At 35.6% G+C, this 223,750-nt stretch overlaps 17 protein-coding genes and 2 non-coding genes across 28 annotated transcripts; 10 read left to right on the top strand and 9 right to left on the bottom strand.

The window, feature by feature from the left end:
• The first annotated feature begins 16,597 nt into the window (after positions 1–16,597).
• LOC132186065 (SPX domain-containing membrane protein At4g22990) lies at positions 16,598–29,999 on the top strand. Of its 4 annotated transcripts, none has more exons than XM_059599846.2 (11): positions 16,598–16,818; positions 19,331–19,419; positions 20,766–20,886; positions 21,075–21,386; positions 21,521–21,634; positions 25,045–25,499; positions 26,467–26,768; positions 28,071–28,261; positions 28,580–28,770; positions 28,960–29,093; positions 29,563–29,999. In XM_059599846.2, exons 2-11 carry the CDS (start codon positions 19,367–19,369, stop codon positions 29,799–29,801), a joined length of 2,112 nt encoding a protein of 703 aa, XP_059455829.2. In that variant the 5' UTR covers positions 16,598–16,818; positions 19,331–19,366; the 3' UTR covers positions 29,802–29,999. The 4 variants fall into 4 exon arrangements, with proteins under 4 accessions (XP_059455829.2, XP_059455827.2, XP_059455831.2 ...); XM_059599844.2 differs by having other exon boundaries at positions 19,341–19,419; XM_059599848.2 differs by having other exon boundaries at positions 19,341–19,419; positions 28,077–28,261.
• Positions 30,000–32,703: 2,704 nt separating this feature from the next.
• LOC132186986 (P-loop containing nucleoside triphosphate hydrolases superfamily protein) lies at positions 32,704–40,299 on the top strand. The gene is made up of 7 exons (XM_059601118.2): positions 32,704–33,150; positions 33,337–33,461; positions 34,393–34,543; positions 37,902–38,012; positions 39,074–39,212; positions 39,309–39,424; positions 39,766–40,299. The coding sequence occupies exons 1-7, from the start codon at positions 32,896–32,898 to the stop codon at positions 39,940–39,942; spliced, it is 1,074 nt and encodes a 357-aa protein (XP_059457101.1). The 5' UTR covers positions 32,704–32,895; the 3' UTR covers positions 39,943–40,299.
• A 910-nt stretch (positions 40,300–41,209) lies between these two features.
• TRNAL-AAG (transfer RNA leucine (anticodon AAG)) lies at positions 41,210–41,290 on the bottom strand. The gene has a single exon. It is a non-coding gene; the product is annotated as a tRNA-Leu (tRNA).
• A 111-nt stretch (positions 41,291–41,401) lies between these two features.
• Positions 41,402–41,482, top strand: TRNAL-AAG (transfer RNA leucine (anticodon AAG)). The gene has a single exon. It is a non-coding gene; the product is annotated as a tRNA-Leu (tRNA).
• A 1,062-nt stretch (positions 41,483–42,544) lies between these two features.
• Positions 42,545–43,904, bottom strand: LOC132187445 (ubiquitin-related modifier 1 homolog 2). Its single transcript, XM_059601760.2, has 4 exons — positions 43,800–43,904; positions 43,284–43,359; positions 43,095–43,177; positions 42,545–42,842 (listed from the first exon to the last, which is right to left on the bottom strand). Exons 1-4 carry the CDS (start codon positions 43,820–43,822, stop codon positions 42,725–42,727), a joined length of 300 nt encoding a protein of 99 aa, XP_059457743.1. The 5' UTR covers positions 43,823–43,904; the 3' UTR covers positions 42,545–42,724.
• A 227-nt stretch (positions 43,905–44,131) lies between these two features.
• On the top strand, positions 44,132–49,466 carry SSE1 (shrunken seed protein (SSE1)). Of its 2 annotated transcripts, none has more exons than XM_059601758.2 (8): positions 44,132–44,480; positions 46,374–46,431; positions 47,525–47,741; positions 47,838–48,136; positions 48,227–48,495; positions 48,691–48,758; positions 48,877–48,938; positions 49,053–49,466. In XM_059601758.2, exons 1-8 carry the CDS (start codon positions 44,412–44,414, stop codon positions 49,112–49,114), a joined length of 1,104 nt encoding a protein of 367 aa, XP_059457741.1. In that variant the 5' UTR covers positions 44,132–44,411; the 3' UTR covers positions 49,115–49,466. The 2 variants fall into 2 exon arrangements, with proteins under 2 accessions (XP_059457741.1, XP_059457742.1); XM_059601759.2 differs by having other exon boundaries at positions 44,440–44,480; positions 46,374–46,447.
• Positions 49,467–52,839: 3,373 nt separating this feature from the next.
• TCP9 (TCP family transcription factor) lies at positions 52,840–54,632 on the top strand. The gene has a single exon (XM_059601474.2). The coding sequence runs from the start codon at positions 53,037–53,039 to the stop codon at positions 54,090–54,092; it is 1,056 nt and encodes a 351-aa protein (XP_059457457.2). The 5' UTR covers positions 52,840–53,036; the 3' UTR covers positions 54,093–54,632.
• A 5,307-nt stretch (positions 54,633–59,939) lies between these two features.
• LOC132187752 (phospholipase D beta 2) lies at positions 59,940–82,026 on the bottom strand. The gene is made up of 10 exons (XM_059602171.2): positions 79,945–82,026; positions 79,274–79,390; positions 77,801–77,995; positions 76,943–77,191; positions 76,728–76,796; positions 76,390–76,537; positions 74,052–74,200; positions 72,895–73,071; positions 67,303–67,500; positions 59,940–60,532 (listed from the first exon to the last, which is right to left on the bottom strand). The coding sequence occupies exons 1-10, from the start codon at positions 81,589–81,591 to the stop codon at positions 60,239–60,241; spliced, it is 3,243 nt and encodes a 1,080-aa protein (XP_059458154.2). The 5' UTR covers positions 81,592–82,026; the 3' UTR covers positions 59,940–60,238.
• On the bottom strand, positions 61,564–66,336 carry LOC148585056 (uncharacterized). Its single transcript, XM_088517225.1, has 3 exons — positions 65,013–66,336; positions 64,665–64,910; positions 61,564–63,764 (listed from the first exon to the last, which is right to left on the bottom strand). The coding sequence occupies exons 1-3, from the start codon at positions 66,334–66,336 to the stop codon at positions 61,564–61,566; spliced, it is 3,771 nt and encodes a 1,256-aa protein (XP_088373351.1).
• A 3,373-nt stretch (positions 82,027–85,399) lies between the features above and the next one.
• On the bottom strand, positions 85,400–89,323 carry SBTI1.1 (subtilase family protein). The gene is made up of 4 exons (XM_059602173.2): positions 89,260–89,323; positions 87,815–88,559; positions 86,352–87,142; positions 85,400–86,268 (listed from the first exon to the last, which is right to left on the bottom strand). Exons 2-4 carry the CDS (start codon positions 88,552–88,554, stop codon positions 85,502–85,504), a joined length of 2,298 nt encoding a protein of 765 aa, XP_059458156.2. The 5' UTR covers positions 88,555–88,559; positions 89,260–89,323; the 3' UTR covers positions 85,400–85,501.
• A 4,049-nt stretch (positions 89,324–93,372) lies between these two features.
• On the bottom strand, positions 93,373–98,071 carry LOC132188020 (subtilisin-like protease SBT4.14). Its single transcript, XM_059602440.2, has 11 exons — positions 97,982–98,071; positions 97,799–97,896; positions 97,590–97,684; positions 97,342–97,485; positions 97,137–97,242; positions 96,291–96,804; positions 95,594–95,691; positions 95,288–95,512; positions 95,077–95,191; positions 94,746–94,959; positions 93,373–93,908 (listed from the first exon to the last, which is right to left on the bottom strand). The coding sequence occupies exons 1-11, from the start codon at positions 98,069–98,071 to the stop codon at positions 93,373–93,375; spliced, it is 2,235 nt and encodes a 744-aa protein (XP_059458423.2).
• A 986-nt stretch (positions 98,072–99,057) lies between these two features.
• On the bottom strand, positions 99,058–105,780 carry LOC132187652 (subtilisin-like protease SBT4.14). The gene is made up of 11 exons (XM_088517678.1): positions 105,676–105,780; positions 105,319–105,416; positions 105,084–105,181; positions 104,814–104,957; positions 104,608–104,713; positions 102,513–103,026; positions 102,239–102,336; positions 101,924–102,151; positions 101,288–101,399; positions 100,557–100,770; positions 99,058–99,816 (listed from the first exon to the last, which is right to left on the bottom strand). The coding sequence occupies exons 1-11, from the start codon at positions 105,778–105,780 to the stop codon at positions 99,236–99,238; spliced, it is 2,298 nt and encodes a 765-aa protein (XP_088373804.1). The 3' UTR covers positions 99,058–99,235.
• A 3,949-nt stretch (positions 105,781–109,729) lies between these two features.
• Positions 109,730–114,325, top strand: LOC132187293 (RNA-binding CRS1 / YhbY (CRM) domain-containing protein). The gene is made up of 5 exons (XM_059601558.2): positions 109,730–110,340; positions 112,399–112,526; positions 112,720–112,945; positions 113,034–113,161; positions 113,770–114,325. The coding sequence occupies exons 1-5, from the start codon at positions 109,776–109,778 to the stop codon at positions 113,980–113,982; spliced, it is 1,260 nt and encodes a 419-aa protein (XP_059457541.2). The 5' UTR covers positions 109,730–109,775; the 3' UTR covers positions 113,983–114,325.
• Positions 114,326–116,372: 2,047 nt separating this feature from the next.
• LOC132186360 (calcineurin B subunit-like protein) lies at positions 116,373–126,965 on the top strand. 2 transcript variants are annotated; one of them, XM_088517095.1, is made up of 14 exons: positions 116,373–117,027; positions 117,419–117,599; positions 117,698–117,757; positions 118,333–118,496; positions 118,588–118,651; positions 118,759–118,827; positions 119,541–119,636; positions 121,015–121,059; positions 121,684–121,754; positions 124,677–124,743; positions 125,466–125,516; positions 125,977–126,020; positions 126,164–126,242; positions 126,512–126,965. In XM_088517095.1, the coding sequence occupies exons 1-14, from the start codon at positions 116,567–116,569 to the stop codon at positions 126,683–126,685; spliced, it is 1,626 nt and encodes a 541-aa protein (XP_088373221.1). In that variant the 5' UTR covers positions 116,373–116,566; the 3' UTR covers positions 126,686–126,965. The 2 variants fall into 2 exon arrangements, with proteins under 2 accessions (XP_088373221.1, XP_088373220.1); XM_088517094.1 differs by having other exon boundaries at positions 116,375–117,027; positions 125,977–126,087; positions 126,195–126,242.
• Positions 126,966–150,193: 23,228 nt separating this feature from the next.
• AGL20 (AGAMOUS-like 20) lies at positions 150,194–174,144 on the top strand. Its single transcript, XM_059600295.2, has 9 exons — positions 150,194–150,587; positions 150,811–150,889; positions 150,972–151,176; positions 171,210–171,291; positions 172,197–172,258; positions 172,373–172,472; positions 172,552–172,593; positions 172,754–172,795; positions 173,739–174,144. Exons 3-9 carry the CDS (start codon positions 150,995–150,997, stop codon positions 173,880–173,882), a joined length of 654 nt encoding a protein of 217 aa, XP_059456278.1. The 5' UTR covers positions 150,194–150,587; positions 150,811–150,889; positions 150,972–150,994; the 3' UTR covers positions 173,883–174,144.
• A 1,276-nt stretch (positions 174,145–175,420) lies between these two features.
• LOC132187300 (putative fructokinase-7) lies at positions 175,421–180,058 on the bottom strand. Of its 5 annotated transcripts, none has more exons than XM_059601572.2 (7): positions 179,979–180,058; positions 178,825–179,066; positions 178,231–178,443; positions 176,947–177,144; positions 176,693–176,833; positions 176,346–176,462; positions 175,421–175,784 (listed from the first exon to the last, which is right to left on the bottom strand). In XM_059601572.2, exons 2-7 carry the CDS (start codon positions 178,963–178,965, stop codon positions 175,638–175,640), a joined length of 957 nt encoding a protein of 318 aa, XP_059457555.2. In that variant the 5' UTR covers positions 178,966–179,066; positions 179,979–180,058; the 3' UTR covers positions 175,421–175,637. The 5 variants fall into 5 exon arrangements, with proteins under 5 accessions (XP_059457555.2, XP_059457552.2, XP_059457551.2 ...); XM_059601569.2 differs by lacking the exon at positions 179,979–180,058 and adding an exon at positions 179,845–179,946; XM_059601568.2 differs by lacking the exon at positions 179,979–180,058 and adding an exon at positions 179,842–179,946.
• A 963-nt stretch (positions 180,059–181,021) lies between these two features.
• On the bottom strand, positions 181,022–186,880 carry AGL6 (AGAMOUS-like 6). The gene is made up of 8 exons (XM_059602753.2): positions 186,523–186,880; positions 183,157–183,232; positions 182,285–182,346; positions 182,023–182,122; positions 181,838–181,879; positions 181,624–181,665; positions 181,350–181,501; positions 181,022–181,275 (listed from the first exon to the last, which is right to left on the bottom strand). The coding sequence occupies exons 1-8, from the start codon at positions 186,708–186,710 to the stop codon at positions 181,170–181,172; spliced, it is 768 nt and encodes a 255-aa protein (XP_059458736.2). The 5' UTR covers positions 186,711–186,880; the 3' UTR covers positions 181,022–181,169.
• A 16,965-nt stretch (positions 186,881–203,845) lies between these two features.
• SAP18 (SIN3 associated polypeptide P18) lies at positions 203,846–207,830 on the top strand. Its single transcript, XM_059599823.2, has 6 exons — positions 203,846–204,026; positions 204,136–204,168; positions 204,366–204,476; positions 205,992–206,087; positions 207,236–207,307; positions 207,563–207,830. The coding sequence occupies exons 1-6, from the start codon at positions 203,910–203,912 to the stop codon at positions 207,593–207,595; spliced, it is 462 nt and encodes a 153-aa protein (XP_059455806.1). The 5' UTR covers positions 203,846–203,909; the 3' UTR covers positions 207,596–207,830.
• A 1,264-nt stretch (positions 207,831–209,094) lies between these two features.
• On the top strand, positions 209,095–217,297 carry GAUT1 (galacturonosyltransferase 1). The gene is made up of 11 exons (XM_059599821.2): positions 209,095–209,427; positions 209,527–209,682; positions 210,663–210,706; positions 212,702–212,761; positions 212,889–213,017; positions 213,146–213,209; positions 213,358–213,404; positions 213,571–213,905; positions 214,023–214,380; positions 215,833–216,420; positions 216,613–217,297. The coding sequence occupies exons 2-11, from the start codon at positions 209,541–209,543 to the stop codon at positions 216,886–216,888; spliced, it is 2,043 nt and encodes a 680-aa protein (XP_059455804.1). The 5' UTR covers positions 209,095–209,427; positions 209,527–209,540; the 3' UTR covers positions 216,889–217,297.
• Positions 217,298–223,750: the final 6,453 nt, after the last annotated feature.

A 223,750-nucleotide genomic window follows, 5' to 3' on the forward strand; every position in this document is an offset into this window, starting at 1 on the left:
TTTTTGAAACTTAAGGAGGTTTTATGATAATTTAAAAATGAATTAATTAAAGAGAAGTGGTACTGAGGTAGTTTGGGCGAAAAAAGAAGGTGACTCACGTAACACCATCGTGGCCCCATTTCTTTAGCTCCAACTTCCTCATAAAAAACCGCCAAGATTGACCCTCTCACGCCTCCCATGCCCACAACACACATATCCCCATTTCCCATCTTCCTTCTTTCTTTATATAAATAATTCCAAACACAACTTATCTCTTTCATCGTTTCACCTCTCATGGCTTCCCTGCAGCAACCAAAGAGGCCTTACAATATCCTCCCATTAATATCCATAGCCGACGCAGCTTCGTGGTACTGTGCCCTTGTCTTGGTAGCCCTTATACTGGTAAGCTCTTTGAGGGAGAGCACCCATCTGTACGAGGAGGCTGTCAGGGGCAGCCACCAGCTCTCTCACCGACAACCGTGCGACGAGATTTATGTGGTCGGAGAGGGCGAGACGCTTCACACCATCAGTGACAAGTGCGGAGACCCCTTCATTGTCGAGCAGAACCCTCATATTCATGACCCCGATGATGTCTTCCCTGGACTTGTCATTAAAATTACTCCTTCGATGCCTAGCTAGTTTGTTTTCTTCTTCTTCTTCTTTCTTTTGGACTAGGTTTTTTATTTTCTTATTTTCTTTTTTATGTCCCCCCCTTTTTTTTTAATAGTAATTAAGTGCAGTTATCAAACAACAAATATATATATATAGTACGTGATTTCTATTTCCAGTGATCGAGGTCTAATTCTCTTATAGGAGAAGTTTTTTTTTTTTTTTTTTAGTCCTAAGAGTTTACTGACGGTTGTTATCATGATCATCTCAAATAATTGTAGATATGAATTTCAGATATTTATTTTTTCTTTTTTACTATAATTAGTCATTATTATGATGTGTAATTGTTGGTTGAATTGTTGGTTGGCCGGGTACAATACGTACAATAAGTTAAATACATGATGGGATTATGTTTGAAGCTAGCTACCCAGGGATACATAGGCGGCTATGTAAATAATAGACATATATACAACCTCTCAATTTTATTTGAAATTGATAATATTTATTTTATAATTAAAATTTAAAATTTGTATATTTAACGGTACCATACCTACTTATCTTATAATCCCCACAATTAATACACCCTTATTATATATAAGACGAGGCTTGAATCTCATCATCAACACAAAAGAAGTATCATTAAACTATACAAGGTTATTGATTATCAAATGACTCCTTGTAACCCTTTTTCGTCTTCAATTAAAAAAAAAAAAAAAATTATCAAATGAAAGCAGTTTAAACCATGGATTTTGTAGGAAGGTAATAATAAATCACATTCATTATTATTCCTATTGATATCATTATATATTGTGCCTAATGAAAATCTTTGTTATGCTTAAAAGTGAGCCTTAATTTATTGAGGGTTTAAGGGTTGAGGGATCCGTTAATTTCTTTAAAATTGTAGATTCTCAAATTACAAAATTACAAGTCATTCTTTGCATTCAATGACTTCGAAAATGACACCTATTAAAAATGTGATACGTTACCAATAAGAATTGAGTATATTTTTCATCAAATTTTTGGCCTCTATGTTATAGAAAGCTTTAACCTAAAAGTGGTCTTTTGAATTTTTTTTTTTTTTTTTTTTTTTAAGAAAAAGCGTATTTTCGAACATGAAGAACATGCCTTTTGGGAGGAAAAATATTTTTGACTGCCTCAGTAACATGCCACTTTTTTAATAAATGGTATTTTTCAAGTCATTCAATACAAGGTACGTACGGCCTTGAATTTTATGATTTGAAAATCTAAAATTTAAGCCGTTTCTAGGCATTGCTTGAAAATTTCCACCTACTAAAAGGATGGCATGTTATCAAGGCAGCCAAAAAGAATTTTCCTCCCAAACGGTTTCTTCTTTACTTTTATAGAGAAATTAATTTTTTAGAAAATCAAAAAACAGTTTTTGGCTCAAAGCTTTTTTACAATTTCAAGCGTTTCAATGCTTAGAAATGACCTATAGATTATATAATTTGATAATCTACAATTTCTTTAAAGTTGTAGGGGATCATAATCCGTCCTAGTTAGTTTGTAATGTACAACTAGCTTATAATGTAAGCTATTACAAACTAAATCTTTTTGAAATGGTGTTAAGTGCTATATATAGGATGTGATGTGAAATTTGATATGTTCAAGCACTGGCCACTTATTGGTGAAGAAGAAAGAAGATAAGATAAAAGGAGAACAAATACAAAAAATTTATGTGGTTCAACACTATATATGCCTAACGTCTATAGAAGAGTGGCAACTTTTTGTATATGTCAAAATCCCACATGTATTGTGCATTAACTTTGAAACCCTAATTCTAGAAAATTGAACTTATGCCTCCACCTCGAACCAATAGGTTGGGTCATCATCTCCTACCTTTAGAACTACAAAACATTTATCAAGTTTAGACAGTATTGAAACAGGCTTTGTCAACATGCCAACTGCAATTTTATAAAGTGTGAACATTCTTCAACATCACCTCACTTGTGACCATCAATTCTCTTTTTTTATTTATTTTTGTTGTTGGGTTTTTTTTTTTTTTTATTTATTTATTTTTTTTTTATGGATGACTTGTCTTGATGTGGCATTGATGTTGGGTACTGACATGAACACTAAATGCCAAATGAGACACATGGCAAAATGACAAATGGTTAACTTTCGATAAAAAGTGACATATTGACCTGTTTAAAATCTAAGCAAAACCTAAGAACCTTACTTTAATTTGAAATTGAAAACCTAATAACTAAATTTAAATCAAATAATCGTCACTAAAGATAAAATTTTTTTAACCTCGCTCAATTTGACATGGATCATGCAACTGGTTGGCAGAAAAATAAAAACGGATGAGAGCTAGTGATTCTTCAAAGTGTGGCCCCTCCCATTGGTTACCATCTTTGTCATAACCCTATGAAATTACTACTTATCTTAAAAGTTTAAGATGATAGGAAGAAATGAATTTAATCACTTAATCATTACTTTAATACTTTCACTTACATGTGGGCTCAAACTTCCTTTTAATAAGTGAAACCCAACACGTGAAATATTTAATTTAAATAGGAGATGAATGCTAGAGTTAATATTCAAACTCAAGCACCACTAGGCTTATTTATTGATTAAAAAAAAAAAAAAAAACATGAAGGTATGGTAACAATACCCCAACAATGGAAATGAGGCTCTAAAGGAAATGATGATTAAGCCCAAATTAATTTTTATTTTATTTTTTATAAAATTTTAGGAGTAATTCAATTATCTCTAATGATAAAGTTAGAGATATTTGAACCATACTTGTGGTTAATGAGATAATTCGGTCACCCCTTATGAGTTGATTAGGGGTACGTGAACTACTATGAGCATCTCATTCTTAAATCGATGAACCTTGCCAAGATCCGCTCAGAACCTCGTCGGAACTTGACCGGGACCTGCCCGGGACCAAATCGGGACTTGCCTGGGACCCTCCCGGAACTTGACCGGGACCTGCTCGGGACTCGCCCGAGACCTGACCGAGACCCGCCCGGGACCTGCCCAGGACCCGCCCGGGACTTGCTTGGGACCCGCCCGCGACGTAACCGGGACTTGCTCGGGACCCGCCCGGGACCTGACCGGGACCTGACCGGGACTTGACCGAGACCGCCCGGAACCTGACTTGGACTTGCCCGAGGCTTGATCGGGACCCGCCTGAGACTTGACCGGGACCTGCCCAGGACCTGACTGGGACCTGCTCGAGACATGACCGGGACTTGCTCAGGACCCCGGCGGGACCTGCCCGGAACTTGATCGGGACTTGCCCTGGAACCGCTCGAGACCTGACCGGAACCCTCCCAAGACTTAACCGGGACCCACCAGGACCTGCCCGAGACTTGACCAGGACTTGCCCGAGACTTGACCGGGACCTATAAGGGACCCGATGATCGGGACATGCCCGGGACCCGCCCTGGACTTGACTGAGACCCACTCAGAACTTGACCGAACATGCCTAGGACCTAACCGGGACCCGCCGGGACTTGACCGAGACCCGCCTAGGACTTGCCTAGGACCCCGCTGGGACCCGCCCGAGACTTGACCGGACCTGCCCAAGACCCGCCCGGGACTTGCCCCGGGCGGGTCCTGGTCAAGTCCCGGACAGGTCCCGAGCAAGTCCTGGGCGGGTCCTGGTCAAGTCCTGGCGGGTTCCAGTCAAGTCCCGACCGGGTCCCGAGTAAGTCCCGGGCAAGTCCAGGGCGGGTCCTAGTCAAGTTCCAGCGGGGTCCCGGTCAAGTCCCGAACAAGTCTCGGTCAGGTTCCGGTCAAGTCCTGGGCGGGTCCCGGTGGGGTCCCGGGCAAGTCTCGGGCGGGTCCCGGTCAAGTCCCGGGTAGGTCCCGGCGAGGTCCCGAACAAGTCCCGGTTAAGTTTCGGCGGGGTCCCGGGTAGATCCCTGCGGGGTCTCAAACAAGTCCCGTGCAGGTCTCGGCGGGACCTTATTGGAAAAAATATATATAAAAAAAGATATTAAAAAAAATTATTTTTCGTGTACAAGGTAAACGCCATAAAATGGTTTTTCTGAAAAATATTTTACGAAGGAAACTATTTTACGTCGAAGTAAACGAAGCCTAAAGATTAAGATGTTGGAAAAACTACAAAGAATTCTTTTTGAAAGGATAAAAATTAATTTTGAATGATCTATTCAAAGTGATTTCACCCCCGATTCTTGCAGAAATATTACGTGCGCAAGGCATTACAGTAGCTCAATCCAAAAATCAAATGGTAAATTTTAAAGGGCATCTCATTTTTTGAGGGACACAAGAGTAACTCAAGAGAAACGTCTGTAATTACTCCTCAATCTAGTCTTGAGCTGTTGATTGCAGAGGCAATTTTAGGAATTATATATAGAGTTAAATACCAAATACCCCCCTAGGGTTTCATTTTTATCACAGGACCCCCCTGGGGTTTTGATAAAGGACCAAATTAGTCCATCCGTTAGTTGACCGTTAGGACTAACACGTGGACCAATCAGATGTTAACACGTGGCACATATTTAATTTTTTTAATTTTTATTTTAAATTAAAAAAAAATGTATTTTTTTTAAAAAAAAAAAAAAAAATTGGGGGTGGCCGAAACCACCCCCTGTAAAAAGTGGGGGTGGCCCATGGAGCCTTGGGGGTGGCCGAAACCACCCCCAATGGTGATTGGGGATGGTTTCGGCCACCCCCCAGTGGGTACAAGGGGTGGTTTCGGCCACCCCCAATTGTTTTTCTTTTTTTTTAAAAAAAAAAAAAAAAATTAAATAAGTGTCACGTGTCAACATCTGATTGGTTCACGTGTCAGTCCTAACGGTCAACTAATGGATGAACTAACTTGGTCCTTTTTCAAAACTCCAGGGAGGTCCTGTGATAAAAAGGAAACCCCAGAGGGAGTAAAAATAAAGTTACCAAATTTTAAGGGGGTATTTGATATTTAACCCTTATATATATATTTGATCGCATGTCTTTTTCAGTTTTTTTAGGCATATCAATTAGATCACAATATATAGCACTAAAAGTCAGAAAATGAAATAAAATAAAATATACAACCAGACAATACCAAAGAAAATCGTGATAACTACAACTCATGACTTATGAATCTTATGATGTTCCATCAAAACTTAACAAAACACTGTTTTTTTCTTTTTTATCCTACAGGTTAATAAATCACTTGGACGAGGACTCGTTGCTCCATTTTTATTCCGCCAAAAAAAATCCGAATTTTCAGTAATCTACTGTTTAGATTGTTAGTAATTTTGACAATAAACATGAGATAGTTGATGCAGAAGAAATACATAATTAGGTGTTTTATTTTATTTAGGTCTTTATTAGTTTACTAGTATTTAATTTATGTTTTTTTTTTTTTTTTTGAAGGGGTATTTAGTTTATTTTTTAAGTAATTGTTAAGAGTGTTATTTTACCATTTAATAATGGGCTTGTCCAAAATTCATCTAATTAGGGTTAGGGTTTATTTTCAGTGTCTATTTAAATGCTATTTGTACTCCTATGGAGACAGACTATGATGGAGACGGACTATGATATGATTGAGAAATAAACAGATTTTGTGTTTGTGAAAGTTGTGATTGCTCTTCTTCTATGGTGAGACTCTACGTTCCTAGTGAGATGTCAAATTTATCCGATTGTTGAGCTCGATGTTGTTGTAAAATTAAATGAATGGTGCAAAAATTCTTATTGATGCTAAATAATATTAATCCAAACAATTAACAATAAGATAAATAGAATACAATAAATAAAAAAATAGAGCAAGGAAAAATCTCACAAAGCTATAGATTCACGCAACAGCGTTGTCCTTAAATGTTGATTTCGTGCCTCCCGGAGTGTATAACTCGGTGCGATTGGATCTCTTGACACGCAACATCCCAGAATTAGACTATAGCGTCTACCTTCGTTAAGGATACACTTCCAAATAACGAAAATCAAATGAACAACCCTTTGATCAAAAAAGATGAGAGACAAACCCAAAAAAAAAAAAAAAAAAAAAGAGAGAAAGAGCAAAATATAGCTCAAGGGCTTATGAAAATAAAATTTGTTGGGAGAAGAAAGATGTTGTACGATACTTTTCTTTTGGAACCAAAGAAGTGAGACATGGAGCTAGTAGGTGGGCTCAATTTATAAAAGAAATTGAGCTCCTTGCTTTTACTAATACCATTAATAACCAACGGTCAAAAAGCAATGGGAGAGGAATTTTTTCACTTAAATCCAACGGTTAAAAAGCAATGCAAGAGGAATTTTTTTTTTTTCTCTTAAAGCCAACGGTTAAAAATGCAACAGCCATATAATCCATGTATTTAAGACAAACGGTCAACAAAAAATCAAACGGTCAACAAGGATTATATATTGAAGACAAATGGTTTTTAATATAAAAACCAACGGTAAAAAAAAACATTAAAACCAGCAATTAAAAAATAGTTTGTAAAAGTTTTTTATTCCCCAACAACCATATATCTGATTTTTCCATAATAAAAACTCATGAATGGATTTTATTGTCAAATGGTCAAAAAATTAATAGGTAAATAAAAACCAATATTTGTAACATCATAACAATCCCCCACATGTTACAAATATTAGAATAGAAGGAGATTGAAAGCATGCATCGATGTGGTACCCGAAAGTTTTAACCACAACTAGGATAAATAAGTAGGAACTTAATGAATTGTGGTAGAGTTAGACTCTTTTAACCAAATTCATAAAGTAAGCAAACTTATCACCCACATAACATTCTCCAAAAGAAAATTAATAAATAAATAAGAATTAAAATAAAATAAAAAATTGGGTTGTTCTGCGGGTTGGCGCCTTATACAGGCCATGCGCCCCTGGGTTTCATGAGTGCTCTAGAGACCTACCCAAGTCTCATAGGAAGCGGCATCACCTCCACACTCACATAGGTGGTGTCCATCAAGAGTGTGTGCAGGAAACACTTCATCCCAACAGGTAGGGACTATGGAACCATTAAGAGTTTTAAACTCATCCTTAATCACCCTGCATCTTTGTAATGTCTTACACCATAGGGATGGACTCATCAATAATCTTCTCAACAAGATAGTAAAATAACATAGAATGACAGTACCATACGATGATCACTTGTGACTTCGTTTCCCATTAAACCTCATTCATGGGATCTCCAATCACAGAGGTTGGGTATCCATTACAGTGTCATCATTTGGGTATCAGTCCTATCCCCCTCGATGTTTCACTCACCAGCCTTCTTGCTAGTGGCTTGGTCAAAGGATCTGCCAAATTCCTTTCTGACCTCACAAAATCCATGGATATTACACCGGTCTCAATAAGCTGCCTCACAATATTGTGCCTTAATCGGATATGTCGACTTTTCCCATTATAGATCTTGCTCTTGGCTCGAGCTATAGCAGCCTGGCAATCACAATGAATACAAACAGGTGGAACTGGGTTAGCATATAAAGGCAAATCAATCAAAAGGCTCCTTAGCCATTCAGCTTCAGTTCCAGCCTTCTACAAGGCAACTAACTTTGCCTCCATTGTGGATCTTGCTATGCAAGTTTGTTTGGAGGACTTCCAAGATATAGCTCATCCTGCTAATGTGAACACATAGCCATTGGTTGGCTTTAGTTCATCTGAATCAGAAATCCAGTTAGCATCATAATACCCTTCTAATATAGCAGGAAAACCATAATATGACAAACCATGATTAATTGTACCCTTTAAATATCTCAACAATCTAGAAATTGCATCCCAATGCTCAACACTAGGATTATGAGTATATCTACTCAATCTACCGACAGCATATGCAATATCAGGGCGTGTACAATTTGTCAAGAACATTAAACTACTAATGATTTGTGCATATTTCTCTTGTGAAACACTATCACTATGATTCTTAACCAAATGTATTTTAGAATCATATGGTGTAGACATAGGTGAATAATCAAAGTGCTCAAATCTTTTTAGCATCTTTTCAACATAATGTGACTGAGATAAAGTAATACAATTATTATTTCTAAGAACTTTAATGCCCAATATAACATTAGCTTCACCCATGTCTTTCATATCAAAATTAGATGAAAGAAATCTTTTAGCTTCATGCACAACATTAATGTTGGTTCCAAAAATAAGCAAATCATCAACATATAAACAAATAATGACACTTTCATTATTACTAAACTTGCTATAAATGCATTTATCTCCACCCTTAATAGAATAAGCATTAGACAACATCACTTTATCAAATTTTTCATGCCATTTTTTAGGAGCTTGATTTAATCCGTACAAAAATTTCACCAATTTACAAACTTTGTGTTCTTGACCGGGAATTACAAGTCCCTCGGGTTGCTCCATATAAATTTCTTCTTCTAAATCACCATTTAAAAAGGCAGTCTTAACATCCATTTGATGTACCACAAGTTTATAAATAGAAGCAATAGCAAACAATATTCTAATAGATGCAATTTTAGTAACCGGAGAATAAGTGTCAAAATAATCAACATTTTGCTTTTGCTTGTAGCCTTTAGCCACCAAGTGTGCCTTGTATTTATCTATTGTACCATCCGGTTTGAGTTTCTTCTTGAACACCCTCTTACAACCAATTGGTTTGGTCTTAGGAGGTAACTCAACAAGTTCCCATGTATGGTTAGACATAATTGAATATAATTCATTATTAATAGCTTCTAACCAAAAAGGTGCATCAATAGATGTGATTGCTTCATTATAACATATCGGATCATCATCAACAATATAAGTAATAAAATCATTACCGAAATTCCTTTCCGTTCTAGCTCGCTTGCTTTTCCTCAATTCTTGCACATCATCAACAATTTCATTAGAAGTAAAAGAAGGCTCATGCAATAATTTTTCCTTATTTTTCAAAGGAAACACATTCTCAAAGAAAATAGCATTTTCAGATTCAATAATAGTATTGTAATCTACAACATCACTCTTAATAACAAGAAATCTATAACATGAACTATTGCAAGCATAACCAATAAAAACACAATCACAAGTTCTAGAGCCAAGTTTCCTCTTTTTAGGCTCGGGTAGCATAACCTTTGCCAAACACCCCCACACTTTGAGGTATTTCAAACTAGGCTTACGACCTTCCCAAAGTTCGTAAGGAGTTTTACCGGTTTTCTTATGAGGCTCTTTATTTTGAATGTGACAAGCCGAAAGAATGGCTTCCCCCCACATGTTAGTGGGTAGCCCGGAACTAACAAGCATAGCATTCATCATTTCTTTCAAAGTTTTATTCTTTCTTTCGGTTACTCCATTAGATTCCGGTGAATAAGGAGGTGTAACTTCATGTATTATGCCATTTTGTTCACAAAATTCCTTAAAAGGATTAGACTCATATTCACCACCTCTATCGGTCCTTAGTCTTTTAATTCTTTTATTCTTTTGATTTTCAATTTCAATTTTGTATTTTATGAACATTTCTAAGGCTTCATCTTTGGATCTTAATAAATAAAGTTTACTAAATCTAGAGTAATCATCAACAAATATCACATGATATTTTTTACCACATCTAGTCATTGTGTGCTTTAAATCACCCAAATCACTATGTATTAACCCAAGAAGTTCAGTTTCTCTTGTAATAGATTTACAAGGTTTTTTAGTGATTTTAGTCTCAGCACATACTTCACATTTATCCATATTGGTTTCACTTAGTGAATTAATAATTCCGGTTTCTTTCATTTTCTTGATGTACCCAAGATTTACATGTCCAAGTCTACCATGCCAAATATTTATAGAATCAACCAAGTAAGCACAAGAAGATGAATTTTCATTAATAATATTAGCAACATTTAATACAAAAAACCCTTAATCTTCATAGCCTTTACCAACAAACGCATCATGCTTAGTTAAGGTAACAATGCAACCATCAAATAAAACCTTAAGTCCTGCCTTACCAAGCAACTGTACTGAAACAAGATTGTGTCGAAAATGAGGAACATGCAGAACATCGGAGAGTGAAAGGGTTTTACCCGAAGTTAGCTTTAAGAGAGCTTTCCCTTTGCCTACTACAGGCACAGATCTATTGTCTCCAACAATTACCCGCTCAGTATTTTCCTTTATTGGTGTGTAGGAGGATAAGTCTTCTGTATTTCCACAAATGTGCCTAGTAGATGCAGAATCAATCACCCATCCTTTTACTTCTGTGGTCATGTTAGCTTCGGATACAACAGCTGCAATGATCTCTTCCACTTCCATCACATTTGCCTTGTTTTTTGATATTGATCCTTTGTAGTTGTTAGTGGTCCTCTGCTTACATACCGCTGCATAATGACCTGCTTTGCCACAAACAAAACAATTAACCTTTTTCTTTTGTATTAGAGAATGAGATGTGTTGAATCTTTTCTTATTATTCAAAGGTTTTCTTTTGGGCTTATGGTCAAATTTCTTGTAGTGTTGTGGAGGCCTACTAGATCTCTCTTCTACTAAATTAGCTTTGGAAATAATTTCCTTAGCTTTGTTAACCTTTTCCAAAGACCTATTCCTTTCTTCTATTTTAATATGCACTATGGTTTGTTGAAGACTCATGAAAGTCTTCTTTTGTTTGAAATGGAGTTTATACTCCTTCCAAGAGTCAGGTAATTTTTCAACAAGACATTGGGTCATAAAACTTTCGGGTAGACCATCACCCTCTTTGGCTAATTCAGCAACTATGTTATGAAACTCATGAATTTGAGAAGTAATACTCTTTTCATCGGTCATTTGAAAATGTAAGAAATTGCTTGCAACAAATTTCTTAATACCCTCATCCTCAATCACATATCTACCAACTAATTCATCCCATAAATCTCTAGCAATAGTAAAATTGCAATAAACATCAAACAATTCCTTAGATAAAGAATTTAATATAGTATTCACACATAATGTATTAGCCATCTCCCAATCTCTTAATTCTTTGGATTGTTCTTCAGATTCCTCATCCGGTCTAGGCTCAGTTAGAGTACTAGAAATTTTTGTAAAATCTAAAACTGCAAGAACCTTTTGTTGCCAACGTTTAAAATTATTTCCATTAAAAGGTTCAATTTTTGTAGCATCTGGAAGAACTTTAGCAGCAGCAAGAATTTGTGCATCCATACTCAACCTTTAAGATTGTTGTAAAATTAAATGGATGGTGCAAAAATTCTTATTGATGCTAAATAATATTAATCCAAACAATTAACAATAAGATAAATAGAATACAATAAATAAAAAAATAGTGCAAGGAAAAATCTCACAAAGCTATAGAATCACGCAAGAGCGTTGTCCTTAAAGGTTGATTTCGTGCCTCCCGGAGTGTATAACTCGGTGCGATTGGATCTCTTGACACGCAACCTCCCAGGATTAGACTATAGCGTCTACCTTCGTTAAGGACGCACTTCCAAATAACGAAAATCAAATGAACAACCCTTTGATCAAAGAAGATGAGGGACAAACCCAAAAAAAAAAAAAAGAGAAAGAGCAAAATATAGCTCAAGGGCTTATGAAAATAAAATTTGTTGGGAGAAGAAAGATGTTGTACGATACTTTTCTTTTGGAGCCAAAGAAGTGAGACATGGAGCTAGTAGGTGGGCTCAATTTATAAAAGAAATTGAGCTCCTTGCTTTTACTAATACCATTAATAACCAACGGTCAAAAAGCAATGGGAGAGGAATTTTTCCACTTAAATCCAACGGTTAAAAAGCAATGTAAGAGGAGTTTTTTTTTTTTTTCTCTTAAAGCCAACGGTTAAAAATGCAACAGCCATATAATCCATGTATTTAAGACAAACGGTCAACAAAAAATCAAACGGTCAACAATCAAAATCAAACAGTCAACAAGGCTTATATATTGAAGACAAATGATTTTTAATATAAAAACCAACGGTAAAAAAAAACATTAAAACCAGCAATTAAAAAATAGTTTGTAAAATTTTTTTATTCCCCAACAACCATATATCTGATTTTTCTATAATAAAAACTCATGAATGGATTTTATTGTCAAATGGTCAAAAAATTAATAGGTAAATAAAAACCAATATTTGTAACATCACAACAGATGTGACCCACAATTTTTTCGAGTGGCAAAGCCAAGCCAAAATCTCAAGATTTAATTTGTTATGTATGCTTGAGACAAACCTGATCAGTGATCTTGACAAATTTCGAGCATGATTTAGACGGGCCTTTTTTTTCATTGAATAAGGGAGATCTTTTTTCCAGGCAGAGACATCTGATAATTTTGTTATTTAAATTATTAGTAATTCAGATAATAAATGTGATAGAATTAACATGAGGCTCATCTATTCAGGCAAACTAGGAGGTGAACTTCATCCGTGCTGTGTTATAGTTTTTGTGAAGTTCACCTCCTAGTTTGCCTGAATAGATGAGCCTCATGTTAATTCTATCACATTTCTTATCTGAATTACTAATAATTTAAATAACAAAATTATCAGATGTCTCTGCCTGGAAAAAAGATCTCCCTTATTCAATGAAAAAAAAGGCCCGTCTAAATCATGCTCGAAATTTGTCAAGATCACTGATCAGCTTTGTCTCAAGCATACATAACAAATTAAATCTTGAGATTTTGGCTTGGCTTTGCCACTCGAAAAAATTGTGGGTCACATCGAGCTCAACCAAGAACTGGTGAGTGGTGCTCTTGGGCATATGCAGGCCACATCGAGCTACAAAGCTTATCATATATATATATGGAAATAACTTGTTAAGGTCCACTAGATTACAGGACCCCTAAAATTTCTAGAATTTTTCCAATTAAACAATTATTACATAGCCATGTGCTCATTTTGAGGCCAATAATAATAATAATACACCTCCAAAATCCCAAAAAATAAGAAATACCATTCAAGGATATGCTTAAAAATCTCAAACTTAAAATCAAGAAAACGGATAACCTCACCTACCGTGGTGGTGGTCCAGTAATCTCAAGGAAATTCTCATAAGGTCTAGGCATGTATGTACTACGGCGTGGATTTGAATCTCACTACAAAAAACTAATTTTTTGCTGACATATGTTTTTTGACGTGTCAGGTGGTCTGACAGGTCAGAAAATCCTCCTAACAGGGCATTTTTGACGTGTTTCAGGCGTTAAAATTATTGGTGTCAGAAACGAAAAATTTCTGACGTGTTAGATTTAACACGTCAGAATTTTCTGACGTGTCAAAATTGGCACGTTAGAAAAATTTTCTTACATGTCATTTTTTGACACGTCAAAATTTTTCTGATGTGTCAAATTTTGACACGTCAGTAAATTTCCTGATGTGTCAATTTTGACACGTAAGTAATTTAAAATTATTAAAAAAAAAATAATTTTTCTTTTTTAAAATTTTTTTTCTGGATTTTTTTCAATTAAAAATTTATTAATTTAAATTATTTTTCAATTAAAATTATATATATATATATAAGTCTGGTACGTTTCTCCCCCAGGTCTCTCCCTGATCTCTTCTTTCCTCCATTTTCAGTCTCTCTCTCTCTCTCTCTCTCTCTCTTATTTCCTCCATTTTCAAAAACCCAAACCCAAAAAATCAAAAAATAAACCTTATGCTTCTTCAATCTTGTTCTCTTCAAATAAAAAATCTTTCAAATCAAATCAAGATAAACCAAATTAGAGCTTCTTCAAATCAAAAATCTCTCTTCTTCGATCTTCTTATCTTCTCCCTTTTTTTTTTTTTTTTTTTTTTTTTTTCTTCAGCTTCTCTTCTCCTTTTGTTTTTCTTCTTTTTGACCTACTTTTCTTCTAGCTCTGCTGTCGTGCAGAGAGATTGAGAGAGAAGAGGGAGCTTTTGCTGCATGCGTGTAGAGAGAAGAGCGAGATTGAGAGAGGGAAAGAAGATCTGTAATTAAATAAGAAAAGTAGATATGGTGGAAATAATAACTAATAAAAGAGGGAAAGAACAGGGAAAATTAAAGTTGAATGTCTCGCTATTTTTTTTTTTTCTGACGTGCCAAATTAGCACGTCAGAAATATATATATATATATATTAAAATTAAATTGAATTTAAATTTCCTAACGTGTCATATTCAACATATCAAAAAAAAATTTGTTGACGTGCCACTTTTGGCACGTCAATAATTACTGACATGTCAAAATTTGGTTATTATTTGCCACGTCTGTAACCATCCTGATTTTTGAAGTGTCTCCACAATGAGGAATCACTCGCTCAATAAATGTTGACGTGTCATATTCAACATATCAAAAAATAATTTGTTGACGTGCCACTTTTGGCACGTCAATAATTACTGACATGGCAAAATTTGGTTTCTATTTGCCACGTCAGTAACCATCCTGATTTTTGAAGTGTCTCCACAATGAGGAATCACTCGCATAAGATTGATGTCTTGATAGGGTTAGATTAAGCATGCACTAGGTAAAGTAACCACAGTTCGTTGCCCCCTCTTGCCCTTTTTTATTAGAAAAATAAAAAATAAAACTCCAAAATCTTGAAAAATAAGGAACTAACATTAATTAAGGATGCACCTTCAAATTCTACATAAAAATGATTAGAAAAACATTATCTGACTTAACCATTGAAAACTCCTGGTCGGGCAATGCGCTAGCTAGGTCTTGCACAGCTGAGTTATGGATATGAAAATCACTCACAAATCTCATACTTGATTTGATGATTTAATTCCTGCCACATATAAGTATGCTTTCACTAAAGAAAGTGTTTTTCCAAGCACCAGAAAGCACCCATAACTATCGAACTCACTTACCTTACAGCTGATAAGATGCTTTTTGTTTTTTTACCAGCATTGATGTGATTTCTCCCCTATCAATATTACTTCCTTTTTAGCACTAATAATCTGCCGCACGTGCCTCAAAATCTCAACATTGGCTTCTTCTTTTTTTTAAAAAATTAATGGTAGGTTTTTCAGATTAATTGCACACTCGATCGCAGTACCATATCTTCACCAATTTACATGGCCTATAATAATACTTGCTTTATGACCACTCGTGTAGATTTGGAGTTTTCATCCCGCTTTTGGGCCAAAATCTTCCATACACTAATCATGATGTCGACATTATGACATGCTGACATGTCACCGAACATGCCCTGATACCGAACCTGCTGGGACTAAGGCTTTGTTTGTTAAACAAGAAGGCATTTTTAAAAACACTGTTCACAATTAAAAAAAAAATATTAAAAAAAAATAATTGGTATAAAAAAGTGAAAAAGTAGTATTGAAAAATAAATAAATTTTGTTTTGTAGTGATTTTTTTATTTGAATTAATAGTAGTAAAAAGTAAATAATGTGACATAAAGAATGAATGATGTGATATAAAAGTGAGAATATTTTAACATTGTGTGGAAGTAGTGTGTTGTTTAGCAAACACTACGTAAATGACAGTGCTTGTGTTAATATTTGAAAAATGAAACAATTCAGGAAAGAAAGTGGCGTGCCATATTCATTGAGATATCGATAAAACTCTTCATGTGAGAATATTGTAGTGGACCATATAAATAAATGAACTCGTGAATGTATGCAGTGGACACGACAAAATGGATATGCCATTAAATTGACCTATCTATGCTTCCTGACCATATGTTCCCTATGCAAATATTGGCAATTTTTGACCAACACCGCCTCGGATTCCGGCAATCTTCGATAAATAACGGTAAATTCAGGTGAATTTTAACTGCGGCGGAGAGTGAATTGCGACAGAGAATGCATGCAAGAAGAATGTATTATGGTTTTCTTTTTTTAAAAAAGGTTTGATTGCCCTTTGATGAACTCAAGAAGAAGGAATATGCCATTTATCAAGATTCCAATTTAATTATTAAAAAAAATAAAAAAAATTAAAGAAAACTGATGGCTCATCTCTCTGGAAGTTACTTCACAAAATAGCAAGTCCCGACGCCTTTATATATATACGTTAAAAGGTTGTGATCGTTTCAAGTACTTAGCTCGAATGCTCTGAGGATACGTATGGCAAGTAATTTTAGCAGAACTCTATTAATTACTTTTTATTTATTTATTTTTAGTGGTGGAAGTCGTTGTCTAAATTATAACCTAAAATATGCATGTGATCCTTGTTCTGTCACTCTTTGACAAGGCCTCTCTGTGTCTCTGTTTCTCTCTCTGTCTCAGACTGGTTTTTCTATGGTCGGACATAAATGTTTACAGTAAAAATACAGGCGCGCAAGATTTAAGGGAAATGGTGTCCATGGTAGAGTTCAAAACTAGTTGAGTGAACTTGGAGTTGCTCATCACCTGAGAGCCCAGACTGAAACTCCACCGCCTCTGCATGCGCCTGTAGCTTTTGCCTTTTGGCCTACGTACGGTACATATACTTCTCAAGTTTTCCTTTTGTTGGCTCTCTCTCTCTCTCTCTCTAAGACTATATATATATATATCTATATATATATTTGGGGTTGTTTGAGAATTTGGGTTCGCCAAACTTTTCTCAATTATTGGTTTCAATCCCTTAAGCTTAGTTTAATTGGTAAACTTACTTTGGCTCCATTCTGTCAGTTTGTTTTGGGTGGTAGCAGCTCTCACCTTAAACTTGGTTACATCCTTCTTTATGTTGAAAATTGGTGAACTCACAACTAAGAGAGGCAAAAAAAAAAAAAACTAGTAGAGAACTTAATTGATTCTTTTATTCAACATAATGGTTTTTTTTTTTTTTTAAAAAAAAAAAAAAACAAAATTCTAGTAGAGAACAGGCAAGAATGATCAAAATGACTTGTTTACATGGGCATTTATAAACCACGTACGGCAAAGGATCTCTTTCAAGCATTCTTCACATTAACCTTACTCATTGACATCACTTGTACATATAATTATCCCACACGTAGAATAAATCTTATGTAACTCTCACATGCTTGAAAAACTAAAAGACACATGTTAGAAACTCTTCTTCAACACACTAGCTTATAAGTAACTTATAAATTACAAGAATATTAAGTTTATTATTCAACATTTTAATGTAACCATAATTTGAGGGGAATGTTTGCAAATGTTATGAGCATTTACATGTGAGAAACTCTATTTTCAATAGTAACAAACGAAAGTAAGCAATTGTAATGATATTGTTTGATGAAATCCATAAATTTAATTATTTGAATTAAGATATTATCCTATCATATATCTTAATTCAAATAATATATGTTATTCTTAGGGAGAAACACTTCATTGGTTATGGACTTTTATTAATTAAATTGCTCTCTAAGAATTAAAAGTTATTAATTTACTTTATAAAGTTAGAACCATTATCAAATAGATTATTTCATTCATCACCTTTTGTTAAATTTTTAATAGTGTTGCTATATCATACCCAATTAGAAAACGATACATGTCTCGTTTAATAAAAAATATAAAAAATAAATAATATAAAGAAAAATATACATATATTATTTTAAGAATTTTTTGGCGGCAAATTTGTCGTTTTTATTAGCGTTTATTTTAGGCCGACAAAAACCAATTCTCGACACACAAAACCTGGTTCTTCTAATAAGCCGAAAAATAAACCCTAAGAAAATTCTCTTGGCATTAATTTATATAGTGATTTATGGCGTTTAAAAAACGCTAGAAAGCTCAAGTTTTATTTAGTGTTTGTGCTTTCATAAATCGAATTTGCGTCGAATTTATCCGAAAGGATGTCGAACAAGTTATCGAATAGACTTGTTCATTTATTACCCATGCAACCATTATACCGTACATGGATTTACATGTGGGTAATTTGGATCATCTTAAGTTCATTTCAAATGAACAGAGATGAGCCGGTTCAAGTAAATAAGATGGTAGAATTGTTAAAACAAAAAAAAAAAAAAAAAAAGAAAAAAAAAAAAAAAGGAAGGAAAAAAAGGTAAAATTACAATTCTACCCTCTTATTTACATGGACTGGCTCGAACCGTAGAGGATCCATTTCCCACGACGAAATATTATGAATTTAGTCCACCAACTGGGAGCTACAAGTCGTTTTACCAAAAAGCGCTCAGTAAATTGTGCTGCACTTGATCGTTTAACAGAAAGAATGCTACAGTACGGCTCTCTGGAATTCCAATTTTCTTTTTGTTCTTCTCTTTTTCACGTGAGCAAATTAACAAAAGTCCATTTTCACGTGGCAAATGAATATCTTAGAGACACACAGAGATTCTCCAACGGTATGCGTTGTCGCATGAGGTGTAATGTAAAGCAAGCTCTAAACGTGTCAAAGATCCCTGTTCTCGTAATTTGATTTCTCCCATGACAACATACACAAGTTTCGGATTTTGATTGTCATATTGATATTTGCTTCGCTTCCAGGCATTTGAGTATATTTTAGATCATAAAAGGGGGGAAAAAGAAGAAGACCATCTTTTATATGTGGATTTTCTAACTTAGGGAATAGTGAAAATCAAAGAAATTTAAAGGAGAAAGTCAAGATGGATAACATAAAGAAGGAAAAGCATTTAATTTGATTGGTATCTTCACTTGTATTATTTCTATTCATATAATGTTTCCTGTTTTATATTTCTAATCTTTTTTACTATATAAACCCATCAAAACTAGCCAATTGTGATCAAGTAATTATTAGTAAAGCTATATGTAGGAGTTGTCTATTCTTTTGTTTTGGAAAGAAATCAACTCCACCACCAATATTGGGTATTTGAATATCTTAGTGACAAACCAATATTGTATGTATATCAACTACAAATCATGCAAAAACATATATTGCAATTATTTTCTCACTCTTTGTTCTGTAGTATACCAAAACATCTTTATTATGCTTCACAGCCTTGTGAAGCTTGTCCAGAAACTGATTTCTCTCTATTTTAAACTCTTGTAAGTCTCTTATGTGCCTTTGATAGTCTATTACAGTGCATCATCGACCCTTTTCCTGAGAGATGGTTGCCTTTGGAAAGAAACTGAGAGAATCACAAATTCAAGAATGGCAAGGGTATGTTCTAGTAACTTTAATCAAGGGTTAAAGCTTTGAGTGCTTTAGGTTTTATGTTGCCCTGCTTTATTTTGAATGATATGAGGTGAATCCAGTAAGCAACTTATTCTTTGGCAGTATTCCATAGCCTTGCTTTTGAATATTTTCTTAACTGCCATTTTAATTTTTATACCTGTTCTACACATGATTGAGATTCATTGTCAAGTTTGTTGTACATTTTCTCAAGTTTCATTGAAAATTTATATCACCTTATTCTTTTTTATTTCCAATCTTTAATTATGTTATGGTTGACATGTTTATTGCTAGATTTTGAGTTCTATTTACTTTTATAGGGTGTTATACATTCTGTGATAACCAGTTTTTTTTAACTAGGCAATGTTAATGTAATGTAAACCACAGATAATACCTGTTTAGTAATTCACATAAACCAAGAAGGGGAGAGAGAACATCTATGAGTGATTGCAGACACAAACACTTGGCATTTATAGGACACATTTCTAAGAAACCAATGTGAAGCCTTGGTTTTTTTTTTTTTTTTTTTTTTCAATTGAAATAATTTCTTGACAGAAAGACCTTAATATTCCTATTGGTGCTCTTGAAACAAGTTAATTGTGAACCTCTGATGGCATTCATATCCTGTTTAACTGGAAGTGTTTCCAAGATATGTTATATTCTGTTGTAATCTTGAGATTTTCTTTAAAATTGGGGGTGGAAATTGTTTCAATATTTAAATTGAGATAAAATATAAGTAGCATGTGTAGAAACCACTAGCATTTATTTTCTGCATTTTTAAGGAAAATACTATTTTGTGCCACAAAAGCCTGAGGAACAACTCCCTTTATTTACTTGTCTAGGTGGTTCTTAGTTGCTAGAACTCTAAAATGATAAATTGAGTGTCAATTTCATGCGATTCATGACATATAATACAGAAGGAAAGTTGGAAATGAAAGTTTATTTGAAGCGAACCCCAATGCATCAGAAATGCATATAGTTGGAAAAGTCAAGTTATTCATGTGCATTGTATTTAGAGAGAGTGCAGGATAACTGCGCTCAAGCACATATCAGTCGCAGTTCCAAGAAGTTTTCTATATTCGAGTGCGCTCGAACGCAAATCGAGCGTAGATCGGTAGCAGTTTCAGGGAGTTTTTCATACCCGAGTGCGCTCGAACGCAGTTATCCTGCACTCTCTCTTAATACATTGGTTTTATATCCATTAGCAAATTGTTATGTCACTTGTTAATATGATGTTAATAATTCTACCAAGAAAGCATTTTATTTTCTTTTTCCTATTTCAAGAGCTAATTTTTCAATTCTGTCATGTATGCTTATAATTTGATTATTTTCAGATACTACATCAATTATAAATTAATGAAGAAGAAAGTCAACCGATACAAACAACAAATTGAGGTTCGAACACAAAATCACCTCAATGTTCTGATGGACTTCTCAAGATTGCTAGATTGTCAGGTAATTCTTGCCTACTAGACCAGTCCAGAAAGAAGTTCAAAATACCATGATTAGTTGCAGTTTCACACTTGGAGTGGGTTTTAATTGATTCTTCTTAGCATAGATAATTCATATATATAGTTTCATGGATACTTCAGGTGAAATTGATTATGAAATTTATGTCATCTTTGCTTGTTTCTGAATCCCAGATCGAAAAGATTGTTCTTTTCCTGCTAGAACAACAAGGACTACTTGCTAACAGGCTATCCAATCTCAGAGATCATCATCATGCCCTTTTACAGCAGCCTGATGGACCAAGAATATCTGAATTACAAGAAGCATACAGAGTAGTTGGACGTGACCTTTTAAGGCTTCTATCTTTTGTTGAGATGAATGCCATTGGTTTACGCAAAATATTGAAAAAGTTCGACAAACGGTTTGGTTATAAGTTCACTGATTACTATGTCAAAACTCGTGCAAATCATCCTTACTCCCAGTTGCAACAAGTTTTTAAGCATGTGGTAATTTGATCAATTTGCAATAATATTATTGTTTTGAGCAAATTTGTTTTCTTTTCTCATGTCTCTTTCATAGTTATGGCTTTGAACTCTACAACGTTAGCTTCTTTTGTCTTAATATGTGTAATTGATTTCAGGGTTTTGGTGCTGTCGTTGGAGCCATATCTCACAATCTTGCTGACCTTCAAGACCTCCAACGCCATCAGGGAAACTACATATCAATATATGATCAGCCTGATTTATCCCACCCGGTTTTCTCTCATCTCCATTCAAGATTATATGCAGTGTTACCATATTTGTCTTTTCCAACGTAATGGTTTGTTTTATGAAGTTCCCATCAAAATTCAAAATGCGTCTGCATTATAATCCCTTTTCATTGCTGGAGAGTCTTCACTACAAAAATGGTGATAATTTTTTACCAGGAGTTTTTGACGTATCAATGTCAAAAACCTCTTTTGACGTGTGGTTTTTGACGTTTATCAACGGTCAAAAGGGTGGGTGTCAAAAATTCCAAATTTTTGACGTGTCTACAGTGACACGTCAAAAACTTTTGACGTGTTGGGAGTAACACGTCAAAAAAAATATTTTTAACGTGACATTTCTAGCACGTCAACAAAGCTTTTGATGTGCTAAAAATGCCACGTCAAAATTTCACTGCCACGTCAAAAACATTTTTGACGTGTCAGTTTTGCCACGTCAAAAATATTTTTGACGTGGCATTTCTAGCACGTCAAAATTTTTTGATGTGGCTGTTTTGCCACGTCAAAAATTTTGGCCATTTTTTTTTTAATTAAAAAATTTATTAATTTAAATTATTTTTCAATTAAAATTATATATATATATATTATTTTCACCCCACGCTGCCCCCCAGGGTCTCTCCCTCTCTTCTTTTCTCCATTTTCTTACTCTCTCTCTCTTCTTTGCTTCATTTTCAAAAACTCAAAACCAAAAAATCTTCAAAAATCAAAAACCAAATCAAAAAATCAACCTGAAAAATCAAAAACCCAAACCCAAAAAATCTTCTTATCTTCTATTCTTCTTATTCTCTTTTCCCTTTTTTTTTTTTTTTTTTTTTTTTTTCAGATCTGCTTCTCTTCTCCTTTTATTTTTCTTCCTTTTCTCCTTTTTCTTCTTCCCTCTAGAGGGAGCTCGCTGGCTGCAGAGAGAAGCTAGGAAGATTGAGAGAGGAGAGAGAGAGAGAGAGAGTTGAGTCTGGAAATGAGAGAAAAATGATCAAATATATAAAATAATTATAAAGGGAAAAGAAGATAGGAAAAAGAGGGAAAAAGTTAAAAATCCCGCTTTTTTTTAGTGACGTGCTAACATTTAACACGTCAGAAATTTTTGACGTGCTATAATTAACACGTCAAAAAAAGTTTTTTTTCCTAGCAAAAATAATTTTTGACGTGCTGGTTTTAGCACGACAAAAATTTCTGACGTGCTAAAAGTTGCACGTCAAAAATAAACCAGATTTAAAAAAAAAAAAAAAAAAAAAAAAAAAAGAAACAGTAATAATTTCTGACGTGCTGGGTTTTGGCAGGTTAGAAATTTATGACGTGCCAAAACCCAGCACGTTAGAAACTCTCTCTCTCTCTCTCTCTCTCTCTCTCTCTATATATATATATATATATATATATATATATAATCAACACGCGTGTTGATTATGGTACGTCTATAACCATTTAGATCTGAATGGTTATAATATATATATATATAATAACCATTAATAATTATAATACCTAATTATAATTATCATTCTAATAAAAAATAAACCAGATTTTTTTTTAAAAAAAAAAATTGAAACAGTAATAATTTCTGACGTGCTGGGTTTCGGCCCGTCAGAAACTATATATATATATAATAACCATTAATAATTATAATACCTAATTATAATTATCATTCTAATAACAACAAAATATCATCACCCCACCTTTGTTAGCTAACCGTCTAATCTACCCACCTTTCCTGGCATACATTAATATATAGCATGATTATGTTTAATTAGTGTACATTAATTAATTATATAATATATATGTGATACTAATTGGCATGCATGTGATATATATATACATATACATATATACCAAGTAATTTATACTAATTAATATGATAAACTTAATTTTCCTATCCAATCAAAATTAATTTTTTATGCCAATTAAAATTAATTATTTTTTAATACATATTTTTTATATCAATTATTTCCTAATTACAATAAAATGTTTTTTTTTTTTTTTGACGTGTTGGTTAGACACATCAAAATGTTTTGACGTTTTAACTACAACACGTCAAAATATTTTTGACTTTCCAAGCATGGCACGTCAAAAGTTTTTGACGTGCCACACATGGCGCGTCAAAAACATATAATATAATATTTACTTATATTATATAATTTAAAATATAATAAATTATATTTGTATTAAAATTATATTTACTCTATCATATAATTTCTATTACAAATATAATTTATTATATTATATCATTTTTTTTTCTTCTTATATGTCCACATTATATATCCATACAACACAATTACAATTAATTAAAGAATAAATAAATTAATATTCTAGATGTATAGATAATTAGATGTATCCACTCACTGACCACATATTTTGTGTTAGCCGAGTTCATGTGAGGTTTGCGGGTCTTATAAAATAAATGTATTCAATATGTTTTATATATTTTTAAAAAATTAATATGGCTATCATATTAATATTACTAGACTGATATATATATATATATATGCATGATAATATCATGTTCAACTTAATATTAATGAAATGGTTGAATTAGATGCATGCATGTGATAATTATATTAATTGGTATACAATATATAGCTAGAATGATTACGCATGCATATATATACAACAAACATATATATATATATATATATATATATATATATATACCAAGTAATTTATACTAATATGATAAACTTAATTTTCCTCGCCAATCAAATTTAATTTTTTATGCCAATTAAATTTAATTATTTTTTAATACATATTTTTGATATCAATTATTACCTAATTATTTACAAATTAATGTTAATTTGTTTTTGACGTGTTGATTTGACACGTCAAAAGTTTTTGACGTGTTAAAATGCAGCACGTCAATAATATTTTTTTTGACGTGTCTACTTAGACACGTCAAAATGTTTTGACGTGGCAAAAATTAGTTACTGTTTGCCACGTCAAAAAATCTCCTTTTTTTGTAGTGTGCTTACATGTATACTCAGATGAGTAGTTTGATTGGCTAAGAACTTCTCTCCCTTTCTTCAATTGCTTATCTTCTTTGCATATTTAAACCTTCATGGAATGGACATTTAATATTTTTGTGGTACTAGCTAAAGTCCAAATCCTTCATACCAAATGCTCTTATCCAAACATGTTAATAAATCTAGAAGGCCAGAGATGTTAATGTGAGAAAATATGACTCATCAGGTTGATGAAATGATAATATGTCTATGTTGCTCAATAAAAATTTGACTATGCTGAAGACTTATAATCAAAGTTAGAAGTTTATAATTGCTTTTGAAGATGAAAAAGTGAATTGAAAACATCTTTTTGTTTGGTATTGAAACTTTAGTAGCATGGTTGTCGGTTTCAAACTTTGATTGTTTCACAAATAAAACATTATGATGGTAGTTTCATTTTCACTGGTTTTACAGGATCCTGTCATTGAATCTATTAGATCAGCTGTTGACAGGTTTTCGAACTCAACAAATTACCTTCACTTTTTGGGAAGGCATGCGTTTATTATGGAGGAGGAGTTACCAACTCAATCTGAAGATGATAGTGTTGACAACAGATATCACTCTATGTCACTTCTCTTGAACTTGGTAAACACATTTCTGTACATGGTCAACACGTATATTATAGTGCCGACAGCAGACAACTACTCCATGAGCCTTGGAGCTGCAGCAACCGTCTGTGGTGTTGTGATTGGCTCTATGGCTGTGGCACAGGTGTTTTCTTCAGTTTATTTTAGCGCATGGTCGAATAAATCATACTTGAGGCCACTTGTATTTAGTAGCATTGTCCTTCTAGTGGGAAACACCTTATATGCATTGGCCTATGATCTCAATTCAATATCAGTTCTTCTGATTGGTCGCCTTTTCTGTGGGTAAGTGATTTCTTTATTATCTCATTACTTGGATAATGAAACTTATATTTGATTACTAGTTTAGCTTATTATTGTTGCTTATCATTCTCCATGGTAGTGAATAATTGTATTTATGAGTGGCTCAAGTGTATTATTTATTCTTTTGTACGTGTATGTGTATGTGTATGTGTATGATTGAAAAATGAAAAAAGAATATGTATGTATACCAATACTCCATTAAAATTGCAAGAGTAATCAGTTTTGGAAAGTATACATTCTATTGGAACAAAATAAGTTAGAAATTTTTAAAGGAAACAAGACAGATGAATAAGGACCATTTTGAGCTCCACAGGAGATGACCATATGTTTTGAAGTTTTAAATATCACGTGTGGAGGGAGTGTTTTGCACGGTGTTTTGGTGATTTAGTCGAAGCGAAGATATCCCGGTTATAAAAAATATCGAAGCCTCCTTACATTACCAAATTATAACCCCATGAATTTATTATGTTCTTAAGTGTCACAAATTGTACAGAATAGGCTTCATATGCAAGTTCTAGTTAAAATCTCTTTCTCTGCCTCTTTTTCCTTACTTTCAAATTTTGATTGCACAAAAGAAACGTACCAGAATTCCATTGGCAACTTAACTGTGGCTTTTTTTTCAAAGGTATATGGGATTTTGAGCTGAATTTCAAGTGACAGTGGAACTGCAGATTGCAATAGCCTAGAGACACCATTTTGCTATGTTCGAACTTCCTGTGATGATGCAGCTTTCTTTCTTTTTTTCTTCTGAGATTTATTACTGTTGCTTGTGGGGATTATAACATCCAATCTCTGTCCAAGATGTGGTGTTACTCCAAACTTGCAACTAAAGTAGTTTAAATGTTCTATATGTGCATCTTTGTGCTTCTTCTTGCTTGTTCTCTTCAAAAGATGCACTTTGGTTTCACATAATTAATAAATGTGGTCATGCTATTGATATATATTTCAGGTTAGGTTCAGCAAGAGCTGTTAACAGGCGTTATATCAGCGATTGTGTGCCACTCAAATTGCGAATGAGGGCTTCTGCAGGTTTTGTTAGCGCAAGTGCACTTGGAATGGCATGTGGTCCAGCTATTGCTTGTTTACTTCAAATGAATTTTAAGATTTACAAAGTCACTTTCAATGAAGACACTTTACCTGGTTGGCTTATGGCTCTTGCGTGGCTTGTCTACTTAATATGGTTGTGGATTTCTTTTAGAGAGCCTCCTCGTGAGACTAAAGAAAACCTTGTGCCACAAGAAACTGATGCTGGTATGTCAACAAGATTACTCATTTGGTTAATTATTATAGTTTTCTTTTCCATATTTTAATAACTCGAGATATTCTAAGTATTTCTCAAACTTTGGTCTCTATTATCGATTAAATTACTAGTGATGATTCTTGTTGCCTTTGTGCATTTTGTCTATTTACTTGAGTATCATCCGAGTAACAAAAACAATAATTATGAATAAAATTTCTTACCTTTTTTTTTTTTTTTTCCATCTACCTTAGTCTTTAAAGCCTGACCTTTGACATAACTTTGAGATGGCAATCGCTCATGTTCAGTTCTTGTTGATTCTAGAAGGGATCAACTGACTGCATATGGCCTTCTGACTTGTTGCCTTTATGAACTTTGTCTCTTTACTTTACTACCATATGAGCACTAGTAACTATAATTATGAACACAATTTATAAGATTTTCTGTTCCATCTACCTTAGTCTTTAAAGTCTGACATTTGGCATAACTTGGAGCATGAGGTCTATCCATGAGTGTTTTCCTTAGATAAGTGTTTTCCTCACCACTATTCTGGACTATATTCAATACCAATGAGTCTCCTATAACTCTACCCATGTGGATCAAATCAAAAAGGTTCTAAACTACATATAGTCCATCATAGTTGGGACGAAACGGCCTTACAATAACATCTATTTGAAGTGGCTTCTCTCCAACACTAAATGTGACACCTAGAAAGTTATTCTCATATTGGGCGAGTGGATTGCCAACATTAAGTAAGTAGATTACAAAGGTGCTTATGAGTGCTGAGTCTCACTTTTTTTTCATACTAGATGAGACTGAGCTTTATAAGTTATTATATAGAGCTCTAATTGTAACTTAACTTGTCCTTTTGGAGTAATAGTGTATATGAGGTTAGTGTTTTTTCTAGTTCGTTACAAATAATATCAAAGCAAACCTAGTAACACTATGTAGTGCTGAGGCACTACATGACATAGGCCTGGTGAGAATGTTGGGAATTTTAGTGGGGAGATTGTGACACCGAGAAAGTTAGTCACACATTAGATGGGCGGATTGCTCACATTAAGTGGGTATTCTATAAAGGTACTCATGAGTGCTAAGTCTCATATTGGTTCCTAATTATGTGAGACTAGGTTTTATAAACGATTCTAGCTAGGGAACTCTAATTGTAACTTAACTAGTCATTTTGGAGTGATAACGCATGTGTGACTAACGTTTTCTTTGCGTACTACATACTTAGATTTTTTTTATTAACGATTAATGGTTTAAATATTTAATTGTTTGTTCACTAGCATGATATATAAGAATTGATTTGTCAGTTCTAGGACCATTGGTAAATGTTGCTGTGGAGAATGGTTTTACCCAACCATTGCTAATTAAATCAGAAGCTAAGCAACAAGATGAAGATGGAGACGAAGAATGTGATGATGCTGAAGAAGATTCTAGGGAAATTCACAAACCTGTCACATCAATTGTGGCAGCATATAGATTACTTACACCATCAATAAAGGTTTTGAATTGTTATTGAGTTCTATTTACATATTGACTTATATTCTTTTTTAGTTGATGCCATTCCTTCCATTGGCCACTAAGAAAGACGACTTCATGCATCCAATGCATACATTTTTTAAACCTTTAATGAAATCTAGTTGTCATTTTTCATTTTGTAGTTTTGCATCAAAATGGTGGGAGGGTTATATCATGTTAAGCATCTTCTAGATGACTAAACTTTGTTCAAGCACCATAAGTATCATGCCATATTGGATTGTATTTCTCGTCTAGGTATAATATATGGTACTAAATTTTAATATGATTTCTTACTTTGCAGGTTCAACTATTTGTGTATTTTATGCTCAAATATGCAATGGAGATTTTACTTGCTGAATCAAGTGTTATCACTGAATATTATTTTATTTGGTCAACCAGCAATGTGGCAATCTTTCTTGCATGTCTCGGTCTAACAGTACTTCCAGTAAACATTATTGTTGGAAACTATATCAGCAACATGTTTGAAGAAAGGTAGACATTTTTAAGCATTGGAGAAGTTCCAATTGTTATTTGTTTTCAATTGACTAGTAGGTTTAACCTTCAAATCATGGTTTAAAAGAATAAAGGTTTAAGAGCATATTTGAGATTGTGTTTGAGAAATATAGCATATCTGCGTATGAAGTTCTGGTCTTTTTTTTTCTCTGGTTGACCTAATTGCAGGCAAGTTCTACTGGCATCTGAAATTATGGTGTGTATTGGTATACTCCTAAGCTTCCACGTATTCATACCTTACTCTGTCCCTCAGTATGTTGGCTCAGCTCTAATCACATTTGTGTCTGCTGAAGTCCTTGAAGGTAACCATGGCTCACTCAGTTTATAGCAAACATCCGATAATTATGCAAGGATTATTTACTTTTTGAATTATTAGATCCAAAACACCTGCATTTGATTATTGTGATAGCCTGAACCCACCTTGAACTCATTAACTAAATAATAACTTGAAGTTCTTTAAGGGCAAAAAGCTTAAGTGGGTTGGATTAGCTCTAAGACACATGCCCTAAATGACGATCTCAATCTAAACTGGCCAATTGCCATTCGTTTGAGTACAGGTTTTATTAGTGAATAATGTTATTTAGTAGACTGAGAAAATCAGCCATTTGATTACCACTTGTAAAAATAAATAAATAAAAATTGAATAGCTGATTTTCACTGCTACGGCATCCCAGTTATATGGGATGCCAGTTACATATATTGCATCATTTGTTGGAGGATTCCTTTGTTTCCTAAACATGATCTTTAATCTCATTTGTTTGACCAATCCAGGCGTGAACTTATCGCTCCTATCTCGTGTCATGTCATCAAGGCTTTCCCGAGGGACATACAATGGCGGACTACTCTCCACAGAAGCGGGGACTCTGGCTCGAGTCATTGCAGATGGTATGATAACACTAGCTGGTTATTTAGGTGAGAGTAAACTCTTGAATATGACCTTGGCTCCTGCACTTTTCATATGTATCTCATCCATCATAGCCACCTGCTTCACCTATAACTCTCTCTACTAGTACCCTTCCTTTCTAACATGTATAAATGTTGCATAGTATAGCTGAACTTTTTCACTCATCAATGGTGAATATTTGAATTCGGCTGGCAATGGGAGCTATCAATCTGTCTTGTTATCTTTCCCATGAATGCTTAATACTATAAAAACATTTTAATTTTCTTGAGGCCTAAGTAAGATGACTTATTTGCTTTACGATGAACATAAAAGAAAGGCAATCCTCTTTTGAACTTGAAATGATCTTCTTTTGGTGGATAATTGTTAAAGGCTTTCTCAGCATGTCTAGCAACGGCATGCCACATCTTCCAAAGATTGCTGAATTGTTTACTTTTTTTTTTTTTTTTTTTCTTTTAATTATGTTGGGAGTGACTTTTATCGAAAATGTCAAGGGAAAGGAGATGCTCTTCTTAGATCTTTGGAACTTTGAATTTGTGAACTTAATAAAAAAGACACAAACAAAGGATGAGGGGTGAGACCATTCTAGGGTGGCATCGTGCAAAAAGTAGCATTATTTGGTTCCAAGTGTATGGCTTAAACCAAAATGACTATATTAGTCCACCCAAAAGGAATAAATACAACAATCTTTACTTGGACAGCATACGTCATTTAAAAAAAAAAAAATTACAAATAGGCATCATAAAACACAACCTGATTCAAATGTGTTTACAAGTGACAAGTACTTAAGAATATATCGATTGGGTGCATGACATATAACCAATACTTATAAGCACATGATTCAAGCAAATTGAATGTAAGTGTAAGATACAAATAACACAAATAGTGATTATTATATTCACATGAAGCCCACTAAAACTAATACGCAATGTCTCGTATCATAACACTATTACTATAGTTAACACGAATGTGCGCAAAACAATAATGGCAACACAAAAATACTTTAGATATACACAAAGGCACATAATTCTCACTAACTCAATAGAACATAAGACTTTAACAACCCCATATAAGTTACATGCTCATGAAACACTATAGGAGCCAAAACCTTAATTAGTGAGTCCACCAACATATGGAATGTGGGAGTATACATAACACAAATGTGAGATTTAGCTAATTTTCTCTCTAACAAACAAATATTTTATGCCAATATGATTGGGTAACAAGGAGCTCTTAGTTTTCTCAGAGAAAGAAACTGTTGTAGAACACAAAATATCTGTAGTGGCATCACAATGACATCTAGAATACCCAACCCTGCGATACAATTTCATAGTAAATAGCGTGGCATGTAGCCTCAAAACAAGCTACACATTTTGTCTCTAGAGTTGAAGAAGCTATAAGTGTTTATATAACACTTTTCCACGAAACAACTTCTCATGCCATCATAAATACACAATATCCAACTACATAAAGAATATTGGATTGCCCATATGTTCACACAAAGTCATTAGCACCCCACAAGTACCTTAGTACTTTATTTTGCAGCTTTCTAGTGACTCAAATTAGTATGACTCAAGTAATTTTCAAATACACTAACAATATAATTATACCACATTATGTACGTACTTGAGTACACATCAAGCTACCCACAACTAACACAAATGGGACTACTTGGGGCTATTGAGACTCATAACATAACACTTTTCACAAATAGGTGCCTTTCCAGGAGAAACAGACCAAAATCACCAATAATTGAGGATATCACAACGAATTTATTATGCATGTGAAATGGAATTATGCACTCATAAATGTCTTCATTCACCAAATAGTAAGATTTTCATCTTACACATATGCCAGAGTCTGTAATACACAATGTACTCTTACGCATGATTTTTTATCTCAAACTCATCTTAAAGCCCACAACACTCATTAGACTCTTACGCATTATTTTATCTCTCAAATTTATGTTAGAGTTCGTAATACACAATTGACTGCTACGTATGATAAAGCAAAATAATTAAATACAAAGACTTAAAATGATCTGCTATCAAGAGGGTTAGACTAGGCCACCAAGTGCAAAGTATACGACCATTTTTTTTAATCGTCACAAGCATCCTACAAAATAATGATTCACTAATAAGGTAAACCAATTATTTGTATGGATCTTAGATTAAGTGTTTTGGTTCACAAAATAATAATTCCCACTTTTTTTTTTTTCTTTTTCCAGGATAATATTCAATAAAACTCAATAATTTATCATTATTAGTCTCAAAATAGGCAAGTATCTAACTACTCAAAATCATTAATTTTTTATTTATTTATATACAACAATATTGTTCACATTTAACAAAAAGTTCATTTATCTCAAAATAGTTATCATAATAAATGTACGTAATTCAACTTCAATTAAAACATTACAGAAAAACCACTAATACCATCTTAAATCATAATTAAGGTAAACAGATCTAAGTGGAAAAAGAATTCATTAACGTCTTACTTAATCCAAAAATATTTTCAAATAATTATCAAGTGCATGTTTTATAATGGAAGGCACAACACAATTGAATCATTACATGAACTTGTAGGAGTCTTTTCCTATCTTTTGTCGAACAATAGAAATAACCCAACCTTAACCAAAAAAAAAAAAAAAAAAAAAGACAAAGTTTTCTTCTAAACTGGGTTTGAATAATTTCCTTCAACCTACTCTATAAAAATAACACGTGTCCATTAAACATGTGAGATGCACATGTTTTTTTAATAATAGGGACAAAGTTGAAATAACTTTTATTAAAAACTTATATGCATCTTACATATTATTAAAAAAAATGACACATGTCATTTTTATAAACTAGGTTGAAGGTAATTCTTCAAACCCAATTTGAAGAAAAACTTTGTTAAAAAAAAAAAACATAAAAGACGAGGTTTTATAGAAAGTTCATTAAATTGTTTAGTGATAAAGGCTACGCCCTGCCCGTGCACATTAGCACATATCCCTTATCTTGCGCCCCTCCCCCAAGCCCAAACAAAAGCCTGCCACTGGAACTTTCATTCCTCGAGTTCGATTTGACTCTGTTTCGAATATAAATTCTCAAATTTTTACATCTAAAACAAAAACCCAATACTCTCTCCCTCTCTAAATTTCTGGGTTTTGTGTTATTTTGGAGAGAGAGGAGGAATAAAGGCAAATACAGAAAGCTGTCTAAATGGCTACAGATTTGCCAGAGGGAACCGTGCAAAACATACTGGACCAAGAGTCTCTTAAGTGGGTCTTTGTGGGAGGCAAAGGTGGCGTGGGCAAGACGACTTGCAGCTCCATCATCTCGATCCTTCTCTCTAAGGTTCGCTCCTCTGTTTTGATCATCTCCACCGACCCTGCCCACAATCTCAGCGATGCGTTTCAGCAACGGTTCACCAAGACACCGACTTTGGTTAATGGGTTTCCCAATCTCTACGCTATGGTACAGTTTTTATTCCATTCTTCTTTTCGAAGGGTTTATGGGGCTTTTTATTCTTTTGTGAATTTTATATCTTTTGGTGCCTTTTTGGGGTCGTGCAATGATTTGACATTGAAATTTTTGTTTACTTTTTGAATTTTGGGGATACGCAGATTGCGAATTAACTATCTTTGGTATGATCCTTTGTAGGAGGTGGATCCCAATGTTGAGAATGAGGACGTGGGCAGTGCCGAAGGAATGGACAGCCTGTTTTCTGAACTAGCAAATGCAATTCCTGGAATTGATGAGGCTATGAGCTTTGCAGAGATGCTGAAGTATGGGATCTTTTTTAACTCTAGTTGATTAAATCGAACCTTCCAAATTCACCACTTCACTATTCCTCGCTGTATTTTTTTCAAGTGAATTGAGAATCCTTATGATTCTTAAAATCAAGGTGTTGGAGGATTACATTTTTCAAGTAGGTGGTTGAGACTCATTGTGGGTGTTCTTAAAGGCCTAAAGAGAGGAACTGATGGTTAGCCAATAGACTTTTCATCTGTACCAACCAAGTACGGGCATTCATCAGGAGTTTGCTGCAAGTGAAATTAACTTTGTGCCTTTGCTAGAGTTAAATAGACTAACTGTATCAAAGATTGGTCTCCCAAGGGGTTGGCGTCAGTTATATTCAGGTGACATTATTGATTGGTGGATCTATTGAGGGGGTGAATGCAGTAACATAAATTTTTAGAGTCATCCTTAAATCTTGAGTTGTTTAAGATAAGTTGGACCAAATTATTAGTATCTCGTGTCAATCAATGTTAGTAGAGCACAATATCATTATTTTGACCCTTTATTGACCGTATTAATTAAAGATATCTTCCTGAGATCCATTAAATCTAATTTTCTTTCCAGACTATGCTTGGTGCTTGCCAAAATTATGATACTCAATGACAGAATTGAAGTCTTACTCAAGTTTCATGTTTTAGAGGAGGTTTTTTTTTTTTTTTTTTTGGACTTCTGTTAACCATATCCAATTGTATATAACATTTCTTTGCATGCAGAATAAAATGTAAATGACTCACTTAAGCATGTTTATGTGATACATTTCTAATGGCCTATTCATGCATATGCATCCCTTCTTTTTTAAACAATCATCCAGAAATTTTTGGTCATTCTTTTCTTTGCTAACTGTGCTTCAAATGCTATTCATCAACCTGACTTTTTTGTGACATTATTTTGATTTTATTTGAATGAATTCTCCTGCAGATTGGTGCAAACTATGGATTATTCTGTTATAGTCTTTGACACTGCCCCAACTGGCCATACACTACGGCTGTTGCAATTTCCATCAACCTTAGAAAAGGGTCTCACGAAAATGATGTCTTTGAAAAATAAATTTGGTGGCATAATCAATCAGGTATGTTCTTTGTATTATAGAGCATAATCATACAGTTCGTTTTTTATGTATTTGCAACAAAAATATGAGATTTTTTAAATTTTTTTTTATAAGTAATCAAAATATCATTAAAAAGCACAAAATGTGTAACTCAGGTACACAAGAAGTAAACAAGAGAAACACTTAACTAGAAAGAGAAAAACGCTCTAGAAAATCATGAAAACCAATCAAATTAGGGAAGTCTAAAGCAGCTTTCTAGTGGTAAGGAGTATTGAAGAAGAAAGGATTTAGATCCACCACCATCGTCTCGTGGTCTTCAAAACTTCTATCATTTATTTCCTTCCAAATACACCGCAAAAGGTAAAACGGTACCATCTTCCACACTTGTGAACTTTGGGGTCTGCCACTCAACCCTCTCCAACAAGCGAAAAGGTCAACCATCCTTCTAGGCATAACCCAAGTTAGCCCATCACAACTAAAGATAGCACTCCAATAGGCGTTAGCAATCTCACAGTGGAGAAAAAGATGATCCACAGATTCCCCACACCGCTTACAAATACAGCACCAATCCACCACAATGACATGTTGCTTTCTTAGATTATCCATAGTGAGGTCTCCCCTAGGACGGTCAACCAAGCAATGAACTTCACACTCATGGGGACCTCACTTTGCCAAATTCTCTTCCAAGGGAAGGGAGTTTCATTATGGGGGACAAGGATGTTATAGAACGATCTAACGTCAAACAACCATCTCTTGGAAATACCCCAACAAAGCTTGTCTTTACCTCACAGCTCATTCTAGAGGAGTACAACAAATTGAAGAACGAAGCAGAGACATCTACCTCCTAATCATGAGTCGCTCTAATAAAACTTACATTTCACTGATGAGAGCTATTAGAAAGATCCAAATGATCCGTCATAGAGGCATCCTTAACGCAACTTATACTGTACAAATCCAGGAAAGCTTCCTTGAGGGCTTGATCTCCACACGTATGCCAAATTCTAATATTGGAGCCATTGCCCACCTCAAATCTGTTATGACTAGCAAACTCTCCCCAACCGCTCATGATATTTTTTCATAATCCCACCTCATACAACCCATCAACCTCATTGGAATACTACCCACCCCACGAGCTACCATATTTAGAATCCACTACGACTCTACACAAAAGTCTCTCTCTCATGTGTATAGCGCCATAGTCACTTCGTCAAAAGAGCTCGATTGAACAAGAGCAAGTTTCGAACCCTCAACCGAACCTCAGAGTTCGGAGAACAAACCTTAGACCAACTTACCATGTGATATTTGAACTCTTCAACTCGGCCACTCGACACGAATTCCCGTTGTAGCTTCTTAATGCGATTGGAAACACTAGTCGGGAGGGAAAAAAGAGACAAGAAATACGTAGGCAAATTGGATGGGGTGCTCTTGATTAAGGTAATCCTTCCACCCTTAGTCAGATACATCATTTTCCAACTAGCTAGGTGATGTTCAATCTTCTCAAACACCATCCCAAATAAATTTGGCCTTAAAAAAAGCTCCCGGGGGAAGACCACTATACTTTAAAGGCAAAGAAGAAATCCTGCAGCCAGACTATCGGCTAGTACATCAACATTAGTGACATTGCCCACAAGAACCAAATCTAGCTTAGCTATATTAATTCCGAACTGGATACAGTTTCAAAACTTAGGAATAAAGCACATAGATAGTGGAGATGATTTGGGTTTGCCCCACAAAATATCAAGGTGTCATCCGCAAACAGAAGGTGGGAAATGTTAAGCGCACCAATGTTCCTAGACCCCATATGAAAACTTGCCAGAAGTCCCCCATTTTTAATAGCAGATAGCATTTGACTTAAAGTCTCCTGAACAATGACAACCAGCAAAGGTGACAAAGGATTTCCCTATCTCAAACCCCAGTAGCTATGGAAGAATCTAGAAGGATTGTCATTCACCAAAACAGAAAAGCAACTGAAGAAATACAAAACTCTATCCAAGAATGCTATTTCTTCCTAAAACCACACCTCAACAAACATAATAAGAGCTCATAGTTGACATGATCATAGGCCTTCTTAATATCTAATTTGCAAAGAACCCCATGCCTAATCCTACTATCTAGACATTCGTTATCTATAAGAATGGAGTCAAGGATTTGCCTACCTCTGACAAACACACTCTAGGGCTTCAAGATAATCTTCTACACTACCCTACTTACTATTGGGGAGCACTTTAGCAATAATCCTATAAACTCCGCTAAGTTGACTAATAGGGTGAAAGTCCTTAACATTGATAGCCCCAGATTTCTATGGAATGAAAGCAATGAAAGTGGCATTAAGAACTTTTTCCAAACTTCTAGTGTGAAAATCATGGAACACCCCCATAATATCTTCTTTGATCAATTCCCAACAAACTTGGAAGAAGACATAGGAAAACCATCAGGGCCTGGCACCTTATCATTGTTCATACCTTTCACCACCCGAAGCACCTCACTCTCCTCAAACGGTCACTCCAACCAAGAGGCCTCCTCCTCAATGTTATCCAAAGCAAGGTCATCTAGCTTGGGCCGCCAACTAAACTGTTTGGTAAACAAACTGTCATAGAATTATACAATGTATTCCCTAATCTCAGTTTGATTAGAAGAAACTGAGCTATTAACCAATAGCAACTCAATGAAGTTGTTTCTCCTATTCGAGTTAGCCACTAAATGGAAACAATTTGTGCCTTTGTCACCCCTTCTTTGCCATAGCGCCTTCGATTTCTACCTCCAGCTCAATTCCTCCATTAAGGTAGTCCTCCAAACCATCAAGAATAGGTAACTCATCCACAAGATTCCTTCTTTGGTTCTCTACATTACCAAACATCTGCTCATTCTAGACTCTTAGATCAGCCTTCAAAGTCTTACATTTGCAATCCAAAATGAAGCTCAAGGAGCCTTGAAAATGATAAGAAGACCACCACTGTCTCACCTTGTCCACAAAACTTCCGGCCTTCAACGACATATTCTCAAACTTAAAGTATCTTTTGCCACCCTAAACACCGCCACAATCAAGAAGAATGGGGGAATTGTAACCCACATATAGTGGGTAATTTATAAAGACACTCATGGGGTGCTAAGTCCTACATTGCTTACTTACTATATGAAATTGGGCTTTATAAGTAATTCTAGGAAAGTTCCAAATTGACCAATCCTTTTGGGGGAAGAGTGCAGATGTGGCTAGTGCTTTTTCATGTGTCGTTACAGTGAACATTTGTCGGATGTGGATATGGTTTACTTTTAAATATTTATTTTGGTTGTAAGCTTGCAGTGGTTCGATTACTAATACTACTATATCTCTGGTGATATTGATTACATGACTGTAAAGCTTTGAAATTATTCATTGCAGATGACCCGCCTCTTTGGTGTTGATGATGAATTTGGTGAGGATGCAATTCTGGGAAAGCTTGAAGGCATGAAAGACGTGATTGAACAAGTTAATAGGCAATTCAAAGACCCAGTAAGATTGCCCTCTTCTTTACTTCATTTACCCTTCTCTAAATGTCAAATGTTAGTCATTTAGTTATTCTTTGTTGCAGGATTTCCAATTATTTGTGCTGAATTATACATCTGTAGTAAATATTTATAGAAGTTAAAGCCAATGCAAGGGTTCTAAATTAATTATCAAAAAGTATAATTATTTATTTTTCTGAGCACCGGTATCAGTTAATTGATATGTTACTTATTTCTGATATTAGTGATGATTTATTAACCAATTTAACAGTTATTGTATTCTTTAATCAAAATTAACTTCTGATAATCTTTATAAGAGAGATATTGAAACCCTTGGAGAATTATAATATTGGAAGCACGAAGGTGTTGTTTGAAAAGCATGGTTTCCTAAGAGTTCAATGGTGTATTCACTGTATTGCATCCCTCTTAAAAGTGTATCTTGCTGAAGCATGATTTGCACCCCTTTTGTGCCTGCAAGCACTTGCAGTAACTATGGGAGTAAATTACATTGGCATTTTTGTGGATATTTATCCCAGAGCCATATTATTTTCTCTTTCTATTTCTGGAATCCCTATAGTGATTGTTATGGTTAGGACTTTAAGGTGGAGTGACCTGATGGTCAATGGCTGGTGGAATATTTTGCTTGTGCCAAGGCTCCGTCAGTCACTACAAGCTAATTTAATATTTTAATGTAAAAGATTCTTTTTATTTTTATTTTCATTAAGTTACTATTTGGTGTCAACTGGATAAAGGTAATGTTATTGCTACTTTACATTGGTGTATGCTAGACATGGTTCTCTTTTTTGTTTTTCTTCTTAAATCCTGATGAGTCAAACGTGCTACTAAATCTGCTACAAGTAAAAGCACTAGGAGTTGTGGTGCTTATTTGATTTTACCTGACCTGCCAAAACTTCATCAGTCAAGTTTGGTTTAGTTTCTGAATGTTTTGCAGTTATTTCTTAAGCAATTGAGCTGATGTTTCTTGTTTATTGGATCACTCAAAACCATATTGAATGTCTGATTGTTCTGTAGTTATTTCTTAATGCGCTTCTATTTCCCTGTTGGCAGGACTTGACAACCTTTATCTGTGTTTGCATCCCAGAGTTCCTCTCTCTTTATGAAACAGAGAGACTGGTCCAGGAACTCACCAAGTTTGAGATAGATACACACAACATTATCATTAACCAAGTACTTTATGATGAAGAAGGTGAGTTTACAGGTTCTTATGCTTCTTTTTTTCCCTTGGGATAATTTTTTGCTTAGGACAAATGTTATAAATCTATTGGTACGTTTTCTTATGTAGACGTAGAATCTAAGTTACTCAAAGCCAGAATGCGGATGCAACAAAAGTACCTTGATCAGTTCTATATGTTGTATGACGACTTTCACATCACGAAGCTTCCGTTGCTGCCAGAAGAGGTAAGCTACACTGCCAATGTTTTTGGAATTTTTAAAAAGAAAAATCTTAATTTGAAATTTCTCTTTATACAACATACATTGACCAATCTTATCAGGTAATAGTTCAATAAGCCTTCAATTTGCTCCTCCTTTGAACTCATACCATTCTTGTAGAGTTGTCTGCAAATAATTCCCACTATTAATTGTTGATTTTTTTTTTCCCCAAACAGATGAATTCTTTTTTAATCCTCATGCCAAACCGATAACCTGATCTGAAATTTTTTATTCTAGATGGGGTGTAAACAAATCACTTCTACTTTTTAGCATCAGCCCATTTGACAAGCCAGTTGTTGATTTCATAGGTTACCGGGGTTGAAGCTCTGAAAGCATTTTCACCTCGTTTTCTGTCACCATATCAACCTTCTACCAGTAAAGGCACAGTGGAAGAGTTGGAGCAAAAAGTATCCACACTAAGGCAGCAGTTGAAAGATGCTGAAGTAGAACTAGAAAGACTTAGAAAAGGAAAACAAAAGGTCTGATGATGCTCTGCTCAACAGTATTGCCTCTGTTCCTTTTTCCTTTCCTCTATTCTTTTCATGCTTGCAATCAAATGGCACCATCTCCCTGCTTTAGGCTGCCAAGTGAAGTCATTCTTCTATTTTACTAATGGTTGACCTTTTCTGTAGCTCAACTTATTTGCATTTTTTTTTTTACATGAACCTTTCTTATATGATTAGTATACTTTGTAATTTCGCCATGGTTTAAACTCAGGCATATCAATCATCTGACCAATGCGGTCAGATGATTTAGCAGTGTAGTTCATTTATGATTTTTATTTTTATTTTTTTTATTTTTATCATGACCTATCTCTATAATGGCAAATTCATTTTTCTTCTTTTAATGCGTACATAGATTTTGAGATTGATGAGAATCTAGATTTTATGCCAATGTCTTCTAGCCGTGACTTTGTAGCATTTGTTGGGTATTTGGACCACCCAAGGAATGAAAATGTCTATCCTAGAAATGGGAAAATATGCTCCATGGGAGCAGGAAGAAAGAAACATGACACAACTAGAGTTTTGCTTGATTGACCAAATTGCTAGCAATTGAGACAGGTAATTGATGTGGATCCTTATCTAGCTTTGCATGTGATTTTGATAATGAACTAGAGGAGGATAAAGAAACAAGAGTACTCGCAAATATTTCCTTAAAACTTTAAACCGACGAGGACCGAGGAAGAAGAAGATGATAGCTTATGAGTCAAAATCAAAATCATAGCTTTCCGATGTCCGTATAACCTGCAATCAATTTTTCAAAATCATCTGCCAAAGGAGGCTCCTATGACTGCTTCAGCATAATAATGCATAATAATGTCATGTAAAAACTGTAAAGAAGTTGACGATTTCATTTTCCTGAGAGCTCCAATGCCCACCATCAAAAGTTTGCTCGGATTGTTGGTGTGTTTTGTGTGACATCTTTGTCCTTTGGAATAAGAACTTCATGGTAAGCCTTCTTCCTCCTTTGAGGATGATAAGAAGCCAATCTGTGATGTTAGTCATATTTAAAGCAAGAGAATCCATAGGCCAGAAAGATGTAGCAAAATTACAAGATAAAAAGAGAATCAGTATGAGTAGAACAAAGAGGACAGCTTGAATGGATTTGGTGGGGATGATATTCCAAAGGAAAAGCTTGAGCCAAGAACTAGAAAGAAGAGAGGGAGGAGTGGGAGTGATTTTGTGGCCGTTTGTTATTCCTCTAGGAATATGGTTTTAGAAAGGACAAGACAAAAAAGAAGCTATTTATTTTTGTTGAGAGTGGGATTTGAACCCACGCCCTTTCGGACCAGAACCTTAATCTGGCGCCTTAGACCAACTCGGCCATCTCAACGTAACATGTGAGGGGTTTGCATAAATAATATATATTTATATAATCTACAGCCAAGAGAAGTCAATTATAAATAAGTATATATTTTTTATGTGACGAATGATTGCATACAACGTTGAGATGGCCGAGTTGGTCTAAGGCGCCAGATTAAGGTTCTGGTCCGAAAGGGCGTGGGTTCAAATCCCACTCTCAACAATTTACTTTTGTCTTTCTGTTTTCTCTAAACCTTATTCGTCATTCCTGGAGGAATAAGGACTCTTTTTAACAATCTTACTTTTCTTTGTTTTTTTTCCTCCTCTTATTTTAATCAACCCGATCCATAGACTGTTTTTAATAAATATTGCTCTTTCTTTTTTTTTTAATCATTTTAAAAAGCGACTTTTTAACAAATATTACTTCTCCTTTTTTAATATTTTAAAATGCCGGGGAAGGGAGGCTATTTTGGACAGTAGGAGTGACAATTTGAGTTCATAAGTCGGATTTGTACCACGTTGAGCCATGTACATACGATTACATGGGTCAACCTAAACTCTAACTTATTTTAATGAAACAGATCAAATTTCTCAACCTTGACATGATCCATTCAAATAAACAAGCAACACGACAAGACCCACGTAACTTGTTTAATATAAATGGATTAAATTGACCCAAATATATATATATTATTTTTTATATGTCCATACAAGGGGAGGGAAAGGGAAAAGGAAGATTCGATCTAATAATCTCCGCTTCATGAAGCGTTGTCTCTAGCCGATTCAACTACCTCTTGGAAACAATTGACCCAAATACTTGATATGACCTCCTTAACACAATTTCATATCTTATAAACATAAATTATATCGATTACACATATTCACAACTAAATTCATGACCATCAATTTACCAATCAATATCTGATCCATAACCATTATTCATAAATATAACCCAACTTCTGGACAAAATACCTAATCAAAATAATATTATTAGAGTCCAATAAAGTTCATCTACATAAACAAACACATAGCTATAAAGAAAATAGAAAAGATCAAAGTGCACAATAGGTTGTAATACTTCCTTGAGCAGAGTGCACTGGATTTGGCAACGGACAATATATATCCAGATTATTAGACTCCAAAAATTTTCTCTCTTTGTCACGAGCAATTCCAATTTACACACAAGTTAAAACAATATAGACTTTTATCCTTCAAAATGAATATTAAAAGAACATTGCAATTAATCTACTTTTCATCTAGGAAAATGGAGAAATACATGGACACAAAGCCAAAAGTAGAATTTAAACACTGACATAAGAAAACAACAGAAACATTCATCACTTTCCTGAATGCTTCAATAATGTATAGAAACAAAGTACAGAAAAAAGGCTAGGCTGCCAAAACTCTAAGAATCTCATAATAACAATTGCATTATCATGTAGTACACAACACAGTCATCTAGATACTATCCACCATGCAAGGTTGAAATGAAGACCACCACATCCTTCTCTTCTAGGGTTGTATCAAGCTGCCCACTTAGCTCCCAATCACAATCATTCACAAGGACCAGAACACCAGGTCTCCTGCAAGACAAGAAAACCGCTACATGTTAACAAAGATATTATGATGACAGATCACATTGGTCATCTTATGACTTCCACACTCAATTGTGTTTTGTTGGTGGAAGACTCAATTTTCTCCAGCTATTCACCTTTTTCACCTTACCAATCTTCTTCTCCTTAAAAGTTTTATTAATCACTAAACTAACAGTTATTAGAATTGCATAATCTAGGAGTGTATGTGCACAGTCATCTTCAAAATGAATTTAAACTTACACAGAATCTCCTTTCATGAACATTTCGGGCCTCTCCTTGATCAAATTGGTTCGGACCCAACAGAGCAAATCCTTCATGTTTAACTGACAAACACGAAGAAAAACGTATTGTTGCCAACCACATATATTAAAAAGCATGTCTCACATTTTATGCTTTTTCTGGAATCATTTGTTAGAAGTATAAATTTACCTTCTCTGCACCATTTTGTAGATCAACATTGACATTATGGACCTTTACAGACTCACAAAGAAGCTCTAATCCTCCACTGCCAAGACATTAAACATTGCATCCACATAAGAAATAAGGTGTACAGAAAGATTAAAAGCATCCAATCATGTACAGAGTAATAATGAACATGATCAAAAATTCTTGCTCAAACATGTAATAAGAGAACCAGCAGCATTAAATGATGCCCATGTGAACCTGAACCCACAACAGCCCAGCAGCACTTGGAAATTTCTCATAAAAAATGCCTCAATAAGAGAGCCAGATCAAAGATGAATAAAACAAAGTAAAATAAACAGACCCAGATTCAAATTTCACATGCTTATTATTATCTCACAGAGTTCCGATCATTACATCCAACAAGAAACAATTAATCACCTTCATAACAACACAAAGATGTATAAAATTAACTTTTTAAGTTTCCGAAACCAAAGGAAGTGAAAACAAAAGGCAGAGTAAGGGATTGAAAAAAAAACATACCCGAATTCGAGTGTCAATTGCATGATTTGTGCAAGAGTTCAAAACCCTAAGAGAGAGAGAGAGAGAGAGAGAGAGAGAGAAGTTCAATGGAATTTGTGCTCACTCTGCGTTTTGTTGGACGAGTTTAGGGGGATGACACGGCGTCGTTTACTGATCAATATTGGATATATTGAATCTATTGCAGGAAATGTAGGATCATCCAATATAACCAATAGCATTGCACGGCATGTGGGCCTGGGTTACACTAAACCCGGAATTGCATCCTACGGTCAGAAACCTTTGCAATCTAAACTTAGCAAATTGACAAAAGCTACACCGCATCACCACCGTCAACTTTGTCTCTGTCTCTGTCTCTGTCTCTCTCTCATTTCTCGCTCCTCACTCTACAACTTCTCCTCTCGTAAGCTGGAATTTGATCCCTGCACCTCGAAAATCTAACCCTACCCTGGAAATTACCAAAAAGGGCTTCACACTTGGCGCGTTTGGGCTTCTGGGTCAATGGGCAGAGATTGAGTTCGAGGAAGGTTGGTGTTGGGGGTAGCTCAGCGAGTCAGGCTTCGAGTTTGCCGTCGGTGCTGTGAATTTGTTGTTTCTGATAAGTTCTGTGAAGCTATGGAGTCTTATAAGAGGTGGATCAGGGGGAACAAGGACTATGTGCACTCCTTGGAGTCTATGGCCAATGTGAGCACCTCTCATTTCTTGTAGTTTCATTCTTTTTGTTTGGTTTATTTGTTAGATAACAATTAATGGACGAGTTCTATGATTTTCATTGGTATTGGATTGTTTGTTGTGTTTGGTTATCTGGGTTATCCTTATGCTTCTCTGTGGTTTCCATGGTAGCTCGAAAATTGAGAAATTTTGAGAAGGAAGTAATTTTTTTAAAAAAACTATTTTTGGAAATCAAAATGATACTATGTCGTCTGGGTCAATGGAAAAAAAAAACTATCTTTTAGTGTGGAAGAAAGTAGTTTACCGTAAACTGTTCTTGTGTAGTTGTAAAGTTATGGGTTTGTGGAAACGATAGTCTAGGAGACTAGGAGGTGTAGAGCTTCATTTACTGCATTTGTTTATGTGATTGATCTGCTGAGACTAAGCACAAGGTCTGAAAAAGGGTCCTTAGTTATCTGAATTAAAGCCATAGATCTGGAAGCGAAGGCACCCAATATAATATTGGACAAAGGGGGAATTAAGTCAGTCCTCATTGCTATTGCGCTACTAAACCTTGAGCCTCAATTTGTGTCAGCTCAGCGGTTGAGCAAGAAAGCTAGGGCAGTGGGAAGATCATTGTTCACTGTCAGAAGAGAAAGAGTCTTCTACACATGGATAGGTGTTTAATCCTGTGCTACAGCAACGGTTTCAGAATGTACCAACAGTATGAATTTATAAGAAATCTGAGGAATTTAGTTATAGTGATTCTACCAGCCTTAAGCTCCCAAAACCAAGCAGCAAAAGATTCCTAAGTAACTTGATTTAGTATGTTTGAGGGGGTACTCATACCCTGTAAAGGAGGATGGGTGTGCCCACAGGATAAGGAAAAAAAGGTAACCAAAAAAGGGAGAAACAAAAAACAGTTGTTATAGCCTAAAAAGAAGTTACGGTGGCCGACCACATTAAAGGAAGTGTTGAGAAGCAGAGAGCTGACTCAGGAACGGAGACTAATAATAGAGAGCCGAAGGAACATGATAAAATGAATGAGGTTCAGCCAGAATATCTTGTTGAGGGTGATTTAAATTTGTTAGAATCGGCTATAGCAGATATCTGTAAGTAGATTAAATGCAAGAGAGAGCAGAATAGTAACAAGAGGGAAAACAAGATGACTTGAGGGCCTGTTGAATAAGGAGGGTTTACAAGTTAGAATTTTATGATATTCATCAATATTCTGAGAAACTTGTTTTGACTCTAGAGGTTAGTCTATTTGCATGTGGGCTTGTTGGGGATCTGGAGTTGATTAATTATGTAACGTGTTAGTTTTGTTGCCGACTCTGTTTTCAGTGTTTATTTGCACTTTTTGCTTCTGTTCACTTATTTCAACTCATCATTTACCTTAAAATTTGTTAGAATATTAATTAAATGATTAAATTTACCATTTTCTATCAATTTAAACTTTTGGAATAAGTAGTGATATAACATGGTTTTAAGAGTAAAGGTTATGAATTCAAATCCTGATTCCATAGTTTACTTCCCATTTTAGTTAGATATTCCACGTGTTTGAGGGAGAATTTGAATCCACACGTAAAAGAAAGTGTTAAATTATTAAGTTCTCCATTTTCTATCAGTTTTAAATTTTTGGGACAATTGATAATTTAACGAAAATTAAACAACAGAGTCATGCGGATTCCTTTGAGACTCTAGTTAATAAGCCATTTAAACTGCGTGTAAACTTATTGCGCCATCTGAGATATATACCAATCAACCTATATCTGCCAAATTATCGATTCTTTTGATGTGTTTTGGAATTCTCGTCATCCATGGTTGCTCATGAATGTAGAAACTATATAAATATCTAAAGATCTTGCTCTGTATTTAGTTTCTGGAGTATTGTTGTCTTATATGGGTGTTGAAAATGTTGTGCAGGGATTGACATGGCTTCTTCCTGAACGGTTTTCTGATTCAGAGATAGGACCAGAAGCAGGTTTTGTGAAATTTTGGTAACCTTTGGCTTCTTGTTACAGTGGAAATTGATAGGGATTTTTTTTTCCCTCCCTTTGAAGCTATTAGGGAAAAAGTCCACGTTTCCCCTTCAAATTATCACCCAATTAACAATATCCCAAAAAAAAAAAAAAAATTACAAAAAAAGTTGTCATTATCCCCTAAGGCCAGCAAAAAGACAAAAATTATCCTAAAATTTTTCAATAGAACAAAAATACCTATAAATTCGGGGAAAAAAAAAACTAATGAAAAAATGAGGAGCCACCCCTTTTTGGCCAAATGGAGGTAACTGAACCACTCCTAAGGCCATGGCGGTGGCTGAACCACCCCCAAATGCCCAAGGGGTGGTTTGGTCACTCCCTCTTTTTTTTTTTTTTTGTGTGTGGCCATTTGGGGTGGCCAAACCACCCACAAAGAATCATGGAGGTGGTTCGGCCACCCTCTAATATGGGCGAAGGGGGTGGCCAAGCTACCCTTGGCCATTTGGGTTGTGGTTCAACCACCCCTGCACAACCAGGGGAGGTGGCCGAATCACCTCCATGGCCTTAGGGGTGGTTCGGCCGCCCCCCATTTGGTCAAGGGGTGGCTCGGCAGTCCACTTGTTTTTTTTTTTTTTTTTTTAGGTTTTTTTATTAACGGTATTTTTGTCATTAGGAGGATATTGACAATTTTTTAATAGTTTGAAGGAATATTGTCTTAATTGAAAGTTTGAGAGAACATTGTCAATTGGGTCGTAGTTTGAAAGAGAGGGGTATGTGGACGTTTCTCAAGTTATTACTAGTTTGGTTGCTTAGAAGGAATAGAGACAAAAGTAAAAGTTTGGCATGTTGTGGTTTACATACATCTTTTTGGAAAAGATAATTTAATTTGGCCAACATTTCATCTCTGTGTCTGTTTCTTCAGTCTGCATGTAATGCAAAACCATAGTATTAAATTAAACTTCTTTTGTTTTGCTTTCCAATTGGACCTGTGATTGGTTTGCCTGTTCAATTTATATTTATGATTCTATTTTTTTTTTTAATTTGTGTGCAATGACTAATTGGTGCTTTTCCCAACAATTTGGTGATATTCTGCAGTAACTACTATATTGGGCATAATCACTGCTATCAATGAACATATTATTGATACAGCCCCTACTCCAATGCAAACAGGCTCTGTGGAGCCTTATTCATTTCCTTATTCGTTATGCATATCTGCGCTGAAAGACTTGGAAACATTAACTGAAGTTGTAGCACAACATTACTATGGCGATGATAAGAGATGGAATTTCATTGCTGTTACAGAGGCTACCAAGTAAGCAATGCTTCTTGTTATCATTTCCAGTTAGGTGTTTATCGTATGTTGGAGTTTGTCTATTTGCCTTATTATTGGTTACTCTATGTATCTCAGGGTGCTGGTTAGGTTAGCTTTGTTCCGGAACAGTGGATATAAGATGCTTCTTCATGGAGGGGAGACACCAAATGACGAAAAGCAATCAGATGCTTCAACTTCTCAACATAATGGTTTCGCAAACTCTGGAGGGCATCATGGGCCTAGTTACTTGGGGAACAATTATGCACAGACCCAATGGAATCTAGAAGGAAGAGCACTATCTGCATTAAGCAGTTTTGGAGAAAATGCTAGGATGGTTTCAGACCCAGTATGGTTGCGCAGAGTTCAACACCAGCATGCTATTATGGAGCCTCCAAGTAACTATTCATATAAAATTAAGTCATTGGTTAGGATCATATGTTAATTCATTGAATATTCTACAAAAATAAACTATTCTATTATTACAGAACCAGCAGTAGAGAGGCCAACCATTTCCACCATATTGTCCGAAAAGGGTCTTCATGGGGCTTTATATCTAGCTGGGGAAGTGCTATTTATCACCAGACCGCTTATATATGTTTTATTTATCCGAAAGTATGGGAGTCGGTCATGGATTCCTTGGTTTCTCTCTCTGGCCGTGGACTTCGTTGGTATGGGCATTCTTTCAAATGTAACAAAGTCAGGAGGTCAAGATAAAGAGCAACGGTTTCGTCTTTCCATCCCCGAAAAGGATGAGGTTTGGACCTCTCTGAATCTCTCTGAATCTTACCATGTACAGTTGAAATTTTTGATGCATCCTGCTCATCAGGCTTCTGCATTAATTGAGTCTAGTAATATAGAATCTTTGGAAGCAACTTTTAGTGGCATTATTTAGTTTGTTCATGAATAGGTTCATGTTGTAGTGTTTCTGATATTATGGAGTTGATAATAGATGAAAAGAAGGAAGCTGTTATGGGCACTTTACCTTATGAGGGATCCTTTCTTTAGCAAGTATACCAGGTACTGATCTATTTCAGTATTTCATTCTTGGTCTATGTAGTTTATATTATGTTTAATAATTTTTCATAGGAGGAGAAATAATAAGAAACATCATATATCTATGGTTGCGATATTTCAGGCAAAGACTTGAAAGCACCAAGAACGTATTGGAAGCTGTACCTATTGTTGGATTTCTTACTGGTGTGTTTGATTTTGTTTTTCAACTCCAGATGTTTTGCTACTTTGTGAAGCTTTCTAGATTAAATAATTTGCTTACATTTTGCTCTTTTTCTTTATGCATCTCTTCACGTGCAGAGAAAATAGTTGAGCTTATGATTGGAGCTCAGACACGGTATACTTACATGTCAGGATCATAAGATGGAAGCTGCAAAAAGTTTTACAGTTCTACATTTTTAGGATGTATCCAACCCAAAAGAGAGAGGAGAGAGAGAGAGAGAGAGAGAGAAGAAAAAAAAAAGGAATAATTTTTGGAAGAAGTAATTCTCCAATCTGTATTAATATGACAGCAGCAGGGTGAGCTTTTGGTTGTCTCACACTCTTGCTTTGGTGCACCATTTTGTCCCATATGAGTCTGTAAATTTGCATTGATCCTGACAGTTTCTTAGTTGTTAAGTATCATGAGGTTCTCTTTTAGTCAACAATTGTCATGGGTCTTGCTTAAGAATCATTCTCTCTTATTCAATTTCATAGTGTCATTCTTTTTCCTTCTCCATCCCTTGGTAGTTGGTATTGTTTAAAATAAAAAAAAATAAAAAAGGTAGGCTCTTTTTCTTGTAAAGTCTGTTTGGTCCACGTCAGTTTGGACTGAAACATATAATAAGGCTGAAAAACCATGTAAATGCGTGGATGAGAAGGTCACTCAGTTCCTTTTTTTTTTTTTTTTTTTTTTAATGTGCTTTGATGGTCCAATTAAACCTGACATTGTCAATTTTGTTTTTTCCTCTCAATAATGGCAATTGGTTTTCCAATTTTAATCAAAATAAGAATCTGAAAAAAAAAAAAAAAAAAAAAAAAAAACAACCCTATTGAAGGGTTTTTATTTTTTTCCAATCTGTGTGTGCTTGTAATCCTTTGGGCCGGGGCTGTTTCTTGGCCCACGGGCAAGTTTGATATTTTCTGTCCAGTAGTGTATAGGAACTTTTAATCCTACAATAAGATAAAATGGTTAATTTGCAATATAAAATCTGGTGGAATAGCTCCACCAGAGTTTAAAAAGTTAAATCCACGTGTCAAATGACTATTAGTGAGAGGTGGTAGACAAAAGCTTGCGTTGCATTGTGGAAAATGTAAAAACATGTGGTGGGGTCCGAAGCAGACAGTATATATGGAGTCCCCATCCACAGAAACTAAAACATGGACCACTTTCCGCAAGTGGGTCTTGGCCCCACACCCATCGTGGCCTAATGGTGGGTTCCATCCTACCACTTCGCCTGGTCCACACCACAAGTGCATCCATGGGCCCACCGCCGGAGAATCTGGCCCAAGATGGGGGCCCACCGGAGAAGCCTTCAATCTTCAACCGTCAGATCGACAGATGGGCTTCGGCCCCTCCCCTAGTTACTGTTGCCGTACGCAACCAAGCGCAGTCCCCAAGATGGGGTATTTGTTGTGGTGGGTCTCAATGTCTCTTCCACCGGCGCATGTTAGCATCCGTACGTTGTAAGTTAGCATTGAGCCGTAATATATTAAAAAAAAAAAAAAAAACTCCAACAAAAATAAATAAATAAAAGACAACTGAAACATGTTTTTGCTGTGGACCTGTACTTTATTTATTATTTTTTTTTCTTTTAGGGTTTAGGGTTTTAGCCACATCTTTTTTTGGTCATTGGAGGTGGTCGACCACTCCTAGACGAGCCGCGGAGAGTGGTCGAAACCACCCCATGACAGTCTGTTAATTTGGTTGATAAAATAGTGACAGATATATTAAATTGATATTTACCCATAATGCATGTATCATTTGGCATCTGTGATACGAATTAAAACCTACCGAAAAAAATAAAAAATAAATAAATAAAAGGTGAAAACCTAAGTACGAAAATGATAACTATTTTTTCTTATTATTATTATTACAAGACAGATTTTTAATTATGAAAATTAAAAATTCAAATACTTTTGAAACAATTTTTCCTTATGAGGAAATTTACAATACATTTATTTTCCAAAAGAATCCATATATGTTGGTACAATACAACAAAGTCAACTTAATAAATCTGATTTATGCACTGATTGGATTCTTCTGTGCGTCGCATAAAGTGAGAACAAGCATGAGGGAAAGGTGTTTGGAGCCACAGCAAGGGACGACATAAATGTAATGGCCCACTTTAGTAATAGGGAGAGAATTAATTTTAATTTTAATTTTAATAGTAGATTTAACGGATTTTAATTTTATAATAAAATAAGTCATAAGTTTGCTTAGAAATAGAAAGATTTCATTTGTAATAAAGAGTTAATTCATTCTAAAAGTGGGATGATTTGTTTTTTTTTTTTCCTTTGACATGTCAAGACAAGGGAAAAGTGATGGGAAATTTGAGCTAGTGACCTCTGTTTCATTAAGCGTAGTTCATAATTAATTGAACTACCCCTTAAAGACGTGAGATGATTTGTCTGATTCGAGTTTGTATGTAATCAAAATGGTTCAAATTCCAAGCTTGTGCAATTACTTAATGACTTGTAGAATCTATGGTCCAAGAAACCTCAAACTTGAAAGGATTTTGGAAGATTCTTATAGATCTCCCACCCAAATGCAAAGACAATTGGACAATGATGGGAATCTAACAAAGGAAGATTGGAAATTGCAGCATTAGCAAAAAAGCATAACCCTTTTATGCTTAAAATAAGAAAATCAGTTTCACAAAAGTTGGGAAAATCTCAAATATTATTTGAAATAAAAATGAACATATAATTAAATTTTATAGATGAAATAGTCTATTCATTATCATATAATAAAGGGTAAAGTCTATATACCTTCTTTAAACTACCACCCAATTGACAATGTATCTCCTAAATTTTTAACTGTGACAATATCCCTTCCAAACTACCAAAACATTGTCAATGTCCCCCTTAAGGCTAGCAAAAAGATAAAAATGCCCCTATGTATTTCGCAATAAGACAAAAATACCCCTATAAATTCAAAAAATAAATAAAATAAATAAATTTTAAATTTTTTTTTTAAAAAACGAAAATTTTAATTTAAAAGAAAGATTTTTTTTTAAAAAAAAAAATTATTATTATTATTATTTTTTAAACGAAAATTTTTTATTTATTTTTTTTTAAAATGAATTTTTTTTACAAAACAATTTTTTTAAAACGATTTTTTCTTAAAACAGAAATTTTTAATTAAAAGAAACGGAAATTTTTATTTTCTTAAACGAAAATTGTTAATTTTTTTTAAAACAGAAATTTTTATTCTAAAAAGTTATAAAAAATAATAAAATAAAATAAAAATCATAACAAAAAAAATTAATTAATTTTTTTCTTATACAATGGATTTTTTTTTTTTTAATTTTAAATTTGCCACCTTTTGAATTTATTTATTTATTTTAGTTTTAGGTTTATCTAGAAGTTTTAGTATTTTTTGTTTTTATTTTACTAAGGGTAATTTCGTCATTGGAGGAATATTGGCAATTTTTGATAGTTTATGGAGAAAATTGTCACAATTAAAAGTTTAGGGGAAACATTGTCAATTTGGTAGTAATTTGAGGGGAGTATATGAATTTTTCCCTATAATAAATATATTGTTGGGTTATTTAAAATAAAATAATTGCTTTCTCCTCAATTATTTTAGAGCAAAAGTTGTGTATTTATCTTTCCCGATTCGCAAACCCATCTCATGATGACACCATGCAAAGAAAGCAGAATTTATTTAACTGGCTTATTGGACTCCTCACCACCGTTGACCCAAACCCAACAGATGGATCGTGCGAAGAGGGAGCCTCCACGTTGCCCCGCAGAGTGGGCCCAGCCAATTGTACGATGAGCGGATAACCGTAGATTAGCCCCATCGACACACTAGGCCAAATATTATCCATCTATATATAGTGGGTTCGGTTCTCTCTAACAACTTGTTAGAGAATAGCTTCAGCTCTCTCTGTCTCTCTCTCTCCTTTTCCCTTCCTCGCCACTAGCTAACGCGTGAGCGAAGAAGAGAAACAGATACCGAGCCACAATTCCATCGATTTGTGAGGAAACATTCGATTTTCGTGGAAATTTGCGTGTAATTCTTTCTGGGTTGTGTTTGTTCTTTACTGGGTAGTTAGTACTTCTCTCGGAAGAGCAAAGATGGCTGCGATTCAGAAACGAGAGCTCGAAGAAGATGAGGCCAGAAGAAGTCTTGATCTCAGAATCAAGGGTGGGCAAGAAGCGGAACTGAGTAGCCGCCACAGCAAAGAGGGACCCGCCATAACCACCGAATCCATACCGTCCCCACCGGTGGAGGCGGCGGCGAATTTTGCGCCGAAAGAAGAGCCGGACACGGAGGAAATGTCACGTGCGATGGTGGCGGTGCACGTGCCGGCGGGGATTCCGATGCAGATGGACAGAAAGGCGGTTGCGCTGCCGAAGAGAACGTCGACGAAGGACCGTCACACGAAAGTGGAGGGTCGCGGGCGGAGGATCCGAATGCCCGCCACCTGCGCGGCCCGGATCTTCCAGCTGACCCGGGAACTGGGCCACAAGTCCGACGGGGAGACCATCCGGTGGCTCCTCGAACACGCCGAGCCAGCCATCATCGCCGCCACCGGCACCGGAACCGTCCCCGCCATCGCCATGTCCGTCAATGGGACCCTCAAAATCCCCACCACCTCCGCTCCCGACAGCGACACACCCGTTAAGAAGAAACGCAAACGACCAGCCAACAGCGAGTACATAGACATAAACGACGGCGTTTCGGTCTCCGCGGGGCTCGCCCCAATAACCACCGCCACCACCACGACGCAACAACAAGCAGCACAGGCAGTAGTACCTCAAGGGCTGGTACCCGTGTGGGCTATATCCTCGAACGCCGTCGTTCCCGGCACGTTCATCATGGTCCCGCCGACGATGGCCTCCATTGCCGGACCTTCGACCCCACCTCACATATTCACATTCCCAGCTTCCACCACGCCTCTGATAAACATTTCAGCGAGACCCATATCGTCGTTCGTGTCGTCCATGGCGAACATAGCGACACCTGTTCAAATCCAACCCAGCTGCTCCGCGGCTTCCTCCTCAAGCGCCGCTGCTACTATTACAACTAGCACTAGTGCTGCTACCACCACTCAGATGCTGAGGGACTTTTCGCTTGAGATTTACGACAAACAGGAGCTCCAGTTAATGTCTCGCTCTTCGAAGCAGTGAAAACAGAAGCGCTTTCTGGATAGTTTTCCGGGGCGTTCATGGAGTCGCACGTGCGCGCGTGAGGCGTGGGGACCAGGTGTGCCGGTGGGGTCAAACAAAGACTCGGCAAAAGCAAAGAGAAAAAGAGGTGGTTGCTGCTCCGTGGACCGTGCGATGGGGCCACCTCATGTATTTTAGTCATGTGATGGTGGGCGCGGGCCCCAATGCCACCTTTCCCAATGCGGCCTTCGGTCCCTACCGCTGGGTTTGCTGGGTCGATGGAGATGGCCACGTGTCCGTGGAACATAGAGCTCCTTTTTTTCTTCTTTTTTTTCCTCTGGATCACGTGGGGTCTTTTATGGTGGGGGTCCAACTGATTGGCCTGCAAGAGAGAAAGAGAAGGAATCAAATGCGCCTGATCTCAAGGGTTAAGATGGGTTCTGGTTTTGCATTTTTGTATATGTTTTTTTTTAACGGTTTAGATTTAATTTTAAATTTTTAGAGAAAAGAGTAAAATTAGATCCGGAGCGTTCTTACTTCTTAGGCTTTGGGATACTTTTTTATATTAATTTTGTCACGCTTTTATAAGGGATCATACTTATGTTATATGCTCTGATTACTAATTAATGTGGGTGATAAAAAAAAAAAAAAAAAAAAAAATCGACTAATTCACTAACCCCATATATTCCATTGGCCAGCAATTTTAACAGTATAGCTAAACTTAGCGGATATGATGGGTTTTTAATCGACAACAAATTTGGCGTTGTTATTTACTGTAGCACATTAAATAAATAAAAATAATAGCTTTTAAAGATAGTTTAATCGGTTAAAGATAACGCTTTATGAAGCGTACATTAAATAAATAAAAATAATAGTTTTTAAAGATTGTTTAATCGGTTGAGAATAACGGTTTATGAAACACAGATTGCCAGTTTGATTTATATTTCTTGATTAATTTTTATTTTTTTGGGCAAATATGTTAAAAAAATAAATAATAAATAAAATAATGATTCTCCACAGTAACTTTTTGGTTCCACCTCTTCACCCAAAACATTTATCATTTCTCTTCTTCATCACTGTCATGAAATGTGAACAATTTGGCAGCATATGTGAATATGTAGATTGTTTCACAGGATAAGTCAAACTTATTGATTTATCTTCAGCTAAAAATAAAAAATAAACTAGAATATGATTGTTAGAAAAAATTAATGTTTTAAAATATGAGTGTCGACAAGAATATAATAAAAAAAAATGAGAATTAATATTTTTAAAAAATTAGACCATAAAATAGAGAATAAGTAAGAGAGTGTGGAGGCCTTTGGGGTGGTTCAACCACTTTAAGGGCAATCCTCAATTTTTTTTTTTTTTAGGGTTTAAGCCTTTTAGGTGTGACTGAATCACCCTATAAGGTAGTTTTGGCCACCCCAAACCGATCATATAATGGTTGCCGGACCATCCCATGGGGTTGTTTTGCCCACTCCTAAAAGGCTTAAATCCTCAAAACAAATTTGAGGGTTACCCTTATGGGTGGCCGAATGGGGGTGGTTCGGTCACCCCCAAACCGGGCAGCCAAAACCACTCTAGGCCAAACGGTGGTGGCCGAGTCACCCCAACGTTGTTGGGGGTGGTTTCGACCACCTCCCATTTTGCAAGTTGGGGGTGGACGGCCACCCCCATTGGCCAAAAATGGGGGTGGCTAGCAACCCTCATTGGGCACAAAAGCCGACCCTCAATTTATTTTTTTTTTTTAAGTTTTTTTTTTTTTTTTAATTATTTCAATTTTTTATTCATTAAAAAAAAGAATGAAAAATGCAAAATCAATTCTTATGGTTTATCAGATTTGCAATTAACTATATGTGGTATCAAAATAAATTTAGAGGTCCCTGAGGTATGCCAAAAAAAATATCTTAATCCTTAAGCCAAATTTCGTTCACTCACTTAACAGATTTTGATAACGTCAAAGCCAATAAAATTGTGACATTTGTCATATTTAAGTCAGTATCATACTAATAAAATATGTTAAATTAGTGAACATAATTTGACTATAAGGAATAAATTATTTCTTTGGCATACCTCAAAGACCTTTAATTCATTTTGATATCATAGAAAGCTAATTGTAAAATCAAGTAAACCATATGGACTAATTTTACATTTTTTCCTCCAAAAAATTTCATTTTTTTTTTTTTTTTTAAATTTATTGGGACATATGATACTTGTGTTGATTGGGCTAACTTGGCGATACATTAGTTTCATTGACAGAATGTTGACTAAGGTATTAACCCCGCCTTTATCGATAACAAATGTACTATATCTAATATAAATTTAAACCTAAGTGAGAAAATAAAGTCGTTAAAAACCAAGTACTAATAAGGTACTTAACCCTAAAAGACACTGAAAACCAAGGGATATTCAGAAATTTCAATTTTGGAAAGTCTAGCAATTGGTAAAGTTTTAAGGACTTTAATTAGGAAAGAGAAGGGAGGAGAGCTATCCAGAAAATAAAATTATGGGTAAAACAATCTTTTCTTAATTGTTTGAAAAGTTTAGATTAAAGAATTTTTCTAAGCAAGGTTAGGTGATAAATTATAGGATTTTAGATGAAAGGGAACTTTTTCCATATGACAACATCTAGGTATTTAGAGAACTTTTGAGAGTGCATCTCCTTAGCAAAATAAACTTTCTTTATTATTATTATTATTTTTTTATGCATTATGCGTGTATAAGACTATATACATCAGTCATAATTTGACATATTTAATTAAAGGAAAAATGTATAATAAATCTCTGAGTCAACCCTTCAAAATTTTAATATCCTTAAGTTTTTTTTCTTCGAAAATTTAGTCCTTAAGTCAATTGAAATGATAATAAAATCATTGCCGTTTAAATTTTTTAACAAACGTTAAAGAAATTCAAAATGCACCGTTTTACTCTAATAAAATATTAATTTGTATTAATTTAATTTAAAAAATTAAATCTAAAAAAAAATTAAATTAAGGGTGGTTAGGGGTGGCAGCGCCACCCTGGCTACCACCCAACCCCTATGGGGTGGCTTGCGGCCCCAGGGGGTTTGAGGTGGCCCTCAAGCCACCCCAAACCCCCCCTAGGGTGGCTCGCTGCCACCCCTAGGGGGTTTGGGGTGGCCTGCGGGCTACCCCAAACCACCCATGGGGTGGCCCGCAGGCCACCCCAAACCCCCTGGGAGTGGCCGCAAGCCACCCCTGGCCACCCTTAATTTAATTTTTTTTTTTTTTTTAGATTTAATTTTTTAAATTAAATTAATAAAAAAATAATATTTTAATAGAGTAAAACGGTGCGTTTTAAATTTCTTTAACGTCTGTTAAAAAATTTTAACGGTAAAGATTTTATTGTCATTTTAATTGATTTAGGGACTAAATTTTCGAAAAAAAAAAACTTAAGAATATTAAAATTTTGAAGGGTTGACTCAGGGATTTGTTATACATTTTCCCTTGATTAAATTGATCAAACCTTCAACCTTTAACTCATTAATTTTGTATTGGATTCATGTTAGGGTCGCAGGCCATATCAAAAATAGCTAGCCCTTATGTCGTATATCAGGTTCGAGTCTTACCGAGACATAGGTACAAGACTATATAAATAAACCATATTCTGACTAATTTAATTAATCGAGTCATATTCCTCAATCATAACCCACTAATTTTATGTTAAATTCATAAATTATTTAAAAAATTGTCAGCGCTACTTTAAATAATCCCATCTCAAAATCTTTCCTCCAAATATATAAGAGATGTCCAAATTAATATTTAGAGTTTTTTCTAATACACCATCTATTTTTACCTCTCCATTTTTTTCCTGTGAAACCGTACAAATAACCATCATTGGAGAGTGTTGATGACACCCATTGTGGCGCGTGGAGCTCATAAGTCATAACCCTTTTTCTGCTGGCCACGTATGGGGGAGACGCTTATCACCATTCACTACATCTGAACGTGGGGCCCAACACACCACCATAAGAAAACGCCATCTATTTGTGGGCCATCACCATGGCTTAGTGATGGACCAGCCAACCCCCTTCAAAAAGCGGGGCTGAAAGATAAAATGGACGGTTGGGATGATCTGAGCCGCTGAATTCAATGATATTTATGTTTGTGGCCGCTTTTGCAGCCTTTTCCTGGGTCTGGGTGGCCCCCGTGGGGCCCACCATTATTTGTCCCTAGCTAAGGCCCACTGATGGACTAGGGTCCACTTAAAAGTTGGTGAGAATTTGGAATAGGCCCGGGCCCACATTACAACAGCATATGCATCTTATCCAATTGCTTGTTTATTCAAAAAAAAAAAAAAAAAAAAAAAAAATTGCTTGTTTGTTTGATATTTGTTTTTCTTTTCAACTTTTTAGGTCAAACATTGAAAAAGGAAAAATATAAAGAAAAAAAAAATCATGGTTTCTAAAAGTGGTGTTTGTGCAAATGAGACCCTTAAAGTTGTTTTAATTTTTTTTAATTTTTTTTTTATAAAGATTTTAACTATTTCAAGTGAAATTGAGATGATTTAATGAAATGTCAAGATTTTGTTATGTTGCATTTCATAGAATACATGGTACCACATCATTTAAAAAATTTTAAAGAACTTGTCAATATGTATTCATCATAGAGAAGTACTAAGGAGCCAAACAAATAAACTTAAAAAGATTTTTAAATTGACGTGATAGACCGTGAGTGACAGACAAGAGAGAGAATTGCATTTTTTTTTTTTTTAATTTAAAAACACTTGCCACATCAATTTGAAAATTTTTTTAGATCTATTTGTTTGACTCCCTAGTACCACCCTTCATCATATATATATATATATATATATATCATTACATCTGCGAATCCTTTTAATTTTAATTAATTTCAAGTGAAATAGAGACGATCCAAAAGATTGAGAAAATGCTATGTTTAAATTGAGAAAATGCTATGTTTAAATTTGTTTACAGCCTCTCCTTTAGCATTCATGTTCAAAGCACACAAACAAGTTGTAGTACCCCCTTTTTCTCATGTAAGGATTCTCTGCAATTACTTGCCAAAAAGTAGATGATAGAGAAAATTGTGGCACTCGTACGAGGGATGGCTCCTGCCTAAATAAGGACCCCCATAGGCCATAGGTGATAGGCCCCCCCTCACATCCCTGCCCAATTACTTAGGGCAGGTAGAAAATTGGGGACCCCCCCGGGCACCCACCCCCCCTCGCTCTACATATTTGTACAATGTTGAAAGGGTATTTTTGGACTCTTCAAGCAGGTTTTTTTTTTTATGCTATTACCTTTTTTTCAATCAACTAATCAATTACAACGCATTGTCACTTTATCTTCATAAACTGACAACTCTACTGCCAAACACCATCAAACTACCATTTTATGCTCAAAACCTCCGTTCCGTCAGTCAAAGGCGTTAACTCAGATAATCAACCAGTCACTTTGCCCCCATAAACTACCACACATTGTCATTTTGCCCCCATAAATTACAACGAATTGTTACTTTGACCGTCTGAGTTAACACCTTTTACTAATAGAATGAAAGTTTTGGCACAAAATGGTAGTTTGATGAAATCTAACACAGTAGAGTTGTCAGTTCATGAGAGCAAAGTGATAATACATTATAATTGATGCGAGAAAAAGATAATTATTTTTATTTTATTTTATTTATTTATATTGTTATTATTATTATTTTGTGGCAGTTTGCATAAGCATTTATGGACTAGTAAGATCTCTCTTGGTGCATGAAGAAAAAAGTGTGCCAGAAATAAAACCAATACTTTTCTTCCAGGATGGCCTGTCAGATAAGAATTTCCTCATCTTACTTAATATTCTGAACCTTCATCTTACTCGAAGCAGTGAAGCCCCAAACTAAATTGTAATCTTCTAACACAAACTTCTTATTGTATGGTTGTATATAAAGTATACATCAAATACCTAAAGGTGCTTTGAACACACAAAAAGATCTGACTGATTCTTCTTTCGGGTATGTTGTCCTGTGATGTAATTACAATGAAAAAAATTGTAAAACACTATACTAAAAGAACAAGAAGGAAAAGAAAAAGAACTATACAGCATTATGTGTTTCAGACACACAACAAATACATGCCACAACTGTACTTTCTTTTACTCTTTAATTTCATTTGGTACCAAGTAGAAGCTGGATGCAATCTGCTCAGATCGTTAGGTTCTCCTGAATGGCAATAAATGACCCCACTATACTTCCTCCCACATCTGGGAAAGTTTCACATCCAGGAAGGGGCCTCACCTTGCCCTTTCGATCAACTTCAACTGGGTATTTTAATAGGTGGCCCCTCAACTCCGTGACATCGTCAGCAGCAAATTGTTTCCAGTTCGCCTCACCCAGCGATCTAACCCTTCTCACACAGTCGATAGACTCTGGTTTAGTGAAGCAGTCCTCAATACCTCCAGTATGCTCTGCCCATAATGACATCCTATATCCATGAATCTGTGAAGTACACATTCACAACATGAAACGGCGAGTCGGTTATGTATGCCTAGTTAGGGTATTTAACAATTAGTGACAGAGATAAAATAGTAGCATTTAATGTAGCAAGTGAACCAGTTATGTTAAGAGTCCTACACATAGATATGTTTTTGGTGTATCTAGAATGATGTTACTGACTTCATTACTATTGAGGCAAATATCACCTTTCTTGGCAATGACAGCACTTTGTTTTGTATATGCCGTTTTGTGATCATTCCAATCTAGAGTATTTGTGTGCCGTTTTGGAGAATAAATTGAAAATTTTCATTCCATGGAACATCAAACTGTCCCATTAACATTTCTAACAAAAAATGAATACATTTACTTTAGGGCATATTTATTCACTTGATCATTGTGGTTTAACGGGTTTGGTGTGTTTTGATTGAAACCTCAATGTCACAACTGAACTTTTCAATGAGTACGGGTGAAGGTTGTCTTACCTACCTAGAGAATCAGATCACACTGTTTAGAGATTGAAGCTTGATTGACTAGCTAAGCTTGATCACACTAGCTTAGAGAATCAGATCACACTGTTTTGAAGCTTGATTGATATAAGCCCTCTTGCCTCCCTCTATATCTAAGTGACCATGTGATAAAGTGACTTAAAGCAGTAAACTGAACTACTAAACTTTCTGTTAGAACGTACGTTATTATTTATATTTTTAGTTAAAAAAAGAAACTTATATTTCCAAGAAATTCTAAAATTTTAAAGCATTCCTGGTTTGTTTCCAGAGAATTCCCAGCCCATGCAACTGCAAATGACTAGCCAAAACAAAATCTAACATTTTGGGCTTAGAATACCACATTAAAAAGAATGATTCTGTTATTTTACTTGATGATTGCCTTATATGATGTCTCTGGAGGGAAATAAACCATTGTAGGTTTGAGGACCATGAAAGGACCTTAGTGGTATTTTTTTGATAAGTAATGATGATATAAAAGAGCGCAAAGGGGCGCAACCCATATACACGGGAAGTATAAACAGAGAGCGCCTAGGAGGGAGAGAAATGAAAAAGAAAATCAGAGAAACTAATCACTAAAGGAGCTAGCCACGCGGCCGTCCAAGAGTAAAGAGTACAAAAGAAAAAATGAATCAATTCTTCTATGGTCCTAGTGGAATTTTCAAAACATCTAGCATTTCTTTCATTCCAAATACACCACATAAGACACAGAGGGATCGTCTTCCAAACAACCGCGCTTCGAGAGCGACCTCCCGACCACCAACTAGCAAAAAAGGCCCTCACCCGGCAAGGCATGACCCAGTGCAACCCGAACCGCTGAAAAATCGTGTGCCAAAGAGCACTTGCAAGCTCACAGTGGAGAAGAAGATGATCGGCTGACTCTCCGGTTTTCTTGCACACACAATACCACTCCACAACCACTATGTTCCTCCTACGTAGCATATCATGAGTCAAAATTTTGCCTAAGGCTGCTGTCCACCCAAAAAAAGCCACCCGCTGAGGCGCCTTAGTACGCCATATGCTCTTCCAAGGAAACTCCTCTTGATTAGAAATGGCCAAGGCCTTATAGAACGATTTAACCTCAAACTTGCCCTTCTTGGACGGAGCCCAGCAAATACGATCTACGCTGCCTAGGGAAACCTTGCAAGAGTACAACCGATCAAAAAAAGGAGAAACCAAATCCATCTCCCAATCTTGCACCGATCGTATGAAAATGACATTCCACTCAACAACCCCATTCCTTCCAATAAAATTATCCTTCACCCAAGCTTCTTTGTGTCTGGCGATACTGAATAAGGATGGAAAAGCTTGCTTCAAAGAATTGTCCCCACACCAAATATCATGCCAAAAACGGACTTTCGAACCCTCCCCCACCTCAAACCGAGTACTTTTGGCAAAGAAATTCCACCCTTTCCGAATATGCTTCCAAAGCCCCACGCCATGAGAGCCCGAAGCCTCCTTCGTGCACCACCCACCTTCTTGGTCTTCATACTTAGCTTTGATCAACTCACACCAAAGCGCCTCGTTCTCATTTGCATATCTCCAAAGCCATTTCCCCAAGAGAGCTTGGTTAAACTGATGCATCTTCCGAATGCCAAGACCACCATAACGAATAGGGGTACAAACTTGGTCCCAACTTACTAAATGCAACTTGGGCTCATCCCCCATTCCTCCCCACAAGAAATCTCTCTGGACTTTCTCAATCCTTTTAGCTACACTAGCAGGAATCGGAAATAGAGATAAAAAGTAAGTCGGGAGGTTAGCCAAAGTGCTCTTAATGAGGGTTAAGCGACCTCCTTTAGAGAGGTACATTCTCTTCCAACCTGCCATCTGACGCTCCATCTTTTCGATCACTTCATTCCACATAACCGTATCCTTATAAGACGCCCCAAGAGGGAGGCCCAAATACTTCATAGGCAAATCGGCAACACTACATCCAAGAATGTTAGCTAAGCCCCCAATATTCTCCACCTCACCAATAGCCACAATCTTCGACTTTCCAAGATTCACTCTCAAACCCGAAACAGCTTCAAAACATAAGAGAATGAGACGAACATACCGGATTTGCTCGATGGAATCTTCACAAAAAATCAAAGTATCATCCGCAAATAAGGAGTGAGAAATCATCAACTCCGACAAGACCCTATTTCCCACCGAAAAGCCAGTCAAAAGGCCTTTGTCAACCGTCGCATTCACCATCTTACTCAAAGCCTCCATAACAAGCACAAACAATAACGGTGAGAGAGGATCCCCTTGCCTAATTCCCCTTGAACTGTTAAAGAACCCTTCCGGAGAACCATTCACAAGAATAGAGAATCTTACCGTCTTAATACACCATTCTATCCAAGCCCTCCACCTTTCCCCAAAACCACATCTATGCAGCAAATACAAAACAAAGTCCCAATTTACATGGTCATAGGCCTTTTCCAAATCCAATTTACAAAGAACACCTGGCACCCCTGATTTCATGCGACTATCCACACATTCATTTGCAATAAGAACGGAATCTAGGATTTGCCGGCCCCCAATAAAAGCATTTTGAGAATAGGAAATGACCTTACCCAAAACAGTTTTCATCCTACTGGCAAGAACCTTAGACACAATTTTATACACCCCTCCCACCAGACTAATAGGCCGAAAGTCCTTCATCTCCACCGCATCCGCCTTCTTTGGAATCAAGGAAATAAAGGTTGCATTCAAACTCTTCACCAATTGACGTCTGCGATGGAACTCTGCAAAAACCGACATGACATCTTGCTTAATAATACTCCAGCAAGCTTGAAAAAAAGCCATGGAAAAGCCATCAGGACCCGGAGCCTTATCACCATCCATACCTTTTACCACCTCCCAAACCTCCTTTTCCTCAAAGTCTCTTTCTAACCACCTAGTGTCCTCCTCCTCGATGGACAAAAATGGCTGGTTATCCATTCTAGGGCGCCAAGAAATTTGCTCCGAATAAAGACTTTGATAATACTGCACTATGTGATCTTTTATCTCCACTGGATCACCAGATAAGATGCCATTGATACGAAGCACTTCCACCCGGTTGTACCTTCGGTGAGAGTTAGCCATCTTGTGGAAAAAGCGAGTATTTCGATCCCCCTCCTTGAGCCACAAAGCTCTCGATTTCTGACGCCAATGAATTTCTTCACACAACAAAGTATTCTCCAAATCTTTCAACTTGTCCGTCTTCCGGATTTTCTCCTCTTGATCTAATCCTCTTGATTCTGCCAACTCATCCAACTCCTGGATATCTCCCAATAACTCCTTTTTTTTCCTCCCAATATCCCCAAAGACCTCCTCATTCCACTTTTTCAAGTCCACTTTAAGGGATTTTAATTTACTAGCAAGCACAAAACTAGGTAAACCCTCAAACGAATATGACCCCCACCAAGACGCAACCTTATCAACAAAACCCTCTGCCTTAAGCCACATATTTTCGAATTTAAAACCCTTCTTACCTCCACAAGGAGTCCCACAATCCAGTAATAAAGGGAAATGATCCGAGAGCAGACGTTGAAGTCTTCTTTGAGAAACTGCGGGGTAGTGATCTTCCCAATCCGAAGAAAACAAGAACCGGTCAATCCTCGACCAACTCTCATTTTCTTGATTATTAGACCAAGTAAATTGACCCCCCCTCATCGGAATATCCACCAGATTATTCTCAGAAATGAAGTCCGAAAAATCCATCATGCCCGAGGAGTAATAAGAATCATTGGATCGCTCACTAGGAAAGCGTACAATGTTGAAATCCCCACCCAAACACCAAGGAACCTCCCACATCCCAATCAAACCAGCCAACTCTTCCCAAAGTGCCCTTCTCTCCATTTTCTCATTCGGTCCATACACTCCCCCAAACGCCCACACCCATTTATCCTCTACATTTTGAAAAGAGCAAGCCAAAGAAAAATGTCCCACACACTCCTCCTTACACTCCACTACCCTCCTATCCCACATCATTAACATCCCCCCCGACAAACCATTTGAGCCTTTAACCTTCCACCCCACATGTTGACCTCCCCAAAGACTATGTATCACCTCTTTGGAGATAGTTTCCATCTTCGTCTCAATCAAACACACTACATCAACCTTCCATTCTTTCAAAAGACCCCTAATGCGCAACCTTTTTTTTAGGGCATTCAACCCTCTCACATTCCATACTACAATATTAAGCTTCATGATCCACCAAAGTAACCCTCTCACTTTCCTCAATTTCTTCGAGTCCTTTGAGTGCAGGAACACCTGCAGAAACACCTCCCAAATCCAAATTGTACTGCCTTCTAGAAGCTTCAATAGCATTGAATAGAGCTTCCAAGTCCTCCTTTTTCCCCTCATCAGAAACTCTAACTTTTGGGCAAAATTTGAGGCAGTTTCAACTACCCAGCTGGATGATATCGTGTCTGACCCTAAATCCTCCAAATCTGCTGTTTCAGCAACTGTATCCCCATCGAAGCCTAAATCAGACCCAAAAAACTTCAATTCCGGTGTTGGGTCCCTCCTTCCCTGCCCAAATTGAACCAACGGACCCAAATTCCTCACCTCCCCCCGACAAGTTTGCTGTGCCCACTCCCCCACGGCCAGACCAACCTTCCGGCGAGAGGGACTCCCCCTCAGAAGCTGACGTGTGGCCAGAAACGACCCCTCCCCAGCCTCGCCGGTCTCCATAGCCCTCTCCGTCGCCATCTGTTGCTCCTCCGATGATAGCAACGTCTCCGGCACTCTTTGAGACTTTTCCGGCGTTGGTCCCAGTAGCCCTTTTAACTGCCCAGATGTCGACGTCGAGGCTTCTAGCGAACCCATCCATGTTTCGTCCCTTCTCTGTATCCCGGCCTTCCTCCTCCTATAGGTCAGAAGAGTTAGTCCGTTACCAGTGGGCTGAGACTCCTCCGCCGGGCATGCGAGATTTTTTAGAGCTGACTTCTCTTCGGAAGTGCCGACAGACAACCCGGGAGTCCTTTCCGCCGCTGACCCAAACCCCCCTTCCCCTGTTAGCTCTCTGCCGGCAAGCAACGAGCATGCCGGTGAAGGTGTGAGAATTCGCAAACCAGTCGCGACTTTCCCAGAGGCCTCCGACATCACCAGCCCAACTTGAGAATGAAGAGTAGCTTGAGATGGGCTAAAACTGCAGCCCACACCAGAGCCCACGACACCTCTTGGCTTAAACATCACCTTCTTCTTCAACTTCAGCCTGCTGTTGGTCTTCTTTGGTTTTCCTCCCGGCCCATTTTTCTCCTTCTCTTTCCATACAGCCTTCCCCTGACCTACAGCTACCTCCTTTCCCGGCCCAAGCCCACTAGACTTCATCTGATTGATCGCCCTGTCAATCTATACATTCCCACGTCACATTCTCTCTTCAGACTTCTCAACGTCTCCTTCACGTTGAGGAGCTCAATGCCTATCTCAGCGTAGGTCTGCCCAGCATGGTACCCCATCCCTTCCCTTCCCTTCACGCTACCAAAGGACCTTAGTGGTATGAAAGGCATTATTCTTTAAGATTCTCTTTCTTTTAGTATTTCGAACTTTCTTGTTTTCTCATATCTCTTTTCCACCACTAGCTAGGCTTCTCTCTTATATACTCCTTGTGTACTTAGGTTGCGCCTTTGCGCTTTTTAATGAATATGTGATTACTTATAAAAAATTGAGATACATTGCAGACATGCAATTTGATGAATTCAATGTTTGGTCCCACGGATCGATTGGTAATGTATTTTTTAGTAAAGAATGTTGCACATAAAAAGCAAGCATTAGCAGTTATTCATAAAAGCCAGGTACTATATAAACAACTAAATATGAAAGAAATAATTCTTCCTACAGATACCAAATGCAAGTCACAAGCTACTGAATGAGCATGTCTCTGATATCTTTGTACTTCAACCAAACAGCATTCAACAGCAAAAAAAATAAAATAAAAAATAATGGTCTACACCTAAAGTTTCAGACAAAAACCATATCCTTTATGCTCTGAAAAACCTTGGGACATGAATCTTCCTGAGGATTTCACTGTAACGAGGAAAGATATGTTTTGCATTCCCAAGAAATTGTTTTTTGGAAGGAGAGGTGAGCATTGGGATAGTATCAATGTTTAAGAAAACAAACATATAATAAACATTTTTACATCTCAACTGTTTTTATTCTTTTTAATAATAATGGTCCCTTTTTTTGTGAATAAATTACCACTGGTGAGTTTCTGCATATAAAATGCAAAGGAAAGCGAAAAAAATGGAACTAATCCTTTTATTACCAAATAGCTACGTAAGTAACAATGGTTACCTGTCCACGCGGATTAGAAAGTTTTCTTGCCCAGGTATTATGAGGTTGATAAGCTCCCATTGCAATCTCAGTGTCCCTAGTGCCCTCCATGGAGCGCTGGTTGATGTTTGCAGAACCCAATATTACATATTCGTCATCTACTATCATGCCCTTTGAATGAACATAAATCATAAATCGTCGGGTTTTTCGACCAAGTGCCTGGGAACACCAAGAAACAACACATATAAGTACTTTTTCTACATGAAGAGCACATCTGAAGGAACCAGAGGAACTATAATTGGGAATCTTTGTAAGTTCAAAGGAGTATCTGGATCTCCTACTCCTGTCAAAAGTTAAAGGAATGCCTATATGTATATGAAATGAAACATCCTACATGTTAGAAAAATATATTGTATGGGTATTTTGGTCTTTGTACTCTATGTTGGTTTATATATATATGCAGTATGAGGGGAGTGTGGCTGTGTGATGATTGACACAGCCCCATATTCTATTCCCTTATTCTATTCTGTCCACATGGTATCAGAGCAGTAACAATTCTCTCGTACCTGCTCCATATTTGCCATTTTTTTTTCTTCTCTTTTCTCAACAAAAAAAAAAAAACAGTTGAATCCAGGAATACAGGATTCTGGTTGGGCTTCATGCCCATAAACAGGGGCAGGTGACGTAGATATCATCGTCCTTAAGGGTGTGATGTCGTCGTCATCGCCGCCGTCAAGCTTTTCGTCGTCTGTGTTGGGGTGTGCGTTCTGTCAGGAAGTATGAGTGTGGGTCTCGACGTGGTCTGTGCTGGTTGGTGATGCACAAGGTGGCCGGCGTACATGGTGGTCATCGGAAAAAAAAAAAAAAAAATTTCTTGAAGTTGAAAAACAAAAAAACAAAAAAAAGGTTACTTTTTGTCATCAATTCATTATGTGGGTTCAGTTTTGGTATTTTCGGAGAGGTCTGCTGCTTCCGGTAAGTGTGGGCCGTCTCCGGCGAAGCTCCGGTGAAGTTTTTTTTTGCCGTATTTACACTGGTTCCTCTCTCTTTCTCCCTATTTTACTGATTGGCATTGGTTGAGCTGGTTTTTGCCATTTTCCAGCATTGTTGTAGTGTTGCATTGGGGTCTTTCAATTAGTTTTGAGTGGTTGTTCTCTTACTTATTTGTTGTGTTATTGTGGTGGAGTCTTTGCTCCTTTGTTGATTGATATTATGGCTGCTAAACCTGAGACTACCTTAGTTAATACTCCTATGACTTGTGTGAAGCTCAATGGGAAGAATTATAGTTATTGGGCAAGGTCTGTTGAAGTTTTTCTCAAAGGCAAGCGCTTGTTTACTCACTTAACCTCGGGTATACCCAAGGACTATACTCCTAGCCTTTGGAAGCAAGAAGATAATCAAATTATCTCTCTTATGTTGAACAGTATTGAGTCTCACCTTGGATCCTCATGCATCTACTTACCCACTGCCAAGGACATTTGGGATCATCTCAGTCACATGTACTCTGGAACTGGGAATATCACTCGGATTTATGAAGTGTGTAAACAATATTTTGGGCTTGAACAAGGTACTCAAACTGTGGATGAGTATTACAACCATGTTGTGGCCATTTGTGAGGAGAGAAACTTGTACCAACCACTCTCTACAGACCTGAAGAAAATGGAAAAGCAACGTCAAGATGTGGATGTGGTTCGGTTCCTTCTTGGTTTGAAACCCGAGTTTGAGTCGGTTAGTGCGCAGATTTTGGGTGGTTCTGAACTTCCCTCACTTCCAGAAGTCTTTTCTCGGATTCAGCGTGCTACTCTCACTGACCATGGCTCTCAGATGAGTTTTGAGCGTACTGGTGAGCGCATTGCTTTTGTTGCTACCCGTGGCAGTTTTGGTGGGTATCGTGGTGGTCGAGGTGGTCGTGGTGGCCATGACTCTCGAGGCGGTGGTTGACCTGGTAGTCGTGAGCATCGCAAATGTACTCACTGTGGCCGTCCTAATCATTCAGTGAATTCTTGTTGGGATTTACATGGCAAACCACCCGGTTTTGCCAATCAGGCTGTTTCTTTCGAGGATTCTCCAGCTATTTCTGGACCACCTGCTAGTTCAAGTTCTACTCTGGATTATGATCTCATCTCCATTCCGAAAGATGACTATGCTCAGTTTTTGGCTCATAAGCGGGCCACCTCCACTTCCACTGCTACTCTTGCTCAGTCAGGTACTGCATCTCACTGTCTCTTATCCTCCACTCGCAACCCATGGATTATTGATTCCGGTGCCAATGAACATATAACTGGTTCGTCTACTTCTCTCTCTGATTATCATCCTGCTACTGCACCCCACAGTGTCACTCTAGCTAATGGTTCCCTTTCTACTGTAGCCGGCTCTGGCCATACACATCTGAGTCCAGATATCGAGTTGTTGTCCGTTCTACATGTTCCCGGTTTTCCGTTTAATTTATTATCTATTAGTAAAATTACCAAAGCTCTTAACTGTTCTGTTAGTTTTTATCCCTCTTTGTGCATTTTTCTGGATCTCAAGATGCGGAGGATGATTGGTAGTGGGCATGAAGTTGGTGGCCTATATTATCTGGATCTCTCACCTTCATTTCCCTCTCGTGCTTTGCAGTCGTCAAGTTCAGCTCTTCAGTGGCATTGTCGCCTTGGTCATCCTTCCCTTCCTGCGTTGAAGCATCAAGTCCCAAGTCTCCGTCATAAGTTGTCTGTGTCGTGCGAAACGTGTCAGCTTGGCAAACACCATCGTGTTTCTTTTCCGTCAAGAGTTGTTAGTTGAGTTTCTCATCCTTTTGAGTTAGTTCATTCTGATGTATGGGGTCCTATGAAGATCGAGTCCAATAAATTTCATTATTTTGTAACATTTGTGGATGATTTTTCCTGTATGACTTGGTTATTTTTAATGAAAAATCGTTCCGAGTTATTTTCTGTCTTCCAAATGTTTCATAATATGATTAAGACTCAATTTTCTCAAAAAATTCGTATCTTGCGTTCTGATAATGCCAAAGAATACACATCTAGTTCTTTTGCCACTTATTTCTCTGATAAAGGCATTATCCATCAAACCTCATGTGCTCATACTCCACAACAAAATGGTGTGGCTGAACGTAAGAATCGTCATTTATTGGATGTTGCACGTTGTCTCTTGTTTTATATGCATGTCCCCAAACATTTTTGGAGTGAGGCAGTCCTCACTGCTTGTTATCTCATTAATCGGATGCCCTCCTCGGTCTTAGACGGTGTTTCTCCTCATTCACTCTTGTACTCTTCTTCACCTCCGTTTGCCTTACCACTAAAGATTTTTGGGTGTGTTTGCTATGTTCATAACTTGGGTCCTGGCTATGATAAACTTGATCCTCGCTCTACTAAATGTGTCTTCCTTGGTTATTCCACAACTCAAAAGAGATATCGTTGTTATAGTTCTGTTCTTCGTCGCTACTTTACTAGCGTTGATGTCACATTTGTTGAGTCTCTTGCCTATTTTCTTGTTGATGCGTCTTTCGAAGCGTCTACCCTTGAGCCCAATGTCACGTCTGTTCCGCTGCCTGTTCCATATCTTTCTAAGTCTGTCGTGTTGCCTCCATGCTCTTCTTCTCCTCTCTAGGTTTATACACGTAGGCCACGTCTATCAGCTCCTGCACCTCCACCATCATCCATCCCGTCTTCGGATCCGCTGTCACCTGCATCTGATTCCTTGCCCATTGCCCTAAGGAAAGGTACACATTCTTGCACTACTGCACATCTTATCAGTCAATTTGTATCTACTTGTTCTTTGTCTCCTTCCTATTCTTGCTTTATTTCCCATCTTTCTACTGTTTCCACCCCAAAGACAATGCATGATGCTTTATTTGACTCTGGTTGGAGGCAAGCTATGGAATTGGAAATGAAGGCCTTGCATCAAAATGGTACGTGGGAGCTTGTTCGATTACCACCTGCTAAGAAGCTTGTTGGTTGCAAATGGGTTTACACGGTTAAGTTTAATCCTGATGGTTCAGTTGAACGGTTGAAAGCTCGTTTGGTTGCTAAGGGTTATACACAGACATATGGTATTGATTATGATGAGACATTTTCTCCAGTTGCCAAAATCTCCTCCGTCCGTATTCTTATTTCTTTGGCTTCTAATTTGGCTTGGCCCTTATTTCAATTGGATGTCAAAAATGCCTTTTTACATGGGGATCTGCACGAGGAAGTTTATATGGAGCAACCACCTGGGTTTGTTGCTCAGGGGGAGTATCAGGGTTGTGTCTGTAAATTGAAAAAGGCTTTGTACGGTCTCAAGCAATCTCCACGGGCATGGTTTGGGAAGTTCTCAGCGGCAGTTATGGAGTTTGGTCTTCAGCAATGTCAGACAGATCATTCAGTATTTCACTTGCATACAAGTGCTGGTCATATTCTCCTTGTGGTATATGTGGATGACATCGTGATTACAAGTAATGATTCAGGAGGCATTGCTCGGTTGGAATTGTTTTTACAACAGAAGTTTGAGACAAAAGATTTGGGAAAACTAAGATATTTTTTGGGGATTGAAGTTGCTAGATCCCAAACAGGTATCAATTTATCCCAAAGAAAATATGTACTTGATTTGTTAGAAGAGATGGGTCTTCTGGGTGCTCATCCTGTTGACACTCCAATGGATCCTAATAAGAAATTAGTAAAAGATGAAGGGGAATTGTTTGAAGATCCCGATAGGTATCGTCGCTTAGTTGGAAAGTTGAATTACCTGACCATTACTAGACCAGACATCTCATATGCAGTTGGTGTTGTCAGTCAGTTTTTGGAGGCTCCTAGGGTTTCACATTGGGAAGCTGTTACTTGTATTATTCGATATTTGAAAAGAGCTCCTGGCCTTGGGATATTGTATAGACCGAATGGACACCTTCGGGTAGAAGGGTTTACTGATGCAGATTGGCCTGGTTCTCCCTCAGATAGGCGATCTACTACAGGATATTGTACTTTCTTGGGTGGTAATCTAGTAACTTGGAAAATCAAGAAACAGACGGTGGTGGCACGGTCCAGTGCCAAGGCAGAACACAGGGCAATGTCTAACACTACTAGTGAATTGACATGGTTACAACTCTTTCTCCAAGAGATCGGATTTGCCGCTCCCACTCCTATCCCATTATTTTGTGATAATCAAGCTGCAATACATATTGCATCTAACTCTGTCTTTCATGAAAGAACCAAGCATATTGAGGTTGACTGTCACTTTGTTCGAGATAAGATACTCAATGGCGATATATCTACACCGTTCGTGAAGTTTGGAGATCAGTTAGCTGATATGTTTACAAAACCCTTGTGTAGGAAGCAGTTAGAGTTTATTTGTTTCAAGCTGGACTTATATGATATATATGCTCCAGCTTGAGGGGGAGTGTTAGAAAAATATATTGTATGGGTATTTTGGTCTTTGTACTCTATGTTGGTTTATATATATATGCAGTACGAGGGGAGTGTGGCTGTGTGATGATTGACACAGCCCCATATTCTATTCCCTTATTCTATTCTGTCCACACTACAGAATCTGAAAGTTATCTACTTCTGTATTAGGAATGTCTCCTGTGCATAACAACAACTAGTACCAAAACCAATGGATAATAGAAGTGATGAGAGTCACCTGAGGAGTGTTAGCAGCAGTAGGACTTCCGGGAACTATGCTGTCAGGTCCATCTATGGCCTCACGGTTGCCAAGACAAAAGAAGTTTAGATAATCTTGTGGTGAGTAAGCTCCCTCAAGCCCAACCTCCACCAAAGCCTTGTAGATAGTCTCATACATCATTTGCATTGTCTTATTCTGCAATAATCAATAATAACACCAAGATCATCAAAATACACTACTCAGCTATAACAAAATTTACAGACAAGCAAAAATGACTTCAAATTCAACTTTTTGACTGAAGAGATTTCTCCATATTGATATTAAACCTTGTCTACTGGAATGCTAAATATGAAACAAACCAATTCCAATTGAGACCAGGCTTTTGTCCCACTATATTAAGACTGAGTATAGTATTCAATGTAATAAAGAAATTTGATGCTCCAGAATGGAAATTCTACTTTTTAGAACTTTTTGTCCAAGAAAAGATAAAGAAAATGGAATCAATTATAATAAATCAGGTTATAGTTGGGTGTAGATTTGAGCATGCGTTAGAAGCACCAGAGCCACATTTTGTGTTAAAAAGAAAAAAAAACAGCCGACAAAGCTGAGGACATGCAGGAGAAAATGTCAGTTTTTTTTTTTTTTGATAAGTAATAATGATATAAAAAGCGCAAAGGGGTGCAACCCACATACACGGGAAGACATATGTGGGCACAACCCACAAGAGAAAATGTCAGTTTGAAGACGTATTATGGTAAAACGAAAGGAGAACCTCCTGAATGACATTTACAGAAACCTAAGTTTCTCTTTGTGTGCTCATATTGTTTCATATAATTCCACTATAAGCATAAGTCCTTAGTAATATCTTAAATGATCAAATTATAAGCTTCTCCATACCAAAATACAAAAGCTTCATATTGCTGGGTATGAACAAGAAGTTCTTTTCATGCTAAAAGTCATTCAAATTAGTTTTTATAGAATTGCTGCATATGGAGAACCTTCTGGAAAAGCTCTTCACTGCAAGGCATTCTGATAAAAGATGTGATAGCGAGAGAGAGAGGGAAAAAAATGTAGGAGTATATGTCATGCTGAATACTGAAGTATAATAGCATGGAAAAGCCTTTCCTGACTGAACATAGTCTCAATTCCTTCCCAAGTTACTAATTGAAGCCTACCTGCCAAAATAGAATCCTTTGAGTAGCAGCACCAGTAGGAACACCTTCTGGCCACATTGGAATAACAATATACACAGCAAATCTCTCATTTGCTCTAATTTTATCGGCAATTTTAAGGGCAATTTCCATTGGAATCAAATTATTAGCACCTGCAGAAAGATAGTGTGAGCAAAATTCTGCATTCAGCAAACAGAACAAGACAATAAAACTATATAGAACATGTGCTTATTACCACATTCTCATCCTGTAAATGTTTCTGAAAAAGACTAACACAAATATGCAGTTGTTTAAAGTGGTGCGGCAGATTCCGAGTATTTTGTCAAAATGGTATATATAACACCTAATCAAATTCTAATTATATAAAATACCAAATTGTTCCAGACCCAGTTCGTCCCACCTCTGGGCTGTGAGCTTGTGTCTTTGCCCTTGAAGTATCTTGGTCTTCCGTCAGGGGCTTATGGGGGCTTCCCAAAAGGCCAAGTATATATGGGACAATGTTATTGAGAAGATAAAACATCAGTTGGCGAATTGGAAAATGTTGTATGTGTTTAAGGGTGGTAGGCTTAACCTTATTAAGAGCATCCATTCCAATTTACCTACGTACTTCATGCATCTCTTTTCTCTCCCTATGGGTGTTGCAAACTGTATAGAGAAGCATCAATGCGATTTCTTATAAGGTGGGCTAGGTGAGGAGTTCAAATATTACTTGGTGAGATGTCCCAAGGTTTGTATGTTGATCTCTTAGAGAGGGTTCGGCGATTAGAAACTTGCTGATGTGCAATCATGCTCCCTTAGTAAATGGCTTTGGCACTATGGTCTCGAGAGAGAAGCTTGGTGAAGAGTGGTGATGAACGCTAAATATGGAATTTAATGGGAAGGGGGATGCTCTAGGGAGCTTGTTTGTGGAAGAATATTATGAGGGGTGGGGATATGACCCTTAAGGAAGCATTTTTATGTTTATTTGGTATTGCGTGCACAAATGATGCTTTTGTTGCGGATCACATAAAATTCCTTGATGTGCGATTCAGTGGAACGCAAGCTTTGCTAGAGCGTCTCGTGAGTGGGAAGTGGATGTCTGCCTCGTTTTTTCAGGTGTTGTATTTAGGGAGAGAGAGACAGGAAGGCGAGGGCAAGTTGTGATGGGCAACTTCCAAAAGAGGGTTGTTTGGTGTTAAATCTTTTTACATTGTCATCAGTTGTAATGATAGTTTTTGCTTCCCTTGAAGAGTGTTTCGCGGACTAAGGCTTAGTCAAGGGTGGCCTTTTTTGCTTGGTTGGCGGCCCTAGGAAAGATCTTTACCATGGACAATCTCTGAAAGTGGCATGTCGTTGTGGTTGATAGATGTTGTATGTGTAAAAGGAATGGGGAGTCCATGGATATCTTCTTCTTCATTGTAGGGTTTCTTGTGCTATGTGGAATGTGTTCTTCAATTGGTTTGGGGTGTCTTGGATTATACCTAGACAAGTAGTCGAGTTGTATGCTTGTTGGTGGGCAGCTGTGTAAAAGATGGTACCTTCCTGCCTTTTGTAGTGCCTTTGAATTGAAGGGAAATTAATGACAGAAGTTTTAAGAATTGTGAGAGGACTTTGGAAGAGATTAAATCTTTATTTTTCAGCACCTTGTATCTTTGGACAACCGCTTTTGTTTCTCATTTGGTGATTAGTTTTCGTGAATTTATTTTTCTTTTGTCTCCTACTAGTTAGGTGGCTTCTCTTATATACTTCCTGTGTACCTAGGAGCATCTTATATGCTTTTAATGATATCTTGATTATTTATATATATATATAAAAGATTCATTATATTTCGAGACTATCAAGACTTATATTGAAGTAAAATTCTCCTTTCGACTTTATCACTGTTCTTTAAGCTTCATCTTTCCTTAATTCCCATGTAATGCTTTTATTATCAACATTTCTTCTAAATGTGCTGAACAGAAGTTGTCCTATTCTGGTGGTAATTTGGGTCAAGGTCTGGTCCAGCTAATAACCTGATACGCCGTTACATTTTTTTCAACTGATTAAGATCCCTTATAAGGTATCTATTAAACATACACGTATTGAAAACTTGACAAAACAACAGACATGGTAGGTTGCTTTTTAATTCAATCTCATATGGACATGGAACTTTTAGATGCTAGCTATAGACCCAATGTTCATATGATAATATTCGCTTTAACTCATACAATTTCAAAGTTCCTATCTATTCATGTTCACTGCAGAAATTATGACACTGTCAGATTTAATCTGCACAACAAGTTCTAACTTTTTATAAGATAAATGATCCTCTAAATATCATGGCTATCATGATCTCCTCGTGTTAAAATTAAAATTTCCTTACCTACGTCTTTATTCGAATTCCAATTGTATGAAGATCCAATGAAATACTGGTTCTCTATATAAATGAAATGCTGCGCAGAACGAATAGCCTTAACATATGCCGTATGTATGCTCATGTCGATCAGCACATTCTTCCCACACATTAGGTTCTGTTACAAGAAAGTAAGAAAGTAATTAATTAACTTCAGCCACAGGAAAAGTGGGTGTGTGGGGGGGGGGGGGGGGGGGGTGGAGGGAGGGAAGGGGGGTATTGTAAACTGAAATAACCACAAAGATAAAACTATATCACTAAACTGAAATCAGCAGAAGGATAAAACTAGTCACTAAGTGTCACCTCACCTTGGCTGTGGCATCTTGTGGTTCCTTTGGGAAGCCTTTAACGGAATTTGAATCAATAGATCGAAAAATCTCCATTTGGAAAACCAAAGAAAATGAACAAGACATTTTCATCAGTAAGCTAACACACATTACCAAAACAAATTGCAAATCAACACATCATTTTGACCTAATCCAAGGTCCTAGGGCAATTCAACAATTAATTAAGACCATCTGACCTGAACATGCCAAGCTTCTGGATCATTCTCGCTGGTGCAACTAGCATCGGACAGTCCAATGATGTCTGGAATTCTTTCTAGCCTGAGCAAGGCATCATCATATGAAGTTTTCAGTTTTTTAATCCCATGGGGTTTTGCAGCCTTAAACCAGCGATCCTCGAAGTTGGTCAGAACGTCGTATGCTGCTGGACCATCAATTTTGGAGTGCAAATCATGCCATGGCTCTCGTGGACAACCAGCAATGTTACCCTGTCAAGGTAATAGCCCACAACAAAAAACAGAGTTAATTACTTTAGAAGACAATTATGTATGAAAATAACAGTTCCTACGACATTTAGCTGAACATTCCCCAAGATTTTCAATTGCTAGAGTCCAAAAACTAAGCCAGGAAGTATTGCAACATTTGTTGCGTAGACTAGCAATTTTATTTTTGTAAGACAATTGGAAGACAATTATATCTTAGAATAGCAGTTCCTTGGCCATTTTAGATGGACATTCCACCAACTTTTCCAGTTTCTTGACTCCAAAAACTAAATTCAGGGCATTAAAAGGATTCATTGCATAAACTTGCAATTTTATTGGCCTAATTTCATGTACATTTGTTCAAGTTGCGTTTCTTTGCACATTTGAATGACTAAATGAGATTGTCTGGCAGATAAAATAATGGCACAATAATTTTTTTGGGTCCTTACTTCCGTGTCCATGGGGTCTACACGTACTCCTGAAAATTAATGTGGCTCAAAATCTATCCTCAATAACTTAGTATGGATACAATTAAAAACACACTGCATCTCAAGCTCTTGCAGAAAAGTTCCTTGCATTATTAACAACAGCTTGTCAAATTTGAAGTGACATTACCGTGTAAGTAGGGTTGTGATAGTCATCATTATGCACTGTTTGGAGTGTCCTAAATATAGGATGCTGTGGAGTGTCATATCGCCCATCGCATAAATCAAGTCCTCCAACGAAAGCTATTATTTTTCTCCTATTGTTGCCAGCATCAGCATCCACAATTACAGTTTTTTGATGGTGTGTATATATTGTTTCGACTTCCTGATAATACAAGAAACAAGAAGAAATTCAAAATTGCAAACCAACTCCATATAAAATCAATCAAAGTTTTAGATAAGAACATTTACATAGCAGACTTTTTCTTCTCATGCTCCAAACCATAGGCTATACAATTTTATGTTTTGAAAATTGATGCATGCCTTACTTTACCAGACAAAAGAACTGACAATTTAAACAGTAAATAAATCATATATCATATTATGCTTTTAGCGCACACTTGCTTTTTTTTTTTTGATAACGTAAGAGAACTTTACTCAGATTAATTGCACGTCGCAAATGCATACTGTACAACAATCCTCACAATTAATCAAACTTCTACGGGTAACTGACCCCACCCGCCAGAATCAGTTACCAAGTAACCCAGGAGCTTTCACTCCTGACGGGCTAAGCAGTTTAACCTCATGCCCAGGAGGCAACAGTAAATAAATCATATATCATATTATGCTTTTAGTGCACACTTGCTGTATAAGGTGATGATATAAATCGTCAACGGCAAGAAAGAGATTGAAGTAAAGTTGGATGGATTTGGTGTATTAGGTGATGACATAAATCACTGACAAAAGAAAAGAAATTGAATCAAAGTCAGATGGACCTGCTTTGAGAAGGTGATGATAGAAATCACCAACTTAAGAAAAGAGATTAAAGTGAAGTCAAATCGACTCGCTTTAGTACCATGTTAAAATTTAAATATAAAATAAACTACACAGAAATATGCGAAATAATATTTTAAAGAATAAAGAAATGGAAAACACAAATATTTAAGTGATTCGACCTTAGAGACTGAAATCCACTGTACACAAAGCCCAAAGGGCTTACATGTTTGATTATTGGCTTTAATATATAGCACATTATCAGGAACCAATATTTATAAGGGAATTTCAACAATTTGAAAATAGAAAGTCAATTATTAATGTATTACATTTGAATATCAAATCAAGAAAATTGTTTGGCGCAATCTCATGATTTAATCCCAACAATCGATCCATTGACTTATTCTTATATGAAAGGTGAAGCATATTTCAACATACATCAAACCTGGGTTACAGTTATTTAACATGCTAGATACCAAATTTAGCCACCATAATGTAGAATGTGCCATTAATTTTTCCCCCTCTGGTTTCCAACAGTCTAGGAGTTCTAAACAATGATGTGAAAGAAAATTAAAACTGATGCAAAAAAAATTGTATAGCATTAGTCATATCTACTATGAAAAAGAACCTAAAAAAATGAAGTTAAAAAAACGTGGGTTTTACATCTAACCCTTTGTTTGAGCCAGCTATGTCGCTTTCCAGCATTGCGGGGACAAAGTAGCACCTGTACAGAAGAATGCTTGAAGAAACGGCGGGTTTCCTCGTCATGGGTTTGCATGATTCCATCCTGCATACAAAGAGGTTTATTAGAAAAAATAAATAAATCTAAAAAAGCTTTCTGATTAGAAACAAAAAAGGGGAAGTAATATGTAAAATAGGACATTTTGCGGTGCCATGGAATGAAACTGAAACCCAAGAACTCACCAATTATGATAATAAACTTATCAAGCTTCACCTAAGAATTCAAACTAAAGAAAATGTAAAGCACTACACATGAGTACGACCATCTACACACACAAAAAGCATGATATCTTGCCATGTAACATATTTTATTTCTAAAATTTGAAACTCAAACTCTAGGTTAGGCCAAAAAAGAGATTACAATTTAATGATGTTTTAAAATATATCATATGTTTTAATAAGTATGATCCAGAACTGAGGCACATTATATGCTGAAATGACATGATATGTTTCTACTTCAAACTCTAGGTTAGGCCAAAAAAGAGATTACAATTTAATGATGTTTTAAAATATATCATATGTTTTAATAAGTATGATCCAGAACTGAGGCACATTATATGCTGAAATGACATGATATGTTTCTCAAGGTAAGTTACTTACCGTTTTGTAACCCAAAATGCTTCTCGATGTAGGGTCATCCCAAATAAGAAGCAATACTCTTACTCCTTCCTGGGACTTGGACCTCAGAAGATCCCCTAGGGTGCAATTTGAACCAGAATTAGTATCCCGGACCAGTCTAACTTTGTGCCACACTGACCACCCTGTAATGTAAATCAAACGGCGGGCCTGGCGTATCGCATCAAAAATGTCATGCCAACACTTCCCATGTACATAATACGTCCCTCGGTCAAGCTTCAGGTTCGGAAGGAACCCATCTGGAACATGGGCATCTTGATAAAGAGTTACAGTTCCTCCTTTCCTGAGAGGAAAGTATGTTCCAGGAACTCCGTGGTAATCAGGGCCTGCCCCTACTCCATGATAATAAATGCTCAGATTCTCAATCGGAGTGTACTGAATTGAAAGACTCAACGTAGCTCCAGGCTTACAAGGCTTCCCGCTATTATTCAGGATTGGGAAGGTTCCTTCAACCTTTGCCCCTGAATATATGTGTTCCACTGGAATTGCCACGACTCCTATAAGCTGTGACCCCACTACATCACTATCTTTAACCAAAAAATGCACTTCAGCAGCATAATGCGCAACAGGAACATTGAAATGTTGCTTCCAAACAGGATTTTCATCATTGCTAATCACATAAGTCCTCCCAATCACAGCATTTGATACTGTAATTGAAACATAAGGATCACTGGTGATCTTATGATTCATGTGGCCTTCAATTTTGTTGCTCATGTTCCCTGGTAATTTGGCAAACACATCCCCCAAAGTTTTATGGAACATGTCCATATTTGGAAGGTTATGTGCACGATTAACCCAAATATCCAAATTTCCATGTAAGAGCAACACCTTCAATGACCCTTTATTCTGCAGAGGCACAATCTGCAAGTTCTGACTATGCTGTGACCCATTGAATGAGCCCGAGTTTCCATAAGCAGAATGTCCAGGTGAATTAATCTGACCTGAATAAGGCCCCTCCCAACCACTCGAAAACGACTCATTAGGATAGCCATAAAATTCTCCCTGCGTATCATACCTTGCACTAGGAGGAGCACTCGTCAATGATGGCACAGAAGGTGCCGGGTGTGATGCAGGGGCAGCAGGGTGATTATCAGACAATTTCATATTACTAAAGTGATCATCCAAACGCGGGTAAGCAATAGGGCGAGAAGGGTTGGGATCATTGATACTATCAGCATTCAAAGGTGACCCAATTCCTATATAACTGGAACTATCCTGCCGGAGATGATTGGAGAAGCTATTCACACGGGGAGGGGCTTGGGGCAGGCCTGAAATTTCAGGAGGCGGGTATAGTGGATAATGGTAAGGGGAGGAGGAACCATATTGGAAGCTACCATGGTGTTCAAGGGTTGGTTGTGGAGGAATATGGGAAATTGGTGCAGCCGGATATGGGTATGGATGGGGGGGAGGAGGATGGTGGTGATAGTCTAAAGGGCCTGAATGGGAGGATGGTGAAGAAGGTGGTGGTGGGTATGCATAAGGGTAAGACTGCGCAGCATTGTATGGATTAGGGTAAGGAGGGGGAGGGTATGGATCTGAATTTGGTGGTGGTGGGGGGTATGCATAGGGATTGTGGTTTGGGTATGAAGATGAGGAGCCATAATTATCCATTAACAAACACTAAATTTGGGGTTCTTCACGATTATACTTGAATGAGCAATTGTTCATGAAAACTGGGAAAACGAAATCTATTGCAGAACATATCAAGTGGGTTTATTCTATTTCTAACAACAATACGAACACTGAACAGAGATATTGTATTAGAATCCAAACCTATACTATTGATCAAAACGAAGATATACAGAGCGGAGCGGATGAAGCTGGGGTTTTGCTCACAACGACGGCAGAGAATCAACTGAAAAAGCGCAAAAGAGAGAAACAGGGTTTTGATGATACCTTTAACAAATGTTGTTTACCAGAGAAGGGTAAAAGGATCGTCCTCGGAAGTAGCAAAGAATTTCAGAGAGAGAGAGAGAGGACTTTTTTGCAGGGAAAACTTCGTCGGGTAAACAACGTGTGCAACGGCGTCAAGGACAACCTGGCATGTCCAGACCAGATTTAATACCTGTTTGCTTTTACTGCCATGACACCGACTACTTGGATTAATGTTAGAAATGTTTCTTCATTATTTCAAAAAAAATGATATAATTTTTTAAATTATTATTAATTTTTTAATTGATTATTATTAAATTTTAATTAAATTGTGATTTTGAAAGTCATCTCATTCTTAAAATAATTTCTAAAATTACTCGTATAGATGAGGTATGAAAAACTTTGTTAACTTTGTGAGTTTAAAAAGTTACTAAATAATCTTTCTCTTAAGGAAGAAAAAAAAGATTCATATAATTAGAAAGGTTGGCAAAATCCGTTAATATGTCACATCTATGCCCTAGTGACCTTCACTTTATAGAGCGTGATCTCCAGCTGATTAAGCTAATTTTTAGGAATAATAACAATCACATTGTAACACGTATTACTTATGATAAAAAATAAATAAAGAAAGTGATCGAGCTTCTCCTATGATTGAATTGGCAAGGGCAACTCAAGCCTTAGGCCACTTAGGCCCCCAATTAGATTTGTTGCCAAAAAGAAACAAAAAGAGTTTTTAAATTTGGTAAAAAGTTAATAAATACTCTCTAATAAAGGTTCCCTTAGTAATTGTACAATAAAGGTTATATCAAAAAAAAAAAAAACTGAAGGATGTAGAAAGTTAATAAATAGTCTCTAATAAGGCCTCCCAATTATGGTAAAAGTATGGTAATTACTAGGGTAAAGTCTACTTAACTCCCTTAAATTATTATTCTAATGACAATTTATCCTTCAAATTATTAATTACGACAATTTATCCCACAAACTACCAAAACAATGACAATGTACCCCCCAATGCTAGCAAAATGATGAAATTACCCTTATAAAATTTTCAATAAAACAAAAATACCCTTATAAGTTTGAAAAAAAAAAATTAAATTTTAGTATTTTTGTTTTTATTTTAGTAAGGGTAATTTCGTTATTTTGTTAAAATTGGAGGTACATTGTCATTGTTTTGTAGTTTATGGGGTAAATTATCGCAATTGATAGTTTGGAGGGTAAATTGTCATTAGGGTGATAGTTTGAGGGGGTTAAATAGACTTTACCATAATTACTAATTAAAAGTCTATTTAGTCACATTCATGAAAAGTCTCAACATTCATAAATTATAAAAAAGTTTCTCTTGCAGGACCTTTTCAATTAAATGCTTAGAAGAAGATGAAAAGTCTTAGTCTCCTAGGTGCATAATTTTTTCCCCAACATCCATTTCAACTAAATGCTTAAAAGAATATGGAATGTCTTCGAAGTGCATAAATTCTCATTATTTGGGTTGTATATTATATATAGAATATTTACAACCTTTAAAATTTAACTAATTTTACAATGGGCTCTTTAAAATTTCTCTAATTCAATTCTTAAAATGTACTTTAGTTTATCTAGTTAACCATTTTTCAAAACTACTAAGAATCTGTTTGGGATTCCGTTTGAGAAATATAGTTTTTAAGTTAAAAAGCGTTTTTGGGCAAAAGCTTTATTTTTAAGCTTTTGTCAAAAGTGTGTTTTGACCATTTTTAAGCTTTTTAGACGCTTAAAAATGTTTTTTTATTTTTTTACCAAACGAGTATTTTTTTTATTCAAACGGACTTTTTGAGTATCAAAAGCACTTTTAGGCCCCTTAAACGTAATCTTAAACAGGTCCTAAATATCAAACTGTCTAAATATTTATCTACTTTAACTAAATATTCTATTTTATTGATGAAACCAACTTTTGAACTCTTTGCATTAAAAATATACTTCAATTGAGAGGAAAAAAGAAATATGAAAGAGAGAATAATAAAAAATAAATAACTTTCACTTTTGGACTCTTTACATTTAGATGACATTACCACAAGAATTCAATTAACATTGAGTAGATAGTTTGTTAAATAGACTTTTTTGTGAGTTTTTTTTTTTTTTTTTCAAATTTTTAGAGAAAAATTAAATTTGAAGAGTTCAATTGGAATGCTCTTAGTGAGTCTTCAACATTTAACATTTTTTTTTTTTTTTTTTGCATCAAATTTGATTAAAAATCACTCTTTATAACTTTCAATTCTTCTTTCATTTTTTCCCACATCACAATATAATTGATGTTGATGTAACATATTAATGGATTTAGTCAATTTTTCTAACGACTTATATATTTATTGCTTGCCCCCCAAAAGAGTCTTTAATCACTTATTGAATCCTACAAGTTATTTGTCAGAATCTCAAAGCATGGAATTGAGTGGTTGTTACAGTATTCTGGGTAAATAATTCTGAGTAGCAGGTACCTACAAAAAAAAAAAAAAAAAAAAAAAAAATAATAATAATAATAATTTAAAGGCAAAAGGTCAAAAAACCTTCGAGAAGTTTGAAATTGTGATTAGATTGACAAATGACGATTATGCTAATCAAATTAAGACAACTCATCTTGCGCCTCAAAATTTGGTGGCAACTTATTATTATTATTATTATTTTAATATGGTATGGTTGATGGCTAATTTTTTGCTATCAACCCACATACTACAAGCACGTCAAATCAACAGGGTCAAACTTGAATGTCATTTTTTTTTTTTAATTTCATTTTCTGGTTGCTTGACCAACTAACTAGCATGTGTATTTTTCATTTTTTAAAGGAAAAAATATACTTTACTCCCTAAATTTTGAGGCAATTTTTAATTCGACTTTTAATGTTTTAATTTTGGCAATATACTTTCCAAACTTTTAAATTTTTACAATTTGACCAATTGTATCCCAAACTTTCCATATTGTCCATAATTTGCACATGAACGTTGATCGTCAATTTTAACCTCTTTGGCTGACAAAATGGGGTTTTTTGTCATAAGATGATAGTTTGATGGGGTCAGGTGTCATAGTTGGTAGTTCATGAAGGGAAAGTGCCAAGACACTCTAGTTCATGGGGGCAAAAGGTAATTACCTCAAAAATAAAAAATAAATAAAAAAATTCGGGGTGGCTCTTTGGCCATCTGGCCATTTTTGCACCCCCAAATTTGTTTTTTTTTTTTTTAAATAAAAATTTTATATATAAAAAAAAAATTAGGGGCAATATGAGAATTTTGAGATAACATTGGTTGAATTGCAAAAATTTGGAAGTTTGGGGAGGGGGGTGCATTGTCAAAATTGAAACTTTTGAGGTCGAATTGAAAAACGCCCTAAACTTTGGGAGGAAAAGTGTAATTTTCCTTTCTTTTTTTTTTTTTTATAAATAAGAAACACTTAAGAGAGTAATTTTTCTTCAGTTTTTGGCAATTTCTTGATTTTTCTTAAATTTGTATAAGAGTTGTGCTTTTTGACCATGATTTAAACTTCCATAAGGATTTCTCTGCACTAAGCACATAATAACATGTTCATACAATTTCAACACAAAGCTTTTGGTGAATTTCACCAAGCTCTTCTTGTTAATTTCTTCTTCAAATACTTCCCTTCCAGCTTAAAAGCTCTTCTAATTTCAAAATCATTGCCAAGTTACTGCTATTGGACTTCTCACAGTATACAACTCAGACATCCAAATCAAAGACCCAAAAGAAAACTTGGTAGAAATTTTTTTCCCACCTAATGCAGTAAACCTCACACTGTAACTTAACTTCTCACCCAAGTTTCCAAAAGTTAAGCTCCTTGGCTCAACAGTAACTGATAATCCAACTGGTTCATCCACTTTCACCACATATGTACTCCTTGGGGTCCCAACATTTGTCACTGTCCTCTTGTATGCCACACTTACTTTCCTGGCATTTTCATCCAAAATCACAGCAAAAGAAGGGTAATTCAAGTTGCCTGCAGGCTCAAAAACTGCTTTGTTAGGACAAGTGAAATTCCCCCTTGACAGCAAAGCTATCTGAGAAGAGGTATAATTGAGGCTGCACAAATAATTAAGGTAGTCCTTGGATGAGATGTCGTAGATTAGCCCTGGATTAGCAGCACTTTGTGGATCAACATGGCCTGAACCAAATGCAAAAGGTGTTGCCGGTGCAGAGGTGTTAGAGCCAACATCTGCTATTGGACCCCGTTTGTTGTCTACTGTGTAAGCTGTTGTCATTAGAGCAGATTTGATTGCTGCAGATGACCAACGTTTGTGTACAGATTTGAGCAGAGCAGCTAAGCCACTGACATGAGGACAAGACATGGAAGTCCCTGAAATTATGTTGAACATGACACTTCTTTTGTCGGTGTTGAGCAAGGATGGGCTAGTCTTTGGCGGCCAAGCAGCCAATATGTTCACGCCTGTATTAAAATATAAATTAAATGATTAATTTCAGCCATTTGTATTAACTTAAATTTTTTTAGATAAATGATGATTTAACAACCTGGTGCAGTCACGTCAGGCTTGATCACATCTGGTCCAACCAAGCTCGGCCCTCGAGACGAAAATGCCGCCATTGCTGGTGCGGTGTTGCCGTAAACCATTCCTTTGAATGTCACCGACGCGGTTGGGGTTTTCGCCAAGCCGACATAGTTCTTGACGGCTTTACCTGCAGAAGCACCTAAAGAAGTGGCTGGCAAAATGTGGGGGTCAGCAAAAAGCTCCTCACCTTCATCTTCAGTGTTGAGTAACAGCATTCCAGCACCTCCTGCCTTTTTCACTTGCTCTCCCTTTTGTGTCCGGCTATTTATTCCTCGCTCGCAAACAACAATGTTTCCCTTCACAAGCTTTGGCGATAGGGAGCCATCAAGACAAAGATTTGCTCCTATGCCACCTGCAGTGCTTGCATATACAAGTGGCAGCTGCTTAGTCCGCTCGCCAGAGTATAAAGATGACCCTTCAAAAGTTTTCCCATTTCCAAGCTTCACTTTTGTTGGAAAGCTTCTGTCGATGTAGCTTGCAGCAACGGTCATGATCCATGGTGCCGTATTGCCCACAGAAGAGCTAAAAGGGCCTGAATTGCCTGCGGAGCAAGAAACAAAAACCCCTTTTTGGACTGCCCCAAATGAGGCTATTGCAACATTGTCACTATAATATGGCCTGGAGATTCCTCCTAAAGAGAGTGACAGGACATCGACTCCATCAGCAACAGCACGGTCCATGGCGGCCAATATATCAGAATTGGCGCAACCTGCCGTCCAGCACGCTTTATAAGCCGCAACTCTTGACGTATATCTGTTAAAGTATTGATTAAATAATTAAATTTATTATTTTTTATCAACTTATATAAACTTTTATGATAAGTGGCGATTTTGTAAGAATTTGAGAATTTATTACTCCTAATGTTATAAGGTTATGTAATACTAATCCTATTAAACTGTTGGTTAATTAAAAGGATTGGTTTCCATCCTTCTTTGATAGGAAGTTGAGTTATAAGTGAATAAAGAAAACCGTTTTCCTAGTGTTTAGGCTTTCATATCAAGATTTTAAGAACGTTTAGGCTTTCATATCAAAATTTAATCAAAATTAAATGATTAAATTTCATCCGCTTAAACTTTTAAAATAAGTAATGGTTTTGAAATAATTTATTAGACTCTTAATGTTATAAGGTTATTCAATACTAATATCATTAAATTGTTGGTTAATTAAGAGAAGTGGTTTCCATTTGAATTAAAGCTTCTTTGATGGAAAGTTGAGTTATAAGTGAATAAAGGAAACCGTTATTTGTCTACCCTATAAATATATGTACAATATCCATCGGACATCAGTTTTGTGTATCTTAAAAGGATTAAGCGAGAGAAGCCGTTTTCTAATGATATGTCGATTTATCATACAAGTTTAACATGCATGATAATCACGTCATGAGTTCGAACGTTGACTAATATAAACAGTGTGATTTAACAGTACCTCATTCCGCTGGCAACACCCTTTGCGACGCCGAAGAGGCTTGCGCTGTGCACGAGATTTCCGGCAGCAGTTGAAGCAGTGTGTGTCCCGTGGCCTTCAGAGTCCCGAGGGGATCGATAATCCAGAGTCTCATTGATTCTTCCAGCAAAGGCCTCGTACCCTTTGAAGAAGGCTCTTGCACCAATTAGTTTCTTGTTACAGCTTGACCGAGAGAAGTTTGTGCCTTTCTCACAAACGCCTTTCCAACGAGAGGGCACTTTGGGCATGCCGGAATCCTTGAAACTGACATGTTCCGGCCAGATTCCGGTGTCGACAATGCCTATGATCACATCTGAAGCCAAGCTGGAAGCGCTCCAGAGTCCTCTGCCGGGTTGCAGGCCAAGAAACAGAGGGGTGTGAGTGGTGTGGAGGCTTAGCATTTCGTCAGGAATGGCGGAGAGAAAGCCGTTGAGTTTTTTTAAGGATTCGAGCTGTTTGGTTGAGAGCTGGGCGGCAAAACCAGAAATGGTGGTCTCATAGATATAAAGAAGCTCGAGGGGTGACACTTGCTCATCTTCATATGAGTTTTCAGACATGGAATCAATCACAACTTCGTACCATTTTCTGGCATTTCCAGGAGTATCATCTGACGCTGTGATTTTGGTCTTGTCCATGTGGATTATGTATGTCTGTTTCCCCACTGAAGCAACTGAGCTTGCTGCCATGAAGGCTAGCAGAAGCAAGCATGTCCATAACATCATGATGACTGTAAAACATAAAAATAAATAAATAAAAGGTCTAGGAGTATGCTTATTGGTGAATAATTTAATTACTATACATTTAAAATCTCTTCATGCATGTGAATTGCAGTATATATTTTAAAAAATAAAAATAAAAATGGAAAATAGCTTACTCATTTTGTTGGTGTCTTCGGCATGTTCTTAATTTAGATTTGCAATGAATTTAAAACTATATGATAGATATATAGATGTAATATTACCAAAACATCAAGCATTGTGGTTTAATTATGAGAAATGATAAAAATCATTCTCTCAACTATCTCCGTATAGTGAACGAGTGAATTTACCATTGAATTTTTATGGAATCCATACGAGTCCACAAATCCAATGGTAGATCTATTAGATTTGCAAAACAATATAGTTGAAAGATGGTTAAGAGAATGACGTGTAACATGCCTCTTTAATTATTGTCCATCACCCACTCCCTCCCTCCTTCCCCCAAAAAAAGTCTCGGTTTGGGCCGAATTCCAGTTAAAACTAGACCAGTTGAGATTCTTGTTATGGGATACGTGGCCCTAATTCCGACATGTCAAATTTCAAATGGAATTGGATCCAAGCTAAGAAAAAAAAAAAAATCCACGAAAAAAAGAAAAGCATAGAGAGAGCTGCAGGTTAGGTAAATAAAATGAAAAAGAATGCATAGAGATCGAGAGAGTTGGTGTATACCTTCTTCCTTGCACAACCAATGAGAATGAGAACTAAAATGTAGGATGAGTGATAATCCATTAGAAAGAGGTTCTTTTATAGGCAAAATCAAACAAGAAATTTAACTACAAAAAAATTGGGTTTTAGTGACTTCAATTTGATGACATGTCGGCCAAAAACGTCACTAATTGGATGGTGATGTGGGTCGCGGGGCATTAATTGAGCACATAAAGATAGAAAGAATCTTTCCCACTTTTTCTTCTCCTTCAAAAGTACACGTTTTCAATTGGATTAAAGCATCGCCATGATTGTTTCACCTTCTCCATCCTAAAAAAAAAAAAAAAAGGGACCAAAGCAAGAGGAGGGAAAGCTCGAGAAGACTAAGAAGCGTAAGCAACAATCCAACATTGTACCAAGGGAATTTTAGGGTATGTTAATGTGTTTTGAATAGTGCTTTTTGCTTTTAGTTTGAAAAAGTGTTTTAATATGATATAAATGAGAAAAAAGCTTTTTAGACGGGGTGTATTTTGTTTTTAAAAGTTTTTCTAGAAGAGTCTATAATTGAGAAAATGTTTTCTATGTGCTGCACTTACTTATTTTGAGAAACCCAAATAAATATAGTGCCCAACTAGTTAAAACTTTTTTAAAAAATGAATTAAGAGAAAAAAAAAAAATGTCGGCCAAGGTGGCTGCGCGACCACCCCAATCAGAATAGGGGTGACTGCACAGCCACCCCGACAAGTACAAGCATAGGCGAAGCCACATGAGGGTGAGAGATCAAGGGTGTTTTGCCACCTCTGACCCTTCTAAAATTTAAATAGCCTCGAAAGAGTAATGTTAGAAGTCCTCTTTATGTCTTTTTTGTGTCTCTTAAAACCTTATGCGAGTTTTAAAATTATTATTGGATCAAAATCTAGTAATAATTTATCATAAATTCAATAATAATTTTAAAAGTCACATTATTTTTGAATGATACAAGAAGGAGATGGGGATGGCGTCTGGCATTACTTGCCTACGAATAATTTCCCTTTTAACTTTTATTGCCCACCTTTAAACAAAAGAAGAAAAAGTGCCTCTATTTTAAATATTAGTTATGATGAAATCCTCAACAAACTTATCAATGCATGAGACAAGCAATAACAGTATACCCAAAAGGCAAACATGTGCTTGTGCCGGGTCTTTGTTGGGCATTTTGTTGTTTTTCTGTTGTTATTTTTAAGTGTATTTTAATTTTATTGATGTCATGTTTTTTTGGTTTTGGTGGTTATTAATCTCCCTGTGTCTTTGAGTTCCGTCTTTGCTGTGGAGATTTTTGAAACCGGTACTCTTTCCTCTTCATCGGATCCAGATGGAATTTTGGTGCTCATCTAATATTAGATGATTAATCATCGACATCCGTTTGGTTGTCATCTCAGTTGCTTGCTAGTAAGGGTTTGGGAAGAGTTGAGGGACTTTCAAGGTTTGTGCCCCTTCCCATGCCCCTCAGCTTTGCCGTAATACTGTCTTCAATGGCCCTTCAAAGAGGATCGGGCCAATTTTTGACCAATTTTCTACTATTTGATTTTGCCCCTGTAAACCAAAATTTCGATCCCACCACTGAATAATAGGATGGCCGTGTGACCACCCCCACTACTTGGAGTGGCCCTAAGGCTATGGCCGCCCTAATTATATAATTTTTTTAAATAATAGGTTAAATCTTACATCTATAAAAGTTAACAGTGTCTGTTTTGTCAAAATGTTCTTATAACAAAAGAAGAAGACATATTTATAAAAAAGGTTTTGTTTCTAAGATTGTTTCTTAATTAATGTTTTTTTCTTGCAAACAGAAAACCAAAACACAATCAGGGTGTGCTTGTTAAAGGGTTTTGATCCGATACTATAGTAAAAATTGATTGTTGTAAAAAAAAAAGAGTAAGAATGGGTTTTTTCAAAAAGTAAAAAAGTAAGAATATAATGTTTGGTATAGAAAAATGAAAATTTTTTGTTTTGTAATGATTTTTTTATTTTAATAATAATAAAAAGTAATTGATGTGACGTAAAAAGTAAGAAAATGTTGAAAAAATGAAAAAAGAAAGAGAAAAAGAGTGAGATGACTAGTATTGAATCAAAATCGTTTAACAAACAGGGTCTCAAGCATGTCCATGATGCCGTACGACGTCCCGTAAAACTAGTTGAAATTAATGTAGCATCTCAATATATAACTAGGAAGTTGGTCTATCGGAGAATATTTAGTTAATTAGTTCTATTGATTGGACGAAGTTTTAGTACGTTTGGATTTTTTATTGTTCTGCAAATATTAATTTCATGGTTACAACTCTTACACTAATTTGCTTCTTTCACATTACATATTTACACAAAGATGAACAAGAGAGACAGAAGATAAGATGAAAGAGAAGAGGCCAGAATGAGCACCCCACCAACTACAACTTTAATCATGACTAGTCATTATTCGAGGCGTGGGTTTGGCAGAGAATGAATTTAATTTGTATATATGTAATTCTCAATTTCCGTCCACCTTTTGTTTGATGCCTATATATATATACAGACACACATCTAAGCTTTCATTCCAAGGGAAATAGTACTCAAATCCTCTGTTTTTTACTTCATTTCTTAAGCGAATGAGCTGGTTCAACTGTTATTGAAAGCCACGAAGCTTATTCGTCATCCACAGTTGATTTTATCTTTCCTTTGAAGGCTGGTCTTCTTTGAAGCCTGTCAATGATTAATTTCATTGAGGGGTATCTTAGATGCTTGTCCATGAAGCAAGGTTACGTGGTCCTGCTCTAGGGCATAACAAAATCATGTGGTCCGAGCCTGGCCAAGACTAGAAGATGAAGTAGCCAAAGTCCGTAAAAAATCTCACAGGCCAACATAGATGAATGCATGAGAACTTAATTAAGTACAGTGGATATATAACAAGAAATTCATTGGCTAGAGCACTTCCAATGGCCTAAGTATTTCCTCCTTTTTTTGGCCAAAATGACTAAACAAAAATCCTTAAAAAGCCAGCCCCTCAGATTAGTCATTTAAAATGCAAAATGCGTCGTGATGCATTAATTTTTGTTCCATTTGTAAACAGTAACGTGACATTGTACTCAAATTTATCTTTTGTTTATTATTTCTCTCTCCCTCGATCTCTTTTTTTCCACGCTTTTCTCCTTCATTTTCAATATTTATCTCGAGTTGTTGTGAACAGTTTCAGATCAATGATTGATAGTCATGTTGTGGTTGGCATGGTTAATTGTAAGTTGTTTCTCTTCTAATATTGAGTTGTTTTAATTTGCTATTGAGATAGAATGGATTTATTGGCATCCGAAAGATCGAGGCAATTAAGGACAATTTAAATTCAATGACAAATTCTCTCAAACCTGAGGGGGATGATGGAGACCAAATAGCCAATACCTTCATGCAAAGCTCATTCGACCAAGTCCACGAGATGTTGCTCAATACTAATTCTTGAGTGCTTCATTTCAGTCGAATTATGTTTGATTGAGAATGCAATGTTTTGTCGTGTTCTAGCAAACTTAATGTTTGTTCGACTAAGATCACAAAAATGTAATTTAATAATTTATATTTTTAAGACAACGACCTTACTTCTATTTAAGCTCAATAGGGACAACTTGGCCGCTAGACGTACTTCAGTATTTTTATCAATTTTTCAATAATAATTAAAAAAAAAAAAAACTCCATGGAGATCTTTTTTTTCTCAATTTTTCGGCCCGCAGACTCCATGGACAATATAATGAGTGATGCTACATACTACACCTTCATCACATTAGGTTGATATAGCCGTGCTCATCAAAGGCCGATCCAATGACTGATGAGTATTGTCATATTAGCCCAGCAACACGGGGGTAGTTTGAGCATTACTCAAATCTAATTATTGTACTTATCTACCATTTATGCTTATCTCCATAGAGTCAATTGAGCCAATAAAAGAGAATAAGTGAACCAAATTGGATAAATTAATGAAGTGAAGCTTAGAACATAATTAAGAAATACAATGTACATAAGCGTACAAGCATGTACGTAGACATGCCCCTACTGCTATATAGCACACTATGTCGGCATCGAAGCACCAATCTTCACACGCCGACCGTTAGATTCATTCCCGTTTTTCATATTACCGTTATTTCATGGACTATAAATGACAACTGGGCTCCTTACAATGTTGTGGGAACTTTTCCATACAAGTGAACCAGAAACCATTTGCAAGCTTGGCATTGCCTTGGCTCTCACGACAACCCTGTAGCGTAGCGTCTGATTGACGGCAGTGAAGGAGAGACTCGAGGGGTTCACAGTGATTTCAACTCCTTTGGGAGCTCTAATGGTGGCATTGTAGACGGATTGAGCAGCGCCGACATTGGTGACTACTCTCTGGAAAACACCTGTTGTTGTCTGTTGCTTGGCTTGCAAGCTAAGATGTATGGTTGGATAGTTGAGATCATCGTAGCCAATTCCACGACGGAATTTTGTACAGTTTACGGATTTTGAACCGAATAGAACTGCCAAAGAGGATGAATTATAGCCCTCGTGGCATAAGAACCGGATGTAAAGGAGTTCACCAATGTCATAAACTAAGCCCGGGTTGGTAGCTCGAATTGGATTCACTTGACCGGCACCATATGCAAATTCTCCATGTTTGGTCACCCTCTGGCTCATAGGAGTCGCTTCACAAATAGATCGATGCAATTAGTGTCAATTAACCATGAAGAAATTGTTTGTACTCATGTAGGGTCCAACTGTAAATATGATTCTTCATGAGACAGTAGGGGCCTGTTTGAAATTGCGTTTGAGGGAGGGCCTAAAATTATGTTTAACACTCAAAAAGTCCGTTTGAAAAAAAAAAAAAAAAAAAAAAAGTAATCATTTGGTAAAAAAATTAAAAGCGTTTTAAGAGTAAAAAAAGCCGAAAAATGGTCAAAACCCACTTTTAACAAAAGCTTAAAAATGAAGCTTTTGCCAGAAAAACATTTTTTGACTTAAAAAATCTATTTCTCAAACGCAATCCCAAACATAATCTTATAAGCAAAAAAAAAAAAAAAAAAAAAAAGGCTTTCTTAAATAAAGTTTTTATCAAAAGTGAGGTTTTTTTTTTTTTTTTTTTTTTTTTTTTTTTCATTTTTAGAGTAAAAAAGTAAAAAAAAAAGTACTATTTAAACTTTTTACGAAACAAGTCAGCTTTTGTTTGGTACGACTTTTTAGGTATTATATAAAAGTATATTTTAAACCCTCTAACGCAATTTCGAACAGGCCCTAAGTGACTTATCACTCGAGCCAATCCCTTGGAGTTAAAGCCGAGATTTTTTGAAGCATACAAAGCTTTGGAGTATGCTTAAAATAAAAGACACTGAATATTTTTTTAGTTTTTTATAATTTTTAAGAATCATAAACCTTAAACCCTAAATTCCAAAGATCTAGTTAGAGCGAAACCCCAAACACTCCGATTATTAATTACCAAAAAAAAAAAAAAAACCTTATAATTAAGGAGAGGGTAAAATTTTTACCTGTGGTAATGAGGGCAGATTTGATAGCAGCTGGACTCCAATTTGGATGGAATGACTTGACATAGGCTGCTGCTCCGGCGACGTGAGGGCATGCCATTGAAGTCCCAGACAAGAGGGAAAACTTGGAAAATTGGGTGTCACCTTTCAAGCCGGTGAGCGACTTCAAAGGGGTGAAAGCTGCCAGAATATTAACACCGGGTGCTGCAATATCGGGCTGTACCACCACAACATATCGGCTTTGTTAATTAGGTTTAATATATACGTACACATCATGAAAGCCATGCAGAAAGCAGGAAAAAAGGTTTTGTGCTTAATTAGTTTGAAATATTACTTTGAGAACACGCTTTGTTCCGGAATTTGGGCCTCGAGATGAAAAATCAGCAATAAAAGGAGAAGGCTCCAATTTTATTTCGTGGGTCTTGCCTATCACTCCTGATGATGATGATCTACATTGCACAAGAAATTCAATTAATTACTTAATTAAGCAGGCTAGGCTAGGAACTATAATATATGTGTGGATGTATATATATTTATATATATACCTTGTCAAATTTATGTAATTATCTATGATTTGGCCAATGGTGCCATTCACAATGGTTGCAGGGGACATGAAAATTGGGTTGGAATCCCAGGTATCATTACTTTGAAGTATAACGCCAGCACTGCCAATTCCGGTTAGATAAGAATCAGTACCCCATTCTCCTAATTTGCAGGAAATGATCCTTCCCTTCGCCTTAGCAGGGTTTAATGAGCCTGACAAGCAAAACCTGTACAATATATATGATGAAAAATGTTACTTTTGTTTTTGTGAAAAATTCCCACTTGAACAAAGGGAATTAATTAAGTACCTAGCATCTTCCTTGGTTGAAGGGTCAAGGGCCACATCTTCCCCTCTAACAAGAGGGTATAATGCCTTCTTTGGACTGAATGTGTTCACGCCAATCCCCTGGACATTTCACATATTATACTACTAGAATATTAATTAAATCATCAAATTCATCTATTTTTAGTTATTGACTTAAGCTTTTGAGTTATATAAGTGATGATTTAATATGGTATAAGAGTCACATGTCCTAAGTTCGAACAATATTGTCGATCTATATCATTTACCCCCTATTATTTCAATTAAATATTTCACAATTTATTTATTTTTGGAAAAAGTGATGGTTTAACAATGACAATCTCATGCGCCAGTTAGTGTCCTCCTGCCGCCCTCCCTACATAGTTGTTGCTGTTTTGTGGGGTATTTTTGGGCTAGCTTTATGTCTCCCAGTACTTGAGGAGATTTTTGCTCCGAACTTCATGTTGGTGCCACCTACCATTGGCATATCCCTTCCGATCGACCTCTATCAATGCCTTCTTGTTGTGGGGGTTCAAGAAGGCCGGGTTAAGGAGCCTTTCGAAGTTTGTAACCCTTCTTGTGTTGTTTTCTTGAGTACTTCGATGCTAATCGCCTTAGCTGGCGACCATTATTGCTTAGGAAAAAAGTATATATATAGCCAAAAGAAATTTACAAGGCATGCATATAAAAATATAAAAACTTACTATGACGCTCTTTCCATTTCCCAAACGAACATCGCTCCTAAACGCCCTATCAATGCCACTAGCTGCCACGGTTAGAATCCAAGGTGCATGATTCGACACAGTACCTAAACTTGGTCCACTATTTCCAGCTGAGGCCACAGTGAGGATTCCCTTCTTCATGGCATGAAATGAACCGATTGCTATTGAGTCAACGTCGTAACCCACAAATATTCCACCAATAGAAATCGATATAATGTCCACACCATCATTTATAGCAGCTTCAAAACCAGCAAGCAAGTCCATATCCGAGCACCCAAAGGTGTCCCAGCAGACCTTGTACATGGCCACCCTAGCTGAGGGCACTGCACCACGTGCAGTGCCTTCGGCGAGCCCATAGAGGCTTGCATTTTGAACTAGGCTGCCGACCGCTGTTGACGATGTGTGGGTCCCGTGCCCTTGCACATCGACCGGAGAAATTATGTCCCCCGGATTCTCTAGGCGATCGAGCTTGAAGTACTTTGCACCTATCAGCTTGCTTCAGGTTCCCAAACATAAACAATAGCAACAAATGTTATTTAGAAACTATTATACGATTGAGATGACATTGTAATTAGGAAAAAGATACTCAAACATTTCTAATTAGAAAGAATCATATAATCATTAAAATCTAAGTCCACAAGATCTAAAATCATTAAAAATATCTAAGTTCACAAGATCTTAAAAATTTCTGCGATCATTTCTGAAAATAAAATAACTTTTGGAGTTGAATTTTAATTTGTTTTTCAGGTGAAAATGAATCGATTGAGCTTCATATTGGTAGGTGCATGAAAAAAGAAGAAAAAGAAAAGAAAATGGACACGATTTTACTTGTTGCATCCTGAGAAATTAGCGTAGCGGCGACAATTTCCTTTCCATCTTGCGGGTGGAGGACCAAGGCCGTCATCCTTAAAGCTCTCAGCATGTGGAGAAATCCCTGGCATGCACGAAGTTTGATCATTTGTAATTTGTTAATAAATAGAAAACGATAATTTAAAATAATTTAAAATTAATATATATATAAAAATCCAAGAACCTGTATCCAATAGGCCCACAATTATATCGCTCTCTATTTTCAAGTTCCTTCTTGCATTTAAAGGTAACCCAACGAAGTCCCATGACTTGGTAGTTTGTAGCTGGTGATACCTATTCGGCATCACATGTAGCACCTCGTTCCTATCTGAATTCACAACAAAAACTCTCTTCATATAAATCCCATATATATAATTTCAATCAAAATAATAATTGAGGAACATATATATATATGGCTTCACAATAATATACCCAATAGCTTTTGTGCTTCATCTTTTGTTAGATGTGCAGCAAATGCATTGAAGCTCGTGTAACTGTAGACCATGGACTTCCTGGCATCAACAATGCTGTTCCACGCATGCAAACCCATTAAATCTCAAAAAATAAATAAAAAAAATATCATGTTCATATATATATATATGTGTGTGTGTATATATATATATAAAAGCCAACCTACGTACCTTCCTTTGACAGACGAGAGGACATTTAGATTAATGTTTCTTTGAACTCTAGAGTCTGCGGACACGGGACCATTTTGCAGGAAAGCAATGTAGAATTCCTGTACAATAAATTCGATTATTGCATGAAAATAAAGCATAATTAATTAATGAGAAGACAAATAAAGCATGCATGCAAGCACGTACCTTTTTCTCAACTCCAATTTGACCGACAACACCACCTATCAAGACCAAGAGAAGAGGAAGAAGAAGCCGATGATATTTCGCCCCCGACATATATATGTTTCAATAATATATAATATTGTCTTCTTCCTTTTCCTCCTCTTCTTCTCCGTATCTACTAATCTCACGCAGGGTGATATATAACGAGCATGACACCCTGTATTACTTCACAAGAAAAGAAAAGCAGTTCGATTGAGGATAAAAACAGCCTTGTCTCCTTTAACATTTCAACCCCGGTTCCTCAGGTTTTCGGTTGGAAAAACCCGGAAAAGGAAAATAACAGAATTTCTGGTTGTCTTTCGCTTTATATTCAATGTACTTATACTTAGGCTTTGCTTCTTTTGGATAAACTTTGTTCAGCATTCCCATCCCCTATCTTTGTCTGTTTCATAATTCTGTTAAGGAAAAATCCCTGCGAAGATTTAGGTAGGCCTAAGACCGTAAATGAATTAATAAAACTACCCGTGAACTCGCTCGACCTCGATTTAATTGTTAAACAGGCTGTTTGTGAATACAAAACGAGGCTCAATTATTAAAATTATTCATATTTGTATAAAACTCAGCTTGTCTGGATTAACGTTCATAAACACATTAGCCAATTGATCAACAAATGCAATAGGACAAAGACATAGACTGCCCTCCAAGAGATGGTGACACACAAAATGGCTGTCAATCCCAATGCTGATATCCTTATGATGATATATATAAGGATTGTCACACCCTAACAACTATGGTCATCCCCACATCACATAATTCCCATGGCAGGTAAATAACCTCCATGGAAGTTACTAAAAAGTGAAATGATATAATTAACCCTTCGCCGAGAGTTATATTATACTCTATAAATAAAGTGAGAATCAAAAAGTTACATTCGTTCGTTTTTTCTAACAACATTCTCTGACTTCTTTCTCTTTGTCCTCTATAACATTTCCACCATAATGGGAGACTTTCAAAGATCTTAGTTTATTGTATATATAATTCTACAAATTAGTATACTAATGTACCAATTATAGTTAATTGGGCAAATAGAACAGAAAAAGTTGATTAAAATGGAGAAATTAATCAAAAGTAGCTTAGAGTTACATAGTTCCGAATTGCTTATACATAAGCATACAAGATCCCAATTTGATTCGATTAGAAAGACAAAAAACAAAAAACAAAACAAAAAATAAAACAAAACAAAAAAAATGATAGACATGCCCCTATGAGTACGTACTGTTAGATTGGACCTCTTTCTTTGTTTCCCGTTTTCATATTACCATTTTCTGGACTATAAATGACAATAGGGCTCCTTACGATTTTGCGGGGACTTTTCCATACAAGTGAGCCTGAAACCATTTGCATGCTTGCCATTGCCTTCGCCCTCACGACAACCCTGTAGCTCAGCTTCTGATTGACGCGAGTGAAGACGAGACTCATGGGCTTCACAGTGATGTCAACTCCTCTGGGAGCTCTAATGGTGGCATTGTAGACGGATGGAGCAGCACCGACATTGGTGACTACTCTCTGGAAAACACCTGTTGTTATCTGTAGCTTGCTTTTCAAGCTAAGATGCATGGTTGGATAGTTGAGATCGTCGTAGCCAATTCCAGGAAGGAATTTTGAACAATCTATGGATTTTGAACCGACGAGGACTGCCAAAGAGGATGAATTATACCCCTCGTGGCATAGGAACTGGGTGTAAAGCATTTCACCCATGTCATAAATTAAGCCAGGGCTCACGGCTCGAGTTGGATTCACTTGACCAGCACCATATGCAAATTCTCCTTCTGTATTCACCCTCCGGCTCATAGAATTTGCTTCACAATTAAATCGATGCAAGTGTCATCCATGAAGAAGATAAGCATTATGGGCAAGTAGAGAAGAACCTTATAAGAAATGGATACAAATCAATCTTTTGAAGCACACAAAGCTTTGAAGTATGATTAAAACAGGAGTCTAACCCCAAATGGTTTGGCTCAAGTGATAAGTCACTTTGCTAATTTGGTGCCACATGAAGCATTAGAGCATCTCTATTGAGCTCTTTAAATTTGGCTTTTTTAAAAAAAATTAAAAAAGCTCACAAAAAGAGTAATTTAACAAGCTCTCTACTCTATTTCAAATTTAATTTTGATCAACGAGGCTATCTAAATACCAAGTGCAAAAAGTAAAAATTATTTAGTTTTTTAATCTTATATATTCATTTTCCTTCTCTCTCTCATTATATATTCATTTTTAATCTTATATAAGAAAATAATAATATGTAACTAAAGTAGAAGAAGATATAATGAGTTTGATATTTGATTCATTTTAATAGTGACTTTTCAAATTTTAAAAAGTAAGTTTTTCTCTTCAAATTTAACTTTTATTTGAACACCTCAATATGAATGCTCTTAGGTCTAAAGTTCAACCTCCTTCGGTACAAACAAATCCTTGGGGTCACGCTCGTAGGCGAAAGCCTGAGCTTTACTTGACCCATGTAGAGGGGCTCGTGCACGGGAATCTAGTACTCCGTTAAAAGAAAAAAGAAAAAAGAAAAAGACAATCTTATCATTTTTACCTGTGGTGATAAGAGCAGACTTGATTGCAGCTGGACTCCATTTTGGGTGGAATGACTTAACATAGGCTGCTGCTCCGGCGACGTGAGGACATGCCATGGAAGTCCCAGACATGAGGGTAAATTTGGAAAATTGGGTGTCACCTTTCAAGCCGGTGAGCGACTTCAAAGGGGTGTAAGCTGCAAGGATGTTAACACCGGGTGCTGCAATATCAGGCTGTTCCACCAAAAGACGTGGGTGTTAGGTTTTATACGTCAAAGCCATGCAAGAAGGAAAATGTTTTCTACTTTATATTAGGGATAACTTCAGTTAGGACCTATGAGTTACTACACGTTTTGAGAAAACTCTCCAAATTTCAAAAATTCTCAATTTCACTCCATAAACTTTCAATTGGATGCAATTGACCTCATTCATCAATTTTTAACGTTAAACCCTAATGGAAACCAATAAAAAAACCAAATTACCCTTCAATTTTTTGTTTTTGTTTTAATCTTCAATTGGAAATTAAGTGTAAAATTTGAATTTTATAAAAGTTTCAGGGGTATAAAAGTCATTTGATCACTTTTAACGTCCAAAAACTGGTGGAGGGGGTAGATTGCATCAAATTAAAAGTTCAATTTGTGAGATTGCGAGGTTTCGAAATTTAGGGATGTCTTTTCAAATTACGTAATAGTTGAGAAGTCATTTGTGAAGTTTTCTCAATATATTATGAATGAAAAAGTAAAATCTATACCTTGAGAACACGTTGTGATCCGGAACTTGGACCACGAGATGAAAATGTAGCTACAAATGGAGCAGGCAGTTTTTTTATTTCTTGGGTCTTATGTATAACTCCTGATGATGATCTACATTGCACAAGAAAGTCAATCAAGTTAAAGTTTCTTTAAAATCATTTATAAAGCTAATTTCAGCTAGTAAGTAAATAATGTGGGACTTAACACACATGCATGAGTGTCTTTATAAACCACTTATTTTCATGCAATGTTCCAGTACCACATGACATTACTAGATGGTTCTGATACCATTTGTAACGACTTAAGAAAAACGTTAGCCACATTTGTAATATCACCCCAAAACGACAAGTCAATTTGGAGTTTCCCTAAAATCACTTATAAAGCAAAGTTTCATCTAATAAGTATGTAATATGAAACTTAGCACCCATGAGTACTGTTTATAAACTACTCACTATATATATGTAGGTTACTCATCTATTCTAATATGAGACCACGGTGTGACATTAACAAAAGTTTCTCTACAATCTTTTTCTAATAAATGTTGAATTAATTGTAACAAGCATGAACATATATATATATATATACACACAAAAGAAGGCATTCACTATATATAACCAACCAAAAACTATGATTACCTTGTGGAATGTATGTAATTATCCACGATTTCACCAAGGGTGCCATTCACAATGGTTCCCGGGGCCATGAAAATTGGGGCAGAATCGAAAAAGAAATTATCACTTGCAAGTATAGTGCCAACACCGCCAATTTCTCTGACAACAGAATCAATTCCCCATTGTCCTAATCTGCAGTAAACAAGCCTTCCCTTTACCTTAGCAGGATCTAATGAGTTTTCCAAGCAAAACCTGTACAAAATGAAAATGTTTGTTTTGTTTTTGTGATCAAAACTTTTCACTTATAATTGCTTCTCTATGAACAAAGAAAATTAGTACCTAGCATCCTCCTTGGTTGAAGGGTTACGCGCCACATCTTCCCCACTAACAAGAGGATATAATGCCTGCTTTGGATTGAATGTGCTCACCCCAACCCCCTGCATAACCAAAAAGGAAATTTACAAGGCATATCAAATTAGAAACTCCTAGGCTAGCCGATTTTTACACGACGTGCAAATTTAGCATGAACCCAATATGAAATTAACTGGTTAGAGTTAAGGAGTCTGACTCGTTTAATTAAATGAATTGAGTTGTGGTTGATCTTTATACTTACTGAGATGGTCTTTCCATTTCCCAAACGAACATTGCTCCTAAACGCCCTATCAATGCCGCTAGCTGCCACGGTTAGAACCCAAGGTGCATGATTCATCACAGTACCCAGACTTGGTCCAGAATTTCCAGCCGAGGCCACAGTGAGAATTCCCTTCTTCATGGCATGAAACGCACCGATTGATATAGAGTCAACGGCATAGTTAATATATCCTCCACCAATAGAAATCGATATAACGTCCACACCATCATGTATAGCAGCTTCAAAAGCAGCAAGTATGTCCATATCCGAGCACCCATAGCTGGCCCAACAAACCTTGTACATGGCCACCCTAGCCGACGGCACTGCGCCTCGTGCGGTGCCTTGGGCGAGCCCAAAGAGGCTTGCATTACTAACGAGGTTGCCGGCGAAGGTTGACGATGTGTGGGTCCCGTGACCTTGCACATCAACCGGAGAAAAAATGTCGTTCGGATCCGATACGTTGTCGAGCTTGAAGTACCTTGCACCTATTAGTTTCCTTCAAGTACCCAAATATAAATTAATAATATTGTTTTAGGTTATATGAATGTGATGACATTATAGTGAAAATTAGTTATTAATTTTATTTTTATATGCTTTGCTTATTCAAATATTGATTTTTATTGTCACGTTAGCCTAATTATATATATGACAGTTGTTCTACTAAGTAGCATTATTATATCTAGGCAATGTGAGATGATTGAAATTGCAACTTCTACTGAACTTGTGCTGATGAAATAGTTGATTGAGACGTAATTTTGTAACACTAATTACCAAAAATCATGTTCAAAAAAAGTTCATCGATCTTTGGCCAGCACTCTCAAGATTAATAGTTTTGAAAATTTGTTGAAAATGACACGCTTTCTGGAAATGTGAGAATGTGTTTTGATGTTTTCCATGTTTCAAAATGCATGGTGATGAGAATGACCCAATTAATGACAAGTTTTTATGTTTTGGCTGGTTTTCTTGCTTGCTTACCAAAAAAGGAAAAATGCCTCTGTCGTTTCCCAAATCATAGATGTAGCCAACAAATTTACGATAGAGATAATTTGGTGGTGTTTGATAATTAGTCTTTTTAATTAAGAGGGTTTTTTTTTTTTTTTTTGGTGAAAAACCGTGGCATAAAGATGAAATGAGTTTGGAGTATTTTGTGAGTGTTTTATGAGTAAAGTTGTTTGTTAATGTTTTGACTTTTTTGAATAAAACTAAATCGATTTTCAAAGAAGATATAGAGCGACTTTTGATCCGATTGGGATCCCTAGCAATAGCTGGGGAATTGCCTATCATTTTTTTTTTTTTTTTGAAATCCTGGCCATTGAATCTCATCTAAGGGTCTACAAGCCACCACGTGTCCCATTAATTAAAAAAATATATATTTTATTATTTAAATTGTGAAAATAAAATATAAAACAAAATAAAAAAATATGAGATGGCCGGCCACCCCAGCTGAGCCATGGGGGTGGCCGGAGCCATCCCATGGCCCCAGGAGGTGGTTCGGCCACCCCTTAGGGCCAAAACCCATAAATTAAATTTTTTGGTTTGGCCCTAAGGGGTGGCTTTGGCCTCCCCCAACCAGTCCTTGGGGGTGGCATATTTTATTATTATTATTTTTTATATTTTATTTTAAAATTTTAAATAATAAAAATATTATTTTTTAATTAGTAGGACACGTGGCAGCTTGTAGACCCTTGGATGAGACTCAATGGCAAAAAAATTTTAAAAAATTGATGGGCAATTTCTCAGTTATTGCTGGGGATCCCGATCCCTTTTGATCAGTGTTATACCAATGCATAAATTCCCGAGGGTGTAATCTAAATGCATACACAAACTTTCCTAATTAGAAAGAAATATAATCATTAAAATCCAAGTCCACAAGATCTAAAATCATGACAAATTCGTTTAATTTATATGAAATGAAAACTCTTGGGTTGATCATTTCTGAAAGTGAATAATTTTTAGGGTCGAATTTAATTTATTATCTTTTTCAGGTGAAAATGAATCGATTAATGAACTTCATATTGGTAATTGAATAAAAAATAATAATAAAGAAAAAGGAAAAGGAAAATGGACACGATTTTACTTGTTGCATCCTGAGAAATTAGCGAAGTGGGCACAAGTTCCTTTCCATTTTGCAGGTGGAGGACCAAACCCATCATCCTTAAAGCTTTCAGACTGTGGAGTAATCCCTGGCACGAAATTTGATCGTATTTATTTACAAAAAAATAAATACGATAAAAACAAATTAAACTGAAATAAATAAATAAATAATTAAAAAAATCCAAGCACCTGTATCAAATAGACCCACAATTATATCCCTTTCCATTTTCAAGTTTCTTCTAGCGGTTAAAGGTAATCCAATGAAGTCCCATGACTTGGTAGTTTGTAGCTTGTGATACCGATTCGGCATCACATGTACCACCCTGTCCATGCCTGCAGAATTCACACCAAAATTTAAAACTCGATCAGTTTATATAATTAATCCCATATATATATATATAATTTCAATGAAAATAATAATAATTGAGGAACATATATTAAACATATATGTTCACATACCCAATAACTTTTGGGCTTCATCTTGAGATAGCTTTGCTGCAAATGCATTGAAGCCCTTTGTGTAGCTGTAGACCATGGACTCCTGAGCATCTTGAAGGCTGTTCCATGATACTCATTAAGCCACAATAAATAAACATATAATCTTGTGTTTGTGCTGAAAACTGCATATATAGTTTCATGATATATATAGGCATATGTGTGTGCAAAGAGATGAGAAAGGGAGGAGCCAACCAACCTTCCTTTCACAGAAGAGAGGATATCTAGATTCATGTTTTTCTGATCTGCAGTGGCTGTGAACAAGGGATCATGTTGCATGAAAGCAATGTAGAAGTCCTGTATACAACTTAAGATTACGTACGGCATAGAAATAAATCTTGAATTATTTGTCTCTTAAGCTATTGTAACTCTTGTCTTAATACTCCTCCGCAAATCCAACGGTAGATCACATTCGTTGAAATTTGATCTTGAACTCTTAAATTCTTTATTTCTTGAGTTATTATAACTATTGTCTCAATAATAAACATGACAAACTAGAATTAATTAATTAATGATCAAGAAAACAAATAAAACATATGTATATATATATACAAACCGTTTGCTCATCATCTCCAATTGCACCAGCAAGATCACCTATCAAGACCAAGAGAAGAGGAAGAAGAAGAAGAAAGGTGTGGATATATTTTGTAGCTCCCGACATGCTTATTACAATAATATTATGGAGGTTTGAGGTTGCTATATATATATATATATATAACAATCGAGAACGACACAACCTGTATTGCTTCACAAGAAAGAACAACCTTGCAGTTAACTTCTTCAACTCCAATTCCTCAGGTTTTCGGTTGGGAAAACCTGTAAAGGAAGATAAAATCTCTGCTTCTCTTCTGCTTTAGTCAATGTCATATATAAGGCTAGCTTATAGGTAGGACTAGATCTCCTTTGTGGGCCATTGATTACTTTTTTAAGCCTATATATATATAATTATATTTCTTCACAAATTAAGATGATGATGATGATGAGAATGTTAAAATCTGCAATGTGTTCTTGTGTTTCTTAATTTAATTGTGGGGTGTAAAGAAGGTCGGCGTCAAATTTAAATGAGAATAATTGCTTGAGAATTGACAAAGAAGATTAACCCATAATATCAGGAAATCCTTTTTCTAGCTTGAATTCCAATTCAAGCTAGCTAGACTAGTGAACCTGTCTGTATCCCAGACCCAAATTGAGGTGACTTGAAGAGCTTCTTTTAGCTCAAATGACTTTGCTTGCGTCATGCATGGGAGGATTTCACCTCAGCCTATAGTAAAAAAAATAAAAAATAAAAAAAAGGGGAGAGAAATATATATATATATATAGGTTGTTGTTGTTTTTTTGTTTTGTTTTGTTTTTTGTTTTTTGTTTTGTTTTTTTTTTTTTTTTTTTAACTCAGGTTGAGCAATGGAGATGTTAACATTAATTTGGATTAACTGATAATGTCAGTCTTTTATAGTTGAATAAGGGCGGTTAGAATAGGAAATACAATAAGAAAATTAAAGTAAAATATTACATAATAAAATCAAATTGTACTAGGAACTACTAAATCAGTATCTAAAGATATCAGGCAGACAAGGAAAATATCATAATATATTTTTGAATATATTCTAACATCTCGACAAATGTAAAGTAGAAATGTAGATGCCAACTTGAGTTACGAAACAAGTTCACGGAAATGACTAGGTAGATTTGCTTTGATAAACATATCAATCAACTGATCAGCAGATGCAATAAGACAAAGGCGAAAAGTGCCTTACAAGAGATGACGGCGCACAAAATACCAGTAAAGCTCAATGTCTTTAGTGCATTCGTAAAAGAGATCATTATGTGCAATTCAAACTGCACTTCAATTGTCATAGAATATAGGAGAGTTGGATATCTGAGGAACACCCATATATCATGTAGAAGCGCACATAGCAAGAATAGCTAATAGGTGGTCTCCCTTAGGGCACATAATAAGCTTCAGTATTGAAATGGGCAACAACAGATTGTTTCTTGCTATACCAAGAAATGAGAGAACCACCTAATAGAAAACAATATATAACCCATGATGGAGCGACGATCGGTCAGATCACCTACCTAGTTAGCTCTTAAATAAATCTAATGATGAGTGAAAAAGAGAAATTAAGACTATTAAACAATGTGTCCTTCACATAGGGTTTGAAGAAAAATAGCATAGTGATTTGAGTGCAGTGCAATCATGAATTAACTATGAACTGCATAGGCAACATCTAGTTTTGTAAGTTGTGACCATAAGATAAATGAGACTCCTAACTACGTTTATAGAGTGTTTGCATATGGAATTAGTGACTCGAAGCTTTATATTCATTTTTAAAATGATTATCAACAATTTTACAATCAGTAAATTGAGCTTGAGGAGGAGATCAAAAGCATATTTTGCTTAAGATAATAACAAGCATCTGAATGATTATAAGACATTCTTATATATATATACCTTACAAAAATAATTCAACAACATATATATATATATATCTTACAAAAATAATTTAGCGTTTGTTGATGGAGTTTTTGCCAGGTCAGCAATTTGAATAGAAAAGTTGGTGAAATGACTTATTTTTGAACGGGTGAGAACCCATGAGAGTGATTTTTTATTTATTTATTTTTATTATTATTATTAATAGTAGGCTATAAAATAGGATAAATATTTTCTATAAACTCCTCAAAAGAAGAGATGTATTTACACAAAATTAGTAGTTTAATACAAAGACATAAGAAAAATAGTCAAAATTGAATGCATCATTTGTTTTTGTGTTTTTTCTTTTATTTTATTTTTTTTCCTAGTGTTCATTATTCCCAACCTAACTCCAAATTAGAGTTAGATGGCCAAAAGTAACCTTGTTATATTTCCCCAGTTTCCACATAAATCACTAAAAAAAAAAAAAAAAAATGTTTTCCACATAAAACCTATAGACTAATAAACTTCCCTTCATTTGCTCAAGTTGAACCCAAATTTTGTACTTTTGATTTACATAACACATCAAAACTCAAGCAGTTCAAAGGGTTTTCTCCAATTTGGTCCATTTGCTTTTCGGAGAACTCGGATTGAGATTTACATTATTTATCAATTCAAATTGTTAGTGTTCTCGAGGGTAGTTCAGATAAAAATCACGCCTAATTAAGCAAAAATCATATTAATTACTCAAATTATTAATAATTCAAACAAATACAATTGCGATGGATTCTACATTCTTAATATCAATCAAAATTTGGTTCATTTTCTATTTTCTTTTGAGATAAATGCAATATTGGTCATTGTAGTTTGCCTAATTTACAAATCATTCCTTGTGGTTTAAAAAATAATTTGTAGGTCCCTAGGGTAGGCCAAAATAACATTTTACTCTCTAAATTCATTTTTCATTAAATGACTTAACGGAAACCGTTACATTGCCACATCATACTCAATAAAAATAAGACACATTTTATTTTTTATTTATACTTTAAAAAATGACAAATAAGCTTTTTCACGTCATTTTGAGGCTGCAGCACACACTCTGCGTCAAATTAAATAAATATAATCCATCTATCCCTACCGTGCATCTTCATCCTTATATCCCACAATGCGTCGATAATCTTCCTCACTGATTTACTTTCTCGAGTTGAAATCGCCGCCAGAGAACCGCTGGAAACGTCACGACGGTAAGCCGCCTCACTTTCAAGCTTTTTTACTTTCGGTTTTAAGATTTTGGGCATCTTTGATCTTTGGGTTACTTTGAGATTTGGGTATCTGCGCTTTTTGGCCGTTCTTTCTACGAAAACAATTTCTCCCTCTTTGTGTGTTTGGTTTTTTTGTTTTTTTTTTCTATGGCAAGTGCTTTCTTGTTTGTGTTAAATAGATCTTGGAAGATGGTAGCTTTAAAAAGCAAACCATAGGTTTATCTTTTTAAAAGTGATCTTTTTTCTTTTTTTTTTTTTTTTTTTTTTTAGATATGTTTTTAACTCACAGATCGAAGATGCCAAAAAATCTTAAAAGCGAAAGTATAAAAGCTCCAATGCAAGGTGGTTTACCGTCGTGACATTTCCGGCGATTCTCTGGCGGCGAGTTCAATCGTATTACGAAACCTAACAGCTCACCGGGAGATAAACGCAAGAATCGATGGGGAAGGTGAAGATGACGGCATGAAGACGAAGATGGATACGACGGCAAGAATTGTTAGAAAAGATGAAAACAACAGCGGCACAGAGATATAGAGGGATTATGTTTATTTAATTTGATGTGGAATGTGTGTTGGAGCCTCAAAATAACGTGAAAAAGCTTATTTGTCATTTTTTTTAAAGCATAAATAAAAAAAAAATACGTGTCTTATTTGTATTGGGTGTGATGTGGCAATGTAACGGTTTTCGTTAAGTCATTTAACAAAAATTGAGTTCAGTAAGTAAAGTGTTGTTTTGGCCTACCCTAGAGACCTATAAATTACTTTTTAAATCACAGAGAGTGATTTATAAATTAGACCAACCACATAGACCAATTTGGACTTATAAATTACTTTTTAAACCACATAGAGTGATTTATAAATTAGACCAACTACATAGACCAATTTTACATTTATTCCTTTCCTTTTTTCCTTGCCATTCCCTCCCCTCGCTCTCACTCTGTCACTCGCTACAACAACGGACTCTACAAATCCTCCTTAAACCCTGATGTCCCTTACCCGCCTCTCCCGCCAAAAACCACCCCAATTCTCACTCCGGCTCACGCTCCTCACCCGCCTCCTCTCCTCTTCCTCATCCTCCACCACCTCCTCCTCCTTTTCAAAACTGCACCAGAACTACTCCTTCAAACCCCCACCTTCCCTCTCCCCAACCCCCCAAAACCCCAACCCTAAGCCCAAGAAAAAGGAGAAAGCCCAGTACCGTCCGCCCTCGTCGCTCGATCGGACCGGCCAAAAGACGATACGCTCCCAGTTGCCATTCGATTTCCGGTACAGTTACACGGAGAGCAGCCCGACGGTGAGGCCCATTGGGCTCCGAGAGCCCAAGTACTCGCCTTTCGGACCAGGCCGCCTCGACCGCGAATGGACTGGGGTGTGCGCCCCGGCCGTGGACCCCAAGGCCAGGTCCGTGGAGGGAGCGGAGGACCCGAAGCTGGAGGAGAAGGGGAGGATGATGAGGGAGAAAGTTCAGGGGCACCCGCTCTCTGAGGCCGAGAGGAAGATTCTGGTGGACAAGTGTCTGAGGCACAAAACCAAGAGGCAAATCAATCTGGGTATGGAGTTTTTGGATTGCATACTGTGTTTGCTGAATTGGGTATTTGCTTCTTCTTCTTTTTTTGGTTTATTTGTTTGGTGAATTCGGTGCTCAAGTTTTGTTCTGTTATAAGTTGTTTAAGGTTTTGGGAGCTGTGGATTGGTATTGATGATTTGGGTATTTTGATTTTTGATTTGATTAATATGGATATGGGCTTTCTGCATTCTGTAATTTGTATTTTGTATGTTGAATTGGCTATTTCATTGGTAGGATATTTGTTTATTTCGTTAACCTGGCTTGTAGTTTTTTGAGATGTTGAGCGTGCTTTACAATTTGAGTGTGCTTATTCCTAATTCACGTGTGTTCAATTAGAGTACCTAGAGACTCAAGTTAGATTTTGCATCAGCTCTCTGAAGACTGTCATTTCCATATGAGAATTAAAATATATAGTGCCTTTCAAAGGAAAGAAACCGATATAAATATGCAGAAGAAAAAGATGAAGGTTTAGGACAACTGCAGGAATAAGTACTCACATTTAAATGACAATGAAGGAGACCAGAAAACTATAATTCCTTATAAAATTACCTTTGAAAGTATTTTGATACTATTTTAAAATGTGCTCTTTCTAAATTTTCTGACATTATACTTGAGCACTGTATTTCTCATTATTTATAGAGAATTTTATTTGTGTTTATTTTGTGTCTTCTTGCATTTAGGGAAGCATCTCTGTCAAGAGTTTATGAGTACTTCTAAGAGCTTGATAAAAGATTATGAGAAGACAAGGAAAACATAATTTAATTGAGACTAATTACCTTCAAATTTATCAAGGACAAGGAGGCAATTGTGGTCAATTTTTCTGTGTCCATTCATTTTATGTTCTTTTTCATTGATAGGGAAATGCCTTATGGAAGCCGCTAGGTAAGGAATGGATCCTTGGGGGAATCTTTTAGAGCATTGAATTGTAGTACTTGCTTCTTTAGTGACTACCTACCATTGATGCAGCCAGCAAAAAGCTCTTAGAAAAACTAGATCAAAGATCAAATTAATTTGAAAATATGGTCTGGCTTTGATATGGAACCTAATTGGCTTCCTTCATAGGCTGCTTAGTTACTACTGACTCGTGGTATTAAGTTTCTTTAGGGTAGGAAGTTGCTAGTTCATTTTGAAATTAAATTTTATCAGAGTAGGGGTGATGGTAATATCCAAATTTGCTGGAATGGGCTGTACCAGCTGGCTATGGGCTGTACCAGCTGGCTATGAGTCTTAGTTTGTGTTTTGAGTCCTTTTCTGTTTTGTTTTAGTTGTTTCCTACTTACTTTAGTAGCTTTTCTTTAGTTTAGGAATCCTTATCTTCATAAGAAAAAGACTAGGAATAGCCTATACAGAGGCTTTTAGGTGTTCTATGAAAATATATAGAGATTGAGTTCAATGAAATTTTACCAGCTTTTCTCAAAGCTTTGAAGGTGTGATTACCTTCTGCCTAGGTGTGCTTGCTTAAGAAACCTGGGTGCGTGATTGCAACCATCTTTGCCTTTTGTTTTTCCAATCAATTCACTGTTTTACTACTAAACAATTTCTGTCAAGGTTCATCAAGATTCAATATTTTTTTATAATCTAACCAGCCCCAAGTTCTTAAACATCGAAGATTCTGTATAATTGGTGCATCAGAGTACACTACAGCTTTTGTGCCGCGTCAACCATTTAATATAAAAATGTCATTGATAGTCAGTCATGTTTGGATTTGAAATACTAGCATGATAGGTCAAAAATATAGGGTTATGTTACCAAAATAATTAGAACTATAATCGTATTCATGTAATTTTAGGTTGAAAGACTGCCTTGCAGATGCCTCATCTTCCAAGGTCAAGTCGGATTTCTTCCGTTTTTACACATCCTGCCATGTTTTTCTTGGAGTAACATGCATTAGATGTCCAAAAGGAAATGCACTTGCATAAATGGGACTACAAAGGCATCATATCTGAACTGATTTACCAAACCAAATAATCAGTTGCTTTCCTCTATATTACCTTTTTTTCATTCACTGCTTTGACTTAAGCTCTGTGCGTCTTTTTTGTAGGGAGAGATGGTTTAACCCACAACATGCTGAATGATATCCATAATCACTGGAAGCATGCCGAAGCTGTGAGGATAAAATGTTTAGGTGTTCCCACTGTGGACATGAAAAATGTGTGCACTCAGCTTGAGGTATTGTGTTTCCTTCTAATCTGAAAACTCTTCTTTTTCTTTAGCATGACATTTTCCTCAGAAAGAACAATTGGTTGTTTCACAGCTACTAACATTGTATTTTAGCTTTTCATGAATCTATTGCAGCATGGCCCTGAGATTTTTTTTGTTTTCTTGGTAGAAATTATAAATACAAGTTCCACGTTTGATTCAGGATAAAACATTTGGAAAGATCATCCACAGACATGGTGGTCTACTTGTATTATATAGAGGCAGGAACTATCATCCCAAGAAAAGGCCTGTGATTCCATTAATGCTGTGGAGACCCCACGAGCCTGTATATCCCAGGTTAATCAAGACTACGATTGATGGGTTGAGCATTGTGGAAACAAAGGAAATGAGAAAGAGAGGACTAGCTGTTCCCGCTTTAACAAAACTCGGTATACACTGCTTATGCCTTTTGAGTTTAGTAGTTAACAGCAATTGATCTGTCTTTCTTGTTCACTAACTCCCAAGCTGTAACTGCAGCCAAGAATGGGTATTATGGTAGTCTGGTACCCATGGTCAGAGATGCTTTCCTCTGTTGTGAGCTGGTTCGGATAGACTGCCAAGGTCTTGAGAGGAGTGATTACAAGAAAATAGGCTGCAAACTCAGGGTAAAGGACTTTAAGCTCAAGTTGTATTCTCAGCATGAAGGTTCCTATATTTACTAATACGACATACTGATCTATTTGATATTTTTATTAAATATGTTGCCTATTAAAATAAACTTTGTTATTTGTTTTTAGCAAGAGAAGAAAGAAACCTTTTGTTTTGTTTTGTTTTTGTTTTTTTTTTGTTTTTTGTTTTTTTTTTCCTGAAGATTAGCTTGTAGTGTTTGTCAAATCTACATTCTCATCCGAACTACTACTAGTGATCAATATCATTGTTTTATTTTATTATTTTTTGCCTAATTATGATGAGAAGTATACTGAATGGTCTCGATATTCTGTGTACATAGAGCTTGCTCTTGGACACCCACCTTAGTTGGGCGGTTATTAAAGAAAACAACTTGGGGCACTTTCCTACTGTTTCTCTGTTGCTGGAATGACTTTCAAAATATCATGTTATGGGTGTATAGTAGCTTGAAAATCTCGGAAAGATGGGATTGTTTCCTTTCTCTTCATGTGTGTCTTGTGTATCTTTTAACTCTGCTGTTGACCTTTTAAGATTGTAGAGGCTCTTGAGTAATTTATTTTTTGATTGTTTTCCTATGTTGATGCAGGACCTGGTGCCTTGCATCCTGGTGACATTTGAGAAGATGCAGATTGTGGTTTGGAGGGGGAAGGACTACAAGCCTGTAGAAGATGGATACTTTCTTCCAGATCGTGAATCATTTGATGATCCAGATGGTAATTTGCTTTGTAATGCTGGGGGACATGATAGCTTGGATGGCTCCAACAGCCAACAGGGCTTCTACTCTGGGGATGATGACTAGTTCCTTTCCTTTCTCTCTGCAAATTATGCTTGTGCTCACCATTTTTGGAAGATTGAGTACAAGGAAAGTGATGAGCAATTGCAGGGATCACACCAAAAAGGGTGTCAGCCTTTTCATGCCTACTACTTTTTGGTGCTCTTCCCCCACTCCCCTTATTTTATATTTTATTTTTAATTTTTCTGCCGTCACATTTTCAGGAAAAGAAGCAAAAGAACGATCAGGACACAGAATGTGTTAAACCATCAGATTAAGATATCTGACAGTCACAGGCTATTTATTGTATAGATCCTTTTAGATGGGATTCGCACAATTTTAATACAGAATACCACGTGCTGCACATGCACTACCACTGAAAGCGTGGATTTAGTAAGGTTTTTTATTCTTCCTTTCTCTCGGCCTTCTTCCGCCCAACTTTTTTAAAAATCAACTATTGAATCTGTATGACTTATATGAGTGAAATTGTGAATGTTGATTTTTAAAAAAGTTAGATGGGAGAAGAACGGAGAAAGGACTAATAGCATTCTCATTCAAATTTGACAATTCCAACTGCTGGTTTTGGCTGGGGCTGGGAGTGTGTTTTTTGCTGCAATCAACATAGGCATTTTCGAGTAATTTTAAAAGTCTTTCTACTATTGTGTTTCTCTAAAATGAGACAGCTTTTAAAATCACCATTTGAGTAAAATCCAATAATAATGTAGGGCTGGAAATTTAACTCGCGAACCTGACACATAATTTTAAGGTTAGGGTTTAGGTTAAATAGTTTCGGGTCATAAACGGTGACCCGTTTATGACACGTTTAATAAACGTGTCGGGTTGTGTTGACCTGCGTTTGACCCGTATATATATATATATATATATATATATATATATATATAATTTTTATCTCAAATTTGCTCTAAGAAATGAATGGGCTTTCTTTAAACGTGTTCATAGGTCGGGTTGTGTCAGGTTTGAACCTATTAGCATCTAAATTAAACGGGTTATATGTGTTTTGTTGTGTTATCTCTTAAGAAAACATGTTGTGTTCAAGTTTGGGTGTTCAACATGTTTATTTAAACATGTTGTGTTTGGGTTGGCTTAAATGGGTTCGTGTCATAGACGGGTTGACAAGAACCCATCACGCCAACCCGTTTTGCCAGTCTTAAAGCTCAATGGTAATTTTAAGAGCAACATCATCATTAGAGGAATAGAAGAGTAATTTGTAGCATTACTCGTCATTTTCCTATTGTTCCCTGCACTGGAGAAATGCAAAGGGGAAATAAAATAATAATGTTACACTTAATAATTATTTTATCACATTTTACTCCGTTAATGCCACATGAGCTTAATGGAGGTAAAGGATTATGTATTTTTAAGTGGTCATCCAATTAAGTGATATTTGACTTGTTTATTGATGGATTTATCCTTGAAAGTTTTTAGTTATAATTGCAAACAAGCTGCTCTTCATCATAATGCAAACTTTCGTGAACATCATTTCACTAAGTAGGTTGCTATTAACCTCGTGTTTTGAAGTATTTCTATTTCCTCCTCCATCATTTCTTCTATCAGAAGAAGAAGAATAAAATAATAATAATAATAATAAAAAAATTCTTTGAGTGGAGGATGAGAGATTGAACAGAGAAAAGGGTAGAATCCAAAGAGCAAACCAACAAATGAGTGGGGTGCAGTGGGTCCCACAAGACCTACTCAATGGGGGCCTTGTTTACTCTTTTGAGTGTTCTACTTGTAGGCAGAAAGAAGGCCTGGAGCTTCCCAACTCTCCTCTCATGGTCCCTCCCCCGTTACAGGGTGTGGTTGATCCAAAGAGACACAGCCACCTTTCCACGCAAAAGACTTCCAGGCAAGCAAATTATGACCAGAAACAAAAGGTGATATTATAATTTTGATTTTATAGAAACTTTAAACATCATTTGAGTTTGGAGAGAATGAGAGGATGCATAAAGGATAAAGGACTTAAGAGTGACATCTAGCATTATTTTTTAAAAGAAAAAAAAATATATATAAACAACTTTAGTGGTGAAGGAATTAGCTCGTTGTGGCGTTGCTTATACCAATAATTTATTTTATTTAGATAAATATATGAGAAATGAATAAATTCATTATTGAATACGTGCAATCATCACATATAAATTTTACAGATTTAATAATGAATTTGCAAAAGAGATGGAATAAAAAAATATAAATGTGTAACACTATTCTTTTATTTGTTTTCAATCTAAAAAGAAATAATATAAATAAAATAGATCATCATCAAACCACAAAAAGTCTAAAGTAATATTATCATTCTGGATGCTTCTAACTTTAGTCTATGTTGATTATATTTAAAATACATGATAAGTATACGCAGGCCATGATTCAGAAAATCCCGGGAAAAAAAAAAGAGGAAGGGAAGATGGAAGAAGTGACCCCTATTCGATGCACGTGGCAGTAAATATAAAATGGGAAAAGTTTTCTCGACAACCAAACAAATAATATCCCACCACAGACACACAGCCCAAAATAAAACTACAGCAAATCCGACCAATCATTTTAGCTCCAATTTCTACCGAAGACTGAACTTTCGTCCCTCCGCAATCCCCCAGCTATGGCGGACCGTGATCTCTCCTCACCTCTTCTCTCTTCCCAGCCCTCCGATTCCTCCCACCTAATCATCACCGTTCAAGACTCTGACTCTTGCAATCAATGTAGCAACAACAACAACAATCGTAATCATCAAAACGGTCGAAGTTCTCACGACAACAGCATAAACCCATTTGAGTTTCTCGGGTCTAAGGGGCTGGACGTGCCCGGACCGGCCACGGTGGACCCATTCCGCAACGGGTCTCCGAGGATCGACGGGTTGTACGAGTGGGTGAAGATATTGGTTTGCTTGCCAATTGCAGTGGCGAGGCTCGTGCTCTTCGGGGTGTGCTTAGTGATGGGGTTTCTGGCGACGAAGGTGGCTCTACAGGGCTGGAAGGACAGGCAGAGCCCCATGCCCAGGTGGAGGTCCAGGATCATGTGGGTAACCAGGATTTGCGCCAGGCTTATTCTCTTCTCTTTTGGGTATGTTGGTATTCTGGGTTTTTTTTTCTTTTCGTTTGGATTTTGGTTATGCTCTGTTTTTCGTTTGGTTGGTGGAAAACTGGAGGAAAACACAGGAAAGTTGGGATTTTAAAATTCTAGTGTATAGATTGTTGATGAGAAAAATGGAGGAAAAGACAGAGAAATTAAGATTTTGAGTTTGTAGTGATATGGAAAATCCAAATATTCGAATTCAACCAAGTCGAGATTTTAAGTTTCTGGAATTAGACCAAAACCAAATACTTCTATTAGGGTTTAGCTTATATTTGTAGTGGAGTTCTTCTTTCTATCTCCTGTGAAGTTGATTATGCTTTTATTTGGGTTCTCAGATACTGGAATTTCTTTTTGTATGTTGTGTTTTTGTTGCCTGCAGCTATCATTGGATAAGACGGAAAGGAAAACCTGCTCCGAGGGAGACTGCTCCAATAGTTGTATCTAATCATGTGTCATACGTCGAACCCATCTTCTATTTCTATGAGTTGTTCCCCACCATCGTCGCAGCTGACTCCCATGATTCCATACCTTTTGTTGGAACTATTATCAGAGCGATGCAGGCAATTTCATTTCCATAATCAGTGAAATAAGCTGATCAAATTAGTTCCATTGAATTGGATTCAATAGTCGTGGTTTTGAAGTTCTTTTATGTTCTCAGGTGATATATGTTAATAGGTTCTCACCGTCATCAAGGAAGAATGCTGTCAATGAGATAAAGGTATAAAGCTTCTATAATTTTTACTGTCTTATCTCTATTTGGTTTATGTGTCATTAGTGATTGCCCGTCTCTCTCAATGTTTTATGTGTTGATTTTTTTTTTCTTGATATTGTTCACTTGCTTTCAAAGACCATGTTTCCTTTTCTTTTCCTTTTTTGACAAAATGACATCTAATAGTTATTTGATTATACCCTATCATATTTTGGAAAGCACATATCGATCGGGAGCTGTATCCCTTTTCACATCTTTCAACACATCGTAAAGTTCCTATTCCTTAATTAGTAGTGTATGAGTTGAAGCATTTGCTTTTGAGATCCATTTGTGGATGAATGCAAATAATTACTATTAATTTCTCTACAATGCTTCACTTCTCTGATTAAGTGGTAGTGAAACTTGTCAGTCATTTTCATTCTCAATAGCGCTTAATTAGAAACCGTTATTTAGAAACAGAAGCACTTGCATACTAAATCCGATTTTGAAATCTCTTTAACCCTTTAGAAATTAACATTCAAATGATTTTTATCAATTTATTAGCTATTTGATACAGAAATGTGCTTTCAAGGATCTGAATACAGAGAAAGGCTTCTTCGGGTAGATTTCCTCGATTACTATTATTTCCTGAGGGAACCACAACTAATGGAGGGGTCCTTATTTCATTCCAACTTGGCGCATTCATCCCTGGCTACCCAATCCAACCTGTAATTGTCCGGTATCCTTACGTACACTTTGACCAATCATGGTAGGGCACTTTTCTTATGTGAAATTCATTTTGGTGCTCTCTCTAATGTAACATACTAGCCTTGTGTAATGTGGTATACCATTTCGCATAGGGGGAATATCTCTTTGGGAAAGCTCATGTTTAGAATGTTCACACAGTTTCACAATTTTATGGAGGTATGTTGTGCTGCTGGATTTGATATATTGGGTGCTACATTACCTAGTTCTGCAAACTCTTGTATAAGTTTGAAATTAATCTGAGACATTTATTTTGACCTGAACAGGTAGAATACCTTCCTGTTGTTTCACCACTCAATAATCAAAAAGAAAGTGCTGTCCATTTGGCTCAGAGGGTGAGTATCTGTTTATAATTGATTTATTTCTGCTGTGCTCTCAAACTGTCAGATATACTTTTATAGTTTTTTTAAAAAACAATTGCAAGCACATAATGAATCTATTGTGCTGTCTTACTATAAATTTTTCATGTTTGAACTTCTGCACAAGGGTGTCCTGTCAGTTGACTTTTTGGGGTTAATTTTTTGGTACTTTAAATATATACGTGTCTGTGTGATGAAGGCCTTGTGGGTTTTCAAAGCATGTTAAATGTAGCAATTGTACTTGATTTAACTTTTTTTAAGCTTTTTAGTTGAATTTGTTCTTATTAGAGTTCCTTTACCTTACACATATTAATTTTCTCTGTTTGATTGCTCATAACTTTACTAGGAGAAGTATATTTTCACTCGGTCGTTTTTTGTGCTTAGTGCATTCTCATTTGAATTTAAAATACAGGAGTTAGATATTTCTTTTGTCATATTTTTTTTTTCCTTTTTCAGTATTTTTTCGGTAGTTCTGAGTTGCAGGCACAGACATGGATGTATGTAAAGTAGCGTGGACAGCTTGAATTTAGGATCTTAAATTGAAGCATGTAAATGAATGCATAACAGTATCCACTATGGAATTTTGCAGCTTTGTAGGATGACTTCTCTTGAATGTTTTTCTTTTTCACATCATGCCATAGATTGATTGTAGATTATTACTAACAACCGACACATATGGACTTATGCAGACAAGCCATGCTATTGCAACTGAGCTTAATGTTATACAAACCTCTCATTCCTATGGGGACTTGATGCTTGTTATGAAAGCATCACAATCAAGACAGGTTTGCGTTTCTTGCTTAATTTTTACGTCCATTACAATCCATCTTGCGTATTGGTGCCCTTTATGATCTTTATACTTGTTTTTTAAGGAACAATTTTGGAAAGTGGATGATTACAGATTAATATCATATTTATTATTGCAAGTGAACTTTAAATTTGAAATGCACAGTTAAATCTGAAATAATATGCTTATTTGTTTGGAGGTCTAGAATGAAGTGCTAGGCTGGAGGTTTTAGTTGGAATGAAAAATGTAGAGAATTCAATTATATATATATCCCCGGGCCGAACTACCCCTATGCTTGGGGGGCCGAACTACCCCTATGCTTGGGGGGCTTCATTCCCCCCACGCCTCAAAATATTCTTCAATTTTTTTTTTGTTAAAAAATACCCTTATAATTATTTTAAAATCAAATTTTTACCCCCTACTATCCTTTTTTTTTTTGTTAATTCATCCCCCCACATCTAAAATTCTGGGTCCGTCCGTGCATTTATCCATGTTAATAGAAAGTGATTCAATTGAAGAATCTACTAAGGGGACCTTTCATATTGGTGAGAGCTGTGAAATGAAATCTTGAATGATTTTAAATATATCAAGATGTAGTATGCATGACATCTTTTACAGTTGAGTATCCTTTACTTTTTGTTTGAGAGCTATATTAAGCCTTGAGATCCTCCGTGATCTATTGTACTTGTTCTAGAGTTGCGGGTCTCACATTGAGTCATGCTCCTTAGCTGATGAGATTGCTGCAGCGTTAAGGGATAAGAAGACAAGATTTGCTAAATTTTCTGTAAACTGTGGGGCAACAAGAAAACATGATATGTAATATTTTTTTAATCAATGTTGAAATGTTTTAATGAAAGAACTAATAATAATTATTAGATTTGCTCTAAAGGTTTATTGTAATTTTGGCATACAACTAATGCCAACAACTCAAATTGACTCCCAAAAGCCTCAAATCAACAGTGAAATGCTGCGGTTTGACTGCCCCATTCCTTCTTCAATTCTGCTCTACTAGAGTCATATCCTCGAAGTCATTTGACAATCATGTTGTTTGCTGCTGTGACACTTGTTCATTTTGGCCTCTGCATTGACAATCTGTCCTTATTTGTGCATGTATTTACAACTTTGTGAAATGAAGTTTGTGGTAGGTAGAGTCGAACATTAGCCTTCTGTTTAGCTCTTACACAGTGATAAAGGACAGATCAATGGATAATTACAAGATTCCCTCTATTTATTTGCAGATCTCGATATTAGTTGCTTTTTTAATGGGTTTGAGGGTTTATGATCTTTCTGACTGAATTTTAAGCTTTGCTTGTTATTAGTGAAACTCAACAATACTAGTGTTTGGCACTCATGTATCATTGCCATGCTATTTGCAGGAGAAGCCCTCGAGTTACATGGTTGAAATGGCTAGGGTGGAATCAGTGAGTCTTCACACTGAATTGCCTCACTTGGAATCATTTCTTGTGTTATAAATGTTAGCAATATATATATATATATATATATATATATATATATATATATGACGCATCCTTGTATTTATAAGTTAATTCTTTATAAAGTTTTCCCCTTTTGTCTACTTGGTCAAGAATTTTTTTTTTTTTGTTCTTTCCCTTTTTCCCTTCCTCATAATTAATCACATGAAGACAACCGTTTTTTTTTTTTTTTAACATTCATGACTCTGGCCAACTGTACATATAGCTCTGATAATCTGTCTACTTATATAACTATTTGGTACAGAGGAGTGAGTTTCTTTGAAACAGTACCCTTTGGTCGTTTGCTTCATGGCATAGAACTTTTTTACCAGTATTCAATTACATGTTTTCCATTTAAGTATTCTGAATAATTGCATAATGGCATTTACTTCTAGTTTCTGCTACTCAAGCTCATAGAAGGCAGTTCTTCCTGTAAAACTATTCATCAGTGAGATTGCTGACGTTACCACTTTTTTGGGAGATAATGTACCAGTTTTGTTTATATATATATATATATATGTGCCTGCTTTATTTGAAGGAAAGGTAAAGTAGATTCCTCTCTTCATTTTGCAGTTATTCCATATAAGCAGCTTGGAAGCTGTGGACTTCCTGGATAAATTTCTGTCAATGGACCCAGACCCAAGGTATTATTGAAGTATTTTCTTACAAAGATTTGGAAAGTTGTTTCTTAGTTTTTTCTTTTTGGGTGAATGGTATGCACAAATTGTGTTTTTTTTCTTTTTTTTTTTTTTTTTTTTTTTTGTATTAAGTTATTATTGTTAACTAGCTTATAACCCGCGCTATGCGCGGGATTCTTCATTATAATTTAATTTTAAAATTTAAACACATCATTTTTCATTATAAGTTAAAAAGACGTATAAAAATATATCTCACCTCTTTAAATAAAAAAATAAAATTAAACTTTTGTTCCTATAAGTATGTATGATTTAAAATGAATAGTATAAAGAAAAAAAATTAGCAAGAAGAATACATGGATTATAATATAGTTAACGCAACTAATGACGCTAATTAATGACTGGTTTTTTAAGAAAAAACCGGTTTTTTAAGAAAAAACCGGTTTTTTATATATATATATATATGACGTCTTTTTTTTTTTTTTTTTTTTTTTGAGAATCCTAAGTATATTAATATACATATTAAATTGAGTAAAACTAATACATAATAATTTGATTTATATTATTTGTTTCCTTATTTGATTCGGACATTAATAATACTTAATTTATTGAATAATTTATATATGGAAAACTCTTGAAATATAATTAACGCAATTAATGACCAATTTTTTAAGAAAAAACCGGTTAAAAAATTGTCTTAAAAAACCAGTTTAGTCTTTAAAAAATATGGGTTCACGCCACATGTCACAATTTTAAGGCACTTCTGAAAGGGGTTTCATCTTTTATATATATGTCAACAACATCAATTATTCATGCAAAGAATCATATAGCTTTTATATATATATAAGTCAACAACATCAATTATTCATGCAAAGAATCATATAGCTTTTATATATATATATATATATATAAAAGCTATATGATTCTTTGCATGAATAATTGATGTTGTTGACTTTGCTCTCATTTTTTGTTTTCAAGTTTAAATTCAAACATTTGGCTGTTTTGCATGTTACCAACTTGTGTGCAGGTCATTAATTAGGCCATGTATTCTTTTGGATTGAAGTAAAGCATATCACTTATGATGGCTTTTTTAGTTGTCCTTTTAAAATCTTTTTCATTTCCTAAATACTGATGCTCTATTGGTCATCCCCTTCCCCCCCCCCCCCCCCCCCCCCCCCAGCCTAAAAAAGGAAATTATTTCCCTTTATCGTTTTTTGGTGGAAAGGGAAAAAGGGGGGGGAGGGTGGGTTGTGTTGAATTTTATTAAACTTCCTACTGTGTATGACATGACATTTTTAGGTAAGGAGTCTGACCTGCAGTTCAGATATTTTCTTGTTTTTCCTTTTTATTGTTATTTTTACTCTCCCCCTCTTCTTATGAACTTTTAATGCTGATTGGAATTTTTTCATTAAAAACTAAATATTATTACTTTTTTTCTGATTCAAGATATTCATATTGAACTTGATATCTTTTGTTTGTGTGAAAGTGTTGTTTGAAAGTTTATGTTTATGTGAAAGAGTGCAGTTATCCTTTTTGTTTCTTATGTTGTTAAAATGTAATGCATCGCATTGTTAGTACAGAATCCTTGATGCTCTGGGTTTTTTGTTGTCTTCATCAAACCATTTGTTGACTTTATGTGAGGAAATCTCGGCAAAAAATTTCTTCCTATCTAGAATTGTTCTCAAGTTACATCTGCATTGCATGCAGTGGTGCACTGTGTAGCAATTCTTTAATATGCATAAGTTAATAAATTAACAATATGCTAACTTCAAGTATAGCTCAATCAGTTAAGGTTTACAGTTCATGAAGTGGAGGTTATTAAGTTCGAATGTCCCCTTCTTCAATTTTTAAACAAAAAAAAAAAGAAAAAGAAAAAGAGGGGGATATGGTGAAATTGGTAGATGCTATGGACTTAATTGGATTAAGCCTTGGTATAGAAACCTACCAAGTGATAACTTTCAAATTTAGAGGAAGCTTGGAATTAAAAATGGGCAATCCTAAGCCAAATTCTGTTTTTCGAAAACAAATAAAACAAATAGGGAAAAGTTCACATACTCCCCTCAAATTACTACCCAATTGTCAACGCCCCCCCCCCCTCCCTCCAAAATCCTCTCTCCCTCTCTCTTTCTCTTGATAAAAAAGTTTTCCAAAACTTCTAAACAATTCGGGGGAAAAAGAAGAAGCCAATCAATAGGAAAAAAAAGCCATCCCCAAACACCTGGAGGTGGCTTTGCCACCCCTTTCTTTTTCTTCTCTCTATTTTTATAGTTTTTTTTTCTTCGAATTTATAGAGTATTTTTGTCTTTTGAAAAAAAGAAATTATGGCTAACAATTTTTAGTAGTTTGGGGAAGACATTGACAAAATCAATAGTTGAAGAGTGACTTTGACAATCTAGTGGTAGTTTGATGGGAGTATATAAACTTTTTCCAAACAAATTTAAGGGTTCATAAAGCGAGAATAGAAAATGATAGGTTCAGAGACTCAATGGAAGGGATCCTAACGATTGGGGTTGACTTCGTTCCGTTATTTTTTTTTTTTAATTTTTTGACATGTCCACACAAGAGGGGGAGTGAGGATTCGAACTAGTGACCTCCGCTTCATGAGGCGTAGTCTCCAGCCGATTGAGCTACCTCTTAGGGACACTTCGTTCCGTTATTAAAGTTATCCTTCTATCAAAACTACATTATATATATACACAAACATATGGTTATCCTTCATCCTTTTTGTATACACCCATTGGGGCCAATTACTTATTAAAAATATAAAATATAAACTGACAATATGCGTAATGTGAAGTGTCATAAATGTTTTATGGCAAATAAACCTCATACTTGTGATGCTGTATTAAGTGCCAATCAAGATATTCCAAATGCAAGAAGATCACTTTCAGATAACCCATTATATTTCTCACTATTTAATCTTGTTTGCAGTGGTCGTGTTAAATTCTATGACTTCTTGAGGGTTCATAGACTCAAGGCTTGTTCTCTTTCTGAAGAGGTTAGTTATCCAAATAATCTTTTTTCTTCCCTGTAACATAGGAATGTTTAGCTATAGACTAATGCCTTTTTGTGATCATTGGCACTTTCTTGCCATGGGAACTTTGAAGTAAAAGATGTTCAAAGCAGAATTCTTCATATGAATGTGATTTTGATATAATGGATGAGCTGACCTCATGAGGATTGATGCTTCCAGTTGTCACATTGTACTACAAAATCATTTTCTTTAGAATGATTATATTACGTTTTAGTTTCTAATACTGGTCATTACTTCAGTAGGAGGTTGTCAATGGATTTGATAACTGTTCTATTGGTCAACACTTAGGGTTTCCTTACACCCTCCTTCTGTCTGGACCATTTCCCGTTGGAATTACTTAGTATAGCATTAAGGAGTCTTTCTTTTTTAGGCAAGAATAAGTGTTTACCTTGGGGAAAAAGATGACAGTGGTTGGCGTATAAATTCAGTTTTATTGCTTGTTTCATAGTAAATAGTAAAAAACTTAACAAAGACCATGTTGACCTTGCTGAACAGTAAATTCGTCTATTTTTACAACACTGTTGTTTAAATGTATCCTTGTACAACTCCATGCAGCACAAGCATTAATCACAACCGATTAGGGTCAGCTAGAAGAACCCTTTTCCTCAAATGTTTACTTATATTAATAAAATTGTTTTACTTTTTTACATCTCTCCTTTATAATGAGTATTTTTTTTGGATTATAGATATTTTTGTTCATTGATGTAGAGAAGAGTGGAACGATCACATTCAAGCAGGTAATCCTCCCTCTCAACTCTCTCTTCCATCTAACTTATTCAAAAACAAAAAAAACTAATAAGCCTCCCTCTCAACTCTCTCTTCCATCTAACTTATTCAAAAACAAAAAAAAACTAATAAGCCTCTCTTCCATCTAGGCTTTTACACCCTTGAGGGCTTGTTTGAGCGTTCAACCTTTAATACTTATTTCTTGTTTCAAGCCTATGTAAGCAGAGCTAGGTTCAGACGCATGCACATGAACATACAAAATCATCATTTGATCAGAGCTAGATTTTTAAAAATTTAGATTTATTACTTTAGTTACTTATTATGGCTAGTGCAATTCCACAAGTTAAATGTCAGCGGTATTTTTTGTTCTTGTTTCTGGGCTGAAACCTCTTATATTGTACACTTTGGTTCCAGTTATGCTCGTTTTCATGTTATTTGATTGTATTTGATTCTATTATTTGTTCCTTGCAGTTCTTATATGGATCGGCACATGTCATGAAGCAGCCATTATTCAGGCAAGCCTGTGAATTAGCCTTTGCTGAAAGCAAGGCTGGAGAAAATGATTACATATTAGAAGATGAAGTACTCTGCTCTTCCCTTCTTTTTCCTTTCTTATTTTCCTCCTTGTACATATGTTTGGTTGAATTCTGACTTGCACATTCTCGGTTTTCAATTGCTTTTTGGATCAGTTGGGAGATTCCCTTAGACCTGCAATCCCAGACTTGAATGTAGATGAGGTGAGTAATACCCCAACCTATCCATTTTATTAGGCTCTCCCACCCCCCCGCGCCCAATCCTATGTGGCATTATCCCCACAACCTTTGCACATACCAAATGTTGTGGGGATCATGCCACATAGGAAGGATTGGGGCGATAGGGGGTGATGTATAGCATTACTCGTTGCATAAATATAATTTAAAGAAATATGTTTCCATTTTGTACATAAATTGTTTTAGCTGTGTCATTTATAACATGGCCCCAACTTGGCCATGCTGGTTACTTGCAGGTCCATGGGCTGTTCAATTTATTTGATTCCGATAACGATGGGAAGATCAGTAAGGATGATTTTGATTCCTGCCTAAGAAGGAATCCTCTGCTGATAGCATTTTTCTTACCTGGTTTTCTGCACGAGGGCTTGTCAGAAGCTAGTGATAGGATGCTGGAGGAGGTAGTTTCATGAATGAGTTTTCCATGCTTTTGTAGTTTAGATCTTTTACCCCACTTATTGTTGGTTTTTGCTTTGGGGGTGGGAGTGGGGGTAGTTACCATGAGATTAGTATCCGGGGGGATTTAATATTTCTAATCTTGCCCCTGTAAAATGCTCATAGGTCTGTTTCCATTCACTTTGGGTTTTTATTTTTTTGGTTCTTTTTGCAAGTCAATTCAGTTTGGGTATTAATCTGTATTGTGTACTGACGTTACATAATTAGTTTGAGAATCACACATATTGTGCTTAAACTGGTCAAACTCCATTCCTGGTTATCTTATACATGGAAAGTGATAAATGGTTCGGGTTTTCATGAAAGGGTGAAGCATTGAAGAAATGGAAAGTCATAAATGGGTGTTGAATAGAATTAAACACTTAAAAGAAATAGAGCTTTTAAGTCAACAAAAAGCTTTTTATAAAAGTTTTTGCGTTTTGTCCATTTTTAAGCTTTTTAGACTCTTAAAAACGCTTTTAATATTTTTATTAAACGAGTATTTTTTTTTAAATGAATTTTTTAAGTGTTAAAATACTTTTAAGCTCTTTAAATGCAATTTTAAATTTGTCCTTTCTCATTGTTATTTATATTAAAAAAAAAAAATTCACTATGATGATGAACCCTATTCTTAAAAAGGAGTACGGCAATCTGGCTTCTTCCTAGGTGTCTGCTTCCTAGGACAATAAACGTGAAATGACAGCCCCCCACCTAAGAGGGCATCCCATCATCATAGACCTCATCTACTCTTTTATATATATAATGACTTAAACGTGAAATGACACCCCTAAAAGGGCATCCCATCATCATGGACCTCATCTACTCTTTTATATATATATATATATATATATATATATATATAATGACTTAAACGTGAAAACGTGAAGTGACACCCTCTTTCTCTTTTTCTTTTTCTATACTCAGCTTTTTCCCTACCTTTTTACACCTCTTTTTTTTTTCTTTTTTTTTTTTACATTAATTTTTTTATTAATATTTAAATAAAAATTTTTCCAAACAAAAAATTTTAAACTTCTATTTATTTTATATCACATCAATCACTTACAAACTAAAAATCACCTGCCCAATCCATTATCAAATGGGTTAAAAGAGATTTAGTTGCCTCATGTAATAATTTCTAGCTTCATTATAATCATGCAACCACATCCACTCAAAACTATATATCATGACAAGTGTAAGAGGGCATATATTTGCATTGTTGAAATTTATATGGGCGTACCCCAAACGTTGTTGTGGCACCCGCCATCGTTCATTTTGATTTTTTGCAACATGTCTCTTTTATCACAACACTTTCGGCTCTTTTTTGTAGTCTTTCTGGTCCACCAAAAATTTTTAATTCAAATTTGAACCTCAAAAAAATTCGATTTTGATAGTTCTGTGACCCACCGCCTCAAATGGTTGTCGTACAACTATATCTTAGTCTCTTTAAACTCCTTTATAAATTGATCGTGAGTTGTGAGCTAAATTAAAATAAATTTCTTTTGGCAATACGTAAACCATCCACCATCAACCGCTACAATCACCTTTACGGACTTTCTCTTCCCTCAATGAAGCTTTATTTTTGCAATTATGTTGGTCGTTTGAATTTATTTTAACTTATTTATATATAAAATACAGAAGCACATTGCACACACATAGTGAGAGCATTGTTTGAATTATGACGGTTGGTAATGTTGTAAAAACAACCTTAGCATATACAGTAGTGATTGTGACGTTACATATGACTGAATGTACATGTCAGACGTGGTTTCCCTTATTAAGGAGAGGGCCCCAACCAACCAATTAACAGGCCATGCCTACCTGTTTTTCAATTTATTTGCATGGAAACAATTAATACATCTACAACTTAAAAAGTTCTTTCCAGGAAATTTCAGCCATATATAATTTTTCTCAAGTAGCCATAATAATAATAATTAAATGGAAAAGTCGTACCTAAGAGTAGGGGTGTCAAAAATTATTAAGAAATCAGAGCCGTATATAATTTTTATCATTATGACGACCTGTTGTCATAGGGATCTATCTAAATTAGAGTCTTCTAGTTACTTTGTAAGAGAATAATTTCTATGAGAACCTAATATAAATAAATTAGGTATTTTGAGACAGAGTTTTCCTTCAAACTGGATGAAAAAAGTTCTTTCAATCTAGTTTATAAAAATAATGTGTCATTTTCCACGTGAGAAATACATATTATTTAAATAACATGTGAGAAGCACATGTGGATCGACATGTTGCACAACGTGGACCTTAAGGATGTTCCACACATGACGTGGCACAATTTAGGGTTGGCTTGTGGTGAAATCTAAGGTTGACACATGGCATTATTTTACTACGTGTATCAGAATTATGCACAAGACCCCAATCTAGAAAGATATCTAGCGCTCACATCACGGTTCATTCTCAAGCCTAAAATCTATCATTTTCATATTCAAAAACCTCCTTTAAGTTATTTCTTATCATTTCTAAGAAATATTGTTTTCATTTGAGTGGTTAGGATTTTCTAAATTTTGTTTATTACCTTTTTATTTTTCTTGGGTATCATCACATATGTGTAAGGGTGACATTGGCAGCGTCATACACTTAATTCTAGATTTTTTTTTGTGTCACTTTTGTGTCCCTCGAAAACTGAAGTGGCTTTTAAAATTATCATTTGATCAAAATTCAATAATGATCAATCACAAGTCTAATGGTGATTTTAAGAGTCACATCATGCTTGGAGGAATACAAGAGGGACATGTAGCATTATTCTCAAAATATAGTGTTAAATATGCTTGGATGCCACATGAGAGTAATGTTAAAAGTCTCTCTTGTGTCAATTTTATGTCACTCCAAGAATGATGTGGATTGGGCTTGTAATTGATCATTATTGAATTTTGATCGATTGTGATTTTAAAAGTCACCTCATTCTTAGAATGATACAAAAGGGACACAAAAAATGACTTCTATAATTACTCGCCACAAGGTAGTTGATTCCACCCACCAAACATGGTGTTATGAATTACTATAAAATTATTTACAAACTGATCGATCTAGTAATTTATAATTGGTAAAATAGTTAAGCAAAAATATAGCTTATAAATTTCTCTCAAGTATTTTTTACTATTATGGATTGTCACATCAATTTGTAAATAACTTTATAGTAAAATTATAGTGCCCTTTTTTTTTAAAAAAAATTATAGTACCTTAAGCATTTTTCATTCTAAAAGCTATAGGTTTGTCGATAAGACATTTTAGTATACTATTTTCTTGTTGTGAATTTTTATTCTTATTGTACCTTTAGTATGAGTTGGGAGTTTATTCAAGTTTCTACCTTGTGTTCAATTATCATGTAACATTTTTTTTTTCTTGAGGTGCCGCAATTTTTACTGCACTACAACTCTCTTATTAATTAATGTGGTAATCCACATTTTATAGAAATTGGTGTCAAAAGGATTGCTGCGTAACAATTCATATTTTAGTGTAAAGTAGTAAGTACCACATAGGCTGTCACATTTATTTGTAAATGTGATAAGTATCATGTAGGCTACCACGTTATAATTCACATTTTAGTAGCCGACTAATAAGTACCATGTAAACTATTGCGACGTCAATGTAATAATTTGTAAAAAGTTACTCATCAAAATATCATATATCATGTAGGCTACCACATTAGCCGGATCTATATATGATGGATGAAGATTTGTAGGCTGAAATTTTCAAATTGTATTGAATAACAACTACTAGAAGCAAGAATATCCTTTAAATTTTTCTGCTTACCAACTAGGTTAAGATCTACTACAAACTGCATTAATTTATGAGGAATTAATGTACAAGCACGGTTCAGATCAATTGTGAAGTCGACCTGAGTAATGTTAGGTACGACATTTTCATCAGAAAAGAAAAATGATTTTCTTTCACAATGATCGAAGGGGAGATCGGACAACTCATTGGAGTGGTCGCCACAAAAATGTAAAGGAAAAACATTTTAATCCACATAAAAATGTGGTATATAGCATAACTCAATGGTCCCTCCTCTCGTATAAGCCTATGATTTGTAAGAAATCTATAATTATACAAATTAGTCTAATAAAATAACACGTGCGTGTCTTTTTAGCCGGTGAAAAACACGTATTTTTTTAATAACATGTGTTTTTTCACATGTTTTTTTAATTATATTAATAAAAAATAAAATAAAATATGTGCTTATTACATATTTTAAGAGACGCGTGTCATTTTATTCAACTGGTTTGTATGACTTTCTTGCAAATCAGTTTGTAGAAATCCTGAAATTTCTGTCGGTCCATACATAGGCGAGAGACAAAGAGTGCTAATCCAACACGTGTGCTTTTTAGTCATATTTTCATGGGCACCACACCACTGCTGCCACGTGATGTTCACATGTTATTGTTTTCTTATCTTTTTTGTTGCTTTAATTTCACTCTTGGCTATGAAAAATAAATCTGTAATCACTGGCCTCATATTTACGAGATCATGCGACCCCTTTTGGAACATTCTCTGAAAGAGAATTAACTTCTGTTAGTGTTAGGGTATAAATTTCACTATGGGTCTCTAAAGCTACAAAAAGTTCATAATAACTCAGCTACTTCAAATATTTTAATAGATTATTTCTTGACCACTACTTGAATGTGTTAACCACTATATGAACGTGGAAAGACAATTATCTCTCAACCTACTGAATGAATGTAGAACAACTATATGAAAAACGGTTACTTAAAACCTTGTAAAAGGAATGCAATGTATCCAATAATGGGGATGGGTCAATTCCTCGCAAAAACTCTTAACTCATTGCATATTCCAACTCCAGACAGTAATGCTAACTTAAGCATCAGAGTTTTTCGTTCTTCGGACCAACTGATCTTTTGACAAAACACCTCATAGACAAAATACTCATTGATAAAAGCACGGGAGGCACCGTCTTGATTGGTTTGTGAGACTTCGACGTACGGGGTTCGAAGGTGGGTGAAGAGTTTAGAGGTGGGTGGTGGGCGTTGGGTTAGAATAAATAGAAAAGTCAATGGGATGGACTCTCTATATCGTTATTGGTCCAAATTCACTATATAACTTATTCTTTTAGCCTAATTAAGCTGATTTATCATGAAAGTTGTGATAAAAACAGTTGAAGTCCCAGTCCCATGCTGCCATACATCAGTGCACTGCTGCGACAGTACGGTCCTTCTAAATCTCACATTGAAAGGTGAATGTATATTTGTGTTCGGGCCAAACTTTAATTGTTTGTCCCCTACCCATTAGAAGGCTTGGCCCCATAGACAAATCCATGAGTGTTTTTTTTTTTTTTTTTTTTTTTTGGGGCCAAAATAGCCTATTGTCCTAAAGACTTTGAAAAAACATCCCTAAAAATTTTGGAAAAAAAAAATCCTAAAATTGGCCCCAAAAATTTACAAAAAGGCCACCTCCCCCCAAAATTATCCTATCTACTATCTTATATGCACTTCGTTGTTACAAAATTTATTATGAAATATTATAATTAACCTATTAAATTAAGTGCTTATTACAAAATATTTATACTCCTCTAATTAATTAGCCCATTTTAGTTTGTGTTTAACTCTCCAAATTATGTTGTGATTTATTTCTCTATTGTGTTGCTATTTAATTCTCATTCTAACTTACAAGAGGTTATCTTGCAACTCTAGAAAAAAGTGCATGTGAAGAATGAAAAGCTATAAGATATGTACAAATACCATGTGCTTAGAAAAAAAAAAATATATACAAATACTATGTGTATAAAAAGTGAGCCACATGAAAATATTATTTTGTACATGTTAGCTTCTACATACAAAATGCTTTAATGATATATATTCATTTTAATCTTGTTATTATATATATATAAAACTTGTATCTAAACCAATCTATTAAACTGACATGTGTCTTTAGAGTATGTGATTCTTACATACATTTTTAATAGATTATCCACAATTATCTCACAATGTTGATGTGACATTTTCATTATTTATTGTTTAAAGAAGGAAAAAAAAAATCTAATAATTGGTTGTGATTGCCACGCTAACATTGTTTGATAGTTATGTGATATAAATGTGGTATATAACATTACTCTTTTTAATAATGCATGTGAGAACCATATTGTAATCCTCCCATGATTAACATCTATATTTCAAATAATATATATTCAATGATGGCGAAACCTAATTAACTCAATCTCTTACACGGTTTAAATCCTTTTCGAAACCATTTATTATTTAAAAATAGAACTTCTATTTCACTAATAATATTATTTTAAAACTAGTCATGTGAGACACTTCAGTCATCCTTATCCCTTAGCTTGCCTATATCAAGGGCATTACGTCCATTAGCCACCATTTTCACCCCTTGCAGTCTAGAAAACCCTAGACCTAAAGAGAGAGAAGAGGAGAGAAAGAGAGAGATTTTGCCCCTCAAAGCTTGAAAAACCCTTATTGGTAAGGAGCTTAAACTATGCTTCTAATCTTTAAATTTTTCTTTGCTTGTGTTTAACTCTTTTTGCAAATATCAAGAACTTAACATGATAATCTACCTTGAACATGAATCCCATTGTTCATCTTCAATTTTATCATACGCATTATTACACAACCTAGAAAAATTCTAAATCGCTGAGAATTGTGACATCCGACCTTTAAATAATAAGACATAAGTAGAAATATCTAATTTCGCATGTGGCATGACGACATCAGAGATAAAATCTCACCGCAATTTTTTTTTTTTTTTAAGTAACCCTTACATAACACATTTGAGTTGACCGGATATACCTCAATTTGAATAATTATTTTACATTGTATGTGTTACATAATAAATACACACTAAGTGCATCAAGTAAAAATAAGTGTCATAGACGTTATATAAGCAAACATAATTTACACGATACAAAATATAAACTAAAAGAATCATATTATACATATCTAGAGGAAACAAATTCAAACATTTAAACAACAGAGTTATGATTCCAACCCCATTCTCTCCCTTTACTAGCAGTACTGGGGACTCCAACTACTGGACGACTGGGATTAATTACACCCACCTATTATATTCAGAAAAAGCTTTTTGAAAAAAAAGCTCATTTTCAAACTTTTTAAAAAGTACATTTTAGTTAGTGCTAGCAAAATAGATACCTGACACGACCCGATTACGACCTGCGAGGACTCGTTACACGATTAACCTATACACGAACACAACCCATTTAGGTAAACGGGTTAGCAGCTCTGACATGATTATAACACGAAAAATAGCCGAGTAACCCGACACGACCCGTTTAAAATAATTGGGTCATATCGGGTAGACACGACCCGTGCTCTTAAAAGGTAAACCGACCCGACCCTTTAAAAAAACCCTAAACCCTAAATCCTAAACCCTAATTTTTATTTTTTTATTTTTTTTTAAAAAATGTAATAATAATACATTAATACCAATGCAATTGTTAATAAAAACATTCACAAAATTAGCAATTTTCAAAAATTAATTTTCAGATTGTTATTATTTTATTTCAATAGTATTTTGTGCATCATTCAACTTATTTCCAACAACTTAAACTATACAACTTATTCGCATCAAACCACCAGTTTAATTTGAAGAAATTGGACCCAATAATCACAAATGTCAACCACATAGAAGGTAGCTCTTAAGCTGACTTTGATACCACTTTAGAGGAGATTAACTCTTTGGAAATTTGGACTCAATTGAGTTATATTAACCAATTAATCTTATAATATGTTTCCACATAAAACTTAATTAATTTTCATTCGCATGCTTATACTCTACAATTTGGAACATTAATTTTGTTAGCTATCAAGAAATCCCCATGAGATCTCTAATATCTCGCCGCTCTTTATCTGCATAGGTACAACAGCAATAAGAGGAAAGACAAAAATAATAAAAAACCATGAAACACACACAAAAATAATTTGCGACTTTTAGGGTTTAGGATTTTTTTTACTTTTTTATTATTTTTTTTTTTAAAAAAAAAAATGGGTCTGGCGAGTACCTGCTAAACCTGAACAATAATCGGGTCTGGTAGGTCGACCCGCCAAACACAAAACTAACCGGGTCTTAATCGGGTAGATCCGATTAAGACCCGAACCCAATAAGGCCAAAACTAATACTTGTTTTTTCGTGTTGTGTTCGTGGGTCGTGTCAAAATTGCCAGCACTAGTTTTAACTTCTTTTTTTTTAAGCAAAAAAAATTAAAAAAACGTTATTTTTTACCAAATATATCAATTTTTACTTTGCACAACTTTTACGTATTAAAAATACTTTTTAAGCTCCTTAATTATTTCACATCGGCTTCATGTGATTATAAAAAACTTTGATAACAACTTGACTAATTATGTTGAATTAATAGTGCACGTGTAGTTAACACTTTATTTGAATCGTAACAAGTTAGATCAAAGAAATTTACTTTTATCCGGTTTGAAAGAAAATTTTTGTTTTAAAAAATAAAACAGAAAGGCAAACAAAAATCTTATAATAATTAATCGAAATACAAAATAAATAAATAAAAAAAGAAAAATAAAGCAGTAATGACTTCATAAAAAAAAAACAAAAAACAAAAAAACAAAAAAAAAGAAAGAAACAAAGATTTAGCCACTAAGAAAAGCTGACGGCAGCGGAGTTCGAGGAAATTACACGTTAGTCAAAGCCAAGAGCTTCTAACACCACAAACCCCGAGGTCGAATCTGGACCCTTGGATGTAGAACCCCCTGCAATATAAAATGAGAGGGAGCATTGCACGCCGTGTGGTCCCCTCACAACATACCAAAGCCAATGCACATAAATGGCACCAAACACACCACTTACTGACAGGTGTCGGCCCGGCGTGTCCAATAAAGTTGAAGTTTGAGATATAAATGGGAAACTACTTTTTGCTCATTGAACTCCAACAAATTTTTACTTTGCCCCCATAAAATACTAACTCTTTCATCTGAACCTATGAACTACTATTTTGTGCGCAAAACTCTAATTTCGTTAGTCAAATGTGTTAACTCAGACGACCAGAGTGACAATGTTTTGTAGTTCATAGGGGTAAAGTGACAATACATTATAGTTCATGGAGCAAAGTAGCAATGAATTGTAGTTCATGGGGACAAGGTAACGGATAGACCGTCTGAGTTAATGTCTTTGACTGACGAAATGAGCCTTTAACTAACGGAATGAGGGTTTTAGGCATAAAATAGTAGTTCATGGGATCGAGTGTCACAATTGGTAGTTCATGGGAAAAAGTGTCAAAACGTTATAGTTCATGAGAGTAACAAGTAGCTTTTCCTATATAAATTGTCACACATTATTTTAGATTGAATCTCCAGTAATTAGCTGATCCAACGGTAATAATTGGGACAATTAATGTGAGGGGTTTTACATGGGATTGACATTCTCTCACATATTTTAAAATTTGAGTCTTCTATTTTATCTAACAGTTTAAACAAACATAAAAGTTTGTGTGTTAATGATGTAATTAATTTTAATTTTTAATATGTCAAATTCATTTGCCTTGATAACACAAACTTTTACATTTGTTTAAATTGTTAGATGAAATGAAATGCTCAAATTTTAGAATATAAGAATCTCATATTTTAAAAAATATAAGGACATCCAAATCCTTTTACATGAGATTTACGTGTAGATACCATTTGAGACTTTTCATATTATTTATCTAAATTGTTAGTAATTCGAGTACTTAATTATTATGAAGAGATTTTTTTTTTTTTTTTCCTAGCATTCATATTGCATACATCTATGTTGAGTTTGCATACTTCATCCACCTTTAATTAAAAGATAAATGGGTTTCCAAAAAAAAAAACAAAAAAATGTTCGGTTTCATTCTCCTATACTTTATAAGAGATGTGCAAATTTACCATTGTGAGTCCCACATATTCAAGAGAAATTATTCATGTTAATACTTTTCTCATCTCATCTTATAAATTCAATAGATCAATTATTAGATTTGTAGACTCCTATAGACCATATTCCCCACACAAATTTAATGGTGAAAATGATGGACAAGAGATGTAGGAGATAATTAAAACTTAAAAGATGGTTGAAAAATGAATGAATTCTATAATTCCTCCAAATTCAATGGTATAATTAAAAAAAGATGGACAAGAGATGTGGAAGACAATTGCATCAAACACATCTCTAATTGAAAAAGAAAAAAAAAAATCAATGATAAATGAAATTTACTAACTCAACAAAAATGTGTACGAGATAAATGCAAGAATACAAAGAATCATATGATACATATCCATCTATTAAGAGCATTATTAACAACCTCATCAAAACCATTTTTTTTTTGTTATTTTTGTGAAGTCATTTGGTGAATATGCTTAAAAACTTTCATTTTCAACCTCACCAATTTGAAAAAAAGAAAAAAAATTCTTTAAAGCCTTATCCATATTTCCGTGCCACCAACCTGCAAAGCCATGTGGAAACTCTTTCCCAGTTGTCATTTTTCGGGCTGTGTTAAACGATTCTCTTCACTTTACACCACTAAAGAATTGTAACAGGAAGAACATATGTTTGAGAATATGTTTATCCGTACAATCGACCATGGAATCTATGATATTACAAATTTATTCATTATTACTTCCGGCTCTTTTTCATTATTATTATTATTATTATTATTATTATTTTATCAAATAAAATTAAAGGTATTTTCGAGATAAATTAATGAGTCAACACATCAAAACAAATCACTCAATTTATTTTTATTTTTTTTCTAGTTTTAACGGTCTAAGTTTATCGAAAATGTGCAATAGATCATTCCATTGATTTTGCTGTTTGAAATTGTGCCGTCCCTTACTGCTCTATGTAAGCATTTTTACTGCATCACATTAAAATAATAATTTAATTACAAATTAAATTTTAAAAAACAAAAAATAAAAGGGTTAAATATCAAATACCCCCTCTGGGGTTTGATAACTTTATTTTTACCCTCTTGGGGTTTTATTTTTATCACAGGACCCCCCTGGAGTTTTGAAAAATGACCAAGTTAGTCCATCTGTTAGTTAACCGTTAGTTGACCGTTAGGACTGACACGTGGACCAATCAGATATTGACACGTGGCACCTATTTAATTTTTTTTTAAAATTAAAAAAAATGTATATTTTTTTTAAAAAAAAAAAAAAAAGAAAAAGAAAAAAGAAAAGAAAAAAAATTGGGGGTGGCTCTAGTGGGTACAGGGGGTGGTTTCGGCCACCCCCATGGCCAAAGGCCACCCCCAATTTTTTTTCTTTTCTTTTTTCTTTATGTATATTTTTTTTTAAAAAAAAATACATTTTTTTTTTAATTTTAAAAAATTTTAAAAAATAAATAGGTGCCACGTGTCAACATCTGATTGGTCCACATGTCAGTCCTAATGGTCAACTAACGAATGGACTAATTTGGTCATTTATCAAAACCCCAGGGGGTCCTGTGATAAAAATGAAACCCTAGGGGGGTAAAAATAAAGTTACCAAACTTCAGGGGGGTATTTGGTATTTAACCCAAAATAAAAACTAAATTTTTAAAAACAAAAAAGAGAAAAAATTGAAGGGGTGACCAGTGGTGGAGTTGCCACCCCCAACTCCTATGGGGTGGCAGCCGACCACCCCCAAACCTCCATCAGGGTGGCCACAACAGCCCTAGGGATGGCAGCTCCATCGCTGGCCATTCTTTTAATTTTTTTCTTTTTAATTTGTTTGTTTCTTTTTAAATAATTTTTTAATTAAACTATTCCAAAATTATTATTTTAACGAAACACAATTTCAGACAGAAAACCAACAAAAAGATCTATTACACATTTACGATAAACTTAGGTTATTAAAACTTAAATAAAAAAAACTCTGAAGGTGTAATCTGTTTTATACCGTTGATAGAGGGATTTATCTAAAAAAATACCCTAAAATTATTATTATTTTTTTTTAAGAAAACATTATTTATGATTTATAAATATAAAATTTTAAAAGTAATTTATTTAGTTAGCTTAAATGAAGTAAATAAAAAATGGTAATTATTTTTAAAATAAAGTAAATGATGAATTAAGAAAGTTTTACAACAAACTTATAAATCTATGTAGTACGCCTATGTAACAAAATGATTTATCCGTACAAATTATAACCATTTTTCTCATAAAATATTTATGAACTAACAAAAAAGAAATTATATAAAAAAACAAAAAACAAAGTAAAAAAAGAAATAAATTGGTTTAAGAGGTAGCTTAAATCACCCCAACATGCCTTTAGGGTTTAAGGGAGGTCAGTCATCCTCTCTAGACTCTAGTAGTTCTAAGAGTGGTGGACACCCCAAAGAGCATTTTTGGGTGATTCGATCACTTCCAATAGTAGGTTTGGTAGGGATGATTTGGCTAGTCCCATAACAGACCTCCAAGGGTGGTCAATGAACCACTTTTAAGGCGATCACCCCAACAATGAGTCAAAGTGGTGACGTGTCACAATTGGCACGCCACTAAAAGAAATTAGTGACGTGTTAAAAATTAACATGTCACCCATTGGTGACTTTTAAAAAACCTACATTGTAGACATGTCATTAAATGCTCATATTTTTGTAGTGTGATTGCCCACAATGCAAATTATTTATTTTTTAAAAAAATTTGATGGCAAATTTTTAATTTCATAAAGACTGTGTCAAAAAAAAAAAAAAAAAATCGGTTTGTAATTTTGTAGGTCAACCAACAGTTGTTCGGTTGGGTCTCGACGAAGTCCCAATGGTGGCTTGGCCGAGTCCCGGAGGTGTCTTGACCAGGTTTCGGCAATGTCCCGAATTTGGCTCGGCCAGCTCCTGGCAAGTCCCATCCAAGTCCGACGAGTCTCGACCGAGGTCCCGGTGAAGTCTTGATCGAGTCCTGGTGTTGTCTTGATTGAGTCCCTTGACTAGGTCCTGGTGGTGTCTCGATCAGGTACAAGCAGGGTTCTGATCAGGTTCTGGCGGGTCTCGACGGTGGCCCGATGAAGTCCTATCGGGGTCTCGACGATGTCTTGGTTGGGTTTATCGATTTGAGAATGAAATGCTTAAACTCAAAAAGTTGTTTATGGTTTTCAAAAATATATACAATTTTTCAAAAATTAAAGAGGTTTTTTTGGTCAAACTGAAAATATTTTTCATTAACTATTATTTTTTGTTGCACTAAATACCAAAAAATACACACACAAAAAATAATAATAATAATAATAATCATAAGAGGAATGCTAAGTTTAGAAATCTAATTATATTGTGTCTAAGCCTAGCATTTTTTTTAAAAAAAAAATAAATTATTTTACGTTAAAATAAACGAAGGAGTTACCCCACCACGTGGTGTTGGTTTGATCCACCTAAACAATTATGTTTAGCTGAATCTTTTCTTCTACAAGATGACAGTTTTCTCATAAATTAAAATGAAGAGTGCTGAGTAGAGTAGGTACCATAAATTTTAAAAAGATAAAGTAAAAAAGTACCATTAATTAATTAAGTTTTGACTTAGCCTTTGCCTTCCCGCTACACGATATAGGATTTATTTTTTTGAGTAATTATCTATAAAATATATTCTTTTTTTTGTTTGTTATGTTCTTTAAATAAAACTCATGGTCCCCTACAGTTACCTGCCCCAGCTCAAACCCAACCCAGTCATTACAAAGAAACCTCCTTTACTTTTGAGAAAGAGACAAAGCGTACTTGCCACGTGGCATGACTTGCACGTGTCTGTGATCTTACCCTTCAACATTGTCCCTAAATTTGTTTAGAATAATTTTTTTTAAAAGAATATCAAACTATGAATATTGTATTTTAATCTATAATTATTAATTTTGACCTCGATTTTTTTTTTTCTAATTAGTTTATTGCGATTTGTTTTTTTCAATTATTGAATAAATCTTTCCATAGACATTTCTAATAGAATCTAATTTTAATTATGTTTAGAAAACAATTAACAAAAAAGAGTAAATAAGAAAAATATTGGTTGCAACCATAGGTGAACTAGGGCCACCATAGAGGGTGGTTGGCAAATTAAATGCTCCAGAAATGGAACAACCTACACAACAATAACTGCAACAAGCCAAAAAACGCACCACAACAAATGAAATAGCACTGAAAATCGTTGGATCGGAGCCACTGAAGAGAAGCTTAACTACAGTGTTCGATAAGAGAGGTACCCAGTAGGGAGAGCTTGGTGGACACCAAAACCGATATTGCAACTAATTTTGGGATTCTCCAAAGACAAAAATAAGGTATGAGCTTCGGAGATCGAATGAGAAAGTAAAGGGGAAGCTTAACTACCATGTTCGATATTGCAACATGCCTCCTACTCTTAGCTTCCGATCCAAGAAATACAAGTTCATCTCCAAGCTTGGCTACCATGGGAGGATGGGAGCATCTCTATGCCTCCATCCTCCCCCTCCCGTTCTCCAATCCGTCGCGTCGTTCATTTCCTCCACCGCTCCTCTCTCTGTCTCCACTGCTATTGATATTGACTTGGTTTTTAAATATGGTTTTTTTTTTTAAGCTAGATGTGTTATCATCTGTCAGTTCAGTCCACCTTTCGCGCCTCTGCCTGGCACTCATGCGGCCCTACCTGACTCTCACGTGCCCATGTGATGCAACATAGGATTGTAGTGAATAAGAAAAACAGCAAGTAGAAGAGATAAATATTCCTAAGATTGTGAGACTATCACAAGAATTTAAGAAATCTTCTTAAAAACTAAAGCATATTTAGGGTTTAAGGAAAAAACACAAAGAAACTCAACTCTGAGTATTATTATTTAACAAAACTCAATAATAATCATAAATTGAATTATAAAAGGCTATAAGCATATATTTATAGCCCAAGACTCCTTACCCTAAAATAACAATGAAATAAAGTTGGTTTAGAAGTCTATGAAAGAAGACTAAACCAAATAAAAGACTAGCAAAGAACCTAATTCAAAATGAAAGACTGAAAGATAATATATAATAACAAACTAACACAGAAACCTGGTTTAAACAAAAGACTGAAATGTAAAATAGGATAAGATAAGATAAGCTGTTCTAAACTGTATCTGCATCATTCTCCCCACGTTGGAGAGAATTCGTCGTCGAATTCGGCTAGTTTTTTCCATAGTTCTTCGGATGCCCAGTCAACTCATTCCACTCACCGTTCCTCAAGATCAAGACGAGGTAACATTCCACAATAAGCGTGACGCTTCTCATCATCGAAGTACCTCGATGTTTCTCGTGAAATCCACACACACCCCTTTGATGTGTAGACTTGTCATGCTTCTCTCGTGCTTTGCTCTTCTCACAAGCCATGAGAATCCCCAAAGAACTCATAAAGACCCTTTCAATCTTCGATAGAAAAGTCTTCTCCACCATATAAATCTCATCACAATTTTGGTTAGAATAATTTAATAAAATAGCATCTATCCCAATGAAATCAACATAGTCAATTGGCTCAACACTAAAATCGATGATTTTATCTTCGGGGCTCTTATCAGGCACATGATATGTAGAATTGTCATCAAAAGTGCAAAACTATCCGAAAGATTTACCTCTTCCAAGGGTTCCTCTTCTTCATAAAAAATTGCAAAACTCTCCGAAAGACTTACCTTTTCCAAGAGTTCCTCTTCTTTATGAAAAATTGCAATACTCTCTAAAAGGTTTACCTCTTCCACTTCGTTCCCCAATTCTTCAAGCTTTTTAGGACTCTTGATGTCGTGCAGATGATTAGTAACATTAGTCCTCGGTACCAAATCAAGTTGAGGTTGAATGTCTCGCAATGATGGCATTGCTTTCAGTAATTCTGCTCGGACTATGTGTCGACAGCTCCTTTATCGGCCCCGGTACCTCTCCCTTGATGCCGCTTTCCTTGTCCGTCAACTCCTGCTTGGCTACAAAGGATTGACCATCCCCTTGTGAAGGTTTTGGCTCCGCCCATGGCTATGTGGCAACGTCAATTTGGTTTTACTAAACATGAAGTTGTATGTGTTCTTTGTTTCATCATGGATAGCAGCTCTATCATATTTTCATGGCTTTCCCAACAATAGGTGACACATATCCATGTCGACCATATCACACCACACATGATCCACATATTTAGCTCCAATAGAAAAAGACACTAGACAACGTTTAGAAACTATTACCTTGTTTCCTTTTGTGAGCCATTCCAACCGATAGGGAGTAGGTCTCAAGCCCTAGCTTCTGAACCGCTTCCTCCGAGACTACATTCATATTACTCCTTGGATCGATGACAAGCTTGGACACCTTGCTTCCCATGGTGCATGTAGTCTGAAATCGTCGGTACGTACCTCCAATGTATCGGGACACTGATTGATGCTTGACCTCTGCCATCTCCCAAGACACCTTTTTTTTTGTAGGAATTTTCTATTTTTTCTTTTTGGGTGTCGAGCTTGATGCTTGTGTCCTGTGATACAACATGGGCTTGTGCCGTTGAAAATTTCTTCCACACTCTATGCCCCGCACAAGGATTGACAGGTTCACCTTCGACAATAAATTTGTCTTCCGCCCCCGTGTATCTCGGTTTTGGTTGACGATGACGAACGCTCGGACCATCTATGTCGGCCAAGTGATCGGTAGGGACCCCATGTTGGGTGCATGTACACCCTTTTTTTCGCACGGTTAGACCACCAAACCTCTCCTCCATATGTCGCAAACAAATCGCTGGTTGCTCCTTACGTGCTGCCTCTGTGCACAGGTGCACCTCGTTCATGTCTGCCAGACGGTCGCTCCCCCCCATTCATGGAAAGAAAGCTAGAGCTCTGATACCAACTAATGCAGCCTAGGATTGTGGTGAACAAGAAAAACAGCAAGTAGAATGGATAAATATTCCTAAGATTGTGAGACTATCACTAGAATATAAGAAATCTTTTTAAAAACTAGAGCCTATCTAGGTTTTAAGGAAAAAACACAAAGAAACTCAACTCTGAGTATTCTTATTTAACAAAAGTCAATAATAATCATAAACCGAATTGTTAAAGGCTATAAGCATATATTTATAGCCCAAAACTCCTAACCTTAAAATAACAATGAAATAAAGTTGGTTTAGAAGTCTATGAAAGAAGACTAAACCAAATAGAAGACTAACAAAGAACCTAATTCAAAATAAAAGAAAGATAAGATAGAATAACAAATTAACACAAAAACTTAGTTTAAACAAAAGACTGAAATGTAAAATAGGATAAGATAAGATAAGATAAGCCGTTCTAAACTATATCTGCATCACCATACGTCCCCAACACCTTCCTTTGCCAATGTTGTTGATTTATGAGTTTGATGTTTTATTTATGCTTTTTCTATGTATTTCTGTTGTTGTTGTTACCCAACATGGGTTTGCGTAGAGTTGAAAGATATTTTGAGGGTCATGTCAATTTATGCATTCCCTATTTTGGAGGTTTGGGTAGGGTTGAAGGGTCTTGAGATTGTCATCTCCCTGCCCGCGCAGTCGCACCTTCTGTTTTGATGCGCTTACCGCTTTATACAACCATTTTATTTTCGACCTTCATCAATGCCTTCCTTGCTGTTATGATTCTCTTTGTGGTTTGCTGTTGCAGCTGTTTCTATATGGAGGTTTGAGAAGGGTTGATAAACCTTTCGAAGTTTGTGTCCCTTCTCCTGCCTCTTGGTTGTGCCTCCCCTGGTACACCATGTCTAATCACCTAAAAAGTCGATCATTTTTCTTGGTTTTTATGCTAAGAATTTATATGACCGTGTCATTCATTTAATGCATTTCCTTTTTGACAAACGCTATGCAGGTGTATATCACACAATATGCGGAATTAATAGATAGCAATCTATAAACAATCAATCACCAAAATAATCAAAACAGTAAATCAATCAGACAATGATTTTGGTGACGAAGAGGAAATCTTTTAGAAATAATTCTAAAAGTAAAACCTCTCCGGGACAGCCAAGGGGAAACACTTACAACCTTTTGCAAGTTATTGGCTTTGTAAGATCGAGAAGCCTCAAACTTGTCTCCTTGCTCACAATCTTCTTCACTCGTGATTCTCTTTTATCGGACCATTCCGATAGACTTCTCAATGAAACAAAAAATTCAAACTAATAAATACTCTAAGAGGGACGACTTAGCTCACAACATAAACTTTCTCTTAGCACAGCCTCTCGCGAACTCTCTAGTGAAAATTCGTACCTATACAGATCTGTAGAGATCTATGTATAAAGCCTAAAGACCCCTAGTCTAGTTTGAACTAAATTACATTGTAAAATAGACCTAGAAGCTACGGGCCGTCCGAACAGTAAGTGGGCTCGTCCGGATGGGGCTTGAATAACATGATAAAACTGGTTCTCGTACACTGCCGTCTGGACAAGGAGTATGTCCGTCTAGACGGGGCTAGGGCAACATCGCTTCGTAGCATCTCTTGGTGCAGCGCGTCTAGACGGCTTGCAGATGAGATTGCAGACAAGGCTCTCGGGTTTTCTTGTTCATCTATCTCGTTCGAACACCATGCAGACAGTCTTGCAGATGAAGCTCTCGGGTTGAAGAACCACTTTGCGGCATTGATGTCTGTTCGGACGGCTATGCATCCTGTCTGGACGCCCATGTGATTTTTTGCTTTGAACACCATTTCTCACACCAAATTTTAGCCAACAAATAAAACTAACAAACTCCCTCTTTGGCAATTCGGTGACAAAATGTCTCATGTTTCTTGAAACACTCACAAAATACATCAAATATATGTGGAGCAAGAAAAACATAAACATAACTCATGATCACAGATAGGAAAATGCATGAAGTATGATGCAAGATTATGAAGAACAAAAACTCCCCCTCAATGTATGACCAATATCAACAAAAAACTTTTACGAAAAATGTTTCTCCCCCTCAAAAGTCAAGTAAACACATATGATGCATACATCAAAAACTCATATTTTCAAGCAATGAATATCCCAAAATATCTTAAAATATTTAAAATATACATGAGACTTGAAAAGACAAGAACACGTTTTGTTTAACCCAAGCAAAGAAAATTGTTCCATTCAACCCATGCTTGTGTGTTGTGTGTGTAAGCTATCCATTGAGTAGAATTAACAATTTATAAGTTGAGGAGAAGGTTTCACCAAAATAAGAGTTTTGACAAGCATATCAAATCAAAAGTCAAACCTTATCATATTAGGGCCTAGCCACTCTTATCCAATACATTCCTCTTTTGAAAAATAGCACAAGCTTGACACTGTGAAGTAAATTCATTTTAGAATATGATATTTTGATTTCTTGTTTCACAATTTTTCTTCATGAGAATGTGTCTTTAAACAATTGGTGCTTTCTGAAATGCTGAAATATTAAGCCCTATGTTCAACTAGTGTATGGTCAATTTGAAAGATACAACTAGTCAAAAATTCTCATATAGTTACCTTACACAACTCACATTTTAAGAATAAACTCAATTTAAGCTTAAATGTGCACAAAAGTTTAACCATAGGCAGAACGTACCACTTAAGATTAGGCTTTAGATAACCACAAAAAATAGTCCATTGAAACAATTGGACAACTCATGCATATTCAAAACATTCTAAGACACAAGGAATTAAATCCATGGAAGAAGCATGAGAAAATAATGGACTATCAAGGTGCATAAGACAAAAGAAGGAGGAAACTAATCAAATCAAAATATTTTTGTCTTTTTGAATTTTTTCAAAAAAAAATTGCACAATATATATATATATATATGCAAAGCAAAAAGAAAAGTAACATGCTCTAGGATATGCAAAGATATGCAAGATAACCAATCCTAGGCATGTTATTGACTTACCTAACATAATGTGAGATCACTACCACTCCCCCTCAAAGGGTGAATGGTATCATCCTTCTTAACCCACACTTGGGTGATCTTAGGTCTAGGCTTATGGCCTTTTTTGAATTCATCTAACCTAGATGGCACTCATTTCATCATCATGACCAAACTCTCACTCTCTTTTCTAGAAAATGAATTTTCATTTTTATGCACATGAGATTTTAAATTAAAATAGCTGGGTCGAATACCAACTTTTCCACAATGATGACATTTAGGGACAAACCTTTGAGAAGATAATTTCCTAGGAGGATGCACGACTCTAGGCTTAAAGTAAGATGCATGAGGCTCAACCAAAATTTTCTTACCTTTCTTACCTTGTAGAGTCTGAGCAACTACTTGATGTCCATTAACAGAAACTTCTTCTACTTTCATAGGTTTAACAAAAACATCTTTGAAGTAGAAACAAGATTAGAAGACATATGAGTAGTTTTATTCAATCCTAAACCAGATCTATCACTAGAAAGCTTCTGAAACTGCAACATTTTATTAAGCTTTTCACTAGAGAATTTACTCAAGTGAGTTCTAGATTCAGTCAGATCATTTTGTAGGGATTTATTCTTAGCAATTAACACATGGTTTTCAAATTTAAGAGTATTGCAAATAATATGTGAATCACTCAAGGATTTCAACAAATTATCCATTTCAAATTCAAGATTCTTAACATCCTTAGCAATTTTCAAATTAGTGTTTCTAAGCATAGAAAATTTTTCCATCAAATTGTCAAAAGAGTTTTGATGATCACTTACCCTTTTTGATTCATTATCAGATGCAGACTGTACATTTGATTGTTTAGAATCATCAGTATCATAAGACACATTAAACGCTACATAATTAGCATTTTCCTCTAGGACTTCCTCATCGGTGTCACTCAAGGTAATATTTAAGGCTTTTTGGTCTCTTGGCTTATTACTCTTAAGGTTAACACATTCCTTGTGCATATGACCATAGCCAGAACACTCATAACATTTTGGACCACGTGGGTCACTTTCATTTCTCTCATGAGTACCTTCTTTTTGTTTTCCAAATCTCTTGGAAATTCTATATTCATTCCTATAAAACCTTTTAACTATCGAGACAAGTTCCTCATCAGATAGCTCATCAGAGTTCTTCCTAAAACCTTTTATTTCACACCAGGCTAATGTAGCCATTGCAGGTTGTGTAGTTTACAATAGTTTAGGCAATCTTGTGTTTTATAGAAGTACTTTAGGCCTTTTACATGGCTTTTTACTCTAAATGGGATCAGATTTATGCATCATCATTTGGATTAGTATTCAAGGAAGGGTGGAAATCAATATCATCTATCATGGGTAGCTAAGCATATCATTCTTAACTGGAATATGCAAATGATGTGTCAAGCTTTTAATGAAATGCACTTCTCTATGATTTTTTATTTTTTTATTTTTATTTTATATATATATATATATATATATATATATATATATATATATATATATATATATATATATAATGAAATGTACTTCTCTAAGGGTAAGATCCTTATTTTTCTTAGGTTGAGGCAAAGAAAACTCATAAGTTAGAAGGACACCAACTAACTCTTCTATCCTCGTGGTTTCAAGATAAGTGCATGACTCAATATCAATTACCTTCATTCTGAATCTTTCAGGGAGCGATCTCATAACCTTTCTAATTAGCTTAGTGTCAGAAACTTTATTTCCTAAATTTATCATGAAATTTCTAATTTTACTAAGTTTACTAAAAAAACTCATTGAATGTCTCATCCTCTAACATTTTAATATCCTCAAACTAAGAAACTAACATTTTAAGTTTTGAACCTTTAACAAGATTGGTTTGTTTATAAGTAGTTTCTAGGATCTCCTATGCATTTTTGGCACTATCACAATTTGAAATTCTAGGATCTCCCAAGCATAGAGCATTCAAAGCTTTGTCATTCGTCATACGAGTTTGTTTTTCAATATTAGACCATTCGACCGTCGGCTTATCTGGAGCTTTAAATCCATATTCAATGAGAGACTAAATGTCTATGGATTTTAAGAAAAATTGCGTATGGGACTTCTAATAGCCATAATTTGATCCATCCAAAATTAGGCACAGTGTTAAGGGTTTGAGACATCTTGGACATGAAACAAAAATCACACTCAGGAATTTAATCATTCACGGAGTGAACCCGCTCTTATACCAATTAAAAAACGCTATGCAGGTTTATATCACACAATATGCAGAATAAACCGATAGCAATCTTTAAACAATCAATCACCAAAATAATGAAAACAGTAAATCAATCAGACATAATGATTTTAGTGACGATGAGGAAACCTTTTAGAAATCGTTCCAAAAGTTAAACCTCTTCGAGCAGCTAAACCCAGGAAATCACTATAGTAATATATTCTGAGATTACAGACATGGGGAAACACTTACAACCCTTTGCAAGTCTTTGGCTCTGTAAGATCGACAAGCCTCCAACTCGTTTCCTTGCTCACAATCTTCTATACACGTAATTCTCCTTTATCGGACCGTTCCGATAGACTTCTCAATGAAGCACACAATTCAAACTAACAAATACTCTAAGAGGACTGATTTAGCTCACAACATGAACTCTCTCTTAGCACAGTCTCTCACAAACTCTTTGGTGAAAATTCGTACCTATACAGATATGTAAAGATCTATATATAAAGCCTAGAGACCCATAGTCTAGTTAGAACTCAATTACATTGTAAAATAGACCTAGAGGCTATGAGCCGTCTGGACCGTAAGTGGGCTCGTTCGGACGGGGCTTGAATAACACGAAAAAATTGGTTCTCGTACATGGCCGTTCGAATGGGGAGTATGTCCGTCTGGATGGGGCTAGGGCAACATTGCTTCGTATCGTTTCTTGGTGCGGCGCGTCTGGACAGCTTGTAGAAGAGGCTCTCGGATTTTCTTGTTTATATATCTCGTCTGGATGCCATGCAGACGAAGCTTTTGAGTTGAATAACCACTTTGCAGCACTGATGTTCGTCCATACGGCTATGCATCCCATCCGGACGCCCATATGATTTTGATACTTTGAACACCATTTTGATCATTGAATTTTAGCCAACAAATAAAACTAACACTTTTAATTTCTTGTTTACTTACACCGGCCTAATTATTTTAGGACTTATTGTTGGGCTCTTCCTTGCTATAATTTTTTTTTTTTTGATGTTTGCCACACATGAGGAGAAAAGAGGAACAAAAACAGGGGACGTCTGACGCGGCACACACACAAGACACAATAAGTTAATGTGGGAACTGTCCCCCACACCACACTCCACTCCACTCCACTCCTTTACCAAAAAAGAAAAAATCTTCTTCTTTACCCACCACCACCCAAAAAAAAAAAAAAAAAAAACTGACCCTACCAGCTACACCCCTCTCCCTCCCCTTCCCGTAATATTTTTATGGCAAAGAAAGTTAATGATGAGAGTGGTATGTGTTTTCGCCTCCTCATTGGTCCGCTAAGTACGTCATTGTACGGAAGAGGTTGACGTGTTTCTAACATTGTACTATGTTTTATCTCTCTCTCCTTTTTTTTTTTCCATTTCTATTTTTCTCTTCTTTGCTTCACGACTTTCGTTTCTCGTCTGTAGTTTTCAGTTAACTGTTACGCAAAAATACCAATAAAAAAGACAACAGTACCAATAATTATAGTCCCGCAGTCTCTCTCTCTATCTCTCCCTCTTTTTCTTTTTTCTTTTCCTTTTCTATTTTAATCGATATTTCTTTTTCAGGTCCGTATTCTGGGTTTTACCAAAACAAGCAAAGGATGAGGTTTTCTGTTACCAAATTTCAATTTTATAATACTGTCTAGTATTACACATATATAGGCCAAGTGGGGCTGTAGAGAGAGAGAGAGAGAGAGAAGAGAGACGAATAAGGAAAGGTGGATGTGCGTCTGTGTTTCGCCTCTTTGGTGGTGACTGAGAAGAAGAAAAGGGCTTTAACGAGTCAAGCAATCAGGAGACACCCACCTCTACTTTTTTTTTTTGTTTTTTTTTTTTTGGTTTTGGTTTTTTGTTTGTTCTCAAGATTTTATTTTTTTAGCCTTCTTCTTCCTCTCCACTTGGGTAAAGCTTCCTGGGTTTTTGCCGATTTGGTAAGATTTCCCTTATTCCCCACTTTCAAAGCCGTACAGTTTCTTGGGTGGTTGACAACTGCTTGATCAGCTGAACAAGATTTTGGTTTTTTGTTTTGTCTTGAGGGATTTGAATCAAACCCCACACCTCTATTTCATCTCTCTTGCAACAAAAGCCTTCTGGGTTTTTTTTTTTTTTGGCAGCTATTAATCTGTAATATATTTCTTTGGTCCCAAACCTCAGATTTGGTTCGTCTTCTTTCTTTGTCTGGAATCTTCATCCTTTGATTTCTCATCAAAGGTTTCTGGGTTCTACTTATTTGGTACGAATTTTTCATTTCCTGTCTTAAAATTTTGTACGCTTTTTAATATGCACTGAAGATTTTGTGTGTGTTTGTGGTCCAGTGAGCTTCATTTTCTTCTCCAAGATGGTTAGAGGGAAAACTCAGATGAGGCGCATAGAGAACGCCACAAGCAGACAGGTGACCTTCTCCAAGCGGCGAAATGGGCTGCTAAAAAAAGCCTTTGAGCTATCAGTTCTTTGTGATGCCGAGGTTGCACTCATAATCTTCTCTCCGAGGGGCAAGCTCTATGAATTTGCGAGTTCCAGGTAGAACTAATGTTTCATTTTCCATAAATTATTTGTGAAATTATGCCTTCTATGTTATTTTTAATTTTCCCTATATATATATATATATATGGGAAGTCAGTGGATTCTTTCACTATCGTTGTGTTCATTTAATTATATGTTATATAATCATAAGCCTCATGCATATGTTTGTGTGTGTTTCTGCACTTTAGGGTTGAATGATCTGAAGTATACTTTCTCTCTATACAAGCCATTAATGCTTGAAAGTTCTCTCTCTCTCTCTCTCTCTCTCTCTCTCTCTCTCTCTCCCGCTGTGTGTGTGTCAGACATACGCATCTTCTTCCCTTTTTCAAGTTAAAATGATCTTAAAAAAAAAAAAAAAAAAAAAAAAAAGTTAAAATGATCTTATGAATCCTCCCTGCCTTCCACTCCCAAACTGGCTTTTCAGTTGTCTTGTCTATACTCACGGGGAGAGAGAGAGAGAGAGAGAGAGAGAGAGGCAACTAAACCCAGGAAGAAGATGATTTTTAATTTCCTGGCTAGAGTTTATATGAATACAAAAAAAAAAAATCATAAATGGGTTTTGGATCATAACACATCCCATTCTAATGACAAGAAGTTTACAATATGTACTATTTTTTTTATCGGGCAGGGTTACAAATTCAAATTTTACAATTTACAGAAGTGTAACGAGGATTAAGTATTAATCAATATCTTAGGCTTATCATGAATAAAGTAGATAAAATAAATTTGTACTTTCTTTGCTTGATTAGTGGAGCATAGTACATGCAAAGTTACTTGGGTAGTGGGTCAGAGTGCATTAGGTGTTCTAATCACTACACTAGATGCTGGAGAGAGAGAGAGAGAGAGAGAGAGAGAGAGAGAGAGAGAATATATTGAGCAGAAATCCTCAGCAGTTAGAATCCAATTACTATAAATATCGGTTGCAATGGAGTCATGTCTTAATTAATCTCTCTCTTGAGAGTTGAAATCTCTTCTTTATATATCTATATTATGAAGGAGAAAAAAAATCAAAATATATCTATATTTTGATTTAGACCTTAGTAATAATGCCTTTTGATTTATATCATGTGAGCTTGAAGTTTTAACATGTGATGATAAATTTAATAGAAATTTTAATATATATTAAATTTTCTCTGGTAGAAAGTGAACTCACAAATGTTATACTCTATTAAGATCAATAGATTGATTAGAAAAAAAATATTAAGATCAATAGATTTATCAGCGTACAAGACGCTAAAATAATAGCTTGCAGACTCAAAGTCAATGCATTTATTCTTTCCTTTTTTCTCGTTTGAATTTAGTTGGGCTCATTATTACAGTGACTCAATCACAGCTTGTAATAATAATAGTATTAATGACAAAAAATAATGATAATAATACTCTTATTCTATTGTTGTATCAGCATCATTGAAAAGTATGCCTTAGGTCTTCTCTCAACTTTGTAAGTTTGAAGCTAATTTAAGACCTGTATATACTTCTAGGGTCTCAAACCATTCTCACTTAACCTACTATGTTAACCGTTGGGAATATATCTAAAAGATACAACGAAAATAACTCAAGAAAGAGCATCTTAAAAGCATAGCATAAGATCATGCAAAACAACAATTTGCAAAGGGTAGAATACCACCTTGCACAATGATGAGGCTGATTTGATTCCTCTTGTTTCTCCTCAATCCACATGTATAGGTTAGGGGTTTGAGATCTCTAAGCCTTCTCCTCAATTCTGATTATGAGGCCAAGAGAGTGTTCTAATGCCTACACAAGCTCTCTTTAAATAGGCTTGTATTTCCAAGTCAAGGTGGGACTAAGTTTCATTGTCAAAGTAGGACATGGAAAACCTAGCTACAGTCACTATAATACATGGCCACTAGATTATTCTCCTTGTGTAATTAGGTCAAGGCCAATAAGGGATAAAAATCTGCTTGGGAAGGAATTTAAAAGGAAAAATAAAACTAGCTCCAATACTCCTAGGACACTCATCATCTCATGACTTGTCCTAGGTTACTATTACTTACAATTTATTCCACTAAAAAATAATAATTACACTCTAGTATTGATTTTAGTTAATCAAAACTCTCAATGACATCTTATAATTGCAATTGACCGTTCATGAAATATTATAGTCGAATTAAAGTCATAAATAAAATGTCACTTTAATTTACTATTTCTTAATTTTTGAGTACCTGATTTAATCTTTTGATTATTCTTGTACTCGTGAAATCATATTTTATTTAGTACACTTAATTTTAATAACTCTTTACTAATGTATACTATGGACAATTTCCCATTAAGTTTGTCTCAAGTGGATATTTCATGTCGCTTTGATTAAATCCATAGATTATGGATTCCATCTTGAGGAGTAGTATTCTTACAATGCTACATATGATTACTCAACACACCGAGATTTTGATCGTAAAATATCTCAATCCTGTATGTATCAAAGTGACATCTACTTCATATTTGAGTTTACATTTCTCTTAGGATTGAAAGTCAATGCTACAAGCGATCGTGAGTTCAAGTTATTTATATTGATAGTAGTTATAGTAGAATAACAACTCAATGTGGTCTGCTTAGTTCATTGTAATTGCACCAATCTATCAATCAGAAGTTTCCACTTCTATGATCAAGATAGAGCATCATGATTGATATGCTATATGATTTATCATGATTGATATACTATTGTCTTATCAAATAGAATGCTCAATTCCATTGACTACGGACCATAGTTTATAAGTTATGAGGTTTACGGTCTAGATATTTTGTGTGATAATCTCATTAGTACACTTCATATATATATAAAATAGCCGAATCACTCGTTAGAGGTAGCCTAGAATTGCGACATGTGGCGTGAACCCATTTTTTTTAAAGGCTAAACCGGTTTTTTAAGGTATAATTTTTGAACCGTTTATTAAATTAGCTTAATTAAGAGCATTTAATTATATTTCAATAGATTTCATTAAGCTCAAAAAGTTAATGCACGATATATATATATTTTTTAAAAAATTAACTACTCTCCAAAACTATAAAAAGACAGCATTTAAAATTTAAAAACATACTACATTAACTACTCATAATCGGCCATATCGGTCATAAAAAAATAGAAAAAATCAGCCAACTAGCAGCCCATTTATTTAAAAGGTTTTTTTTTTTTTTTTTTTTTTTTTTTTTTTTTTTTTTACTTTTACTTTTCATTTTAATGTATGCCTATGGGAACTAATTTTCATTAAAAATATTGTTTATTTTTCTATGTATTTTTTTTTTTCAAATGTGCAAAATTATATACGTTTGATTTGTATTGAAATATTATAGATATCACACTAACAATATTAAATAATCATGCTAATTTTCTATATTATAATCAATGTATTCTTCTTGCTAATTTGTTTTTCTTTATACTATTCATTTTAAATCATATATACTTATCGGAACAAAGATTTATTTATTTATTTTTTAAAGAGGCGAGATATATTTTTATACGTCTTTTTTAACTTATAATGAAAAACGATGCATTTAAATTTTAAAATTAAATTATAATGAAGAATCTCGGGCGTAGCGCGGGTTATAAGCTAGTTCAATATAACTTAATGACTACATGTAGATATACAAAATAATATGTACATGTAAAATATAATATGTCCAATGTTCTCATATAATTTAGAAAATAAACAACTCTATTTAATAAACCAAAATATCATACAATAAGAACATAAACCCTAACAGTAAGTGGCACATTTCTTTCTCATGCATATGCGGCTTTTTCTAATTGCATAATGAAGACAAGTTTTTTAATGTTTAACACTTGAGCCTAAATTAGTGTATTGGAGGCTTTAGCCCAAATACAGGCACAATTAGTTATCATTAGTCATAGATGATTAAAGGTAATGACTTCTTTTCATTGCTAGGACTCTTCAATTTACAGGGTTGGTAGTGCGAGCATCTTATTTGGATTATCTTTTCTTGTTAATTCATCTTGTTTTGATTATCATCAGTACTATTGTTAATAGATAGTTTTCTCATGAATTAATCATATTTACCCAAAAATATACTGGATACAGTTTTTCTTACGATATGTTTATTATTAGAAAAATGCTAGTGCTATCTTACTCGAAAAGAGTTAGTAGTTAATAAGTATGGAGAATTGGGAGTATGTGTAGCATTCCTCAACACTAAATAGCTGAAAATGAAATAAAGTCTCCAAAACTAATAGAATATTAGGTCTAGTCTAAATCATCTGATATTAATTTCAAGCAAAGCCAAATGGTAGTTTACCAATCATAAAAGAATTCTCTAGATACTTTATGAAGTTTCTAATAAGAAGGATTTGTTTTGGAGTAATTCTAGAAGGCCTACTTGTGTCCTACTAAGAATGATATAGTTATTAAAATCACCATTGAGCTTGTGATTGATCATTATTAAGTTTTAATCCAATAATGATTTTAATAACCACATCATTCTTAATAGGACATAAGTAGGCTATTTAGAATTACTCTTTGTTTTGAGTCATTTGAAAATTTTAACACAAGTTTAATTATTTTTACCTCCGTAAATAGAAGTCGTTCATCTAGGTGCATGTGAGATATAGACATTTTATGTAACACTCTCGAAATTAATTAACTTGGAGTAGCACTTGCAGCATCTCCAAATTAATTAACTTGAAGTGTCGCATGTATTAACAATTATCATAATTAAAACAACAGAATTGTAACATTGACCTAAGATGAAAGTCTAGATACCTTATACAAACCAAAGCCTTTTATGTTTAGGCGTGATTTGGTGATAAAACTCAAACACCAATAATCACCTTGACAAAACTCATAACATGTAACATTTATGTCCAGGCGTTCTCATGTAGGGTTCTTGATGAAAGCAACTAGAACCTTCAAAAATTCACATTTTTCACACCAAACCCTTTTGATATAAAAAGAATATCAAGACTATTTTTAACAAACCAAATTGGGCAATTTCTATAAACTAATAATCTCTCCCTTTGGATATTCGATGACAAAACTCATACATCATAGAACCAAGAAAATTGCAGCAAAATACATTAGATTCAAACCTATGTAGCCTAACTAAACGCAACTAGACTCATGGAGGATGTAAATCATGAAAACCACCTTTTTTTTTTTTTGGAAACATTAGCAAACTCATTACAAGCATTGAATTATAAAAAATAGAAGCACAACAAAAACAATATCACAGAACATATAATCCATGCATGAGTTTGAACCATAAAGAGAACGCCACTTCCCCTCAAAACAACAATTACTTCTCACCCCTGTTGTCACAAAAGGACAAAGGAAACCACTTAACAAATACAAACAAAAAAAACTTGAAACCTCCCCAAATACAATTCCAAAGAAGAGTAGCAAATGTGTTAGTCAAACTGATGTAAAAGCATGGGCATATGAACCAAGGAACATGCAATGAATTCATCACAAAACAAAAACCTAATATAATTCAATCACCTGAGCGAAAGTGATGCCCAAACCACAAGAGTACATATGTGTGGACAATTAACCATATACTTAGGTTAGGACAAGACTAAGTGTAACAACCTCTCAAACTAGAACTCATTCATCAACCCTAGGAAGGAATGCATGAGATGATCTAAAAAATGAGACCACAAGTCACAAGTTTTGAACTTGAATGAATGATCATAAAAGTTCAAATAACAACCACAATGAGACTCACAAAGCCAAAGGCTAAGAAAAAGACAATTTTGAATCCTGATGGATAATATCATGTCCTAGAATATAATAAATACAAATTCAAGGAAAAGAGAACCGAGAATCATTTAGTCCCCAAGGTTAACTTTGTAAACCTAAAGATATGCAAAACAAGATGGATGCAAACCTAGGTTCTAAATAGCATAAAGATGGATGCAAGGCATGATGAAAACTAACGCATGCACATAATTAACAAAAAGGTTTTGAAGTAAGAACACATTTTTTTATGAGAGAGACCAAAATTGAGGAGGGAGAGGGACAACTCAGCCATATTTTGAAAACAAATTTATCTCTTTTCATAAACAAGCACATGCATTTTTAAAGACACGCAATTACACATTTAATTTGTGACAATCATATACAAGGATGCACCAAATATTATCACAATGTGCACCAAAATATACAAAATTTTCTCACGTCTTTTTTCAATACACTCAAGGCAATTGTAGAAATTGCAAGTATAAGGCATGTCATCTGTTAAGTGTGTGACAAATTTCACAAGCAAGAACACAAACTTACATGAGTAAGAAGGTATACTTACATAATCCCCATAGCAGAGGGATTAATTTTCTTAGGCACCAAAGTTAAGAATGTAGCATTTACTTCCTTAAGAAACAAGCTAGTGTCAAAAAAACCCTTAATTACAGCCACCACCTCATCACCGACAATTGATCAGGAGGACTTGAAAAAATCATAAGAACACCCATTAGGCCCAGGGGCCTTATTTGCTTTCATGTGAAACAATGTAGTCTTGGTTTCCTCAGTTGTGACTTCCTTTTCCAGCATAGCAACCTTCTTAGCAAGAATAGACACAAAAGCAAGCTGTCTAACTCTAGCAGCTTTTGCCTCATCAAAATGCATCTGATTAGAGCCCAAAAGCTTAATATAAATATCCTTAGCAAACTTCTTAATCTTCTCCACTTCTTCCTCTTCATTACCATGCTCATCCCACAAGTGAGTAATGGTATTCCTAGCATTTTGAGCTCTAAGACGACGATGAAAATAAATATCATTTTGGTCACCTAATTGAAGCCATTGATTTCTTTCCTTTTGCTTTAAGAAGGCCTCCTCAGCTTTGTTATAGAAACATAGGCATGAAGGCACTCCATTTCCTTAAGCATACAGTCAGGTCTCCCAAATGAAGCAAGAACATCCTTTTTCTTGAGCCTGTATAACTCTCTGCTTCAGATCACCAAAACAAACCAGATTCTGCCTTTTAAAGACATCTTTAACAGGACGAAGTTTCATACACAATTGATACATAGGAACCCCATCAACCTGCAAACTCCATCCTTCCCTTACCCAATTCAAAAATTCTTTATGCTCCATCCAATAGTTCTAAAATTTGAAGGGCTTTGGACCAAAGCTCTTCAAAGTACCTATTGAAATGATAGTAGGAGAGTGATCCGAAATAATCCCCATTAAGAAAATCCACAATAGTTTTGCCAAAATTGCTTATCCAATTTTCATTAACCATCACCATATCAAGCTTTCTAGCCACAAAACGAGGCTCTTCACTCTTATTAGTCCAAGTATAAAAACAACCACTAAATTAAGATCAAACACCTCAAGGTCATTCAAACAAGCCCCAAACTCAACTTCATAGGAATTGAGCTTATCCGAGCCCCACTTCTCAGCCACAGTTTTAACAACATTAAAATCACCGCAAAGTATCCAAGGATTATTAGCCACTTTCAGCTTCAAAGAAGCCAAACTATGCCAAAGCTTCATTCTATCTAAACCTTTGTTAACACCATATACAAAAGATTGAAACTAACAAAGATTTTCCTTGGAGTATTGAATTACACGTACAACTAATGCTCTGATCACTCTTGTCAAGTACAGTCACTTCAAAATCAGACTGATTCCAACAAATCCAAATTCTACCCAAGACATGCTTCTCATAGTTAAAAACAAAACCCCAATCTGGAGCAATTGAGGTTCTAAGCATATCAGCCTTTGCTTCCTCCACCCTAGTCTCAATCAAGCAAACTAAGCTAATTTTACGAAGTTTTATCATTCTTTTTACCTCCCTTTGTTTAGAGGGGTGATTTAATTCCCTCACATTCCAAATGAGAAGATTCATATAGTTGGTGAGAACTCTCTCATCAACATTCCCCCATTTTACTCTTACCCTTATCCATTGTCCAGAATCCCAATACACGAGAGAGTGACTGTTTTCTTAGGAATCCTAGACCTAAGCAAGAAACAATAAGGTGGAATGTGACCCTTTGTACTACAAAAGTGGCAAGTAGGAACACCTGAAGAAGATGAATGATCACTCAACTTCGTCTCTAGTTCAATAGACCTATGGCCAAGGGATTCTAAGGCTCTCTTTCCTTTATTCTGTTTACTAGACACAAGACGTGAAATATCCACAGCAGAAGGGGTAACACACGGAGACTTCCCTTGAGAGCTAGGTGGGTTTTGAGAAGAACATGCTTTTTCTTTGAAATCCAATCTGCACCTCTCTTATGGGGTTTTTGAAAACTCATAGTTTTATCTAGCTTGTTACTAGATTCAAGACAACAAGAAGTTTACCGCTTGCCTCCAAGCTCAACAATAGTCTTCACGTGCACTTTCTCACCGACCATTCGGTAGACTTTTCGGTGGATGAAGGTAATGTTTGGATGTGGTTCGATCAACGACAACAACACTTACAGAGAAGGGAAGCTCTTAGCTTAGTACATCATCTCTTGGAAAACTCAGAATAAGGTATGAAACTCAACGCCTCAAGAGAATGAAAGCTCGAAGCTTACAATACATCTTCTATTGGAATCAAGGAAGTAAGAGCGCCTCTAGAAGCTCACTCTAGGTCAAACTTAATCACCTTGCTTATTGAACAAAAGGGCATAATGTTCTATTTATATGGAAGCCCCAAAGTCACAAGAAACCCTTCAGATTTAGTGCAAATGGTGGAATTTCGTCATGACGTCTTCATGACAAAATGGTCTTAAGGCGTCGTCATGATGGTAGCCCAGCATCGTCCTGTTGAAATGCTAGGATTTCATCGCTAACTCTTTGACACTTGCCAGGACCAGGGGATTTTTGTCATGACGGGATTTTGACGTTGTAATGACGAAAGCAACCTAAGAGTTCTAAGGTCTTCCATGACCTTCTTCGTCATGCCAAGTTCATGAAGGCTTCTTGACAAAACCTCACAGAGAGCACACGTCCAGCCATGATTTGTCATGGCAGCCACATGATGGAATGGCTTCCTGACGAAAACATCTAGAACCCTAAAAAATACACATTTTTCACACCAAACCCTTTTGATATGAAAAGAAAATATTAGGACTAGTTTTGACACATGGAATGGGTCAAATTTCTATAAACTAACACTTGAAAGCAAAACCTAATTTATGCTTAAAAACTTGATTTACACATGCTGCCCTAAAACTTTTGAACATTCCTTGAGGGTTGGAACGGTGCTCGACATTGTGTGAATGATTTTGTCTTGGAGTGTTTTTTCCCAACTTTTACTCAACCAAAACCTGATGTACTACGCCCCCTTGCCTCCAAGAGGTTTCACAATCCTCTAAGGTGTTCGCAAAGCATGGACCAACTTTGAAAACAAGCAAGGTTACGTCTTACACCAAAAGCTTCAAAAACACAACTTTCCTCCCATGTTCACATCCTCTTGTTAAACCACCTAAGAAATGTTCTAGAAGGGTAGAAAGGTGAGTGTTTGAGCATTGACCTAGGGTCAAAACGAGATCTAGTTCTCTAAGTCCTAATCTTTCATGTAAAATTCAAGTACACCTAGCTAAAAGACCTAACTTTTAACAATATTAAGGAAATTAATACTTAAAGTATATAAACTTTTATGAAAATCAAAGCTTTAGCATGAAACACAACACAAAATCTTTTTTTTTTTTTTTTTTTTTTTTTTTAAAAAAAAATGAGTAATTGGCCCCCAAGGGAAGGGGAAAGAAAAATTCAAATTAGTGACCTCTGCTTCATGAGATATGGTTGACAGCCCATTGAACGACCCCTTGGAAACACAACACATAATTTTAACATTGGATCAAGCTTTATACCTCAAAGGTGGGAGCTTTATGCCCTAAGTGCACAAAATCCCAAGGAAAAGCCCTTCTCCTAACTCTCTCTCACTTTCTCTCTTTAGGGTTGATTTGTGCAAGCCAAAATGGGTTTCCTTAAGCTTATATAAGCCCTCCCCCATGTTTCCTCTAAATTTGGACGTATTATAGTCGTTTGTACAATATAACCGTTCAAATGGTGATCCACAACTACTAAGCATCGTTTGAACATTTTGACGTGGCAACATTGGGACGGTGCTAGGACCATTTGAATGTTGCACATAAAATTTAACACCCGTTTTTTGAAAATCCTAAATTCTCCATGCCCTTAAACCGAGCATTTCAACACCTTAGAACTAATTTGGGAGTTTTATAAAACACAACCCAATCTTTTATATATATATATATATATATATATATATATATATATATATATATATATATATATATATATATATAGTTTCTGAAATATAACGATTACAATTTCCAATGACAAACCATTATACGAACTCAAAAGCATAAACTTAACAGAATTCGTAAACAATATTAGGTAATTAAATCGAGCTTTTCAAACAACAAAGTAAAATATTAATTTTCTTGGAATTTTGTAACATTTATTAAATATTGTTTTTGCATATAGATAACAGTATATTGTTAACAACAAACCAGATATAGCGTGACTTAGTGAGTTGCAGCGAAGAACATCAATAAGCAGCGGATAGGTATTTCTAAATCTTGATTCTATCAATGATCTAAGAAATCTTCTTGACAAAAGCTAGATACTCTCTAAGTTTTAAAGGAAAATAGAGGAATAAACTAAACTCTGAGTATTGTTATTAATCAAAATCAATAATAACAACAATTGCCTTTCTATGGAGGCTATAAGGATATACTTATACCCCAAAACCCTAAACCTAATAAAATATGACATAAATACCCCACAAATTAACCTTAAACCTAATAAAATAACGAATAAAGATTCTCAAAACCCTAACCCTAATAAAATAACAACATAAAGTCAGCCAGAAAATAAAATAAACTGACAGCGCCCATCCGGACTACAACGACACTTAAACGACAAAAACATGAAATAACATATGGGTTCGGAATATACTCCGATCTACATCATTATCTCCAGGTTGGAGAGAATTCGTCCTCAAATTCGGCCAGTTCTTCCCACGGTCCTTCGTCCAGTCAACTCATTCCATCCCCCTCTTCTCAAAATCATAACAAGGCCACACCTCATAATAAACATGATGGCCCGCACCTCACCTTGCCGAGTAGACTTGCCAAGCTTTGCTCGTACCTTGCCCTTCCTAAATGCCATGAGAATCCTCAAAGAACTCACAAAGACCCATTCACTCTTTGATAGAAAAGTCTTCTCCGCCCCATAGATCTCATCACAACTTTGGTTAAAAGTTTTTGACAAGATAGCATCTACTCCAAGAAAATCAACTTCCAAATCAAAGATGTTTGTTTCAAGACTTTTATCAAACACTTGATGTATAGAACTCACCTCTTCGTCGGGATAGATGTTATAGATTGGTGGAGAGGCCCAATCTACCGAGCAATCTTCTTCAATAAATCCATCATCCTCAACCACAACTGATTGATTCCTAATCTCCCTCGCCTCTCTAGGCACCATCTCCGCCATCTTCCTAGGTACTTCTTTTTGTGGAATTTTTTATTTTATTTTTTGTCACCAAGAACTCTTTGGGTTGCAAGCAACCTTGGGATTCCGGTACATCGAGTTTGAACTTGCTCACCCGCCGATTGGCATGAGCTTGCGCAAGGTGCTGACGTTCGTGCGTTCGGCGCTTCGCAAACAGGTTTCTAGATCCACTCCCTTTGTGACCACACAGGTTGGATATTCCAATAGTGAGGTCTTCAACCTCATAGCCGTGAATTGATCCTCCACATGTAGCCAACATTCAACAATAGATTTGCCTTCTGCTCCGCAAATCGTATAATTGGTTGGTGACGACAATTGTTCGGCCCACCACCCATATGCCGCAAAGGAATCGCCGGTTGCTCCTTACGTGCTGTCTCCGTGCGCATGTGCATCTCGTTCATGTTTGCTAGACGGTCGCTCCTCTCCATTCATGGAAAGTAACTTGAGCTCTGATACCAGCTGATGCAGTGTGACTTAGTGGGCTGCAGCTAAGAAGGTATTTCTAGATCTTGATTTTATCAATGATCTAAAAAATCTTCTTAACAAAAGCTAGTTACTCTCTAGGTTTTGAAGGAAAATAGAGGAATAAACTTAATTCTGAATATTCTCATTAATCAAAATCAATAATAAACAACAACTGCCTTTCTATGTAAGCTATAAGCATATATTTATACCCAAAACCCTAAACCTAAGAAAATAACGAAAGAAAGACTCTCAAAACCCTAACCCTAATAAAATAATAACATAAAGTCGTATAGAAAATAAAATAAACTGACGGCGCCCATCCAGACGGGACATATGGCCGTCCGGATAGCCACGACACTTAATCGACAAAAACATGAAATAACATATGGGTTCGGAATACACTCTGATCTACATCATTCATCATAATTCCCTAAATTAACAAACCTCATCCTTAGGTAGTTGCATATATACTCTCTTTCCTATGAATTAGTGGACTGATTTTCTAATCAGACCCTAAATCACATTACCCCTTGAATTGGAGCATTGGATTTTGAATCAGACTCTAAATTTCATCCGCACTTGCCTTGGGCTTTTCCAAACATAAATCCAAGTGTTCACACTGATATACACAATGTTTTTGAAGTATGCATATTCGATACATCAACACTAACTTTGTTCAGAATCATATATCCCTCATCAATATAATTTATAAAATCAACATATGAACTAATAGTTCCATAATTATGCATTAAATTGCATCTCGTTACAAAAATAAAGCTTGATTTACACTATTCTTTTGACATGAACACAATAATTATTTATTTTCACTCTATTTAGAAAGCCAACATTATAATAGGACATAAAATATAAAAAATATTCAATGATTTCTAGAAACTATACTTCTTTACAAAAGATCACATTTTGTATTTTAGAAAAATCCAAGTTAACTACATCTATTTATTCCCAAGCATGCTTAACAACCAAGATTTTTTTTTTTTTTTTTCCTTTTAAACCAATTCAATTCGATCCTACAAAAAGATAAATTCAAATATCAATACCACTACTTTCTCCAATTAATTACATATTTCCCTTAATTTACTTTTTATCCAAACCTAATTTCCGTTCAAGCAAAGTTAGATTAGTAGATGGTCTTAATAACTCACTTAAGGGCTTAGATTTTATATGAATTAACTCCATTAAAGCTATAACTTATAGTTCTGACTGATATTTTAGTTTCCCATATTTTTCAAATTAATCACAATCTACTCAAATTAAACATCTAATTACACAATTTTTAGGCAAGAGCTGATATTATTTCCGCATTATTAGTTTCGTTCATGGTATCCTATCAGCTTAAGCTTTTGGGAAACGGGTGATTTAACATGATATCAGAACTAGAGGTCCTGGGTTCTAACATTGACTTCATCAAATCACTTCCAATTAAATTAAATATTTCACATGTTGGGCATTACCTATTAAAATGGAGTTTGAGCCCGCATGTGAGAGACATTGTTAAAGTAATGATTAAGTAATTAAATTTACATTTTCTTATAAGCTTAAGCTTTTGGGATAAGCGGTGATTTAATATAGTATCAATGCCAAAGGTTCTGGGATCGAACATTAACTCCGTCTATTCACTCCTATTTAAATTAAATATTCCACGTGTTGAGCCTCACCTATTAAAAGGGAGTTTGAGCTTACACGTGAGGAGGAATGTTAAAGTAATGATTAAGTAATTAAATTTATCAATTCCTATAAGTTTAAGCTTTTGGGATAATTAGTAATTTAACATGGTATCAGAACTAAAGGTCCTGGGATCGAACATTGACTCTGTTAATAGGGAGTTTGAGCCTATACGTAATGGGGAGTGTTAAAGTGACTATTAATCTTAAAATCCATGACATACTATAATGTGGAATTTAAAATTTAAGAACCACACAAAAATTCACCAAATATAATGAAAGCGATAAATTAATCAACAAAAGCAAATTTGGTGACGAAGTGAAAACTTTTTGAAGAACTCTTTAAAAGTAAAACCACTTTGAGATATCCAAACTCAAGAAATCAATCCACTATAGAAGAATGAAAATACAAGAAGTTCACACTTACAAAAACTTTGAAGTTGACACTCTCTTTCATTAGACAAGTGACCTGCTTGTCTACTATCGTAGTAGTTACCTTAGACCGTTTGGACAAAGTCTTTTACTTGATCTCCTTTACTGAAACTCTTATAGGCTTCAATTGTTGTTGATGAACGTTTGTGATATATAACAAAGACTTTAAGAGAGGAGCAATTGAAAGCATAGAAACCTAGATTTTCTCTCTTAGCACATGAAGGAAAAAATCTTTTTTCTCGAGAAATAAAACCGAGCTCTAAAATCCCTTAAATAGACCTGAGAAAGTGGCCCTAAAATCATAAATTCGGTTACCCAAAAAGTGCAATTTTATGAGTCATTCGGACTAGTAAGTGACCCGTTCAAACTGGAGCATGTTTAATGCGATTTAGCTTTCAGTCTTTTCGTCAAAGCCTGTTTTGACCCTTAAAAGTTGGAATTGGAAACTTTTCACGTAATAAAAATTGCAACATTTTGAATTAGCTTTCTAAAGACACCAAGTTTGAGTTTGTTGGATTTCGGAATCAAAAGTTATGCTCGTTTTACTTCAGCTGGGTCAATGCCAAAACTACCTGTTCGAACTTAAATAGATCGACACAACAAATAGAACCGCCAACTTTGGAAGACTTTGGTTCAAACTTGATGCAATATGACTTAGTGGGCTGCAGCGAAGAACATCAATAAGCAGCGGATAAATAATTCTAAATCTTGAGTCTATCAATGATCTGGGAATTCTTCTAAAAACAATAGATACTCTCTAAAGTTTATAGGAAAAGAAGAATAAATTCAACTATGAGTATTCTCATTAATCAAAATTCAATAATAAAACAACTACTCCTCTTCTCTGGAGGCTATAGCATATATTTATAGCCCCAAACTCAAAACCTAATAAAATATGACATAAATACTCCCAAAACCCTAAACCTAATAAAATAATGAAATAAAGACTCTCAAAACCCTAACCCTAATAAAATAACAACATAAAGTCAGTTTAGAAAATAAAACAAACTGATGGCTACGCAATCTGCATCATTCTCCCTTTATTAGAGAGAATTCGTCCTCAAATTCGGCCGGTTCTTCCCACTGTCCTTCGGCTGTTTAGTCAACTCATTTCATCCTCATCTTCTCAAAATCACAACAAGGTCACACCTTATAATAAACATGATGGCCCGCACCTCACCTTGCCGAGTAGACTTGCCAAGCTTTGCTCGTACCTTGCCCTTCCCAAATGTCATGAGAATCCCCAAAGAATTCACAAAGACCCTTTCACTCTTTGATAGAAAAGTCGTCTCCGCCCCATAGACCTCATCACAACTTTGGTTAAAAGTTTTTGACAAGATAGCATCTACTCCAAGGAAATCAACTTCCAAATCAAAGATTTCTCTTTTAGGACTTTCATCAAACACTTGGTGTATAAAACTCACATCTTCGTCGAGATAGATGTCATATATTGGTGGAGAGGCCCAATCTACCGAGCAATCTTCTTCAATAAATCTATCTTCCTCCACCACAACTAATTGACTCTTAATCTCCGTCGTCTCTCTAGGCACCATCTTCTCCATCTTCCTAGGTACTTTTTTTTGTGGAATTTTTTTATTTTTATTTTTTGTCACCAAGAACTCTTTGGGTTGCAAGCAACCTTGGAATTCCGGTACATCGAGTTTGAACCTACTCACCCGCCGATTGGTATGAGCATGCGCAAGGTGTTGACGTCCATGCGTTCAGCGCACCGCAAACGGGTTTCTAGATCCACTCCATTTGTGACCACACAGGTTGGATATTCCAGTAGTGAGGTCTTCAATTTAATCCCTCATAGCCATGAATTGATCCTCCACGTGTTGCCAACGTTCAGCAATAGATTTGCCTTCCGCCTTAGCAAATCACGGTATTGGTTGGCGACAACAATTGTTCAGCCCACCACCCATGTGCCGCAAACGAATCGCCGGTTGCTCCTTACGTGCTATCTCCGTGAGCAAGTGCACCTCGTTCATGTTTGCCAGACGGTCACTCCTCCCCATTCATGGAAAGTAACTTGAGATCTGATACCAACTGATGCAGCATGACTTAGTGGGCTGCAGGGAAGAACATCAATAAGCAGTGAATAAATAATTTTCGATCTTGAGTCTATCAATGATCTGAGAATTCTTTTAAAAATAATAGATACTCTCTAAAGTTTATAGGAAAAGAAGAATAAATTCAACTATGAGTATTCTCATTAATCAAAATTCAATAATAAAACAACTACTCCTCTTCTCTGGAGGCTATAGCATATATTTATAGCCCCAAACTCAAAACCTAATAAAATATGACATAAATACTCTCAAAACCCTAAACCTAATAAAATAATGAAATAAAGACTCTCAAAACCCTAACCCTAATAAAATAACAACATAAAGTCAGTTTAGAAAATAAAACAAACTGATGGCTACGCAATCTGCATCATTCTCCCCTTATTAGAGAAAATTCGTCCTCGAATTTGGCTGGTTCTTCCCACTGTCCTTCGGCTGTTCAGCAACTCATTTCATCCTCATCTTCTCAAAATCACAACAAGGTCACACCTTATAATAAACATGATGGCCCGCACCTCACCTTGCCAAATAGACTTGCCAAGCTTTGCTCGTACCTTGCCCTTCCCAAATGTCATGAGAATCCCCAAAGAATTCACAAAGACCCTTTCACTCTTTGATAGAAAAGTCGTCTCCGCCCCATAGACCTCATCACAACTTTGGTTAAAAGTTTTTGACAAGATAGCATCTACTCCAAGGAAATCAACTTCCAAATCAAAGATTTCTCTTTCAGAACTTTCATCAAACACTTGGTGTATAAAACTCACATCTTCGTCGAGATAGATGTCTTATATTGGTGGAAAGGCCCAATCTACTGAGCAATCTTCTTCAATAAATCTATCTTCCTCCACCACAACTAATTGACTCTTAATCTCCGTCGTCTCTCTAGGCACCATCTTCTCCATCTTCCTAGGTACTTTTTTTTGTGGAATTTTTTTATTTTTATTTTTTGTCACCAAGAACTCTTTGGGTTGCAAGCAACCTTGGAATTCCGGTACATCAAGTTTGAACCTACTCACCCGCCGATTGGTATGAGCTTGCGCAAGGTGCTGACGTCCATGCGTTCAGCGCACCGCAAACGGGTTTCTAGATCCACTCCATTTGTGACCACATAGGTTGGATATTCCAGTAGTGAGGTCTTCAATTTAATCCCTCATAGCCATGAATTGATCCTCCACGTGTTGCCAACGTTCAGCGATAGATTTGCCTTCCACCTTCGCAAATCACGGTATTGGTTGGCGACGACAATTGTTCAGCCCACCACCCATGTGCCGCAAACGAATCGCCGGTTGCTCCTTACGTGCTGTCTCCGTGCGCACGTGCACCTCGTTCATGTTTGCCAGACGGTCACTCCTCTCCATTCATGGAAAGTAACTTGAGTTCTGATACCAACTGATGCAGCATGACTTAGTGGGCTGCAGGGAAGAACATCAATAAGCAGCAAATAAATAATTTTAGATCTTGAATCTATCAATGATCTGAGAATTCTTTTAAAAATAATAGATACTCTCTAAAGTTTATAGGAAAAGAGGAATAAACTCAACTCTGAGTATTCTCATTAATCAAAATTCAATAATAAAACAACTACTCTTCTCTGGAGGCTATAAGCATATAATTATAGCCTAAAACTATAAACCTAATAAAATATAACATAAATACTTCTAATATCTTAAACCTAATAAAATAACGAAATAAAGACTCCCAAAACTCTAACCCTAATAAAATAACAACATAAAGTCGATTTAGAAAATAAAACAAATTGACAGCTATGCAATCTGCATCAAAACTGAAATGGAATGGGACTTAGGATGGAGCTCTCTAGAAGTCTTCAATGTGCTCCTTACACTGTCTCATTCAAACTGATAAATGGCCCATCTGAACTGAACTATGTTAAACCATAAAACAAGATTTTTCTAGAGCGGCGCGTTCGACTTGCATTTGGAACAGAACTTGGAACGGATTCCATTCGACTGTAACTTGGAACGACCAATAGAATGGAGCTCTCGGTCAAGCTTCATTTCATCCGTCTGGACTTGGAATAGAAAGGCATTTGGAACAAATCAATCTGTGCTTCAAGAAATAGTCTCTTCTGTCGACTTGTTCCAACTGACAAAGTCTTCGTGCTTAGTCTTGATTCAAACTAAGCACTGAAAAACTTGATTTTACAAAGATTCCTAAAAACATTTTGTCTAAAACCAAATTACATCAATGTATTTTGGGCATCGAATTAGCCATCACTAAAAACCTAACAAAAAATATGATAGTTTTTCTATGGCTGATAGATTGCCCTAGGTTGAAAAATTAGAGCTGGTTCATACATGTACGTGGGCCTGCACCAATTTCATCTCTTGGAGGCTCATCTTACTATGTTACCTTCATTGATGACTCGACCAGGAAAGTATGAGTTTATTTTTTGGAAAATAAATCTGATGTCTTTGATACTTATAAAAAGTGGAAGGCTATAGTCGAGACTGAGACATGGTTGAAAGTAAAGTATTTCAAGTTCTGATAATGGAGATAATAGGTTCAAAGAATTATGTGCTGTTAATAGAATCAAAATGGAAAAGACTTTTCCAAGGACACTGCAGCAGAATGGCGTTACTGAACATATGAACAAAACTATTAATGAGTGCCCGAAGCATGAGGATACATGCTAGATTGCCCAAGATGTTTTGGGCTGCTGGAGTTGACATGTTGCATACCTAACTAACTGTGGACCATCTGTTCCTTTGGATGGACGAATACCAGAGGAGAGTTCGAGTGGAAAGTAGGTAAGTCTTTCATGTTTGAGAGTGTTTGGATGTCATATGTGTATATATAGACTTTGATGCTAGAAGTAAACTTGATCCAAAATCCAAGAAATGCACTTTTATTGGGTAGGGGCCGTAGGGCAATGATGAATTTGATCATCAATTTTGGGATGATGAAAATCCAAAAATCTTTCGAAGCAAAAATGTCATATTCAATGAAAAGGTAATGTATAAGGGGATCTATAAGGACAAATCTACACAAGATATTGAAAAACATGAGTATATTGAACTAGAAGACTTTTTGGGAGTGATGTGCAAAATAAATTTTAGAGCAGTCCAGAAAGTGCGGTTCCACCAATGGAACCAGGCACACCTACTACTGAGCTTAAAAGATCCTCCAGAGTTAGTAGCTACACGGTGGTATTCTCCTTCCTTGTATTATTTGTTGCTATCTGATAATGGTGAGCCAGACTGTTGTAATGAAGCATTGCAAGTTGAGAATCCATCCAAGTGGGAGCATTTGAAGATCAAAGAAGAACATGATGGCAATAAGCGGTACAAAGTTAGATTAGTTGTGAAGGGTTTTCAACCGAAGGAAGGCGTTGAATTCAACAGTGAGATTTTCTCTCTAGTTGTGAAGTTAAGTACAGTCAGATTGGTCTACCAATCTTCGGAATTATGGTTATATATATAGGATTTGCATCTTGATCAGTTAGATGTAAAAATTGATTTTCTCCATGAAGATTTGGAGGAGGATATTTTACATAAAACAACCACATGGATTTGAAGTATCAGGCAAGGAAGGATTGGTATGTAATATCCTCGTAGAATAAACACATCTACAATGGGAGGCATGGTTAATTATGTTTTGCTATGCTAGATGTTAGTGCCGCCCAAGTGAGTAGAGCAACATTGTTGCACCTCAACTTTAGATACTTGATAAAATTGCATCACATTAACATCATGATATGTAAGTTTGTTTTTAGCATTATACTTCATATTTTCAAATAGACAACTATGTTTGTATGAAATATTAGTTGATTGTTATAGTAGAAGCTAGCCTGTTTTTATTACATAGATATTAATTTTGACATTCCCTGCCTCTCTTTATATATATAATTCAATTGATCCTAATTAGTATCAGCAAAAGTAGAATGAATAGGCACTGATTACAGTCATGGGTTTATTCTTCAGCATGCAGGAGACCATAGATCGGTACCGAAGGCATACAAAAGACACTCAGAGCAACAACAAATCGGTTGAGCAAAACATGCAGGTGGTGCCTTCTTTTCCGCGGATGGTACCATTTTTCTGAAATTGTTTGGGAAGGAAATGAACAATCAGAACAGCATCTTGAAGAAGTAATATGAAACTGAAAAAAATTCCAATGGCATCTAACTTAATGACATCTGCATGTAACTTGGTTGGTAGAGATATGCATGCATGTAACTAGCTTGTCGTTTTCTTTCTCAGCAAAATCATTTGAGCTGGCCATGTTTTCCTTATATATGTTCATTTGCTTTTAAGATCATATTTTGAAATCATCACTTATTTTAAAAACTTAAACATACAGAAAATGATTAATTTAATCATTTAATTTATATTCTAACATTTTCCTTACTCGTGTTTAATTGAAAAAATAAAAGAAGAATTGACGGAGACAAAGTTCGAATTTAAGATCTTTGCTTTGATATGATGATAAATCACTATCTAAAAAACTTAAGCTTATTAGAAATGATAAATTTAATCATTATAAAAAATAATGAATTTAATCATTTAATTTATATTCTAATATTTGACAGCCCCAAATAGACTACTATATCAATGTTGCACCATAAAAGCTACAAGCGAACATGCATCACCTCTGATATATGCTTTGAGCTACAATCTCTTCTCCTGTGATGCCTATGATTATCTGCTATCGTATAGAACTTGCCTTTGAGAGAATATGAGATAGTTGACATTGCCTGTGAACATGTTTTTTACTATGTCTTTTTGTTTTTGTTTTTATTTTTATTTGTTTAAATTTTTTTGCAAGTTTTATAAGATTGATACGTTACATTATCCTGTATTTTTCATCAAGAAGATACCAGATTTTCTGTTCTTTTTGTCCTCACTACATCTTGGCATGTGCTTGTCACACTGCTTTTCTTGAACTCTTGACTTTATTTACAATGGCAGCATTTGAAGCATGAAGCAGCAAACATGATGAAGAAGATTGAGCTTCTTGAAGTTTCAAAACGGTTCCTTGCCTAATTTAATTGTTTTTGTACCTTTCGACATATTGTTTGAATTCATTGAAATACTATGAATAGATTCAAAGGGTTTTATGAACCTTAAATTTTGCTTGCCCTCAGGAGACTCTTGGGAGAAGGTTTGGGATCATGCTCCATCGAAGAACTACAAGAGATAGAACAACAGTTAGAGGGGAGCGTCAGCAAAATTAGAGCAAGAAAGGTTAATTTCTAAAGCCATCAAAATTAAGTTTTTATAAATTTTATGAAATAAATGCTTAATCTTGGTCTATACTTTGCAGACTCAGGTTTTCAAGGAACAAATTGAGCAGTTAAAAGAAAAGGTAAACTGTTAGATTGATTGATATGTGGGCCTAAATATGATTTTGTTCTTGGTTCTTTTCTCTAATTCTCAGCTCCCAAATTGAGCACCACAAGATTTTTCTCAACAGAATGCTTCATTATTTGATTACTTAAATGCTTTATTTTGTAATTAAAATTCAGGAGAAAGCCCTAGAAGCTGAAAACACAAGGCTTTGTGAGAAGGTAAACTTTACAAATTTTTACTACTAGTACTATTATCATTATTGTTCTTAAATTGAACTTCTAGTGCTTTTTTTGGAGACTCTGCTGCATATTGCTCCTTGTGGTAAGGAAAATCACAAATAACATAGATGTTGAGATCGCTTAGACATTTTACAATTTTAGCTAAAATTAATGGCTAATGATAAGGTCAAAAAGCACCTCCATCAACTTATTCAAAAGCAAATGCAAAATCTGTTCAAGAACAATGTCACGCCACATTGTTCGTGAACCCATCTTCATTTTATTTGTTTCTCTCTCCATCTCTCTTTCTTTAACATTTTTTTCTTCTTCCTCTTCTCATTTCTCACTTTCTTTATGTTGGATCGAGCATTTGACCATCTTATCTAAAAACCAATATAATTGGTGTTTAGTGAGGAAAGTCATTTTTTTATGACATTCGAAATCACACTCCGTAAGGCATGTTCTAAGAGCCATCCAACTAAGCAGAGTGACATTGTTTCACCTCAACACTCTACACGGCGTTCCTGAGAAGATTCAATGGAGGACCACGAGGGGCACCGCTGGCTGAAGGCCCCGGATTCCAATGTGATTTTTTTGGTGGTTGGTGGAAATCGTTTGATTTTCGTCTGAATAAAAAAAAAAAAATTTAAAAATTTAAAATATTATCTTAGTAATTAGAGAAGATTTAGATAAGCTGTTGGATGCATGTTTAAAAAAGTGATTAGCTAAAGTAGAAAAAAATAGATTTTAGTTAACCATTTTTAAGATTGAATATTTTGAACAATTGAGTATGGAGAAGTAAAAATAAACCTCAGCCATCTGCTTTATAACTTTCTACAGACAAGAACCAGATGCACTGCTCACTTGAGAAACTTGGAGCAATTATTGTCAAACTCTTTAATATGGTTTTTCTCTTTATAATTTTTTTTTCTTCTGTTTGCAGTTTGGTGTCCAGCCGCAGCAAGGATTGAATGAGCAGAGAGAAATTTTACCTTACGAAGAAAGTAGTCCAAGTTCAGAAGTGGAGACTGAATTGTTCATTGGACTGCCAGAAACAAGAGCAAAGCGCTTTCCCTCAAGAAATTGATGGTGTTCTTAATTTATGCAAGGTCTTCCAAGAAAATAATATATTATTATCATAGTCAGACAGACTATTTCCAATAATCTGTATTAAATTGTTGAACAACTGAAATATTATTGCAGTCCCTCAAGGCACAAGCAATTATATACTGGTTACTGTAAGAGTTTGATATTTCGTGTGCTGGAAGTAACAGCTCTTATTGTGATCAACTTTTTACTATCAGGATATTGTATTATGGTGTATATTTCATTTTATTACAATTGTCCAATGGTCTTTTTGTGTGTGTGTGTGTGTGTGTGTGTGTAGGTTTTCTTGTTTCCTTGAGTTAGATGGCATTTGGCTTGATATGCAGGGGTTTTTTTCTCAGATGAATCAAATGGGTGCATGCATCTAGCTAGGGTTGCTGCCATGCATGTATCCTCTCTGAGGCCGGTAGCAACTATAATTGAAAGCAAATCCCGGAAAGTTTTATGAGGTTTTACTGCAAAAATGGATGTTTCTTAAGCTTTAGGAAGTCAGCTAAAACATGTTTTTGAGAATTTTGTTTCCAGAAATGAATTAAAATGGCCAAATATTCAGAACTCTTCATTTTAACATCCATTCTTCTTCCTTTCTATACTTCAGATCAGAAGATGTGGCAGTTGTCCATGCAAATGGTCAAGTGGTATTTTCAACTACCACTTGACCCCCACTTACTCTCCAATACTGTTCATGGTGAAAATCCTTTACTTGAACATAACTCCCATACTTGTACAGTCGGACTGGCATACCTTGGATTCCTTTGCCCATCAATTTTCCCTTTTTATTTATTTATTTTTATTTCTTTTCAACGAACATACAACAACTAGGTGTGAGACTAACAAAAAAGTACACTATCCTTAGCAGCAGTACAAAGTGGCTTCTATCAAAAGCCCATAGGTGATCCTCATGATGGAGCAAGTGAGAGGGAATGCTGCCGGTGGAACTGGTTCTAACAGTCCTATGTGTGTAATTGTGAGTGCGGCTGAAAGCACTCATATTCTTCTTGGTTTCTGTTAAAGAATATGATAAGGATAATTTTGAAGGAACTGAGAGTACTTGAAAAAAAATTGAACTATCAGAAAAGAGATTCCCTACAAGAGTTGAAAGAAAAATAAATTATGGATAGTATATAGAGTGGTCGTAATATGGATCTAGAGGTCTTCATATGTGATAAGGAGGAAGGCGAATAGTTAGAGGACACTAAGATTTGCCGCATAATAACAAAAGGAGCGTCGGCGCGTGCAATTCACGTGCACCACAACGGTGTAGGGGGAGCACGCTCAGAAGTAGAGTTAGTCGGAGGGTGAAGAGAGCACGCTTAGAAGTAGAGTTAGTCGAAGAGTAGAGAGGCGGGTGGTAAGAGATGGATACGGGAATGCAGTAGATCTAGCTATTTAAAATCATGTAGCATGTGCAATCTTTAGTTTTTAATTTATCCTGGATTATTGTAAACAAGCATTTTTTTTCACAAACACTCTAATAAACATACACATCATCCAAGCTAAAGACTTTAAGTCATGCAATGGGTACAAAACAATATTAGCCAATCATCAGATCAATCCGATCTCTCTCTCTCTCTCTCTCTTTCACAAAGGCAGTACCAGCAAACTTCAAGGGACTACTAATGTTATTAATTTTTTTATTTGGTTGTTTTTCCTGGTCTGAAGAATTATTACCAAATAAATATATACAAAACAACTAAAAGATCAAATGATTGCGTCTTGAGAACCTACACGTTCCTCAATGTTGAATCGAGTTCAGACTTTTTGATATAGTTTGGAGAACGGCTTCTTTATAGGGCAGTGCAGGTATAGCTCCTCTCTTTGTCACTGTGATACCACCGCAGACATTTGCAAACAGAAGAGCCTCCCTCAACAGCTTTTCATCCTGCAGAAGAAAAACCAAAGAAATTATGTTTGTGTGTGTGAGAAAGAGAGAGAGAGAGAGAGAGATAAATCTTGTAAAAAAAAAATGAAGAGAGCCCTTTCTATCCGGATGTTGTGTAAAACCCTATTAATTTTACAGCATTCAATAGAAATTTAACGCATCAGCTAAAAACACTAAATACAATAGAGATGAAAACACTGCATCTTTAATTCAAATCAGTTCCATGGACTTTTCTATTCGTTCTAACTCAACACCCATCACCGAACCCTCTCACCCACCTCCGAGCCTTTAACACCGAAGTCACCAAAACCAACCAAGACGGTGGCTCCGATGATTTTATTAATAGGTATTTTGTCTATGAAGTATTTTGTTAAGAGAATGAAAATTATTTGGTGTGAAGGATTATATTATTTTTTGGTGTTTTAAGTTGATGTGTCTACTTCCTATTAAAGGCGTGCAAAATACCCAGTTTACACTACAACCTAATTGAAGTTATTCTCAAAAAGGAAACAAACAGTAGACATGTTATATTACTCAAAATCCAAAGACATTGAATTGTACCTTAAACAGATTTGGATCTGAAGCCAAAATGTTCAATATCCCACCGACAAAAGAATCTCCTGCACCAGTTGTATCGATAGCATCAGCTTTAAAACCAGCAACCTTGCCCTTGAATTCCTGCACAACGGTAAAAAGGAAATCACTCCTGTTGAGATGGAAAAGCAAAGGTACAAGCTAGCAATCTGTTTGATTAATATGGCAACATATTGCATCAATTAGGATCTAATCTTACATCACATGGTCTTGTAAAGCACATAAAAGATGCTGAAGGCTTAGAGAGACTTGATTATTAGAAAGAGAACACAAAAGATTTATAATCGTTGTTAACCTAAAATCTGGATGCTGACCTTTGTATAATATCTGCAGCCTTCTACCCCTTCAGTTACAAGCAAAAGCATAAGGTTTGGGTGGAAAAGCTTCTTTACTACCACATCATCATCATAAGGATCATCACCTCCAGTCAAGAATGCAGTTTCTTCCTCATTTATCTGCATTTTCCCCAAATAATTCCACAGTGCATATGCACGCACGTACTTGTAAGATGAGAATTTAATTTAATATAAGACATCAAAAACTAGTGACCAAATGTTGAAATATGTACCTTTATAATGTCAGATTGGTTCCATATGCTCATAATTCCTTTTCGAGCAGCCTCTGCAGATGGCCAGAGTGGCAGCCTCAAATTTGGGTCATAAGATAGAATACAACCAGACTTCTTAGCTATGTCCATGGCAGCAAAATGAGCAGACCTACAAGGTTCCTCAATCAAACTAATTGATCCATAATGAAATATGCTTGCCTGCATCAAAGATTATCAGAAAGAAACAATTTTCATATCAGCTGCAAGTTATCATAAGGATGTTCCATACCAATTTTCAGATTATAAATAAAATAAAATTAAAAAAAAAAAAAAAAAAAATCGTCCAGGATAATCATCAGACCTGGAATTTAAGCAACTTCTAGAAAAAAAAAAAAAAAAAAAAAAAAGAGGTTCTTTACCGAACATTTAACAACCGTTTTCTATCTGAGAGTAAGGAATATGTTCGGGTTTAATAACCTCAGCAAATCCATTTGATGGAGTAATTGAAAGAAGACAGTATTGAAAAGTTCCAAACAAGTCATTTTGAAGTTGAACAATGTTATTTTGCAAATGACTAGTTTGTTGATATGCTTGGTAGCTAAGGATCTTGGGTTGTTGTTTAGCGTTGGCAGTTTCTTCCCTGTTTTGTTCTGTTGGGTTGTTGGTTTTGTTTGTGTTGCTGGCCTTGGTTGGATGTTTTTGTAGCTGGATAGTTTCTTGGTTGTCATAAGTTGAGGGGTTAGGGAATTGTTTGCTTTGCTTCCCCTGTGCTTCTGTAGTATTCTTTGGTTTTGATTTTGTTAGACAGAAAGGGACAAGTGTCCCTATTCTAGAAGGTAGTGAGGTGTCCATATGAGATGTCCTAAATTTAAAACATTTCATTTACTCCTTTAAATACTGTTATATGAATGAAAAGATTATGAATTTTGGAAACACTATATTTTCTTAACAGTTATAATAAAGCTTACCTATCCAAAAAAGAAGATGAACATCTATATTATGTGCAAGCCTACTATATTTTCTTAACATGTTTTTCTTGTCATCCAAAAATACTTTTAAAAGTTTAATATATAAGAAAAGTATTGCCAGTAAAAGACACTATACTTTGTTCCAAATTGATCGTAAGAGTTGAATCAAGACCTCACTTCCTACTCAATTGATGCCTTTACCACTATGCTGCTACCTAGTAATGGCAAACAAAAAAAAAAAAAAAAAAAAAACTAAACATCCAAATGAAAGAAGTGATAATGCAAGCCATTTTCATTCTACATACTTTTAAGTAGAATGCTGGTATAGGTGTTATACCTCCTTAATTAAGTTTCCTTCAACTTCGTCTTCGCGAAGAAGCATATCAGCACTTGGGTTGCGATAGAACATGAATTCACGCTCACCATCATTTTTCAGAGTAACAAATGCTAGTGCCGTCCTTGCATGTGGGTCAAAACGCATGCCAGAATTGTCAACATTATTTTGATTCAGAATGTCAGCCAACATGAAGCCAAACTCATCTTGACCTACCTGTGATGCAGATAGTGGAGAATCCGTGGTGAAAAAATTGATTTAAATAAAGTGCTGAAATGCAGAAAAGAGTACAAAGCTATAATATGTCAATGTAATTATTATGGATGAACAATTGGAAGAAAATGATGCCAATATGAGCCAAATTGTTTAAATGTGGTCTCTGTACACAAACACGAGTCTTGGAGTATAATAAAAAATCAAGATACAGAGTCCTGATTAGTAAGAACTTAGGTTGAAGTCTTCACAAAATTTTGAAGTAGGTATCAGACATAATATATATCAGCACATAATACTCAATGAAAAGATCTTTAAATGATGAGGATTAAGCTAGAAACTAGCCAACAAGGAATCAAAAAGCCATGGAAACTTAAAATGCACCTTGCCAATAAAAGCTGCTGAGCCTCCTAGCCTTGCTATCTGAACAGCAACGTTAGCAGGAGCTCCACCGGCAGCTTTCTTAAAACCAACTGCTTCTGCTAGGGAGACTCCAGAAACAGTTGGCACAAAATCAATCAACATCTCCCCAAAACAAACAATCCGCGGTTTTCTCTCCTGAGCCCCTTCATTTTTATCAACAGGTTGCGGTTTCGATGAAACCTTTGAAGAAACTTTAGATGAACCTACACGAGACAAATTGTTGTAGATGAACAAGGGATGAATAGAAAATGGTTCTAAATACCGATATTAATATGAGATTGCAAATAGATATGAATGAGATGACATTTAATTGAGATCTAAAACTGATAAATTTATAAAGGAAAGTTGATAAGAGACCTAATTGAGATATCAAATTTAAATGAATGAATCAAAGCCCAGAAACCATTTATCAGAATAATTATAGACAAGATCCCAGTCGAATATAAGGGTATAATTAAGAATCCTGAAAATTTACCCACCTAGAATTTTGAACAGAATGGTTTAAAACTTATTCTTAGATAAGTTCATTTACCCACATAAAAAATTGTGAACTAAAACTGATTCAAAACTAACAAAGTCCATCAAGATTAACCATTTAGCTGAAGAATCATAATGGGTTCAAACCAAACTCAAGAAACATAAAAAAAAATTGTGAACTAAAACTGCCTAACAAGGTCCATCAAGATTAACCATTTAGCTCAAGAATCGAAATGGGTAAAGTGAAAATAAAACAAAAACCTATACAATTGCTAACGAATACTGATGGAAGCCCAATAAAGTTCATCAAGGTTACCTCATTTTACCAAGGAATCAAAAAAATGGGCAAGAGTAAAAAGAAAAAGAAAAAAAAAAAAACTGGGGGAAAAATGTAAGATATTCACTTGTGAACCAAAACTGATTCAAACCCAAGAATGACCATCAATCTAGTTCAAGAATTTAGATTGACATGAATGAAAATCAAAGGAAACAGCTGGATACCACCATTAGAGGAACTGTTACGGGACTTCTCACGTTTCACAGGAAAGCAGCAAGCTGACATCTTTTAGCAAAAAAACAAGTATATAACGTAGTACTACAATTACTTGAATGAGATTATGGGAGACAACGAGTAATACCTTTAGTGCCCCATGTTTCACTTTATACATCATCAACAATTTGTTGTCAGTTTCCTCGTACGCCGCAGAATACTGTGGAGAAAACAAATAATATCTCTCTTATATTTCTGATGTTCGTTTGGAATTTCGATTCTTGAAGCTATTCTTCTGGCCGATTCTTTTCGTCTCGCTCCAAAGTTTATGGGATTACAATCGTATTCCTTTTTTATTTTTATTTTTCAACATATTACAATCTTATTATATTTCCACATCATTAAGTGGGTCTAGACACTGACATTTTTCATATTTTATGAGGCACACACAAATATCTTACGTTTTATTGATGGAAAAATAATAAGATACGGTGGATGTAGTAGGAGAGATCCATGATAAGCCAGCTCGATATATTTCTAGGCCTGAGACCATAAATTTAAGTAGATTGTAGAGTGTAGATCGATCAAGAGTGATGTGCCACCCTCTTCAAGTGATAGCTTAATTGATTGAAGATCACGTCTCATGAAATGGAGGTCTTTAGTTCAAATTTCTTTTCCTTTCCTTTACTTTGTACGGATATGTTAAAAAAGAAAAAAAAAAAAAAAAAAAAAAACTAGAAATTTTATGTTTTTGTTGAATAATAAAATTGTTTGGAAAAAAATTAATTTTTTGTCAATAAATTAATACTAATTATATAAAATGCTACTAGCTAGCTAGTCAATTGTTACGTACGTTGTATAATTGGTCAATGATTACTAATTATTAAGAAAATTTGTTTTTGCTTGTGTCGGTTGAGACTTGAGAGTATAAAATGATCTGATTATAAAGTGAATTGAAGCTGAAAGTCTTTGATAAATCAAGTTCTATTGTTCTTTTATTGTAATTTTATATCATAGATGATGTTTCTTTAATTTAAAAATATTTTAAATTAAATGTTTACTAGAAATATGCATATGGGTATATAAAAAAACTTTAAGAAAGAGAAGAATAGAAAACATTTTATGTAGATCATTTGCTACGTACTACTACTAGCAATTAATAGAACACTGAATCTCAAAAGAGTGCGCGCGGCCCACACTCATGATCGATGTTTACAGTCATGCTGATTAGTGTACGCTAATCCCCATTAGAGGGATGGCAGGTAGACTTTTGTAACAATGCAAATCCCAATACAAAAAGCCACCATTACCAGGACAATTATTTGATCAAATTATACTTCTAAAACTTAAAGGGTGTTGAAAGAGCCCATCCTGGAATGAAGTTATCCCCACCAGCCATGCTCTTTGCAGCAGACGATCCCTCAGATGGATCATAGTGATTGTACCTGTTCAAACATCATCAGATGCATGCATGCATGTATGTATGTATGTATTTGAAACGAAAAGAAAGTAAATATACCCTATTTGTAAGATAGGCTCATGAGGATGGTACTCCATGGGGTTGGTTTGAGAAGGATGCACATGCTGATGATGAAAGTGGTTATTCCCAGCTGCAGAACTAGAGATCCATAAGTTTTGGATTGCCTTGAGAGTGTATCCTTCTGCCTCAAGCTGAAACATAGATTACAAAATCACTTTTACTTTGAAGGGTGCATGTAATTAATTAAGTGAAGTTTCCTTATATATAATTTATGCAACAAACAAAGGGATGATAGAGTTGAAGTATATATGACCTTGGTCTTTAGCTGCTGATTGAGGTCTCCAAGGTGCCTCTCCTGCCAAATTGAATGAGAACCCCCAATAATAGAAAAAATATTGAATGTTAGGGCAAGTTTCTTTCTACTATATATGGGTAAGATTAGTGAAAACCCTATTCTTCAAATAAGATAATCCTCATTATTCTTATCAATCATTTGAAGAAAATTATCGACTTTGCTTAGTAATTACCTTTCTGCGGAGATCTTCCATTTGTTCTATCATAACTTGTGTCTGCAATTAAGAACAAAAGACATGTTTTGAAAAACCTCCTACGTACTCAACTTTTTCTTTATCTTGTGTCCACCAATATTGCAATCACTAAAAGAAAATTAATGCCACAAAAGTCAAGAATTTAACTAAAGATATTTAATTACCTTCCTTTGCCTAGCAATTTGCAGAGATCCTTCAAGCTGTTTCTCAAGGTTTTGCAACTCTTTCACACTCAATGGTCCAAGATCTTCTCCAAGCAAATGCCTTTCAAAGCAGTACAGAAAATCAAATGTTAGCAGGGTGGTGCTTGTAATTATGATCAGGACTGTCAACAGATTTGTTGAAAATCCAAATTGAACCCACAAAATTAAAGGTTAAGATTCTAGTGATGAAGATATATTCACATGTAATTAGAATGGCATTAACCTTTGAGTTCGCTGAAGAGATTCATATTTAACCTCTAGTTTTGATATCTCCTGGTACCATTTCTGCATTAACAAACAAAAATATAAAATAATGCATAAAGAAAAGAAAATCTTACGTATTTGATTTGATAGAGAATAAACAACAATAAGCCCCAACTCTAAATGCCTAGTACTAGTGTATAATTTTGTAAGTCTCCAAGTATAAGTGCTGTCGCCTACATCCAAATGTAAGGAAATCTAGATCGGATAGGGTTTAAATATTAAACCGAATTAGGGATGAAAATTTGTGTTCACGTGTTAGATTCGTGTCAAAATATATATGGTATAAGATTATATAGTTCAATTATAACTTGACCCATTTAATTAAATGGACAAACCCTTCAACCCCAATTTGTTAATTTCATTTTGGTTGTTTAATTCTCACAAAACAATGATAATGTACCCCCAATTTTAACAAAATGACAAAATTACCCTTACTAAAATAAAAACAAAAATACTAAAAAAATTTCTTTTCAAAATTTTAAGGGTATTTTTGTCTTATGAAAAATTCTATAGGGGTAATTTCGTCATTTTGTTAGCATTGTGGGGTACTTGTCATTGTTTTTGTAGTTTCGAGGGTAAATTGTCGTAATTGATAGTTTGGGGGGTAGATTGTCATTGGAGTGGTAGTTTGAGGGGTTAAGTGGACTTTACCCAAATAAAAATAAAGAGAAAATAATATAAGGATCAAAGAGCAAAGTTTAGTTTAGTTTTGACTTTTTTTTTTTTTTTTTTTTTTCTTTTATAAACAATAAATATTTACAAGATCATAGAAAAGATTTAATAAACTAAGAACAATTAATATAAGTTGAAGAGAGAATTTTCGTCACAAACCTGTGTTTCACGTTCAATGCTGTTGTCCTGAGGATTGAAGCAACAACCCTGGTATCGCTCTAGTGTTTTGTTTATTCTGCAAAAATCAAATACTAGGTAACTGGCAACCTGTGTCAGAACAAGGGTTTGCTTAGAGCCTTACCCGTAACAACATTAATGGTTAAATCACCGCTTTAATTAAACTTATCAGAAATGATAAATTTAATTATTTAATTAACGTTCTTAATGCTTAAAAGCTACAACAACTTTGGGGGATAAAATTATGGTATATAGGTCTAAAGTCCCCCTTAAAAGTATGAACCCAATATATAAAATATTTAATTGAAATAGGAGATAAATGATGGAAACAACGTTCGAACTCAGATACCATGTTAAATTAATTACTATTTATCTCAAAAGTTTAAACTTATAGAAAATAGTAAATTTATTCATTTAATTAATATTTTAACATTCATTAAGAAACAAGAAAACGAAAAGGGCCTTATATAGATATACCACTGTTACTATTTTGGAAACAGCAAGCTGACTTTTACTAGATCGTCTTTTAAATTTTTATTTTTATTTTTTATTTTTTTTGTAAGACCTGACCTAGCTAGGAGCTGATTTTCATGCATAGCTACATTATTAAGTTATATGGCAGTCGTATAGCATTAATAGTACTCTTACTGTAATGTCAGTTTTGTCATATAGAAGTTTTTTTTTTTTCCTCAACATTCTATATTTTCTAATGCCCTAATTTTTTATCACCAAAATCAAAATAAAAATCTACTTTTTTTTTTGGTATGTCCACACAAGCAGAGTGAAAGGGGTAAGAGAGATTTAAACTAATGAACTTTGTTTTATAAGAAGTAATTTTCAACCGATTGAGATACCTCCCCTTCGGGAACAAAAGAAATAATATCTTCTATTATACAAAGGTGTTTCGTCTATTTCCAACTACATATACAAGGTGTATTGTCTATTATCATTAACTAGCTTATAACCCGCGTAATGCGCGAGATTCTTCATTACAATTTAATTATAAAATTTAAAAATATTATAATCGTACTTTAAATAAGTATTATGAAATTTAATTTTCATAATTGCAAGAGGAAAACTTAAATTTTGCTTAATCAAAATATTAATATAAAATTAGAAAGAATCTCTAATATTATTGGTGTAATACTTATTAGATTTTAGATTTCAACACAAATAAAACTCAAAATTATGAACATTCGAAAAAGTACTTTGGTTGTAGAAAAAAATATGCACGAGATTCTTTGTTATAGTTTAATTTCAAAATTTAAACACATCTCTATCGAACTTTTCATCATAGGTTGTAAAAAAATAAATAAATAAATAAACTATCACGCCCTTTTAAATAAAAAGACATACTAAATGTTATACACCAATATATTACTCACTATAATAACACACAATCATACACAGAACATTGTATAAATGTATAAGTTATACAATAAACCGGTTCACTCTTAAAAAATCGGTTCACAAATTATGCCTTAAAAAACGGGTTTAGCATTAAAATAAAAAGGGATCACGCCACATGTTGCAATATTAAAGCACTTCTAAGGGTGATTCAGCTTATATATATATATATATATATATATATATATATTCAAGAACATTTTCTTTTTCTTTTTTTTTTTAATTAAAAAAAAATGCCTGATCATATATATTCTTTTCAATGGTGATAATTTACCTCAAATTAAATGAGGATTTTTCTTTTTTTTGGGGATAAATTAATGGATAGACCGGCAAAACTTTTTCTTTGTTATATAATCTTCAGAAAAGAAAAAAACGGATAGACCGGCAAAATTTTTTCCTTGTTATATAATCTTCAGAAAAGAAAAAAAGAATACTTTTTCCTTCTTTCCTTAAAAATCAATTTTGGAAAATCCAAACCAAATATTATACATTTTTCACTAGAACAACCTTAATGATGGGAAGGAAGCAGGTAAAAAATATGAAACAAAATAGTAACCAAGAAACGAAACATGCAAAGCCTTTTTGGTGCTATAATAGGCTTAATAGCTAGCAGCTGGCCGGTCTCATCTTCACTGAAAGGTTAATATTGAGAGAGAGAGAGAGAGAGAGATTTTTTCACCAAAAAAGAAAAAGAAAGGAAACTTAATGGGAGCTGTGAAGCTGATGTAGCATACATCAGTATGGAACATAGAGTACTCAGACCAACATCTGGACAAAATATTAGCACCAATTTTTGCTAAGAACCTGAACTTCAGTACTCACGACATAGAAATTTAAGGTAAGATTTGAGTGAAGCTATAGACGAAACGTAGTCTCCTAAAACTATGATGACTTCACCATGACTCCGTCACCCTTTGCTAATCTTTTCTAAATTCTAATGAAGAATTAGGTAGATCATCACAATAACTAGAGAGAGAGAGAGAGAGAGAGAGAGAGAAGGAGGTTAAAGAAACTAAAAGATGTGAGAAATTAGATATATAATGAGAAAATTCAATTTCTATACCTTTTCTTTCTTTTGTAAGTAATATCTATATTCCCAGATTTAGCGAGAAAATTAGAAATCGCTAAATAAACCCCAAAAATTAGGATGTTCTTGATTTACAACTGTTAAATCATTTGGAGAGAGAGAGAGAGAGAGAGAGAGCAAAAAAACTCAAAAGAGCTGAGAATGATCAATCATGGTAAAACCAAAGGATCAAAGGATCAAAAGGTATGAAGACAAATTGGCATTCATTGGACACTGGGAAATCCATTTGATTTGCCACCCAGCGACAAAGCTTTAACCTTTCGGAAGAGAGAGAGAGAGAGAGAAAGAGACATGGAAAACCCTAGATCTTACACAGAGGTCCAAAGAGAGAGTTTCCTTGTCAGTAGTTGAATCATATGAGGATATTTCATATGAAAGAAAGGAAAAGCTTCTACTATTCCATCAAAAACTCCATGAAAAACAAACACACAGAAAGTGAGGGTCTGAAAGAAGGGTGAAACGTGTCGATCTGTGATTGGAAAAGAGCTGATAATCTCTGCAAGTCATGAACCCTGTGCAGGAAGGTTAGAGAGAGAAAGCAAGAACAAGCCGGAAAACAAGTTTGTTTCGACATAGGTAATTAATGGAAGAGAAACGCATAAAAAAATCTAAAAAATATATATAGAAACGAGGACAAGAAATCTAAAACAATCTTTAAAAAAAACAACAAAACATTGCTGAATGAAACAGGATTTAGAGTACTATCAAAAATGTGTCAACCAAAATGACAAGGAAATATGTTGAACAAAAGAAAGGGAAAATCCAAGAGAAACCCAGAAATCAATAAGCGAAAAAGAGTTGATGAATGCATGAAGATTGAGAAAAATTGCAAGAGAAAGCTAATTATTAATTACCCAGCGTTGCCGCTTCCAAACTGATAAAGCTTGCCATGGTTAGAGAAAATGATGAGAGCAATCTCAGCATCACAAAGCACAGAAAGCTCATGAGCTTTCTTGAGCAAACCAGTCCTCCTCTTTGAGAAAGTAACTTGGCGGTTGATCTTGTTCTCTATCTTCTTCAGCTCAACTCTCCCCCTCCCCATTCTCTTCACCCTTCTCTCTGTCTGCAACTTCTCTCCCAAAGAAGAACGAAACTTGTATTGCTTTGAAGTTTACACAAAAATGGAAAAAGTAGTGATAAGGGGACCAGTCTGAGAGAAGTGAGAGTTTGTAAGAGAAATGAATAATGTGACACTGAGATCTTCTTTTACCACAAAATGGAAATCCTTTTTTCTCTTATTCTCTTTTCTATTTTAGTTTTTGCTAGCCTGTGAGAGAAGAGTTGCCTCCTGTTTTAAGGTAATGAAAACACTCATCCCCCACGCGCTTTTTTTTTTAGTGAGCTTCACGCTCCCAATCCTTGTGGAGGTGCTAGCTAGATTTATTAGAGAGTAGGGGTTGCAATTTTGGTTTTTGTGTCAAATTTGAGTCTTATATAGACCAAGGGTTAAATACACTTTACTCTCAAAGTTTGATATTATTTTTAATTTGATTTTCAATGTTTTAATTTCATAATGCATTTCATCAAAGTTTCAAAATTTTTCAACGTGGCACATCCGTTAGCCACAGTCATCTTTTATGACAAAAATAATAAAAAATACTAAATTGTCCCTACAATTTTATTTTTTATTTTTTAAAAAAAAAAACAAAAAATGGGGTGGCTGCCCTTTGGCCATGGGGGTGGCTTGGCCACGTCCCCCATCTAGTCAGATTGGGGGTGGCCAGATAGGGGTAACTAGGGGTGTAAAAAAATACTAGGAAACCAGAAAACCGGTTGGGAAAAACTCGTAACTGGGGTGCCCGATTCCTGTTGCCGGTTTTGGGGTCTTTAAATATCTGGTTATAGCCGGGTAACCAGGTATGTGTGTGTGTGTGTGTATATATATATATTTTCAAATTTAGTATATTTATTATTATTATATTACTATAGGGTTCACAAAAATCGTAAATCACTTCTATATTTTGAATTTATTATTTTTATTAATATTTTTGAATTGTTTTTTCTTTTTTAAAATGGGGCACAAAATGGTTAAATTAAGCCCAAAAGTTAGGCCAAATACCTAAAATAAGCCCAAAATGAAAAAATTAAAAAAAATTAAAAAACTGGTTATCCGGTTCGGATAACCAGGTACCAACGGGAACCAGCTGGTTATTGTATAACCGGTTAACCGAGTACCTGGTTCCGGTTTTCAAAAATGAAAAATTGGGTACCCCGGTTTCGATTCCCGATTTTAGCCAATAACTGAAAAACGGGACCGAATTTACACCCCTAGAGGTAACGGATGGGCCACATTGAAAAATTTTGAAACTTTGATGGAGTACATTGTAAAAATTGAAACATTAAAGGTCAAATTGAAAATGAGCTCAAACTTTGGAGGGGTAAAGTGTAATTTTCTCATAGATTAATCATAACCTAATTCGTTTAATTAAACGGGGTAGACTCATCAATCGTAACCCGCTAATTTCGTATTAGGTTCACATATTATGTCAAAAATTGTTAGACTCAAATATCGAGTGGCGTTTCAAGGTTGGGTCATATTAAAGCGTAAGTATAAAACTATATATATATAGGTCAATCATAACCCGACTTATTTAATTAAATGAAAAAAATATATATCATTTGGTCCCTTCAAGTCAATTAACAGCTAGACTTTTTTATTTTGTCCCATAAACTAGCAGCTTTGACACTTAGATACATCAAACTACTAATATATTGCAGTTAAGCCGCTTTGTTACACTCGGCCGTCTATTTGGATGGAAATGCGGTGGATCAAATTCCACTCATTTTGCCCTTGTGATCTCCATCATCCTTTGTTAAAAACCGCGTGCATATATGGCTTTTAAAAACCATGTGCATGGTAGCAAAACAAATCCAGGTCTCCATTTTTGAATCCTTGTCTTTGCTGTTGGAGCTGCAACGATATGTCAAAGTCCTCGAGTGATGTGGTCGACGAAGCTAAAGAAATTATACCGATTGTGCGTCTTCTCTAGTAAGCATAGCCAAACTTGATCACAAAAAAATGTATGCGGTATAAAAGAATCAATGAAGACTTCATTGACGAAAGAAAATTTTGGAAGAAAATTTTTTGGTTGTGCTAAATACAGGCCAAGTAGAGATTAATCCTTTCTTTTAATTTTAGATTTTGTTAATGTATGTTGGTATATGGATTGGGGTTTATGTGGTTTTGTGAATTGGGTGTTATTGTGCATTTGGGGTTTTTTCGAATTGTGTTTTCTGCAAAATGATTTTTTTTTTTCCAAATTAGGATTGTAATCGAATTGGGGATTGGTCATTGTGATTATTTTCTTTGGCTTAATGAAGACATCTATGAACATTGTAAAAGGGTAATGTCCTGTTCGGGATTGCGTTTGAGAAATAAAGCTTTTAAGTTAAAATGAGTTTTTGGCTAAAGCTTCATTTTTAAGCTTTTAACAAAAGTGTTTTTTTTTTTTTACAATTTTTAGGCTTTTTGGACGGTTAAAAGCACTTTTAATTAATTTTACCAAACGAGTACTTCTTCAAACGGACTTTTTAAGTATTAAAAGCACTTTTAAGCTACTCAAACGTAATCCCATGCAAACAAGCCCGAACTCGACTTAGAAGCTAAACTTCGTATGCCAAAATTTGATGCAGAAATAACTCGGCACAAGAACACAATAGACATTGAAAATACACATGCAATTAGAGCTTGAAAAGAGTAAATACAACGCACTTGAAAAAAAACACACAGATAACAGGTGTGACCCTTAAATACATCAAACTATAATTTTGTAGCAATTAAAATTTAAATCAATCGACAAATTCAAAACTGAAAACTCTAATAAGTCCACTTTGATGAAAATATATAGTCCAATTTAATAGACTAATTAACGATCTATTTTAGCCCAAACCGTTGAATTTTCTGGATTTCTCTTTTTCTTGATGAAACCCACCTTTCAACTCATAATTGGTTGAATGTCACCACCTCTTTCCACGCGTTTCTATTCCTTGGTCAAATTTTGTTCCGTCAAGAAATCCAATTGGTAGATATGAAAGATGACGTCCGAAATTATAATTTCCACTGCTTTTGTCCATTCCTCTCTTTTGACATTTTATATAGAAAAATGCTATTACGGATCGACAACCGAATTCTAGCAATCGGTAGGCAGAATAAAAATATTGTTTCGACATCGGTTCGTTATGTGGTATTTTTTTTTGTCGGTTAACTGACAATTAACCGATTTTTTAAATGAATTTTAAATTTTATCAGGTAGGTTTATTTATTGTGTTTATCTAGTTGATTTGTGGTTATCCTTTTATAAGATAAAAGTAACATTTGGTTCTTTCATTGTGAATGCTCTTAAAAGAGAGCGAGATATTCATGCCTTAGTATTATAAAAATTCTATATTCAAGTCATTGGTGGTATTTATTTTCTATATTCTTAGTATTATAAAAATTCTATTATACACTTTGTATTATTATTTATCCAAAACAAGAGCTTAAATTGTGATTATTTGGTGTGAGCTGATTGCAATATTAAGAATAATTGTTTTTTTTATAATTATTTTTTAAATTGCGAAACCAACACATGGGATAAAAGATTGAAATGCAACAACACAGAATAATAATAATCAAGAGGGTAAAAGTCTGAGACATGGATTATTAGGCTCAAAGCTTAGTTATTCTCTATGATTAAGCTAAATAAATTAGAGAGTCATCCTTTAAAAAATTCATGACAACATATGGTAAAAGGCTATTTGTTACTGAAGTTCCAATTAATTTTTTCAGAGTCCAGAATAAGTCAAATGAGCAGAAAAATTGCTCGAGAATACGGTAACAATAAAAAATATTAATTTACTATATGAATTGGAGCTGTTGGCAGATTTTTTTTTTCTTCATTTATAAAGCATATTCTTTATTGATTCTATAGTTACAAGGAAGTTGATAAATCTTAACATAAAAACTTGTAACCAACAATTAACACCACCTATTAATCGAAAAAATCAAAACTATTCCCTGCAGACGGTATGAAGTCGGTTAATTAATTGACTTAACCGACTTTCACAAGGTGGTAGGCGAAAATGTCCTACTAATTAACACCGACTGAACAGATATCCACCCTTAGGAAACATAGCAATTCTCTTACATATATTCTTATTCTGCTAATCTTATGAAGAAACCTGCGGTAGCAATTCCTATTATCTCATGTGTTTTTTTGGCTTTTCCTCTCTAGGTAATGGTTTTTATATATCTATTCTCAAGTTTGAATATCTTAAGAGATACTAACCAATATGGCAATTTCTAAGGTGATTATTGAGACCTTTTTTTCTTCTTTTAATTTATTTGTATATCGATCCCTTTCTAAGAACTTGAAAAGAGAACTACGATCATCCAAGGATATACAATTAAGAAGATTAAGAGTGCATTTAGCCTCGCAATTTGGTAGGTCAAACATGTGTTTTTAAACAAAATTGCAAAAAATGTCATGTTTGGGAGTTCATTTAATTAAAAATGTGAAAAATTCACATCTTCTCTCAATAAGCAAGTAGGGGGCGCATTTTAAAAAGCGCACAATTTTAAAGGAAAAACTACGATTGTCTTAAGTAATTAACTGCATTTTGAAATCATTATTTTTTTCAAACTGTGTATTTTGAAATGGTTATTTTTTCAAACTGCGTATTTTGAAATCGTTAAACCAACCAGATACTAAAAACCTCAAGTCCCCCACTATAGTAGCTAGCATAGTCTTTTTTTAATAAAGATTTTCCCTAGAGCAAGGTTAACTTGTGAGTTAAGATACGCAATAATCTATCTCATGTAACCATTTTCTTATTTAATTAAATAATAATAATAATAATAAAATTTAAAAAAAAAAAAAAAAAAAAAAAAAAAAGCGGAATAAGCATCTTCTTCATACAATCTTTGGTTTTTTTTTTTTTTTTTTGAAGGAAAATCATTCTTATCTCATTAATAGAGGAATCAAGAGCATTAAAACTCTTATAATCACACAACATAGCGTTCTGAAAGATCCTAGCCGAATCTAAAAGATCAAAGTCGTAACTAAAAGATTACACAGCAAAGACGCAAAACATCCACTAACCTATAACTAATCTTCAGTTGGAATAACAGATTTGCACTAGGCAGACACAAACTAATGCATAGGTAGTTCTTATTCCTCGACCCTGGGATCAAAAGGACCCCATGCTGACACACATCCTCCTGAACCCGAAAACCAGGATATCGTTCACATCCACAACCCCAGGGGTCTGGACCAAAATAACAAGCGAGGAGATCAAGAAAGAGGACATGGCCTTATTACAAGCAGCAAGAAAAACAAGAAAAATACAGGGAAAATCAAAGCAATACAACTAAAAATTTAAAAATAGGAGCACACTAGGCGGATGACGGCAGCCGGAAGAAAAGCCGATCACGTGCTTGCCGGAAACCGATGCGTAGATGGCGTTGGAAGCACATCGCGGTGGGGACGCGTGAAAAGACCCAGCAGAAGACAGTAAACGGCAAAGCTAGCGCGAAGGAGATCGGCGGCGCACTCAAAGAAATTGGGGGGAAGTTTGACTGAATCCCCCATGAGCGGCACCCACAAAGTGTGCCCAAACAAATACCTAGCAAGAAAAAATAAACAAGCAAACAAAGAACAACAACAGGGAAAAGAAAGCGAAATCAAAAAACAAACACAAAAAAGAAAAGAAACACAGATCGGGGACGAGAGGAGGGAAGGAAAATGGGGAAGGGAGGGGGAACAAATCAAGGAAAGAGAGGGGGAAAGAGAGGAGGGGTGGAGGGGGAGAAACCCCTCCCCCTCAGCTGTGCGGCACTTCCTTAAGCTCTGCTAGGATTTTTTGAATATCAATCTTTGGTTTTTTAATATATAATCTTAGTCTTTAGTCATGATTATTAAATGTTGCATGGTAACAAACTATACTGTTAGTTGTATTTTTTCACCAAACAGATGGAAGAGTTTGCATGTCAATTAGAAATCCATCAATCAAGCAAAAACGTCAAATACCGAAATTGAGGTTGAACAACTAATTAATTAATTATATGATGATTGTTTATTAATCCAATAAAGAAGGTTTAAAATCATGACTTTTTTTTTTTAAAGAAAATTTCAACTTTTATTAATGAATCAAACAGGAGAAGTAAAAAAATTCCTCCTGGGCTATCACGTGATTACAATCCAGAAACATCATCATATCCAACATCTCTAATTTCTCCCAAATGGTCTACTGCATAGCAGAATAGGCCACCTCTAAGGCTACCCATTCCACTGCCCCCATAAGGTTCTTCAAAATCAGAGGGTGGACAATCCTAATTTCTCCTTTGCAGCAGAAAACTCGAGCATAGCGTCTCTGGCCTGTCTAGCCAGAATATTCGGATGAAGGAAAGGCCCCCCAAACACAACTTCATTCCTCCGGAACCACACTCTTCGTGCTATCCCTGCAAATAGACACATCTCCTCCTCCGTCCAATTCTGGAATATATGCTCCGCCACCTTCCTAAATGTTGGTTCACAACAAGAACTCTTTTGAAATTTTTTCAGGCTCCCACCTCGGACATCTCTGGTTGAAGGACAGTCCCACAAGATGTGGAAACACGTCTCCTCACCTAGGCCACAAATAGGACATAAGGCATAAGTGGTTACCTTCCTTTTAAAGAGACTTGCTTTTGTAGGGAGAATTTCATGGCAAGCTCTCCAAATAAAATTCTTCGCCGCATTGGGGATTGGTAGCTTCTACAATGATCGCCATACCTCATTATATTCTACGCTATTAGAACATCCGGTTTTCACCTGTGATTCCTTTGCCTTGGCCGCATGGTAAGCACTCTTAACTGTAAAAATGCCGTTTTTCATTCCCCTCCAAATTACACTATCACTCTAGTTTGCCCTAATTGGAATCGACAGAGTTGTGTTAACCTCATCAATGGAAAACAGGCTCTCCAGCAAAAGCTTTGTTCCAACCATTTAAATCTCTATCAATGAGCTCAACCACCTTTGCATCTTTGTCTAGCACTCGTGGGGCAGATTGGATGGCAAAAGTTGTCGGTATAGGGACCCATTTATCACCCCATACCTTTGTATTTTCCCCATTCCTAATCCTCCAAAATAATCCCTCCTTTAGGAGGCCACACGACCCCAGGATACTTCTCTATGCATATGATGGTTTGTTCCCCAATTTTGCCTTTAAAATGGAACTATAAGCATAATACTTCGCTGTCAAAATTCGGGAGACTAAACTATCCGGCCTATCCCATAAACGCCAACATTGCTTGGCAAGGAGGGCCTTATTGAAACAGGTGAAGTCTCGGAAACTCATCCCCCCTCTTGACTTCGAGACGCCCATTTTGCTCCAACTCATCCAATGTATTCTCGTTACACCCCACCAAAACTTTTGCATAAGAGAATTAATCTTCGAACACAAAACTTTGGGAAGCATAAATATACCCATACAATATGTGGCAATCGCTTGTATCACTGCCTTAAGCAAGATTTCCTGTCCCGCCTGAGATAGGAATTTAATTTTTCAATCCTGAAGCCGCTTCCACACTCTATCAATAATACCCTTGAACTCCTTGGTGCGAGATTTCCCTACCAAAGTTGGCAAACCCAGGTAAGTATCATATCATTGTGAGCTCGTAATTCCCGCCACCTCAAGGATTTGTTGCCTCGTTTCCATAGGGGTATTTTGACTGAAATAGATGGTCATCTTGGAATTGTTCAATCGCTGTCCAGAGGCTCTTTCGTACGTCTTAAGGAGAGTTGATAATTTATTCCAATGACCCAAGTCCACTCTGCAAAACAATAAGCTGTCGTTAGCGAAAAATAGATGATTTAGGCGAGTGTCCCTTTTTGAAGTAGGAATCTCCTCCCTATCCGCTTTTGCAAGTAACGAACTCAACACTTCTACACAAAGTAAGAACAAGTATGGGGATATAGGGTCGCCTTGTCTAATACCCCTAGTTGGAATAATCCTCCCCGTAGGAATGCCATTCACCAATACCGCATAGTGCGCCGAAGACACGCACATCATAACAAGTTTGATCCAAAGAGGAGCAAAACCCATCTTGTCCATAACCGCCTCCAAAAAAACCCCATTCAACCCTATCATAGGCCTTGTTCATATCAATTTTGACTGCCATATAGCCCTTCTTACCCCTCAATTGGGTCTGCATCGTATGAAGGGTCTCATATACTGCCAAAATATTGTCGGAGATCAGACGCCCCGGGATAAAAGCGCTTTGGAAAGGGGATGTAATATGGGGTAATATCACCTTGAGACGATTAGCTAAAACCTTTGATATAATTTTATAAAGAACGTTGCACAAGCTAATCGGTCTGAACTCCATGACAGATGTAGGATTTTTTTATCTTGGGAATAAGTGCTAAAAAAGTAGAATTCAGTTCACTATCTAGAACAACATTATTGAGAGAAAAAAGAATAGCTTTGCAAACCTCAAGTCCCACTATGTCCCAATTTTTCTAAAAAAAGTCGGCATTGAAGCCGTTCGGTCCAGGGGCTTTTAGGGGGGCCATCTAAAAAAGCGCAACCCTCACCTCATCCTCCGCAAAAAGGCTTCACAAGAGATTCATTCATAGCATCCGAAATCCGCCCCTCCAAAGCTCCCAAGCAGTCATCATAGTCCGCAATATCTCAAGAAGAGAATAAATTGTCAAAATAATTTTCAAAGGCCCCCCCAATCTCCTCTTGAGTCTCGCATAATCTATCCCTTTCATCCCGGATTTGGCTAATTTTATTCACTAATCGTCTTTGGTTAGCGCAAGCATGGAAGAACTTTGAGTTTCTATCCCTGGATGTGAGCCAATCTAATTTAGCTCTTTGTCTCAATTTTAACTCTTCTTGCTCCATGAGGATTGCTAGTTCCTTTTGGAGTTTGAAGGCTTGCCCGACAGCCCACTCATCTTCTTCCCCTTGCAAGACCGCTAATTTTTTACATTGTTCCATAAGTAAACGGTTTGGTCTGCCCACTCATCACGTTGCCACCTCACCAATGCGTTTTTACACTCCTCCATGGGTCTACTTGGTTTGATAGCCCCTTCCACGTATGTATGCAACTCCCAGCCGACTTTAAACTTAAATTTTCATGGCCCCTGCTGGCCTTTAAACTGACCATTTGGGAACACAAAAAGTGGAGAATGGTCAGAGCTTAATGAAACCCCAACTAAAACCTCTGCCCTTTGGTACAAATCACACCACCCCCGGTTGGCCACCATTCGGTCTAATTTTTCCTTGGTGAAATCAGCCCCCACTTTTTCATTGTGCCATGTGTATTTTGGTCCCTTATAACCCAATTTCGACGAACCACACACCTCTAGGGTGTTTTGAAAATTTTCCATTAAACCCCTTCGGCGTCTGCTCCCTCCACATTTTTCATCAAGGCTAAGGATCTCATTGAAATCACCAAGACAGACTCAAGGTATGGGGTCCATCTGAGCAATATGTCGAAGTAAACTTCATGCCTCAGTTCTCTTGCTAGCCTCGGCGTGGCCGTAAAAACCGGTGAATTTCCTTGGCGGGTTAATTGAAAGGGAACACACAGTCGCATTTATATGTCGTTGGCTGTAGTTTTGGATTTGTACCCCAGAATCTGTCATCCAAAGTAAAGCCAGCCCACCACTTTTGCCCACACAATCAACCCCCAACATGTGCTCAAACTCCAACTGAATCCGCATCCTTTCCATCTTATTTGCACGTAACTTAGTTTCCATTAAGAAAATTATTGTAGGCTTCTTATCCTTCATTAAACGGCGAAGTTCCCAAATTGTCCGAAGGTTTCTAAGCTCTCAGCAGTTCCAACTTAGAATACTCATTATGGTTGGCGGGGCTGATTGCCAGCCTGCGCCACTCCCGATCCATTTTTGTCGTGTTTAATACCACACCGCCAGACTTCAAAGAACGCCCTCCTTTCATTCGTACTTTTTTCGCCACATCCTCCCCCCTCCCCCCCCCCCCCCTCCATTAAAATCCCTTATCTTCCACTTACCATAGTTCTCCCCACTTGAAATCACAAAGAACTTCAAAAGCCCCACTCGTTCACTATGTTTCCATGTGTCATCATTGGTCTGTCTTGGTAAATTTATGTCATCACCAATAGCACCTTTCATTTTTTTCTCTACTTCAACCATAGTAAAAAAACTACTCTCCGATCCTGTTGACCTTTCTGCCCCCCTTTTTCCATCATCACCTTTCCAGCCATTAGAATTACTAGCTTGCCCTCTCCCATCCACGTGCTTTTTTACTAAAGCTTCTTGTCTTGCCAACTCATCAAGGAAAGCATTTATGGGTGCAGTAGCCGGTCCATAGATGTGCGAATTATCTCCTTCCGCCAAGCTGTCCCCTAATTTCGTGGGATTCTTCTTTGACCGATCATCATCATTAAGGCATCCATGATTTTCTCCCCAATCTCCTCTCATCTCATCTCCCTGATTTACGGCATTCAAATCCCTATCCACCTTGCCCTTAGCTGGCGCTTTAGCTTTGTTTGTGGAAGGAAAATTTGATTTTTGAAAATTTCTTTCCATTGGTATCCTACCACTGCTTTCTGCCATCCCTGAATGCACGCCACCCACTTCCGGGCTTCGGTACGCTGATCTTTGCCTACTTGGTGAGTAGCAGCGCCCGTAGTCTTGTCTTCCAAAACCACCTCTGTTGTCACGCTGGGACTGGGGAGGGTCTCTTCTATTAGTCACTTGACCAAGCCTTCCACCAAAAACCCTTTTAGGGTAACCATGACCCATTGATTTTTAGCATTATCCCCCTCATCAAAGGTTTGTGCAGGTCAAGAGTAATTTTAACCCTCAGGGATTCACCCCATCCCATTCCCCCCTCATCAACATCCACCTCTTCAACATGACCCATTGAAGACCCGATTTGTTGTCCTACAGTTAGACTCATGCATGCCAACAGAAGACCATTCATCCGGACCTAGAGCACTGCTTTATCAAATGGGAATTTTGATGGAGGAGTTAACCCATCATAGTCCTCGACTGGAAGTAGGTTACCCTAAAAAACCCAAGGTCTCCCCTTCAGCACTCTTTTTTTGTCTCCCTTATTTGCGAAATCCACCAAAAACGAGTTGTCCCCCAGCACTTTGAATGAGGGTGTTCTTGACGGCTTCCAAATCCGGGTTAAAGTGGTTTGTATAAACTCCTTGTTCACCAGATGATCCGCAATCAGTTTCCCAACCAAGCAGGTTTTTCCCCGATTGGCTCCTTCCTCCCACGCTTGATTTTGGATCTCCATTTCAGCCCCCTCCACCTCCGAGAGGGAGAGACTCCCCCACATCCGGCTGAGGTCATCCACCATCTCTGATTCATTCATCACCGAAAAAACAATAACAACGAATACTTCCATAGCCGTAGACTCGCCTGGAAAACTAATCCTTCTGCCCTAGGTTTTAGACTCCTAGAGAGAAAACGATATCAATGATACTTTGGAATAAAATGCCAAACAATCGCCAATCTTCACTCTTCAGACAACGATCTAGGCAACCACATGCACTCTGTCGCCATGGCAGCGCGAAAAAATCATAATCAAGATGTTGTAATTGTTTGTGGAAGCATTTCATATTCATTCATTGATAAAAGTCGCGAGCAAAAAACTCTTGAGTTCTTCCATTTCTAAGCAACAGTTATCGTAGGGGCATCATTAGGTTCTCATGACTTTCTAATACGATGCTAGACACCACTTATATCAACAACCTTAATTAAAAATGGAGACAAACTATAGAATGAAGGGTCGAATTGAGAACGTGATCAATTTTGATTCTATGTTAAATTATCAATTATCCACAAAATTTAAGCCAATAAAAAATAAAAAATTGGTTAGTAACAATCATTATGATATTGTAAATTATTGTGCTGTTACTTGCATTGAATAACCTAACATTATAGAATCAAGATTATTTGCATCGAATAACATTACAGTATTGAATGAAGATTGTTTTTTCTTATAAATGATCGAATAAGTATAAGAACAACGTTACAGATCTCAATTCTCATTTGCTACTAAAAGGACGAGATCATCGATTACTTTTTTTAGCATTGAAGAAGAGATGCTAATGGGGAAATATAATGATGAAATTTATTTAGTATAAAATATCATCTTTTTAAAAGGTAAAACCTTTTTTTTAATAGATGAGTAAGAATAAGTATAAACAAACAACACAGTTACAAAAAAAAAAAAAAAAAAGATTATAAAATCTAAAATACTAAAGCTAAAAAAAATAATAAAATCAATCTTGACAACGATCGAGCCACATCTCTAGAAGGAATTCTTGAAGGTAATTGAGAATGATGTTAGTTAGTTGTAGCAGTCCATATATGGTGGACACTATGGGTATCAACAAAGAAAACCCATTTTAACTTAACTCCTGACCTGCTTATGAAAGAGCTTGGGGGACTAAAAGGCAGTTGTATAGTGGTGGAGGATACACCATATGGGATGATGGCGTAGAGGACCACCAAAATCAGATATTTTTGGGTTCATATTTAGATATGAAATTTCAGGTGGACCAAAAGGGCTCTACAAAGGAGAGCTAGATGTATTGTGATGGAGGAAATTTGCTGCAGGAGATCAAAAGAAAGGAGAGCCAGATGTATTGTGATTGAGGAAATATGTTGCAGGTCTTCAACTGGCTGGAGGGGGTCGATGGATGGTTGAGCGGCGACCAGCAATGGAGGAGGAGGAGGCTCGCGTGGGTGGTGGAGGTTATAGGTTTAGTAAATCTAACCTCTAATAAAACAAACGAAAGACTAGAAAAACTAAATGAGAAGAACAAAAATAAAATAAAAAAAAATAAAAGAGGAAGTAACAAAGATGAGATGGTGATCAAGAGGAAACATGAGGGTTGTGGTAGGGAGAAGCTCTTCCCTCGTCTGTGATTGAGATTTGAGAGAGAACGAGGTTTTTGCATAGAGCTTTTATTTTGAGGGAGAGGAGTTGATGTTTGGTCTAATGTTAGGTAAATAAATGTAAAGAGAAATGCTAAACATATACCTAAGTGTTCACTTATTGATGTAGCAGTGAAAATTACCACTGGATGTTAGATGTACTTTCATTTGTTATTTCATCCGATGGTAATTTTCATTACTACGTTATGGAGTAAACACTTAGGCTTTGTTTTTTCAAACGTACGCACTCTTTCTTGTAGTTCATTCTCTTTCACTGCTGGCCGCTAGTCGCCAAAGCTTTTCGAAAGCTGTCATCACTGTTGCGGTTGCTGATTTATCATATGAACCGAAAGCCAAAAATTGCTGAAAAATAATTTCACTAAAACACAATTTCTAACAAAAAAAATATTTCAAGTTGAAACAAACAAAACCTTAAGAATATGTTTAACAATCCTCAAAGCTAAAACCTTAGCTTCTAAATATCATATTTTACTGCAACATAATTAAAAATGTGTTTGATGCTACTAAATTAGAGAGAACTATGGCGGTAATAGTAATACAATGAAGGATATTGGAGTCAAGGCTGTGGAAAGACTGACACATTGTCCATATATATGGAAGAGACTTACCAATAAGTCCCCAGAAAGTGTTCACAAAATCAAACATGTGGCCTATGGGGCCGGCCGGCATTCCAGCACTTACAAATGTCAGACTACTTTGTCCGTTCGGACAAAACAAGGTTACATCATACATGGGAATTGTTACAATATATCACGACCAAGTTATGCTGTGGTGCATGCATATATATATTTTTTCGAGAAATGTAATGAGTTAATTTTATTTTATTTTTATATATATTTGACCTATCTTATTTTATAAATTAATTATTAGATTTATGGACTCTATATAAGTTAATGGTAAATCCTATAAATTTAATGGTTGATCTATTTAATTTATAAAAAAATATATATCAAATATAAAAAAATTATTAACCACTAACATTTCTTTTTCACCAATGGCATTGGCCTTTTTCATGGTTGCAGGCTAAAGTGTCACCATCATTATTGTCCCTTATATATATATATATATATATATATATATATATATGAGCTACCAGCTGCATGCATGCTCTATCACATGAATGGTTATATATAGGTGATAAGAAATTACAAAGACCTGCAACTTTGATTCAATATTTATGGAAGGAGTTAAAGGTCCTTTAATTTTCATTCAAATGGTGTAATCTCATTTGCACAAGCAAGATATCTCATCCTAACCGACATACAACAAGTAGAAAACTATCTATGATACGTGCGCGCGCCCACACATATATATACCGTGTAAGAAAATACCATTACAAATTTCTTCAAAACTATTAATTAAGCAAATCGTACAAGAAATGAAAAGGGGATAAACTTAGTAAACTTGTGACTAATTTTAGACATTCTATGCTGTGGAATCAACTTCCCTATGCTAAAGTTTTGGTGGGCTAGCTATAAATAAAATGAGTCCAAGGTTGTTTGGATGAGATTGATGTGTAATCCTGATACTCAGGTGGCCAACATTTTTCAGAAGAAATATTATATGCGGGAGAGTTTTCTTAAATCTAGATTATTGTATAAGCCTTCTTATACTTGGATAAATATTTGGATCTTCTTAAAGAGGCGACGGAACTATTATCAAAACTTAGAAGGACAAGTAGTAATTGTTTAATTACTCCTACGAAGTATATACTGTCCAATCATCGGTCGTAGGAGCTGGTGGGATTTGATATCTTTTGGTCGTAGGAGATTGTTGCATATATGTGATACGGACACGGAACATCCTTCCGTCAATGATGCATGCTATCTGTATGAATTAGCTAGAGACCTGTTATATGTATCATTTTTTTTTATGAATTATGATCAAATTAACTAATGCACCCTGCTTTTCATTCATGACCATTTGGTTTATTTCAGATACTAGCTAAATCATGATCATCAAAAAATCAGCATATTAATTTGACCTTTTGTTTTGTTTTGTTTTGGTCTTGGCTTTTTTGGTTAAGAGTTTGAATTTTAACGTTGTAATCACGAAAAGGACAGCCCTTGGTCACAGCATATTCTCTCTCTCTCTCTCTCTCTCACAAGGGAACCCCACAACCTGTCATGGTCCTCACTGCACTGCCACCTCCATTCTTTCAACTTTCTGACCATTAATTGTTGCCAATCCATTGGAGCGTGCTGCTCAAGCATGTAAAGGATATTAATTGATTTACAGAAAAAAGAACATTTGCCCAAAGAAAATGTCTCAAAAGAAAAGGAAAAAAAAAAGGAGTAAAAGTAGCAGTAGACAGGTCAGAAAACCTAAATCCTGGGAGAAGAGCTTTGGTACCATATATCTTTTGTACAGTGTACTCTGATTTTTAGTGTGCTTTGAAACCTTCATTGAAGATCACATGCCAATTCAATAAAACTTAAATGCCTTCAAAATATTTTTTATTCGACTTCAACAAAAAAAAAAAAAATTTATCTTCTTTATTTTAATTATTTATTTTTTCGAAGCACTTAGATTCCGCTCTTCAAACTAGATATGTCCACTTCTACTCTTCTATTTAAATTTTTTTTTTTTTTTTTAAATCTTTTATTTGTGAGGAGAGAGGATGTCAAACTTGTAAGAAGAAATAATGTCATACTTTTAAACCTCGTTTGATTTACGGAATAGACCTTGTAATGTAATTATTATTTTTATAGAATAATTATTCTTTCGTTTGGTAGGGGCATATTCCTAAGAATGGTAACTATTCCCTTACAAAGAGGAATACATAATCCTCTAAAAAATCCCCCCCCTCCCAAATAAAAAAACAAAAAACCATTTTTTTGTTTTTTTTTTTTTTTAATTTCAAACTTTTAAAAAATAAAAACCTAAAAAATAAAGTGGATGACCAACTATTGGGATGATCGGCCACCAGCAAAAGAGGCCGGAGCGGGGGTGGTGTGATCACCCCCGTCGCCTTTCAAGGTGGCCTGGCCACTGCGGCCACCCCAAACGGCTTCAAGGGTGGTCATGGCCACCCTGCGAGTTGTTGGGGGTGGTGCAATCACTCATGGCCGCTCTATGGGTGGCTGACCACCCAGTTGGCCACCCATGTTATTTTTTTATTTTGTTTTTGTTTGTGTTTTTTAAATTAAGTTGAAAAAAAAAAAAATTTGTGTGGGTGGCTTATTAGTAATTGTCTAATTGATTCAATTTCACTTAGAGCAGGTGTATTGTTACCAAATTAAAGAATAAAAATAATTATTCAATTTCACTCTCTATTTCTAGTAATAATTATTCACTTTTCTAATGGAATGCTAATTTCACAAACTAAACGAGGTCTAAGAAATAGGAATAACTATTCCATTCTACTATCGTTTTTTCTGAGTAATAACTGCTTTATTTCCTAATGGAATACTCATTCCATGAACCAAACAATGCCTTAATATTTTTGTTTTTAAGATTTGAAGAGTAAATAGTGCTTTCCAAATTTTTCAGCAAAATAAAGAGTCGGTTAGAGAGTAAAAAGATGCATTTTAACATTTTGACTACTCTAACTTAGATTCCAAATGAAAATGCTCCATAACACTGAAAAAAATTCTTTTCCCATGAGCTAGGTAAAACTCTATATCTTAATTAGAATGAATTTAATCGATGACATATGAATTATCAGACATATGAAAGAATTGTCACTAATGATAGAGGCAGCGAAGAAGATTTCGTTTTGGATTACGCTTGTAATGGAGATGGAAAAGCAAGAAAATCAATCACGGTCTAGTTGACAAAAGTTTGAATGGACCGAGTAGTGGCCAGATACGTGATTCGTCAGAATATGCTATAAATCTGGAAATTGATTGGGACAGTGACATTTAAAGAGTTAAACAAAGCACATACCAAATTTGAATAGAATAAATTTCTCATTTTATATTGTGTCGTTAGAGCAACGTGCTCTATTTTTATAAAATGAATAAATACAGAGCATTGTTATATTTTACATCATCTATATATACCTAGTGAAAAAAAAAAAAAAAGAAGAAAAAGAAAAAAGAAACACCAGATATATTCATCCAATGAGCATGTATGTGCATTTCTTTGGAATGGAACAATCAGAAAGTTCTGTTCTGGACGACAGCAAATAGTGAGTGGTATGGTATGGACTGTATAGTTGTATAGGCTAGTGGGCTTGGTCGTTGAACAAAACCGGGCTTTTAATTTTTGGGTGGGCTCAGACCCTCAGGGCCCACCAACAATACCACCTCCAACATAAAGGAAGGCGGCTCGTGTGATTTGTGCCTGCGAGAGAGAGAAAGAGAGAGATGGCGGGAGTAAGAGAAGCGCAATGGAGACAACAAAGAGGGAGACAACTGGGCCCACCTCCAAGAGGACCTCCGGGTCTTCATCGCCCTCGCTTTGAGCCCGTCGACCGCGAAAAGGTTCCCTCGCTCTCTCTTAGGGTTTCTGATTTTGCAATCGTTACTTCTGTATTTCTCTGCTCTGCCGTAAAATTTTTATTATCTCTGAAATCTTGAATTTCATTTGCAGACTTGCCCGTTGCTGCTTCGGGTTTTCACTAGGGTAAGCTGGCTATTCACACTGTCGACTGCATTTGCTTTTTGTTTTTCTTCTTTTGTGTATGAAATTGGTGTGGGAAACTTTTTTTTTTTTTTTTGATATCCGGATTAAAAAGAACATGCGTACTTATTGAAGAACCAGTCTTGATTGTTATCTTTGGCACTGATTCATGTGGAAATGTTTCTTCTTACTTGTTGAAGATTGGGGGTCATCATAGCGATGGAGACTTTGCAGTGAGAGGCAAGGAGCCCAAGGATGAGGTTCAAATTTATACCTGGAAGGATGCTACTCTTCGTGAGTTAACTGTTTTGGTATACTCTCTCTCTCTATATATATATATATATATATATATATATATATATATATGCTGCCTGTGTGTATTTATTGATGTATGTATGCATGCGTGCTTTCCTTTTTATTGGGTTAGGTGTGTATGTGTGCACATTTTATATGTGCAGTTTGGACTTCTTCATATCTAAATAGAAGAGGAGTTACAAATTTATTAAATTTGATTCCTAAACTTTTATGAGAACCTTCAGCATTCATCACCCACAAGTGAAAATCTTAGGTTAGTCAATAGTCTACTGTAGACTGCTATGAAGTTTGTACAAAGTCCTAATGTGTACTAAAGTTTTCAGAATTGAGAAGATGAGAAGAATAGGAGGGATGAATCAGAGAGTAGTTCACTGTGAAATGTTGCTGTCCTTGAAAATGTTGAAAGAGGATACCCAAAAAAAGAAAAAAAAAAAAAGAGGGAGAGAGAGGGGGTTGGAAAGCAGTTTTCTCAATGGCCAAATAGTTGTGGCATTCTCAGAATGTGATAACTTTACCTGGGTTAATTGGATTCTGTGGACCTGGTAGCAGTTTCAGCCAATGGATGTGTTAGGCCTGGTCTGAACTAGATGACCAGGAACAAGATTGGAACTAGGAATGTGGGGTATTGTACTAGAAAATGGTTCGGTATTTTGCAGTCAATAACCAGCGAGTATAAGTGGCCTGTACCAAGCATTAACTTGGCTCATAGGGATAAACTTGTTATGCGCTGTGGAGCATAGAAGGAGACCAATATGTTTATGATGGACTCTGTTTATGGCAGAGAAAGACCGGGTGGAATGTTTGTTGAAACAGGTTTCTGTTGGATTACATTTTGTACTAATTACTGAAGCAATTATGAACTTGCCACTTTTCAAAAGAAAAAAAAAATCAAATAAACATAAAAAAAAAAAAAAGTGTCCCCAGAAAAGATATACGTAATGTGCACCACAGTAATGCCATTGAGAAAGTTAAGTCAGTTGATATTGTTTATGCTTCAGTGCATAATGTCTGAGTGCATTTAATGGTAACTGATTATAATGAAAACTGCCTAAGATGAGTGTCTTTCTTGATGGTTCTCTCTATATTGGTTTGAAATTATTTTTGATAAGTAATTGCAAATTCATTAAAAAGCGCAAAGACACAACCCAAGTATATAGGAGCAATACAATAGATACACCTAATCAGTGAAAGAAAAAAGATCAAGAAAAACTTGAAAACTAGAAAATATTAAAGTCAAAGGCAACTGTCCTGTGGTAAAAGTGTGTTGAAGAAAAAAGCCTTTAATTCCACAACTGTCCGCGCACGGTCTTCTAAGCTCTGATCATTTTTGTCCCTCCAAAGAAAAGCAAGATGGAGCTTATATCTGACATATTTATTTCCCTCTGATCACTTCAAAAGTGGATATTGATTTAAAATTATATCTGACATAATTTTATTTCTTTCTTTACAAAAGTTATTTCTTCTTCATTTTTATTTTTTGGGTTCTGTAGTTTATTATACTTCTTTTACAGGTCAAAGAGGTAGCTCCAGCTGCAAGGAGAAAAAATGCAAAACTATCCTTTGCTTTTGTATATCCCGATAAAAATGGCCGTTTTACAGTAAAAGAGGTACTCTCTGTGTGTGAGTAAATAACAGAGCCATTATTCCGTCTCTGTCGATTTATGTGTTATCATTTACATGAGAGTGAGTTCTGAAACTCTTCTAATATGTGCATGCATTAATTAGTGGGTAAATGATTTTAGTTCTGCAGTATGATGAACATAGTTGACCAGATATATCTTTTCAGATGCATAATTTTCTATTCTTTCTCCTACAACTCATCTCATATTACTGTCAATGGTCAATGATTTATGCTGAAAAGATTGGAACCAAGGTGATGGAAATTTTTGGTATGTGGAGAATTTGCTGCATGAATTATGTTTTTGTTTCCACTATGGTGTATACAATCTTAATCATTTTCACATTTGTCAAATAGTTTATAAATTTTTGAGTATTTTGTAATATATCTGAAGTGATCTTAAAAACGAGGAATGTCATATGTATGCTAGGAAAAATCTTGGGCCTGGTTGTCTTTTGCTAGTAGAGAAAATAGGACAGGGGAGGGGGGACATTGGGAGGACGAGGCCCCTAAATATGCTTGAGATGCTTATGACATGAAATTTGCAAAATGTTGAAAACACTTGTAAAACATGCAGTGCTTGTAATTCAGATGCTTATGATATTTTCTCAATTCTGGGCATTCACAATCACTTATTATTATTATTATTATTATTATTATGGTTCTACTACTAGAAACTCAATGCGTAATTCCCAAATAATCTCCACTGTTGACTTATATCTAACTTTCCTCTCTCTTCCAAAATTCTGAGTGTTTTTCTTAGTTAACTAAATGCCATGGTAATGACTGATGTCGTGATGTTCTTCACAATGTTGACCCAGCCAATTTCTGATTAAAGATATCCCCTCTTTCAATATCAATACCTTTCTATGTTTTAACCTTTCTCTCGGTGGATAAAAGTGGATTTGCATCATGGCATATTTAACGTTATGGTTTATTTGAGGGCTGAAATGGTTATGATATCTCTATCAGAACTCAAATATGTTATTTGGTTGTGTGGATTGACATCTTAGCTCTAAAGTGTGTGTGTCATAGAAATAATATTGTATTTGTATTTGTAAGTATGCTTTACTGGTTGATGCATGAACAATACCTATAATGAGGTTTGACTCTGGAATACTCCATTGATCCATGAAGGTGGGGATGACCTATTCTTATGGAAATGGGAGATTAGATGATGGCAAGACATTGGCTGAACTTTGCTTTCAGGTAAAACAGTATGCTCTTTTGGTTCCATGTATCTAGATTGAGTAATGTTGTTTAGTAGATTGTTATACGATTGTCATACAATTTGATGATGTGATAGTAAAAATCAGTCATTAGATCAGCATTTGTAAAAAAAAAAAGAGGCTAAATTCTATAGTCACGTTATCTCAGTTGTATTGCATTTTCAGTATACTAAATAGCATTACTCTTTTGGGTTATACTTTTAATTCGTCACTAATTAGTGTTTGGCAAATGTAGATTGGAGATTACTTGGATGTGGGTATTATGTAAGGATCTCTCTTCTTAATCTGATGTATTTGCTCATAAGCTGTCTTGGGAGGGTCTTGCAATACTGTTTACTTGAATTTTGCCCTGAGTTGATGCTTCCTTATATGTGTACATAAGTGGCTAGTTTCTAGTTGTTAGACATGATGTGGACGTCAGTAACACCCATGTGCATATATAGTGTTGGAAATTGAAACCTTCTGTGGGTTCGTGGAATATATTGAATATCATTTTGAAAACTGATGGAGATTGGTTGATGTGTGAGTGAATAAATAGAAGCTCTTTTGTATTTTTGTTTCCAAGTAGTGCACGCCAAAATCATGATGCGGTGACGGTTTAAAAATTGAAATTACATTTTTATTTCACAATTATTTTACATTGTTGACATGGTAGTTTTAACTAACCCTTGAATTAATGATTATTGGAAAAAAAAAAAAAAAAGGTTAGTTGGGATTGCCACTTTAGCAATTACATGATAAAAGTAACTCTTCCATTTTTATCCCACAATGCTTGTTGGCTTGACAATTTTAATTGTTTTGGATTTGGTTCATGTGTTGTAGTTTTTCAACGGTCTATATTTAATTTCAACTTTTTCTTTAAATATAGACTATTGAAAAACTATAGCAGTTGCACCTAAACAAAGACTGATCCAAGTATTTGTTGAAATTGTTATGTTTGCATTGTGAGATAGTTATGAGATAAAAATGTAAATAAGAATTTTATCTTAATTTATCCATCAAGTGTGATATGACTTTTAAAATTATCATTGAATCAAATTCAATAGTAATGCATAACAAATTTAGTAGTGATTTTATAAAAGTCTCAAGACTTTCGGGAGATAAAAGTCATACTTACAGAATTACTTATTTCTGTTATTACTCTTCAATGAATGATTAAGTAAACAAAGAATAAAGTTTTTTATTCTTTTAATTCAGTCTATTCAAATTACGACACATGATTTATTAATTTTATTAAAAATGCATAAGAACATATCGAAAAAAAACAAAACAAAACAAAAACAAAAACAAATTCTCTAATTTAGTTTGAAATAAAATTTTGTTCAATCTAAATTGAGATAAAGGAGCGTTTGAGTTTTAAATTTACATTTGTGTGTTATAATAGTTGATTTAGAGAAGCATTTTTAAAATGCATGTGGAGTTTCAAAGTCGTCTTACGTAAAAGATAAAAAAGACTTAGAAATTAAGAAATCGTCTTGGATTGCTCGACCGATTTAATAATAATAAATTAATAATCAAAGGTCGGTTGTCCATTAACAAAGTCTCAAACAGACCCCACCCACCCGGCCAACATGTTGCTTAATTCAAACTAATTAATAAATGTTTTGATATTTAATCTCTCGCTCATTAAACTTTAAAGATAAGGGAAGTGTCGATAGAAAGAAATAGAAGCCATGAACACGGTAGTAGTCGTAGTAGTACGACTATGACGCCCTTATCCAGCTAGGTGACAACGACGTCGTAGTAGCAATCTTCGTTCCGTTATCGAAGCAGCACTAATCGAAGAAGACAAACACGGGGAAAAATCATAATCAAAATCAAAACCCCCAAAAAGTAAAGATCCCTGTTTCTCTCTCTCTCTCTCTCTCTCTCTCTGAGTCTCTCGCTCGCTGGGAGGGATTTAGGGCAACGGAATTAACGCATTTTTAAGCAGTTTACGAAAAGATATCACAGTCTCTCTCTTCACATTGAAGCTTCGTGACCTTCTTAAATTCTTCAATCCCAATCACGCCCTCTGCATTCTTCATCTGATGGATTTGGAGTAGGAAGAAGCACCATAAAGCCTCCCAATTCACCGGTACATCCACGCAATTCCCACTCGTAAATACACGCACTCTCTCTAGTGGCAATGTTGTAATTTCCTGCTCTCTCTCTCTCTCTCTCTCTCTCTCAGTTACCTTCTTTTTGTATTTACTTTAGGTTTTCCTCGGCGAATGGCGATGAACCGGGGAATTTCCGGCGCGGGCCTCCACAGAAGCAGAGGCGGTGGATCTCGATTCCCTTTAGCAATTCTCATTGTCTTTGCGTTGCTCGTGCCGTTGGTTTTCTTCGTCGGCCGAGGACTCCGCGTCACTGGTCAGTTCTCAAACCTTTGCTCTACTTCTCAATTGTCTATTTCAAATGTGGGAGGTTAATTTCTAGATCTCACTTAATCAAACTCTATTGCATATTAGGGGCTCAAATTAGTATTTTCGTACTGATTGTGTTTTCGTATTTTGGTACTTTCCCGAAAGGCAAATTGAATAACGAGAAAATTATGCTCTAGCTCTTTGAGTTGAGAATAATGCTGTATGTTTTTCAGGTAGTGATGCTCGAAACAATGCTCAAAGTTTTGGATAGGGGATAGGATGTATTTGTTTTTGAGTCTTAATAACCATGAATGCTCATTGATGGATATTTAGCGCTAGATATTTCTGAAAGGAGGCTATTTTCAGTGCATCGATGGCATTAAGTTGATTTAGGCAGTCATTTTATTGATTTTCACAGCTAAGGGTGGGTGGGTTTTGCTTTCGATAGATGAAAAGTGGAATAGGGTTTTCACAACAATTATGTATAGGGACCTTTAGGAATGTCAATGTGGCGTGTTTACTAGTTGCTACTAGATGTCATGCTGATGGTGTACGGTGGCATTTAGGTTATGATCCCCTATATTTATCTCACCTATGTGGTAATGGTAAAAGTGGAGGTAATGAGTCTTGTAGCCAACCTAACTTCAATCAATGATAAAAGTACGAGTAGAAAACTTTGTGATCAATATTATTCTATGATGAAGTTCACATGAGGTCCAACATTATATTCAATAATTGAAGATCATTTATGCAGATCAGTACACTCGCTAGTAAAGTTACCATAATATGTACTACTGCCCTTGCAAACTACATTCAAGACCCGAAGGATTAATTTTGTGTCTTCACTATGTAATTTACTAAAATCATGAACGGAGTAGCATGTAATAGTATACAAGCCTTTGCATGAGTTTGGATTTCTGTTCTGTATGTCTACTCGTCTCTAATTGTGTATATATGCATACTTAAAATGATTATTGTTGTTATTAGTTGTTGCAGATCGAGATGATGTTTCAATTGGTACCAGTAAACAGGTAGTAGTCTTTTCCGATCTTTGTCCATTTCTAGTTTTTTTTTATAAGTAATAAGAAGTTTTATTAAAAAGCGTAAAGGCGCCCCAAGGTACACTGGAAGTATACAATAGGATCACCTAACTAGAAGGAGAAAAACGAAAAAGAAAATCATCATAACTAATCGAAACAGGAAAGACATGCGCAACGGTCCAAAGATACAAAGTTTGAAAGCAAGAGGCTAAAATGTCTTCCCAAGTCCCCTCCATATCCTCAAAGCACCTATTATTCCTTTCCCTCCATAGACACCAAAAAAAGCACGTAGGCACCATTTTCCACACCGCGGCACTCTCCCTCCTCCCCGAAGACCACCAACAAGCGAGTAAATCCGAAACCCTCTTTGGCATCACCCAAGACAACCCAAACCGACCGAAAAAGGTGCTCCACAAAGTATAAGCTACCTCGCAATGAAGGAGAAGATGATCCACCGTCTCCTCGGACTTCTTGCACATACAACACCTGTTTGTCACAATCACCCGTTGCTTTCTAAGATTGTCCAGAGTCAAAATTTTTCCCAAAGCCGCCGACCACACAAAAAAACTCGCCCTCAGAGGAGCTTGGGTACGCCACACACTCTTCCACGGAAATCCTCCCCCAACAGGACTCGCCAAGGCGGCGTAAAGGAGCTTGACCTTGAATCAGCCTCTTTTGGAAGAATTCCACCACAACCTATCTTCATACCCTCGCCTCACTTGAGCAGCATGTAACACCTGGAAAAAAGAAGCCAACACCTCCACCTCCCAATCATGCGCTTCTCTAGAAAAGCTCACATTCCACTGGTTAGTGCCACCCAACACCTCCAGATGCTCCGCCACTGAAGCATCCTTAGCGCAGGCAATGCTAAATAAACCTGGAAAGGCATGCTTGAGAGCCAAATCACCACACCACAGATCGTGCCAAAAGCGCACCTTAGACCCCTCCCCTACCTGAAATCGAGTAAACCTTTGAAAATTGGCCCACCCCTTCCTGATGTTCTTCCATAACCCCACCCCCAGAGGACCACCCGGCTCCAAGGAACACCACCCTCCCCAAAGACTACCAAATTTCGCATTCACCACAGCCCTCCACCAAGAATCTCTCTCTAACCCATAACGCCACAACCACTTCCCTAAGAGGGCGCGATTGAAGACCCTAAGGTTCCTGATACCCAAACCTCCCTCCTTCATCGGGGTGCAAACCTTCGCCCACTCCACCAGGTGGAACTTGAACTCATCGCCTAGACCCCCCCATAAAAAGTCCCGCTGCAACTTCTCAATCCTCTTTGCAACACTACCTGGAATGGGAAAGAGTGACAAATAGTACGTCGGCAAGTTGACGAGAGTATTCTTAATAGGCATTACTCTCCCCCCCTTAGACAGATAAGATCTTTTCCACCCGGCCAACCGACGTTCTATCTTCTCAATAACTCCATCCCAAATATGTGTAGCCTTGCAAGAGGCCCCTAACGGCAAACCAAGGTACCTAACAGGCAATGAAGCAACCCCACACCCCAGAATCTCAGCTAACCTGTCCACTTGAACCACATCCCCCACTGGAATTATCTCCGACTTGGCCAAATTAACTTTCAACCCGGAAACAGCTTCAAACAACAGAAACACACTCCTCAAATACCGAAGCTGGGCAGGCCTAGCATTACAAAAAATCAAGGTATCGTCCGCAAACAAAAGATGAGACGTAGTAATATTACCGACCTGAAATCCCTCAATAAAACCCCCGTTCACTGCCGCTGAAATCATTCTGCTTAGAGCTTCCATAACAAAAACGAACAACAGAGGAGATAAAGGGTCCCCTTGTCTCAAACCCCTGGAGCTGCTGAAGAATCCATTAGGCGAGCTATTGATCAGAATCGAGAATCCATTTGTCCATTTCTAGTACACTACTGATTGCATATTTTTTTCTATAATGGCTTCTGTCTGCTTCTTTTTCTTTACCTGAACTTTTTTCGAATGAGTGGTGCAGAATGTGGATTGGAGAGAAAGGCTGGCACTGCAACATGTCAAATCTATTTTCACAAAAGAGGTAATTTAGCTATCCACGTCTCTATTAAAATAAGTAGTGGTAGTTTTTGTTTTTGTATTGTATTGCAACATGTCAAATCTAGTAGTTTTCCTTACTAGCTGACACACTGATCATATCTGCTGTTTAGGTCATTCATGCTGTCACAGCCAGCACAAGTGACATGGGGCCTTTGAGTCTTGATATATTTAAGAAAAACAACTTGTCTGCTTCATGGAAAGTCTTTGGGGCCAAGACTTCAGTTGTTGACACTTCTGAGGTTAGGATGACTCTTATACTTCTGCTTGAAACCACTGTTATCTCTTGTACACTTTTTGTGCTGCTGAAAGCTTGTCAATTAATAGCTTTTGCTTTATTAATGTTTTTGGGTTGTGATTGTGTTCAAAGCCAAACCAAGTGGCTGCAGATGTCAAAAAGGAAACACCTAAGGAAAAAAAGGATCATTCCTCAGGTGATAATATCTTTTTGTCGTAGGATCTGGATATATGTAATACTCTTTTACTTTCCTTTCAATCTTGAGTTTTCAATGTCTTTCTAGTGGCATCTGCATATGGCTGATATACTTTATTATTTACTTTTGATTTTATTGTCCTCTGCAGATGATCGTGCTCAATTTGTTGGTAAACCTGCAGACCTAGCCCGGAGGGTAATCACCATCCCTCGATACTTGCATGTTTTGGTCACCATGTTCAACTTATAAATTATAGCAAACAGACTCTATTGTTTTGATTTTGCACTTCATGGGCTGTACCAGTGTATTAACTGCATTGCTTCTTGAGTTTTGATATATACTCCTTTAAGCTATTCTGCAGCAATTGCGAGAGAAAAGACGTGAAAAGCGTGCATCAGAATTGGTGCAAAAGGATGATGAAACAACTGTAAAACTTGAGAATGCAGCCATTGAACGCTCCAAATCAGTTGACTCTGCTGTTCTGGGAAAATACAGCTTATGGAGGAAAGAAAATGAGAATGAGAACTCTGATTCGACAGTACGCTTGATGCGGGATCAAATGATAATGGCAAGGGTATATTTAAGTATCGCGAAGATGAAGAACACAGTTGACTTGTACCAACAACTACAAGTTCGACTTAAAGAGAGCCAACGTGCCCTAGGGGAGGCCACTGCTGATTCTGATCTACATCAAAGGTAACAGTATTGGGCATTTAATGTCATTGGGAATGCTTCACTGTCTGCATTTATTTTGTCCTGTATATTGATAATTTTGGCACCTGTTACCTTATTCCTTCTTCAATTTGTTTCTAGTGCACCCGAGAGAATCAAAGCTATGGGCCAAGTTCTGTCAAAAGCAAGAGAGCAACTGTATGACTGCAAGTTGGTGACTGGGAAGCTCAGAGCAATGCTTCAGTCAGCAGATGAACAAGTTAGGCTCTTGAAAAAGCAGAGCACATTCCTGAGTCAGTTAGCTGCCAAGACCATTCCAAATGCAATCCACTGCTTATCTATGCGGTTAACCATAGAATACTACCTCCTTCCTCCAGAAAAGCGACGGTTCCCCAGAAGTGAGAATTTAGAAAATACAAAACTTCATCATTATGCTCTCTTCTCAGACAATGTCTTGGCTGCATCAGTGGTTGTCAACTCAACTGTCATGAATGCCAAGGTGATGTGCAATGTCTTATTCTATTCCACTGGCTTAAGTGTGTGTGTGTGGTGGGTGTGTGGGTATCTCTCCAAAATATTGAACACCCTGGTTGATGCTTATTAAGTTATTGTCCTGATTGACTTATATGGGATTGCCATTTTAGGTATATGTGGTTTCATATTATAAGATCTCCAGTTGGTTGCTCTTCAGATGGATACTTATTTCTGTTTCGAAGTGCACTTGAGATATATACACTAACTAATAATTAGGTTCTTTAGGTGATTTTGCAATTATAGAGTTTTTGCTGAAGATGATTTATGGATAGCTTTTGAATGAGATGATTCTAGGCCTGTGTTGGCATTTCTGTGAACTTTCCATAATGTTTTCCTTTTTTGAACTTCACAAGATCAGATTTCTATAAATGCGGGTGGAAGATTTTTTTGCAATTTACGTTCAAAAAAAAAAAAAAAAAAAAGATTTTTTGCAATTGCATGGCTGAAGTGTTGTTAAGAATAGAACTGCTCGTTAAAAGTATTTGGTTACATGCCATATAATCACTTATGTACTATTGAAATGACTTAAAAGAGGCACTGAAATCGTTGCTTTTCAAGCACTTTTTGACAACTGAACCTGTGTAATATATATTTTGTATATATATAAAATAAATAATAATAAATAAAGAGCATATATGTGACCAATCCATTAGAGTTTATGGTGAATCTTGTTACATTAGATAACAAAATTTATGCAAAAGCTTGTTTGGTGATACCACCAGGGCATTATGGCTCCATGTGCATTCCCTTGTTGATACCACTAATGTGTGCAATTCCCGAAATGGTCGTTAACCTTGGACATGTCTGAAGTAGAAACAAAAAGGCCTAGTGATCTCCACTGATGGCTCTGTTTCAGCTTAAATCTGCAACATCAAGCCATGAAAAGTCTATTCATGGGAGTTTGTGTTTGGGTTTCCTGTTTTAGAGATTTTTGTAGGAGTGCTTTCGTTCTCTTTCTTTTGTTCTTTTTTTTTTTTTTTGGAAGAGAAATTGTCAGGGAATCTGGGAGTGAATTATAGGTGGTGCCTATGGTGGTAATAATGAGTCGGTCAATAACAGTGGTAGGGGGTGGGGGGGGCGGCGGTGGGTTGAAGATATAGATCGGTGGCTTATTGTGGGTCACTGGAGTGCACAATTAAAAAGATGTGATTCTAAACATAGGCTAACGGCTTTGAAACTGCTGTAAGGGTCTAAACTTGCACATAGGATGCTGAAACACAACATTAAACAGGCACTTAAAAAATTTGTTTGATCATGATTTTGTAATATTGAAATTATTTGAAGTGGGCCCTCTCTTTTGGTGGACCTCACATATTTGGACAGATGCCATGTAATGGGAACTTGCTTTACTGTACTGAAGCTCAGAAGGGAGTTGCTTGCTCTTTTGTTCTTGACTAAAATATGCTTCTCATTGCAGGACTCTTCAAAACATGTATTTCATGTTGTCACCGATAAACTCAACTTCGGAGCGATGAATATGTGGTTTCTGTTGAACCCCCCTGGAAAAGCCACTATCCATGTTGAAAATGTTGATGAATTTAAGTGGCTTAATTCATCTTACTGCCCAGTTCTGCGTCAACTTGAGTCTGCTGCAATGAAAGAATATTATTTCAAAGCCGCCCATCCAACCACTCTTTCATCTGGTGCTTCTAATTTGAAGTACAGGAACCCTAAGTATCTCTCAATGCTCAACCATCTGAGGTTCTATCTACCTCAGGTTTATCCAAAGTTAGATAAGATCCTGTTTCTTGATGATGACATTGTTGTCCAGAAAGATTTGACTGGACTCTGGTCTGTTAATCTCCGTGGAAAGGTTAATGGTGCAGTGGAAACCTGTGGTGAGAGCTTTCACCGTTTTGACAAGTACCTTAACTTTACAAATCCACATATTGCAAGAAACTTTGATCCAAATGCATGTGGGTGGGCATATGGGATGAACGTTTTTGATCTAAAGGAGTGGAAAAAAAGGGATATTACCGGCATATATCACAAGTGGCAGAACATGGTGAGGCTTTGAAATCTTGCATTTGTCTGCCTCAGTGTTTTGTTTTGTTTCATATATCATATGACTTATAAATTGACGTAAATCTGGGGTTAATCAGCATGTTTGTATCTCAGAATGAAGTTTTAGTGTAAAAAATCTGCATATCATAATTGTTTATCTATTGAGTTTTTCTTTTTTCTGCGGTGGCTTTAGAATGAAGATAGAGTACTTTGGAAGCTTGGGACATTACCTCCGGGACTAATTACATTTTATGGGCTGACACATCCTCTCGAGAAGTCATGGCATGTGCTTGGTTTGGGTTACAATCCAAGCGTCGATCGTGCAGAGATTGAGAATGCTGCAGTCATACACTACAATGGCAATATGAAACCTTGGCTAGAGTTGGGAATGACAAGATATAGGTCATACTGGACTAAGTACATTAAGTTTGATCATCCCTACGTTCGCAGCTGCAATCTAAGTGAATGAGCTGGCTGAAGTCATATATGGTGAGATCCTCTCTCTCTTGCTGGCTGCCTCGTTATTTCTAACTAAAGGTTGCTTTTAGTTTAATTTTTTTTTTTTTTGGCCCTAGTTTCCCCTGTTTTCATTCTCTTTCCACATTGTTTATTCTTCTTTGTGATTCATTCAATTTGTTCCAATCATCTGTCACCACCATTGGAGCAAGGTAACTAATTCTATGCCTTGTTGACCTGTAAAACCGCCCTACTGTATCACATTCTGGAGCTAAGTCTGATTTCGACAGGAATAGGAGTTGAGTGTCATTTTCTGTATTCTTTGAACAACTTGCACACCTTGAAGAATTCAATGTGTATGGGTTCTGATATATATGCTGTCTACTCAGATGATAAGCTAGCCATGTTGTGATAACTTTTTATTTAGTAGTGTTCTAAATCATTACGAATTTGATTTTCCCAAATGTATTGTGAATAGGTGTTTGCTCCAGGCTCCATGTATTCGTTTCCTAAACAAATAAAACTTGGTTTAATCAGAACAGTTGTCATAATGAAACCGATGATGCAATAACATCATTGTTAAAAAATCATATAATATCATAAACAGTCCCCTCTGCATACTTGGCAGTGCATGAGGGAAATAATATACAGTCTACTATGCAGACTGGGTAGTGCATGAAAGGCGGGCAAATTAATCGTTTACCATCTACCGACTGACAACTGACTTTTGGCGGTCGGTAGGCAAAATAAAAATATTGTTTTGATATCGGTTCAGTAGGTGGTAAAAATTTGTTTTTGTTGGTAACCGACAATTAATTGACTTAACTGATTTTTCAAGTGAATTTTGAATTTTATCTGGTACATTTTTCTTATTATTTTATCCTATTAATTTGTGGTTATTCTTTTGGTCCGTGCTCCATGGATTTTTTTTTTTTAAAAAAAAAAGCATGTGATTTACTGATTCTGTAGTTGATAATTTAACGTAAAAACTTATAACCAACTTAACTGACTATCTATTAATTGATTAACCGAAAAAGTCGAAACTATTTCTTGATAGTATGAAGTCGGTTAACCAACTTTTACGGTTCGGTCGGTGAAAATGCTTATACCGATACTGACTGAATTGATACCCACGGGTTAGGCTAGGTTCTTGTAAATCAAATTTAGGTTATAATAGGTTTTTTGGCCCCGTATTGACTAGGTTCATTTTCTTGGACCCAAAGCCTTCATGGGGTTAGGGTATCGGTCTAGACCCATAAGTTTTGGCTCTTTTTGATATTGAGATGTTTGTTTCTAAGTCGATGAAATTAAGACTCATATTTTGTCTATTTATAAACCGAGATTATCTATTTATAAATCAGATTTTGATATTGACAGAAATTGTTCGTACCCATTAGCTGAAGAACACTTTATGGCCGGCCATCCATACCCATTTATTTGGTTCAAATTTGAATTAAGCATGCTTGGAAATTGTTTGAGAAGAGCTAAAAAGTTGTTTGGACTTTGGAAGAAGAAGAAAAAAAAAAAGAAGGTGTTTTGATAACAAAGAAAAAACCTAAAAGCAGAAACCGCATTAAAAGGAAAGGTTGAAAATGGTAAGAATACTACTGCAGGCTGCAATGGAGAAGTGGGGGAGATAAAGAAAAAGGAGAGTCAACCAAAGGCCGAAAAGCATCTCCTCCTATTGTTGTGGGATTGATGAGTCAACGAACCACTCTCACTTTAAGTGACCCACAACCACAAGCTGCAACCCTTTGCTTTGAACCACCAATCTTTGATTTTCTTTTTCTTTTTTTCTTTTTTTTTTTTTTAAATTGTATTTTATGTTTTTTTAATCCCACTGCCACAAGACTCCTGAATCTTCCAATCCAAAATCACATCAGTATCGTCTCTGCCCCCCATTATGTTGAGGCCTCAAGTTCCCGACCGCACCCACCAAAATCAAATAAATCTCTCTTGTTTTGTCGTGATTGTGAGAATATTATTGTCTCGATACTAGAAGATATTTTTCACAATAATATTGTCTTCATGTCATTTCTTCTAATCAAATCCCTTTCTTTTACCCTACTTTCTTACAAATATAATGAGTTTATTCAATAAATATAGAATATGTGTTCCTATAAGACACTTTTCAGTCGTGGACCGATGTAGGCTTCTATGAATGAATCACTCTTCTCCTTCTCCCTTGCTATTCTCTTATATTTTCTATTTTATTATAACATTAAAAAATGCATGTTCTGAAACAAGTGGCAGAACTACATGTAGACCGGCGGGGCTATGGCCCCCAAAGGTCAGTATAAACCATGATCTTCTAAAATGTCAAACTCTTTAACCACAAATGCTTAACAGTTAATATTGTGTTTGTTTTGATGTAAAATATTTTTTATTTATTTTCTAGTGTTTGATGTAGGGAAAGGATTCTATTCAAACGGAAAATAATTTTCATTTCAATAGCAAATTTGTCACTATAAGGAAAAAAAAATGGACGTACGCTAGTTTTTCTAAACCGCTATAGAAGAATGCAGCTACCACACCCATAGAGGGATCTTGTTGACACCCCCCTTCGCCTCTTGTTGATTATCCCTCCTATGTCGGCACAACCCTCCCTAGGATAACCTCACTCCTCTACCCTAACATCACTTTTTTTCCACCTGTCATTAAAGATCTCCCCTCCAACCTCTTTCGTCATCTATATAGGTTTTGTGAAGTAATTCTATATGTCTCTTTTGTGTCCATATAAAAATGAGGTAGCTTTTAAAATCACAATTTAATCAAAATTCAATAATGATCAATCACAAGCTCAATGGTGGGAGGTGGCCACACCCCACCAAAGAGCTAGGGTGGCTTGCGTGACCGCACCTCAATAGTGAGGGTGGAGTCACCTCATCCACTATTGTAGAGGAATACCGACCACCATTGTAAAATCAACTCTCCACCCATCTCTTTTGTTTCTTTTAGCTTTTTTACTTTTTATTTATTTACATGATGACATAACTTTTTTAATACACACAACACAATTCCATTGATCTTACGTGGAGAATAAACCAATTGGTACTTCTACCATTAAAAATTGGACAGAAAATTTGACGGAGTCAAAATTCATACTCTTAATTATCAAAATTAAAAACTTAGGTTCCTAATTGTCATAGGGTCAAAATTTAGGTTTAAAAAAACCTTTTCCTTTTGAAATTTCTTGGTAGCCAAGTGACCTACTGTCAAGTCTCAAGAGATGTAATTATCATGCTAACCCCTAAAAACTCAAAGAGGTCAATAATAATAATAATAATAATAATAAGGCATTGCTTTGGCTTTGACTCTTGTGTTTCTATCTCAAACTTTTACACCAACACCTCTTTGAGTTTTTAAGGTACAACCTACTCGGTGTCATGACACTGTCGAGTTTTGAGCAACTCCCAAAATCTTGACCTCTCTTCATCTCTTGACACTTGCACCCATTCTCTTATAAATTAATTGGTACATTGCATGGCCGGCTCTTCCATTAGCAGGCGATTTAGACGGTCGCTTAAGACCTAATGAAATATGACCCAAAATAGTAATGAGAAGTGCTAGGCAGCCAAACAAATGAATCTAATTTTTTTTTTTAAACTGATGTTGCAAAGGTTATTAAATTAAAATAAAAAATGCAATTCTATCTCCCTTGTCTGTCATTCACGGTCTGCCATGTCAGTTTGAAATTTTTTCTGAGTTCACTTGTTTGGCTTCTTAGCACTTTTCAATGGTAATAACACAATTAAGGCCCTAAAGAGCATCTTAGCTATTACACTATCCTTTTCTAGTCATGGGTTAGCTTTTGACAACCCTTTGATTCCATAAATAAGCAAATATTATAAGTGGATGCTATATATATATATTAAAAAAAAACTATGTTCATCCTATATATATACTCTCTTTTCTTTTCGAAGATACATTTAATCTAATTAACAAATTGTGCAAATTAATTGAATTAACATGGTCAATGTTCTTGTAATGAATGACAAAACAAGATTTGATTGATCATGAAGTTTATTAAATGAAGGGATTTGGTGATACGATTTATCTTCTCCACAAGATTATGTTGGAGGAAGGCAAGAACCCCACTGATTAATGGATTCTTAAATGAAAATTTTTTAGTGTAACTTTGAATAATGTTCAGGAAAAAAAAAGGATATTAATTTGTTCTGGTTATGTTCAATGTATAAAAATATCATTCAACCCACCATAATATTCTTAAGGACCCCAACTATGGGGGTAAAAAGGTCCTGATTTTATACCAATCTGAAGGCGGTCACAAACTTTTGGGATGCTTTTAGATTGTCTCATCTCAGATTAACCGGACGTGAACCGTCATCCGGTCGGCCAAAACGATAAATGATAAATGATAAATCTAAGAGCATTTTCAGCAGCTACCTTAAAGCTGCTTTCCTTCCTTATATATAGGGAAAATCTAAAAAAAATCACAAAGACTCACCTACAGTAGTTTCTCTATATTTTCCATAGACATTAGGATTGCTATAGTTGTATTGGGTTCAACTGTAGCAATTTACATGGTTTATTATAATCATAAAATGACATTCTCTCTTCTTTCACACTTTCCTATGCAAAATAAATGAATATAAAAAAAAAAACAAAAACAAAAAAATAAAATAAAAATAAAAGTAAAACAAATAATATTTTAATGTTATAGGGAACTATAAGGGTGAGCTATTGTGGAGTGTATTTGAATAGGGAGGTAAAAAGTAGTTTGGTTCTTTAAATTAAAGAAAAATGACGAGAAAACTGTTGGGAATGCCAAAAATGGGAATACAATTGTTTCTTTACCATTTACAGCAAATGCATTTGATTCTATTTTATGTTGTCTTGCAAATTAAGCTTCCTAATTTGGTTCCAACATGGTGTATGTTTGAGTTTGTGGAAAGCACGAGTCCTTTACGATCTGACGTGACACTTATCTAGTCATGTTAATCATTAGACAATTAAATTTTTTTGTCTATCAAATTTTGTCGTTTAATTTGTTAGCCCGTGATGACAGTGATGTGTTGCATGCCACATAAGTCTATGAAGAAATTATGAAAATAATTTTTGAGAAATAGTATAGTGTAATAAAAATATCATTTTTGGCCTATAAAAGTCCTAGGTGGCAAGAAACCATAAGCCTCATCCGTAGTTGTTGTGGCCCCACCCACTGATGGGCATGTGGCCTCTTGCCACTTATGACTTTTATGGGCGAAAAATGATCTTTTTATTGCACTATAGCATAGGAACTTGGCAAAAATCAATTTTTTTGTGCTTTCCATTGGGAGGATGACACATCAGCATGGAACAATAAAAGTGGGCATTGTGAAAACTGGAAACACTAAATCCATCCCTTATCAAGAATATTCCCCTCACCACCGCCCCCCCCCCCTCCCCAACAAAAAAAAAAAAAAAAAACATAAAGAACAAATCAAAAGAGAAATATAATGATTTGATGTTTTCACAACACCTACTTTCATTGTTTATCATCCTTTTAATGGATGATACAAAAAACTTGATTTGTATCAAGTCCTTATAAAAGTTATTCTTAGATAATATAATAAATTCATTAAAAAGTCAATTATATAGCACTCATGTCTCCTAATCACTGAATTCTGTCTTAGATATTGTGAAAAAAGTGGGGTTAAAAAAGTAATACCATTTTTTATTATTATTATTGTTTTTTGAAAAAGTGCATAAATTAAGTCGGTAAAACATTCTTAAAACATGATAAGACTTTGAAATAAATAATACTATTTATAGCTTCTGAGCATAAGCTTTTTTCTGTGGGATCACATCTCTCAATTGTTAAACGCTAACTTTAATTCAAAATCAATGGTACGGATAAAAAAAAGTGTGTACAAAAAAAAAGTACATAGAAAATTTACAAATAGTAGTTTTTTACTTTTTTTTTTCCCTGGGAAAAATAGTATTTTACTATTGAAATGACACGTAATGGAGCAAAATGGTCCCTGATAAAATCTGCTGAGGTCAACCTCGTACAATTTAGTCATCGAAGCAAAATTGACTACTCCATTTTTCCATGCTCTAAGTGACAATAGTCAACGTAAATGGCCACCCAATGTGGGCTTCATATATATATATATATATATATATATATATATATATATTATTTTAAAAAAAAATTAAAAATTATTACTTTTATATCAAAAATAGCGTGTTTTTAGTGACTTCTAATATTAATTATTACTTTTTTATAAAAAATGTAAACCACATGAAACATGTTATATTGTGGACTGGTATAATATGAATATGATAAATAGATGAAAAATGTTGCTTTATTCATATGTATGATAGTATATACATTATTATATGCATACGAGAAATGGACAAAACCAAAATTTATTGGGTGGGAAGTGATATATCCAACCTTTTTCCTCATGGGTCTCCCACTCAATTAAACACATAATCATGTTACATAGATAGTGCTGCCAAACGTACCTTTTATTTCTCGTTATAGTATAATTATAGGCGACAAGATTTAAGATCCGACTTTCACATTCACAATCATATTTCTACCAATAATTAAGTAAGAACCCTATTAGTTTTTCAATCAACAATTTTTCACTCAATTTTTGAAAACAGTACCCTAAATGAAATCACCTATATATATATTAACATAACATATAAAATAGAGAAGTGTTAGAGAGCCAAACAAATAAATTCAGAAAAAATTTTAAACTGACGTGATAAGGGTTTTTAAATTAAAAAAAATGCAAGTCTCTCTCCCTTGTCTGCACGTTAGTTTAAAAATTTTTCTGGGTTCATTTGTTTGGCTCTCTAGCACTTCTCTATAAAATATAGGGAAAATTTCACAAAAACTCCATTGAACTTCTATTCGT

This window comes from Corylus avellana, chromosome 6, assembly GCF_965113065.1.
Source record: "Corylus avellana chromosome 6, dhCorAvel1.hap1.2, whole genome shotgun sequence".
NCBI classification, from domain to species: Eukaryota; Viridiplantae; Streptophyta; class Magnoliopsida; order Fagales; family Betulaceae; genus Corylus; species Corylus avellana.

Bases quoted from the DNA above. Each gene is read 5' to 3' on its own strand.
- LOC132186065 (XM_059599846.2), top strand. From the start codon at position 19,367: ATGGTTGCCTTTGGAAAGAAACTGAGAGAATCACAAATTCAAGAATGG. The intron at 21,635-25,044 runs GTTTTCTCTCAT...CTGGTTTTACAG, and splicing joins AGCCTGATTTATCCCACCCG to GATCCTGTCATTGAATCTAT. The intron at 25,500-26,466 runs GTAAGTGATTTC...TATATATTTCAG, and splicing joins ATTGGTCGCCTTTTCTGTGG to GTTAGGTTCAGCAAGAGCTG.
- LOC132186986 (XM_059601118.2), top strand. From the start codon at position 32,896: ATGGCTACAGATTTGCCAGAGGGAACCGTGCAAAACATACTGGACCAA. The intron at 39,213-39,308 runs GTGAGTTTACAG...TTTCTTATGTAG, and splicing joins AGTACTTTATGATGAAGAAG to ACGTAGAATCTAAGTTACTC. The intron at 39,425-39,765 runs GTAAGCTACACT...TTGATTTCATAG, and splicing joins TTCCGTTGCTGCCAGAAGAG to GTTACCGGGGTTGAAGCTCT.
- LOC132187445 (XM_059601760.2), bottom strand. From the start codon at position 43,822: ATGCAATTGACACTCGAATTCGG. The intron at 43,360-43,799 runs GTATGTTTTTTT...ATGTCTTGGCAG, and splicing joins CAATTGACACTCGAATTCGG to TGGAGGATTAGAGCTTCTTT. The intron at 43,178-43,283 runs GTAAATTTATAC...CGTGTTTGTCAG, and splicing joins TACAAAATGGTGCAGAGAAG to TTAAACATGAAGGATTTGCT.
- SSE1 (XM_059601758.2), top strand. From the start codon at position 44,412: ATGGAGTCTTATAAGAGGTGGATCAGGGGGAACAAGGACTATGTGCAC. The intron at 46,432-47,524 runs GTTTTGTGAAAT...GATATTCTGCAG, and splicing joins AGAGATAGGACCAGAAGCAG to TAACTACTATATTGGGCATA. The intron at 48,496-48,690 runs GTTTGGACCTCT...AGTTGATAATAG, and splicing joins CCATCCCCGAAAAGGATGAG to ATGAAAAGAAGGAAGCTGTT.
- TCP9 (XM_059601474.2), top strand. From the start codon at position 53,037: ATGGCTGCGATTCAGAAACGAGAGCTCGAAGAAGATGAGGCCAGAAGA.
- LOC148585056 (XM_088517225.1), bottom strand. From the start codon at position 66,336: ATGAAGTCTAGTGGGCTTGGGCCGGGAAAGGAGGTAGCTGTAGGTCAG. The intron at 64,911-65,012 runs GTTTGTCGGGGG...TTCAAAATGTAG, and splicing joins GAAGGTTAAAGGCTCAAATG to AGGATAAATGGGTGTGGGCG. The intron at 63,765-64,664 runs GTCAATTTACTT...CGGTTTTTGCAG, and splicing joins GGATATTCCGATGAGGGGGG to AGTTCCATCGCAGACGTCAA.
- LOC132187752 (XM_059602171.2), bottom strand. From the start codon at position 81,591: ATGGATAATTATGGCTCCTCATCTTCATACCCAAACCACAATCCCTAT. The intron at 79,391-79,944 runs GTAAGTAACTTA...CTTTGTATGCAG, and splicing joins GCATTTTGGGTTACAAAACG to GATGGAATCATGCAAACCCA. The intron at 76,797-76,942 runs GTCAGATGGTCT...TTCCAAATGGAG, and splicing joins CAGAAGCTTGGCATGTTCAG to ATTTTTCGATCTATTGATTC.
- SBTI1.1 (XM_059602173.2), bottom strand. From the start codon at position 88,554: ATGATGTTATGGACATGCTTGCTTCTGCTAGCCTTCATGGCAGCAAGC. The intron at 87,143-87,814 runs GTACTGTTAAAT...ATACTTTAACAG, and splicing joins GGTGTTGCCAGCGGAATGAG to ATATACGTCAAGAGTTGCGG. The intron at 86,269-86,351 runs GTTGTTAAATCA...ATTTTAATACAG, and splicing joins GCCTGACGTGACTGCACCAG to GCGTGAACATATTGGCTGCT.
- LOC132188020 (XM_059602440.2), bottom strand. From the start codon at position 98,071: ATGTCGGGGGCGAAATATCATCGGCTTCTTCTTCCTCTTCTCTTGGTC. The intron at 96,805-97,136 runs GTAAAATCGTGT...GGGAACCTGAAG, and splicing joins AATTTCTCAGGATGCAACAA to CAAGCTGATAGGTGCAAAGT. The intron at 94,960-95,076 runs GTAATATTTCAA...GTGGTGGTACAG, and splicing joins GAACAAAGCGTGTTCTCAAA to CCCGATATTGCAGCACCCGG.
- LOC132187652 (XM_088517678.1), bottom strand. From the start codon at position 105,780: ATGTCGGGAGCTACAAAATATATCCACACCTTTCTTCTTCTTCTTCCT. The intron at 105,182-105,318 runs GTTGGTTGGCTC...ATCATGGAACAG, and splicing joins CTCTCTTCTGTGAAAGGAAG to CCTTCAAGATGCTCAGGAGT. The intron at 100,771-101,287 runs GTATAGATTTTA...TTGGTGGAACAG, and splicing joins GATCACAACGTGTTCTCAAG to CCTGATATTGCAGCACCCGG.
- LOC132187293 (XM_059601558.2), top strand. From the start codon at position 109,776: ATGTCCCTTACCCGCCTCTCCCGCCAAAAACCACCCCAATTCTCACTC. The intron at 110,341-112,398 runs GTATGGAGTTTT...TCTTTTTTGTAG, and splicing joins CAAGAGGCAAATCAATCTGG to GGAGAGATGGTTTAACCCAC. The intron at 112,946-113,033 runs GTATACACTGCT...CTGTAACTGCAG, and splicing joins TCCCGCTTTAACAAAACTCG to CCAAGAATGGGTATTATGGT.
- LOC132186360 (XM_088517094.1), top strand. From the start codon at position 116,567: ATGGCGGACCGTGATCTCTCCTCACCTCTTCTCTCTTCCCAGCCCTCC. The intron at 117,600-117,697 runs GCAATTTCATTT...TTATGTTCTCAG, and splicing joins CTATTATCAGAGCGATGCAG to GTGATATATGTTAATAGGTT. The intron at 118,652-118,758 runs GTATGTTGTGCT...TGACCTGAACAG, and splicing joins AGTTTCACAATTTTATGGAG to GTAGAATACCTTCCTGTTGT.
- AGL20 (XM_059600295.2), top strand. From the start codon at position 150,995: ATGGTTAGAGGGAAAACTCAGATGAGGCGCATAGAGAACGCCACAAGC. The intron at 171,292-172,196 runs GTGGTGCCTTCT...TTACAATGGCAG, and splicing joins CGGTTGAGCAAAACATGCAG to CATTTGAAGCATGAAGCAGC. The intron at 172,259-172,372 runs GTTCCTTGCCTA...GCTTGCCCTCAG, and splicing joins CTTCTTGAAGTTTCAAAACG to GAGACTCTTGGGAGAAGGTT.
- LOC132187300 (XM_059601568.2), bottom strand. From the start codon at position 179,902: ATGTCAGCTTGCTGCTTTCCTGTGAAACGTGAGAAGTCCCGTAACAGT. The intron at 179,067-179,841 runs GTATCCAGCTGT...TGTCTCGTGTAG, and splicing joins TAACAGTTCCTCTAATGGTG to GTTCATCTAAAGTTTCTTCA. The intron at 175,785-176,345 runs GTACAATTCAAT...TTTCTTCTGCAG, and splicing joins CAGATCCAAATCTGTTTAAG to GATGAAAAGCTGTTGAGGGA.
- AGL6 (XM_059602753.2), bottom strand. From the start codon at position 186,710: ATGGGGAGGGGGAGAGTTGAGCTGAAGAAGATAGAGAACAAGATCAAC. The intron at 182,347-183,156 runs GTTTGTGACGAA...TTGTTAATGCAG, and splicing joins GCATTGAACGTGAAACACAG to AAATGGTACCAGGAGATATC. The intron at 181,502-181,623 runs GTCATATATACT...TCTATGTTTCAG, and splicing joins ATCAGCAGCTAAAGACCAAG to CTTGAGGCAGAAGGATACAC.
- SAP18 (XM_059599823.2), top strand. From the start codon at position 203,910: ATGGCGGGAGTAAGAGAAGCGCAATGGAGACAACAAAGAGGGAGACAA. The intron at 204,169-204,365 runs GTAAGCTGGCTA...TACTTGTTGAAG, and splicing joins TGCTTCGGGTTTTCACTAGG to ATTGGGGGTCATCATAGCGA. The intron at 207,308-207,562 runs GTAAAACAGTAT...TGGCAAATGTAG, and splicing joins TGGCTGAACTTTGCTTTCAG to ATTGGAGATTACTTGGATGT.
- GAUT1 (XM_059599821.2), top strand. From the start codon at position 209,541: ATGGCGATGAACCGGGGAATTTCCGGCGCGGGCCTCCACAGAAGCAGA. The intron at 213,210-213,357 runs GTGATAATATCT...TGTCCTCTGCAG, and splicing joins AAAAAAGGATCATTCCTCAG to ATGATCGTGCTCAATTTGTT. The intron at 213,906-214,022 runs GTAACAGTATTG...ATTTGTTTCTAG, and splicing joins GATTCTGATCTACATCAAAG to TGCACCCGAGAGAATCAAAG.